Source organism: Molossus molossus, unplaced genomic scaffold (assembly GCF_014108415.1).
Source record: "Molossus molossus isolate mMolMol1 unplaced genomic scaffold, mMolMol1.p scaffold_m16_p_1, whole genome shotgun sequence".
Classification (NCBI taxonomy): domain Eukaryota; kingdom Metazoa; phylum Chordata; class Mammalia; order Chiroptera; family Molossidae; genus Molossus; species Molossus molossus.
Genome location: NW_023425344.1, coordinates 118,418,985 through 118,707,342, shown reverse-complemented (window position 1 = coordinate 118,707,342; position 288,358 = coordinate 118,418,985).

The following is a 288,358-nucleotide window of genomic DNA, read 5'->3' as shown; positions in this document are numbered from 1 at the left end:
TCTTATTTAAGAAGAACCTGCTGAGGGTTTCAGAATACACAGCTTCTATCTCTGGTGGACCTTACTCTTAAATAAATTGGCTTCAGGCACTCACCATACCCTGACACTTTTCTTTCAGTACTTACACCCATCCTTCTTCCTACCTAAGTCCATGGTGGGCTATGATGGGAGATAAACCCAGGTGATAGACACTACACTAAGCCACACCATCTCCACTGGCCCACCTGTGGTCTTGAGCTAAGCTGGTCCATAGTTCTTTTCTTGGATAAGTTCTTTGCCTGATAATTCATGCCTGTACAACTCAGTACTTCCTCCCCCTTATTCAAACTCAACTTTTCCCTTCCCTCCCAAAACCCTCCTTTTTTCCTCTAAAGCTCCTATTCCTTAATTAGCAAATTCTTCTATATCTTCAACATTTTCACTGAACATTTTCTCCATCTTCAGTCTTAACCGGTACTGAACTTTCTCCCAGGGATCTCATGTCTTCTGCTGCCCCCTTAAATGGAGGCTGCTCATTTTTGTATGTTTCATGTCCGCTCCTTACTTTGTTGTGAAAATAAAAAGCCCATTTTTCCATTTTTTAGTCCTACTAGCCTCTCCTCACCTCAGCACTGCCTTTTACTGCCCTCCTAGTATCTCCCCTTCATTCATTGGTGACATTTGCCCCTGACTCACGGGCTCCCTCTATATCCCAACTCAGTCCATGAGCCTGGGGAACTTGAATTCAGTCTCCCTGTCACTGACTCCTTCATTGCCAAATGCCTTCCCTCCCACACCATCTCAGTCATCTCCTCCCACTGTCTCAACTTGGATCCTGTAATTTTTCAGAAACTGTACTAATGACCATGCCACTAGTTTCAACATCCTGCTATCCAACCACAACTTCTATCTTGCTCATCAAATGACTCCCACTCTATCTGTCCTTCAACAATATTAGGGACTCATTGGAATGACTCCTTTGTCCTTTCTGCTTTCTCCTTGTCTGTCAGCTCATTTAGCAGAAACGGCATTCTGTTTCCAGACACATTAGTGTAGAAATGGAAGTGGTGTCTGGTGCCATGTTCAGCAGAGATAGCAGCAGAGCTATATTTGATTTCCCCACATCCTTGATACCACTGAGGAATACCGTATTTAGTCTTCCCAGTCTTTGCCCATATGATACAAAAATGTTCCCTTATTATTTAATTTGTGTATCTGATTACTAGTAAAGCTGAACATATTTTTGTATGGGGGTCATTTGTAGTCTTTTGTGAATTGTCTGTTAATGTCTTTTGCCTGTACAGATACTCTTCAACTTATGATGGAATTACATCTCGATAAACCCATTGTAAGTTGAACATATCATAAATTGAAAATGCACTTAATCCACCTAACCTACTGAACATCATAGCCTAGCCTACCTTAAATGGCTCAGAACACTTACATTAGCCGACAGTATGGAAAAATCATCTAACACATATTCTATTTTACACTAAAGGGTTGACTATTTTGTGTAATTTATTGAATACTGTATTGAAAGTGAAAACAGAGTGGTTGTATGGGTCCTCATCATTAGTGCACACAGCTGAGAGCACTCTGGGCCTAGAGAATGTGTGAAGCATTGACTTAAAAGAAAACGCTGGCACCCTGACCAGTTTGGCTCAGCGATTAGAGCATTAGCCCTCCAGCCTAAAGGTCACAGGTTCAATTCCCAATCAAGGGCATGTACCTGGGTTGCAGGTTCAATCCCAAGTGTGGGTTGTGCAAGAGGCAACCAATCAGTGTTTCTCTCTCTCTCTCCCCCTCCCCCCTCCCTCCCTTCCACTCTATCTAAAAATCAATAGAAAAATATCCTTGGGTGAAGATTAACAACAAGGAAAGAAAAAGCAAGAAAACGCTAACAACATAGTGTACTGGGGGACATCGGTTGCTTACCTGGTGATTGTCTGGCTAACTGGGAGCGGCTCCTGTCACTGCCCAGCCTCAAGAGAGAGTGTCAGACCTCATATTGCTAGCTCGGGAAAAGATCAAAATTCAAAATTCAAAGTATGGTTCCCACGGAATGCCTATCCTTTTTGCCCCATAAAGTTGAAAAATCATAAATCAAACCATTGCAAGTTGGGCACTTTCTGTACTTACTTATAGTTGGACGTTTATCTTTTCCTATCAATTCTATATATTAAAGATACTAGTTCCTTGTTACATATATCTTTAAACTTTGATTTTATTTTATTTATTCATTTTAAAATATATTTTTATTGATTTATTTTTAGAGAGAGAGATAGAAATATCCATGTGAGAGAGAAACATCAATCAGCTGCCTCCTGCACGCCCCCTACTGGGGATCAAGCCCACAATCCCGGCATGTGCCCTGACAGGGAATTGACCCAGGACTTCAGTCTATGGGACCAACGCTCAATCCACTGAGCCACACCAGCTGAGCTAAACTTTTATTTTATTTTATTTTACTTTTTACTTTTTATTTATTTTTTAATTCTCACGTGAGGACATTTTTGCATTTATCTTCAGATAGAGTGGGAGGGAGAGAAGGGGGGGAGAGAGAGAGAGAGAGAGAGAGAGAGAGAGAGAGAGAGAGAGAGAGACATCGATGTGAGAGAGACACATCGACTGGTTGCCACCCACACGACCCCAACCAGGGCTGGGGACAAACTGCAACTGAGGTACGTGCCCTTAGTGGGAACTGAACCTGAGACTCTCTGGTCTACAGGCTGATGCTTTAACCACTGAGCCAAACTGGCCAGGGCTAAACTTTTATTTTAAAGAGCATTTCCTATTCTTTGGAAAATTTTATTTTAAGATATCTATGCCAGCAGTTTTTTATTTTTATTTTTTATGGTTTCTCTCTTCGGTGGCAAGCTTCAAAAAGGTCTTCCCCATTTGTTCTCCAGATCTTTATGATTCAAGTTTTTACATTCTTAATCTGTAATCTCCCATGAATTCACTTTGATATAAACAGGTGCAATGTGGATCCAGCCTTTTTTTTATGCCCAAATGGCCAGCAAGTTGTTTCACCATTATTTATTGAATGTTATCTGATTTCTACTCATTTGAATCTCTATTCCATTGATCTGTCTTTCCTTCTGCCAAGCATACTATTTTTACTTGTGTAACTTTATAAAATGTTTAGTATTTTCTAGAGTAAGTTTCTCTCATCAGGATAGCATGACTCTCCATTAGGCAAGTGTTTTCCCATTACCCCTAAGTAAAGTTTTTGTTATTTTCTTTACAGAAATTATATATTTAAATTTATTTATGTCTTTTGTCAAAAGAATTGTTTTTAATCAACTTATGTTTTCTGCTTTTTGTGTCTTCTAGGTGTATTCTTTGTTGTCTATATTTTATTCTATATTCTATGTTGTATTAAAATACTAATAGAAATGTTTTATTTGCTTGAATTCTCTGTATTTAAATTAAGAAATTCTATTTTTAATTATTCTACTAATGTCTTTAGGCTTAGAAAAGTAATCCTTTAGTGTTTATTTAGCAATGGCAAAAATATAAACCTTTTCATAAACCTCATGTTATTTATTTATGTTTCTGTTTAGTCATCGATGAATTAAGTAAATAGATTCAAACTGAAGGTTTGCCAACAGATAAAGTATCTGGAGGTTGCTTGGCTGTTTCAGCTCAAATTCCATAGATTGGGCTGATAGAGGAGCCCTTAACAGACATTTGTTGGTGTATTTCTGCTGGATCCAGAGATATATTCCAACCTGCAATCCATTCCAACCTGTAAATTTTCTATGCAAGAAAGTAAAATGCAGTTGGTGGTTTCCCTTTAAACAGTGTCAGACATGAAGGCCACACACCTCCAAGTCTTCCTATTTCCACATGCTGGTGATGTAGAGGTGACTGTCCAGGATGTGGTGCCTCTCAGCTTGCTTCCTAACACCTCTTGTTCTATTGCAGGATGGCAGGTGAGGTTGCCTGTGGACAGCGATGCTGATGGAGTCCAGCTCATTCAGTACATTTAGGAAATGGCAATTTGTTTTTCTAGATTGTCTGGTCTGTATCTGAATTATGTATAGATAATGAAGGAAGGCTCAAAATAATTCCCTTCTTCTCCAGAGCCATCTGCCCTGTTCTCTTTCAGAGGGTGGAGCATGCAGGAGGCAAATCAAATAATGTATTTTTAATCTTACTTCTGGTCTGCCCCATTGAAGGCCCACAACATTGTCTTATTTATAGTTTTCAGCATTGTCACTAGTTCTGCGTTTTAGTCATGGTGTTTTAATAGGAAGACAGAAGGAATTGTATGAGGAACAGCATTCTGCTACCATTTCTAACCCAGAAGCCATCTCTATCTCTCTATTTTTTTCAAAGTAAATGATGTAACTTAAAACCTACTCAATTCAGGAAATGCAAAATTTGCAGTTCTTGTGGGAATATTATATCATCATCTTTGCATTCATTTAAAGTATTTCATTTAAGAGGCAGAGTAGTAATCTAAGATACTTCCTACTTTACATGTATTAATGCAATAGTCATAGGTTAATATTTCATTAGAATTGAATTAAGTATTTACAGATGTGCATACTAAGGGTGACTATCTTAATACTGTACTGGTTTGGGGGAAGGTTGACAAACCCATTGATTTCAAAACGCTTCAAACTAACCATAATGGTGTCTCATTATAAGAAAGTCCAGTATTGTATTGGTAGGCTTCTCCTTGTAGGACATTGGGAATTGTACTTACTTTAAGAAGTCCTACATAGTGCCTACAGATGTGAAAGAGAGTGTTTTAAAGATTTGGTGAGGGAAGAGTGAAAAAGATACTGAGACAACAAATAGAAAAAATTTAAAAAAAGGAGAAAATTAAATTTTAATTTATTCTCAGTCTCTCTTTTTTTTTTTTTTGCCCCAAATTAATGGTTCTTTGCCACAAAGTGAAGCAGCCCCACACTTTGCTGTTTCAGCATTTGTTTTTATAACTCTGCCCCTACTAACTGTACAAACCTGAACGAGCCCTGCATCTGAGTTCCATAAGCTCTTGAGAGCAGCAGGGAGGCATACATGTGGGAGAGGAAATGAGTTACATGCCAAGAGATGTAGCAAGGGCCCAAATTCGAAGTTTCAGTGAGCCACCGGGTCCTGTGGGTGTAGAGTGGGAAGCAAACATTAGTCTGTTAATAAACTCTGGTGTGAGAAACCTGTGATCCAGATCCTGCTGGGCCTGGTGCTCTGGGACCAAAACTGAGGCATCATTCTCACATTCAGGTACCTCACTGTAAGAAATCCGCTACATGGAGACGATGAAATGTGTGTGGGAAAGAGTATCAGGTAGAAGAAATAAAAAGGAAGAAAACACACCCACAGCATGAATTGAAGAAGAAAAGAATGAGGAGGAGGCAGCATATTTTAGAATTAGAATATTTGAAGTGGCACTGTGGAGAATGTTACAATTTGCCTTTGTAGCTCCAGGGGGCAGGACCAGGAAAAATGCCTGGAAGTCTCAGAGGGACAAATTTCACTCAATGTGAGGCAAGATTTTCTCACAATGGTGGTTGTTAGCTGCGAAGAGAGGCTGCCTGCTGAGTTATTGTACTTCTGAGTACCTAGAGTTTATATGCTAAGTCACATGCTAGGATTTCAATTTGGAAGGAGCACATAATCAGGTGATTCCTAATGCTCCTTCTAAGATTTCTATCCCACTTTCCTATTATAGTATGGGATCTATAACTGATACAATATAATATTCAAATTCATGCAATACTTTTACATAAAATCAGACCGTGCTGCAATAGCAATGTGTATTCACGGAGTGATCTGGATCACAAGAAAATTTCAGAGGCTTATATTTTGTTCCAGAATTCCTGAGCTAATTTTTTTGTGACCTAATCTTTGGCCAGTTAAAAAAGAAGAAGAAGAAAGAAAAACCGAGTTGTTTTTCAATGTATAATAGTATTTTCAAATACCTCTCAATTTAGCTTAATTTGTTAAGCCTCTCTAAGGCTTAGTCATAAGGGTGATTAAAGGGGGAAGAACCATACCAAAGAAGAAAATGCCCACCTCTCCTGGCCCAGGCTACTGAGCCAGAATCTGGAGTAAACAGGGGAAGTAAAAGAAATACCCACCCTCTGGCCTAGGAGACTGGAAGGAAGAAGGGAGAGAAAAGCAGGAGAACAGAGAGTGTGCCCAGACTTCTTGATGGAGGCCTCAGCTCCAAGTGAGGAAGAGTGTTAGGTGGGCTACAGGGTTTTGCTTCATATTTAGCGCTCTGCAAGGAGCTCATCTCAAAGGCTGTGCTGTCCTGGCCTGATGGGACCATATCAAAGCATGCTTGGTAGAGCAGCAGAACTTCCAGAGGGGGAGAGGAGTTTGGTTTTCCTGAACAGTTGCTGGTTTTGGTGTGGCATGGGTAGGATCTGGAAGTTCCTACATGCCCTGGAGCAGGTACATGTTTAGGATGTGGCTGAGTTGAGATCTGGTGGGCCAGCAGTGGGGCCTGTGTGATAGGGCAAAATGTCAGACCTTCCAGGGGTTGGGTAGAAGACAAGGTAGACAGAGCCTCAGAGGGGTCTGCAGATCCCACAACAGCAGAGGGGCCAGTCAGCCAGGGAGAATGACTGTGGCTTGGTGGGGCTGAGAGACCAAACTACAGACAATGGCAGAGAAGGCTCACGGAGCTAATGAAGATGAGTCAGGAAGGGACACCATCGCCACAAAGACCAGTAAGGACTCAGAAAGCCACATAGGAGCACAGATCTGAATCTAAGACCCTTCCACTGCCAAGGCCACTGAGCTGTAGTCCTTCCTCTCACTCCTAGGTGCTGTCTTGTCAAGGAGCAGGGCAGATGGCTAGAGAGCTGAGAAGCAGAGCATTTTTACCTGAAAGGACTGAGAGTTTTCTTAAGGACACTGTTAAAACAATTACACCACCACACCAGGTTATAAGATTGGGCTAAAATTCAGGAGTTTTTTCTGGCTTCCTGGCAGATGGATCTCATGAAAAAATCTGTTAAGGACAACCTAAAGAAGCACCATTCTTTTTGCATGTTTGAGTTGGAGTATAAATACATTTTTTATTCTATTACAAATATCAATAGCATAAAAATTGTGACATTGACCTTATGAACAGACACTTGTATTTTGGTACCTAGAATATAGAATGTGCCAAATAATTTTTTGCTAAGTTAGTAAGTTAATTAATAGCCAATTTTCAGCAATAGGATAGAATCACATTTTTACAAACTCAGATATATTATTGTAGAAATATCAGTCACTTCCTTGGTTCGATGCAGTCTCTCTGGGGAATCTATATAATTCAGTATCCATCTGAAACAGGGCCAGCAAGATAAGGTATCTCATCAGGGAGAAATTGAAAAGATGAAATGGAGTAGGTGGGACTAGCATCAGAAAAGACTGTGTAATAAAGGTCACTGAGAGAAGATGAAAGAAAAAAATCAATGAAGAGCCGCAAAACACACAAAAAAAATTGTAATAGCTAAAGTTAATTTAAGGCAATGACAAATGGAGTTGGGTTTGGGTTATGTATATGAGGCCCACCTTGTATAATCCATTTTATTTTTATGCAATGTCCTTAATACTCCATGTCATAAAGCACTTAACATAAAACACTCAATAAGAGAATCAATTACAGACCGGAAAAGACATAAAAAATAATTATATATTTTTTTCACATTGCATTTTCATACCAACTAATTTCAAAATGAGTTACTGGTTTGTCGATCTGCATATTTGCTATTGAATACAAGTCTCCCCTTTGTATCAGCATAGCTCAATGCATTCATGGCATAGAATCAATGCCCCTGGAGATAATGCTTTCATTGTATACTTTATGATAGAATTTCTGCAAGGTTAAAGACAGTCCACTCATCCTAAACACCATTTTTTTCTTATCCACCACTTTCACATCTTTTATTTCACCAACACAATGTATGTCAAATTTGCTCCAGCTCAGACTCTCAACACCTCTTGTTTATACAAGGGATAGAAGATATATTTAGCTCCTGGGCCAATTTCAATGGACTGGGATGCTGTTTTGAAAAGGATTCTGAGCCCAGCTAGTGTAGCTCAGTGGATTGAGCATTGGCCCATGGACTGAGAGGTTCCCATTCCATTCCCAGTCAGGGCACATGCCCAGGTTTTTGGGTCAATCCCCAGTAGGGGGCATGCAGGAGGCAGCTGATCAATGTTTCTCTCTCACATAGATGTTTCTGTCTCTCGCTCCCTTCCTCTCTCTGTAAAAAAATCAATAAAAACATATTAAAAAGAAAGTAAAAGAGAAAGAAAAGGATTCTGAGGCATTGTCCAGGTACACAGAGAAAGAATATCAAGATTGTTTAATGATGTCTATCCACTGTGGGAGAAGGAGAGCCAGTAAGTCAATTATGTATGTACCATCTCTGGACCAGATAGTTTAACCACTTCCCCACTATCTCTTCACCTTCAGTCTCCTGCCTGTATAATATTATCTTCCTAAAATTAGGAATATTTACTTTCCCCTCTCACACCTTTTTGAGACTCCTTATTTCTTACTAGGAAGTCAAATCTCCTTAGTATAGTGTTCAAAGTCCTCAAAGTCTGGCTTTACCTTTCAACATTATGTTCTGCTAGAGCCTTACATTTCTTTACTGGTCACCCCACTCTCCAGCCACTCTAGACTACTCAAATAGATTCCAGGAGTATGCCTACATTTATGTTTCTCTCTTACTTTGAAATACACTTCATTTTTCCATATGTATATTCTATACATTTTTCATGCTTCATTTCACATGCTCTCTCCTTTAGAAAACCTTCTCATGTTCCTCCCAGTCAGATTTAATTGATGATTCCTGTGACGCACTGTGCACCCAGATGAAAATGAGCTCTGCTAAGCAGTCTGAACAAGAAGCTGCTTACCAGATTTTGCCAACTCTGGGTCCTAGGACCTTTACTGTGATAGTCAGAGTAATAGCCTCCTGTTCAAAAGTCTATGTATGTATTATAATACCTGAAAGGACTTTATAAAAGAAACAAAGGGGTCAATTGTGAATCAATGAACCCATATTCTGGAATAGACTATACATTATTATTATTATTATTATTATTATTATTTTTAAAATCCTCACCAGAGGATATGTTTTTACTGATTTTAGAGAGCAGGAGGGAGAGGAAGGGAGAGAGAAACATCGGAAGTGAGAGACAAACATTGATTGGTTGCCTCCTGTATGTGCCCTGACCAGGGACTGAACCCATAACATTGTGGTGTATGGGATGATGGTACAACCAACTGAGCCACCTGGCCAGGGCTATACTATTATTTTTTAAGCCTAAATATATTTGGTGGGTTTTGAAATTAAGTTCTTGTTCCTTATCACAAATGAACTAATAGAAGTCTTACTCAGACTATTCTGATTCACTAACATTTAATGTAAATGAGATAAAATTGCCTATTAAAAGCAAAAAACTCACAGGCTGGGTTTTTATTTTTTAAACAATATTATATAGGTTATCTATTTGAGACACTTTTGCAATATAATGACTGAAAAATGGAAAATACAAAGATAGGAAAAGATGTACTAGGAATGTGAACAAACAAACAAAACAGATTGAGATATTACTATCAGATAAAGTTGAATTTAAAACAAAAAACACTAAACAGAAAATACTTGTCATTAATGAATCATTTTGTACCAATTCACATAGCAGCAAAATTAATCCATGGGCTATGATAGTGAGAAAGAGTGAAAGTAAGTGTCTTTCTGGGAAGGCAGTCACAGGAGGACCCAAGTAACTTTATGAGACCCAGACTTCACTGAATGGCAACCTACTTACTGAACATCTTCACTGGACATCTACTAGGCATCTTAAACTTAGATGCTCAAAACCAAATTTCTCATTTATCCTCAAAACCGTTTTTCTGGAAATTTTCAATCTCGATAAATGGTAATCCCATTCTTCCAATCGCTCAAGCCAAAAACCTTAAAGCTTTTCTTGATTCCTTTCATTCTTCTACACCTCACATCCATTCTTTGAATTCTGCTTTACCTTCAAAATAGCTCAAACCTGATACTTTGTGTCACCTCTTCAGTTGATACCCTGGTCTAAGCCATCATCACTTTTCATTCAAATTATTGCAATACCTTTACATCTGGTCTCTTTTGCCCTCACTTAGAACAGCCAGAGTTGTGTCTTTAAAACCCCAAATTGTGTCATCCCTCTTCTCAAAGCCCTTCAACTGCCTTCCATCTACTCAGAACAAAAGCCAAAGTTCACTGTGGCCTTCAATGCCCTACATAATCTGACCCTCACCTACTTCACTTTATCTCCTTTCACTTTCCCGCATCTCACTTTGCTCCAGACACACTGGCTTCCCTACTGCTCATAAAATTAGCTAGATGTGCCCCTAGCCTTGGGCCTCTACCCTAGTTGTTCCCCTGACTAGAACACTCTTGCTGGAGAACAGCATGATTCACTTCCTCGTCTCCTTCACGTTTCTGCACACAAGTCACCTATCAAAGGCGGTTTTCCTGAACATCCTCATGGAAATAGCAATTCCCTCATTTCCCTCTTTCCCCACTCACTTACCATCTCCTTACCTGTTCGATTTTTCTGTATAGTCCTTATCACCATCTGAACCATGGTATGTACTTTTTATTATTATTGTTTGTATGAATTCTGCAGCTCCTTCTTCCCCTCTGGAATATAATTTCCATGTGGCGCATGCTGGGTTTTTGTTTGTTTGTTTTTTGGTAGGGGGGAGGGTATTTGTTGCTGTAACTCCAGACTCTTAACAATGCCTGGCCTATAGTAGAAGTTTAATATGTACTTGTTAAACAGATTGAATGATTGTGCCAGTTACCCAGCCACCCTTAGGGATCCCTTGGAACACAGGAAAGCCAGGGAGAGGTAAAGGTGGTTGGCTGAGCTGACCTAGAATGCCCCCTTTAGGACCAGGGACTTTGGCAGTTGGTAGCCCACCTCAGAGGAGCAGACATGACCTCCACTGTCTCTCTCAGCCTTTTTGCCTTCACTTTCCTCCCTTTCCTCTTACTACCATCACCAGGGTCAAAGAGCCTTTATGAAGGCTTTATGAAGCACTTTCTAGTTCTAGGGCATCTGCCATGAGCAGCTGTGGGGCTCCAGGGTGTGGGCTGCCTGATATTTTTAGGCAAAGAGTGTTTAGCAATGAGCTCACCCACATAAACAGGAAGAGAACAGGGTCAAACCACCTGCCCCTGCTACTGCTGTGTAATTGATGCCTCCAGGTGCTGTTAACAGACTTGATTTAAAAAAGAAAAATCTCTTACCCTTTTGAGACAGCATGGAGGAACCTGGAGAGTATTATGCTAAGAGAATAAGCCAATCCGAGAACGACAAGTATCACGTGATCTCACTTATATGTGGAATCTAATGAACAAAATAAACTGATGAGCAAAATAGATCCAGAGACATGGAAGCATGGAACAAACAAATCTCAAAGGGAAGCGGGGAGGGGATGTGGGAAGAGATTAACGAAATAAAATTATATGCATATATGCAAAGCCCATGGACACAGACAATAGTGTGGTGAAGGCCTGGGGGGAGGAGTGAGAGTGGAGTGGAAGGGGTCAATGGGGGGAAAAATGGAGACATCTGTGATATAATAAAGATAAATTTAAAAATACAGATTTGCTGCCCTGGCCAGTTTGGTTCAGCGGTTAGAGTGTCGGCCCATGGACCAGATAGTCCAGATAGTCCTGGTTTCGGTTCCTGCTAAGGGCACGTACCTTGGTTGCAGTTTGTCTCCGGCCCCAGTTGGGTTGTGTGGGTGGCAGCCAGTCAATGTGTCTCTCTCACACGGATGTTTCTCTCTCTCTCTCTTCCTCCCTCTCTCCCTTCAGCTCTATCTGAAGATAAATGCAAAAATGTCCTCGGGTGAGAATAAAAAACAAAAAAACAGACTTGATTCATTTGTCCTTATAACTGAAGGCCAAATGTAATTAGTTAATTAATGCAGAGGTTAGCACTATGGACTGTGACAGAACTGAATTCAAGGTGTGCCACTTGGTAGCTCTGTGACCTTGGGAAAGTCACCTAAACCATCTTGTCATTCAAGAAATGGAAATAATAATAGCACTTGTTTCAGAGAACTACTGGTAGGATTAAATGAAAACTGAAGTCAAACATTTAGCACATGAGCACAGTGCTTGGTCCATGGCAAGGACTCAACTATTGCTGACACTGCTGTTACAATGGTTGTTATTTCCACCCAAACTATATAATAAAGCTCATGTGTCATGAGAGATTCTTGACAAGAGGAAAACAAGTTAACTTTCATCCTGCCCCCAGATGCTTAATATAGACCATTTGGACTCTAAATTTTTAGTGACTGTTGTATCCTTGAGGTTGCTAAGTGGCTAAAACTGGGGAGAGTTGGTGAAACAGAGCCTGAGGGATTAAGAAACAAAGTACTGTAAATGTTTACCTGCACTTTATTTGCTTGGTTTGTTAAATAGCTCTGTTTTCATTGACTTGGCCCAAATTGATCAGTGATTCACAGCAGATCTAACTATACTCTTCTATATATAAAGTTGATTTAATTGTTTTTAACTGGTTTTGTATTTTTGGACTTTGATTATACTTTACCATTATCAACTGAAAAGTAATGTGCCCTGCTCATATATGGATTTGCAATCATATGGCCACTTCTGGAGGAAATGTGGCCAGACCTGTGTTTGTGTGCATCATGGGCTTGCTGCTATGGGACATTTGTTTCTCTTTCACTTGATGTATGTCTTTATAGTTTTGGTACACATGCTAAATGGAAAACCCTCTGAGATCAATACAAAACAACTGGGATTTCACTTTTTTTTGCTCTCTTTCACAAACTCTAGATGTGGTCGGTCTGCACAATGAGAGCTCTGGAACAGGGGTGGATGGTTAAATGCCTGAAGAGTGTGTTCCTAACGGACATCTATATTCTGTTAATCAGTGCTTTTTGGGATCACAAATGGCCTCTCTCTTTAGTCCCTTAGGACTCATTCCTTCACATTCTTAGATCCATAGGTCTCTGGTTAATAAGCATTTGCATGTGTGAGTGTGCATGTGTGTGTGTGTTGTGTATGTGTCAGAGAGAGAGAGAGAGAGACCTGGCCTGAGCCTGAGATGTGATTCAAAACTATCCAGGAATGCCTGATGAATGGACAGATTTATGAGGAGGAGTTGATTTATATAAAGATTTAGTGTGAAAGATAAGGCATTTGTTAAAGCTTATGAAAGGAGAGCCTTATGTCAGCCTAGAAACTTATTCCACAGCTTCTCTTCCAAGGACAGGCCTAAAGTCCGTAGAAAGAGGACTGGAAGAAGGAATCATTTCCACAGGGGCTTGGAATACTACCCAGAGATCATTGGATGACTCAGACATAGTAAGCAACTCTGCTGGTATGGACCTACTTTGTTGACTTCAGGAACACAAGGAGTAAGGACTTAGGGTACAAACAGCAGCTTCTCACAGAGGACCAGCAAAGGGGGCAAGAATGAGGCACCCACTCCAGTATCTTCTCAGATAATACACATTACCCATTGTAATGGATGAGAAAAAGCCTACATCATTACTGATGTTTCTCTCTCATTGAGCATGCCCATATTCCAGGCATAGTGCAAAATATATTTAATCACATGCTACAAAATGAGATAGTAAATTGTTCTCAGTCACACACATAGCGTGTGATGTATTTTAATCTAGGCTGTTTGACTTCAAACCTCTTCCTCTTAATTACCCCTTAATATCTTTCAGATTGTATGAAACAGAATATAAAGTCCAGATATAAACCCAATACGTGTGTTTTATATGTGATAAAGAGTATAGCTTTAAGAACCAAACTGGAATTACAACTATAACACAGACAAATCGATGGGAAAAACTAACAGAAAAGCAGCTTGCGAGGACCATATAACCAGGGACACTGACTCGATCCTGGTAGGATTGCGAATGCGCGAGATGGGGTCTGGGAGCCCACAGACAGCAGCAGCCTTAGCTGTGAGCGGCGCCCTCGGGTTGCACTCTCAAGCTGCTCCACAAGGCAGAGCTGGAACAGAGGCTAAAAAAGCCACAGTCACTCACCTGGGGCTCCGGCAGAGGGAGGGCAGACTGGACTGGAACTGTGTAGGGACACTCGGGATTTGGAGGGCACTCAGAGCTTTTGCTGAGTTGCTGCCATGCAGGATGGTGGCCATATTGCTCCTTCCCAGGGCTCTGGGGAGAGGCAGCAGCCCCTCCCTTGGAGATCCAACCCCACTCTGTGGGCCACTGAAGTGCTAATTGAAGCTCATTAACAACCAGCATCTGCCCCACCCTCATGGAATCCCCTTAAGCTGAGAACCTGAGGGACTTTTTCAATCAACTGACAACCCAAAACTCATCAAGTAACCTCGCCTGCTAGCCTCCAGGCAAAAAGCTAGAGGATAACAGTTCTTTTCCTGGGCTAGCAACTTTAATAAGAAAGTAAGACTTGACAGTGTGTTTAACGTGGGTCCTCCCTCGCTCATCTAAACCCAGGAGAGGGAGCCACAAACAGGAGAACACCAACACCCACAGGGAAAACTTGACAGGCTCCAAAGCCCACTGTGATAGCCAAAATGGTGAAACACAGAAACAGAAGCCAAATTAAAGAGCAAGAGACCTCCACTGAAGATGAGATCAATGTGGAGCAGTTAGGCATGTTAACAGAGCTAGAATTCAGAGGCATGACCTTGAGGAAGCTGAACAGTATGAGTAAGGACATAGAGACACTGAAAATGAGCCAATTGGAAATCAAAAACCATCAAGAAGAGATAAAAAATGATATATCAGAAATGAAAAACACATTGGAAGGTTTAAAAAGCAGAGTAGAGGAAGCGTAGGACTGGATCAGTGAATTAAAAGACAGGGTAGAAGAAATCCACCAATCAGAAAACCAAAAGGAAAAAACGATTAAAAAACAGGAAGACAGCTTAAGAGAACTGTGGGACAACTGGAAACATAATAATATTTGCATCATAGGAGTCCCTGAATAAGAAGAAAATGAGCAAGGGATAGAGAATATATTAAAAAAAATACTGACAGAAAACTTCCCTAATTTGGTGAAGGAAGAAGGCATTCAAGTTCAAGAAGCACAGAGAGCCCCAAGTAAGAAGAAACCAAACAGGCCCACACCAAGACACATAGTAATTAAAATGCCAAAAATAAAGACAAAGAGAGAATCATAAAAGCAAGAGATAAGCAACAGGTTACCTACAAAGGAAACCCCATTAGGCTCTCAGCTGACTTCTCACAAGAAATATTACAGGCCAGAAGGGAATGGCATGAAGTAATCAAGGTCATGAAAAACAAGGATCTGAATCCATGACTACTCTACCCAGCAAGGCTATCATTAAAAATAGACGGTCAAATAAAGAGTTTCCTAGACAAAAAAAGGCTAAAGGAATACATTAGCACCAAACCAGCACTGCAAGAAATGTTAAAAGGACTGCTGTAATTAGCAGGAGAAATGGGAAGAAAAATAGAACCACACTAAACAAAAATGGCAATGAATAAGTACATATCAGTTATTACCTTAAATGTAAATGGATTGAAAGCTCCCATAAAAAGACACAGAGTAGCTGATTGGATAAGAAAGCATGACTCATCTATATGTTGTTTACAAGAGACCCACCTTACAACAAAAGACTCACATAGGTTGAAAGTGAAGGGATGGAAAAAATTTTCCAAGAAAATGGAAAGCAAAAAAAAAGCTAGGGTAGCAATACTCATAACTGATAAAATAGATTTCAAAATGAAGACCATAACTAGAGACAAAGAAGGCCAATACATAATATTGAAAGAATCTATCTAACAGGAAGATATAACCTTGATAAACATATATGCACCCAATATAGGAGCACCAAAATATATTAAAATATTCTGGAGGACTTCAAAGGAGAAATCGACAGCAATACAATCATAGCAGGGGACTTCAACACCCCGTTGACAGCACTGGATAGATCCTCTAAATAAAAAATTAGCAAGGAAACAGAAACTCTAAATGAAGCACTAGACCAAATGGATTTAATAGGTATCTACAGAGAATTACACCCCAAAACTACAGAATACACATTCTTCTCAAGTGCACATGGGACATTCTCAAAGATAGACCATATGATACGACACGAACTAAATCTCTACAACTTCAAGAAGAATGAAATCATATCAAACATCTTCTCCGATCACAATGGCATGAAACTACAAATCAATTGCAAGAAGAACATGCAAAGACATTTGAACACATGGAGGCTAAATAGCATGTTATTAAACAATGAATGGGTTACCGAGGAGATCAAGGAAGAAATTAAAAACTTCCTGGAAACCAATGAAAATGAACACACAACAACACAAAATCTATGGGATGCAGCGAAAGCAGTTCTGAGAGGGAAGTTCATAGCACTACAGGCCTACCTCAAAAAACAAGAAAAATTTCTAATTGACTGTCTAACCTCACAACTTAAAGAATTAGAAAGCAAACAAAAAGAAAACCCCCGAGAAAGTAGAAGGAAGGAAATAGTAAAGATCAGAGCAGAAATAAATGACAGAGACCCCCCCCCAAAAAAACAAAAAAAAATCAAAGGATCAATGAAACAAAGAGCTGTTTTTCGAAAAGATAAACAAGATTGATGGACCCTTAGCTAGACTCACCAAGAAACAAAGAGAGAGAACCCAAATGCACAAAATCAGAAATGAAAGAGGAGAAGTAACAACCGACACCAGAGAAATACAAAAGATCGTTAACATCTACTATGAACAACTATATGGCAACAAATTTGACAATCTAAGTGAAATGAACAAATTTCTAGAAACACACAGTCTCCCAAAACTGGATCGGGAAGAGATAGAAAACTTGAACAGACCAATAACAACTAAGGAAATTGAAGAGGTAATCAACACTCTCCAAGCAAACAAAAGCCCAGGCCCAGATGGCTTCATGGGGGAGTTTTACCAAACATTCAAAAAAGAACTAACACCCATTCTCCACAAACTATTTCAAAAAATTCAAGAAGAAGGAAGACTTCCAAACACATTCTATGAGGCCAGCATAATTCTAATTCCAAAACCAGAAAAAGACACTACGAAGAAAGAAAACTACAGGCCAATATCCCTGATGAACATAGACGCCAAAATCCTGAACAAAATATTAGCAAATCGGATCCAGAAATACATCAAAAAAATTATTCACCATGACTAAGTGGGATTCTTTCCAGGGATGCAAGGCTGGTACAATATTCGCAAATCAATAAATGTGATACACCACATAAACAAAGTGAAGAATAAAAACCACATGATCATATCGATAGATGCTGAAAAAGCATTTGACAATATCCAGCAACCATTTCTGATAAAAACGCTCAGCAATGTGGGAATAGAGGGATCATATCTCAACATAATAAAGGCCATATATGAAAGACCTACAGCCAACATCATACTCAATGGGCAGAAACTAAAAGCATTTCCCTTAAGAACAGGAACAAGACAGGGATGTCCACTTTCACCACTCTTATTTAACATAGTACTGGAAGTCTTAGCCACAGCCATCAGATATGAGGAAAAAATAAAAGGGATCCAAATTGGAAAGGAGGAAGTGAAACTGTCATTATTTACAGACGACATGATATTATAATAGAAAACCCTAAAGACTCCATCAAATAACTACAGGACCTAATAAATGAATTTGGAATATTAGCAGGATACAAAATTAACGTCAAGAAATTGACGGATTTCTCATACACCAATGATGAACTCACAGAACGAGAAACTGAAAAAACAATCCCATTTACCATCACAGTAAAAAAATTATGATACCAAGGAATAAACTTAACCAAAGAAATAAAGGACGTATTTGCACAAAACTACAGGACATTGAAAAAAGAAATAGAGGAAGATATAAAAAAGTGGAAGCACATACCTTGTTCATGGATTGAAAGAATTAACATCATTAAAATGTCCATACTACCCAAAGCAATCTATAGATTCAATGCAATCCCCATCAAAATACCAATGACATATTTCACAGAACTAGAACAAATACTTCAAAAGTTCATATGGAACCAAAAAAGTCCCCGAATAGCTACAGCAATTTTTAAAAAGGACAAAGTAGGTGGGATCACAATACCAGATATCAGGTTATACTACAAAGCCACTGTAATCAAAACAACCTGGTACTGGCACAAGAACAGGCATATAAACCAGTGCATCAGAACTGAAAACCCAGAAATGGACCCAAGGCAATATGCTCAATTAATATTTGACAAAGGTGGCAAGAACATACAGTGGAGTAAAGACAACCTCTTTAATAAATGGTGTTGGGAAAATTGGACAGCTACATGCAAAATAATGAAACTAGACCATCAACTTACACTTTACACAAAAATAAACTCAAAATGGATAAAAGACTTAAATGTGACCCATGAATTCATAAAAATTCTAGAAGAAAATGTAGGCAACAAAATTTTGGACATCATACACAGCAGAATTTTCACTGATATATCACCTAATGCAATAGAAACAAAGGAAAAAATGAACACATGCGACTACATCAAACTAAAAAGCTTCTGCACAGCAAAAGAAACAATCATCAAAATGGAAGGGTAACCCACTGTATGGGAGAACATCATTGCCAATGATATATCAGATAAGGGGTTTATTTTCAATATATAGAGTGCTCATACAACTCAACAAAAGGAAGACAAAGAGCCCTGGCCGGTTTGGCTCAGCGGTTAGAGCGTCTGCCTGCGGTCCGGAGAGACCCGGGTTCGGTTCCCGCTAAGGGCATGTACCACGGTTGCAGTTTGTCCCCGGCCCTGGTTGGTTGTGCGGGTGGCAGCCACTCGATGTGTCCCTTTCACATCGATGTTTCCTTCTCTCTCTCTCCCTCCCACTCTGTCTGTACAAAAAATGGAAAAATGTCCTCGAATGAGGATAAAAAAAAAAAAAAAAAAGGAAGACAAAGAACCCAATTAAAAAATGGGCAGAGGAGCTGAATAGACACCTCTCCAAACAGGACATACAAATGGCCAAGAGACATATGAAGAAATGCTCAACATCACTAATCATCAGAGAGATGCAAATTAAAACAACAATGAGGTATCACCTCACACCTGTCAGAATGGCCGCCATCAACAAATCATCAAACAACAAGTGTTGGCGAGGGTGTGGAGAAAAGGGTACTCTAATACACTGCTGGTGGGAATGCCGACTGGTGAAACAACTATGGAAAACAATATGGTGTTACCTCAAATAATTAAAAATTGAACTTCCATTTGACCCAGTGATCCCACTTCTAGGAATATACCCTAAGAAGCCTGAAACAATCAGGAAGAATATATGTACCCCCATGTTCATAGCAGCACTATTTACAATAGCCAAGATCTGGAAACAACCCAAGTGTCCATCAGTAGAGGAATGAATAAAAAAGCAGTGGTACATATACACAATGGAGTACTATGCAGCTGTAAGAAAGAAAGATCTCTTATCCTTTGAGAGGACATGGAGGGATCTGGAAAGTATTATCTTAAGTGAAATAAGCCAAGCAGTAAAAGACAAATACCACATGATCTCACTTATATACGGAATATAATGAACATAACAGTCTGAGGAATACGGTAGACCTAGAAACACGGAAGTAGGGCACAGACTGACATTCCTCAGAAGAGGGGGTGTGGGAAGAGATATACCACAGAACTTATATGAACGTTTACATAACCAATAGACATGGACAACAAAGCCGGGGATGGGGCAGGGGTGAGGTGGGGAGGGGGGTGCCAATGTGGTAAAAAAGAAGAAACATCTGTAACAAAAAAAAAGAGTATAGCTTTAGCCCTGGCTCGTGTGGCTCAATTAGTTGGAGTGTTAGATTGCTAGCAGGTCAAAAGGTAGCAGGTTTGATTGTTATTTAGGTCACATACCCAGGTTACAGATTTGATCCCTGGTCGGGGCATATCCAGGTTATCGAGGGCCAGTTACAGGCAGCATCTTACATTGGCCTGTACCAAAATCTCTCTCAAGAGACCCAGAACGAACAACCCCAGTTGCCAGCTCAGATAACAACAGAGAAGGATCCAATAAGCGTCACAAGCAACATATCCAAAAGGAGATCTTGGCAGGCACCAAACACTGCTGAGGCTAATTCTGCTTCATGTGGTCAGCACATGCATAGCAACTTGCAAGCCATGGTCAGGATTGAGCTTCACAGTCAGCCAACCTGAAGGTTGATTCCACACATAAACAGGCCAATAGCAATCAAGACTCAGTTATAACAGGAGGGCCCACATAATCCACACAAGGGACATTCCTGAAGCATCCCTCTCAGGTGATCAAGGAGATTGGACCACTTGACACCACAGGATACCTACTACAAAAGACTACCACATGAACACTGAATGCCATAGAAGATCTATCTAGTACACAGAAATAAACACAGAGAGGCAGCCAAAATGGGGAGACAAAAAAATAGGCCTCAAATGAAGGAACAGAAGAAATCTCCAAAAAAAAAAAAAAGAGCTAAATGCAATGGAGATGAGCAATTTACCAGATCTAGAGTTCAAAGTACTGATTATAAGGATGATCAACAGCATAAAAATGGTAATAAAGAATACATTATCTGAAACGATGAATACACTGAAAGGAATAAACATTAGGTTAGATAAAGCAAAGAATTAAATCAGCAATTTGGAAGACAAGGTAGAAAAAACACCCAATCAGAGCAGCAAAAAAATAAAATAAATGAGGATAGTTTAAGGGAGTTTTGTGACAGCATGAAGTGTAACAAAATCTGTATCATAGGGGTTCCAGAAGAAGAAGAGAAAGAGCAAGGGATTGAGAAACTATTTGAAGAAATAATGACTGAAAACGACACTAACATGGTGAAAGAAAAAAACACAGAAGTCAGGGAAGTGCAGAGAGTCCTAAACAGATGCCCACAGCAATACACATCCTAATTAAAATGGCAAAGTTTAAAGACAAAGAGAGAATCCTAAAAGCCACAACAAAAAGACAGTTAGTTACCTACAAGGCAGCTCCCATGAGACTGTCAATTGATTTCTCAACAGAAAAATTTTAGGCCAGAAGGAATTGGCATAAAATATTCAAAGTGATGAAAAGTAAGCACTTACAACAAAGAATAGTTTACCCAGAAGGCTATCATTTAAAATTCAAGAAGAAATAAAAAGCTTCCCAGACTAAAAAACAAAAACAAAAAAACAAAGGGAGTTTGTTATCACCAAACCAGTATTACAAGGATTGTTAAAGGGCTTACTTTAAGAAGAAGAAGCAAAAGCATAAGAATAAACTCAAAATGAATAAAAGACTTAAATGTAAGTTGTGAAACCATAAATATCCTAGAAGAAACCATAAGCAGTAAAATCTCAGACATCTCATGAAGCAAAATTTTCACCAGTACATCACCTACGACAAAAGTATCAAAGGAAAAATTAAAGAAATGGGACTACATGAAACTAAAAAGCTTCTGCACAGCAAAAGAAACCAATATCAAAATGAAAAAGGAACCCACTGTATGGGAAAACATATTTGCCAAAGATACATCAGATAAGGAGTTAATTTCCAAAATATATAAAGTGTTCATTCAACTCAACAAAAAGAAGACAAACTATCCAATTAAAAAATGGGCAGAGGACCTGAATAGACACCTCTCCAAACAGGACATACAAATGGCCAAGAGACATATGAAGAAATGCTCAACATCACCAATCATCAGAGACATGCAAATTAAAACAACAATGAGTTTTTGTCTCACACCTGCAAGAGTGACAACCATCAACAAATCAACAAATGACAAGTGCTGGTGAGGATATGGAGAAAAGGGTACCCTAGTACAATGCTGGTGGGAATGCAGACTGGTGCAGCCATTATGGAAAACAGTATGGCTCTTCCTCAAAAAATTTTCAAAAAAACTGCCTTTTGACCCAGTGATCCCACTTGTAGGAATGTATCCTAAGAATCTCGAAACACCAATCAGAAAGAATATATGCACCCCTATGTTCATAGCAGCACTATTTATAATAGCTAAGATCTGGAAACAGCCCAAATGTCCATCAGTAGATGAGTGGATAAAAAACCATTTTCATACTGCAGGGAATAAGACTGGGAGGTCTTCTGGGGATCAGGCCCACAATGGGCATGTGCCCTGACCGGGAATCGAACCAGTGACCTCTTGGTGCGTGGGTTGATGCTTAACCACTGAGCCACAACAGCTGGGCAATATCCAAAACTTTTATAGAACTCGAACAACTCAACACCAAAAATCCCAAACAGTCCAATTTAAAAACGGCCAAAGGACGTGGATACACACTTTTCCACATACAGATAGCCAATGGGCATATGGAAAGATGCTCAACATCACTAATCATCAGAGAAATGCAAATTAAAACCACAATGAGATATCACCTCACACCTGTCAGACTGGCTATTATCAATAAATCAACAAAAATTAAGTGTTGGTAAGAATGTGGAGAAAAGGGAACCCTTGTGCACTGTTAGTGGAAATGCAGATTGGTGTAGTCACTGTGGAAAGCAGTATGGAGATACCTCAAAAAATTAAAAATGGAACTGCCTTATGACCCAGTGATTCCACTTCTGAGAATTTATCCAAAGAAACCTGAAACACTAACTCAAAAGAATATATGCATCCCTATGTTCATTGCAGTGTATTTTACAATAGCCAAGATTTGGAAGCTGCCCAAGTGTCCATCACTAGATGAGTGGATAAAAATGCTGTGGTACATATACACAATGGAATACTACTCAGTTGTAAAAAGAAGGAAATCTTACCCTTTGTGACAGCATGAATAAACCTGGAAGCATTCTGCTAAGTGAACTAAGCCAGTCAGAGAAAGAAAAGTACCATATGATCTCACTCATATGTAGAATCTAATGAACAAAATGAACTACCAAGCAAAATAGTTACATACTCATAGAGAGCAGGCTGACAGCTTGGAGGAAACTAGGGGGAGTTGTGGGATTGAGGAAAAAAGAAGAGAAAAAACTCGTGGACATGGACAACAGTTTGGTGATTGATGGGAGGGTGATGGTGGGTTGGGAGCAGTGGAGGAGGGTACAGGGGGACAAATGGTGATAGACAGATACTTGACTTGGGGTGGTGAACAGACAATTTAGTGTACAGATGATGTGTTGTAGAATGTGAACCTAAAACCTATATAATTTGTTAACCAGTGTCACCCCAATAAATTCAAAAAAAGTAAAAACAAATGTTTCACTTTTTATATTGTTTTGATTTTTAACCATGAAAATGTATTATCTAATACAAATTAAAATAACTCAGAGAACTTAATTTGCTATACGTTTATATTGTCAGCTGCTTTCCTCAACACCACGTGCTGATTTTAGCCTTCGATAACAGAGGCTGACCTAGTTTGGTCTATTTTCCAAACAGTGAAGTGATCCCAAGGTTATCAGCTGTGAAAATTAGAACAAGACCTTGGTTTTGGTCTTGAGTGTGGTCCAACTTGTTTTTGGTCCAAGTTGTATTTGGTCCAAGAGTGCAGCCAGTGGAGCCTGAGCTGGATAATTCCTTAAAAATTTGCAAGAACCTTATAATTGAGTATCACCAGGCCAAAGAATGGCAAAACTGCAATTTAAAGTTACAAGTAACCTACTCCAGAAGAAATGCAGTTTTCCAGACTATTCTAGAATCAAGATGCTGGTCAGAGTCAATATAGGGCTCTACTGTCTGCTCTGTGGCATTCAGGAGCCCTCTTCATGTCTAATCAATCCACTTGACAACAAGAGGGAAGTTAAGTCTCAGAACTGGCGGCATGGCAGGGTAAGAAGGGTCAGTGCATGCTTTTAGCCTCCATTATTCTTGGAAAGACAATAGAGGGAATTGAAATTGAGAAAAGACATAACTGAATGAAAAGAGGAAGAGACCTGAATCAAGAAGGATTTAAAGGGAAGAGGAGGAAGGAGAAAGAAACTAATACATTTTGAGTGCCCACTGTGTGCTCATATTTTGTTGTTAAATTCTCCCAGCCCCTTGAGGTAGGCTTTATCATCCACATTTAGTGTTTTTTTTTTTTGTTGTTGTTTTTTAATTTATCTTTACTGTTGAATGTATTACAGATGTTCCTCATTTTTCCCCTATTGACTCCCTCCTCCCCACTGCCACCCCTCTCCTGCCTTTCCCACATTGTTGTCTGTGTCCATTGGTTATGCATATATGCATATAAGTTCTTTGGTTTATCGCTTCTCACCCCCACCCCTCTTTGAGGTTTGTCAGTCTAACAACCTGTTTGTACTTCTTAATCCCTTCACCTTTTTGACCCATTCCAGCAACCCCCCTCCCATCTGGCAACCAACAAAATGTTCTCTGCATCTATGAGAATGTTTCTGTTCTGCCTGTTCACTTTGTTTGTAGATTCAATTGTCGATAGATATGTATTCATTGTCATTTTGTTTGTTCATATTTTTTAATCTTTTTCTTCAAGAAGACCCTTCAACATTTCATATAATGGTTTGGTGGTGATGAACTCCTTTAGCTTTTTCTTGTCTGGGAAATTTTTTATATGGCCATCGATTCTAAATGACAGTTTTGCAGGATAGAGTAATCTTGGTTGTAGGTTCTTGCTTTTCATCACTCTGAATATTTCTTGCCACTCCCTTCTGGCCTGCAAAGTTTCTTTTGAGAAATCAGCTGACAGTCTTATGGGAACTCCCTTGTAGGTAATTAACTGCTTTTCTCTTGCTGCTTTTAAGATTCCTTCTTTGTCTTGAACTTTTTGCATCTTGATGATGATGTGTCTTGGTGTGGGCCTCTTGGGGTTCATCTTGTTTGGGACTCTGTGCTTCCTGGACTTGTATGTCTGTTTCCTTCACCAAGTTAGGGAAGTTTTCTGCCATTATTGTTTCAAACAGGTTTTTAATTTCTAGTTCTCTCTCTTCTCCTTCTGGCACCCCCAAGATGCTAATGTTGGCACGTTTGAAGTTGTCCCAGAGGCTCCTTATACTATCCTCATTTTTTTAAATTCTTTTTTCTTTTTGCTGTTCTGAATGGGTGTTTTTTGCTTCCTTAGATTCCAAATCGATGGTTTGCTTCTTGGCTTTACCTATTCTACTATTGAATCTGTGTAAATTATTCTATTTTTTTTTTTTTTTATCCTCACCCAAGGACATTTTTTCCATTTTTTGTTCAGGTAGAGTGGGAGGGAGAGAGAGGAACAGAGAGAGAGAGAGAGAAACATCGATGTGAAAGGAACACATCGAGTGGCTGCCACCCGCACAACCGATTAGGGCCGGGGACAAACTGCAACCGAGGTACACGCCCTTAGCAGGAACCAAACCCGGGTCTCTCAGAACCGCAGGCTGATGCTCTAACCGCTGAGCCAAACCGGCCAGGGCTGTGTAAATTATTCTTTATTTCAGTTAGTGCCTCCTTCATTTCTCACTGGTCCTTTTTTATGCTTTTGAGGCCCTCACTAAGTTCATTGAGGTTCTCACTAAGTTCACTGAGCATCTTATAAGCAGGGTTTTGAACTCAGCATCTGTTAGGTTGCTTATCTCCATTTCGCTTAGTTCTTTTCCTAGAGTTTTGTTCTGTTCTTTTATTTGGAACCTGTTTCTTTGTCTTCTCATTTTGTCTGCTTCCCTGTGTTTGTGTCTATGTATTACTTAATGAGAGGTATGGGGCTAGCTGAGACCAGATGCTGCTTGTTTGAAAGAATTTAGGAAAACCTGAAGCAGGATCCAAGACAGGCCAATCCTATGGTAAAGCAAGTGCCAACAGCTTGGGTGGGCCTGAAAGTTGTGTGGGGCAGGGCGGGGCCTCAGGGAGTCACAAGGGTGGGGCTACCAGTGTGAGCCAGGTTGCTGGAGTCCCAGATATGGCGGCTGTCTGCCGCCCCAGGGAAGGGTTCACGAAAGGAACAAAGGCTTCTGACAGCACGTTTGTCCCGGAGAAAGCCCCCTCTCCAGCCCTCACTCCAATGCCAAACAGGTCAGTTCTTCCCTGTATGTCTCTGGTGCCCCTCGAACTGCTTCCCCTCCAAGCTTAGAGGGAGTGAATCCGATAAGTCTGTGCACGGGCCCTTTAAGGAGCTGCCTGGGGCTCCAGCCGCCTCAGCCTCCCTGAACCTCAGTTGCTGCTGGTTTTTCCAGCCAGAAGTTATGGGGATTCTCTTCCTGGCACTGGAACCCTGAGCGGGGCACCTGGTGTGGGACGGGGACCCCTCAGTCCTCAGGGAGGACCTTCCCAGCCGAGATGTCCCTTCTAATGTTTTTTCTACCACACATAGGTGTGGGACAAGCCCGTCTGCTCCCCGCCCCTGCTCCTACCAGTCTTGAACTGGTTGCTGCTTTAATTTTGTAGTTGTAGGACTTCCATTCAGCTTGATTTTAGGTGGTTTTGAATGATGGTTTTCTATAGTTTAGTTTTAACTTTGATGTGGTTGTGGGAGGATGAGATACCGTGTTTACCCACGCTGCCATCTTGACCGGAAGTAACATTTAGTTTTTATTTTTAAAATATTTTTTATTGATTTTTTTTTAGAGAGAGAGAAACGAAGAGAGAGAGAGAGAGAGAGAGAGAGAGAGAGAGAAACATCAACATGAGAAAGAAACATTAATAGGCTGCCTCCTGCACGCCCCCTACTGGGGGTTGAACCTGCAACCCGGGCATGGACCCTAACCTGGAATCAATCTAGCACCTTTCAGTCCATGGGATCACACTCAATCCACTGAGCCACACAGGCTGGGCTATTATCCACATTTTAAAGATGAGGCTCAAATAGTCTAAGCCAAATTCAGGAAGGTTATAAGCTATGAACCCAGATTTATTTGATGCCACAGTCCATGCTTTTTGTATTGTAACTTTCAAATTAATATGTAGCAACAGGATCTTCGAGTCATTGTCACCCTTTTCAAAATAGCCATTGTTTCTCCTGGTGCCCCCAGCCCTAGCTTCTACCAATAGAAGAAGTGTTATAATCTTCCAAGACCTGACCTTTGACTAGAGCTTCTGAGTAACACTTCTCTTGAAATTTTCCTGCTAGTCCTTGATCTCTCTATCTGTTCTGGCCCAGGTCTCACGTGTAGTCAGTGTTACAACTCTTATAGATGCCTCTTGAAAGGATGACCATACACTCTCCCAAGTTTTGCTTATTTTTAGCTTTTTCTCTTGAGAAACTTTCTCTGGGACTTTTGGTACCTAGTTCAAATGATACCACCTTATTCAAAATTCAAGTTGTCCTTTCATGCCTGGCGTTGCAGGTGAAGTCCCGGCATCCCCATTCTGCTCCTGCCGATTGGTCTCTTGCTCACTGCTTTAGGAAACACTAGTGTTAGAAGAAGCGGTGTCTTCTCTTTGACTTAGGGGCTTTATCTTGAGGTAGAAGATCTTTCTGACTTCATCTCCTCTTTACTGAATCGTGGCTCTTGATGCCAACCCTTGAGGTACCAGGTGGTATGACCAGATTTGCCTCTAGACCCTTGGAATTTCTATAAACCAGCAGCCTTATTTGATATGTTCCTGGATGATAGTGGCTAATTCGGGCGTTTTCCTTCAGGTCCAGAACTTCCCAGCCACCCACAGAGACAGCACATCATCCTCTTCCTTGCAAACACATACTGCTTCCTGCCTGCCTCCTTTCATCAGCCATCTCTTCTGAAATCAACAAAGTCTCAAATACACTTAGTCACTCAAATACCAGTTTTGTGGTGCTATTCATCTGACTGAGGCATAAACATACATGTTTATACATGTGTAAAACACAGAACATGCTGGTGTTTGTCCAAGTTAATATGTGACCATCCTGAGGCATTTTACACCATTTCTTTTCTCACTGAGTCTCTCAGTGATAGCCCAGTGACCTATTGTCAGAAACAAGGCCAAATCTGTAAAGTTAACTACCACTGCTGCTCACATTTTGACTTGTAAGCCATAAAGGGATATCCACAGGTCCTGACTCTTTATAGATAAATCTAACACATACATATGTATCATCCCCAGGCACTTCAGTTTAGTGGCCTTTGAAGAACAGTGTTCATTTCTATTCTTCTCACAGCTGGAAGCTGCATTAAGCAATTATTATTTTTGTTGATGAGCCTAGAGCCCTCAGGCCAAAGAGCTCGGTCTCCTGCGGTCACTCCTCCAGCCAGCCCCTTTCAGGAGCCTATGGAAGCTATTTCCCATCTTAGAATAGCTAAGAGCCCTGTGTAGAAGCATCCAGAAAAAATGTTCCTGGCAGTTGCAGGCCTTGCTTGAACTCTGGGAAACAAACCGCCCACTTACCACACTGTTGCAATTTACTACAAGTCTTAGCATGAACAGGTCCTGTTTCAGACTGGCACCCAAATGTCTGGAGTTTGGAAATTTACAATTGGTACTTGAAAGAGCCACCAAAACTTCTTGGAAAAAAAAGTTGAAAGACTTTCTTGCAAACCTTGGTACTTACACATGCTGGGTGATTTATGACGATAGCCCTCTTGCCTCTTGTGCCTCCATAAGAGTGAGCACCCAGTTTCTCAGACATCTGTGCCTCTCAGCAGCCTGATGTCACAGCCAGCCTTCCGTGGCTTTGATTTCCTCCACTCTGCAAATTGCGGAGAGATGATGGAGATTTAGGTGGGAGTGTTCAGCAGATACATATGAATTCTGCCAGCCATGGGCTCACATTCCTGTTTGCATACAGATATCCCTAAGATTTAAAAATGTTGAAACTAGAAGTGTAAGTCAAATGATCTTCTACCTTCTGCATTAAGACTCAGTGATGAAAACTGAGAGGAGTTATCAGCATAAGTGTATGATCCAAACAAGCTTAAATGAATGCCCAGATCTCTATACTTAAAGATTCTAAGCCTTCCATTTTTAAATAGTTGTTTAGTAAATTTATTGTTTTATTGAAAGTTATAAGGTATCTGTAAAATTTTTGAAAAACCAGAAGGAAAAAGAAGGGGGAAAAATCCCAATCATCCTCCAACCATTCAAAATTAAGTGCTGTAACATTTTGTTGTATTTTCTTCCAGACATTTTAATGTTTTGGATTTCAGGATTTTGGTCTTTTTTAAAAAAGAAACTGATTCCTTTGTTAATATTTGCCTTAGCAAAAACAAAGCAAACCTTATAAGAACTCAAAGGGGTATGTCAAAAGAAAAAGTACTTTTCTTATTCACTGTGATCCACGTAGACAGCCCTGGGGCCTCTGTCTCCCACGGCCCTTTCAAAAGATGGGGCTGAACCTTCTCACAGCTTGGAAAGTAACCTTCCCTTCTTCTTTTGGAACCTATAAATTAAGGTTTTGAGGGAGTGGACCCTGGTTCCCTTTATGCAATTCTCTGGTGATTCAGCAAACAGGCTCCACCTCCCCTCCCTCCGGTCACTGTTTATCAAACACCCCCCACCCCAACCTCAGCATTATTTACACTCAGTCTGTCCTCCAAGATCAGTTTTGAGAATTAGCAGCTTCCCTCCAAAGGAGACAGATGTCCCCTTAACAGCACCCTTAGTGAGCTGGATGCCCCAGCAGAGATGGCAGGGCCTGAATAGCCTACTGCCAGGATATTTCTGGTGTCAGTTTTATTTCTGGGGAGCTAAACTGAAACTTGACAAGATTAATAGGCATGTTAAAGAAATCTAAACACTGGATGGAGGAGGGCCGCAAAAGTCATTAGCACATGAACACACACACACTTTTCTCTCTCTCCAACCCCCCGCGTTGCCATCAGATTCTGGATGAATTTCCATTTGTTTTTGCTCAGAGTTTGATGAAAATTACATAAGAAGATGGGTTCTGGGGTATCTGTAGGAACAAGTACATAATAGTTTTTGGGGCACAGTGTAAAATGATATGTCTTTCCCTTGTCCAAAAATGACTAAGAATGTTGCAGTGGTAACAGCAGTGCATTAAACCAAAAAGGGGCTGTCTGAGTGTGGGGTCCCTGGACAGCACAGGCTGCATACCCGCAAGGCTGTGAGATCCATCTTGTCAGCATGTGTCCGTGTGCCTGTCTGGTTTTAGAGACCTGCTTTGCATGTAGACAACTCTACTTCACTTTCTTTAGTATAGGGGCATAGAGATGGCCTATAGTGGAAAAAGCCAAATAAGATACTCATGGACCCCTGCCTCTATTAAACTTACAGCTATGAATGATTAATTCAGGATCAGGAATTAAACCATCAAGTGACTGAGAGAGATAAATAGACAATTGATATGCTGTCAGTTAAGAAAAGATGAGTAGCTTTCTTCCCATTATTTTCCCAATTACACTCTTTTCCTATAAGTTAGCACACATTTTATTATTATTATTATTATTATTATTATTATTATTGGTACATGCCCTTAGCGGGAACCAAACCCGGGACTCTCTGGTCTGCAGGCCGATGCTCCAACCGCTGAGCAAGACCGGCCAGGGCTTTAGCACACATTTTAAACAAAAAACATTTATTCTGGTCAATCCTTGGGAGCAAGATCCATTTGGGTTTCATTTCTAACTCCTCCAAGGCACTTAGCACAGTGCTTGGCATTCCACTGATGTCCTTGACTGAATCAGTCCAGGAATGGCCAGAATGTCAGGTGTAGGAGAACAAAGGGACAAATGGAGACATAACACCTTTATTTCTTAAAAAAAGAAAAGCTGAAAATACAGGAAACATTTCTTTATTGTGCCAGGGCAGAGCAAAGAGAGAGACACCATTGAACAGTGTTCAGCTTTGGTGGAGAAGAGTAAACAAGGGAGAGATTATACATAATTACAGACATTCACATCTCAGGGGATAAACAGCAATCAAAAGCAAGGAGGTGCCAGAGCCTGGCCCCTTTCCAGAGGCAGCCAGGACCCAGCAATGGAGAGAAAGCCCTGGAAACACTCTCCAAAGAATTGTTTTCCTACTAAGTCAGTTAGTTAGGGGATGGCTTGTTGAGCTGTTTTGTATTGTTTGGATTTTACTCTTTCTGCCCAGGGTAAGGTGACAGTTATGGAGTTGCTTTGGCTGTTCCTTTGGCACTTTGGGGTTGATTGGGGGGAGGGGGGGTGCTAAAACACTACCAAAAAAACAACAACCAACTTTCCAAAGGAACACTGAAGCCAAAGCCAAATTATTTCAAATGCTTGGCCAGTACAGAGGAAAAAAAGGATTTTTTGGTGTCTCTCCATTTATTTTACACATTATAGCATAGCACATTAAAATGTATTATTTGCAAAAAGAAACACTTAGAGACACAGTTTCTTCAAGAGCCAAAACAAGAGACCAATGAGATTTTGATCACTCAGACCCCTAAAATATATTTGCAGAGAAAAAACTACATTTCATTTGGCACATTTTGTGGTCAAGTTATCCAAATAACTATACCTATATCTCTGCCGGGTGTTATCTATGGGACTCGGCTATCTTTTTCTCTGAGCTTAGGCAAAATGGTGGCATTAAGACTTAATTGGATGCTGTAAAGACTGACTTGGGAATTGGGAATGCCCAAATCTTAAGTATTATACCGGCACCAGATGGCCATGGCATAGGCAGAAGAAGGAGCAGCTCCTATGCTCTGCTCAAAATCTGCTCTGCACACCCTGAGGCCCCTGAGCATCATCAGGGTGATCTTTGCCCCCATGCTTAAATTAAATGTGTATTTCACACATAATTATAGGGTTCTGTGGGACTTCCAAGATAGTATCCACCTGAATTAATCACACTAAGCCTCTACACAGGTAATTAACCAGGTAGAAATAGCCTGGGGCATTAAAATAACCAAAACTGCTTCAATGTTGGAATCTGGAAACATTTTCAGAGGCCTAGCAAGGGTGAGGCAGCAGAGACAGGACAGACATACCTCAGAGATATTGTGGATTCAGTTCTAGACCTCCACAATAAAGTGAGTCATAATAATTTTTTTGCTGGTGGAAGGTCTTGCCTTCAATTTGTAAAAAACAACACCTGTGAAGCGCGATAACTCAAAGCACAGAAAAATGAGGTCTTCCTGTAGTTCACGAGGTTAGCATGCATTCGCATCACCTGGGAAGCTTGTGGAACATGCAGAATCCAGGCTACCCCCTCTGAGAGTCTGACTGGGTAGATTGGCTGGGGTCCACGAATTGGCCTGCTATGAAGCCAGGTGATTCTGATGAAGGTGGTCAGAGGCTCAAAAAATGCTGTGGGTTTTCGAACTTGAGCAAGCACCAGAATCACCAGGAAGAGCTGTTAAGCACAGATGCTGGGCCCCAACCCCTGAGTTTCTGATTCAGGAGAAAGTCACAGAGAACCCAAATTTCTAACAAGTTCCCAGGTGATATAGCTGCTGCTGTTTCGGACATCACACTGTGTTACCTAGTGCTTTAGACCCTTAATGGTCAGAATATGGTTTCTCAAAACCAGCTGCATTGTCATCACACAGAAGCTTGTTAGACATGCAGAATCTCAAGCTCCATGCCATACTTTATGAATCAGGCTCTGCTTGTTTTTAAGATTCCCAAGTGATTTGCATCAAATTAAAGTTTGAGAAGTGTTGATTTAGATTGTAACAGCAGTTTGCAACCTTAAGTACACATTGGAATTACCTGGGAAGGTATTGATACCTGGGACCCATCTCTAGAGATATCTGGTTTCATTGCTCTGGGTGCAGGCGAGGCATTGGTTGTTTTAAATGCTCCCCAGGTCATTCTGATACGCAGCCAACGCAGAGAACCACTGCTGAAAGAGATGCTGGGTAACTATTTGTTGGGTGATTGTTGATGGAAATTTTCAGCAATGCTAGGGAGATATCTTCACTTCAGCTTGAGCCTTCTTCCTGCCGAACTGCCTGTTTGCATACAGGGTGCCCGCCACCTTGAACATTTGCAGCTCTGACACTCCCAGGCATGGCAGAAGAAATGTCTCTTAAAATGTGAGTACTCTAGGCACCCCAAGAAACTAGTACAGATAAAAGAAGAGAACTTAAAAAAAGACAATTCCAATTAGTATTCACAGTGATATTTAAGAGGAAATTGCTGTGCTAAAACAGAAACAAATTTAAAAAAACACCACCTGATCACGTAAAAGGAGCAATCTGAGAACAATGAAGAGTTCTTAGAGATTAAAATATATCGTTAAAATAAAATGCTCAATAGAGTAGTAAATAGCAGAATGGATACTACAGAAGGAGGAATTGATGAATTATAAAAGTGGTCTCCAGATTCAGCCCAACTAGCTGAATGAAAGTCACTACCTAGTGCACTAATTTATATGCATATATGCATAACCAATGGACACAGGCAACAGTGTGGTGAAGGTGGGGGAGGGAGGTATCAGTGAGGGGGAGAAAGGAGAGACATCTGTAATGCTTCCAACAATAGAGATAAAACTTTTTTTAAAGTTCTTGGGCCCTACCCTACACTTGCAGAGTCATAATCATCAACGGGGGGCTAAGGACCCACGTCTTTAACAAGCACCTGGAAGTGATTTTGATGGGCTACTGGATTTCAGAAACACTCAATTAGAAGACAGACCTATGGGATTTTCCCCAAGCCTCTAAGAAAGAGAGAGAGAAATTTTGAGCAAAAACAAACAATGTGGGGCACAGAAAGGACCACATGGTGCAAACCTCCACTGGGCAGGGGCTGGAATGGGAGGTGGCTTGCTGGTGCACCTGTGAGTTGTGGCTTCCAGGCAGTGTGATATTGTGGCCTTCAATGGAAGATGTATGTTGGAAATGCAGTAAGACCTCAGTTAATATCATGGATAAGTTCTGCAACTTTAAGTGAAACAAAGTATAATGAAATTAATTTTACATAGGCTAATTGGTATAAACAAGAGTTAAGTTCCCATGGCTGCTCATCAACATTAAAATGAAAGGACGGTATTTGAGGACCTGCTGTATACTATATGTAACAGAGGTTCCAGAAGTAGGTAAATTAGAAAATGCAGATAAAATTATTTCAAAAATTAATAGAGGATCTTCAAGATCAAAAGAGACACCAAATGAGAAACTAGCTTTAATTTTTAGCAGCATTATTGAGATACAATTATATATCATACAATTGACTCATTAAAGTATACAATTCAATGGTTTTTAGTATAGTCACAGTTATACAACTAATTATGGACCATATTCATCACTTCAAAAAGAAACCCCATAGTTCTTAAAAGTCATTTTTCATTATTCACCTCCTACTATTCCACTCCCAGTCTTAGGCAACCATTGATCTTCTTTCTATCTTTATGTATTTGCCTTTTCTGAACATTCCATATAAATGCAATCATACATTCTTGGCCTTTTGTGATTGGCTTCTTTCACTTAGCATGTTTTTCATGTTGTAGTATGTATCAGTGCTTCATTTCTTTTTATGGATGAATAATGGTTCATTGTATAGATATAACATATTTTATTAATCCATTCATTACTGATGAAATTTGGGTTGTTTCCCCCTTTTTTTAAATCCTCCCTGGAGGATATGTTTGTTGATTTTAGAGAGAGAGCGAGAAAGAGTTAGAGAGAGAGAGAGAGAAAGAAACATCAATATGAGAGAGAAAAATCATCAATTGGTTGCCTTCCATAGATGCCACACCCTGACCAAGAATCAAACCCGCAACCTAGGTATGTGCCCTGACTTGGAATCAAACCCACAAACTTTTTGGTGTACATGTCAATGCTCCAACCTACTGAGGCACCCGGCCTGTGCTCTACTTTGTAATTATTATAAATAATGCTGCTATAAATATTTGTATACAAGTTTTTGTGTGGATTTTTGTTTTCATTTCTCTTGGGCATGTACCCGAGAGTGGAATTGCTGGACCATGTGGTAGTTACCACATGACTCTATGTTTAGCATCTGAGGAACTGCTGAACTGTTTTCCAAGTGGCTGTACCATTTTACAACCCTACAAGCAATACATGAACATTTCAATTTCTCCACATCCTCATCAACACTTATTATTACTGGAGTTTTATTTTAATCATCTTAGTAGGTATAAAATGATATCTCATTGTGGTTTTGATTTGCATTTCCTTAATGACTAATAAGGTTCAGCATCTTTTCATAAACTCGTTGGCCATTTATACATCTTCTTTAGAGAAATGTCTATTCGAATTCTTTGCCTATTTTTTAAATTGAATTGTTTATCTTTTTATTGTTGACTTATGAGAATTCTTTCTATATTCTAGATACTAGACCCTTCTCAGGTATATGAGAAGGTATATGCAAATATTTTCTTTCATTCTGCGAATTGTCGTTTAGTTTTCCTAACAGTGTTCCTTGAAGCACAATAATTTTAGTTTGCTTAAGTCCAGTTTATCTATTTTTTCTTTTGTCATTTGTACTTTTGGTATCATATCCAGGAAAGCTTTGTCCAATCCAAGGTCACAAAAATTATCTCCTTTGTTTTTTTGAGAGTTTTATAATTTTAGCTTTCTTTTAGGTCTGTTATTCATTTTGACTTAATATTTATGTATATGGTATGAGATAGGAGTCCAACTTCATTGTTTTACATGTAGTTATCTAGTTGTCCCAGCACTATTTGGTGTAAAGATTATTCTTTTCTTCATTCAGTTGTCTTGGTGTCCTTTTTGAAAATCAATTGACTATAAGTGTACCAATTTATTTCTCAATTCTCAGTTCTGTTTCATTGATCTATGTCTACCCCTATGCCTGTCTTAATTACTGTAGCTTTGCAGTAAGTTTTGAAATTGGGAAGTATGAATCTTCCAACTTTGTTCTTTTTTAAGATGGTTTTGGCATTGTGGGTCTCTTGCATTTCCATATACATTTTAGGATCCGCTTTTCAATTTCTTAAAAAAAAGAAAGAAAAAGGCAGCTGGGATTTTTTTTTTTAATCTTCACCCAAGGATATTTTTCTCTTTATCTTCAGATAGAATGGGAGGGAGAGAGAGAGAAGAAGAGAGAGAGAAACATCGACATGAGAGCGACACATCGACTGGTTGCCTCCCTCACAACCCCAACCAGGGCTGGTTGCCTCCCTCACAACCCCAACCAGGGCTGGGGACGAACCAAAACTGAGGTATGTGCCCTTGACTAGAATGGAACCTGTGACTCACTGGTGCACTGGCCATCACTCTAACCACTGAGCCAAACCAGTCAGGGTAGGGATTTTGATAGGGATTGCATTGAATCTATAGATTGAGTATTGCCATCCTTATAGTATTAAGCCTTGGGATCCACGAACATTTATTTAGGTCATCCTTAATTTCTTTAAAAAATGTTTTACAACCCTGGGCAGAGTGGCTCAGTTAGTTGGGCATCATTCCAAGCACTAAAAGGTTGCAGGTTCAGTTCCCAGTTAGGGCACATGCTGGGGTTCTGTGTTTGATCCCCAGTAGGGGGCATGCCATAGACAGCCAATTGATGTTACACTCTCACATTGATGTTTCTCTGTCTCTCTTCCTCTCTCTCTAAAAATCAATAAAAATCTTTTAAAAATGTTTTGCAATCTTCTAAGTACAAGTTTTGCACATCTTTTTATTAAATTCATTTCTATGTATTTCATCTTTTTTTTAAATCTTCACCCTAGGATATTTTTACATTTATCTTCAGATAGAGTGGGAGGGAGAGAGAAAGAGAGAAACATCAATGTGAAAGAGACACATTGATTGGTTGCCACCCACAGGACCCCAACTGGGGCTGTGGACAAACCGCAACTGAGGTATGTGCCCTTGGCCAGAATCGAACCCAGGACTCTTTAGTCCACAGGCTGACGCTCTAACCACTGAGCCAAACTGGCCAGGGCTTTTATTCTTTTATGATGCTTTTGTAATGGAATTGTTTTCTTAATTTTCTTAAAAACATTTTTTTTTTATTACTAGTGCATAGAAATACAACTGACTATTGTATATTAACCCTTTGTCCTGAAACTTTGCTAAACTTGTTTATTAGTTCTAGTAGTTTTTAGTGGATTCTTTAGGATTGTCTACAAGAACATGTCATCTGAAAATAAAAATAGTTTTATTTTTTCCTTTATAATCTAAATACCTTTAATTTCTTTTTATTGCCTAATTTCCCTGGATAGACCCTTTAGTACAATGTTTACAAAGGCAGACTTCCATGTTCTATTCCTGATCTTAGGGGGAAACCATCCACTCTTTCACCTTTAAGTATAATGTTAGCGATGGGTTTTTTAAATCAGGTTGAAGAAGTTTTCTTCTGTAGTAGGCAGAAAAGCGACTGCCCAAAGATGCCCATAATCCTGGAACTTGTGACTATTAGCTTACATGGCAAAGAGGAATTAAGTTAGCAGATGCAATTAATGTTGTTAATTGGCTGGCATTATGATAGGGAGATGATCCTGGATTATTCAGGTGGACCCGATGTCATCACAAAAGCCCTTAAATCTGGAAGAGGAGGATAGAAGGGTAAGAGAGATGTAACAATGGAAGCAGGGTCAGAGAAATGCTATGTTGCTGGCTTCAAAGATGGAAGAAGGGGGCCACTAGCTGAGGAAGACAGGTAGCTCCTAGAAGCTAGAAAATGCACGGAAATAAATGTTCCCTTAGAACCTCCAGAAGGAATATAGCCTGCTGACACCTTGATTTTATCCCAGTAGCCCACAGTGTCAGACTTCTGACCTCAGGATTATAAGGGAATACATTTGTGTTGTTTTAGCCACTAAGTTTGTGGTAATTTGTTACAGCAGCAATAGAAAATGAATATATCTTATAGTCCAATTTTGTTGAGTATTTTTTTATCACAAACAATGGGTAAATTTTATTTTTATTTTTTTATTTTTTTGGTACGTGCCCCTAGCAGGAACCAAACCAAGGACTCTCTGATCCACAGGCTGACACTCCAACCACTAAGCCAAACCAGCCAGGGTAATTGGTGGATTTTATTACAAAGCCTTATACCTTATGAATTCTAAGGAAGAAAATATTCTAAAATCATCTAGTCAGGAAACAATGTATCTCCTACCAAGAAAAGTAAATTGAATTGGTGCTGGACTTTTCTTCTGTGATACTAACTGTTGAGAGATAACCAAGCAGCGTTAACAGACATCTGAGGGTAAGGGGTTGTACCTGTAGATTCTCCGCCAAGCCAATGATTGCTCATGTGTAACTAGAGAAAAACATGCTTAATCTAAAAAGACTTGGAAAGGATGCCACTCATGAATTTTAAAGATATAAAAAAATGAATATGAATAAAGGAATCAAGGAAGGGTGAAAGAATATAAAAAACTGAAAAATAGAGTTAAATCTAAATGCTGATACTGTGGTTTTTAATTATAATGCAAATGTCTTTAAACATTTCTTTCTTTTTTTAAATTTTATTTTTGTTACAGATGTTTCTCCTTTTTACCCCATTGACACCCTCCTCCCCATCCCCCCGACCCCATCCCCAGCTTTGCTGTCCATGTCCATTGGTTATGCATATATGCATATAAGTTCTGTGGTTTATCTCTTCCCTCCCCCTATCACTCCCTCTTCTGAGGATTGTCAGTCAGTACCCTACTTCCAGCATCTCTGTGTCTACCCTATTCCTCACACTGTTATGTTCATTATATGCCACAAGTAAGTGAGATAATGTGGTATTTGTCTTTTTCTGCTTGGCTTGTTTCGCTTAGGATAATACTTTCCAAGTCCCTCCATGTTGTCTCAAAAAATAAGAGATCTTTCTTTCTTACAGCTTAGTACTCCATTGTGTATATGTACCACTGCTTTTTTATTCATTCCTCTACTGATGGACACTTGGGCTGTTTCTAGATCTTAGCTATTGTAAATAGTGCTGCTATAAACATGGGGGTATATATATTCTTTCTGATTGGTGTTTCAGGCTTCTTAGGTTATATTCCTAGAAGTGGGATCACTGGGCCAAATGACAGTTCAATTTTCAATTTTCTGAGGTAACACCGTATTGTTTTCCATAGTGGCTGCACCAGTCTGCATTCCCACCAGCAGATGGCGGCCATTCTGACAGGTGTGAGGTGATACCTCATTGTTGATTTAATTTGCATCTCTCTGATGATTAGTGATGTTGAGCATTTCTTCATATGTCTCTTGGTCATTTGTATGTCCTGTTTGGAGAGGTGTCTGTTTAGGTCCTATGCCCATTTTTTAACTGGGTTGTCTTCTTTGGTTGAGTTGTATAAACTCTATATATTTTGGAAATTAACACCATATCTAATGTATCATTGGCAATGATGCTCTCACATACAGTGGGTTGCCTTTCCATTTTGATGGTTGTTTCTTTTGCTGTGCAGAAGCTTTTTAGTTTGATGTAGTCAGGTGAAGTATCAGTGAAAATTCTGCTGCGTATGATGTCCAAAATTTTGTTGCCTACATTTTCTTCTAGGATTTTTATGGATTCATGGGTCACATTTTATCCATTTTGAGTTTATTTTTGTGTAAGTTGATGGTCTAGTTTCATTTTTTTGCATGTAGCTGTCCAGTTTTCTCAACACCATTTATTAAAGAGGCTGTCTTTACTCCATTGGGTGCTCTTGCCTCCTTTGTCAAATATTAATTGAGCATAATGTATTGGGTCCATTTCTGGGTTCACTATTCTGTGCCACTGATCTATATGCCTGTTCTTGTGCCAGTACCAGGCTGTTTTGATTAGAGTAGCTTTGTAGTATAACATAAAATCTAGTATTGTGATCCCACCTACTTTGTCCTTCTTTTTCAAGATTTCTGTGGCTATTTAGGGTCCTTTTTGGTTCCATGTGAACTTTTGAAGTATTTGTTCTAGTTCTGTGAAATATGTTGTTGGTATTTTGATGGGGATTGCATTGAATCTATAGATTGCTTTGGGTAGTATGGACATTTTAATGATGTTAATTCTTCCAATCCATGAACAGGGTATGTGCTTCCACTTTTTTATATCTTCCTCTATTTCTTTTTTCAATGTCTGGTAGTTTTCTGCAAATAGACCCTTTACTTCTTTGGTTAAGTTTATTCCTAGGTGTCTTAAATTTTTTGCCGCGATGGTAAATGGGACTGTTTTTTCAGTTTCTCGTTCTGTGAGTTCATCATTGGTGTATAAGAATGCTGTCGATTTCTTGATGTAAATTTTGTATCCTGCTACTTTGCAAAATGCATTTATTAAGACTAGTAGATTTTTTTTTTTTTTTTTATCCTCACCGGAGGACATTTTCTCATTTTTTTGTTCAGGTAGAGTGGGAGGGAGAGAGAGGAACAGAGAGAGAGAGAGAAACATCGATGTGAAAGGAACACATCGAGTGGCTGCCACCGCACGACCAACCAGGGCCAGGGACAAACTGCAACCGAGGTACGCGCCCTTAGTGGGAACCAAACCCGGGTCTCTCAGGACCGCAGGTCGACGCTCTAACCACTGAGCCAAACTGGCCAGGGCAAGTCTAGTAGATTTTTGATGGAGTTGTTAGGGTTTTCTATGTATAATATCACATCATCTGCAAATAATGACAGTTTCACTTCCTCCTTTCCAATTTGGATCCCTTTTATTTTTTCCTCATATCTGATAGCTATGGCCAAGACTTCCAGTACTATGTTAAATAAGAGTGGCGAAAGTGGACATCCCTGTCTTGTTCCTGTTCTTAAGGGAAATGCTTTTAGTTTCTGCCCATTGAGTATGATGTTGGCTGTAGGTCTTTCATATATGGCCTTTATTATGTCGAGATATAATCCCTCTATTCCCACATTGTTGAGTGTTTTCATCAGAAATGGATGCTGGATTTCGTCGAACGCTTTTCAGCATCTATTGACATGATCATGCAGTTTTTATTCTTCATTTTATTTATGTGGTGTATCATGTGTATTGATTTGCGAATATTGTACCAGCCTTGCATACCTGGGATGAATCCCACTTGGTCATGGTGAATAACTTTTTGATGTATTGCTGGATTCGATTTGTTAGTATTTTGTTCAGGATTTTGGCGTCTATGTTCATCAGGGATATTGGCCTATAGTTTTCTTTATTTGTAGTGTATTTTTCTGGTTTTGGAATTAGAATTATGCTGGCCTCATAAAACGCGTTTGGAAGTTTTCCATCTTCTTGAATTTTTTAAAATAGTTTGAGGAGAATATGTGTTAGTTCTTTTTTGAATGTTCGGTAAAATTCCTCTGTGAAGCCGTCTGGGCCTGGGCTTTTGTTTACTGAGAGAGTCTTGATTACATCTTCAATTTCTTCTGTTGTTATTGGTCTGTTCAAGTTTCTATCTCTTCACAGCTCAGTTTTGGGAGACTTTGTGTTTCTAGAAATTTGTCCATTTCAACTAGATTGTCCAATTTGTTGAAACATAATTGTTCACAGTATTTGTTAATGATCCTTGGTATTTCTATGGTGTCCGTTGTTACTTATTCTCTTTCATTACAGATTTTATCTGGGTCCTATCTCTTTGTTTCTTGGTGAGTCTAGCGAAGGGTCCATCAATCATGTTTATCTTTTTGAAAAACCAGCTCTTTGTTTCATTGATCCTTTGAACTATTTTTCTTGTCTCTATGTCATTTATTTCTGCTCTGATCTTTACTATTTCCTTCCTTCTACTTGCTCTGGGGTTTTCTTTTTGTTTGCTTCCTAATTCTTTAGTTTGTGAGGTTAGATAGGCAATTAGAAATTTTTCTTGTTTCTTGAGGTAGGCCTGTAGTGTTATGAACTTCCCTCTCAGAACCGCTTTTGTTGCATCCCATAGATTTTGTGTTGTTGTGTGTTCATTTTCATTGGTTTCTAGGAAATTTTTAATTTCTTCCTTGATCTCCATGGTAACCCATTCTGTTAATAACATGCTATTTACCCTCCATGTGTTCCAATGTCTTTGCATATTTATGTTGCAATTGATTTCTAGTTTCATGACATTGTGATCTGAATAGATGCTTGATACGATTTCAGTCTTCTTGAACTTGTAGAGATTTAGTTTGTGTCCTATCATGTGGTCTATCTTTGAGAATGTCCCATGTATACTTGAGAGGAATGTGTATTCTGTAGTTTTGGGGTGTAAGTCTCTGTAGATATCTATTAAATCCATTTGGTCTAGTGCTTCATTTAGAGCCTGTTTCCTTGCTAATTTTTGTCTAGAAGATCTATCCTGTGATTCAGCGAGGTGTTGGAGTCCCCTGCTATGATTGTATTGCTGTTGATTTCTCGTTTGAAGTCCTCCACAATATTTTAATATATTTTGGTGCTCCTATATTGGGTGCATATATGTTTATCAAGGTTATATCATCCTGTTGGATAGATCCTTTTAATATTATGTAGTGGCCTTCTTTGTCTCTAGTTATGGTCTTCATTTTGAAATCTATTTTTATCAGATGTAAATATTGCTACCCCAGCTTTTTTTTTTTTTTCCCAGTTGCTTGAAAGATTTTTTCCCATCCCTTCACTTTCAACCTATGTGAGTCTTTTGTTGTGAGGGGGGTCTCTGGTAAACAACATATAGATGAGTCATGCTTTCCTATCCAATCAGCTACTCTGTGTCTTTTTATCAGAGCATTCAATCCATTTACATTTAAGGTGATTATTGATATGTACTTATTTATTGCCATTTTTGTTTGGTTTGGTTGTATTTTTCTCCCTATTTCTCCTGCTAATTACAGCAGTCCTTTTAACATTTCTTGCAGTGCTGGTTTGGTGCTAATGTATTCCCTTAGCCTTTTTTTTTTGTCTGGGAAGCTCTTTATTTGACCTTCTATTTTGAATGATAGCCTTGCTGGGTAGAGTAGTCTTGGATTCAGATTCTTATTTTTCATGACCTTGATTATTTCATGCCATTCCCTTCTGGCCTGTAGTGTTTCTTGTGAGAAGTCAGCTGAGAGCCATATGGGGTTTCCTTTGTAGGTAACCTGTTGCTTATCTCTTTGTGCCTTTAGGATTCTCTCTCTGTCTTTAATTGTTGGCATTTTAATTACTATGTGTCTTCGTGTTGGCTTGTTTTGGTTCTTCTTACTTAGGGCTCTCTGTGCTTCTTGAACTTGAATGCCTTCTTCATTCACCAAATTAGGGAAGTTTTCTGTCACTGTTTCTTCAAATATATTCTCTAATCCTTGCTCATTTTCTTCTTCTTTGGAGACTCCTACGATGTGAATGTTATTACGTTTCTAGTTGTCCCACAGTTCTCTTAAACTGTCTTCCCGTTTTTAAATTTTTTTTCCTTTTGGTTTTCTGATTGGTTTATTTTTTTGTACCCTGTCTTCTAATTCACTGATCCGGTCCTCAGCTTCCTCTACTCTGCTGTTTAGACCTTCCAATGTGTTCTTTATTTCTGATATGTCATTCTTCATTTCTTCTTGGTGGTTTTTAATTTCCAGCTGGTTGATTTTCTGCATTTCTATGTCTTTTCTCATCATGTTGATGTCCTTACTCATGCTGTTGAGCTTCCTCAAGATTATGGCTCTGAATTCTAGCTCTGTTAACTTGCATAACTGCTCCACATTTATCTCATCTTCGGTGGAGCCCTCTTGTTCTTTCATTTGTCTTTTGTTTTTTTGTTTCATCATTTTGGCTATCACAGTGGGCTTTGGAGCCTGCCAAATTTTCCCTGTGCATGTTGGTGTTCTGCCGTTTGTGGCTTCTTTTTCTGGGTTTGGACGAGCGAAGGAGTACCCATGTTGAACACCACTGTCGAGTCTTACTTTTCTGGTTAGAGTTGCTAGCCCAGGAATGGTACAGTTATGCTCTAGCTTTTTGCCTGGAGGCTATCAGTAATGGTTTTGAAGAGCCTTGGGTTCTCAATTGAATGAAACACTTTCTCATGTGCTTAGCTTAAGGGGATTTCTTGAGGGTGGGGAGATGCTGAATGTTAATGAGCCTCAATTTGCATTTCAGTGGCCCACCTGGGTGGGGTTGAATCTCGGAGGGAAGGGCCCACCACCTCGCCACAGAGCCCTGAGAAGGAGCACCCTGGCCACTGTCCTGCATTGCTGTAACTCAGCAAAAGCTATGAGTGCCCTCCAAATCCTGAGTGTCCCCACACAGTTCCAGTGCAGTCCACCCTTCCTCTGCCAGAGCCCAAGGTGAGTGGCTGTGGCTATTTTAGCGTCTATCCCGGCTCTGTCCTGTGGAGCCACTTGGGAGTTTAACCCCGAGGGCGCTGCTCACACTAAGGCCTCTGCTGTCTGTGGGCTCCCAGCCCATGTCTGTTGCCTCTGCAATCCTACCAGGATTGAGTCAGTGTCCCTGGTTATATGATCCTTGCAAGCTTCTTTTCTGTTGCCTTTTCGCAATGATTTGTCTTTATTGTAGTTGTAATTTCAGTTAGGTCCTGGGAGACGGTCTGTGTAGCTTCCATTCACTCTGCCACCATTTTGGAATCTATCTTAACATTTCTTTAAAGAGAAAGGTATATCAGTAGTACTTTGGAATTCTTAAACAAGATTGTAAGGTAGCAGAGGAGGTAACAATTGATAGCTGCCAACAGTCCTGTTGAGCAGGGAATTCTTAGGAAAATATGTGCTCAAATATTTTTGTTACAAATTGTAAGGTAAAGGTAACCATAGACAAATCAGAAATAGAATATATAGCTTTCAAATTCTTTAAAAAAGAGAGAGAGAAAGAGAAGGAAACAAAGCTATTATGGTGTCAGGGTGACAGAAAAGGAGGAAAGAAAACAAACAAACAAAATAACCAATAATACATTAAGTAAAAAGACAATACCATACAATACATTAGAGGGCTGAATTCTGCTGTTAAAAGATAAAGATTGAGACTGGGATTATTTTTAAAGTTGAAACAAACTATAAACTATATTCCAGAGCTCTACCTAATATAAAATGATATAGCCAGTTGGAAAATAGAAGGATAGATAAATATATTCCAGATGAAAATAAACAACAAAAATCAGAGTCCCCTAATTAATTTCAGACAAAAGAGAATTTCGGGCTAAAAGAACAAGGCAATCAGAGAGCAAACACTATTGGTTGGATACTCTAACATTGACTGTCACCGCTTCATCTTTCCTTTCTCAAATACAGAGGCAAGAAAAGCTAAGTATTTGCTCTACCATCCTGACCTCCCTTTTATCTCCAGGAATAGGGTTGACTGATTTAACAAATAAAAACACGCCTTGGCTGGTTTGGCTGAGCGGTTAGAGTGTCAGCCTGCGTTTCAGAGAGACCTGGGTTCAGTTCCCGCTAAGGGCATGTACCTCGGTTGCAGTTTGTCCCCGGCCCTGGTTGGTCGTGTGGGTGGCAGCCACTCGATATGTCCCTTTTACATCGATGTTTCTCTCTCTCTCTCTCTTCCTCTCTCTCCCTCCCACTCTATCTGAACAAAAAATGGAAAAATGTCCTCGGGTGAGGATAAAAAAAAAAAAAACAGGATGCCTAGTTATATTTATATTTCAGATAAACAATAAATAATTTTTTTTAGTATAAGTATGTCCTAGCCAATATTTGGGATATAATTATGTTAAAAACTATTCATTGTTTATCTGAAATTCAAATTGAACTGGGAATCCTGTATTTTATTTAGCAACCCTGCATGTGATCAGCTCTGGCCAATGAGACATAAGTGGAGGTGGTAGGATCTATTAAGCTGGTTTTGTGTTCTATTTGTATTATTATTGTTATGGTAAAATATGCATAACATTTAGTTTATCACTTTAACCATTCTTAAGTAGACGGTTCTGTGGTTCTAAGTGCATTCACATTGGTGTGTGACCATCACCACCATCCATCCCCAGAACTCTTTCATCTTGTAAAACTGAACTCTGTCCTCATTCAACAACATCCCCATTTTCCCCTTCCCCTCAGTCCCTGGCGACCATTATTCTACTTTATGTCTTTATGAATTTGATTACTATTTACTGCATGTAAGTGGAATCATACAATATTTGTCCTTTTATGACTGGTTTAGTTCACTTAGTATAATGTTCAAGGTTCATCCGTGTCACAGCATGTATCAGGATTTCCTTCCTTTGTAAGAATGAAAAACAATCCTTTGTATGTATACTCCACATTGTGTGTATCCACTCATCCATCAGTGGACACTTGTGTTGTTTCCACCTTTTACCTATTATGAATAATGCTGCTATGAACATGGGTGTACAAATATTTATATGATTTCTGCTTTCAATTATTTTGGAAGAAGTGGAACTGCTGGATCATATGGTCATTCTATTTTTAATTTTTTGAAGAATAATCATACTGTTTTCTATTGCAGCTGTACCATTTTATGTCCCCACCAGCAACACACAAATGTTCAAATTGAGCTGGTGTTTCAAATTGGCCTTTTCTGATTCTTGGGGGCTATATGCATCGTTAAATGAAGTACCATTTCTATGGATCCAGTGAGAGACAGGCATAGATCTAAGTCAAGCCATCAGAATTTATCTTGGGGTTTTTATGCCAGGGTTATTTGGGGTTTTTTTTGTTGTTGTTGTTGTTTTATCCTCACTGGAGGACATTTTTCGATATTTTGTTCAGATAGAGTGGGAGGGAGGGAGAGAGAGAGAAACATTGACTTGAAAGGGACACATTGAGTGGCTGCCACCCACACGACCCAACCAGGTCCGGGGACAAACTGCAACCAAGGTATGTACCCTTAACGGGAAGTGAACCCGGCTCTCTCCAGGCCGCAGGCCGTCGCTCTCATTGCTGAGCCAAACTGGCCAGGGCATGCCAGAGTTACTTGAACAGACCTACCCTTTCTACTGAGGTTGCACATCAGTTATTAAGTCAGCCACATATAAAAGAAAACTCAAATAATGACAGAATAAACAAAATAGAAGGCTTACTTTCTCATGTGAAAAAATCCTTTGAGATAGGCAGTCCCGAATAATACAGCAGTTCTACATTATCATCAATTACCCACAATCCTCTGTCGCTTTTGTTTTTTTTTTTTTAATCCTTACCTGAGGATATTTTTCTATTTAACTTCAGACAGAGTGGGATGGAGAGAGGGGGAGAGAAAGGAAGAGAGAGAGAAACATCAACATGAGAGGAACACATAGACTGATTGCCTCCTGTACAACCCCGACCAGGGCCAGAGAGAACCTCAACTGAGGTATGTGCTCTTGGCCGGAATTGAACCCCTGACTCATTGGTCCATGGGCTGACGCCCTACTGCTGAGCCAAACCGGCCAAGAGCACAATCCTTCTGTCTTTATGCTCTTTCTTAGCATGTGCTTCCTTCCTCAAAGGTACCAACGTGGCTGCTGCAACTCCAGTGATCACTTCCATGTGCCAGGTAGGAAAAAGGAGGGGAAGGGAAAGGGCAGATGGTGCATGCTACCTGAGTCGATGCTCTTTAAAAAGCTTTGTCTGTACCCCATCATATGACTTATTTTTCGTCAGAATTGCATCCTGCCTGTAAGGGAGCCTCAGAAATGATAGTTTTTATTTAAAAAATTGATTCCCGCCCTGGCTGGTTTGGCTCAGCGGTTAGAGCGTCCGCCTGCGGTCCGGAGAAACCCGGGTTCGGTTCCGGCTAGAGACCCGTGCCTCGGTTGCAGTTTGTCCCCGGCCCTGGTTGGTCATGCGGGTGGCAGCCACTTGATGTGTCCCTTTCACATCGATGTTTCCCTCTCTCTCTCTTCCTCTCTCTCCCTCCCACTCTGTCTGTACAAAAAATGGAAAAATGTCCTCGGATGAGGATTAAAAAAAAAAGAATTGATTCCCAAAATAAAATTAGAGGTTATTAGGGTACTAGGTAGATGAATAGCCTCTGCCACAGAATGTTAAGGCTACAAAAGGTGGTTCTAGAGCAGCTGGTAGCTGTCGTGCTCAGCATCTGAAGAGAGCCTAACAAAAGCTGGAGAGACACAAGTCTGACATCACTTTCCTCCTTGTTCCTGTGGCACCTTAATCTCCCAGTTACTTCCACAAATACATTGCTTTGTTCTTACAAGCTACTTTGAGTTGGGTTTTTGTCAGAGTTCTGAGCAATGCAAGGATCATCAGAAAAGGACTGGTTAAATAAATTATGGTACATCCTAAGATTAAAATGCGTACATCTATTAAAATTGAATGTGTATGATGATACAGATATATTTATCTATGTATGTTTAAATAAATTTTTTAAGATATGCCTATCTATATATGGTGATGTTTCTCTGAGTGATGGGAATTCCAATTATATTTTTCTTCTTTATATCTTTCTGAATGCTGCATGGTGAATAAGTATTACTTTTGGGGTTAGCAGTGGTATTTTGGGGTAGTAGGTCTCCTGGTAGTTTTCATTACATTATTTTATATTTCTAGGTTACCTAAACATTTTGCATAAACTATCTATTTATAATGTGTGATGGTCACACATTGTGAGCTATAGTTCCCATTTATTCAATCAAACACTTATCTAGATGTTGCTGTGAAGGTACTTTTTTTTTTTCTTAATCCTCACCAGAGGACACTTTTGGACACTTTTGCATGTATCTTCAGATCGAGTGGGAGGGAGAGAGGGAGGAAGAGAGAGAGAGAAACATTGACATGAGTGAGATACATCGAGTGGTTGCCACCCACACGACCCCCATCGGGGCGGGGGACAAACCCAGGTACGTGCCCTTAGCGGGAACCAAACCCAGGACTCTCTGGACCGCAGGCCGATGTTCTAACCGCTGAGCCAAACTGGCCAGGGCTGTCAAGGCACTTTGTAGATGTGATTAATGTCTGTAATCAGCTGACTTTAAAGAGATTATCCTAGACAATCTGGGTGGGCCTGATTCAATCCGTTGAAAGGCTTTAAGAGCAGAACTGAGGTTTCCCTGAAGGAGAAATTCCATCTGTGGACGGCAGCTACAGCTTGTGCCTGAGAGTGCCTTCCTGACCTATGGATTTCAGACTTTCCCAGCTGGCCTCCATAGTTACATAAACCAATTTTTTGAAATAGTGTTCTCTCTCTCTCCCCCCCCCCCCTTTCTGTTTCTTTGGGGTCTCTGTGACTGATACAGATTTTGGTATCTGGAAGTAGAGTATTGCTGTAACAAATATCTAAAAGTGTGTAAATGGCTTTGAAATTAGGTCATGGGTAGAGGCTGGTAGAATTTGGGACACATGACAGGAAAAGCACAGATTGCCTTGAACAGACTGTTGGTAGAAATATGGATGTTAAAAAATCTGCCAGTGAGGGCTCAGGAGGAAGTAAGGAGCGTGGTAGAGAAAGCCCGTATCATCTTCTAGTATGTGCATATTGTCATAAATGGAATGTAGAAACATGAATGTTAAAGGCACTGCTGGCAAGAGCTCAGAAGGAAATGAGGAACATATTATTGGAACATGGAAGAAAAGAGAGCCTTTTCACACAGTGGCAGAAAGCCTAGCTAAATTATGTTCCAGTTGTGTGGAAAGCTGAATTTATAAGCAATGAACTTGAATGTTTAGCTGAGGAGATTTCCATGCCAAGTGTTGAAGATGCAGACTTGTTTCTTCTTATCGCTTATATAAAATATAAGAAGAAAGACAAATTAAGGAAAGAATTGTTTAGCAAAAAGGAACCAACACTGATGATTTGGGAAACTCTCAGCCTATTCAGATTGCAAAAAAATGCTAATATTAACAGGTTCACTGTTAGAAAATTGTACTTTGGAGGAAAAACTAAGGTTGTGGTTGGACAACCTTTTGCTAGTGCTCAAGCAATTAAAGGTGTGACTCATGGATCCACTCAGTCATCTCAACAGAAGCCAGGAATAGATGTGGAATTATCCAAAAATAATCTATGGAGGACCCTCTTGTCACGGGAATCCCTGTGAAATATATGGGAGATTCACAAAGTTTTTGAGCAATTTGAACTGAAAGTTCAGACAGGGAGAAGGTGAAATAAAGGAAGGCTGTCAAACTCCCAAAATTCTACAGGCAAAAAAACCCTACTCAGCAGCAAACACAGAAGGACAACTCTGAGGGCGAAGCCTCGGGCCTAGGAACTGGATTGGGAGCCGGTGGGGGTGGGGATAGGGGCTAGAAGCACTGTGCCTTGAAAGGCAGAAGCCAGAGTCCTGGACCCAGAGGGCAGAATCTTTGCTCCAAGCCTGAGACCTAATGAAATGTGCCCCACTGGATTTTGAAATTGCTTGGGAGTAGTGATCCCTTTATTCCTCCCATTTTCTCCCTTTAGGATGGGAATATATACAACTATTATACTATGCCTGTACCACCAGTGTATTTTGGGAACAAAGAACTTGTTTTCTAGTTTCACAAGTGAACAAATAGTGTGGAATTTTGCCCCAGGATGGATTATACCAAGTCTCATCCATACTTGATATAGATGATGAGATTTAGAGCTTGTGAGCTGATAAGATTTTGGACATGAGTTGAAGCTGTTAGGATGAGGTGGCTGTATTTTGCATGTGTGACAAACATGAATCTTTGACAGCCAAAGGGCAGACTGTGGTAGGCTAAAAAAAGTGCTGCCTAGAAAGATATCTATATCCTAATTTATTAAATATGGGGGGTAGGGGCGGTTCTTTGCAGAAGTAAAGGGTCTTGAGATGGGAAGATTATCTTGGGTTATTCTTGTGGGCCCAATGTAATCACATGGGTTCATATAATGGGAAGCAGAGGAAGTTTGTACACACAGAGAAAATGCAATGTGGTGATCTCAGCAAAGAGAAAAAATTTAAATATACTTTGAGTTTTGAAAATGGAGAAAGGGGCCATGAGCCAAAAATACAGGCAGAAACTAGAAGCTAAAAAAGGCAAGGAATGCAACTCTAGAAGTTGAAAAAGGCAAAGAAATGGATTCTGTCCTAGAGTCTCTGGAAGAAGTGCAGTTTTGTAGATAACTTGGTTTTGACCCAGTGGAATTCAGACATCTGGCCTCCAAAATTGTAAAAGAATAAATGTGTGTGTTTTAAGTCACCAAGTTTGTGGTAATTCATTCCTGCAGCAAAGAAAACTAGTGTACTATATACTCAGAAACATATAGAGCAATATTAATTTGATACACGTGTCATATATAAATGCCACTGAGGTTGAAGTCCAATATTTTATTTGGAAAGTTTTTATCTGTATTCCTAAGAGGGCTGGTCTGGCACATATTAAACATTGAATAAACTAGAGAAAAACAAACAGAAAAAAAAAGATAAAGGAAAGCATTTTATTTATTTATTTATTTATTTAATCGTCACCCAAGGACATTTTTTCCATTTTTTTTTGTTCAAATAGAGTGGGAGGGAGAGAGAGGAAGAGAGAGAGAGCGAAACATCGATATGAAAGGGACACATCAAGTGGCTGCCATCCACACAATCCAACCAGGGCTGGGGACAAACTGCAACCGAGGTACATGCCCTTAGTGGGAACCGAACCCGGGTCTCTCTGGACTACAGGCCGGCACTCCAACCACTGAGCCAAACTGGCCAGGGCAAGGAAAGCATTTTAAAACTTTATTGTAGGATAATTTTCTGTGTGTGGGGTGGAGGGAATACCTGCTGGGATTAGAATTTAAATTGAGAATCACAGCAGGGGGGAAAGAGAGAGAGAGAGAGAGGAAGAGAGAGAGGGAAAATAACTATATATATATGTATAGAGAGAGAGAGAGAAAGAGAGAATATACATATATATATATAATTTTGTGAAAATAGTGGAAGGAGAATTTCCAAGGCAGTGAATCTAGGAACGTTATCCTAGCCTACTTTCTCCTCCTAAAAGTACAACAAAATTATCTCAGTAAAATGAGCGACAGAGCTCTTTCTCTCCGAGGAGGGGGGGAGCGGCCTCCCCAGCAGATGCAGAGATGCAGACCTTGGTGAAGACCCTGCCTGGCAAGACCATCGCTCCTGAGCTGAGCCCAGTGATACCACTGACAATGTCAAAGCTAAAATCCAAGCCCAGTCGGTGTGGCTCAGTAGTTGAGTATCGACCCATGCACCAAGAGGTCACCAGTTCGATTCCTGCCCAGATTGTGGGCTAAATCCCCAGTGGGGGACATGCAGGAGGCGGCCAATCGATGTCCTCTCTCATCACTGTTTCTCTCCCTCGCCCTTCCTCTCTCTAAAAAATCAATAAAGAAAATCAACAATAAATAAATCCTCACACTGTATGTATTCTTACGGGCTAGTTTCTGTTGTTTGAGCAATTTGATAGAGAGGGAAACTGAGGCTGAGAGAGATGAAGTAACTTGATAAGGTAACACAGCTACCAAAAGGTAGAGCTCAGACCTAAAATGAAGAGTATCTGGCTCCCAATATCATACTTTTTACCTTTGCTTTATTAATGTCTCCTGCTTTAATATTTCTTGCATAATTTTAGTAATTTATATTTTCTAATAAAATTTCTAATTTAATTTAGCTTATCAAATATATAATATAGAATAGAAAGTATTTTCTGACTCACTCACTCACACACAGACACACACACACACATACACACACCTCCCTCACTCCCTCCCCACTTCGCCTAAAAAAAAAAAGTATTTTCTTAATTCTTTCAGTTTCACTCATATTTGTGGCTGCATCTTCTTTCTTATTCTAAATGTTATATAGCTACGCTTTCACTCTTTCTAGTTGGTGGGTTATCTATTTTACTGCCCTCTCATTACCTGTCCAGCCATCTGTTTTAATTTTTCTGTTTTCAAACTAGTAATTAAGGTGTTAAAATGCTTTCCTTTATCTTATTTTTGTTTGTTTTGTTGTTGTTTTTCTAGTTTATTCAATGTTTATTGGTTCCTTAATGTGTGCCAGACATATTCAGTTAGTTAATTCACTGCTAATTTTTATCTTGATAATTGAGGCATGTAAATCTATACATTTCCTTCCAAGTACAGCTTTGGCTACATCCTAAAAGTTGCAAAATATAGTATTCACAATATTAATATTTACCAAAAATTCTGTAATTGCAATTTTTATTCCAAGTAGTTAGAAATTTTTGGTTATTCTCCTACTATCTATTTATAGCAACACTGAATTATAATAAGAGAATATAGTGCATTCTATTTGCACATTGTAGAATGTCTTGTAGACTAAGAGATCAATTTTTGTAAATATTCCATGGACATGAAAAGATTGTGTATTCTCCAGTTACAAGGCTTGAAAAATCAATATTTATATTAACATTAAAATGAAATCATCTTTAGTCTTTCAATTATTCAATTTCTCTGGATTTCCCTATTTTTTGCTGGTTTAACTCTCAGTGCCTAAAAAAAATATGCTAAGTACTGAGAATTTTTTATTCAACAGGATCTGTTGCATGCATGTCAGTTTAGCAGCAGTGGTGTAGGCTGTCAAACAGATATAAAAACAGGGTGTCACAAGGCTGGCAGGCTCTGCAGAATGTCTCTCCAGTTTGTTTTCCCAGTGGAATCCCTCTGAGTTCTTAATACCAAAACTTTATTAAACACATGTATTTGTCAATATAATTTTGGCTGATGTTTACATAGGAAAAAATTGTATTTATATACCAAAACCTCAATCCAACATTTTAACAAAACAACATGCAGAAAAGTCTTAATTTACTTTCTAAATGCAAATGGTAGATTATCAGAATCATGTGCAGATGTTTTGAAAAACAAGCTGAGTGTCCACAAGGGTCATGGGAACTATAGATACTACTGCATGCAAAGCAACTGGCCTTTGTTTTGATACTGTTTTTTGTTTTTATTAAGGTATAATTTATATACAGTAAAATATATGCTTAAAAAAGTATACAGTTCTGCAGTTTTGACAAACACATAACCACCACCGTAATCAAGATGTAGCACATTTCTGTCATTCCAAAAATCCCCCTGTACCTCCTTGTAGTCAGCTGTTCCCCCAACCCCAGTTCCTGGCAATCTCTGACCTGTTTTCTGTCCCTATAGTTTTGCCTTTTTAGAATGACAAAGAATGATAGAGTCATATAGTCAGTAGACTTTCGCATCTGGCTTCTTTTACTTAGCATAATGCGTTTTAGATTCATTTGTAATAATGTGTGTATCATAGTTTGTCCTTTTTATTACTAATAACATTCCATTGTATGAATAGGCCACAGTCCCTTTATCCATCCCCCAGTTGAAGATAATTTGAGTTGTTTCCAGACTTTGATTCTCATGAATAAAACCATTATAAATAGTCACATACAAGTTTTTGTGTGAACATACATTTTCATTTCCTTTGGATAAATATCTAAGAGAGGGATTGTTAGTTTATATGGTTATTGTATGTTTAACTTTGTAAGACCCTATCAAACTAACTTCCAGTGTGCTACTTTACATCAGAAATGAATAAGAATTCCAGTTGCTCCATATCCTTCGCAGCACTTGGTATTGTCAGCTTTATTTAATGTTGGCTATTCGAATAGGTGTATAGTCCATTTCCCTAAAGACTTATGAGGACAAGTGAGTTTTCATGTGCTTATTTGTCATCCATATATCTTCTTTAATGAAGTCTCTGTTTAACTCTTTGGCCCATTTTTTAATTGGGTTACTTTTTTCCAATATTGAGTTCTAAAAATTCTCTGTATCAAGCCTTTTATCAGATGTATAACTTGAAAATATTTTCTCCCCTTCTGTGCCTAGTCTTTTCATTCTCTTAACAATGTATTTGGAAGAGCAGAAGTTTTAATTTTTGATGAAGCCCCATGTAGCAATCTTCTTTTTATAGATTGTGTTTTTGGTGTCATATCTGATAAATCTTTACCCAATTCAAAGTCACAAATATTTTCTTCTAGATATTTTGTAGGTTTAGATTTTTTATTTAAGTGGTAGATCCATTTTTGTTTGAACTTTGTAATTTTGATGATCGGAGAGTAATGTTTGAAGCATTTTATAAGGAAAGGTGATAGTTGTTACATACATAAGCATTTTGTCAGGTTTCAATTATATTTTAGGAAATTATCTTAGAGTTGTTTTTTTTTTTATGGAATAATCATCCCCACTTAAAATAATGATCAGTATTTAGGGGCAGAATTTATGTTTTTTAGGAACACTACATTAATGTTAAGTGAGATATATTTGTTTTTGTTAAGATGGGATTTTAACCCTCTAGCTCTCATCCAAATGTTTTTTAATGGCGGTACAAATGCTAATTCTTTTCATAATTGTTATTCAATAGCAGGATCAGAATAAATATGAATGGATAAATTATATTAAAGTCACTAAAATATGAGTTTGCTTCACTTTAGTCCCACTGAACACCCTTGCTTACAACATCATGCTACTACTTATCTAGTAAAAACAAGTGAAATTTTAATAAGCTGAAGAAAGCAGGTACCCTGGGGAGGATGTGTTGCAACTGTCAGAGAACCCCTCTGCCAGCACACAGCACAATAAAACACATATGGCTGAAGGATGAAAAGAATCAACCAGCTGCCTGGCTGGTGTGGCTCACTGGTTGAGCTTCGACCCATGCACCAAGAGGTCTCAGGTTCGATTCCTGGTCAGGGCACATGCCCAGGTTGTGGGCCAGATCCCCAGTGTGGAACATGCTGGAGGTGGCCAATCGATGTTCTCTCTCATTGATGTTTCTATCTCTCTCCCTTTCTCGCCTCCCCTTTCTCTCTCTCTAAAATCAATGAAGAAGAAGAAATTAAAAAAAAAAAAAAGGATCAGCTAACTAAGGAGAATCATGTAGATTTTGTTTGCACCTGACAAAACTGCAAGTGGGCAAAGCATTAAATTCTTTTTTTGTGTTTGTTTCCTGTCCTTTGAATTTTTTTTTTTACTGAGTAACTCAGCTTGGTGTGTTTCTTGCTGGAGAGTTTCAATAAATCATCAAGCACTACATACATAATCAGATAACTCTTCATGCCATTTTTTCACTCATTCATTCTTCCATTTACCTAATATTTATTGATGTCTACTACATGCTCAACAGTGCATAAGGAAGACACAGTGCCCTTAGCGATTTGAGAGTGGTGAGCAGTGGGCAGAAGATTCAAACTTGGAGGATCTTGAAGAATATAGTATATATCACTCCAGGAATTGGGGTCTATGGACAGGCCACACAGTCATAATACAGTTGCTGGGGGTTCCAGGTGCTCCATCCAGTACATGTGCTGTAGCTCTGGCAATTTAGGGGGTGGTCTCTTGGTTTTCCATTGTGTATTAGTTTTCTATTGCTGCTGTAACAAATTAGTACAAACTTAGTTGCTAAAACCAACACAAATTTATTATTTTATAATTCTGGAGGTCAAAAAGTGTTGTCAGGGCTGTGTTCCTTCTGGAGGCTCTGGAGAAGAATCTGTCTACTTGCTTTTTCTAGTTTCTAAATGCCACCTTAATACCTTAGCACATCATCTTTTTTCTTTATCTTCAAAGCCAGCAGCATAGAATCTTCAAGGTTCTCTCTGACTTTAATGCTTCTGCCTTCCTCTTTCACTTATTAGAATCTTTGTGATTTCATTAGGTCCACCCAGATAATCCAGAATTCTTAATTTAATCACATCTGTAGAGTCCCTTTTGTCATCTAAGGAACACATTCACAGGTCCTGGGAGTAGAATATGAAAACCTTTGGGATGCCATTATTTTGCCAACTGTATCTTGGACTTCCTGGCCTATCATCTGGCTCAAGCCCTATAGATAGTGCAGGGCATCATGAGAAATGCAAGGCCTCAGAAGTCCAGCAAGGCTATCATTCAAAATAGAAGGGGAAATAAAGAGCTTCCTAGACAAAAAAATGCTAAGGGAATATATTAGCACCAAATTATCACACCAAGAAATGTAAGACACAACTGCTGTAATTAGCAGAGTAATAGGAAGAAAAATATAACCACAATAAACAAAAATTGCAATGAGTAAGTAAATATCAACAGTAACCATATATGTAAATGGATTAAATGCTCTGATCAAAAGGCACAGAGTAGCTGAATGGATAAGAAAGCATGACTCATATATATGTTACAAGAGACCCACCTCACAAAAAAAAGACTCACATAGGTTGAAAGTGAAGGGATGGAAAGAAACCTTTCAAGCAAATGAAAAGGAAAAAGAAGCTGAGCTAGCAATACTCATATCCAAAAAAAAAATAGATTTCAAAATAAAGGCCATAACTAGAGACAGAGAAGTCCACTACATAATATTGAAAGGATCTATCCAAACAGGAAGATATAACCTTGGTAAACATATATGCACCCAATATAGGAGCACCAAAATACATTTAAAAACTTCTGGAGGACTTCAAAGGAGAAACTGACAGCAATACAATCATAGCAAGGGACTTCAACACCCCACTGACATCATTCGATAGATACTCTAGGCAGAATTTACATTCTTCTCAAGTGCACATGGAACATTCTCAAAGACAGACCACATGTTATGATACAAACGAAGTCTCTACAAGTTCAAGAAGATTTAAACCATATCAAGCATCTTCATGCAGTGGCATGAAACTAGAAATCAATTACAACAAAAACATTCAAACACATGGAGGCTAAATAGCATGTTATTAACAGAATGGGTTACCATGGAGATCGAGGAAGAAATTAAAAACTTCCTGGAAACCAATGAAAATGAACACACATCAACACAAAATTTGTGGGATGCAGCAAAAGTAGTCCTGAGAGGGAAATTCATAGAACTACAGGCCTACCTCAAGAAACAAGAAAAATTTCTAATTGACTATCTAACTTCACAACTTTAAGAACTAGAAAGTAAACAAAGAGAAAAACCCAGTGCAAATAGAAGGAAAGAAATAATAAAGGTAAGAGCAGAAATAAATGACATAGAAACTAAAAAAAAAAAAAATCAAAAGATCAAGGAAACAAAGAGCTGGTTCTTTGAAAAGATAAACAAGATTGATGGATCCTTAGCCAAACTCACCAAGAAACAAAGAGAGAGGACCCAAATAAAGTCAGAAACAAAAGAGGAGAAGTAACAACTGATACCACAGAAAAACAAAGCATCATTAAAAAATACTATGAACAATTATATGCCAACAAATCGGACAATCTAGACAAAGTGGACAAATTTCTAGAAACACACACTTTCCCAAAATGGAACCAAGAAGAGACAGAAAACTTGAACAGACCAGTAACAATTAAGAAAATTGAAGATGTAATCAAGAAACTCCCGGCAAACAACAGCCAGGGTCTGGACGGCTTCACAGGGGAGTTTTACTGAACATGCAAAGAAGAACTAACAACCATTCTTCTCAAACTATTCCAAAAAATTCAAGAAGAAGGAAGACTTCCAAACTCATTTTATGAGGCCAACATAATTCTAATTCCAAAACCAGATAAAGATACTACAAAGAAAGAAAACTACAGGCCAATATCCCTGATGAACATAGACACCAAGATCCTTAAGAAAATATTAGCAAATTGGATCCAGCAATACATTAAAAAAAGTATTCACCATGACCAAGTGGTATTCATCCCAGAAATGCAAGACTGGTATAATATTCACAAATCAATAAATGCGATAGACCACATAAACAAAATGAAAGATAAAAACCATATGATCGCCCTGGCTGGTTTGGCTCAATGGTTAGAGCATTGGCTTGTGGTCCAGAGAGACCCGGGTTCAGTTCCCGCTGGGGGCGCGTGCCTCGGTTCCGATTTGTCCCCGGCCCTGGTTGGGTCGTGCATGTGGGGAGGCAGCCACTCAATGTGTCCCTTTTGCATCGAAGTTTCTCTCTCTCTCTCTCTCTTCCTCTCTCTCCCTCCCACTCTATCTGAACAAAAAATGGAAAAAGTTCTCAGGTGAGGATAAAAACAAAACAAAACATATGATCATTATCAATAGATGCTGCAAAAGCATTCAACAAAATCCAGCACCCATTTCTGATAAAAATGCTCAGCAAAGTGGGAATAGAGGGATCATATCTCGACATAATAAAGGCCATATATGAAAGACCTACAGCCAACATCATATTCAATGGGCGAAATCTTAAAGCATTTCTCTTAAGAATAGGGACAAGACAGGGATGCCCACTTTTGCCACTCTTATTCAACATAGTACTAAAATTCTTAGCCACAGCAATTATACAAGAAGGAAAAATAAAAGGGATCCAAATTGGAAAGAAGGAAGTGAAATTGTCATTATTTATAGATGACATGATATTGTACAGAGAAAACCCTAAAGACTCCATCAAAAATCTACTAGATCTAATAAATGAATTCGGCAAAGTTCCAGGATACTAAATTAACATCAAGAAATTTATGGCATTCTTATACACCAATAATGAACTCACAGAAGGAGAAACTAAAAAAACAATTCCATTTACTATTGCAGCAAAAAATTTAAGACACCTAGGAATAAACTTAACCAAAGAAGTAAAGAATCTATTCGCAGAAAACTGGAGGACATTGAAAAAAGAAATAAAGGAAGCTATAAAAAAGTGGAGCATATACCTTTTTCATGGATTGGAAGAATTAACATCATTAAAATGTCCATACTACCCAAAGCAATCTATAGATTCAGTGCAAACCCCGTTAAAATACCAATGACGTATTTCATGGAACTAGAACAAATACTCCAAAAGTTTATGTCGAACCAAAAAAGATCACAATAGCCACAGCAATCTTGATAAGGAAGAACAAAGTAGGAGGGATTACAATACTGGGTATCAAGTTATACTACAAAGCCATTGTAATCAAAACAGCCTGGTACTGGCACAAGGACAGGCATATAAATCAATGGAACAAAACAGAGAACTCAGAAATTGACCCAAGACATTACGCTCAATAAATATTTGACAAAAGTGGCAAGAGCATACAATGGAGTGAAGACAGCCTCTTTAATAAATGGTGTTGGGAAAATTGGAAAGCTACATGCAAAAAAATGAATCTAGACCACCAGCTTACACCATAGACAAGAATAAATTCAAAATGAATACAAGACTGAAACATTACTCCTGAATCCCTAAAAATCTTAGAAAAAAATGTAGGCAACAAAATTTCAGACATCACTTGCAGTAGAGTTTTCATTGATCCAACCCCTAAGGCAAGAGAAGCAATGGAAAAATTTAATAAATGGGACTACATCAAACTAAAAAGCTTCTGCACATCAAAATGGAAAGGGAACCCATTATATGGGAGTGCATAATTGCCAATGATACAGCAGATAAGGGGTTAATATATAGAGTACTCATATAACTCAACAAAGGAATCCAATTAAAAAATGGACATAGGACCTAAATAGACACTTCTCCAAACAGGACATACAAATGGACAAGAGACATATGAAAAAATGCTCAATGTCACTAATCATCAGAGAGATACAAATTAAAACAACTACGAGGTATTACCTTATACCTGCCAGAATGGCTGCCATCAACAAATCATCAAACAACAAGTGTTGGCAAGGGTGTGGAGAAAAGGGGACTCTAGTACACTGCTGGTGGGAATGAGGACTGGTGCAGCCACTATGGAAAACAATATGGTATTTCCTCAAAAAATTAAAAATTGAACTGCCATTTGACCCAGTGATTCCACTTCTAGCTATATATTCAAAGAAGCCTGAAACACCAATCAGAAAGAATATATGTACCCCTATGTTCATGGCAGCACTATTTACAATAGCTAAGGTCTGGAAACAGCCCAAGTATCCATCTATAGATGAGTGGATAAAAATGCTATGGTACATTTACACAGTGGAACACTATATAGCTGTAAGAAAGAGAGATCTCTTATCCTTTGAGATGACATGGAGGGAACCAGAGAGTATTATGCTAAGTGAAATAAGCCAGTCAGTGAAAGATGAATATCACATGATCTCACTTATTTGTGGAGTATAATGAATGGAATAAGCCGATGAACAAAATAGACCCAGAGACCTAGAAAGGAGTATGGTTCAGACTGACAAACCTCAAAGGAGGGGTGGAGGGAAGAGATAAATCAAAGAAATTATATGCATGTGTGCGTAACCTATGGACAGACAACAGTCCTGTGAGGGGAGGCCAGGATTGGAGGAGGGTGTCTAGAGGGGAAAAGGGGAAACATCTGTAGCAAAATAATTTAATTAATAAAATAAAAACAAGAAACAAAAAATAATTATGTGCTCCCTGATGGAAGAACACAACAGCACCTATGAAGTATTTTGTAAAGAAAAAACAAAAAATCTGAACTTGATGAAGCTCTTCATCTGACTACCAATTTAAGAAAATACAAGGGACACAGGAACACGCTAAACAATAACACAAGGATGCAGTCAACAAAATCCAGGCAGTAGAAAATCGTACCGTTCAAATAGCTCAGTTTCTTCAAAAAGGAGAGAGAGAGAGAGAAAATGAGAATGAGAAATAGAACCTATATGAAAATAAACCAATTACAGTATATCGACCTTGTTTGGATTCTGAATTGAACAAATGTAAAAATAAATTGAGACATTGGGGAAATTTTAACACTGGATATTTAGAAACAATAGAAATTATTGTTATTGTTAGGCATAATAGTAAAATCATTTTTATGTCCAAAATAGTCTTTAGCTTTAGAGATATGTGTTAAACTATTTACAGATTAAATGATATTTCAAATTTGCTTCAAAATCATCCCAGTAAAATGAGAGGTGAAGAGTGGCAGTGAAAGCGAGTAGGCATGTAATTGAAACCAGATGGGCCACAAGCTGATAATTGTTGAAGCTGGGTGATGGGTTTGTGGTATTGGGAGGGTCATTTTATTCTATTTTTGTATGTGTTTGAAATTGTCCAGGAGTAGAAGGAGGAAGAAGAGTGAAAGGGGGCAGGGGGAAGAGGAGAAGAGAGAGAATGAGCCAGATAGCAATGCATGGGGTTAAGCGGAGGAGACTGGCTGTGAATTAGCAAGAGGATCACGGGCTTAGGCTCCTGAGGCGTGTCTGTGGCCGTCCAAGATGGCTGGTGGTACACAAGGGCCTACAAGATCGAAAGCTCTCCCTCTGCCTTCTTCTAGACTCTACCCCAATAACAATGTGGCTCTGAGTCTGTGTGAACAGTGAGAGCCTGCCATCTGTACTTCCAATTCAAAATGAGAAATTACCAGCATGATTCTCCCAGGTAGGGAATGTCTGGTTCTTTCTTTGGTCAAGGGCAGAATTCCCAGCACTGTGTTCTCAGAAGAGGCAATCGTGTCCAGAAAGATTTTCAATAGGACTCAGGGCTGCTTGATAAAAACTATTTGAAATGCAGGGAATTGAGAGAAGAAAAATGAAATCCTGAGACTGAACCAGCAATTAGACTGGCTTCTGGAATATATTTAAGTCAAATCAGCCCATGCGGGAATTTTAGTCACAGCTCGCTTTCTTTCTCCCACAGCCCACCTCTGGAATCCTAGCCCTTCAATCAGAGCTCACTAGCAACATCCATCTTCTAAAATGCTTTAATCACAGTTTTACAAAGTCCTAGGACATCCTCCTTCCTTGTGGATTTATTTACATATTGATTCATTTATTCCCCTGTACACACTAGCAAGCCTCTTTAGATTATACTATTTTATTTATAAGTCAGGGTTGAGCAGCCAGGCAATGGAGACAGGGAGAAGGCCATCCTTGGATGTGCTGAGCCCCATAGATCAGCTTTGTCAAAAACAAAGTGCAGGCCCTGGCCAGTTTGGCTCAGCAGTTAGAGCGTCGGCCGGCAGTCCAGAGAGACCCGGGTTCAGTTTCCACCAAGGGCATGTACCTCGGTTGCAGTTTGTCCCCGGCCCTGGTTGGGTTGTGTGGGTGGCAGCCACTCGATGTGTACCTTTCACGTCGATGTTTCTCTCTCTCTCTCTTCTTCTCTCCCTCCCACTCTATGTGAACAAAATATCAAAATATGTCCTCGCGTGAGGATAAAAAAACAAAGTGCAGGAAGGGGTGTGAGGAGGCAGCCGCAGGCCTGGTGACTCCCTTGGTGATCTGTCACCAAAGGAATTGGCTTAGCTAGAGGGAAGTTCAGGGGAAGAAGGGAATGGGAATGAAACAGCATGGAAGGTGATAGAAAAAGCAGCAGGGTGTTCTGGCTATGATCTCGCAGGACCTACCTGACTGCATCCCAACAGTCCAGTGTCCTCATCAACAGGGAGACAGCCTCACCTGTTTCCAGGGCCTGCACAGGGCAGGCACCTCTAGCTCCCTGCAGATTGCTTCCTAGACAGAGAGGGCTGTTAAGAGTGGAAACAAAAACGAAAAGAAAGAAAAAAGGAGAACACACAAGGAAAGGGCCTGGAGGAAACTGAGATAAGGGAGAGAAATCTGTCCCCTGGCAAAGCCCTGGGGCTGTAAGAAAAAGCCTTCCAGCGCTTTTTATAGATGCCTTTTTTTTTTTTTTCCCCCTAGCAGAACTAACTGCTTAGCATTCTTATCACTCTGTTTTCCTTCTCTTCTGTCTCATGAGCACTTTTATTTTTAAGGGAAGGATTAGCTGATACACAGAGATGACATCTTCCCGGTGATCACACAGGAATTCTGGCTGGCATTGTGTCAGGCAAACCCAGTCTGCCACAACTGCTGCTGCTCTGGCCCACTGGTCAGACGGGAGAAGCTGAGGGATCCCAGACTTGGCTTTCAACTTCCTTTTCAGGGTGGAGGCTCTGCAACTTCAGTGTTTAAAAGGAGCTGTTTGTGTGGAATGGGTTTGAGGAGGACAGCCTTGTAGGAGAAAGTTAGCTCCAGGCTGGGGCAGCTTTCTGGGCAGGACGTGTGTGTTCAAATTGCAGCTTGAATTTCCAACTGAGGTTTGGAGTTGGAACCAGAATTTGTCCACTTCTTAAAGGGCCAGTTCTCACACAGCACCAGGGGGATAGACTGATGAACTCAACTGCCTTGGCTAAAGTCTCCGAAACTAAAAGCTTTCCCCAGAAAGCTGCATTCTTGAACCCACTGCCACAGAGGTTTGAAGAAAAATTAACAAAACAAGCCTCATCCGGGAAAAGTTCAAGCTAATACATCTTGGCAAACATAATGAAAGACACAGACAGTTGCTTTAAGAGAGGAGCCCAGAAAGAGGTCAAGTTCTGCTGAGAGAGGCAGAGCAGCAATTAGATGGGAGCTTATGTTGCAGTGTGGTGACCAAGGGGTCAAAGAAAGGGTAGGACATTCTGACTTCAGAAGGGAGCTCTGCAGCCATGCTAAGCTGGGTTCTGGGGGAGTGAATCTAGAGATTCATTATGGCAGGGTGCTGAGAGGTGCTCGAGGCTAGAGAAGCACTGAGCAGGGCTGGATCTATGAGGCTGTATTAACTAATGATGAGCCCAGCCACAGGTGCAAGATGTAGTCAGCGGGGATAGAGGGGAGTTATTTACTTCAGTTTGAGGTTTCAGAATTGAATTTTATTGGAATGTTTAAAATAAAATTTCAGCTAAAGAGAAAAAAAGTGACACCACATCCCATCAGTGGAATATTTTTCTGAGGGAAGCATTGGAAAAATCACATTATGAGATAATTCCAATTATAGAGGGGAGAATAGCACCAAATACATAAATTGCATAACCAAAACCTGCTAATACACAATAGCTGCTTATTATCATAGATTAAGTATGAGCCAACTGGAGAAGGAGTCTGAGAAATAAAGGGGGTGAGATCAGAGGTCTGATTTACAAGTAAGCAGTCTGGGCAAAAGCCACACTCCCCATCCCTCTATCCCTCCCTAGGAGAATGCAAAGACAATTAGTGGGGCCAGACGATAGAGCAAAACCCTTCTATAAGCTTTGCTTTGACTCTACTATTTAACATTTTTTTTGCAAATTAATTATTAAAGGGAAAGAATTATATATACATATCCTGTCTTTCCACTAGGAGCTATAATTCAGAATAACCAACACTGCCAGTCGACTAGGGAAAGCTCTGTTTTACAGAAGAATACTGGCTAATAAATGAAGGAGTGACAGAATTGGAAAATTACCATTTTGCAACCCCTATTGGGATAATTGATTCAGCTAAGGATCATCAGTGGAAGCTAAAACCATATGGGCTGAAAGACTGATAGTGAATTATATATTTACAAGATACCAATTATCACTCTACAGTTTACTTGCTGGTTCCAAGGGGTAACTCCTTACTTTGCAATGAAAAAATCAAGCCATCACCACTCTAACACACTGATCAATCACAGCATCGCAAATCCAAAAGATGGAATACTCTACAGTATCTTCGATAAGTCAGTCTCATAAAAAACAAAAGGAAGTCGGGATTCTAGGTCAAAAGAGTCTTCAAAGAGCTAATTTTCAATGTAATTTTGATGTTCTATTTGATCCTGGTGTTATGAGATCAGCTGTAAAGAATATTTTGGGGCCCTGCCCAGTTTGCTCAGTGGTTAAATCGTCAGCCCAAGAACAAATGAGTCATGGGTTCAATTCCAGTCAAGGGTATGTCCCTAGGTTGCCGTTAGTCCCTGGCCCTGGTCAGGGTCGTGTGGGAGGCAACCAGTTGATGTCTCTCTCTCTCTCTTTCTCTCTCTCTCTCCCCCTCCCTCCCTCCCACTTTATCTGATGATAAATAGAAATATATCCTCAAGTGAGAATTAAAATATATATGTGTGTGTGTGTGTATGTGTGTATATATATATATATATATATATATATATATATGAACAACTGAAGAAATCTAAATGTGAACTAGGTATTAAATGATATTTGGGAATTATTGTCAATTTTGTTGGTATCAGATGATAGAGGAAATGATTGTTAGTTGTGATAATGATATCATGGTTATGGAGGAAAATGTCCTTACTTTGCAGAGATGCGTACTATAATATATAAGGATTAAGTGTTAGGATGTCTGTAATTTATAAAACACTTGAGCAAAATAAAAGAAATAGAAGAAGCAAAATTTAAAAAAAATTTTAAATCAAAACAAGTAAATTCTCCCTTACAAATATTTGTTAAACTTCTGCCACAGGTCCGGTTCGCCACATGCTGGATCCACAGTAGTGAACATGTGTCCTACTCACATAGAACTTAGAGTTCAGAAGACAAGAGTCAGAAAAATCCATTAATAATAATAATAACAACTTAATATAGCATTTATTATAGGAGTGCTTAAATGCATGATCTTAGGTAGTACTCCCAGTAGCTCTGTGGGAATGAGTACTCTTATGTTTCTATAATTGAAGCTCAGAAAAGGATGTCTTTAATTCCAAGTCACAAAGCCGGCAAGTGGCTGAACTCAATCTTAAATCTTAGATTTGTGTGCTGGTCTTGGCTCCGCCTCAGGTGTGTGGCAGGAGGTCAATGTGACTCCATAATGTCTTAACACTGCCTTTTTTTCTCTGTTCCTCCCTTCTCTTTTTTCTTATAATAGTTGTAAAATGGCCTCAAGTTTGAGGCCAGAAGAGAACTATTGTTTAATTTATATAAAGGATTCAAAAAGATGAAATAAAAACCCAGTACCTCTCATCTTGAAATTCCTTGAAACTACCTAGATTCTTCTGAAATCTCTGCTGAACCTACATTTTATTTTATTTTTTTTTACTTATGCTTATTTTTGTTTTATTGCATTTATTGGGGGTCACATTGGTTGATAAAATTGTATAGGTTTTAGATGTTCAATTCTATAATACAGCATCTGTATATTGTATTGTGTATTTACCATCCCAAGTCAAGTCTCCTTCCACTATCATTTATCCTCCCTTTACCCTCTTCTACCTCCTCCACCCCCATTTCCCTCTGGTCTATGCCTATAGGTTTATTTTCCTTTCTTAATCCTTCCACCTTTTTCACCCAACCTCCAAACCCCTTTCCTTCTGACAGCTGTCAGTCTGTTCTCTGTATCTATGAGTCTGTTTCTATTTTGTTAGTTTATTTTGTTGATTATATTTTACATATAAATGAGATCATATTGTACTTATCTTTCTCTTACTGGCTTATTTCACTTAGCATAGTGCTCTCCAGGTCCATCCATGCTGTTGAAGAGGGTAAGATTATCATATTTTTTATGGCCAAGTAGTATTCCATTGTGAAAAATGTACCACAGTGTTTTTTTAATCTACTCATCTGTTGATGGGCACTTTGGATGCTTCCAAGTCTTGGCTATCATAAGTAATGCTGCAATGAACATAGGGGTGTATATATTCTTTTGAATTTGTGTTTTGTATTTCTTTGGATATGTTACCAGAAGTGGAATTGCTGGGAAGGACATATATGACAAACCCACAGCTAACATCACATTCAATGGGCAAAACTATAAGCATTTCTCTTAAGATTGGGAACAAGACAGGGATGTCTGTTTTAATTACTCTTATTCAACATAGTACTGTTATTCCTAGCCATAGCAATCAGAAAAGAAGAAGAAATAAAAGGCATTCAAATTGGAAAGAATAAGTAAAACTGTCATTATTTGCAGATGACATGGTCCTGTATATAGAGAACCCTTAAGCTTCCACCAAAACAAAATACAACTACTAAAACTGGTAAATAAAATAACAGGATACAGAATAAATATCCAGTAATCAATTGCGTTTTTATACATCAATAATGAACTATCAGAAAGAGAAACTAAGAAAACAATCTCATTCAAAACTGCTTCAAAAATAAATAAAATACCTAGGACTAAGTTTAACCAAGGATGTAAAAAAACTGTACTTGACCAATTATAAGACACTGAAGAAAGAAATAAAAGAAGATAGAAATAAGTGGAAGCATATATCGGGCTCATGGATAGGAAGAATTAAAATCCTTAAAATGTCTGTACTACTCAAAGTAATCTATAGATTCAATGCAATTCATATAAAGACACCAATGGCATATTTCACAAAACTAGAACCAAAACAGTGGAACCTCAGTTTTTGAACTTAATTTGTTTTGGAAAGCTGTTAAAAAACCAAAGCATATTTTCCCATTAGAAATAATGTAAATTGAATGAGTCCATTTCAGACCAACAAATGATTCCCTGTTTTAACCTTTCTCATGTTTAATCTATAAATATGTTAAAAACATAAAGAACATGAAATATAAATGAAAATTTAATAAAAAGAAAATGTACAGTAATAAATGAAAATTTAATAATAAGCAGTAACAAAAACAAACAACACACACACACAAATATTCACAGCACAGTTTCCTGAGATTTTAATAGTGGTAAACTGACTCATACTCACACATTATGTCCTTTGTTTGTCATCTGAGAGATGCATGACTGATCATATAGGTACCAGCATGAAAGAGTTGTTGGGTTGAGAAGCACATCATTCAAAGTGAGAGACATTAAAAAACCAAAGTTTGACTGTAATCCAAAATTAATGTGGAACCACAAAATACCCCAAATAGCCACAGCAATCTTGAGGAAGAAGAACAAAGTTGGAGAAATCATGCTACCTGATATAAAACTATACTACAAGGCTATAGTAATGAAAACATCATGGTACTGGCATAAAAACAGACATATAGATCAATGGAACAGATAGAGAGCCTAGAAATAAACCCATGCCTTTATGGTCAATTAATATTTGACAAAGGAGGCAAAACATACAATGGAGTAAAGATAGTATATTTAATAAATGGTGTTGGGAAAATTGGACTTATCCATGCAAAAAAATATGAAACTAAACCACCTTTTTATACTATACACAAGAATAAACTCAAAATGGATAAAGACTTAAATGTTAGGCTCAAAACCATAAAAATCCTAGAAGAAAACATAAGCAGTAAAATCTAGGACATTTCTCATAGCAATAGTTTTTCTGATATACCTCCTCAAGGAAGGGAAACAAAAGAAAAGATAAGCAAATAGGACTACATGAAACTAAAATGTTTTTGCACAGCAAAGGAAAACATCAATAAAATGAAAAAATAAGCCACTGAATGGGAAAACCTTCTCACTGATACTTCTGATAAAGGTTTAATATCCAAAATTTGTAAGGAACTTATAAAACTCAACACCAAAAAAACCAAACAATTCAATCATGAAATGGGCAAAAGACCTGAATAGACACTTCTCCAAAGAGAATATACAGATGGCCAATAGACATAAGAAAAGATGCCCAACATCATCAGAGAAATGCAAAAACCACAATGAGATATCACCTCACACCTGTCAGAGTAGCTATTATCAACAAATCAGCAAACAGCAAATGTTGGCAAGGATGTGGAGAAAAGGGAACCCTTGTGTACTATGGAAATGCAGATTTGTGCAACCACTGTGGAAAGCAGTATGGAGTTACCTCAAAAAATTAAAAATGAACCTATATTTTCAACTTCTTGTTAAGCCTGCCTTCTTCTCAACAAACACATTAGATAAACATATTCAAGATTATTCATTTATTTATTTGCTGCTATGGATGGTCTATTGTTTTAATTGCTTATATTAGGCAAAATTGTTACCTATACTGAAACATATACAGCCTTTGTTTACATTGGTTCAATATGCTTCTAATGGCTAGGACTGACCATTGACCTTCAACTGGCCATCAATGGTCATCAGATGTTTATTGAGTATGTATTATGTGCCATGTACTGTGCATACTCATTCCATGGTTTTCTTGGTACACCAGGTTCCTCAGGATTGCTTTTCAAACAAAGTTTAGGATTCTGGCTCATTTGCAAGTTGAGAAAGACCTGACTGCTGATTATATATGCCCTTAGGACTAACATTCAATGTCCACAGGGAAGTCCAATGTTATGTCACTACTGCATGAGGCATTGCCAAGAGCAGACAGCTTTATAGCATTATGCTAACTAGTTCTTGCAGTACAGGCTCCTCCTCTCAGGAGCAGTGGTTTGTTCCAGGCAGCTCTACCTGCCTATATGGAAACTCAGCTGTTCCCTGGTTGCCTACTAGAACAGTGTTGCAATGAGAGGGCTATGACATGGGACCCTGGGAAGACCCCTCCAACCAAGGATCTGGAGGCAGATGTGAGTGTCCCATCCCACTGGACTAGGTGTCTGTCTCAAACCACCTTATCTGTGGCTTTTATTGTCTTCTTTTGCCCTTAGGTGCCCCGTTAATGTTCTCGGATTTCCATTTCTGAGAGGGACTTAAGGACCTCCAGAGGTTAAAGGACTTGTTCCATGTTACCCAGGAAGTCCAAGGCAGAACCAGAAAGACACAGCTCAGCATTCCTGCTGCTTATTAGAGTCTGTCTTAGTTACAGTCAGAGGATTCCAAGTTCCCACGTACCATTAAAGGAAATAGTCAGTGGCACCACATAGGCTTTGGCATTTGTGAAATTTCACATCTCAGAGAGAGCACTTCTGTGTGTGGCCAGGCTGCTCTCTTGCATGTTAGGTTGTTAAAAAGTGTGAGTTATTCTATACCAAGATCTTTGTGATAAGTTATTTAATTTATTTTCCACAAAAACATTTCTCCATGTTGTTAATCACCTAGCAATGTAGAAGCAATTGCTGGGTCTTTTTTTGAAAAGTACGTTTTTTCCCCTCTGATTACAAAAGTATTACATGTTTATTGTAAAAAATAAAGAAAAGGCAGAAAAGCAAGAAATGTAAACTGCCTGTAATTCCATCGCTCAGATATAACTACTGTTGACATTTTATGGAATTTGCTTTTAATCTTTTCTCTATACAGCTATAAGTTTTAAACAAAATTGGAATCATACTACTTCCTATACATTATACAGTTTGAATTCTATCTTATAGAGAAAATTATATTGTGAGCAGACTACTTAACTGTGAAGAGCATTTTTTCCTTTCAGCGTTCAGTTTTGTTTTCAACCGTCCTTTCTATGTAGGTGACTCTTGTGCTGTAACTTCAATCCTCCCATACTGATGTGTGATATTCCCGACTGCTCGTTAGACAGCTCTATCTGGGTATCCTACTCAAACTGCAAAATCAGTATTTTTGTTAATGGCACCACTATCATCCGAGTCACCTAGACTGTCCTTCTTAGTGTTTCATTGATTTTTTTTTTCCTTTCCCCAAATTTGCATCCAGTCCCCTCCTTCGTCTTGCAATTTTACTTTCATAGTATTTTGTCTCTTGTAGCAAAGCCATCAGCATGTTTCCATACCCTCCTTCTACTCAAGTTTAGATCCCTCACATGGCCTGAATTCTCCCCCTAGATTTAGATTCAAGGCAAACACCCCCAAACTCATCTACAATTTCTTCCATTCACTACTGCTACAGTTGATTTACCACAGAGCAACCCTGATAATGTCATTTTTTGATTCAAAACCCTCCAGTAGCTGACTGTACCCCTCCCCCAATTTCTTACCAATGTATGGGTTAAGTGAGAAAAAAAAAAGACATAAGATTTCCAATCTGAGCAGAAGATGAAATGGTACTCAGTTGGAGAGTAAGGAAGGCAGATAAAATAGCACGAGGCTGTCTGTATTTTCTGTCAGTCTCCACTCATCCCAGTACTCCACCAGTAAGTGTCCCTGGGGATTTGTCACCTGCCCGGACCACATTCCTCCTAGTCACCCAGTCACTCCTCCTTCCACTTGCATGGCCAGCTCAGGTTGGGACTGGAAAGGGGCTCTGGGAAGAACATAGAATCAGCCTTGAATGGTGGCTGAAAGCTAGAGACTGGGGAATGGTCAGTGATATGCACCTAAGGATCTAGCACACTCAGTGAAATAAGATCAGTGCCTAGCAGATAAGAGAAAGATCCATAGAAAAAATAGCTGTATCTAAGGCCAAGGAAAGTATGGGCAGAGGGTAAAATTATAGGCACAGGGTAGTTGCCTGGGGTGGAACAGAGGGTGTGGGGGTGGGAATGGAGTTGATGACATTCCATGAAACAGTGAGGAGAGGTAAGACTCACTGCTTAGGGCATCAGGCTTGGCTCTCTCCAAGAAAATTTTACATAATCTTTCTCCCCCAGCCTTTTAAAAGTAAAAGCTACAAGGCACCTGATTTCATCGTTATTCTTTCTTAGATCACAGGACTGAGTGTTTGGCATCAGCAGAGCAGGGAAAAAAGGGTCAAGCAGGTGGAATGGAAGTAAAATGCCAGAAAGAGAACTGACCAGAAGGTTGGTCAAGCATTGCAACTTTTAAAATTAGTCGTCAGTCCCACAGTTCTGGTGTCTTCAACAATTTCAAGAAATGGCAAGAAATCTGCTCCCTTCAGTCAAGTGGGTCCTAGGGCGTTCCCATATGACTGGGTCATATTATGTAAATCAAGGAAAGCTTGCAAAAGGCTCTCTGTACAGATTGTTACAAAAGTTGTCCTGAAAAATGCCAAGCCTGGGGAGCTTGAGGTTGGCAATGGCTTCACAGATGGTGATGATGGGTATTTCAATCATTTAGTATTCAACAACAGCTATTAGCTGATTCCCTGCTGTGTTACATGCTACACTAGGCTAGGGTGGTACTAGAGAAAAAGCACAGTCCCTGGCCTCAAGGAATACAGTTGCTTAGGGGAGCTGGACCGATAAAAGGTGATATCAGCACAGTAGGAAAGCTCCAGGTGGACGCCTAACTCTGACCTGGATGTCATTGAAAACTTCCTGGAGAGAATCTTGATGATTTGTTGAACATATGAAACCATCTGTGTTCCTGAAATCCAGGCCAGAAAGATCTCAGCTCAAAAATTTGGCACAAAAAGTCTGTATGGTCCTTTGAATCTCAGGAATTTAGGATGTTCTTGATATTTCAGGGAGCAACTCACCGCAGGATTGCACACCTCCTGGCTATGCTATTGCAGGTCTCTGGCTGAGTGGCTCTCACTGGGTGATGTGTTCATCCACTGGTGAGCATAATCAGCCATGACTCACAGCTGTGATTTTCAGAGAACTTGGGCTCACAAACATGTGGGTCAATAAGTACCCACACCCTCCTTCCCCAGAAATCTAGGGGCAGCCACCAGGTTGAGACCAGAAGTAGTTTAAGGCAGACCCTAGGGAAATACCCCATTGCTCATCTTCACACACCAGCAAGCCTGTTTCTAACTCCCAGCACTCCCCTTGTCCAAGCAAAGAACAGATGCTAGCCTGACAGGTCAGAGTCCTGGATATTCATTGGGCCATAGTTTATTGGTGAGGAGGATTACTATACTTTAAAGGCACCCACCTCTGACTCCTCATTCTTTTTTTCTTCCGGCATTGGTCCTAGGGAGGTCTTGGTCTTTGGGGCCTACTGTGCTTATGCTTCCTGCACGTATGTGGTGAGCAGACCCAGGCCATGCTGCCATTTCAGCTGAACCTGGCCATGCCTTTCTCTCCTTGAATATATGGTTCAGTGAATAAGTTAGATTGGGCCTGTCCACTCTTTGGCACATGTAAGTGAATTGCTCCCTCTAGATTTAGATTCAAGACATGGGGAAGTAGGGGGTTCTTGCTTAGACCTCAGCCATCAGATACAATCATTCTTTCATCAGTTTCTTCATTTGTGTGTTAGCCACTAACAAGACCAATAAAAAATGGCATTTGTTATTCTCATCCTGCTACTCTTACATGGGATCCCAAGGAGCAGGCTGATTGACATAACAGTATTTTAGCCTTCCCAGGTCACTTGCTGTAATTCCATTATAATATTTATAGTGCCACTGAAACCATAACTCCAACCTTTTATTTTATCCTCACCGGAGGACATTTTTTTTTTTTTTTGCATTTATCTTCAGGTAGAGTGGTAGGGAAAAAGGGAGGAAGAGAGAGAGAAACATCACTGTGAAAGAGACACATTGAGTGGTTGCCACCCACAGGACCCCAACTGGGGTCAGGGACAAACTACAACTGAGGTACATGCCCTTAGTGGGAACCAAATTTGGGACTCTCTGGTTTGCGGGCCGACACTCTCACCTCTGAGCCAAACCAGCCAGGGAAACTCCAACCTTTAATGGTCTTCTGTTAAAGCAGAAGTTCTCAACCTGTGGGTCATAACCCCTTTGGAGGTCAAACGACCCTTTCACAGGGTCACCTAAGACAATCGAGAAACACATATTTTCGATGGTCTTAGGAACCGAGACATGGCTCCTCTATCCATCTCCAGGCGGTCTGCCCACATGCAGGTACGCCCACATACAAGTACCCGGCGTGATGACATCATTGCACCAACCCTATCACATACACCCCATACAAATACAAGTGTATGTGACAGGGTTGATGCCATAATGTACTTATGCAGACCAGTCACATGTGTGTAGAAAGCAGCTACTCTGTTAAAAGCAGCTACTGTGTTGACAGCAGCAGTATTGGAGGTAAAAAGACACTTCATGGATTATAATTAATGGGTAAATGTAAAACCATGTACTGTAAAATCATCAACTACTGCAAAAAATATATATATATCTGTACCATGGGAACTTAATCTGGATGCTGATCAGTCTTTAAATTCAGCTGTGGTTGATATGAATACTGCCCCCTTGTGATAGTAACAGGTATGTAAATAAACAACAACACAGAATGGTAAATCATAGGAAACTTTAATGAACTGTATTGACTAAACTATGCCATGTATCATCTTTTGTATTATCAAAGCTATTGTTATATATTATTTTCATTAGCAAACCATCCCATGACAATGGATAGTGTAGAGAAGAATGTTAAGAAAAGAAAATATAGTGAGGATTTTTTACAGTATGGTTTTACCTCAATAATTACAGCGGGAATTGAGAAACCGCAATGTGTTATTTGTTGTGAAGTTCTATCAGCCGAATATATGAAGCTGAAGAAACTAAAATGCCATTTTGATAGCAAGCATCTGAGCTTTGCCGGCAAGGATACCAACTATTTTAGAAGCAAAGCTGCTAGACTCAAGAAAGCCAGACTTGACACTGGTGGCAAGTACCACAAACAAAACATAGCAGCCATTGAAGCTTCATATTTGGTGGTACTCAGGAAATTAAATCTGCTCCACTTCCAATATTTAGCATCCAGCTTGATGAATCTACAGACGTTGCAAACTGTTCACAGTTACTGATTTACGTGAGGTACATTAATGATGGTGACTTTAAAGATGAGTTTCTTTTTTGCAAACCTCTTGAAACGACAACTACTGCACGTGATGTATTTGACACAGTTGGTTCATTTCTGAAAGAGCATATCATCTCTTGGGAAAAGGTTTGTGGTGTTAGCACAGATGGTGCTCCAGCTATGCTAGGATGACAATCTGGATTTCAACGTTTGGTACTGAATGAGTCACCAAAAGTCGTGGAAACTCACTGTATGATTCATTGGCAAAGATTAGCAATGAAGATGCTGCCACAACAGTTACAAGAAGTAATGAAAAGCGTCGTAAGTTCTGCCAATTTTGTACAGGCCAGCACTATTTATTTATTTATTCATTTATTTATTTATTTATTTATTTGCATTTATCTTGAGATAGAGTGGGAGGGACAGAGGGAGGAAGAGAGAGAGAGAGAAACATCGATGTGAGAGAGACACATTGACTGGTTGCCACTGGTTTGACTGGTTTGACCTCAACCGAGGCCGGGGACAAACTGCAACCAAGGTACATGCCCTTAGCAGGAACCAAACCTGGGCCTCTCTGGTCCACAGGCTGGCGCTCTAACCACTGAGCCAAACTGGCCAGGGCAAGGTGAGCACTTTAAACAGTCAACTGTTTTCACAACTGTGCAACAAGTTGGATGAGCCGAACAATGAATGCTCTGCTATTTCACACTGAAGTGAGATGGTTGTCAACAGGAAAAGTTGTTTTTTTTTTATCCTCACCCGAGGACATTTTTCCATTTTTTATTCAGACAGAGTGAGAGGGATTGAGAGGAAGAGAGAGAGAGAGAGAGAGAGAGAGAGAGAGAGAAACATCGACATGAAAAGGACACATCAAGTGGCTACCACCCGCATGACCAACCAGGGCCAGGGACAAACTGCAACTGAGGTAACATGCCCTTAGTGGGAACCAAACCCGGGTCTCTCTGGACTGCAGGCCGACATTCTAACCGCTGAACCAAACCAGCCAGGGCGACAGGAAAAGTTTTAAAACATGTTTTTGAGCTTTGTAAAGAACTCAAAATGTTTTTTAATCAGAAAGCAAGACCGCAGTTTGAAGCACTTTTCAGCGATAAAAGTGAACTGCAGAAAATAGCTTACTTGGTTGACATCTTTGCCATCTTGAATGAGTTAAATTTATCACTGCAAGACCAAATGCAACATGCCTCAATTTGTCTGAAAAGATTCGATCATTCCAAATGAAACATCAGCTTTGGCAAAAAAAAAACTGGATGAAAATAAAATTTACATGTTGCCTACCTTATCTGCTTTCTTTGAGGAACATGACATTGAACCAGACAAAAGGATTACGATGATAATTTCTGTGAAAGAACACTTGCACATGTTTGCAGCTGAAATTTCATCGTACTTTCCAAATCTACCTGACACCCATTTGCACTTTCCAGAAGCCTATTCACAGTCAAAGTTGAAGATGTTCCTGAGACAGCACACGAGGAGTTCATTGAACTTATTAACAGCAATGCAGAGAGAACTGATTTCTCTACAATGCCAGTTACAAAATTCTGGATCAAGTGTTTGCAGTTATATCCTGTTCTGTCTGAGACTGTGGTGCGCCTTCTTCCATTTCCAACGACATATCTTTGTGAAACAGGGTTTTTCAGCTTGTTGGTTATCAAGCCTAAATACAGAAGTAGACTTATTGTGGAAGATGATCTTCATTGTGCTCTTGCAAAGACTGCCCCGAGAATTTCTGATCTGGTGAGAAAGAAGCAATCTCAACCTTCGCATGATATTGGCTTTTTATGCATACTGTCACAAAATTTATCAATGTAGTTTACTGTTGTTATATTAAGAATGTTACTCATGCTACACCATGCTTCAAGATAAAATTTTATTTATTTGTAATTAGAAATAAATATTTCACAATATATAATTACATATTGTTTTTGTGATTAATCGCTATGCTTTAATTTGTAACAATGAAAATACATCCTGCATATCAGATATTTACATTACAATTCATAACAGTAGCAAAATTACAGTTATGAAGTAGCAACAAAAATAATTTTATGGTTGGGGGGTCACCACAATATGAGGAACTGTATTAAAGGGTCGTGGCATTAGGAAAGTTGAGAACCACTGTGGGAAAGCAGAGCCTTCTGCTTATGGGCATTTTGTTTTTTTAATTTTTGTTTTATTTATTTATTTTTATTAATTTATTTTTGTTACAGATGTTTCTCCTTTTTCCCCTATTGACACTCTTCTCCCAATTCCCCCCCCCCCCCCACCGCATTGTTGTCTATATCTATTGGTTATGCATATATGCATATAACTTCTTTGGTTTGTGCCCCCCACTTCTGAGATTTGTCAGTCTGTACCCTACTTCTGTCTCTAGGTCTGTTTTGTTCATCAGCTTATTTTGTTCATTACATTCCACAAATAAGTGAGATCATGTGATATTTGTCTTTCTCTGATTGGCTTATTTTGCTTGCATAATCTTCTCCAGGTCCCTCCATGTTGTCTCAAAGGATAAGAGATTTTTCTTTCTTATAGCTGCATAGTATTACATTGTGTATATGTACCACAGCTTCATCTATTGATGGACACTTGGGCTGTTTTCAGATATTAGCAAATGTAAATAGTGCTACTGTGAATATAGGGGTACATAGATTCTTTCTGATTGGTGTTTCAGGCTTCTTAGGATATATTCCTAGAGGTGGGATCACTGGGTCAAATGGCAGATCACTTTAATTTTTTTGAGGAACACCATATTGTTTTCCATAGTGTCTGCATTCCCACTAGCAGTGTACTAGAGTCCCCTTTTCTCTACACCCTCGTCAGCACTTGTGTGATGATTTGCTGATAGCAGCCATTCTGATAGGTGTGAGGTAATACCTCATAGGCATTTAAAGTTGCATCTCTCATGGTTAGTGATGTTGAGCATTTTTTCATATGTCTCTGGCCATTTGAATGTCTTTTTTGGAGAGATGTCTATTTATATCCTCTGCCCATTTTTTAATTGGATTCTTTGTCTTCCTTTAATGAGTTATATGAGTACTCTGTATATTTTGGAAATTAACACCTTATCTGATGTATCATTGGCAATTATGCTTTCTTATATAGTGGGTTCCCTTTCCATGTTGATGCTTGTTTCTTTCTATGTGCAAAAGCTTTTTAGTTTGATATAGTCCCATTTATTAATTATTTCCTTTGTTTCTCTTGCCTTAGGCATTGTATCATAGAAAATTGTGCTGCATGTGATGTCTGAAATTTTGTTGCCTGCATTTTCTTCTAGGATTTTTTGGATTCACAAGCCACGTTTAAGTCTTTTATCCATTTTGAGTTTATTCTTGTATAGGGTGTAAGTTGATGGTCTAGTTTCATTTTTTTGATGTAGCTGTCCAATTTTCCCAACACCATTTATTAAAGAGGCTGTCTTTACTCCACGGTATGTTCTTGCAACCTTTGTCAAATACTAATTGAGCATAATGTCTTGGGTCCATTTCTGGGTTCTCTGTTCTGTTCCACTGGTCTATATACCTGTTCTTGTGCCAGTACCAGGCTGTTTTGATTACCGTGGCTTTGTAGTATAACCTGAAATATGGTATTGGTATCCCTCCAACTTTGTTCTTCATTTTCAAGATTGCTGTGGCTATTAAAGGCCTTTTTTGGTTCCATATGAATTTTTGAAATAATTGTTCTAATTCTGTGAAGTATGCCATTGGTATTTTGATGGGGATTGCATTGAATCTATACATTGCTTTGGGTAGTATGGACATTTAATGATGGTAATTCTTCCAATCCATGAACAAGGTATGTGCTTCCACTTTTTTATATCTTATATTTATTTTTTCAATGACCTGTAGTTTTCTGCGAATAGGTTTTTATAACTTTGCTTAAGTTTATTACTAGATATCTTAATTTTTTTTGCCGCGATGGTAAATGGGATTGTTTTTTCAGTTTCTCTTTCTGTGAGTTCATCGTGTAAACGAATTGCCGTTGATTTCTTGATGTTAATTTTGTATCCTGCTACTTTACAAAATTAATTGGTGTAAACGAATGCCGTTGATTTCTTGATGTTAATTTTGTATCCTGCTACTTTACAAAATTAATTTATTAAGTCTAGTAAATTTTTGATGGAGTCTTTGGGGTTTTTTACGTATAGTATCATGTCATCTGCGAATAATGACAGTTTTACTTCCTCCTTTCCAATTTGGATCCCTTTTATTTTTTCTTCCTGTCTGATTGCTGTGGCTAAGACTTCCAGTACTATGTTAAATAAGAGTGGCGAAAGTGGACATCCCTGTCTTGTTCTGGTTCTTAAGGGAAATGCTTTTAGTTTTTGCCCATTGAGTATGATGTTGGCTGTAGGTCTTTTATATATGGCCTTTTTAATGTCTATTTATGATCCCTCTATTCCTACATTGCAGAGCATTTTTATCAGAAATAGATGCTGGATTTTGTCGAAGGCTTTTTCAGCATCTATTGAAATGATCATGTGGTTTTTATTCTTCATTTAGTTTATGTGGTGTATCACATTTATTGATTTGTGAATATTGTACCAGCCTTGCAACCCCGGGATGAATCCCACTTGGTCATCGTGAATAATTTTTTTGACGTGTTGCTGGATCCGATTTGCTAGTATATTGTTAAGGATTTGGGTGTCTATGTTCATCAGGGATATTGGCCTGTAATTTTCTTTCTTCGTAATGTATTTTCCTGGTTTTAGAATTAGAATTATGCTGGCCTCATAAAACGAGTTTGGAAGTTTTCCTTCTTCTTGAAATTTTTGAAATAGTTTGAGGGTGTTAGTTTTTTTTTAATGTTTGGTAAAACTTTCCTGTGAAGCAATCTGGGCCTGGGCTTTTGTTTGCTGGGAGAGTCTTGATTACATCTTCAGTTTCCTTAGTTGTTATTGGTCTGTTCAAGTTTTCTATCTCTTCCCGGTCCTGTTTGGGGAGACTACGTGTTTCTAGACATTTGTCCATTTCACTTAGGTTTTAGAATTTGTTGCCATGTAATTGTTCATAGTAGTTGTTAACGATATTTTGTATTTCTTTGGTGTCAGTTGTTACTTCTCCTCTTTCATTTCTGATTTTTTGTATTTGGATTCTCTCTCTTTGATTTTTGGTGAGTCTAGCTAAGGGTCCATCAATCTGGTTTATCTTTTCGAAAAACCAGCTCTTTGTTTCATTGATCCTTTGAATTGTTTTTTGGACTCTATGTCATTTATATCTGCTCTGATCTTTACTATTTTCTTCCTTCTACTTGCTCTGGGGTTTTCTTTCTGTTCGCTTTCTAGTTCTTTAAGTTGTAAGGTTAGGTAGTCTTTTAGAGATTTTTCTTGCTTCTTGAGGTAGGCCTGTAGTGCTATGAACTTTCCTCTCAGATCTGCTTTTGCTGCATCCCATAGGTTTTGTATTGTTGTGTGTATATTTTCATTGGTTTCCAAGAAGTTTTTAATTTCTTCCTTGATCTCCTCATTGACCCATTCATTATTTAATAACATGCTATTTAGCTTCCATGTGTTCAAATGTCTTTGCATGTTCTTGTTGCAATTGATTTCTAGTTTCATGCCATTGTGATCTGAGAAGATGCTTGATATGATTTCAATCTTCTTGAACTTATAGAGACTTAGTTTGTGTCCTAACATGTGGTCTATCTTTGAGAATGTCCCATGTGTACTTGAGAAGAATGTGAATTCTGTAGTTTTGGGGTGTAATTCTCTGTAGATATCTATTAAATCCAGTTGGTCTAGTGTTTCATTTAGAGTCTCTGTTTCCTTGCTAATTTTTTTTGTCTAGAGGATCGATCCAGTGATGTCAGCAGGATGTTGAAGTCCCCTGCTATGATCATATTGCTATTGATTTCTCCTTTGAAGTCTTCCAGAAGATTTTTAATATATTTTGGTGCTCCTATATTGGGTGCACGTATGTTTATCAAGGTTATATCTTCCTGTTGGATAGATCCTTTCAATATTATGTAATGGCCTTCTTTGTCTCTAGTTATGTTTTTTATTTTGAAATCTGTTTTCTCAGATATGAGTATTGCTACCCCAGCTTTTTTTCCTTTCTGTTTGCTTGGAAGATATTTTTTCATCCATTTACTTTCAACCTATATGAGTCTTTTGTTGTGAGGTGGGTCTCTTTTAAACAACATATAGATGATTCATGCTTTTTTATCCAATTAGCTACTCTGTGTTTTCTATCGGAGCATTCAATCCATTTACATTTAAGGTGATTATTGATATGTACTTATTTATTGCCACTTTTTTTAGTGTGGTTATATTTTTCTTCCTATTTCCCCTGCTAATTACAGCAGTCCTTTTAACATTTCTTTCAGTGCTGGTTTGGTGCTAATGTATTCCCTTAGCCTTTTTTTTTTTTTTTTTTTTGACTGGAAAGCTCTTTATTTGACCTTCTATTTTGAATGATAGCCTTGCTGGGTAGAGTAGTCTTGGATTCAGATCCTTGTTTTTCATGACCTTGATTACCTTGATTCCCTTCTGGCCTGTAGTGCTTCTTGTGAGAAGTCAGCTGAGAACCCTATGGGGTTTCCTTTGTAGGTAACCTGTTGCTTATTTCTTGCTGCTTTTAGGATTCTCTCTTTGTTTTTAATTTTGGCATTTTAAGTACTATGTGTCTTGGTGTGGGCCTGTTTGGGTTCTTCTTACTTGGGGCTCTCTGTGCTTCTTGAACTTGAATGCCTTCTTCATTCTCCAGATTAGGGAAGTTTTCTGTCACTATTTCTTCAAATATATTCTCTAATCCTTGCTCATTTTCTTCTTATTCGGGGACTCCTATGATGCGAATGTTATGTTTCCAGTTGTCCCACAGTTCTCTTAAACTGTTTTCCTGTTTTTTAATTTTTTTTCTTTTGGTTTTCTGATTGTTTGATTTTTTTTCTACCCTATCTTCTAATTCACTGATCCGGTCCTCAGCTTCCTCTACTCTGCTGTTTAGACCTTCCAATGCGTTCTTTATTTCTGATATGTCATTCTTCATTTCTTCTTGGTGGTTTTTAATTTCCAACTGGTTGATTTTCAACATTTCTATGTCTTTACTCATGGCGCTCATGTCCTTACACATGCTGTTGAGCTTCCTCAAGATCATGGCTCTGAATTCTAGTTCTGTTAACTTGCTTAACTGCACCTCATTTATCTCATCTTCAGTAGAGGTCTCTTGTTCTTTCATTTGGCTTTTGTTTCTGTGTTTCACCCTTTTGGCTATCACAGTGGGCTTTGGAGCCTGCCAAATTTTCCCTGTGAGTGTTGGTGTTCTGCTGTATGTGGGTCCCTCTCCTGGGTTTGGATGAGCCAGGGAGGACCCACGTTACACACCACTGTCAAGTCTCTCTTTCCTGGTTAGGGTTGCTAGCCCAGAGAATGGTACAGTTATCCTCTAACTTTTTTGCCTGGATGCTATCAGTAGTGGTCACCTGAGGAACCTTGGCTTCTCAGTTGAATGAAAAACTCCCTCAGGTGCTCAGTCTAAGAGGATTTCCCAAGGATGGGGCTCTGGGAAGGAGTAAGATGACCACAGCTTTGCGTGGCTGCAACTCAGTAAAAGCTCTGAGCGCCCTCCAAATCCTGATTGTCCCCACACAGTTCCAGTCCAGTCTTCCCTCCCTCTGCCAGAACACAAGGTAAGTGGCTGTGGCTATTTTATCCTCTGTGCCGGCTCTGCGCTATGGAGCCGCTTGGGAGTTTAACCCGAGGACGCCGCTCCCAGCCAATGCTGTCGCTCCCAGCTGAGGTTGCCGCTCCCTGCCGAGGCCGCTGCCCCCAGCTAATGCTGCCGCTCCCAGCTGAGGCCGCTGCCAACTGTGGGCTCCCAGCCCCCTCTCGCATCTCTGCAAGCCTACCAGGATTGAGTCAGTGTCCCTGGTTATGTGGTGTTTCAAGCTGCTTTTCGATTGCCTTTTCCTGATGATTTGTCTTTATTATTGTTGTAATTCCAGTTTGGTCCTGGGAGGTGGTCTGTGTAGCTTCCATTCATTCCACCGCCATTTTCAGGATCCCATTTATCTCATCTTTAGTAGAGGTCTCTTGTTCTTTTGTTTGGGATTTGTTTCACCATTTTGACTATCTCCGTGGGTTTTGGAGCCTGCCAATTTTTCCCTGTGGGTGTTGGTGTTCTGCTGTTTGTGGCTTTCTCTACTGGGTTTGGGTGAGTGAGGGAAGACCCGTGTTAAACATCACTGTCAAGTCTTACTTTCCTGGATAGAATTGCAAGCCCAGGAAAGCTTCAGTTATCTTCTAGCTTTTTGGCTGGAGGCTATTAGTCATGGTTATTTGAAGAGCTTTGGTTTCTCAGTTGAATGAAAAACTCCTTCAGGTGTTCAGAGTAAGGGGATTTCTCAAGGGTGGGGCAGATGCTGGTCATTAATGAGTCTCAATTTGAATTTCTTTGCCTCACCTAGGAAAGGCTGAATCTCCGAGGATGGGGGGGGGGGGGGCGCTGCTTCTTTTCCCCACAGCTCTGGGAAGAAGCACACTGGTCATCGTCGTTTGTGGCCACAACTCAGCAAAAACTATGAGTGCCTTCAAAATCCCAAGTGTCCCCACACAGTTACAGTCCAGTCTGCCCTCCTTCTGCCAGAGCCCAAGGTGAGTGGCTGTCGCTATTTTAGCCTCTGTCCCGGCTCTGCGCTGTGGAGCCGCTTGGAAATTTAACCCTGAGGGCACTGCTCACAGCTAAGACTGCCGCTGTTCGTGGGCCCCCATTCCTCCTCTTGTGCTTCCGCAATCCTACCAGGACCAATTGGTGTCCCTGGTTATATGGTCCTCTCCAGCTGCTTTTCTGTTGCTTTTACCCCACAATTTGTCTTTATTTTAGTTGTAATTCCAGTCCTGGGAGATGGTCTGTGTAGCTTCTATTTACTCTGCTGCCATTTTGGAATCTCAATTTCTGGGTTCTCTGTTCTTTTTTTTTTTTTATCCTCGCCCGAGGACATTTTTTCATTTTTTGTTTAGATAGAGTGTGGGAGGGAGAGAGAGAGAGAGAGAGACATCAACGTGAAAGGGACACATCAAGTGGCTGCCACCCACACGACCCAACCAGGGCTGGGGACAAACTGCAACCGAGGTACGTGCCCTTAGCGGGAACCGAACCCGGGTCTCTCAGGACCGTAGGCCGACGCTCTAACCGCTGAGCCAAACCGGCCAGGGCTCTGGGTTCTCTGTTCTGTTCCATTGATTTATATGCCTGTTCTCGTGTCAGTACCAGGCTATTTTGATTACAGTGGCTTTGCCGTATAACCCGATATCTAGTATTGTGATCCCTCCTACTTTATTCTTCTTTTTCAAGATTGCTGTGGCTATTTGGGGTCTCTTTTGGTTCCATATAAACTTTCAAGTATTTGTTCTAGTTCTGTGAAATATGTCATTGGTATATTAATGGGGTTTGCAGTGAATCTATAGATTGCTTTGGAGAGTATGGACATTTCAATGATGTTAATTCTTTCAATCCATGAACAAGGTATATGCTTCCACTTTTTTATAGCTTCCTCTATTTTTTTTTTTTTTTTTTTTTTTACTATGTCCTGTAGTTTTCTGAGACCAGGTACTTTATATCTTTGGTTAAGTTTATTCCTAGGTGTCTTAAATTTTGCTGCAATGGTAAATGGGATTGTTTTTTCAGTTTTTCTTACTGTGAGTTCATTATCGGTGTATAAGAATGCCATCAATTTCCTGACATTAATTTAGTATTCTGCTAGTTTGCTGAATTCATTTATTAAATCTAGTAGGTTTTTGATGGAGTCTTTAGGGTTTTCTATGTACAATATCATGTCATCTGCAAATAATGACAGTTTCACTTCCTCCTTTCCCATTTGGATTCCTTTTATTTTTTTCTTCATGTACATTTGCTGTGGCTAAGACTAGTACAATGTTAAATAGAGATACCAAAGTGGGCGTTCCTGTTTTGTTCCTGTTCTTAAGGGAAATGCTTTAATTTTTGCCCCTTGAATATGATGTTGGCTGTAGATTTTTCATATATGGACTTTATTATGTCACAATATTATCCTTTTATTGCTACATTGATGAGCATTTTATCAGAAATGGGTGCTGGAGCCCTGGCCAGTTTGGCTCTGAGAATGGGCTCTTTGAGTATGATGGCTACTGTTCTATGCAGGAGTGATTCAGTATAAAACTCCCGGTGTCCTCTCCTCCATCTCTCTCCTGAGCCAGGAACCTTGGACTCTCTCCACACAGTTCAAGTCCAGTCTGCCCTCCCTCTGCTGGAGCCTAAGGTGAATGGCTGTAGCTGATCTGATGCTTTTTAAAACCCCCACTTTCTCAACAGGAACCACTCACAGCTAAAACAGCCCTCAGGTGTGTGTATTGGCTCCCAGCCAACCCTCTTGCACCTCCGCAGTTCCTACCAGGCTCAATTTTTCATCCTTTTTATTTCCCTGGTTATACGGGTTTTCTCCAGCTGCTTCTCAGTTGTTTTTTTCGTGATGATTTGTATTTATTTATTTTTATGTTTTTAATCCTCACCCGAGGACATTTTTCCATTTTTTGTTCAGATAGAGTGGGAGGGAGAGAGAGGAAGAGAGAGAAAGAGAAACATCAACGTGAAAGGGACACATCGAGTGGCTGCCACCTGCACGACCAACCAGGGCTGGAGATGAACTGCAACTGAGGTACACACCCTTTGTGGGAACCAAACCCGGGTCTCTCTGGACTGCAGGCCAATGCTCTAACTGCTGAGCCAAACCGGCCAGGGCGATTTGTCTTTATTTTAGTTGTAATTCCAGTTTGGTCCTGGGAGATAGTCTGTGTAACTTCCATTCACTTTGCTGCCATTTTCCCTCCTACTTATGGGCACTCTGGTCCAAAGCCCAAAGTCCTTGGGATCTTCCCAGGCATATTCACTCAGCTCCAGGCAACAGCAGGGAGAAGACAGACCAAGAAGCTCAAAGCTTAGGGTGGAAGTACCAGCCTTACCCACAGCTATCCAGAGCCTATAGGCTGCACCAGGAGCTCAGCCTTTCCTTGAGCATAGTACATTGTGGCATGAGTCTGGAAAGGATTTTAGCTGGGAGGTCTGGACCAAATGGTCCCAGGGAGGTGGGTGGTGTGGAGAAGGGGATGGAGAGACGGGCATCATGCAAGTCTTTCTTAGATTGATCTCTGAGGAGACTCTTATTCCTGGATGAATCCTGGCCAAAAAGGTCATGGTAGGCCAAATAATGGCTTCCCAAAGATGTTTATGCTTTATCCCTGGAAACTGTGAATGTGTTAGGTTACATGGCAAAAGGGAATTTGCAGATATAATTAAGGTTATGGATCTTAAAATGAGAAAATTATCCTGAATTATCTGGGTGGGCTCAATGTAATCACATAAGCCCTTAAAATGAAACCTTTTCCAACTGAAGAGAGAGAAATGAAGCAGATGAGAAGGTAGGAAAGATAAGGCATGAGAAAGACTCGAACTTCTGTTGCTGGCTTTGAAGATGAAAAGGACATGAGCCAAGGAATGTGGATGGCTTCTAAGACCTAAGATTGCCCCCTGACCAACAGCCATCAAGGAAACATGTACTTCGGTCCTACAACCATATGCAAATTGATTCTTCCAACAAGCTGCACGAATCTGGAAGAGACCCTTCCCCAGAGCCTCCGGTGAGACCTTGATTTTGGCCTGGTGAGACCCATGTCAAACTCCAGACCTACAAACTAGGAGATAATAAATGGCTGTTGTTTTAAGCCCCTATATTTGTGATAATTTGTCATGGCAGCAATAGAAAAGCAATACCGGTGAAAGACTGAGAAGCATTTCTTCTTTTTTTTTTTTTTTTTATCCTCACCTGAGGACATTTTTCCATTTTTTTTGTTCAGGTAGAGTGGGAGGGCGAGAGAAGAACAGAGAGAGAGAGAGAAACATCGACGTGAAAGGGACACATTGAGTGGTTGCCACCCGCACAACCAACCAGGGTCGGGGACAAACTGCAACCGAGGTACGTGCCCTTAGCGGGAACCGAACCGGGTCTCTCAGGACCGCAGGCCGACGCTCTAACCGCTGAGCCAAACTGGCCAGGGCGAGAAGCATTTCTTAAGTAGTTCACAACCTTGTTCCTGGAGTATACTTGGCCATCTATACTTTCTTAAAGGGCTGGTAAATTAGAGTCCTAAAACATAAACTGTGACTCTCACAGGAATTCTCTTGTGGTTCTAGTTATGAACAGAGAACTGTGCTTCTTGTTCATACTCTGTAGTTATAGATGATCTCTGGGCCCTCCTGTGGCAGTCCTGATTCTATTTACCTGCTGATAGATGACTTTCTGAGTGAGGAGAGTCCACAGTCACCCTGAGGCCTTCAAAGCAATGAAGGTGGTCCATGGACAGGGATTAGGTATGTCTAGTAGCCAGGGACATCATACTCAGTGCCCCAGAAGGAGAAAGTTATGGCAATGAAGGGTAGCCTCTTGTCTTTAAGGCTATGGTTCTAGACCCTGAGGACAGAGACATCAACTGAGAAGTCTTCAAGTCTTCCTGGAGACCAGGTCAGGAATTATGTCAACTCTGAACTGTGGAACTAGCCAAGGACAGACCTAATCCTTTCTGAGAGGCTCCCTGGAGACAGTGTTTGGACCTCAGTGAGCTAGAAGGTGGCCCTTCTCAGATAAGATCCAATTAGCCAGGAGGATATTGGTGAAGCTGGGTCTCAATCAGTCCACTCTTCTTATTAAAGAGGAGCAGATTCATCTGATAAGCCATGGAGTATTACTCACCAAACTTCTCAACAAAGCAATCAGCCTCTCCAACCCACACTCCCCCAACTAGATGCAGTGATCCAGGTGGTAGGAGTAACAACAATTTAGGAGGAAAATATGTCTCTGTCCCTTCTCCAAATCTTTCTGGCAAATGAATAAATTAGGAGAAGAAACTCAGGATTAAATTCTGGCCTTTCAACTCAAATCCTAAAGGAAAATCCAAATGGTAACCAAACCAATAGGAAATAAATGCCAAAGATATTTCACTCAAATTATTTTTAAGCAAATGGTAAGCCCTAATAGAACTGCCTTAAAAGATCAGTTAGCAGAAAAAATTCAGCATGGAACTTATGCAAAAAATATCGTCAAAAAAGACCACAGTAGACAAAAGATGAATGAAGATAATTCTTCTGACATTTTACTCTAGGAAACAGAAGAATGACAAAATCTTGGACTGATAGGGACTTGGATTTCAGCCCTTTCATGCTCTGCTGGTGGTAACATAAATTGGTCCAGCATTTCTGGAGTACACGAGGATGGGAGGAAGGAACATTTTCAAATGAGGATTCCTCTGATCCAGCAATTTCACTTCTTGTAATTTTCTCCAAAATGATAATTGCTAAGCTTACATCAATCTAAAGACAAGGATTTCCATCTCAGCTGTGTTTGTAATAGTGAAAAACTATTTAATATAAATATTGAATATTTAGGCAAATAGCGGCGGAGTGAATGGAAGCTACACAGACCATCTCCCAGGACCAAACTGGAATTAAAACGAAAATAAAGACAAATCGTCAGGAAAGGAAACTGAAAAGCAGCTTGGAGGACCACATAACCAGGGACACTGACTCAATCCTGGTAGGCTTGTGAGGATGCAAGAGGGGGCCGGGCGCCCACAGTCCAAAGCGGCCTGGGCTGGGAGCTGCAGCGGCCTTGGCTGGGAGCTGTGGCCTTGGCTGGGAGCTGCGCCTTCAGCTGGGAGCTTCAATGGCCTTGGCTGGGACCTGTGACCTTGGCTGGGAGCTGCCGCGACCTTAGGTGGGAGCGGTGCCCTCGGGTTGAAGTCACAAGTGGCCCCACAGCACAGAGCCAGGGTAGAGGCTAAATTAGCAGCAGCCACTCATCGTAGGCTCTGGCAAAGGGAGAAAGGGAGGGCAGACTGGATTGGAACTGTTTGGGGACAGCTCAGAGCTTTTGCTGAGTTGCAGCCACGCAGGATTGTGGTCATCTTACTCCTTCCCAGAGGGCTGGGGAGAGGCCTCAGCCCCTCCCTCAGAGATTCAACCCCACCCAGGTGGCCATTGAAATGCTAATTGAGGTCCATTAACAACCAGCATCTGCCCCATCCTTGGGAAATCCTCTTACACTGGGCACCTGAGGGAGTTTTTCATGCAACTCAGAAACCCAGGTTCTTCAGGTGACCACTACTAATAGCCTCCAGGCAAAAACGTTGAGGATAACTACCATTCCCTGGGCTAGCAACTCTAACCAGGAAAGAGAGACTTGACAGTGGTGTTTAACGTGGGTCCGCCCTGGCTCATCCAAACCCAGGAGAGGGACCTACATACAGCAGAACACCAACACTCACAGGGAAAATTTGGCAGGCTCCAAAGCCCACTGTGATAGCCAAAAGGGTGAAACACAGAAACAAAAGCCAAATGAAAGAACAATAGACCTCTACTGAAGATGAGATAAATGAGGTGCAGTTAAGCAAGTTAACAGAACTAGAATTCAGAGCCATGATCTTGAGGAAGCTCAACAGCATGTGTAAGGACATGAGCGCCATGAGTAAAGACATAGAAATGTTGAAAATCAACCAGTTGGAAATTAAAAACCACCAAGAAGAAATGAAGAATGACATATCAGAAATAAAGAACGCATTGGAAGGTCTAAACAGCAGAGTAGAGGAAGCTGAGGACCGGATCAGTGAATTAGAAGATAGGGTAGAAAAAAAATCAAACAATCAGAAAACCAAAAGAAAAAAAATTAAAAAACAGGAAAACAGTTTAAGAGAACTGTGGGACAACTGGAAACATAACATTCGCATCATAGGAGTCCCCGAATAAGAAGAAAATGAGCAAGGATTAGAGAATATATTTGAAGAAATAGTGACAGAAAACTTCCCTAATCTGGAGAATGAAGAAGGCATTCAAGTTCAAGAAGCACAGAGAGCCCCAAGTAAGAAGAACCCAAACAGGCCCACACCAAGACACATAGTACTTAAAATGCCAAAATTAAAAACAAAGAGAGAATCCTAAAAGCAGCAAGAAATAAGCAACAGGTTACCTACAAAGGAAACCCCATAAGGTTCTCAGCTGACTTCTCACAAGAAGCACTACAGGCCAGAAGGGAATCAAGGTAATCAAGGTCATGAAAAACAAGGATCTGAATCCAAGACTACTCTACCCAGCAAGGCTATCATTCAAAATAGAAGGTCAAATAAAGAGCTTTCCAGACACACACACAAAAAGGCTAAGGGAATACATTAGCACCAAACCAGCACTGCAAGAAATGTTAAAGGACTGCTCTAATTAGCAAGAGAAATAGGAAGAAAAATACAATCACACTAAACAAAAATGGCAATGAATAAGTACATATCAATAATCACCTTAAATGTAAATGGATTGAATGCTCCCATAAAAATACACAGAGTAACTGATTGGATAAGAAAGCATGACTCATCTACATGTTGTTTACAAGAGACCCACCTCAAAACAAAAGACTCACGTAGGTTGAAAGTGAAGGGATGGAAAAAAATCTTCCAAGCAAATGGAAAGGGAAAAAAAAGCTGAGGTAGCAATACTCACATCTGATAAAATAGATTTCAAAATGAAGGGTATAACTAGTGATAAAGAAAGATCTATCCAACAGAAAGATATAACCTTGATAAACATATATGCACCCAATATAGGAGGACCAAAATATATTAAAAATCTTCTGGAGGACTTCCAAGGAAAAATCGACAGCAATACAATCATAGCAGGGGACTTCAACACCCTGTTGACACCACTGGATAGATCCTCTAGACAAAAAATTAGCAAGGAAACACAGACTCTAAATGAAGCCCTAGATCTACTTGATTTAATAGATATCTACAGAGAATTACCCCAAAACTACAGAATTCACATTTTTCTCAAGTACACATGGGACATTCTCAAAGATAGACCACATGATAGGACACAAACTAAGTCTCTATAAGTTCAAGAAGACTGAAATCATATCAAGCATCTTCTCAGATCACAATGGCATGAAACTAGAAATTAATTGCAACAAGAACATGCAAAGACATTTGAAGACATGGAGGCTAAATAGCATGTTATTAAACAATGAATGGCTTACCGAGGAAATCAAGGAAGAAATAAAAACTTCCTGGAAACCAATGAAAATGACCACACAACAACACAAAATCTATGGGATGCAGCGAAAGCAGTTCTGAGAGGGAAGTTCATAGCACTACAGGCCTACCTCAAGAAACAAGAAAAATTTCTAATTGACTGTCAAACCTCACAACTTAAAGAATTACAAAGTAAACAAAAAGAAAACCCCAGAGCAAGTAGAAGGAAGAAAATAGTAAAGATCAGAGCAGAAATAAACGACATGGAGACCAACAAAACAATCCAAAGGATCAAGAAAACAAAGAGCCAGTTTTTTGAAAAGATGAACAAGATTATCTACCCTTAGCTAGGCACACCAAGAATCAAAGAGAGAGAACCCAAATACAGAAAATCAGAAATGAAAGAGGAGAAGTAACAACTGACACCACAGAAATACAAAAGATCGTTAATAACTACTATGAACAACTATAGCAAAAAATTCGACAATCTAAGTGAAATGGACAAATTTCTAGAAACACATAGTCTGCCAAAACTGGACCGCAAAGAGATAGAAAACTTGAACAGACCAATAACAACTAAGGAAATTGAAGAGGTAATCAAGACTCTCCCAGCAAACAAACGCCCAGGCCCAGATGGCTTCACGGGGGAGTTTCACCGAACATTCAAAGAAGAACTAACACCCATTCTCCTCAAACAATTTAAAAAATTTCAAGAAGAAGGAAGACTTCCAAACATATTCTATGAGGCCAGCATAATTCTAATTCCAAAACCAGAAAGACCCTACAAAGAAAGAAAACTACAGGCCAATATCCCTGATGAACATAGATGCCAAAATCCTGAACAAAATACTAGCAAATCAGTTCCAGCGATACACCAAAAAAATTATTCACCACGACCAAGTGGTATTCATCCCAGGGATGCAAGGATGGTACAATATTCACAAATCAATAAACGTGATACACCACATAAACAAAATGAAGAATAAAAACCACATGATCATATTAATAGATGCTGAAAAAGCCTTCGACAAAATCCAGCATCCATTTCTGACAAAAACACTTAGTAATGTGGGAATAGAGGGATCATATCGTGACATAATAAAGGCCATATATGAAAGACCTACAGCCAACATCATACTCGATGGGCAAAAACTAAAAGCATTTTCCTTAAGAAAAGGAACAAGGCAAGGATGCCCACTTTCACCACTCTTATTTAACATAGTACTGGAAGTCTTAGCCACAGCAATCAGACAGGAAGAAAAAATAAAAGGGATCCAAATTGGAAAGGAGGAAGTGAAACTGTCATTATTCGCAGATGACATGATACAATACGTAAAAAACCCCAAAAACTCCATCAAAAATTTACTAGACTTAATAAATTAGTTTTGCAAAGTAGCAGGATATAAAATTAATGTCAGGAAATCGACAGCATTCTTATACACCAATGATGAACTCACAGAAAGAGAAATTGGAAAAACAATCCCATTTACCATTGCGGCAAAAAAATTAAGATACCTAAGAATAAACTTAACCAAAGAAATAAAGAACCTATTCGCAGAAAACTATAGGACATTGAAAAAAGAAATAGAGGAAGATATAAAAAAGTGGAAGCACATACCCTGTTCATGGATTGGAAGAATTAACATCATTAAAATGTCCATACCGCCCTGGCCAGTTTGGCTCAGCGGTTAGAGCGTCGGCCTGCGGTTCGGAGAGACCCGAGTTCGGTTCCCGCTAAGGGTACGTACTTCGGTTGCAGTTTGTCCCCGGCCCTGGTTGGTCGTGCAGGTGGCAGCCACTCGATGTGTCCCTTCACGTCAATGTTTCTCTCTCTCTCTCCTTCCTCTCTCTCCCTCACACTCTACCTGTACAAAAAATGGAAAAATATCCTCGGGTGAGGATAAAAATAAACAAACAAACAAACAAACAAACAAACAAATAAATAAATAAATAAAATGTCCATACTACCCAAAGCAATGTATAGATTCAATGCAATCCCCATCAAAATACCAACGGCATACTTCACAGAAGTAGAACAAATACTTCAAAAGTTTATATGGAACCAAAAAAGACCTCAAATAGCCACAGCAATCTTGAAAATGAAGAACAAAGTTGGAGGGATCACATTACCAGATTTCAGGTTATACTACAAAGTCATTATAATCAAACCAGTCTGGTACTGGCACAAGGACAGGCATATAGACCAGTGGAATAGAACAGAGAACCCAGAAATGGACCCAAGGCAATACGCTCAATTAATATTTGACAAAGGTGGCAAGAGCATACAGTGGAGTAAAGACAGCCTCTTTAATACATGGTGTTGGGAAAATTGGACAGCTACATGGAAAAAAATGAAACTAGACCATCAACTTACACCCTACACAAGAATAAACTCAAAATGGATAAAAGTCTTAAATGTGACTCATGAATCCATAAAAATCCTAGAAGAAACTGTAGGCAACAAAATGTCAGACATCATATGCAGCAGAATTTTCACTGATATATCACCTAAGGCAATAGAAACAAAGGAGAAAATGAACACATGGGACTACATCAAACTCAAAAACCTCTGCACAGTGAAAGATACAATCATCAAAATGGAAAGGCTACCCACTGTATGGGAGAGCATAATTGCCAATGATATATCAGATAAGGGGTTAATTTCCAATACATATAGAGTGCTCATACAACTCCACAAAAGTAAGACAAAGAACCCAATTAAAAAAATGGGCGAGGAACTTAATAGACACCTTTCCAAACAGGACATATAAATGGCTAAGAGACACATGAAGAAATGCTGAACATCACTAATCATCAGAGAGATGCAAATTAAAACAACAATGAGGTATCACCTCACACCCGTCAGAATGGCCGCCATCAACAAATCATCAAACAACAAGTGTTGGCAAGGGTGTGGAGAAAAGGGGACTCTAGTACACTGCTGGTGGGAATGCAGACTGCTGCAGCCACTATGAAAAACAATATAGTGTTACCTCAAATAATTAAAAATTGAACTTCCATTTGACCCAGTGATCCTGCTTCTAGGAATATACCCTAAGAAGCCTGAAACACCAATCAGAAAGAATATATGTACCCCCGTGTTTATAGCAGCACTATTTACAATAGCTAAGATCTGGAAATAGCCCAAGTGTCCATCAGTAGACGAATGGATAAAAAAAGCAGTGGTACATATACACAATGGAGTACTATGCAGCTATAAGAAAGAAAGATCTCTAATCCTTTGAGACTACATGGAGGGACCTGGAAAGTATTATCCTAAGCGCAACAAGCCAAACAGAGAAAGACAAGTATCATATGATCTCACTTATTTGTGGAATATAATGAACATTATAATCTGAGGAATGGGGTAGTCCCAGAGACGTGGAAGTAGGGTACAGACTGACAATCCCCAGAAGAGGCAGTGGTGGGGGAGAGATAAACCACAGAACTTATGTGCATGTGTGCATGAACAGTGGACATGGACAACAATTCTGGGGACAGGGCGGGGAGGGAGAGAGAGGGGAGGATCAGTGGGGAAAAAGGAGAAATATCTGTAACAAAAATAAATTAATTAATAAAAATAAAATAAAAAATATTGAATATTTATTGAAGTAGTCATCAATAGGGTTAAATCATTGGTTAAAGAAATTATGGTGCCCAGCCGGTGTGGCTCAGTGGTTGTGTATCGATCCATGCACGAAGAGGTTGCTGGGTTTGATTCTTGGTCAGGGCACATGCCTGGTTTCTGGGTTTGATCTCCAGTAGGGGGTTTGCTGGAGGCAGCCGATTGATGGTTCTCTCTCACATTGATGGTTCTGTCTCTTTCTCTCTCTTTCTTCCTCTCCCTTCCTTTCTCTCTAAAAATCAATAAAAATATATTTTAAAATAGAAAAGAAAAGAAATCATGGCACTTCCATATAGATAATATCTAAATGATGATGTACATCTTTACTTGATGACATGGAAATTTACCTATGGCACATATAATTGAGTGCAAAAGTGGGCATACAGAACAGCATGCTCTCATTTGTGTAATATTTTAATAAGTGCACATAGAGGGATGTCTGGAAGGATATTTACCATAACAGTTGAATTTTACTTTTTTTTGGTATATTTCAATATTTATAATGAGCATAAATTTTTAACAAAATGAAACTCTTTTCAAAATAAAGAAAAAAACAAATGTGGTGAAAGCCTACATGATCTATCAGGTATAATGAGATTCTTGGTTAACTAGTTGGAAAATATCAGTTACTGTGGGAAACCATTACACAGTGGAATGCTACAGGGCTGTAGAACAAGGAACTCTTACCCTTTGCGACAACATGGATGGACCTGGAGATTATTATTATAAGTGAAGTAAGCCGGACAGAGACAAATACCCTATGATCTCACTTATATGTGGGATCTAATGAACGAAATAAACTGATGAACAAAATAGGACCAGAGGCATGGATGCATGGATGCTCTCAGAGGGGAGAAGGATTTGGAGGACTTGATAAAGGACGGTGAAGGGATTAGCCAAAGAATATATATGCATAGCCCATGGACACAGACAGCAGTGTGGTGATGGCCACAGGGTGAGGGGTGGGGGCTGGGTAGAGGTGGACAAAGGGGGAGAAAATGAGGGACATCTGTAATAGTGTCAACAATACATTTTTTTCAAAAAAGAATGACATAGATATGTGTTAAACACTTTGTGTTAATTAAAAGCATATAAATGAACCTGTTCACTGTTTTTTGATATAAGGATAAGATATTTTATTTATTAATTAATTTATTTTTTAAATCCTCACCAGAGGATATCTTTCCATTTATCTTCAGATAGAGTGGGAGGGAGGGGGAGAGAAAGAGAAACATCAACATGAGAGAGACCCATCGACCAGTTGCCCCCTGCACAACCCCAACCAGGGCCAGGGACTGAGCTGCAACTGAGTTACTTGCCCTTTGACCAGAATCAAACCCATACCTCTTTGGTCTGCGGGCCAATTCTCTAACTGCTGAGCCAAACCGCCAGTGCAACATTTTGTTTTTTTATATGTCATAAAACTACAATCAGTACAGAATTCTTCTAGATTTTTTCTCCATAATATTTGCTAATATTTTATTTGATGCTGACTTTTAACTCACCACTATCAAGTCAATACTTCTTCCCATGACTCCTCTTCCTTGCTTGCTTCTAGATTAAAAACAAAAATGTTACAAACATGTTTTTTCAACCTTATCTTCAGCAGGGTGGCCATGTATCAAATTCTGGTCAGTGAGGCATTGGCAGTCTACTAAAAGTTTCTGGGGTACATAAGCTTTCAGCTTTGTACCTAGCTGCTCAGTCAGCTACCAACATTTTGTTCCTTTGTTCCTGTTCTAGTTTCTTGACTCTGATCACTCTACCCCTGGGCCTGCCACAGCCACTGGGTTGGCTGTGCAGGACATCACTGGGGACTCTGTGGGGTCCTTCACTTCACTGCATTAGTTGGAAACTGGCACTACATCTGCTAGACGCTGATGCTCCTAAACACTGCTACCTCTGCCATGTATTACTGCCACCATGAAAAACACCACTGCCCATATCCCAAGCCACAAGGTGTCAAAGCTGCACAGTGGTCTATAGTAAAGTGAAGAGATAGCGCTTCTACCCCTTGATATAACACACTGTGTTAGAGGATCCCCAGGGAGGGCTGCTTATGACCCCTCTGATTCTCTGAGTATTCAGTGAAAGACGTTTTCATTTTAATTTTCACTCTCTTGCTGTAACCTAAGTCACAAGATAATGGCTGATAGGCACCCGACTATATTTGGAATTTCCTCTTCTCCCTGAAAACCAAGGCTCCATTAATGAGCCAACTTGGTACACTTAACTCCTGCACTGAGCAAGTTCTCTCCTGGCAGACTGACTCTTCAACCCCTCATACCAGTAAACCCTTCACAGGTTCTCTAGACAGGTTGAGATTTTATCGGAACCTTTGCAGATTTTGGGAGGTGGGGATGGGATTGGGGGAAGCAGTAAAAATTCTTATCTTTTTACTTTAAAACAAATAAATCTTATTTTATGATAAAATTAATACATACTCTTTATGAAAAGAAATGTAAAATACATAAAAGAAAAAAGACTCAGTGAAAAAATAAAATTTACCTGTAATCACAGTACTTAGAAATCATCACAAACAATGTTTTGATGGTTTTTATTTCTCCATTGTTTTATATTATTAAGATCACACTGTGTGTGTAATTTTATTAGCTGCTTTTAAATGACATGCCATTATTTCATAGGCATTCTCCCATGACACAAAATTATTTATGAGCAAGCCATAATGGTTACACAATATCCAATGCTGTGTATATTAGTTAGGAGTCTTTTGATTGAAAGTCATAGAAACCTACTCAAGCAAATATACAATTTTTAAAAATGAAAGACATTTGTTGTAGGGATCAGGGATGTTTCCTAGAAACTGAAGGCAGAGCTATCAGAACTAGATTATGAACAGAGACTGGACTAGCATGTCAGGAATCCAGTAGGCCCTTCCGTCCACTAATACCTGTTTTCTTCTGTGCTTTTCCAGTTTCCTCTGTTGCCTTACATCAGCTTTTGCAGAAAGTATAGTGACTGACTACTCCTGAGTTTACACATCCAGGAACTCCAGAGAGAAACAGATCTCTCTCAGGCCTAGTGTAAAATATTTTGGGAGAAGCTGTGATTAGTCCAGTTCTGATCAGGTGCTAACCCTGGTCCCATCAACAGTGAGGAGGGGGACCAAGGTAATTGGTAGGAATCTGGTTGCTCCCATTGAAATATGAACGTGAAGGGCCAGTGAGTGAAAGGAGAGGGAGCTCTCAGAAGGCTGGGGCAGGCGGAGTCTGTCAGACAACCTGTGTCAAGGTTCCATAGCTCAGCAGACCATTTCCTCGTCATGTTCAAGAGCACGTGCAAGTAAATACTAAGTTGGGGATGAGGGTTGATGTGTCATCTTAGTCCACTCCCCAAGCTCCCAGATTCTGCTTGGCCAAGATACCAACTTACACTTATAGACAAGTAATTATGGAACTAGCAGAGCGCATTCTTCTGCGTTAGCAAAGGCTGTGGCTGGATGGCTCAGACCCAAGCAGGGAGCATTCTGCATGTGGTTCTCCCCTCCTGGAAGAGTGTTAACTTGTCCATAATATGAGAAGCCTCTCTTTTAGTAGAGTTAATGACTGGTACGTTTTAACAAAGGAAAGGAAATACATCTTTTTATCATGTGTAACCATTCTGCTGCAAGGGATTATTGCGTCAGAAATAAGGCTTAGATTTTTGAAGGAGTTGGATGGTTTTATGATCATTAATAATGTTCACCATTATGCATGTATGGATTTCATATTTCATGGTAGGACCTGATTGCCTGGAGGGGTCAGGAAGGCATATTTTCTAGGATTACATGAGTGGGTTGGTCCATTATGAAAGACTTTACCTTCTTCTGAAGGAAACAATCTTTCCCAGGCACCCTGTCCCCCATTGGAAATCTCTTCAGGCTCCAGCAACAAATACTGGCTCATGTATCCAGTGGTTCCTTTGCTCCATGGAAGGCTGTCAAATGCAGCTCTCGGCTACCCCCCAGAGACCCTCCTGCAGTGGGAGGCTGGCTTGGCCAGCAAGAGTGCTGCTGTTGTGTGGGCGATTGTGAGTGTGCCCCACCCTACTATACACAAAGCTTGGGGCTAGGCTTCATGGTGAGACACAAAACAAGTACAGGCTGTGCTTTCCACACTCAAGGAGCTCAGTATCAGCTAAATGCAACCAAAATAATGGTACTGACTCTGAGTTAGAAAAGAAACAAAAGGATGGAAAAACTAGTATGTGCTGGAATAGTCTGAACTGGCTTTTTGAAGTAGTGGAAACTGAGTGGGAGGCTTGAACAGATGGTGGGATTTTAAAAATGAAGGACAGCCCAAGCTGGGGGGCTACACAGGCTTAGATGATGAAGCAAGGAGACAAGACTGTAGAATGCACAGGACACCTTGGGGTGGAGGCAGCAGGCTGAGTGGAAGGGACTCCCTGGGCCAGCCCAGAAGGAGGCCACCTCCACAGAGTGTCTCCAGGTCTTAAGGCCCTGAAATATGGACACAGAAATGGCTGAGTTCAGAGGTATTTATGAACCACAGAAGATTCTTGAACAAAAGGGCCAACTGGCCAAAGTCAGGGCTATTTTAGGAAAATGAATCTGTTAGCAGTATGGTGTGGAGTGAGAGGAGAGAGAGGCTTTGAGGAGAGGCTAAGAGGCTATTATAGTGACCCAGGTACAAGCTGGGCAAGAAAGGTCTGTGCCTGGGCTGGAACTGCCAGCGCAGAGCTTCGGGTGAGACACAAGGTTTCTGGATGGGGTGAGAAGTAGGAAACTCGGCAAGAGACTGATGGGCTGTATGGTTATCCAGGAGGCCTGAGCCTGAGAGAAGCAGCTTTTAGGGGAGCCGAGGGAAACTCCAAGTTGCATCTTTAACCCCATGACAGTCCTATGTGGCCAGAGAACTCTGTAGCTCAGGAGAGAGTGATCTGGACATGGGGGCAACCTCAGGCTGGCAGCAAAGGAGATCCTTGCACTGCTTTGAACCCAGGCTTCTTGAAGTAGATTCCATTTGACGTCTCCCTGGACCACCCAAGGGCTCAGCTGAGGGAGTGAATCAGGCCTGGCTGACCGTCAGATCAGGACAGTGGCCTTGGAATCTGAGGGAAAAGGGTAGGTCCAGGAGCACGTTGAGACAGTCTGAACAGATACTAGAGCAGAGCACAGATGTGCAGCCTCTGGAAAGGGAACTACTTATTGGGCCTTGAAGTTGACCCTGAGATAACCTCAATGATAGGACCTTAGGGGTGAGTGGATCCACCTTTTATTATTTAGAAGGGGAAATAGGCCCAAAGAGCAAGGGACTTGCCAAAGGTCACAGATGAGTGTTACCACCCATCCCAGAAAACGACTTTCCCTGCTGCCTTTCCAGCACTTACCTGCCAGCATGGAGGCTGGAAGGCTGAGCCTATGTTTGCCAGCTCAGACCCCACTCTGCCAAGACACTCACTGGTGCCAGTAAGAAAAACAACTGGCTTCTCTTCCTCAGGTAAATCCCACAGTGCTCTGAGCAAGGATTTTCCCTCTCCCTCAGGGGACACCACCTCTTTCTCCCACTTGACATCCTGCCAGGACTCTACCCCAACGCAACCAGCATCAGGTCTCCTGGGCACAGAGAGGGCTTGGGTCGCACTAAGAGGGCTACAGCTGTACTAAGAAGGTGGCAACCAGGTCCTTGGCCTTTGGGGTCTTTTTTCTCTCCCTTAGGAGCCAAGTCTGGTTCTTGGCTTTAAGGGGAACTGTGACTGTCCAGAGTTCCCTGGGGGTCCAGGTGGCCTGCCCTTGGCTCAGCATTTTGGAGAGAAGGGGCTCAAACATAATACCCCTTGGGTACATGGCTCACAACAGCACTCAGACTGCTGGGCTGGAACTTGGCGTTATTAATGTATTCATAAATCACAGATTTCAATAACAAGACCGGGAAATTGGAGCACTGACTCTCAACCCTAGCTGCACGTTATAATTACCTGGTAAGGTTTTTTAATTCTGATGCCTAGACCCTGCACCCAGTTTCTGATTTCTCTGGTTTAGGATGTGGGCTGAGTATCAGGACTTTTAAGACCAACATGCAGATAAGAGTGAGAACCCTTGAATTAGAGGTTCTAATTGCAGGGAGTAAAAAAATGCCCTCTCATCATTCTACTTTTCATAGGTGTTACAGGTTCATCCATTGGTTTTGCTTTAACTTCTGGCAATAGCATAGCAACTTTATTTTGGGGAACCATCCTTCCTATTTCTGTCCACTCTCTCCCACTCCCCCCAGATTCTGGGGTGGGTACATGGCCCAGATGGACTCAGCGAGGCTCAGTGAGCTTTCTCTGAAGCTATTAGGAAAGAGAAACTCTTTGTCCTGGACTGGAAGCTGGTAGCCTATGGGCCTGGAGTTTCTGAGGCCACTGTGGAGAGAGGGTTGGCCTGGAAATGAAGCCAACACAGGGAGAGCAGAGATAAAAAAAAGACACAACACTAGTGATATCATTTGAGTACCTCGATTTAGTCCTGTTTGAAGCCAGAGACCCCTGGATTTCACCATTTTTGAGCCAGTAAATTACAAGTTTTGTTTAATCAATTTGATTTGAGTTTGTCAGCTGTATCCATAATCCTAAGAATGTTTCTCAAACTATTTAAAAATAAACTCTGACAGATGTAAAGTTTTCTTCTTTCTCTTGAGTTAGTTCTGCTTTAAGTAGGTTTGTGATCAGAGCCAGGCAATATTTTGAACTTAAATAGGCTCTTTGATTCCTACCTCACAGGTTTGCTGTAGAGATCACATGAGATAAAACTTATATAATGAGTGGTTCAACAGGGTTTTTACCGACATTGTATGGTTTTTGTTCTTGCTATATTTTAATTGTTTTGAGAAAAGCTGTCAGCTGCTTCTCAGCTGGGTTGAAGCAGAGATCATCTCAACTGCCCTTCTTAGTTATGCAAGTTACAGGCCAGCCCTGGGGAAAAGGTGTAACAGCACTTTTATTTGATGTGGCAAAGCCAGATGACCCTCTGAGTATGTAGGACTTGAGGGTGCGGGAGATTTAATTTGCAGAAAGCACGCAGAGACCCTTCTGGAAGGAAAGAACTAATAGTCCAACTTCTCTCTAAGACCTGGGGCTGGTCCCCTGACCAAAGCCCAGTGCCAGGGAAGAACAAGAAGAACCCTGAAACAAAGATACCAGGAGAGCAGAAAGAGACAGCAGGTCTGCATGAGTCATAAAACAGAAATGAAAAAGAATGGTTCTGGATTTAGATCACAAGGCATGCTGGAGCCTGCTGCATTTACCCCTTCTAATGGAAACCTCCACTGTGCAGAAACAGCTGTATGTAAAACAACCAGTTACTCCCCACCATGGCAGCAGCCACACAATTTAATAGTGGCAGCAGTAGCCCTGGCTGGTTTGGCTCAGTGGTCAGAGTGTCAGCCCATGGACCAAAGGGTCTCAGGTTTGATTCCTGGTCAAGGGCATGTACCCGGGTTGCAAGTTCGATTCCGGGCCCTGGTTGGGGTTGTGCAGGAGGCAACCAATCAATGTGTTTCTCTCACATCAATGTTTCTCTCTCTCCCTCTCCCTTCCTCCCTTCCACTCTATTTGAAAATCAATGGGAAAATATCCTTGGGTGAGGAATAACAAAAGAAATAATGGCAGCAATAGTAGCAGTGGTCTAGCTAATGGTTATTAAAGCACTATGTAAGCACATTGACATTATTATCTCCTTTAATAAGCCCAACAATCCTAGCAACTTTGTACTGTTATTATCCCAGTTCACAGATGACAAAGATAGAGTAGGAAAGATTAAGGAAGGAGACTAATTCCAGAGCCCACTCCCACCACTCCTTGGCCATCGGTCTAAGTGCTCTGTACCCTCTACTTCTGACCTGTGGCAGACAGCCTCACTGGAACAGAGTCTCACCCCTGTCAATTGTGAGGGAAAAAATGGGCAGCACTATGACTCTGAGGGCCGTGGTCATTTTGGGGTGGAGCCATAATACTAGAGAAGGAGAATCACCTATACCCCAAAGGGCCTATTCCATGATGGGTGTCAGAGAGGACCAGTTACTACTCTGCTTGGAAACAGCTCTTCTGCCCCAGGCAGCCTCTCCTCACCAGCTGGAGCTCCTCCTAGGCCAGGACAACACAACAGGTCACGGTAAAAACCCAGTCTTTTCTCCATGCATTCCTTCCCCCTTTCTCCCTTTAGTAACAGAAATGCCCTATCAAGTGTTAACAGTCTAGACACCACATCTCCCAACCTCCCTTGCAGCTGGTACATCCATGACTAGGAGTTTGGCCAGGGAGATGTGAGTAGAAGGGATGCGTGCCACTTCAGGCTCTTAGCTAAAAAGGATTAGGTTTCCCTTTCCCAGTGCCTTCTAGCTTCTGCTCAGGGTGGGAAGGAGTAACGAGTCAGATGCCTCGGACCCAGACATGGAAGGCACATATTTAGGATGTACCTCACCAACCCCGTATTGCTGGCATTCAGACTTTGATGTGGAGGAGATATAAACATCTGAAACTTTGATTTTATTTACATCACCATATTTTTTGGTTTCTTTGTCAATATCCTAACTAATATGAAGCTCACACTGACTGGAAAGTCCAACCCCCTAAGAAACACAAACAGAAACACATGGAAATTCCTAGACAAAAAAATATTTTGCCAGGGGAGACACTCTGGAGTTCCTGATAATACAGGCATGTGGTTGGCCATGAACCATAAGGAGGGTTATTAGTTAGGGTAGACTAGGTTATGCTGTGTTAACAAGCAACACAAAAAGCCCTGTGGTTCAATGCACAGATGTTTTGTTTTCTTTAATCCTCACTCGAGGATATTTTCTCAAATATCTTTAGATGGGGGTGGGGGTGTTGAAGAGGAACATTGATGTGAGAGGGACACATCGTTTGGTAGCTTCCTGCACAACCCCCACCAGGGCTGGGGACGAACTGCAATCGAGGTACATGTCCTTGGCTAGAATCAAATCTGCAACTTTTTGGTCCACGAGCCAATGCTGTAACCACTGAGCCAAACTGGCCAGGGCAGGTGGTTATTTCTTATTCATGTTAATTCACCAAGTGCGTCTTCAGGGAAACCCTCACTCATGTGGTGACCCACTGACCTGAGCTCCCTCCACCCTTTGGCTCTGCTGTCTTCACAAGGCCTTCTCTGAGATCACTGCACAGGAAAAGAAAGCATTGGGAGTCTCACACCATCAATTAAATGCTTCAGTCTAGAAGTGACACGTGTCACTTCCACTCACAACCAGTGAGTGACCAGAGCTGGCCATATTACTCTAACTGCTGGGGGCCAGAGAAGTGCCAAAAGAGGCGCTCGAATGAGTATGGGACGTCTCCCCCATAGCGACCTCTCCAATTACACATGGAATGTGCTCAGCACAGGGGATCAGTGCTCAATGAATAGGGCAAAGTGGGGAGAGGAGGCAAAAAGTCCCAAGCAGGATGGAGGAGAGAAGAAGAAAAAGAAGCATGGAGGAAATGCATAGAAAGAAATTAGATCCAGATCCCAAAGCAAGAAGGCCAGGAATGTGCTTGAACCTGCTTGCATACTTGCTCATGAGAGTCAATTGCTGGATTTTCAGGAATTCCTGGATTTTGCAAGCCAGTCATTAAACATAGTAATTATTAAAAATTAAAGTATATAAGCTTACAATGAAATATTTATATCAAAGATAAAGGTAATAAATACTCAAAATATATCACTTTCTAATTTTCTCACTACATTTTATGATTATCTATGTTCTTGGGGGGTTTTCCATCCATTATAGCATGGTAGCTACTAAACATCTCTTCCCATCTCCGTCCAGAGACACGATTTGGTAGCTGGTGGGAGTATTTACTCTGCGGAAATCAGCAAATGCTATAGATCAGGGCTTTTGTCCCCTAGAGAGCTTGTTGTTAAACATTTATCAGCCTGGGTTGGCCTTCCTGTCCCAGTGTGTCTAAACTGGGAGTTTCAGTGGAGCCAGTAAGTGTGCTCTGATCTCTCCAGGCAGTGCTGGGGCAGAAAGTTCCCATTAGTCACCAGTGACTGGTTGAGAACAGGGAGTTAAGGGAGTACTGATGGGTGGGCATTTTCATTTGGAGTTCCTATGGGAATGGGCTGTAGGGTCAGCAACCCTAAATCATAGTATTTTGCAAATACAAACATTCCCTTCCATGACTGCAAGGCACGGCCCTCACTCAGAAGCCTAAACTATTGTTCAGTTCCCAGGAACCAAAGGCTGGTGCTGAATAGTAATAATCACCTGCAAGGAGCCTATTGACCAGGAAGGCTGCCTGCTGCCTGTAACTCCTGGTAACAGGGAGCCCCTCTGAGAACCATCCTTGCACAGGCTCCACAAAGAGGTGGTGGTGCCTCTTTTTCTCTTGAAGCCCTTTACTGCGTCTCTAAGACAGTAGCTGTCAGAACTGAGCCAAGGCTGGCAACTCGAACAGCAAGAGGCCTGAGTTTATTTGACTGACTCAGAATCTAGCCGTGAGTGTATGGAGCTTGTTTTTATAGCTGCTGTAAAAATTCCCCTTACACTTCTACTTTACTTTCCCCTGAAGCCCTGAGCCCTTCCCCCACCCCTGTACCCAGCTCAGCCATTACTGCCCACTTACCCACCAGTGTTCAGGCCCCTTTGAAAGCACTATTAGATGTCCAGATGGTTTATGGATCTCTAGGCTTCTGACTCCATGGACTGCATTACTGTAAAAGCTAGACCATCAGACGCAATTGCAGAAGGGAGAGCTGGAGGAGGTTATTTTTTAATGCATAAATGTATTACACCAAATGGATGGAAATGCTACGCTGGCAATTTTTACTTCTTTATAGGTTTCTGATTTTTACAAATCAATTAACATGTTTTTACTTATATTAGCTCAAGATTCCAGTCTTTTGGAATCATCACTATTCTAGTGGCCAATTAAACTTGCTCAGGCCTCCATCTCATGTACCATGGAAAGTTTACTGCCCTTCCCAGAATTTCTGAGGGATTCCAATAGGTTTCATGTTCTCTTGGTGAACACACTCAAATTCAAATACCTGGTCCTTCCTAATTCCTGATCTCCTCTTGTCGCCTGCTTTTCAGTAACCATGTTACGTTCTTTTTTATTTTTAAAGTTCCACTCATGTTCTTGGGCCCCAGCACTTACCATTCCTTGGGCCTGCTCTCTCTCTTATTATCTCCTTGCTAGATCTTTCCCCCATTCCAGGGTTTTAGAGACTCTCTTAGTCTGGTTGCCAGGACAAAACTGGTGACCTTTTCAGAGTAATCTAGCCCACTTTGGTTTCAGTTTTCTTCCATTTAAACGATCCCATTCAGAACCGAAGAGCCTGTTGAGGAATGCCCTAATCAACAGCACCGTCCACCCCGCTAGCCATCACTAGCTGACACCCCTAGCAACTAAACAACGGGGAAGTTTTGAAATGTTCAGTTTTTAAACATTTACTTAAGAAATAACTGAAAACATCCTTGCTGTAAAAAATTCAAACCACACTGACAGACCAACCACACTTCCCCTGCCTCCTGCAACCCTACTCCTCTTGGGACATAACCCCTCTTACCTCCAGGTGCTGCCGCCCAGGCCCCTTTCCACGTGTTTACATACATCTGGAAAATATATAGTTTTTATTTGTGTGTGAAATGTATTTATAAATTCATTATGTATGTGTTGTTCTACAAGTTGCTTTTTCATTGATAACCACCCTTTTAAAAAATATTTCCTTGCCAGCATCTTTCAGAAACAGCAATGTCCAGTTGGGAAGCCTCCTGCATGCCCACCAGCAGGGAGATGGTGAATTGTGCTTCGAGAGCAACTGGAGCTTCTCTACAGAAGGGAGTGGCCTCCAGCCCCAGGCAAGAGCAGGTGTCAAAACCTACCGCCCCACCCTGGATTTCTGTGTTCAGCCCCAGTGTCCTTCCTCAGACTTAGAATTGGCCCCTCCAGCTTGGCTCTAGAGTGAAATACAGAACCCTAACACTCGTATTGCTCACTGACCCTGCAAACAAGCCCAGGACGCCTTTGGATTAAAAATTTTGCTACTGCTCTCTCTGGAGACCCAGATCTGGGACTGAAACTCCCTGTGTGGACAAATCCTCCTGGTCCCTGTTCAACATTGCTGACTTCCTCTGGGATGGCGGCTCCTGAGACAGGGGTCACCCCTATACTGACTGCAGAGTTTCTCTTCATGATCAGACCCTGTGGTCAGCACAAAGGTTCAAGTGGGCAGTTTGTGTGATTGAGCCATCCTGGGTCCCTCAGCTCAGCCCTGGAATAATGAGTTTGGTATGTTTTTTCAGGGCCCTTTGAGCTTCAATTTGGGGTCTAGGCCTAGGGCTAGATGTAAATCCCAATGGGATGCTGGGCAGAAAATAGAAACAGAAACAGAAACCCTGTGTGTGGCCGGCCAGGCTAGGAGGCCTAGGTGTGGAGAGCCCAGGACTTATTTCTGACATGGGGAAGACTTTCTAGCTTTCTCCTTGGGCTTGGAGAACACCGGATAAGCACACCCATAGCAAACAGCGCCAGGGTGGTGGTGGTAGTGGTGGCGAAAGGCCTCCCAGAGAAGGTCAAATTTGGTGGTGTACTCATCAGGGTGGCCTAACCTGGTACTGAACTTGAGAAACTTTCAAGTAGAACCAAGGTGATTGCTGGAACAGTCACGTCTGAAGATGGCTGAAGATAAACAGGAGTGAGCTAGCTCCCCTGGGAAGCTGCCTTCACACTCTTTCCCCTTGCTGCCCCTGCCCTGCTAGGCCCTCACTTCGTCTGTATTTAGCACACTGGATTATGGTTATCTATGTAAACAAGTTGCCAGTTCAAGACTTCCTCCCTCGCTGGACTGCAGTGGAAGCGGGTAGAGAGCGTGGTTCCGTGCTGAGCTCTTTCCACCAGGACTTCATGAGCTGGGGCCCAAAGGACCCACTGGCTGCCGGGGGTGGTGGCTACAATGCCCAGCACAGGCCTGGCTCCAGAACAGGGCCTTGGCTAACCTACAAGGTATCAGTAGCATCAGAGTTTGTAGCTGAGGGACCTGGAGGTAGTGGGATGTAAGGTGAAAACATGCCTCCTTACCTTCCTCTTCTATTTGCCTTTCTGACCACAGACCCAGACACCTTACCACTGTTGCTTTGTGTTCAACACAGGACCCCTCAAGACTGGCTCTATGTTACCTTGAGGTTACAGACATGTCATCAGGAGGTCCCAAGCCTAAATATCACATTCTCTTTCAGACCTTTCCTGATCAACCTAAATAACACCGAGCTCAACTCCTAGCTAACTATAATATACTAACCTATTCATTGTTTTCATGTTACTTAGAACCACTTGAAATAATTGATTGCTGTGTTCAGTGTGTGTCCCTAACTAGGAGACAAATCCCATGGGGACAAGGGGTCTGCCTGTCTTCTTTCCTCTTGCAGCCCCAGAGCCTGGCATATACTATGTGGGTGAGAAGGTGGGGAGTGAGTGTGGAGGACCGAGGGCAACCAGTCAGTGTTTACCCCAATACCCAGGTGCGGGAATCAACCTCACCCTTCACTGGCCTTGGCATCGGTTGTGCCAGCCTCAGCCCCGAATGGAAGCAGAAGAACCCCACATGGGCCTGGCCCAACTGGTGAGTTCCTAAATTTAGTAAAGGGAGGAGGATAATGGGTTTGGATGGGGAAACCTAGGAAATGTCCTGAAGATTCCTGGGATTAAAAAAAAAAAATAGTCACAAAAAATCTAAAGAAGAAATTCACTGTCTTTTCCTTCCTCAAATCCCTACTTTTTTGAGGTCGCTCCTGCCAAGTTGTAAGGTGTCCAGCAGGGACAGCCTGGAAGATGAGCAATGCTCATGGCTTCTGCTGAGGAGGGGAAGCTCAGCTCTTCTCTGAGTTTAATCTTCATTTCTAGGGGCATTCCCCACCAGGGGCTCTTGGGAGTTGCTCTGTAAAAAGCAAGGTTCTGTTTCTGTTTCTGTTTCTAATTGAAGGCTGGCGTTCAACGCAAAGCAAGGATATATTATTCACCACACATGGATGCAGATTGCTGCCCTGAGCTTTATCACTTCCACACCTCCTGTGGCCCTGCTGTGGCCCTCCCGGGAAGGAAAGCCTTTGGTCAGGGAGAAGCGGTGCCTGGCGCTGCAGTGTTTGGGCTGCAGAACTGAGGAGGAAAGTGTTATTTTAGGGTGTTGCCAAGAGCAAGAGCTGTGATTCACGCAGCAAACTCAATTACACTCAGCTTTGCACTTTAAAAATAAGAAATAACATTTTAGGCCATATTTTATCCTGTTGGTATTTTATTTATTTATTTGGGTCAGGAGAGGTAATTTAAGTTAAATTCATTCAGTGGACTTTGAGTTATGAGAAGAGGAAAAATAAACTGTCTGTTACCAGGGGATCTTGTGTGCAAGCACACACAGCAACACACACACACACACACACACACACATCACTACGACCAGTCACACACAGACCCATAGCTAGTCATTTAGGATGAACATGCTATAAGCTGAGAGAGAAAGTTATTTAAAATAATAGAAATAGAAGCAATTTAAATATAAATTTTCAAATACTTTCCCACAAAATAAAATAAAAGTATAGCAAAGTGGTACTATACATGGTTAGAACATCTGGAAATGTTTATCCAACAGACCATTTATGAGGACCTGTGTGACGGGCCCTATGTAACCACTGTTTCTATCAAGAGGTGAAAAATATGGACTCATACTGGCTTGGCTTAAATCCTGGGGCCAGAGTAAGAAAATGTATTGGGTGTTACATGAGAGGTGGGCAGTAGGAAGAAAATGAACTAAGAAGAAACTTTTCAGGAGAATAATCAGAAATTGCGTGGACTAGAAGAGTAAGAAATAAAAATGGATGCCAATAAGATATCATCAACTGAGAAAAATTAAAATATAAAAAGGCGAACATTTGTTGAATGAATAAATAAAGAAGAGCCAGACCCTAAGGTGGTAGAATGGGGTGCCTTTGCCTGCTGGGACAGGCCACTTTCCGGGCCATCAGCTTGCAAACGATGTGACTTCTCAGAAAGAGTCTGTGCAGACCTGTGATTCCAGAACAGCTCGACCTTTCAAGGTTTCATGACTTGGTGTCATCTGCTCCTTTCTCTTCTGTGTTTTCTGCTAATAGTAAGTTGGCAAAACACAGATGCCGTGTTAGCTGCCTGTGGTTGCTCAAACAAATTACCCCAAACTTGATGGCTTAAAACAACAGAAATTTATTTTCTTGTAGTTTTGGAGGTGAGAAGTCCAAAGTCAAGGTGTCGGCAGACCCACACTCCCTCTGGAGAACCTAGGAGAGAATTCATTTCTTGCCTCTTCTAGCCTCTGGTGGCTGCCTAGCAATCGTTGGCTTTCCTCGGCTTGTAGCTGTATCCCTACGATCTCTGCCTCTGTCATCATATCACCTCCTCTTGTCCATCTCTCTCCTCTGGGTATATATTATAATACGGTCCACCCAGATATATAGGATGATCTCCTTATCTCAAGATCCTTAACTTAATAACATCTGCAAAGACCCTTTTTCTAAATAAGATCACATGAGCAGATTCTGGGGATTCGAACATGGACATGTCTGGGGGTCCCCTACATATATCATCACAGAATTGTCCATGATGCCTTTTTTCAAAGAGGCTGACTTTGAGGGGATTCTGTAAGAAACTGGAGGGAACACAATGAAGCAAAAGTTCTATGGAGATAGAAGGAGCACAATGGTTCCAAACCTGAGCACAAGGCAGAGGCCATACTTTGTTTTTTTTTATGTTGTTAATCCTTACCCAAAGATATTTTTCCATTGATTTTTAAATAGAGTGGAAGGGAGAGAGGGAAGGAGAGAGAGAAATATTGATGTGAGAGAGACACATTGATTGGTTCCTCCTGGGGATCAAACCTGCAACCCAGGCACATGCCCTTGACTGGGAATTGAATGGGACACTCGAACGCAAGAGTCTTCAGTCTGTGGGCTGACACTCCAACCTGTTGAGCCAACCCCACCAGGGCCAGGGGCCATACTTTAAAGTGCATTTTGGCTTTTCTCTCAGGCTTCCTCCACGATTCTTTTAACCCTTCAAGTGTCTGTCTGCTAAAATCATAACTATCTCAGCTAAATTAAAAACACAGTCACTTGACTATGAAACCATTTCAACAGTCTGCGCAAACCTTCTACCCTCTTTCTCTCACTCCCATTCCAGAAAGGGTCTAGCAGCTTGTGTGTTTTTAAAATGTCAGAAGCTTCCTTTTTCTCATGAACAGGTTTCTAGTTGATGGCATGTGAAGATGCTTCATGCAACAGTAGGCATTGTACAGTAAAGGAAAGCTGATAGGAGATTTCATTACAGTTTAACAATAATAATAAAAAGCAAAATAAGACATTTAAATAAAATAGCCAAGGGAACAAACGGGTTTCCCAGAAGAATGGTGTCTATTCACTGTGGAAAATTTATATGTAGAGTAAATACTGGGAATTGAAACACAGAAGAGGCAATCTAAGTCCTGAAGAGGTTCCAGCAAGCTGGGGATGCTTTTCATTGAATTGTCTCATTTGCAGGCTGGAGGTATAAATAAATTCCTCCTTTGATATCTGACAAGATGGAAAGAAGAATGAGTCTTGACAGGGTAGGAGGTGAGGGTCTGGAGAGAGGAAGGGTGATCCTGACAGCCCTTGGAACCGAGGGAAGGGCTGGGAAGGAGTGAGGAGTGTGCAGTGGAAAAGAAGAGCCGATGACGAAGGTGCATGCTCCCTTTCATGGCACACACAACGGGCGGAGGCTGCACTGCAGGCCAGGAAGGGGCTAGGATTCCCAGAGCCCAGAGGCTTTGCTCTGAGGCCAGAGAGATACATGGCTTTATCATAGCAAACCCCACTTTATATCACCACAGCTTATATTGGGAGCAACAATCCAGAACCACAAACCCTTCCTCTGGTGCACTCAACCACCAGCTTCAACCACAGTGCCCTGGATAGATTACATGTTGTGATTGTTTGCAAGGAGTTTTACATGAAATTTGTTACAATGAATAGAAGTGCCAACATTTTAAAATAAGAGGATTCTAGGAAGATGGCAGTTGTACCAACAAAGTTGCTTTTTAAATAACAGCTTTATTGAGATGTAATTCACATACTATACTCTATGATTCAATAGTATACAGTGATACCTCGGTTCTCGAACATAATTCGTTCCAGGAGGACGGTCGAGAACCAAATTGTTCGAGAACCGAAGCAATGAAACCCAATAGGAAATAATGGAAACTGGATTAATTCGTTCCAAGCCCCAGAAAATGCCTATTTACTGGCCTAATTTGTATATAATATGTAGAAAAACATAAGTCTCAACAAGAAATAAAAGTGTACAGTATGTCTAAGGGTTAAATTCAGTGTAAAGCGTGACTCTCTCCACAAAGCGTGACTCTCTCTCTGCACTCACACTGAGGACGCGAGCAAGGCGCGCTGGGCCGAATGAACGCCATTCGGCTCAACTCGGCTCATCTCGGAAGTTCGAGTTCCAAATATTTGTTCGGATTCCAAGACAAAAGTTTCTCGAATCTCCTGGTCGAATACCGATTTGGTCGAAATCCGAGGCGTTCGAGAACCGAGGTATCACTATTCACAGAGTGGTGCAACCATCACCACAATCAATTTAGAACATTTTCATACCCCCAAATAAAACCCTGTACCCATTAGCAGCTACTCTTCATTTCTCCCCATATTCCACTGTCCTAGGCAACCACTGATATACTTCTTGTCTCTCTAGATTTGCCTATTCCGGACATTTTGTATAAATGGAATCATACAATATTTGTCCTTTACTTAGCATGATGTCTTCAAGGTTCATCCATGTTGTAGCATATGTCAGAATTCCCTTCCTTTGTAAGTCTAAATAATATTCCATTGCATGGTATACCACAATTTGTTTATCCATTTGCCTGTTGGTGGGCATTTGGGTTTTTGCACCTTTTGACTATCGTGATTAATGCTACTATAAACACGTGTGTGCAGGTTTGTGTGAACTTATGTTTTCATTTCTCTTAGGCATACCCAGGAGTAAACTTGTTGGATCATAAGGTAACTCTAGGTTTAACCTGTTGAGGAACTGCCATATTGTTTTCCAAAGTGTCAGCAGCATAATTTTTGAACTCCTCAATATCCTCCATAAAAATAGACAAAGCAATGAGGGTAGCTAAACAAAAAGCTTACATACATCAATAACAATGTTTCTAAAAGGGAGGCCTCTAAGCCAGAAGTATCTGTATCACCTGGGAACTTGTTGGAGCTGCAGATCTCGGGAACAACAGTAGACCTCTGAATCTGTTTTAACCAGCCTTCCAGGTGATTCTGAGGAAGCTGATCCTAAAGTTTGAGAACCACTGATCTACCACAAAATTAGGTCACTAGGTATCATAACAAGCTCCAAAGTCAGAGCAGGTGGGTGCAAACCACTTACAGCTTCGAGACTATGTGATTTGGGCACTTGTGTAGGAGGAAGAGAGAAAAGGAAATGGGTTTCAGTAGCCCTGAGAGCCAGAGAATTTACAAATGGCCATAAGAATATTGGTGGCCCAATCTGAGAGCATCAGCCAAAACCTGGAGGAAGTTTCATGGGCTCCAATTTGCACATGAGTGCAATGGGATCCCAGGAGGTGGAAGGTGCTGGAACACCCTAGGCTTTCTAAATGTTTTTAAACTAACAAACTAAACTTTACTGTAGGATAATTTTCTGTGTGGAAGGTGGAGGGAATACCTGCTGGGATTAGAATTTAAATTGAGAATCACAGCAGGGGGGAAAGAGAGAGAGATAGAGGAAGAGAGAGAGAGGGAAAATAACTATATATATATATATATATATATATATATATATATGTGTGTGTGTGTGTGTGTGTGTGTATAGAGAGAGAGGGAGAAAGAGAGAATATACATATATATATATATATAATTTTGTGAAAATAGTGGAAGGAGAATTTCCAAGGCAGTGAATCTAGGAACGTTATCCTAGCCTACTTTCTCCTCCTAAAAGCACAACAAAATTATCTCAGTAAAATGAGCGACAGAGCTCTTTCTCTCCGAGGGGGGGGGGGGGCGCTCCCCAGCAGGTGCAGAGATGCAAACCTTGGTGAAGACCCTGCCTGGCAAGACCATCGCTCCTGAGCTGAGCCCAGTGATACCACTGACAATGTCAAAGCTAAAATCCAAGACAAGGAGGGCATCCCACCTGATCAGCAGCGTCTGACTTTAGTGGGCAAACAGCTGGAGGATGGCCGCACTCTCAGACTACAATATCCACCAGACACTTGGCGCTTCCTAGGAGGGGTGGCATCATTGAAACCTCCCTCCACCAGCTTGCCCAGAACTGTGACAAAATGATCTATTGCAAGTGTTAAACCCGCCTACGCCCCCTCGCTGTCAGCTGCCGGCCTCATCAACCACCTTTGCTCCAAGAAGAAGCTTAAATAACGTTCCTCCACCACCTCCCCGGGCCCACAGGGCAGACTTCTGTTTTTTGTTTTTTTTTTAATCCTCACCCGAGGATATTTTTCCATTTTTTGTACAGATAGAGTGGGAGGGAGAGAGAGGAAGGGAGAGAGAGAGAAACATCGACGTGAAGGGACACATCGAGTGGCTGCCACCCGCACGACCAACCAGGGCCGGGGACAAACTGCAACCGAAGTACGTGCCCTTAGCGGGAACCGAACCCGGGTCTCTCCGGACCGCAGGCCGACGCTCTAACCGCTGAGCCAAACTGGCCAGGGCTTTTTTTTTGTTTTTTTGTTTTTGTTTTTGTTTTTTTTCACAGGGCAGACTTCTGCCTGAACCCTGTGACTCTGGGGCCTCAATAAAGGTTCTCTTTTGTTGACTGGAGCAGTAAAAAAATAAAATAAACAAATAAAATGCATAAATAAATAATGAAATAAATGAGTGACAGAAAATGATCATGAGCAAATTCCACACAAAATCATTCTAAGAGAAAAGAAAAGAAAGGACAGAATACTGTCTCTAGAGATCATAAAGGCATGCTAGAAAGACATCCCCACAAAACAGATAAAATTTGTAATCTAATATATTAAATGAACTAAAATAAATTAAGGAAAACGATGTTGTGAAAAAATAGCTCTAACAAGATTATATTATAATGAGCTTAGAAAAACTTAGAAATGAATTAGTTGAGAAAAGAAAGATTTGAAAGGAGAAGTGACAGAACTCAGAAAAGAATAAGAAATAAAATACATGATTTTATAAATGAAGATTAAAATGGAAGGGACATATTTCAACTATGTACTGCTATGTAATTAATTGCCCCAAAATTTAGTGGAATAAAACTACAATTGTACCAGATTTGTGGCTTCCGGCCTTAGCTGGATTGACAGCTGGGAGTAAGTCCACTTCCATGATGCTTCTTCAGTTCTATGTCTGGCACTCGGTTGGGCGGCTGGAGGCCAGGCTCAGCTAAGACTGATGACTGGAATGTTGACAGGTGGCCCATCCAGCATATCATTCTCAAGGTAGTCAAGCTTTATACATAGTGGCTCAAGTTTCTGAGAGTGAGTGTTCCAAAGACCAAGGCAGACCAACTTGGCCTTTGCTGACCTAGCCTTGGCAGTCACATACCATCGCTTCTGCTGTGCTCCGTTAGTCAAAGCTGTCACAGGCTCACATAGATTTAAAGGGAAGGGACATAGACTATCTCTTGTTAGGAGGCGTGTCAAAAAGCTTTTGTCCATTTTCTCAATTTTATTGAAGTATAATTCGCGTACAATAAATTTATCTATTATAATTGTGCAGTTTGATGACTTTGTGTAATTAGATACAGTCTTTTAACCACCAGTCAAGATGTAGGACAATTCCCTCACCTTATTAAGGTGTTCTCTCATGCCTTTTTGTGGCCATGTTTTAAAACCAACGCAAAACTTAAACATGAATGAACTTCAGTTGTAAAGAATAAAATATTTTTATTTTTATTTAAAAACATTTTTTTCCTTTATTGATTTTAGAGAAAGAGGAAGGGAGAGGGAGAGGGAGAGAGAGATAGAAACATTGATGAGAGAGAACATTGATTGGCCACCTCTTACTTGCCCCCCACTGGGGATTTGGCCCACAACGTGGGCATGTGCCCTGACCGGGAATCAAACTGGCGACCTCCTGGTGCTTGAGTCGATGCTCAACCACTGAGCCACACCAGCTGGACAAGAATAAAACATTTTTAAATAAAAAAGAAATAAAGAAAGTGAGAAATAGTTTAAGAGACACATACACATGTTAGGCAAAGATGGCCCAATGCATGTGGAATGGAAATCCTGAAGATGAAAACCAAAACAACATGCAAAACAAATATAAAAATATTTAAATTAAAAATTGATTTGAAATAAAACTGACTTGAAACTTCATAGTAAAAGGTGCATCTCATATCTTGAAAAATCAACCTACAATGGTCAATATTCTAGTAAACTACTGGACTACAAAAAAACAATTGCAAAAGAAAGTAAATCACTTATAAGGGGAAAAAATAAGATTGCCATCAGACTTTGAACACAACATATTATGCAGAGTACAATGAAGCCACATATTTAAACTATTCAAAAACAAGAAACTGTGAGGTAAGGATTTTATAACAACCAAACTGATTTTCAGATATAAAGGCACAGACACACTGTTATGAACACACAAAAAACTCAGGTAATATTGTTTCCTGAGTCCTTCCTGAGGCGCCTACTGGAGAATGAGTTTCAAAAAACAAACTGACCACATACAGACTGGTAGTGAGCATTAAAGATATATTTTCCTGAAGAATTAAGACTAAATGATGGTTCTTAGGAAAAGAAAACACTACTGATGGCTTTGTGTCCTGATGATGTAAATAGAGGACAGCTACCGAAAATGGAGGGAAAATGGAGAAAGTATATCAAAAGTTCAACAAGCTTGCAAATTGCCTTGTACGTTTTAACTAAAAGTAAAAGGATATCACTTCAAATTAGATGCTGTGGAGATGGTGTGGAGGAGAAAGAGGAAATTACTAGATAATTTCAAGACTGCACATGGGGAGAGGGAGCCAATAGACAATATCCTGAAAAAGAAGAGACTAGATGTATAATTTTAGAATGAGCATAAAGGTAGCCATTGGAACAAAAATACAAACTTGCCTAAATTCAAAGGATATAACCCCCAGTAGCAAAAAGACCAAATATATAAGCCATAAAGACAAATATTAAATTTCTAAGAGACATATCTAAAATACAAAACAACATGGCAAAACTTTTGAGGCCAGCATAGCAGCAATGCCAACAGGTGTGAGGTGGATTCTGATTTGCATGTTGTGGTTTTGCTCGTTGTGGTTTTGATTCGCATGTCCCTGATGATGAGTGATGCTGAGCACTTTTTCATTTGTTAAGTCATCTTTGGGAAAATGTCTATTCAATTCCTCTGCCCATTTTTTATTCAGATTGTTTGTTTTTAGCTATTGAGTTGCATGAGTTCTTTATATATTTTGGATATTAAACTCTTTACAGATATACAATATATTTTCTCTCATTCAGTAGGTTGTCTTTTCATTTTGTTGATGGTTACTTTACTGTGCAGAAACTTTTTGTTTTATACAATCTCACTCTATTTTTAATTTTTTGTAATAAAAAGTAAATTGTGTGTGTGTGAAAAATAAAATTGAGTATATTGAAGGTCCTCTATAATAGTATTCAATCTGTTTTCTTAGGTGAATAAAAAAGTGCCCCAAGATTATACAAGACATACAATTATGCCATACATATGAATGTCACCTGTTGCATGTGAGCTATCCCTGCTCTTTTACCATCTGATATTTTTCTCCACTTAACACAATATGTTGTAGACATGTTTCCATTTCTGTGCATAGACATCTACATCACAATTTTAATGGCTCCATCGCCCTCCCTTGTACAGAAGTGTCATAGTTGTTTTAATTACTCCCCTATTGATTGATGTTTGGACTGTTTACAAAAGCTCATAAATATAAATAAGGGTTGTGATGAACATCCTTCTTAATACATCCTTTCACATCGTGTGGTTATTTCCTTCAGATAAGTTTCAAGAAGTGGAACTACTGGGTGAAACAGTCCCCAAACATTTTAAAATCAGACCTTTGAAAAGATGGGGCGTGCTGTACCAGACCTGAATGAGTTCTGAGGGGTCCTGTAGTGACTCCAGGCCCCAGAAATTTGGTCCCATGGCCACGAGATGCTGAGCTCCCTCACTCTGGGTGGGAAATACACCCCACTCCTGATTTGGACTCAGGAGATCTGCAGTGGAGCCCAGGAATGGGAAATTTTAAACAAACTTCTGGCTGACGGTGATGCAGGTGGTCCAGGCTCACATTGGTAAAAGAACATTTATCAATTCTGTCTCCTCATCAGAATCTCCTGAGAAGCTCTGAAAATACTCCAGCCTGGTGTAATCCTGGGAAACTTCTTTTTTCAGCAGATCTGAGACAGCTCTGGCGTGTGAGCATACTGAGTTCTGTGGGTGCACACGATCATACATAACATCTGCGGAGCATCTCCTTCATGCGGTCTTATTCTTTGCCTTGCTCTGCTTTTGCTTGCCTCCTTCCTTTTCTCCTCCTCATCTTTGCCTCACCCCTACCCCAGTCAACCTGTGTTAAACTTCATTGTTAATCTGGTTTACTCCGTGCTGATTTAACATATACAAAAATACTATGTATTACAAATGCATATCAGCCAAGATTCTCAGCAAGTAGCAGAAACTAATTCTGGCTCATTTAAGCAGAAGCAAATTCTCTTTAAAAGACACTGACTAGTTCACAGACTCTCTGCATGGGTTGGAGAAACAGCCTGAAGGCTGTACTCCCAGGGCCATGCCCCAAATCATGGGCGGATCCAGTGAACACATCATTGTTGCAGCCAAGCACTGTGGCACCAACCCAGGGAGGCAAATGCTCCCCCAACCACAGCCAGACAGCAGCCTTCTCGGGAAGGTAGGTGGGTATTAGGTGCACTTCGTCTTCTAATTACACTTGGTTACAAATTCAGTTGTGTCTTGACCCGACTTTTAACCCTTGCTGGCCTCTCTCAAAGGGGCTTTGATTGCCTTGCCCCATTTCTGTGTCTGTCTCTCTTCATTTCTCATGTTGTGATGACTCTGCTCCCCAGGCTATTTAAGGCCAAAGTTCTGAGGATGGCTGTGAGAGCCACCTTCTACCAACTCTGTGTGACCTCCTGAGATGTGACTGTGTTACAGGCTCTGTAAGAGACTGTGAGGTGTCTTTGTGGGGCGCCAGAGGGAACCTGAGTCTTGTGTTCTGGGAAGAGCAGTTCTGCTTATCAGGAGCTACCCGGTCTGGGAAGTACTGACCAGGCTTGAAGGTGACAGAACCCAGAACGCACCCTGGCTCCATCATTAGCGCCTGTGGCACCAGGCACACTTTCTAGACTCACTTCATGCTCTGCTTTGAGGCATGCAAGGATCCATGGTTGTTGGCGCTTCACTTTTGTTGGCAGGCCTTTCTCATTCTAGAAGTAACATTGGTCATGGACACTGACCTGGCCACTGTCAGCCTTTCTGAATCAGTACCAGGGAGTTGGGAGGTGGAGTTGAAGCAAATGTCAGGCAACAACAGTCAGAAGAGGAAAACCCTGGCAGAAAAAGACATTTCATTTTGTTTGTGAGACTGCTTTGAGGTCATCTGGGATAATAGTTCCTTGTGGTGGATTGGAGGAGGGTATTTTTATATAAAGAATGTAACAAACAAGTCCAAGTTACTTATAACATGTTCAGAAACACAGAGGCATCGTGTTAGGTCCTCCAGGAAACAGACAGCAATAGTGAGAGTGCAAGAGATTACTAGCACGGTCCCTGTAAAGAATACAGGGGGAGGGAGCAAGAGGAGGCTGGGAAGCCTTCGGACTGCCATGCGGTCTGAGCTCTGTGGAAGGAGAGGGGCCGAGGAAGGACAAGTTGGCAGGAGCCTCTGACTCTAGGACAGCTTGGAGAAGACTGTCAGCCCACTGGGGAGCTCCAGCACCCAAGAGGACTTCCATGTGGGCAGCAAGGGCAGAAACCAGTTTCCTTTCCAGTTTTGTCATTGCCGGGGCGGCCGAGAAGAGCACCCCCCAGGCCCTGCTGCCAGGGCCTGTCAGCTACCTGCCCTCCTCACAGCTATACCAAGTTCTTTTTTAATCCTCACCCGAGGACATTTTTCCATTTTTTGTTCAGATAGAGTGGGAGGGAGAGAGAGAGAGAAACATCGACGTGAAAGGGACACATCGAGTGGTTGCCACCCGCACGACCCAACCAGGGCCGGGGACAAATTGCAACCAAGTTACATGCCCTTAGCGGGAACTGAACCCGGTCTCTCCCGACCGCAGGCTAACGCTCTAACCGCTGAGCCAAACCGGCCAGGGCCCAAGTTCTTTTTTGTAGTGAGATACAAGTAACACACCTCTGTGGCTGCCATAGAAGGTTTTAGCAACGTTTTCATCAATAAAGGTTATACTTTTTGAAATTAAAACAAAGACACTATTTCACAATCATTTTAAATATGTAAAGAAAATATAAAAAGAAAATTGCCTTTATCTCACTTAGATATTTTTCTATTTATTATAATACATACAAATAAATATATTATTTTCATTTTAAAATAAGATCATGCTCTACATACTGTTTTAAATCTTTTTCACTGAAAATATATTATGAATATATTCATATTCCCTTTTTAAAAATATATTTTTATTATCGCCCTGGCTGCTTTGGTTCAGTGGGTAGAGCGTCAGCCCTCGGACCAATGAGTCTCAGGTTCGATTCCGGTCAAGGGCAGTACCTTGGTTGCGATTTGTCCCCCGCCCTGGTTGGGTCGTATGGGAGGCCACTTGATGTGTACCTTTCACGTTGATGTTTCTCTTCCTCTCTCTCTCCCTCTTCCTCTCTTTCCCTCCCACTCTATCTGAACAAAAATGGAATAGTGTCCTCGGGTGAGGATAAAAATAAATAAATAATAAATAAATAAATAAAATATATTTTTATTGATTTTTTGAGAGAGGAAGGGAGAAGGAGAGAGATAGAAACATTGATGAGAGAAACATCAATCAGCTGCCTCCTGCATGCCCCCTACTGGGGATCAAGCAGAAAACCTGGGCATGTGTCCTGACTGGGAATGCATGGGTCAACACTCAACCACTGAGCCACACTGACCAGGCTCACATTCCCTTTTAATGTACATAAATCAATGTATTGTCTAATGACTGCATAGTGCTCCTTTGTATGACTATAGCTTACTCTGTGTAAGTGGTTTCCTGTGGTCAACATTCTGGTTGCTTCATGTTCTCTGTTACTATAGACATCACTGCAGTGACAATCTTGGTTTGTGTGGTCTCTTCTTGGAGGTCTCCAGGGATTCCAGAGCCTGCTTCAGCGATTCTCTCAGGCTACATCATCTTGACAGTAAGGCTCCCCTAAAGTGTTGCCAAGGATGCAGGAGTGCAAAAACAAGAACCTCAAAGGAAAATCAACTGTGCCAGGTGGCTTTGAGGGCCTTCATGGGACAAATAGCTGGTTAGGGCATCATGACTCAGGGAAACCATATTTTTCTTTCCTTCTGATACATTCCTGCCAGGGGTCATGGCTCTATGAGGCTGTTTATTGTGTCTTGTTTTATGCCCACCTGCTGCTTTCTGAAATTGAATCCCCCAGTTCCAGTGAAAAGAATGAAGGGAAGAAAATCCTTAGAGATAGAGGGTGATAGGCAGAGTTACATCACGGTAAGAGTGGCTGCACCTGGGAACAACCTCCATCTAAGCCCAGAATAACATTCACAGTACCTTCAATTTCCATGGCGAGTTGGAGGGACAGCTCCCATGGGGAGCCCAAAGGATTGTAGTTCTGTCCCTTAAACCCTCTCAGGTACCAGGATAGAACCTGGCCCAGGCACTGGCAAAGTGGCAGATGGTGGGGTGCACCTGAAGTTGGAGATCAGAAGCCAAGGGGAGCTAGAAAGTTAATACAAATTTAGACTCTGCTGTCCTTGGTTTTCTTACAAATGAACTTAAATTCTGAATCAAGAGCCTTTCTACTGCTCTTAAAACTTCCATCTCAATCATTTCAGGAGTTCCCCTCTCCCTTTCTCCCTGGGGTTGGAACTAAGTTCTTGGGTTTAGATAGTGTCAAGTAGGAGAGTTCTTACTGATTCCCAGTCTTTGGGGTAAGTCCACTCGACATCTGCTGAGCTGAACGTCACCCTGCTGACCCTGCACAGATGTCCACCGAGACTTGTACATTACCCATCTGGTCCATACTTTCCTGTGTTTTCTAAGTTTTCTGCTTTAAACATATGCTGCTTTTGAAATTAGAAACAAAAAAGTTATTAAAATAGTGTTCTTTAAAGGTATTTTTAGCATGGCTATATGTTGCTTTTCTGTCTTAAGAGTGTGGTTCTGGGGTGGGAAATGAGCAGGATTTGAAACAAGTTCTTGATAAAGGTCATTACTTGAAAGCAAAACTAGGACAATTCAACCCATAATAGATGCAAAGGAAACTCACCTCAAGATGTGTTTATCAACTTGTTGCTGGGGATTCTTGGGAGACGCTCTGGTTCCATGGAGCCCTGGATTTCTGTGCAGGAAGGTGTAATCAGAATGTGACTGAGCAAACAAAGCTGCCCTGCCCTGTGGCTTTAGGGCCTAACTGGCTGAAGCAGGGCTGTGTCATAGGCAATGCACCAAATGCAGCTGGAGCAGAGGAGCATAGGCCTTCCAGGACAACCCAGACTGCAAATATGCAAATACACTCCCTCCAAAGGGATTCCTAATTTGGAGATCATGGTTTCTGGAGCCAAAACCACATTTGTTCTGTGTCTCAGACAATGTTCAGAAGAAAGGATGACCTGGCCAGCCCACATAAAGGTTCTGGTTCTGTGGGCTGGCCCTAATGTGCAAATGGATCTTTAGACGAATGGAGTTTGATGATGACACTATCCATTAAGATAAGCCCATCTTTTACAAACCTTTCTCGAAAGCAATATGGCAATTTATATCAAGCCTTTATAAAGTCCAGACCTGGGGATTCCAAAATTGCGGCAGAGTGAATGGAAGCTACAAAGATGATCTCCCAGGACCAAACTGGAATTACAAGTAAGATAAAGACAAACGTTGGGGAAAAGCAACAGAAAAGCAGCTAGAGAGGACCATATAACCAAGGACACTCAATCAAGCCTGGTAGGTTTGTGGAGGCATGAGAGGGTGGGTTGGGAGCCCATGGACAGCGGCAGTCTTAGCTGTGAGCAGTGCCCTTGGGGTTAAAATCCCAAGCCGGCTCCACAGCACAGAGGGCCAAGAAAGAGCACTAAATTAGCTACAGCCACTCACTTTGGGCTCCTGCACAGAGGGAACTGTGCAGAGACACTCGGATTAAAAGGGTGCTCAGAGTTTTTGCTAAGTTGCGGCCATGCAGGACAATACCATCTTGATCTTTCCTGTTCTCTGGGGAGAAGCAGTAACCCCTCCCTCGGAGATTTAACCCTACCCAGCTGGGCCAAAGAAATGCAAATTGAGCCTCAATAACAATCAGCATCTGCCCCACCCTCGGGAAATCCTCTTACACTGAATACCTGAGGGATTCTTTTCGTTCAACTGAGAACCAAAAGCTCTTCAAGTAACTGAGACTATTAGCATTTAGGCAAAAAGCTAGAGGAAAACTGAACCTGTCCTGGGCTTGCAAAGGTACCCAGGAAAATAAGACTTGACAGTGGTGTTGAACATGGGTCCTCCCATGCTCATTCAAACCCAGTAGAGGGAGCCACAAACAGCAGAACACCAACACCCACAGGGAACATTTGGCAGGCTCCAAAATCCACTAAGATAGCCAATATGGTGAAACACAGAAACACATCCCAAATGAAAGAACAAGAGACCTCTACCAAAGATGAGATAAATGAAGTTAAGTAAGTCAACAGAGGTAGAGATCACAGCCATGATCTCGAGGAAACTCAACAGCATGAGTAAGGACATCAACACCATGAGTAAAGATATTGAAACATTGAAAATCAACCAATAGGAAAGAAACCCACCTAGAAGAAATAAAGAATGACATAGCAGAAATAAAGAACACATTGAAAGGACTAAACAGCAGAGTAGAGGAAGCGGAGGACCATATCAGTGAATTAGAAGACAGGGTAGAAAAAAAATCAAACAATCAGAAAACCAAGAGAAAAAATAATTAAAAAACAGGAAGACAGCTTAAGAGAACAGTGGGACAACTGGAAATGTTATAATATTCACATCTTAGGAGTCCCCATAGAAGAAAATGAGCAAGGGTGAGAGAATATATTTGAAGAAATAGTGACAGAAAAGTTTCCTAATTTGAAGGAAGAAGAAGGCATTCAACTTCAAGAAGCACAAAGAGCTTCAAGTAAGAAGAACCCAAACAGGCACACACCAAGACACATAGTAATTAAAATGCCAAAAATTAAAGACAAAGAGAGAATCCTAAAGGCAGCAAGAGATAAGCAACAGTTACCTATCAGCTGACTTCTCAACAGAAACTCTATAGGACAGAAGGGAATGGCATGAAGTAATCAAGGTCATGAAAAACAAGGATCTGAATCCAAAACTACTCTATCCAGCAAGGCTATTATTCAAATAAAAGGTCACATAAAGAGCTTCCTGGACCACAGGGAAAAAAAAAAAAAAAAAAAAAAAAAGGCTAACGGAATATATTAGCACCAAACCAGCACTGCAAGAAATGTTAAAAGGACTGCTGTAATTAGTAGAAGAAATAGGAAGAAAAATATAACCACACTAAACAAAAATGACAATAAATAAGTACATATCAATAATCACCTTAAATGTAAATGGATTGAATGCTATGATAAAAAGACACAGAGTAGCTGATTGGATAAGAAAGCATGACTTACAAATATGTTGTTTATAAGAGACCCGTCTCACAACAAAAGACTCACATAGGTTGAAAGTGAAGGGATGGAAAAAAATCTTCCAAGCAAATGGAAAGGAAAAAAAAAGCTGGGGTAGCAATACTCATATCTGATAAAATAGATTTAAAAATGAAGGCCATAACGAGAGACAAAGAAGGCCACTACATAATATTGAAAGAATCTATCCCACAGGACGATATAACCTTGGTAAACATATATGCACCCAATATAGGAGCACCAAAATATATTAAAAATCTTCTGGAGGACTTCAAAGGAGAAATTGACAGCAATACAATCAGAGCAGGGGATTTCAACATCCTGCTGACATCACTGGATAAATCCTTTAGACAAAAAATTAACAAGAAAACAAAGACTCTAAATAAAGCGGTAGATCAAATGGATTTAATAGATATCTACAGAGAATTACACCCCAAAACTAGAGAATTCACAGTCTTCTCAATTGCACATGGGACATTCTCAAAGATAGACCACATGATAGGACACAAACTAAGTCTCTACAAGTTCAAATAGATTGAAATCATATCAGGCATCTTCTCAGATCACAATGGCATGAAACTAGAAATCAATTGCAACAAGAACATGCAAAGATATTTGAACATGTGGAGGCTACATAGCATGTTATAAAACAATGAATGGCTTACCAAGAAGATCAAGGAAGAATTTTAAAACTTCCTGAACACCAATGAAAATGAACACACAACAACACAAAATCTATGGGATGCAGCAAACGCAGTTCTAAGAGGGAAGTTCATAGCATTACAAGCCTACCTCAAGAAACAAGAAAAATCTCTAATTGACTATCTAACCTCTCAACTTAAAGAACTATAAAGCAAACAAAAGGAAATCCCGAGAGCAAGGAGAAGGAAGGAAATAATAAAGATCAGAGCAGAAATAAATGACATAGAGACTAAAAAAAAATTCAAAGGATCAATGAAACAAAGAGCTAGGTTTTCAAAAAATAAAAAATAAACAGGATTGATGGACCCTTAGCTAGACTCACCAAGAAACAAAGAGAAATCAAATACAATACACAAAATCAGAAATAAAAGAGGAGAAGTAACAACTGACACCACAGAAATACAATGAATCATTAACAAATACTATGAACAATTATACGGAAACAAATTAGTCAATCTAAGCGAAATAGACAAATTTCTAGAAAAACATAGTCTCCCATAACTGGACCAGGAAGAGATAGAAAACTTGAACAGACCAATAACAACTAAGGAAACTGAAGAGGTAATCAAGACTCTCCCAGGAAACAAACACCCAGGCCCGGACAGTTTCATGGGGGAGTTTTACTGAACATTCTAAGAAGAATTAACACCCATTCTCCTCAAACTATTCTAAAAAATTCAAGAAGAAAGACTTCCAAACTTGTTTTATGAGTTGAACATAATTCTAATTTCAAAATCATAAAAAGACACTACAAAACAGGAAAACTATAGGCCAATATCCCTGATGGACATAGAAGCCAAAATTCTTAACAAAATTCTAGCAAATAGGATCCAGCAATATATCAAAAAAATTATTCACCATGACCAAGTGGAATTCATCCCAAGGATGCAAGGCTGGTACAATATTCACAAATTAATAAATGTGATACACCACATAAACAAAATGAAAAATAAAACCCCCATGATCATATCAATAAATGCTGAAAAAGCATTTGACCAAATCCAACACCCTTTTCTGATAAAAACGCTCAGCAGTGTGGGAATAGAGGGATCATATCTCAACATAAGAAAGGCCATATATGAAAGACCTATAGCCAATATCATACTCAATGGGAAAAAATAAACCATTTTCCTTAAGAACAGCAAAAAGATGCCCACTTTCACCACTGTTATTTAACATAGAACTGGAAGTTTTAGCCACAGCAATCAGACATGAAGAAAAAATAAAAGGGATCCAAATTGGAAAGGAGGAGGTGAAACTGTCATTATTCACAGATGACATGATATTATACATAGAAAACCATAAAGACTCCATCAAAAATCTACTAGACTTAGTAAATAAATTTGGCAAAGTAGCAGGATACAAAATTAACATCAAAAAATTAACAGCATTCTTATACACCAATGATAAACTCACAGAAAGAGAAAATTTAAAAAATCCCATTTACCATCATGGCAAAAAAATTAAGATACCTAGAAATAAACTTAACCAAAGAAGTAAAGTTCTTATTTGCAGAAAACTACAGGACATTGAAAAAAGAAACAGAGGAAGATATAAAAAAGTGGCAATACATACCTTGTTCATGGATTGGAAGAATTAACATAATTAAAATGTCTATACTACCCAAAGCAATCTATAGATTCCATGCAATCCCCATCAAAATACCAATGAGGTATTTCACAGAACTAGAACAAATACTTCAAAAGTTCATATGGAGCCAGAAAAGACCCCGAATAGCCACAGCAATCTCAAAAAAGAAGAACAAAGTAGGTGGGATCACAATACCATATATCAGGTTATTCTACAAAGCTACTGTAATCAAAACAGCCTGGTACTGGCACAAGAACAGGCATAGAGATCAGTGAAATAGAACAGAGAACACAGAAATTGACCAAAGACTTATGCTCAATTAATATTTGACAAAGGTGGCAAGAGCATACAGTGGAGTAGAGACAGCCTCTTTAATACATGGTGTTGGGAAAATTGGGCAGCTACATGCAAAAAACTGAAACTGGACCATCAACTTACACCATACAAAAGAATAACCTCAAAATGAATAAAAGACTTAAATGTGACTCGTGAATCCATAAGAATCCTAGAAGAAACTGTAGGCAACAAAATTTCAGACATCATATGCAGCAGAATTTTCACTGATACATCACCTAAGCAGTAGTACTTAACCTGTGGGTCGTGACCCCTTTGTATGTTGAACAACCCTTTCACAGGGATCTCCTAAGACATAACAGTAGCAAAATTACAGTTATGAAGTAGCAACGAAAATAATTTTATGGTTGCGGGTCACCACAACATGAGGAACTGTATTAAAGGGTCATGGCATTAGGAAGGTTGAGGTCCTAAGGCAACAGAAACAAAGGAAAAATGAACACATGGGACTACATCAAACTCAAAAGCTTCTGCACAGCAAAAGAAACAACCATCAAAATAGAAAGGAAACCCACTGTATGGGAGAGTATAATTGCCAATAATACATCAGATAAGGGGTTAATTTCCAAAATATATAGAATGCTCATACAACTCAACAAAAGGAAGACAAAGAACCCAATAAAAAATGGGCAGAGGAGCTAAATAGACACCTCTCCAAAAAAGGACATACAAATGGCCAAGAGACATATGAAGAAGTGCTCAACATCACTAATCATCAGAGAGATGCAAATTAAAACAACAATGAGGTATCACCTCACACCTGTCAGAATGGCCGCCATCAACAAATCATCAAACAACAAGTGTTGGCGAGGGTGTGGAGAAAAGGGGACTCTAGTACACTGCTGGTGGGAATACAGACTGGTGCAGCCACTATGGAAAAAGCTATGGTGTTACCTCAAAAAATTAAAAATTGAATTGCCATTTGACTCAATGATCCCACTTCTAGGACTATACCCTAAGAAGCCTAAAACACCAATCAGAAAGAATGTATGTACCCCCATGTTCATAGCAGCGCTATTTACAATAGCTAAGATCTGGAAACAGCCCAAGTGTCCATCACTAGATGAGTGGATAAAAAAGCAGTGGTACATATACACAATGGAGTACTATGCAGCTGTAAGAAAGAAAGATCTCTTATCCTTTGAGACAACATGGAGGGAACTGGAGAGTATTATCCTAAGTGAAACAAGTTAAGCAGAGAAAGACAAATATCACATGATCTCATTTATTTGTGGAATATAATGACCATAACAGTCTGAGGAACAGGGTAGACCCAGAGACGTGGAAGTAGGGTACAGACTGACAACCTTCAGAAGAGGGGATGGTGGAGGGAGTGAAGAGATAAACCACAGAAGTTATTTACATGTATGCGTAACTAATGGACATGGACAACAAAGCTGGGAAAGGGGTGGAGGGACATGGGGAGAAAGGTGTCAATGGGGAAAAAAGAAGAAACATCTGTAAAAAAATTAATTAATAAAAAAAAGTCCAGACCTTTTATAGTGTGTCTATACATTCTTTCCCCCTCATACAGGGGGAAACTGTGAAACCATTATTAAATCACAAACACAAGTAAAAAAAAAAAAAGTCCAGACCTTTGATCCAGTAACTCCTCTTCTAATAATTGTCACAAATTCACATGCAGATTTATACACAATAGTGTACATATGATTTAGCCATAATGCTACAAAATGGAAACAACCTCAGGGTTCTATAATAATCGAACAAGGTTAAATAAATCATGGTTAAATAAATCATTGGCCTAGCATGAAGCCATTAAAAATGATTTTCAAAGAATTTTATTGGCAATGGGAAATGTTCACAGTATAGTAAGTTTAAGATTAAGATTCAGAACTGTGTATACAGTATTATTTTAATTTTATAAACTTATTACATGCATATTCTTAAGTAAAATATTTAAAATATATATAAACTCTTTAAGTGTTTATAGTTGATAATTTATTTTCTTCGTATCCCATACCAGAGATACAGCTTTTTTATTTGTTTGTAAAAATAATTGAATCTATTTGTTATTTTATCAAGCTCACCAATTTATCTTATGACAGTAATTTGGGATTCCAAGATGTATTAGAAAAAGCACATACTAAGCTAGTCACTTCCTTTCTCTATTCCTGAGTTCCCTCTTCTATATCATGGCTATCATGATTATTTAATAAGATCATGACTATAAAGTGATGAGCACATAGTACATTTGTAGATTCTTTCTCCTGCTTTCCTTCTCCCCACTCCTATTTTAGTCTTGCCATTAGAAATTAACAAGAAAAGCATGCATATTGAGATTTATGTACCATTATATTATTTATCATAAATTAATTGAAGAGCCTGATGGTTGTGGTCTTTAAAAGCACGTTTCAAAAAGGAGGAAAATCCCTATGCATGAGGAAGATGTTATATAACAAGAGATGATTTTAGAGAGAATGCAGATGTTCTTAACTACTATTTTCATCTGTCTCCTATTAAGAAGAAATGCCATCAAATCAGAAGGAAGGAAATTGAAAGTCATGATAAGAGAACAGATAGTGGAAAACTACATTAACCAAATATACAAATTGGACTCCGCCTCTCTTTTGGCTGTAACATGAAATTACATTCCATAGGATGCCATTGTTCAAATATTGCATACCTGTCTTTGAACTCCTGGAATTTCTCCTGAACCCCTTAAACCACAATGAGAGCATTGAGAGTCAGGGGAGTGGAGATGGGAGAGGATATAGGAGAAAGAGCTCTTTGGAGAGAATGTTTTGTGTGCTGAGGTACTTCCCTTTTATGGAGAGAGAGGGAGAGGGAGAGGGAGAAGAAGAGGGAGAGACTTAAAAGGAGAGAAGCTGAGGCTGAAGATGGGACATGGGAAACTGGGGTCTGATTCCTGCCTAAAAACTCTAAAAACTGAGAAAGCTTCAAACACTTGCCAAGCCCAGAGAGTGAAGAGCCATTTACAAAATTACCAAAATGGAGCTTTTCTACTTGGTGACCTCTCAGCACCACCTCACCCCAGAGAAGTCAGATTCCAGGTTTGCAAGCTGAGAGAAAAGGTAATAAAAGAAGACCCAACACAGACTTTCACCCGCTTTGAGTTTCCTGACTGCCTCAGGCCCTGACTGATGAGGAAGATCTAACATTAAACAAAGCTTCAAGTATTGCTCATTATATAGGAGTAGATTTAGAATATCTAAATGGAAACTGTACTTGGTGACTTAAAGTGATTACAGAACTTTTATTTATTACAAGTGATCAGAAAAGTCACAGGACTGATGGATTTTCATCCACAAACAACAGAAAGAGATCCCTAACTAAATTAATTTTAAGAAACAAATGGAGACAAAATAAAGTTGCCTTCCACTTTTACTTCAGAAATTCACTTATACCAAATACAGTGATACCTCGGTTCTCGAACATAATTCGTTCCAGGAGGACAGTCGAGAACCAAATTGTTCGAGAACCGAAGCAATGAAACCCAATAGGAAATAATGGAAACTGGATTAATTCGTTCCAAGCCCCAGAAAATGCCTATTTACTGGCCTAATTTGTATATAATATGTAGAAAAACATAAGTCTCAACAAGAAATAAAAGTGTACAGTATGTCTAAGGGTTAAATTCAGTGTAAAGCGTGACTCTCTCCACAAAGCGTGACTCTCTCTCTGCACTCACACTGAGGACGCGAGCAAGGCGCGCTGGGCCGAATGAACGCCATTCGGCTCAACTCGGCTCATCTCGGAAGTTCGAGTTCCAAATATTTGTTCGGATTCCAAGACAAAAGTTTCTCGAATCTCCTGGTCGAATACCGATTTGGTCGAAATCCGAGGCGTTCGAGAACCGAGGTATCACTGTACACTACCTAGCTTGCTTAAATGAGTTTAAGTCAACTGGTCCAAACAAATGACCTCCCAGATGACCACTAGAATCACCTGTAAAATCTGAATATTCTAGAAAATCAGAGAGAGTGGCCAAAAGAATGAAAATTGAAAATATAGTCCTGATTTATTTTAAAATGAGGGGACAGATGAAATTTACAGTTTGATGAGTACCACCAGTGCCAACAACAATCTAGATGGGATTATTAAACAGATGGTTTTCTGAGTACTTAACAAAGAAAGTGATATTTGCCAGGAACTAGTGCTGACTCACTAAGAAGAAATCTAACCTTATTTCTTTTTTGTATGAATTATTAGATTAGTGGATCAAGAGGATGTTATAGGAGGATGTCTTATTTCTGTGAGGCCTTTTACTAAAGCCCTCATGATTCTCTTGTGCAAAGATGGAAACATGTCAGTGGGAACTAGGAGGTAGATTTATAGGTGGTTAGAACATTGTTCTCTAGGAGTATTAATCAATGAATCGTTGTCGCCCTGGAGGCGAGTCTGTGGTGGCATTCTAGTGGGCTTTGTTCTGGAGCTCTCCAGGTTAATATATTTATTAACTTGAAAGGTGACACTGAAGTCAATTTTATCAAAACGTGTGGAAGACACTGTAACAGAAGAGATAGTGAACTCATGTACACGATTATAAATTTTTTGAATTTTGCAGTCATATCTGCTGACACATTTTGGCAATGAAGGTCGACAAATCTGCAATCAGGACAAGGACTGCTTAAGTCTGATTCAAGTGCAGTCTTCCACCCTCAGACAAATGCCAATCTGCACAGCCCACAGACACTGCAGCCCCTGGTTACATAGTTCTCTATGCCACTGTCCCCAGGGTCAGCCTCCACATTGTTCTCGTTAATCGTAATGACAACCCAGCTCCTCCCTACAATGGGTTCCAACAGTGCCAGGCAAACCCCACTGCAGCCCTTGAGTTCCTCAAGACCTTTCCTGACTTAGCCTCTGCCCTGGCTCATGGTTTTAACTCCCTGGGCATCCTGCTAGCTCAGGGCCCATTATCAGTACCCCCAGAGCTCTATGAACAGAGCTGAAATTCCTTTTCTTCTTTCTGCCAAGTGTTTACTTGTTCCAACATCCTAATTCCATATGTCCATGTACATAAATATATGTACTTCCCACCAGTACAAAATCTCACAGGGATAAATATCAAGTTTGTGTTGTTTGAAAATTCAATTACACCAGTTCAGAATGGGGGAGATTTGTCTTGACAAGAGTCTATATTGAGCCTTTGGGCCAATTTGTTTAAGACCAATTTGCCAGCACTGGCCAGTTTGGCTCAGAGGTTAGAGTGTCGGCCCATGGACCAGAGAGTCTGGGTGTGGTTGCTAAGGGCAAGTACCTCGGTTGCAGTTTGTCCCTGGCCTCAATGTGTCTCTCTCACATCGATGCTTCTCTCTCTCCCCCTCCTGCTCTATCTGAAGATAAATGCAAAAATATCCTTGGATGAGGATAAAAAATTTTTAAAAAGACCAGTTTGCCCAAAATCAAATTTACTTAGAGCTTCAAGTTCTGAAAATTTATATCTTAAGAGCACATTTATGGTTCTTAAGGATAAAAATCACTCTATCTATATAAAGCATTTAAAATGCTGGAGGCTCCTCTTGTTCTACCTTTTTTAGAAAGTATTTTATGAATTAGTAAGCCAATTTTAAGGCATTTCTATTTAGATTTCACATTTCTGTAAATTATTTTTAAACTTAGTATATCACTTGGCAATTTCTAATAAAGTTTTACTCCTAGATATATGCCTTAGGTATATTTTTATACAAAAATGAACAAAAAAGTTTATTCTGGTTTTATTCTTTCCCCACCCCCTTTTTTTTTTACAGGACAAGCTTGCTTCATGTTATGTGGTAAATGTCACAATTATTGAAGCAAAGAGATTACAGTGAAAGTTCAGCATATAGATGCATAAATAATCAACTCAATGTTCTATGAAAGTAAAATACCTATGAATTACCTATGAATATTTTAAATGCTTTATAATTACCTATGAATATCTCCTTCAGCTTGATATTTTTGTAACTCAATGGACAAGAAAGGCTAAAAAATCTCATTATGCCTCTCTGATAAAACAGATTTGCTCTGTGTGATGTCATTGATTGTGTTAGTATTACCATTATTACAATGATTATTTTATTGGTCTCAGATATTTTGCTACGTTTTACTGGGTCTTCTATCAAGCCACACTTTCCCTAAGTATGTTATGCAAAGGACATGAACAGCCAAGTCACAGTTGAAGAAGTAGACATGGCTCATAAAAATGGGCAAAGATTTTCAACCTTCCTCATAATTTTATTTTATTTTTTTTTATTTTTGTTAATCCTCAGCTGAGGATATTTTTCCATTGATATTTTAGATACAGTGGAAGGGAGGGAGGAGGAGAGCGAAACATTGAGGTGAGAGAGACACATTGATTGGTTGCTTCCCACACGACCCAACTGGGGCTGGAGATCGAACCTGCAACCTAGGTACGTGCCCTTGACTGAGAATCAAGTGCACGACCCTTCAGTCTGTGGTCTGACACTTTAACCACTGAGCCAAACCAGCCAGAGCCTTACTCATAATTTTTAAAAATAAAATAAGCTCTGGCCGGTTTGGCTCAGCGATTAGAGCATAGGCCTGGGGACCAGAGAGTCCCGGGTTTGGTTCCCACTAAGGGCACATGCCTCGGTTGCAGTTTGTCCCCAGCCTGGTTGGGGTCGTGTGGGTGGCAGCCACTTGATGTGTCTCTCTCACAATGATGTTTCCTTCTCTCCCTTCCTCTCTCTCTCACACTCTATCTGAAGATTAATGCAAAAAAAAAAAAAAAAAATGTCCTCAGGTGAGGATTAAATAAAATAAATAAATAAATAAAATAAAGTACCACTTTTTTCCTTATCAGATTGGCAAAGATAAAGAGAGAATTTGATAATACTCAATGATGGCAAAAGTGAAGGAAACAAGTAATATTACATCTTAATGATACAGATCCTTTGGAATACAACTCTGTACTATCTATCAAAATTTAAAATGCATATGACCTTTGACATACTAATTCTATTTGTAGGAATCACAAAGCGTTCCAATTTAAAGCCTTCAACATTGCCTCCAAGCAAGACAGTTTTCCTGTCCTTAGCCTTGAAACGTGGCATTGACTTGGCCTCCTTATGAATGAAAGTCCTTTCAGGATTCCATTTTCAGAATAGGGAGGTTTCATATGGAATATTTTTTCTGGTAAGTAATTTTCCTCTACAATCAGTTTATCTAGATTTTCCGAAAATTGTTCAGCTGCCTTCACATCTGCACTCACAGACTCACCACTGAATTTCACATTGTGTAATGAATAGCAATTTCTGAATCCTTTAACCATTCTGAGTAGCAATAAAGTCAACATCTATTTGGGTCCAACCTTTTTTTTCAACATCACAAACTTTTGTTTTAATTAAATTAATTAATTAATTTTTTAAATGATTTTTTAAAAATTTATCATTATTGTTGAATGTCTTACAGATGTTTCTCATTTTTCCCCTATTGACCCCCTCCTTCCCACTCCCGCCCCTCTCCTGCCTTTCCCCACACTGTTTATGTGTCCATGGTTATGCATATAAGTTCTTTGGTTTATCTCTTCCCACCCCCTCCCCCCCATCCCTTTGAGGTTTGTCAGTCTAACAACCTATTTGTACTTCTTAATCCCTTCACCTTTTTCACCCACTCCCCCAACCACCCTCCCATTTGGCAACCAACAAAATTTTCTCTGTATCGATGAGAATGCTTCTGTTCTGCCTGTTCATTTGTTTGTAGATTTAGTTGTCGATAGATATGTATTCATTGACATTTTGTTTGTTCATATATTTTTTTTTTATCCTCACTCGAGGCTATTTTTCCATTTTTTGTACAGATAGAGTGGGAGGGAGAGAGAGAGAGAGAAACATCGACATGAAGGGACACATCGAGTGGCTGCCACCCGCACGACCAACCAGGGCCGGGGACAAACTGCAACCGAGGTACGTGCCCTTAGCGGGAACCGAACCAGGGTCTCTCTGTACTGCAGGCCGACACTCTAACCGCTGAGCCAAACCGGCCAGGGCTGTTTGTTTGTTCATATTTTTAAATCTTTTTCTTTAAGAAAACCCTTCAACATTTCATATAATAATGGTTTAGTGGTGGTGAATTCCTTTAGCTTTCTCTTATCTGGGAAATTCTTTATATGGCCATCAGTTCTAAATGACAGCTTTGCAGGATAGAGTAATCTTGGTTGTAGGTTCTTGCATTTCATCACTCTGAATATTTCTTGCCACTCCCTTCTGGCCTGCAAAGTTTCTTTTGAGAAATCAGCTGACAGCCTTATGGGAACTCCCTTGTAAGTAACGAACCACTTTTTTCTTGCTGCTTTTAAGATTCTCTCTTTGTCCTGAACCTTTTGCATTTTGATGATGATGTGTCTTGGTGTGGGCCTCTTTGGGTTGATCTTGTTTGGGACTCTCTGTGCTTCCTGGACTTGTATGTCTGTTTCCTTCACCAAGTTAGGGAAGTTTTCTGCCATGATTGTTTCGAATAGGTTCTCGATTTCTTGTTCTCTGTCTTCTCCTTCTGGCACTCCCAAGATACAAATGTTGGTATGTTTGAAGTTGTCCCAGAGGCTCCTTACACTATCCTCATTTTTTGGATATTTTTTTCTTTTTGCTGTTCTGATTGTTTTTTGCTTCCTTATATTCCAAATCAATGGTTTGCTTCTTGGCTTTACCTACTCTACTCCTGAATCTGTGTAAATTATTCTTTATTTTAGTTATTGCCTTCTTCATTTCTGACTATGCATCCTTCATATCTGACTGCTCCTTTTTTATGCTCTTGAGACCCTCACTAAGTTCACTGAGCATCCTTATAAGCAGTATTTTGAACTCAGCATCTGTTAGGTTGCTTATCTCCATTTTGCTTAGTTCTTTTCCTGGAGTTTTGTTCTGTTCTTTCATTTGGAACCTGGTTCTTTGTCTTTTCACTTTGGCTGCCTCCCTGTGTTTGTGTCTATGTATTACTTAATGAGAGGTATGGGGCTATCTGAGACCAGATGCTACTTGTTTGAAAGAATTTAGAAAAACCTGAAGCAGGATCCAAGACAGGCCAATCCTATGGTAAAGCAACTGGTAACAGCTTGGGTGGTCACTGAAAGTTGAATGGGGCGGGGCCTCAGGGAATCACCAGGGTGGGGCTACCAGTGTGAGCCAGGTTGCTGGAGTCCCAGTTATGGTGGCTGTCTGCCGCCCCAGGGAAGGGCTCACCAAAGGAACAAAGAGGCCTCTGATAGCACATCTGTTCAGGAGAAAGCCTCCTCTCCAGCCTTCGCCTCAATGCCAAACAACTCAGTTCTTCCCAATATATCTCTGGTGCCTTTCAAGCTGCCTCCCCCACACTAGAGCCGAAGGTACGAGTCCAAGTAAGTCTGTGCACAGGCCCTTTGAGAGGAGCTGCCTGGGGCTCCAGCTGCCTCAGCCTCCCTCAGCCTCAGTTCCCACTGGTTTTTCTAGCCAGAAGTGATGAGGACTTCTCTTCCTGGCACTGGAACCCTTAGCTGAGCGCTTGGTGTGGGGTGGGGACCCCTTAGTCCTAGAGAGGAGCTTCCCAGTCAAGGTATCCTAATTTTTTCCGCCACTCATGAGTGTGGGACCAGCCCGTCACGCCTCCGCCCCTCCTACCAGTCTTGATGTGGCTGCTTCTTTAATTCCCTAGTTGTAGGACTTCCATTCAGCTTGATTTCAGGCGGTTTTGAATGACGATTGTTCTGTAGTTTAGTTGTAATTTTGATGTGGTTGCTGGAGGATGTGATACCACATTTACCTATGCCGCCAGCTTGACCTTAAATCCTTTTGTTTAGTTTTTAAAAGATGGCCGACTAATCACCATTTATTTTATTTAAAAAATTTTTTTTTCTTTTATTGATTTTAGAGAGAAAGAAAGGGAGAGGGAGAGAGAGATAGAAACATTGATGAGAGAGAACATGGATTGGCCGCCTCCTGCATACCCCTCACTGGGGATTTGGCCCACAACCTGGGCATGTGCCCTGACCAGGAATTGAACCAGTGACCTCTTGGTGCATGGGTGACATTCAACCACTGAGCCACACTGGCCAGACACAAACAAACTTTTTTGTTTTGATCATAATCTTGTTGGTGTCTGGTTTTCAATCTCATCATTAGAAGTTTCTCCATGTCTGATACAGGCCCTCCCCAAACTTGTGTCAATCTTGTTGCTTTAATGAAGTGGATCCTTGAACAGCTTGCAGCACTTTGTGCTTGTTCCTCAGGATTGGAGCTGTGATGGAATGGGACATGCCCAACTGGCGAGCAATAACCACCACTGATTTTCTACCTTATAAGTTCTTAATCACTTTTCATATTTCTTCCAGGTCAATCACTCAATGTGGCCTCTTCCTGAAAACATTAGCTGTGGGTTTTGTACACTCTTACTGACATTTATTTTCACAATATTTTTCCAAGAGTCCTTTTTCATCCTCTCACATGATGTCCACAGTCGAAAATATCAATGCAATGAAAATGGCAAAGCAATAGACCGGGATGAAGATCACGGCGCATTTTTGCTGGGACTACAGTTCCCAGGTCAGATGGCCATGGGCAGGAGGCCATTCACTGCCGCCTCCGGAACCCTGGCCTACCTGCTTTCAGTCTCTGATTTTGGGTGTGGTTGCTGAGGCCAGGTGTGTGTGTTTTTTGACTCCCTTCCAGCTGACAGCACCCCCAGTTTTATTCTTAATAACCAAATCTTGGAAATTACACAAATGTCCTTCAACAAGTGAATAAACAAATTCTTTATATTTGTACAATGGAATACTCCTCAACAAAAGAAAAGTAACTATTGACACATGCAACAACATGGATTAACCTCTAAAACATTACATTGAGCAAAAGAAGCCAGGGAATGCATAGATAGGATTCCATTTATAAGAAGCTCAAGAATAGGCAAAAATTAAAATATGATAAAAGAATTGGTGCATTTTTAATCCAGGAGTAGAGACTGAGAAGGAGCACAAAGGAATTTCCTGGGGTAAAGAAATGTTCTATTTCTCCCTCTGAGAAGGTGCCGCATAGGCCCAAAGTCATCAAGCTCCACTCTTAAGATGTTTGCATTTTATTGTATGTAAATTAACCTCTTACTAACTTATTATTTAAAGTTTTTTATAATTCACATAAGTTTCCACTCAGAAATACACCAAGTTTGAATATTTCTACCTCTTGTTTGCAGTTTAATTAAATTTTTACAACTCTTTTGGGTACAATTTAAATTTTGAAAAAAAATTACGACACATTCAGGTTGGAACCTAGTTAGAGAGCTCACTTTATATGAACAGTAGATGTATGTGAAATCTCTCAGCATACTCAACTCCATCAAAGTTGAATTTTCGGAACATCTACTTGGTAAATTCATTCTGGGTGATGAATCTCAAACACAAACACATCAGCATACAGTGTCCTGGGTTCAGGTAATTATGGATATTTGCATCTGGGCTTGAGCCACAAGCAGTTTTCTCCAGGTTTTCCTCTGTGTCCTGCCCTTTCCAAAATAGACAGCTCTCACTTGCCCACATCCCATGCTGATCCTAAGGGATGGCTGGAGCAACCCCAGGCTTTGAGTTGGGCAGGCTTTGAGTGACTGTAACATCCTTGAGATTACCACTGTAATATAGTGGTTGAATCCCTTGCATCATCTCTCAGGTTAACTCGATTTGCTACCTGGCTTTATGTGGCCGGGGAGCAGGTTCTGTAAGCCCCACCTGGTTGCCCATTAAGGTCACCCAATTTCTCCCAGGAGGAAAGAACCTTTTATAAGCAGCAGTCCATTCCCCAGTCCTCTCTCCTTAACTATAATGCCAAACGTAGCCCACATGTAAGTGAAATGAAAATATTCCTCTGTACATATTCACTTGAAGCTTTGTTGATACATAAAATATTGCTGTGGGTAATGCTCAATAAAATCCCCCTGTGAAGCCTGGACTCCTAGTTCTGGCCATGTAACATCCCCCCACCCACCCACCCCGGACCAGGGAAGGAACGATATACTATATTATGCCCTCTGTTCTTGGGCAAAGTAGTGCTCTTTCCTGTGAGGCATCTGTCTGGGAGCCCTAAGGAGAATGAGCGTTAGCCACTAAGCCCTCAGTTAGAGACCCTTTGGTTAAGGAATCCTGTTTGCTTGCTCTTTTGCTCCATAAATAGACCAGGGAGAATCGTGCTGCTTTGTGTCCCACATAAGGCAGAAGAGAGAAATAAACAAATTGCATTGTGGGCCATGATATCTGGTCTAAAAAGAAGAAATAAGTACTCCTGCTCCCTTTTCTGGAAGAGTTGCTCAGCTCAAGCAGAGAGTGAAAAGCAGTGTAGATAATGCTTTTATTCTTTTCTTTTCTCTTTTCTTCCTTCTTCCTTCCTTCTTTCCTTCCTTCTTTCCTTCCTTCCTTCCTTCCTTCCTTCCTTCCTTCCTTCCTTCCTTCCTTCCTTCCTTCCTTCCTCCTTCCTTCTTTCCTTCCTTCTCTTCCTTTCTTTCTTTTTTTTTTCTTTTTTGATGCTACATTTGGTACAAATTAAAGGACTTGGCCAGTCTCTCAAAGCTCAGCTTGGCTTCAAGGAAGAAAGCCCCCAAGTTTGGCAGGCCCTGAAACAGATGTCTGTAGCATCTTAGCTAATAAACCCAGTAGGTTCTGGGTGAGCAAGACGGCACGTCAAAAAAGTCAGAAGCACAGTCTCTGGAGTCAGACCAACCAAGGGTTGAATCCTGACAAGCTATTTTACCTTTTAAGGCCTCAGTTTCCTCACCTGTAAACTAGAGTTAATAACTACTTGACCCAGTAAGAGTTGAATGAGTTAATATGTGTAAAGTCCCTGGTACATAATAGTCTTTATGTTATTGTTACTCTTGTGTTAAGAACACACAGGAGCTACGTCTGTTGTGTGAGTTTGGAGATTTAAGAGGAAATACGTAGTGGGAAATAGCCAATAACAAAATGTCAGGACATGGAGAGGTCTGGAAATTTTGAAATATGAGTAATAGTTGAGGAAACTGAGGCTGTTTTACCTGGAAGAGAAAGAATTGTCAAATATTTGAAGAACTACGTTGCATTTCAATAGGGGTTAAAAAGCCACTTGACATGGATATCCTGTGCTGGATGGTACCTTTCAACTCTAAATGAACGTCTAGTCCCCCCAGGGGGCTCTGCCCTGAAAGCAACTGAGATTGGAGGGTTAAGACCATGGCTCAGGGTTGGCAGCTAAAGATGTGCAGCCACACTGGTTGGAGGATGCTGAACAGACACAAGCCAGCCCTTCTGGCTGGGCCAAAAGGACCTGGAACCCAGAACATCCCAGGGAAAGAAGTAGGTAGTGATTTATCCCAATTGGACCATAAGAGGCCTTTTGGACAGATCCTAATACTATTCCTAGTATTTTGTGTACTTCGGAGAGAGGCCACCTCAGGTCATAGAAGCCCTCCTCCTGGGTGGAGCAGAGTTTGTTTCTTTGTGGTCTGGCCAGGAAGCACCAAGCTGGGTGGTCGAGAGGCTGGCTGCTCTGGCTAGGAGGCCAAATGACTGGCCAACTGGTGCGTCTCCAGAGAACAGACTGACCCGCCTTGACAGGCCAGTTTTTCAGCCACTGTTGCTGCCTGCAGAGCGTCCGCATCCAACCAGCTGACTTTCTCATTGCTAGGCTCGTAAATGGCATGATTTATGACAGTGCTCATCCATGTTGGCCCCCGGGTATACATGCTTTCCCTTCCAGGCTGGAAAGCGAATAATGAATTAATCAATCTGCCTCAGGTTCAATACAGAGCTGAGTGTGTGCAGATCTTTATTGCTCTGTGCAAGCCAAGTTGAACTGCTCAATTTACACTTCTAATCCATTTGAGTCTGTGCACTTTTGCCTGTTCCTGGGGAGCTGCAGCCTCATGGCTTCTTTGTCTCTGAGGAAGCTTTACTTCCCCTTCCCTCTAAGAGTGATTGCCAAAGACTTCTGGGTACTCAGAGAAGCCAAGCCACTTCCTCAGAGACTGCTCTCTGGGATTTCTCCTGCCTTGAATGGGGCTGTTTAGAGCATTTCTCAGGATCCAAAGAATTGCTGAACTGCCTGATGCCGCCAATGTGCATGGCACAGAGAAGGCACATGGACAATGTTTGTTGACCCTGACTCCGCTTGCATAGATGTCTATCAAAACTAACAGCTTGCAGTCACAACTGTAGTGGCTTCTCTTTTCCGTTGTTCTGGTCCTGCAGGGCTTTGAGAGAAGGCTTATTACTAAGTCTCAGCTCTGATGAGATCTGAGTGAGAAGATGAGGCAATTTTTTTTCTCAGGTTCACTGGGAGCAGTGGGAGGTGAAGCCTGCATTTAAAGATTTGGTGCTTTCCCAGCTTGGCCATTTTTCTTCTTCTTCACCTCCCAGAAACCAAAGCCATAAGCAGTTACCATTTACCCAGTGCTGGAATAAGGAAAGCAGTGGCCCTCAGGCTCTGCATGAAGAAGGCTGACCTAGGCTCATCCTAATGGGCTCCAAGAAGGGGGCACATCTCGTCTCAGGTATGTTCTTGTAGACCCAGAGAAGCTGAGATGCTTTCTTGCCCACCTCATAATCTGCTTCCCCACTGTGTAGCCCTGGGTCTGCACCCTAGAAGGACCCCCCAAACTGAGCCTCTCTTTCATGGAGTTTTCTTCACATTGTTCTGTTTTCTGAGACCTTGATTCCTGCCTTCCTGCTTCCTGGGGTAACTTCTCCCACCATTCTCTAAGACTTGTCTCTAAAGCTGTCTCCCCATGAAACATCTCCAGGCCTCTTCACATTAATGTGGTCTTTTCTTTCCTTTTGACCTAAGCCACATGTTGTTTGTCCCTCATTTAACCTTTCTCTTACTTTGATCCTTTCCTTGTGTCCTGACCAACTGAACATGGCTTCTGCATTGTCACTCTAGTCACTGGTAAAAATGGGAAGACAAGAAAAAGCTGAGGACACACCCCACACTTGCCATCAGACACCTCTTTACAGACCAGATAAAACTACCTTCTTTTGTCCACTAAACAAAAACCTTTATAGAGCCCCTACTCTGCCCAGGCACTGGAGTTGCAATAGTGAATACAACTTTATCTATTCTTGTTTCTCTCCTCCATACTCCAGCCATATCAACATCAACTTTTTTTGTTCGTTTGTTTGTTTGTTTAAATATTTTTTCTTTATTGATTTCAGAGAAAGAGGAAGGAAGAGGGGGAGAGAGACAGAAACATCAATGAGAGAGAACATCAATTGGCTGCCTCCTATATGCCCCTCACTAGGGATTGGGCCCACAGCCTGGGCATGAGCCCTGACTGGGAATCGAACTGGTGACTTCTTGGTGTATGGATCAATCACACTGGCTGGGCAATATACGTTCTTCCCTATTCCTAGAATACTCATATTCTCCTTCTCTTCTATTTCATACATTCTGATCTTTCAGAGTTCAATTTAAACATCAATTCCTTAAGAATAGCGCCCTGGCCGGTTTGGCTCAGCGGTTAGAGCATCGGCCTGTGGTCCAGAGAGACCCAGGTTTAGTTCCTGCTAAGGGCACGTGCCTTGGTTGCAGTTTGTCCCTGGCCCTGGTTGGGTCGTATGGGTGGCAACTACTTGATGTGTCCCTTTCACATCAATGTTCCTCTCTCTCTCTTCCTCCCACTCTATCTGAACAAAAAATGGAAAAATGTCCTCGGGTGAGGATAAAAAAAATAAAATAGCTATCCTGGAACCATCACCAACACCTCTTTCCTTTGCCCTTTGGGCTGACTCTTTTCTCTGAAATTCTAATCACAATTATAATTACAGTGATTAATTATAAAATCAGTGTTTAATATCTATGCCAACAAAGATGTAACCTCCCTGAGGGCAGGACCAAGTCTGTTTTGCTCATTGCTCTATCTATATTGCTCAGAACATGACTTTATTTGGTCTGTCTCCCATATTAAATGCTTTTCTCAAATGTTCAATGATCCTTCACTTATAGCTCCAAAGGAGTTGCCCAGGGTCAGCCACAGGCAGCATCTGACATTGGCCTGCACAAAAGTTCCTCCCATAAGGCCCACAACCAACACATCCAGTAGCCTGATTCAGACAACATCACAGCAGGATCCAATAAGCTTCACAAGCAGCATATCCAAAGGGAGATCATGACAGGAACCAAACCCTGCTAAGGCAAATTTCACTTCATATGGTCAGCACCTGAACAGGAGCTCACATGCTATGGTCAGGGTTGAGCCTCACAGTCAGTCAGCCTGAGGGTCAATCCCACACGTGAATAAGCAAATAGCAATCAAGACTCAATTAGAACAGGAGGGCTCACATAACTCACACAAGAAACATTTTTGTAGCACCCAGATCAGGTAATCAAAGAGACTGAACCACTGGACCCCACAGGACACTGACCACATTAGGCCACCACTTGAAAACTGGAAGTCATAGCAGATCTATTTAATACATAGAAGCAAACAAACACAAGGAGACAGACAAAATGGGAGACAAAGAAACAGGCCCCAAATGAAAGAACAGGAGGAATCTCCAGAAAAAAGAGCTAAATGAAATGAATGTAAGCAATTTATCAGATATAGAGTTCAAAATAATGATTATTAAAATACTCAACAGCATGAAAAAAGACATAGAAACCATTAAAAAAAATCAGTCATAAATGAATAGTACAATATCTGAAAAGAAAAATATACTGGAAAGAATAATCAGTAGGTTTCATGAAGCAGGGGACTGAATCAGAGATTTGGAAGACAGCATGGAGAAAAACAATCAGAGTAGGAAAAAATAAAAAGAATTAAAAAAGAGTAGGATAATTTAAGGGACCTTTGGGACAACAGGAAGTATAATGACAACCACATCATAGGGGTACCAGAAGGAGATGAAAGAGAGCAAGAAATTGGGAACTTATTTGAAAATATAATGACTAAAACTTTCCTAAACTGGTAACAGGAAAAGACATACAAGTCCAGAAAGTTCAGAGAGTCCCAAATAAGATGGGCCCAAAGAGGCCCACATCAAGACACATCATAATTAAAATGTAAAATGTTAAAGACAAAGACAGAATCTTAAAAGCAGCAAGATCCCTGGCCTGTTTTGCTCAGTGGTCAGAGCATCGGCCTGTGGTCCAGAGAGACACTGACCACATTAGGCCACCATTTGAAAACTGGAAGTCATAGCAGTTCCCGCTAAGGGCACGTACCTCAGTTGCAGTTTGTCCCTGGCCCTGGTTGATCGTGTGGGTGGCAGCCACTCGATGTGTCCCTTTCACGTCAATGTTTCTCTCCCTCTTTCTCTCTCTCTCCCTCCCACTCTACCTGAACAAAAAATGGAAAAATGTCCTCAGGTGAGGAAAAAAAAAAAAAAAGGCAGCAAGAGAAAAGCAGTTACTTACCCACAAGGGAGTAACCATGAGACTGACAGCTGATTTCTCAACAGAAATATTTCAGGCCAGAAGGAACTGGCATAAATCTCCAAAGTAATGAAAAGCAAGGACCTACAACCAAGACTACTTTACCCAGCAAGGCTATCATTTAAAATTGAAGGCGAGCCCTGGCCAGTTTGGCTCAGCAATTAGAGCATCAGCCTGCAGTCCCGAGAGACCTGGGTTTGGTTCCCACTAAGGGCATGTACCTTGGTTGCAGTTTGTCCCTGACCCTGGTTGGGTTGTGCGGGTGGCAGCCACTTGATGTGTCCCTTTCAGGTTGATGTTTCTTTTGCTCCCTCTCTCTCTTCCTCCCATTCTATCTGAAAAAAATAAAAAAGGAAAAATGTCCTTGGACGAGAATAAAAAAAAAATTTGAAGGCTAAATAAAGAACTACCAGACCAAAAAAAAAAAAAAAAAAAACCAAAAGAGTTTGTTACATCAAACCGGTATTACAAGAAATGTTAAAGGACCTGCTTTAAGATGAAGAAGAAGGAGGAGGAGGAAGAGGAGGGAGAGGGAGGAGGAGGAGTAATAAAAGAACATAGTTAAAAGAATAAAATGGCAATAAATATGTACTTATCAATAATCACTTTAACTGTAAATGGCTTAAATGCTCCAATTAAAAGACACAGGGTAGCTAAATAGATAAGAAAACAAGATCCATATATATGTAGTCCTAAAGAGACCCACTCAGAATGAAAGATACACACAGACTTAAAAAAAAAAAATGGAAAAATATTTTTCATGAAAATAAAAAACAAAAGTAAAGCTGGGGTAGCAATACTTAATGTCTGACAAAATAGACTTTAAAACAAAGGCTACAGTAAGAGAGAAACCAGGACACTACATAATGATAAAGAGAGTGATCCAACAAGAGGACATAACCCTTGTAAATATTTATGCAACCAACATAAGAGCACCTAAATATATAAAGCAAATCTTGATAGACATAAGGAAAGAGATTGACAGTAGTACAGTCATAGTAGGGGATTTTAACACCCCACTGTCATCAATAAATAAATCTTCCAGACAGAAATTCAACAAGGAAATAATGGCCTTACATGACATAGTAGATTAGATCAATTTAATTAATATCTTCAGAGCAGTTTACCCCCAAAGAAGTAAAATATACATTCTTTTCAAGTGCACATGGAACATTTTCTAGGATAGACCACAAGTTATGACACAAAACAAGTCTCAGTAAATTTAAGAAGATGGAAATCATATCCAGAATTTTCCCTGACCATAATGGGTTGAAATTAAAAATCAAGCAAAAGAAAGGTACTGAAAAACACACAAAGACATGGAGACTAAATAACATGTTGCTAAACAATGAAGGGTTAACAATTAGATCAAGAAAAAAATCAAAAGATACTTTCAAACAAATGAAAATGAGAACACAACAACACAAAATATATGGGTCACAGTAAAAGCAATCCTCAGAGGGAAATTCATAGCATCACCGGCCTTTCTCAAGAAACAAAAAGTCTCAAGTAAACAATCTAACTTTACACTTAAAAGAACTTGAAAAAGAAAAACAAACATAGCCTAAAAGGAGAAGAAGGAAGGGAATAATAAAGATCAGAGCAGAAACTAACAAAATAGTCTTAATAACAATACAAAAGTTTAATGAAACCAAGAGCTGGGCTTTTGAAAAGATAAACATGATTGACAAGCCATTCACCAGACTTATCAGGAAAAAAAAGAGACAGGACCCAAATAAATAAAATCAGAAATGAAAGAAGAGAAGTAACAACTGACACCAATGAAATACAAAGGATTGTAAGAAAATTCTATGAACAACTATATGCCAACAAATTAGACAATCTGAAAGAAATGGATAAATTTCTAGAAACATGAAAATTTTCAAAACTGAGTCAGGAAGGATCAGAGAATCTAAGTAGACAGATTACAACTAGTGAACTTTAAGCAGTAATTTTAAAAAAAGAACTCCCAACAAATAAAAGTCCTGGGCCAGATGGCTTTACAGGATAACTTTACTAAGCATTCAAAGAAAACCTAACACCTATTCTTTTTTCTTTTCTCTTTCTTTCTTTTCTTTTCTTTTCTTTTCTTTCTTTTCTTTTCTTTTCTTTTCCTTTCTTTCCTTTCCTTTCCTTCCTTTCCTTTCCTTTCCTTTCCTTTCCTTTTCTTTTTTCTTTTCTTTGCTTTTCTCATAAATATATTTTAATATATATATTTTAATTAATTTATTTTTTAATTTTATTTTTGTTACAGATGTTTCTCCTTTTTTCCCCATTGACACCCTCCTCGCCATCCCCCCCACCCCGTCCCCGGCTTTGTTGTCCATGTCCATTGGTTATGCGTACATGCATATAAGTTCTGTAGTTTATTTATTCCCTCCCCCCACCACCTCCTCTTCTGAGGATTGTCAGTCTGTACCCTACTTTCATGTCTCTGGGTCTACCCTATTCTTCATATTGTTATAATCATTATATTCCACAAATAAGTGAGGTCATGTGGTATATGTCTTTTTCTACTTGGCTTGTTTTGCTTAGCATAATACTTTCCAAGTCCCTCCATGTCCTCTCAAAGGATAAGAGGTCTTTCTTTCTTACAGCTGCATAGTACTTCATTGTGTATATGTACCACTGCATTTTTATACATTCATCTACTGATGGACACTTGGGCTGTTTCTAGATCTTAGCTATTGTAAATAGTGCTGCTATGAACATGGGGGTACATATATTCTTTCTGATTGGTGTTTCAGGCTTCTTAGGGTATATTCCTAGAAATGGGATCACTGGGTCAAATGGAAATTCAGTTTTTAATTTTTTGAGGTAACACCATAGTGTTTTCCATAGTGGCTGCGCTAGTCTATTCTTTTCAAACTATTCAAAAAAACTCAAGAGAAGAGAAGACTCCCAAGCTCATTTTATGAGGCCAGCAATATCCTAATTCCAAAACCAGATAAAGATACTATAAAGAAAGAAAATTATACACCAATATCCCTGAAAAGCATAGATGCTAAAATCCTCAACAAAATATTAGCAAACTGGATCCAGCAATACATTCAAAAGGTCATACACCATTATCAAGTGGGGTTTATTCCAGAGATGCAAGGTTGGTACAATATTCACAAATCAATAAATATTTACACCACATAAACAAAATGAAGAATAAAAACCACATGATCAATCAATAGATGCAGAAAAATAATTTGATAAAATCTAGCACCCATTTATGCTAAAAACTCTGAGCAAAGTGGGAACAGAGGGAGCATACCTCAATGTAATAAAGACTGTATATGACAAATCTACAGCCAACATCATCTCAATGAGCAAAAACTAAAGCATTTCTTTTAAGATTGGAACAAGACAGGATTTCTGCTTTCACCACTATTATTCAACTAGAAGTACTGGCCACAGCAATCAGACAAGAAGAAATAAAAGGTATTTAAACTGAATAAGAAGTAAAACTTATTATTTGCAGATGACATGACATTGTATATGGAGAACTCTAAAGATTCCACCAAAAAACTACCAAAACTAATGAATGAATTCAGTAAAGTAACAGGATACAAAATAAATATCCACAAATCAGTTACATTTTAATACATCAATAATAAACTAGCAGAAAGGGAAAGAAAACAATTTCATTTACAATTGCTTAAAAAAATAAAAGTACCTAGGAATAAACTTAACCAAGGATATAAAAGACCTGTACTCAGAAAATAATAAGACACTGGAAAAGGAAATTGAAGACACAAATAAGTAGAAGCATATATTGTGTTCAAGGATAGAATGAATTAAAATATGCATACTACCCAAAAGAATCTATAGATTTAATGCAATTTTTATCAAGATACCAATGGAGTATTTCAAAGAAATAGAATAAGTATTCTAGAAATTTATATGGAACCATAAAAGACCCTGAATAGCCACAACAATCTTGAGAAAGAAGAACAAAGTTGGAGAAATCATGCTATTGATATAAAACTATACTACAAGGCCATAGTAATCAAAACAGCATGGTACTGACATAAAAACAAACATATAAATCAATGGAATAGAATAAAGAGCCTAGAAATAAATCCACACCTTTATAGTCAATTAATATTTGACAAAACATACAATTGGGGTAAAGATAGCATATTCCATAAATGGTGTTGGGGATATTGAACAGATATGTGCAAAAAAATAAAACTAGACCACCTCTTTATACCATACACAAAAATAAACTCAAAATGGATTAAAGACTTAAATGTTAGACTCAAAAACATAACAGTTTTAGAAGAAAACATAGGCAGTAAAATCTCAGACATTTCTCATAGCAATATATTTTTTTGATATATCTCCTCAGTAAGGGAAACAAAAGAAACAATAAACAAATAAGATTATATCAAGCTAAAAAGTGTTTGTACAAGGAAGCCATCAATAAAGTGAAAAGACAACCCACTGAATGAGAGAATCTGCTCACCGATACTTCTAATAAGGGCTTAATCTCCAAAATGTATCTCAACACCAAAAAAATACACAAAACAATCCAATTAAGAAATAGGCAAAGGACCTAAATAGATACTTCTCCAAAGGGGACATATAGATGGCCAAGAGACATATGAAGGGATGCTCAATGTCACAAATCATCAGAGAAATGCAAATTAAAACCACAATAAGATGTTATCTCACACCTGTGAAAATGGCTATCACCAATAAATCAACAAACAACAAGTCCTGTCAAGGATGTGAAGAAAAAGGAACACTCATGCACTGTTGATAGGAATGTAGACTGGAACAGCCACTGGGGAAACAATATGGAGTTACCTCAAAAAATTGAAAATCTAACTGCCTTATTATAATCCAGCAATTCCATTTCTGGTAATATCCAAAGAAACCTGAAACATGAATTCAAAAGAATATATGCACTCCTATGTTCATTGAAACATTATTTACAATAGCCAGGATCTGGAAGCAGCCCAAGTGCCCATCAGTAAATGAGTAGATAAAAAAGTGGTGTTACATTTACACAATGGAGTACTACGCGGTTGTACAAAAGAAGAAAATCTTATCCTCTTTGACAGCATAAATGGACCTGGAAAGCATTATGCTAAGTGAAATAAGCCAGTCAGAGAAAGATAAGTTTCATATGATTTCACTTTTATGTGGAATCTAAGAAGCAAAATAAACTAACAAAGTGAAGACACTCATGGATACAGAGAGCAGACTGCCAGCTGTCAGAGGGGAAGAGGTGGGGAGCTGGGTAAAAAAAGGGGAAGGGATTAAGAAAAAACTCATAGACACAGACAATAGCATCATGATTAGCAGAGGGGGAAGGGAAAGGTAGAAGGGAGTTTAGGGGGATAAATGGCAACGGAAGGACATTTGACTTGGGGTAGTGAACACATAATACAATATACAGTTGATTATTGTAGAATTGTACACCTGAAACTCATATAATTTTATTAACCAATGTCAACCCAAAAAAATTCAATAAAAAATAAATAAGTAACAGAAATAAAATAAAGTAAAATAAAAAATGTTCAATGATCCTTGGCTATCTGCCAAGAGAGGCAGAGACCAAGGAAAATAAACAGAAGAGATAAACTATAGAAAACAAAGACTGTGTATGGATGAAAATGACATTTTAAAATATGAAAACTTACCATTAATATTATCAGAGATAGTTTTTTTTAGAAAAGGACACTTTATCTACAAAACAATAAAGGTTGCTATAAAAAAAAATCAGAGAACAACAAAAAAGAACTGTAAATTCAAAATACAAGAGCACCCTGCTGGTGTGGCTCAGTGGTTGAACGTCGATCCATGCACCAAGAGGTCACCAGTTCGATTCCCAGTCAGGGCACATGCCCAGGTTGTGGGCCCAATCCCCAGTGGGGGGCATGCAGGAGGCAGCCAGTCAATGTTTCTATCTCCCAGGCAGCCAATCAATGTTTCTATCTCCTTCTCCCTCTCCCTCCCTCTCTTTCTAAAAAATTAATAAAAAGAAAAAAACATTTTTTTTACATACAATAGCAAACCCGGCCAGTGTGGCTCTGTGGATTGAACGTTGTCCCATGAACTGAGAGGCCCCAGTTCAATTCCCAGTCAGGGCACATGCCTGGGTTGCAGGCTCGATCCCCCGTAGGGGGCATGTAGGAAGCAGCCAATTGATGTTCATTTCTCACATTGATATTTCTATCTCTTCCTTCCTCTCTCTCTAAAAAAAAAGAAAGAAAATCAATAAAACATATTTTTAGAAAATACGATAGCAAAAATTTTTTTAACTGACTAAAAATGTTGAAAGATCATAAGAAAATCTCCAGAAAATGGGAAGAAGGAAAAAAATCTCAAAAGGTAGAGGAAAAAAAAATAATATTAAAAATCAATTTAGGAGATCCAACATGTGAATTACAGAAGTTCCACAAAGAGAGTAGAAATAAAGCAGAGAGAAGAAAATTATCAAAGTTTTCTAGAACTAGAGGATAGGTTTTTGAGATTAAAAGAGTCCAGTGAGTGTCAAATGGATGAAAATAGACCCATACCAAGGAATGTCACAGTGAAGTTTAAGAAACTAAAAACAAAAGAGATTTTCCGGAAAGGGGAAGAAAGTTTTCATGCAAACAATCAAGAACCAGATTTGCAATATTAGAATCTAAAATTATTGATTGCAACAAGAGAATCTAAAAGGGAATAATGCTTTCAAAACTCTGAGGTAAAATGATATCTGACCTAAATTTCTAAATCAAGTTAAATTGTCAATTAATATAGACATTTTCAGAAGTGCAAGTTCCTCCCATATTTTTGTTTGTTTGTTTGTTTTTAGAAAATTGCTAGAGATTGTATTTCATCAAAAGAAAAGACTGTGGAAAGAGATGGGAATAAGGGGTCAAGGGAACCAAAACAGAGATGAGGAAACCAAGACCCCAAGATGTTGGTGAAGGGAAACCAAGATCACGTCTGCATCACAACTAGCCCCAAATGGAGCAGGTCAGAAATCTACAGGGGCAGATACTTCCAGATAATGGAAATGAATGCACTTCTGATGTATCTAAAGATATTGTGAGCAGATTTAAAAACTGACAGAGGATTTGGGGTTAAATTAGGAAAAATCATATACAAAAAATAAGCAAATGGAAAAATTCAGTTAATTTCAGCACAAATAAAACCTTATGTAGGGAAAAAAATATGCTTAGTCATAGCTCACTCATAGTTCAGCTCAGAATAGTATTTACATTATCATAATAATGTAAATATTGAATAATGATGTAACCAAATTTATGATATAATTAAATTGAGAGCATGATATAAGATATGCATGCTTGTGAAAAGTATCAGTAGATGTACATTATTTAGTAATGGAGAGGTAAATAGAATCCGTTATTAAGCTGAAAGTAGTTGCTTCTAAAAAGCAGGAAATTAAGGAAAGGGGTGATGAGTTTGCAATTTCTGTAATAAGCCTTGCAAAGCTCTTCAACCTAAGCACACAACACCTAGACCCTTGGAGAAATGGCTGATTCCAGGACAGGGTGGGTACAAGATGAGCCTCGAGGAACAGCTTATTATGCCAGAAAGTAAGGAAGTGTTCAAAGAACGCAAGGGCATTCACAAGGACACAGAAGCCAGCTTGAAGGGGCTCTAACTGGCCACTTCTGGGACAATCTGAACACTAAAATAATCAAGTGCAGTTATTTGTTATAAACCATGGAAATAAAAGAGTTTGTAAGCCTATATTGAAAAGTAATAAATAACAAATCATAAGAAAATACATAAATGAGGAAGAAGGGAGGTCTCTTAAAGGCCAAAGGCCAACTGGTGAATGTGGAGGGAGTCCTGGAGTTAGAAAGTCATCATTTCGAGGAACTTCCGGTCAAGATGGCGGGTAGGTAAACGCGGTATCGCGTCCTCCCACAACCACATCCAAGTTACAACAAAACTACAGAACAACCATCATCCCAAACCGCCTGAAATCAAGCTGAATGGAAGTCCTACAACTACGGAATTAAAAAAAAAAAAAGCAGCTACATCCAGACCGGTAGGAGGGGCGGCGGCGCGAGGGGTGGCGGCAGCGGCGCGGCGGCGCAACTGGCTGGTCCCACACCCAAGTGTGGCGGATAAAAATCAGGAGGCTCCCGCGGCTGGGAAGGTCCTTCCTGAGGACTGAGGGGTCCCCGTCCCACACCAGGTGCCCCGCTCAGGGTTCCAGTGCCAGGAAGAGAATCCCCATAACTTCTGGCTGGAAAAACCAGCGGAAACTGAGGCTCAGGGAAGCTGACCTGGCTGGAGCCCCAGGCAGCTCCCTAAAGGGCCCGCGCACGGACTTATCGGACTCTCTCCCTCTAAGCTCGGAGGGGAGGCAGCTCGAGGGGCACCAGAGACATACAGGGAAGAACTGAGCTGTTTGGCACTGGAGCGAGGGCTGGAGAGGGGGCTTTCTCGGGGACAAACGTGCTGTAAGAGGCCTTTGTTCCTTTGGTGAGTCCTTCCCTGGGGCGGCAGACAGTCGCCATATCTGGGACTCCAGCAACCTGGCTCACACTGGTAGCCCCGCCCTGCTGACTCCCTGAGGCCCCGCCCCGCCCCACCCAACTTTCAAGCCCACCCAAGCTGTTGCTACTTGCTTAACCATAGGATTGGCCTGTCTTGGATCCTGCTTCAGGTTTTTCCTAAATTCTTTTAAACGAGCAGCATCGGGTCTCAGCGAGCCCCATACCTCTCATTAAGTAATACACAGAAACAAACACAGGGAGGCAGCCAAAATGAGGAGACAAAGAACAGGTCCCAAATGAAAGAACAGAACAAAACCCCAAGAAAAGAACTAAGCGAAATGGAGATAAGCAACCTAACAGATGCTGAGTTCAAAATACTGCTTATAAGGATGCTCAATGAACTCAGTGAGGGCCTCAAGAGCATAAAAAAGTATCAGTCAGAAATGATCGCTGCACAGTTAGAAACGAAGGAGGCTTTAACTGAAATAAAGAATAATTTACACAGCTTCAATAATAGAGTACATAAATCCAAGGAGCAAACCATCGATTTGGAATATAAGGAAGCAAAAAACGCCCAACCAGAACAGCAAAAAGAAAAAAGAATCCAAAAAAATGAGGATAGTGTAAGGAGCCTCTGGGACAATTTCAAGCGTGCCAACATTCGCATCTTGGGGGTGCCGGAAGGAGAAGATAGAGAACAAGAAATCGAAAACCTGTTTGAAACAATAATGGCAGAAAACTTTCCTAACTTGGTGAAGGAAACAGACATACAAGTCCAGGAAGCACAGAGAGTCCCAAACAAGATGAACCCCAAGAGGCCCACACCAAGACACATCATCATCAAAATGCAAAAGGTTCAAGACAAAGAGAGAATCCTAAAAGCAGCAAGAGAAAAGCAGCTAGTTACCTACAAGGGAGTTCCCATTAGGCTGTCAGCTGATTTCTCAAAAGAAACTTTGCAGGCCAGAAGGGAGTGGCAAGAAATATTCAGAGTGATGAAAACCAAGAACCTACAACCAAAATTACTCTATCCTGCAAAGCTGTCATTTAGAATCGATGGACATATAAAAACTTTCCCAGACAAGAAAAAGTTAAAGGAGTTCATCACTACCAAACCGTTATTATATGAAATGATGAAGGGTCTTTTTAAAGAAAAAGATAAAATGTATGAACAAACAAAATGGCAATGAATGCATATCTATCAACAATGGAATCTACAAACAAAATGAACAGGAAGAACAGGAACATTCTCATAGATACAGAGAACATTTTGTTGGTTGCCAGTTGGGAAAGGGGTTGGGGGAATGGATGAAAAAGGTGAAGGGATTAAGAAGCACAAATTCATTGCTAGACTGACAAACCTCAAAGGGAAAGGGGTTGGGGGGTGGGAAGAAATAAACCAAAGAACTTATATGCATAACCAATGGACACGGACAATAGTTTGGGAAAAGGTGGGAGGGGGGCGGGAGGGGGGAGGAGGGGGTCAATGGGGCAAAAATGTGGAACATCTGTAATGCATTTTACATCCAACAATAAAGATGTGGAAAAAAAAAAAAAAAAAAAAAAAGAGCCACACAAACCATTTGTATACTTGGAAAAAAAAAAAAAGAAAGTCATCATTTCGCCTTGGCCGGTTTGGCTCAGCGGTTAGAGCATTGGCCCTTGGACCAGAGAGTCCTGTGCTTTGGTTCCCACTAAGGGCAAGTCCTGGGTTGCAGTTTGTCCCTGGCCCCAGCTGGGGTCCTGTGGGTTGCAGCCACTTGATGTGTCTCTCTCACATAGATGTTTCTCTCTCTTTCTTCCTTCCTTCCTCTCTCCCTCCTGTTCTATTCTGAAGATATATGGAAAAAAAAAAGTCCTCAGGTGAGGATAAAAAAAAAAAAAAAGAAAGTCATCATTTCATAATCATCGTCATAAAATTGGATCAGGCAAGAATCATTAGTGGACACTAATTCCACGAGAATTTTTTATAAGAAGCAAAATATTTATGTGGCCGTAAGGTGTCTATGTACAGCCCGTTTATTAGTCACAGGGAGAAGGGGGAATGGAACTAATTCTATAGTGAAAGGAACAGAGCAACACCTTGACAGTGATTAAAATAACCACAGCTATGACCTGGCCGGTTTGGCTCAGCGGTTAGAGCGTCGGCCTGCGGTCCTGAGAGACCCGGGTTCGGTTCCCGCTAAGGGCACGTACCTCGGTTGCAGTTTGTCCCCGGCCCTGGTCAGTTGTGCGGGTGGCAGCCACTTGATGTGTCCCTTCACATCGATGTTTCTCTCTCTCTCTGTTCCTCTCTCTCCCTCCCACTCTACTTGAACAAAAAATGGAAAAATGTCCTCGGGTGAGGATAAAAAAAATAAAATAAAATAACCACAGCTATGAGGAACAGGTGAACAGTGTGGGCTTCCAAATGTGAGACCCTGAAAAGGACACAGTGTCTTCAATGCAGTATTATGGTCATAAAGGCATAACCACAATTTAATCAAACGGAACATTTAATTAAATGAGGAACATTCTAGTTAAAAAGATAGGTGTAAGGGACTGTAGTTTTAAAAAATGTCAATGTCATAAAAATCAAAGAAAGACTGTGAAATATTCTAGATTAAAAGATGCTAAAGAGTTAATGATAACTGCCCTGGCCAGTTTGGCTCAGCAGTTAGAGCGTCAGCCAGCCGACTGAAGGGTAACAGTATTGATTCCAGGTCAAGGGCACATACGTACTTGGGTTGCAGATTCGATTCTGACCCCAGTTGGTCATGTGAAGGCAACCAGTCGATGTGTTTCTCTCACATGGATGTATGTTTCTCTCTCTCTCTCTCCCTCCTTCCCACTCTACCTAAAAATCAATGGGAAAATATCCTCGGGTGAGGATTAACAAACAAAAAGAGAGAGAGAGAGATAATGACAACTAAAGGCAAAACCTGAACCTAAACTGAATTCTGTACTGGAGGGGGAAAATGCCATAAAGGACATTATTCGATGAACTGATAAAATGAGAATATAGACAGATTAAATAAAATTATATCATTGTAAGTTGTAAATGTACCACATTGATAACTGTACTGCAGTTATATTAGAGTATCTCTATTCTTAGGAAATACCAAGTATTTAGGGGTAAAGAACCATGATGTATATAGCTGATCCCCAAATGGCTCAGGAGAGAGAGAGAACATGGTAAAACAAATGGTTTTAAATGTTAACAATAAGTCAACCTGTGGATATGGGTGCTGCTTATTCTATTTTCATAAATTTGAAAATATTGTCAGATAAAAAGTTAAAAAGGAATAAAACACATTTTAAGTATAGTTACAAATATTATTACTACAAGGAAATATACAAAATGGAATTTTATTTTCTGCTTTATAAATTTGTGTATTTTCCAAACTTTATGTAATGAGCATATATTAATATTTATTATCAAAATAATTGCAATTTTAAAAATTGGCCTACATAATTGTGCATGTATCATATGATCAGTAAAACTGTAGACAACAGAAAAATGAAAGGAAATATACCAAAAATGATTATTTCTGCGTGGTGAGAACACATTTTTTCCTTCTTTCAGCCCTTCCATATTTTTATAACTACTGATATAATAATAAAATGCTAATTTTGTTTTTTCATTAATAAGAGAGTTACAGATTATTTTCTAAATTAGGTTCTCACTTTACTGTATATACCAAAATCAATTCCAGGGATTTTAGGGTTAATTTTTTTCAAATTGTACAAAATTTGAGGAATACAAAATCAAACCTTATTAAAGGGAATGCTGTATAAAAATTCTGTAAAGCACAAAGTCAGATTAGTATCTCAAGTCCCAAGGTTGTAATTCACACTCTTAAAATAATGCTAAATGAGGCTCCTTCACCCTTCAGCCAGTTTGACTTATTCTGCCTGTAGTCCCCTCTCCTTGGTGGCTCAGGTTGGTCCCTGGTTATTCATTCCCACTGCTGCCTCTCCTGTAAGATAACTTGAAGGGTTCTGGTGCAACAGGCACCTTTCCTGACCTTGACATAAAGCAATTACAATTCTTAACACTCTCCATCCACCCATCTTTGCTTCCTGACTCTCCCAGAGATCAAAGATAGAGAATGACACTATCTTTCCTTTATCCCTCTTCCTGACAGAAGGCAAAAGACTTCTCTTTCCAGCTTGGCCAAGAACACCTACAGAAGAGCCAGTGTGACTGTTCTCTCTAGGATGGCGTCTTTGTCTATGGTTGCTGCTCCATCTCCAGCAGCGAGGCAGACCATCTGCTGATGCCTACCACCAGCTGCCGTCTCGTCTTAGCTTTCTCTGCTCCCCTGAGAATTCTCTGACTTTCAGGCACATGGCATTCTTTCCTGCCTTTGCTCAGCCTAGGTCCTTATCTTGAGGGAGCTTTCACAATCTCTCCCCTTCACTTAGCATCATCCTGGTTTGCCCCTGGAGACTGAGATCTGTAGTCTTCCCCAAATGAGTTCCCTACTGTTATATGTGCCATCACATAGGACTATAGAAAAGACAGTGAGTGCACCCAGGAAAGTACTTGAGAAAGCTGACTAGGGACATACTGCTTCCACGGGAAGAAAACAGATCCTGAGGCTCTAAGCCCCAGGGGATCTTAGTTTTAACTCCCCATATGGAGTCTCAAACCTATGAATCCTGTCCACTCGGGTAGATATTTTACTTTGATGTAGATCCATAGAGAGAGAAAAAAATATACACACACATACACACGGTGGGGCAAAAGTGGGTTTATAGTTGTAAGCAAATGAAACAGTTTATCCTTGTATTATTATTTATTAATGATTGTATTATTCTACATATGAACAACTGTAAACTTACTTTTGCCCATTTGCCCCACCGTGTGTGTGTGTGTGTGTGTGTGTGTGTGTGTGTTTGTGTGTGTGTCTGTGATGCTCATTTAGATAAGATTTTTTTTTCCCATCTAGTCTCCACATTTTAAAATCACACACCCCGTCAGGGTCTGGATAAATGCATTTTCTTCAGAAAGTCTTTTCTGATATTTGAGATCAATGTGACTGTTCCTCCTTCTCAAAGCCCTTTGTCCTGTATTCATAAATCTCCCTGGTAGAACAGATGCTGCCCATCTTCTATGACCACGCCCATCCATCCCCTCCCATGCTCAGCCTGCTGCTGAGGCCTCAGCATACCCAAGGCTCAGCTTGGTCAACTTACAGCATGAACTGAATTGATCTAAGTGAAGCTGTTTGCAGCCTCCAAGACATCAAAGTAATAATTCTCTGTGAATTCCTGCTGCTGGCTGACTGAATAAAATTCCTATCCAGACCACGGAGCTCTGTTGCCCAGGGCTCTCTGGTGTCCTGCATCTCTTGGTCTGTGCCAGGCCCAGGGCACAGGAGCCTGGCATGGTTCTTGCATCACAAATGGATTACAGCTCATTTTTCTTCTTCCCCTCATGTTAGGTCAGGTCCCTATAAGCAGAACCTGAGATAGGGTTTTTGGGCTAGTGGTACGTTGAGAAAATGCTCTCAGAAGAAACCTGAGAGCCAGAAATGAGAAAAATAGGAGAGGCAGGAGAAGGAGCTCAGCAAGGATATCAGGGGAAATCTAGCTACAACCTGATCCCTGGGGAGCCCTTGGCAATCATGGGCCCAAAGGCTAGGGGCCGGGCTGTTAGCCTCCTCCATTGGTCAGCCATTGGCCAAGATGCCTCCTGAGGGGGCAGGACTTGTAACCTCCCACACCTCCAGCTTCCAGCAGTCAAGGGCATGCCTCCAGCAAGAGCACAGGTGTGAACTATGTGTGTGCTGACACCCACAGCACCTGGGAGATGTGTGCACCATCCAGTACAGAGATCTGGGTGAGACACAAACAACAACATATTAGCCCCCAGCTACAGACTGAATGTTTGTGACCCACCCCCTCATTCATATGTTAAGGACCTAATCCCCAGTGTGGTGGTGTTTGGAGATGGAGCCTTTGAGAGGTAACTGGGTTTGGATGAGGTCTGGGGTGGCACCCCCATGAGATTGGTGCCTGATAAGGGAATGAAGAGAGCACAGCTTGCTCTTGGCCAGGTGAGGATACAGTGTGAAGACAGCTATCTACAAGCCAGGAAGCGGGCACTCACCATCACCCCACCATTCTGGCACCTAGATCTCAGACTTCCAGCCTCCACAACTGTGAGAAATCAATGTTTCTTGTTTAAGTCATCCAATCTATGGAATCTTGTTATGGCAGCCCTAACTGATTAGGACATCCTTCCTTCCTTTTTCTCCACCGCACATATTTTCTTTTGACAGGTCCTTCACTAGCCTATTTTCACTTTTTTTTTTATCCTCACCGGAGGACACTTTTCTATTTATCTTCAGGTAGGGAGAGAGAGAGAGAAACATCAACATGAAAGGGACACATTGACTGGCTCCTGTATGACCCTGACCAGGGCCGGGGACGAACTACAACCGAGTATGTGCCCTTGGCTGGAATCGAACCCGCGACTCATTGGTCCGCGGGCCGATGCTCTACCATCGGGCCAAACCGGCCAGGGCCTATTTTCACTTTTCAAAAAATCTTCATAGTTGGACATCAACACAATCAACTAATTCCAATTTTAATTAACAATATTGAATACTCAGACTACTTGCTTCCACGATTAGACAAGGGGTTATTTTGAATTTTCATCCAGAATTTTAGAGACCATACACTCTTGTTTTTTCATTTCATGGATGAGGTAACTGAGGCACAAATAGAATTGACTTTACAGCAAATTTTGAAACAAAACCAACCCTGAGGCTGCCTAACTTTCAGGCTCAAGAGTTCTTTTGCCATACCTCTATTCCTTCTTGTGTCATCACATTGTAAGTATTTTGCTAAGATTTTTCTAATTAATTATTATTGGAAGTGACCTTTAAATTCAATGCTTGGCAAAAAGTTGTACGCCAGGAATAGTATTCCCGCCTATGGTTTATGTCGTAGATGAGGACATGGAGTTAAGCCAGATATAGAACCTACTTAAACCTTACAGTTTAAACCAAACTTGAACCTTCTGGAGTTCATTTATTTATTCTTGGCAATATTCAGTTTCCTGATTCTTGGAAAGTTTCTGGCTCATTTAGAAGGAAAACTCATGAGATGTTTTGTGCATTGAGTAGCTCTTACAAAACAATCTTTTGAAGTGTAAATGAATAAGAAACAGAAGACTAAAGTTCTCCTAAAATACACATGGATGTAATCATTAAGGGAACAGTACACTAGGCAAAATGCATAACTGTTTCTTGTGCCCTAAACACTGCAGAAAAAGTCTTGTGCTTAGCAAATCCCAGACACGCTAGTTTTCCTTTTGTCTGGGACTCTCCTTAACTAGGTGAAGTCTTAGGTTAGTGCAAAAGGCACCAGAGGGAGCATGGCCTGGGCCAAACCCATTCCACTCTGTCTCTCAAGCATTTCTCTTGCAATATGCTCTATGCGTAAGGGTTCTTTCTACTCCCCAATCCAAACTGGGCAAATAACTCATCATGATATCAGTTGTTAGGCTAAAAGAATGTGCTCATCTAGTCTTATTGAAGACCAATTAGGAAGATTGCTTTTCCTAAGGTATAATACTCTGAAGATTGAATGCCATGGAAGAGGGGACTCCTCAGAACACAGGTGATTTCTTTTGACACAGATTAAACATTTTTGCTTCTTATTTGGCCTTCAGTCATTTAGAAGGCCAGCTGGTCTCTACCCTGATCCACAATGCAGCTCTCTCCTAGCCCAAGTGCAGCTCAAAGTTCTAAGATTTCTTACCAAGGTCCTCTATGCTGTATAATAGAAAAAAGTAGCCCTCTTTCTTAATATCTGGTTTACCCATCAAAGCAAAGAGCAAATATGAGCAATTGTCTATACCCAGAAACCCAGTTCTGGTTATTCTAGCCAATTGGTTCCCAATTCACCATACATATCACTCTTCTGCAGATCCAGGAAGAGTATTTTAAATTCTCTTTCCACCATACCCCTCCCACACAACTACAACAAATTTTCAAGACAATTTTCAATGTTGTTCACATGCTTTTGAACATTCTGGTCTCCTTACTATTTTGGAAGAGAGTAGATACAGCATAGCTGAGTACATAGAGCACAGACTTTAGAGTCAGCTGACCTAGATTTAACCCTGGCCCTGCTCCTCATTAGTTTTGTGGTCTTGGGTAAGTTACTCAACATTTCTGAACCTAAGTTTCCTCATCTGCACACCAGAGTAGCTTTCTGGGTAGTTGTGAAGGTCAAAGGAGTTAATGTTCCAAAATGGCCAGCCTATCGTGGGTGCTCAAAAACTGGAAGCACTTACAATTATTACTGTTTTAGTGACATCTGGTCTTCACTGAAGACTGTGCAAGAGCAACCAAATCTTCTTGAAGTCCCTCTGCTGGCAGCTGATGCCAACCTCTGAACCATTCCTCTGAGCTGGTACCACAGGACATTTGCTGCACTTTCTCTCCTCCTGCCCTCTCAAACCCAGCCACAGGGAGGAGAGTGTAGACCCATGAGAGGCTAAAATGACTTTCTGAAGGGTTTCCAAGATGGGGAAGGCCGTCCTGAGTTGAGGTGACATGGAATTAGCACTTTTTTACTTGTATTTATCCAGGTTTTGAGTGGAGATGGGGGATTATTTTGAAGCATCAGCTCTTTTCCTTCTCCCAAATCACTTCCACAGCTTTGCCTTTAAAAAGTATCAGCCACTGGCTGATACATGATCTAGTTCCCACCAGAGATGCTAGCCAAATTTTCATGTATTTTCCAGCTGCATATTAGGCACCTAGAAATGTGGACCTGGAGTTTGGAAAACTAATGACATACATAGATTTAGACATTATCTTAGTCAGCTTGGAATGCTATAACAAAAATGCCATACTTCTCACAGTTCTGGAAACTAAGAAATCCAACCTGGCACATCTGGTGTCAGGTGAGAGTCACTTCCTGACTTACAGACCGCCGTCCTGTATCCTCACATGGCAGAGAGAGAGGGGCTAACCCTCTTCTTCTTTTTACAAGGACAATAATCTTATCATGGGCTCCACCTTCATGGCCTAATTACTTCCCAAAGCCTCACCTCCTAATCCATCACTTTAGGGATCCCTTATATGAATTTAGGAGAGACACACTCAGTCCATAGCAGATATCCTCTGGGGTAGGTGTAGCCTTTGAGGTGATAATAGAGCTAATAGATCATATGTAATATGCATTATGATATAATAGAACGTGCAGCCAAGAAAACTTTGAAAAAGAAAAATAATGATGGAGGAGTTCACCTTAGAAGATGTTAAAACATACTGTAAAACCTGTTTTAAAAAAAATTCTAGTACAGTTCCTAATCAAACAAAATAGGCAGTCCAGACCGTACTTCAGACATAGCTTCATATGCAATCAGGAAATGGTGCCAGGTCACGTAATTGGTTCGTTATTTTAAAAATCTAATTGAGTCTTGAGGCAAAAGCAGTTAGTGCTGACCAAATATTCTAAGGGACCCGCATTTTGTTTTTGGAAACAAAAAACAGAGATGGAGGAACTGCAGGCAGAGCAGCCTCGGTCCCTGAGTCACTTCTCCGAGGCACACTGTGCAGGAATGCTGCCTGCCGCTGCCGCACTGGGCTTGATATCAGTGAGAATTAAGGCTTTGTTGTGTTAAGGCATTGAGATTTCAGGATTTGACAGTTGTAGCAGCTAGTGTTAATTATGTCAGATCAAATACCTTCACACCTTATGCCACACATCAAAATCAAAATAAATTCTAATTAGAATAAGAAATAAAATGTTAAAACCTGGAAGAAAAGGTTTATTCAGTTGCTGGATTCAGTTTTTCTAGGCCTAAAAGCAGCAGAAGAGATTACAAAAACAAATCCATAGTTTAACTGCATAAAAATTTTTTAATTATGTTTAACATACATTTGAATTTAAAAACAAAATTGAATAACAAATGAGAAGGGTATACTTGCAGCAAATATGATAAAGGGTAATGTCCTTAATATATAAAGAGCTCATAAAAATGGAGAGAGAAAGAATTATCTAAAGCAAAGCTTTCTTCATAGTTGGCTTGTCCTGATACCCAAAATGTTTCTCAGTCCTATTTCTGCCAATTGGTGTGTGATCTGTACATGCAAACTGTATTTAACATTGGCTCAAACCCAACCTCATTAGTGAAGACAATCTGCCACAAAGAAAAGATCATTATAATGTTTCATGCAGCCAAATGACCGTGATGTTTCTAGTATGTGCTATTGGAAGTTCTCCATGTGACTGTTCCCCTCTGTTGGTGCAAGAAATTTAGAGCTGGTTATGCCCTACTCGACTTCTTGAGCTCAAGAATGTTGCTAAGACTGTCCCCAGGAACAGAGTTGGAGCAGACAATGAAGAAATGTGAGGCCATTTAAAAAAACGATTCTGCTTGGATTCATTTGGTCATTCAATTACATTATTCAGCCTATTACCCAATGCTAGTCACTTTCTATGAATTACCTTATTTAATCCTCACAACAACCCTACAGTTAGGTATTATTTAGCCTTTTATTCAAGTAAAGAAACAGAGGTTCAAACTGGTAAAATAAATTGGCCAGCACTACACCCAAGGAACTGGCAGAGCCAGTATCTGAACCACAGTATGTTTGATTGCAAGGGCATATACCTGATCCCTGCTCACACTGCAATGGATAAATACCGAGGCAAGTGTATGACTTCTGCTGCCAGCTATGTTCTGGCCTAAAACAACTAAGAAAACCCCAGAAAAAATATAGGAAACAGTAGTTACAAGATATTAGATATCAGAAAGAGAAAAATAGTGATCCTTGTGAGAATGGACACAAGTCCTATGATTGCCCCACCTAACTGCCCAGAGATCCCAGGTCACATTGTAACCAAGGCGAAACCAGGCAGAACCCAGCAGTCTCCTGAGTTGAGGAGATGAAGGTGGCACGCCCTAGTTGCTAGAATTCACAACCCAGAGACTAGAAAATAGAGGGCTACACATAAAAAGAGAGCTTTGGAGAGCTATAGAAAGTCCTCTTTGAGTTTTAGCTAAGTCTTATCAGTACATACATGTGGAAAAAATAATCCAAAACCAAGAAAGAAAAAAATTAGAGAAAAAATTTTTGGAGCTGAAAATGGTTCTTGTCATCAACAGCCAGATTGGAAAACCTCAGAGTTCATGAGCATTGGGTAAAATACCAGGAAAGGTTTTGCCTAATTTAAGAGACAGAATTAGCCCTAAAACAAATCTGTTTTGGTTCAGCCTAAGAACACTTAAAAGTAAGACCTTCGCCCTGGCCGGTTTGGCTCAGCGGTTGGAGCGTCGGCCTGCGGTACAGAGAGACCCGGGTTCGGTTCCCGCTAAGGGCATGTACCTCGGTTGCAGGTTGAGGATAAAAAAAAAAAAAAAAAAAGTAAGACCTTCTTCCCCTGCCCCTCCCCCACCACCAAAAAAGTCAAACTGGTCATAAGTAACTTAGCTGCATCTCAGAATAAAGTTTGAGATTTTATAGAAAGAAAAAATATATTCAGCACCCAACAAGGTAAAATTCACAATGTCTGACATCGAATAAAAATTAGGTATAAAAGTTGTACAAGAATAAGATGCATAAATGAGGAGACAGCAAATCAATTGAAACTGACCCAGAAATGACACAGATGATAGAATTAATAAAAAAGCATATTAAAGCAGTTATTATAGCAGCACTTCATATGTTCCAGTAGCTAACAAAAAGATTCAACATGTTTAGTAGAGATAGGGAAAATATAAAAAAGACACAAATTATGTATCTAGAGATTTTAAAAACTGCAGTGTCTGATATGAAAAATAAACTGGATGGGTTTAGACATAGCAGAGAAAAGAATAGTGAACTCAAAGACACAGCAATAGAAACTATCCAAAATAAAATACTAAGAGAAAAATACTGAAAATATAAATAAACAGAACATCAGTGAACTGTGGGACAACTTTAAGAAGACTAATACACAGGTAATTGAAACCCCACAAAAAGGAAAGAACAATAAAAATGTTTAAGAAATAATGACTAGAAATGATTTAAACTTGATGAAAATGATATATTTACATATCCAAAAAGCTCAACAAGCTTCAAGTACAAAAAAACATAAAGAAAAACATGCCAAGACATATCATAATCAATTGCTTTAAATAGTGTAGCTAATAATTCTACAAAGGACATAAAATAAAATTTTTAAATGCAGAACTAATTTAAAAGAAGAGAGGAAAAAATTGCAAATGTTACATTTAAATCTAACCATTAAAAAAAATTCACATTAAATATATGTGGTCTAAATTCCCTCAGAAAATGGCTGAGATGAACAGATTGGATAAATAAAGCAAACTCCAACTATGAGTTCCCCACAAGAAACCAACCCACTTTATATATAAGTCAACAAATACTAAAGAGGAAATGGACAGTAAAGGATACACCCTGCTGCATTCGCTTCCTAGGACTGCCATAATAAATGACCACGAACTTAGTGACTGAAAACAAGGTGCTGGCAGAGCTGCTTTCTTTCTGGAGGCTCTAGGGTCAAATACGTTTTCTTGGCTTTTTCAGCTTCTAGAGGCCACCTACATTCTTTGTCTCTTTCCTCTTCAAAGAGCCAGCCTTTTGCAGGTTGAAAAATCTTTCTTGCCCTGGCCGGTTTTGCTCAGTGGTTAGAGTGTTGGCCCGGGTTCGGTTCCCGCTGAGGGCATGTACCTCGGTTGCAGTTTGTCCCCAGCCCTGGTTGGGTCGTGCGGGTGGTAGCCAATCAATGTGTCCCTTTCACATCGAGGCTTCTCTCTCTCCCTCCCACTCTATCTGAACAAACAAAAGAAAAGAAAAATCTTTCTTATATCACATCACTCTGACTCTGACTCTTCTGCCTTCCTCTTTGTCTTACAAGGACCCTTGAGATCATACTGGAGCCTACTGGATCACCCAGTATAATCTTTCTATTTTAAGGTCAGTTAATTAGCATCTTTAATTCCATCTGCAACCCTAATTCGCTTTCTACATATCATCCAACATGCTCATAGGTTTCAAGGATTAGGACATAGACATCTTTGGGGAGCCATTATTCTGCCTACCCCCACATCTACACACAAAACCCCCAACATGTCTTATTAATTATAAGTATTAAACACATATTATTTTTTCAAGAATTTTTTTTAAAGGTACATCATGAGAGACTCCCTAAATTTGCTTTGGGTAAGAAAGTTAGTGAACAGGAGAAATGTTGCTTTAATTCTTGACATAAAACATTGATTGCCAGTGACCCCCATAGCTCTCTTCCTGCTGAAAAGATCTTGCTAACCAGTTGGGCAAAGGCTTATCTTTAAAAAGGTACTTGCAGGCCTCTAAATTCATGAAGGAACTGATGCCAAACCCTGAGTCAGTCAGAATAAGCAGCTACTGACAAAGAGATTTTAGAGCATTCTTCCCAGACAAAAAGACTGTCCTTTTTTAATCCTGAAAATTTGCTGCCTTTGGGTAGCCAGTGGTTGCCTTTTTACAAGCACAAGTCTATAATGGCTGTGGTTTCCCCTATGTGGTTTCCCCCAACTCAAAGCTGGACCTGGAATCAAACACTCACTAGAGCTCCCCTCTAGATTCCAATAATACAAGTTGCCACTCATAGAGCCACACTGGATCCTGGCTGTGCACCTATGGGTGTGTATTAGTGACCTGTGGCTGCCATAACAATTTATCACCAACTGGGTCACTTAAAATTTTTTTATTTTCTCATAGTTCTAGAGGGCAGAAGTTTAAAATCATGGTATCAGCTGGGTTGGTTCCTTCTGGAGGCTCTGAAGGAGAGTTTGTTCCACGCCTCTCTTCTAGCTTCTGATGGCTGTCAGTAATCTCTGCTGTGCCTTGATTTGTCACTGCATAACTCCAATCTCTGCCTCCATCTGCATGTGGCTTTCTCTCCTATGTTTCTTCTCCTTTGTATGTGTCTTCTCCTCTTCTTATAACGACACTCGTTATTCGAGTTAGGGCTCACTCAGTTAATCCAGATGATCTCATCTCTATATCCTTAATTCAGCTATATCTACAAAGACTTTTTCCCAAAGAAGGTCATATTCACAGGTACAATGAGTTAGGACTTGGACACCTTTTTGAGAGCCACAAGTCAACCCACCACAAAGTAGAATCTGGCCCCCAAAAGGCATTGGGTGGAATACAACCACTGAGTCCAAACCCATGCATTCAGGTGTAATGAACTATTCAAGGCCACCCCACAACATCGCTACATTTCACTGCCTTTAGCAATGCATACAATCTTTTCTAGCCAAGAATGCCCTTCCATATGCGTCGAAAACTCCTGGTTGTCCCTCAAAATCTATCCCAAGAATCTCTTTCTTTATCAGATCTTCTCTGGCCAAACTCCACATATAATACTGATCAAACCATCTTCATGTTTCTCTTTCTCCAATGAATCTTGTATGTACCTTTATTATAGCACCTATTACAATTATATGTTTCTCCTACTAGGCAATGAACAACCTAAGAATCCAAAGATCCTTGTACTCCCATGCATCCATTCATTCAACAAATATTTACCAAGGGTCTGCTATGCATTAGGCACATGAGAGCAGCTAAGGAGAAGTACACACAACTAAGACATTTTATATTGTGGGAAACCAACCTAACCCAGGTCTGGAAGACCAGAGAAATTTCCTGAGGATGTGATATCCTTTGAGCTTAGGACTGAAGAATATAGTGTACTTTAACTGTAAAGAGAAGGGAAGAGTATTGTAGGCAGAGGAATAATGTAAGCAAAGACCCAGTGAGGAGAGTAAGTTCAAGGGCCTAGAAGAAGTCAAGTGTTGCTGGTTGAGGGCTGGGAGTGCCTGTGGTTGTGAGATGAGGCTGGGGGTACAGGCAAGAGTCAGAGAACTCAGGGGCTGTGGCACATAGCACAAAGGGCTTATTAAGGTATTTTGTCGTTATTCATCGTTATGTACTTGCTTAAGCAAAACTGAATGAATGAATGAAAATTAATCATCAGCAGTTGCCAGATGGGAGAGGTGTTGGGGGATGGATGAAAAAGGGGAAGAGTACAAATTACCTGTTATAAAAATATTCATGGATTTAAAGTAAAAATTAGGGAATATAGTCAATAATATTGTAATAACTCTGTATGGCGTCAGGTAGGTAGGTACTAGACTTATCAATTATATAACTTCATAAGTTATATAAATGTCTAATCAGTATGTTGTACACCAGAAACTAATATAATATTGTATATCAACTGTAATTAAAAAATTAAAAAAATATTAAAAAGTAAGAACCTAGCTCTGGCTGGTTTGGCTCAGCGATTAGAGTGTCGGCCTGCGGACCAGAGAGTCCTGGGTTCGGTTCCCACTAAAGGCACGTACTTCAGTTGCAGTTTGTCCCTGGCCCCGGTTGGGGTTGTGTGGGTGGCAACCAGTCAATGTGTCTCTCTCACATTGATGTTTCTCTCTCTTTCTACCTCCCTCTCTCCCTCTCACTCTATCTGAGGATAAATGCAAAAATGTCCTTGGGTGAGGATAAAAAAAAAAAAAAAAAAAGTAAGAGCCTAGAAAAGTGTATTATATAATAAATATAATAATTAAAAAGGTATTTTTAAAATAGAAAATAACCTTAATGGCAATCAGGAAAATCCAAATTAAAACTTATCAAGAGGACAAAAATAAATAAAATAAAAAATGAAAGAGAAGTAACAAATAACACCACATAAATACAAAGGATTATAAAATAATACTGTGATTATATGCCAACAACTTAGACAATCTGAAAGAAATGGATAAGTCCTAGAAACGTTTAATCTTCCAAGACTGAATCAAGAAGAACCAGATTACAACCAACAAATCAAAGCAGTATCAAAAAACTCCCAACAAACAAAAGTCCTGGACTGGATAGATTCACAGGTGAATTTTACCAAACATTCAAAGAACTAACATCTATCCTTCTCAAACTATTCCAAAAAAATTTAGAGAAGGGAAGACTACTAAGCTTATTTTATGAGGTCAGCATTATCTTAATTCTAAAACCAGAAAAAGACACTATAAAGAAAAAAAATTGTAGACCAATATCCCTGATAAACATAGATGCAAAAATCCTCAACAAAATATTAGCAAATAAAATTTAACAATACATTAAAAAGATCATATACCATGATCAAGAGGGACTTAGTCCTGGGATAAGGTTGGTTCACTATTCATAAATCAATGAATAAAAAAAGTTTTAAAAAATGGAAAATTGACCATCAGCCACTGAGATCCCACCAGAGCACTTTTGCTTTTGCCATGTGTACAAAAGCAAATAAAAATATATTTTTCCTTTAGCCCTGGCCAGTGTGGCTTAGTTGGTTGCAGCATCATCCCATGCACTGAAGCGTTGCAGGTTTGATTCCCAGTTGGGCACATACCTAGGTTTCGGTTTAACCCCCAGTCTGGGTGCATATGGAAGGAAACTGATTGATGTTTCTCTCTCTCTCTCCCTCTCCCTTCCTCTCTCTAAAATCAGTTAAAAATCATGTATATAAAACTAAATTTGTATTTAATAGTGATTGATTCAGAGTTGAAAGTCTAGTTTCAAACAAAAATAAATGAGCTAGTAAGTACTTATTAAAAATTACCAGTATAGCCCTGGCTGGTTTGGCTCAGCGGTTAAAGCGTCGGCCTGCGGTCCAGAGAGATCAGGGTTTGGTTCCTGCTAAGGGCGCGTACCTTAGTTGCAGTTTGTCCCCAGCCCTGGTTGGTCCTGCAGGTGGCAGCCACTCAATGTGTCCCTTTCACGTCGATGTTTCTCTCTCTCTCTCTCTTCCTCTCTCTCCCTCCCACTCTATGTGAACAAAAAATGGAAAAATGTCCTCGGGTGAGGATAAAAAAAAAATTACCAGTATAGTCCTGGCCGGTTTGGCTCAGCAGTAGAGCATCGGCCTGAGGACCAATGAGTTGCTGGTTTGATTCTGGACATATACCTTGGTTGCCGTTCACCCCCGGCCCTGGTCGGGGTCATCGGGGAGGCAACCAGTTGATGTGTCTCTCTCATATCGATGTTTCTCTCTCTACCTCTCTTTTGCTCTCTCTCTCTCTCCCACTCTATCTGAAGATGAATGGAAAGATATCTTCGGGTGAGGATTAAAAAAAAAATTACCGCTACACTAAGATCTGTACCAAACACTGGCTTGGACTTGGTATAAGTCAAAGATAATTTTAACTTATGAATAAAAGAGACTAAAACAAAATTAACAAAGAGCTTAAAAATACCCACCCCAAGAAAAGGAGCTCAGGCTGCAGCATTGATCAATCATCCAGGTCTTAGACAGCTGCATCAGTTACCTGGGGAGTTGTTTAAAATACAGCTTGTTAAAGATAAAGAAATACAGACCACACACTAGGTCCAGGTCAGAATTTCCAGGGATGCGGCTTAGGTTGCCACCACCTTGCTATTAAGCAACTCCCAAGCTCACTGAAATTGAGGATAACTAATATAGTGTCTTTTTTGCTATGGCAAAAATATATCTAGCAATTTTTTAATAGTGAAATGTTAGTGGTGTTATTTATAGTGAAGCTAGAAAGAGGATGAGACCTGGGACAAATGAGGTAAGGATGGTGGTGGATTCTGGAAAGGTCAATAGTAAAAACAAGCGTGGAGAAGGGAAGTGAAAGTTAGGCTCCTGAAATAAACAACCCTGAAAAGACTTATTAGTACTTTTTAATCACCAGGTCTCCCCTGGTGGTGGAGGAGATGTTTAAGTGACTGGTATAACTTGAGATTCTTATTCTCCTAGCCCTGTACCAAGTAAGGTACTACCTTGACTCTTCTTGATCACAAAGTGTGTTCACACTACTGAGAATCTGCAAGGTGATGGCACAGTCCAAAGGTTGAGGGCCCAAGAGCCAAAGGAGAAAGCCAACTTAGCTGCCAGAGATGCCCCAGTCCTGCAAATGGCTGGGGTTGAAGCAGTGGTCAGTTGAATAATGCAATGGAAGAAGAGGCAGGAGAAATTTAAAGTAAACTTGAATGAGTGAACTCAACCCACCAGTGCTGGTTAGAGATGGTGGAAAGTTGCCACAGGCCAACGAATGCTGGCAGTCTCTAGAAGCTGAGAATGCCCCTCAGATGACAGCCAAAAAGAAACAGGGACTGCAGTCTGACAACTTCAAGAAACTAAATTCTACCAACAACATGAATGAACAAAGTGTTTGGATTCTCTCCCTAGATCCTCCAGAAAAGAATGCAGCCTGTAGACACCTTGATGTTGACCCAATAAGAGGGGTCTTGAACTTCTGCCCTACAGAAGTAGGTGTCATTTTAATCTGCTAAACTTGTGGTAATTTTCTATTTGAAGCAATAGAAAACTAATACACCTTCCTCCCTCCATAACTGTGCCAGGGAGCAGGAAGTCCATGGGTGCTGAGAACTCAGCAGGAGCCAACCTTAGCCTCATGGGCTTATAGCTGAGTGGAGTAAGTTGGATGAAGATCTACACCCATGAAAGCACTGGGTCTCTAAACCCCAGATGATAGGGATTTGGGCAAGGTCAGTAGAATCATAAAAGATCACCACCTTTACTTTCTATCCCAAACACAGTAAAAGCGTTCAGGAAAATACTACCTGATTCCTGATGGTCTTTCTCCCCCAATCCGACTAGCTTGAGTGTAGCCAGATCTGCCAACAGCACCTTTCTGTATCCTTAGGTCTGTGCGTAAGGTCCTGAAGGGGAAGCACTTTCCTGTTAGATACCAGGAGTATTAGCCAAGCTCTCAGGAGCTTGTGAGCCCTTGGGACAGGGGTAACCCTAGTGTGTGGAATGCACACACACTCAGAGCCAGCTCAGGCTCCCACGCCTCCCCTAGAGTGGCCAACACTGTGCAACTACTTAACAAACAGGAGAAGAGGCAGCACAGATACCTGAGACTAGGTGGGGATGTCTGTGAGAAGATAGGACCTCAACCTTTTCTCAACTTTTACTCTGTCCCCAACTGTCCCATTATCCTGCCCCTGCCCTGCCACACTCAATCACTTCCTTCAATGCACCATGCATACTTAGGCCTCTCTAACTTTGCTTAGCCAGATCTCTTTCCTGTCTTGTCAAAATAAGTTCAGTCTCCAAAGTCCAGTCCAACTGTCAGCCTCTCTGGGGAGCTTTCTTCAACTTCCCCTCATTTCCTACTCCAACAAACAGAATTGCTGCTTTGTCATTAAGAGTATTTATATCACTTGGCACAGAGCTCTCTATGTGCACTTGCTGGGTAATGGTTTGAAATATTAACTGGTGAATTCTACTCCTCCTCATACTTTCCTTCAGCTCCAATTCCTTTCCCCATCTGACCTGAGTCATCATTCATTACCTAAGGGAGAGGCTGACAAAGCAAAAAATGGAGGATTCTCAGTCTTTGAGTTTCAAAAACCTCATCACAAAGGCTTATGGGAAAAGTTTGATTGCTGGACAGATCTGAGAGAATTCACAGTTCACAGAATTCAAAGCTTTCTGTCCTTTCCTCCACTCCCCTCCCTTCAGAGATTAGACCAGAGGCAGGACCAATGCAGCAGCTAATATCACCGTCAATGAAAATGGTGTCTCCTCACCCTGCCAGTTTGGCTCAGCAGTTCAAGTGTCAGCCCATGGGCTGAAGGGTCACAGGGTTGATTCCCAGTTAAGGGCACATACCTACCTGGGCTGCAGGTGTGATCTCTGGCCCCCGGGACCCAGTGGGAAGCAACCAGTCCATGTGTCTCTCTCACATCAATGTTTCTCCCTCTCTATCTCTCTCCCCCTCCTTCCCTTCCACTCTGCCTAAAAAAATCAATGAAAAAATACCCTTGGGTGAGGATTAACCAAATAAATAAATAAAAATTTAAAAAAAGAAAATGGTGTCCTTTCAAGTTATGCAACACACAACCTACCTGACTCTGCACAATGGCCTTACCACCAGGCTGTTTCCCTGTTTCTACTTGCTCTCCTTAGCAAGAAGGCCATTATTCCCATTCTTGCCTCATCATAGTTGCAGGATAGCTGCTGTACCCTAAGCTTCTCATGCATGCTCCAGGTGGAAAGAAGAGGGAAAGGCAAAGGCCCTTAGTGAGGAGTGTTGCTCAGGAAAGGATGCCCTGTGTATGCCTTAATCGTACTGGCCAGAACGGTGCCTACAGGACAGGCTGGGAAACAGCCTTGTAGTTTTCCAAGTTCCATAATAGGAAGGTAAGGGAGAAGTTTTTCAGTAGTCAATTCCTGTTGTCTACCACAGGGGAGAGCATTTCAGGTAGGAGGCACAGCATCCCTGCTGTATTCCCAGGGCCTACAACAGGGCTAGGGCACAGTAAGCACATGCCAGACACTTGCTGGATGAGCAAACAAGGAGATAAAGTGAGAATATAGCAAGGCAGGAAGGTGATAAACCATTCGAAGTTGTTGTATTTAGCAAGCAAGAGAGAAAGCCGCAAAACAAGAGGCAAGAAGATTACATGGGAGCCAAAGAATGCAGGGCCTTGTGTTTGGATCTTTATCCTAAGATCAGTGAAGAACCTTTGAAGAATTGTCTGCAGGGGTAAAACTTGATTAGGTTTTTGTTTCAAGAAGATCATTTTGGAGATAGATAAGACAAAAGATAAAGAGCCCATTTGAGACTATTACAATATCCAAACTAGAAAAACGGTGGCCTGGAAGATACTGTGGTAAGGGGAATAGAAAGAAGTGATCAGGTATTTTGGATCAGAACTGATTGTACTTGGCAATTAATTGAATGTAGGGAAAAAGAAAAGTCAAGGATAACTCAAAATTTTCTGGTTCAGGTTATTGGGTCCACAATGCTACCACTCGCTGCATAGAAATAGCAGGTTTGGACTTCTGGTCAAGATGGCAATGTAGGTAAACATGGTGCTCGCATACTCCCACAACCATATCAAAATTACAACTAGCCCTGGCTGGTTTGCTCAGTGGTTAGAGCTTCGGCCCATGGACCAAAGGGTCATGGGTTCAATTCCCGGTCAAGGGCACATACCTAGGTTGTGGGTTTGATCTCTGGTCCTGGCCGGGGTCGTGCAGGAGGCAACTAGTCAATGTTGCCTCACATTGATGTTTCTCTTTCTATCTCCCTCCCTCTCTCCCTTCCATTCTATCTCTATCTAAAAGTCAATGGAAAAATATCCTTGGGTGAGGATTAGCAAAAAAAATAGAAAGAAAATAAAATTACAACTAAACTACAGAACAACCACCATTCAGAACTGCCTGAAATCTAGCTGAATAAAAGTCCTACAACTAGGGATTCAAAGAAACCACATCAACACTGGTAGGAGGGACGAAGACACGGAATGGGCTTGTCCCATACCCACAGGTGAAGGATAAAAATAGGTACAGATATCTCAGCTGTGGAGGTTCCCCCTGAATAGCAAGGGGTCCCAACCCTACATCAGGCCCCAAAGTGTTCCAGTCCTGGGAAGAGAAGTCCCCATAATTCTGGCTCTGAAAAACCAGTGAGAACTGAGGCTGAAATGGGAGGCTGCTAAAGGGCCTGCATATGGACTTACGCTGACTCACTCTTTTGAGCTCCAGCACTGGGATAGCAGCTCAAAATGCACCAGGGATATAGGAGGAAGAACTGAAGTATCTGGCATCAAAGCAACAGCTGGAGAGCTAAGAAGGGGGGCTGGGGGGTGGAATGAACAGCTTTCTTCCAAACAAAAGTGCTAGCTGAGACCATTATTCCTTTTCTAAGCCTGTCCCATACAGAGCCAGCTTGTAGACGCCATCTCTGAGTTTGTTTATTTATTTATTTTTATTTTACTTTATTTTTGTTACACATGTTTCTCCTTTTTTACGCCATTGACATCCTCCTCCCCATCCGCCCCGCCCTGCCCCAGCTTTGTTGTCCATGTCCATTGGTTATGCGTATATGCATATAAGTTCTATGGTTTATTCTTCCCTCCGTCACCCCCTCTTCTAAGAGTTGTCAGTCGGTATCCTACTTCCATGTCTCTGGGTCTACCCTATTCCTCAAACTGCTATGATCATTACATTCCACAAATAAGTGAAATCGTGTGGTATTTGCCTTTTTCTGCTTGGCTTGTTTCACTTAGGATAATACTTTCCAGGTCCCTCCATGTCGTCTTACACCTGCATAGTACTCCATTGTGTATATGTACCACTGCTGTTTTATCCATTTGTCTACTGATGGACACTTGGGCTGTTTCCAGATCTTAGCTATTGTAAATAGTGCTGCTAAGAACATATATTCTTTCTTTGGTGTTTCAGGCTTCTTAGGGTATATTCCTAGAACTGGGATCACTGGGTCAAATGAAAGTTCAATTTTTAATTTTTTGAGATAACACCATAGCTTTTTCCATAGTGGCTGCACCAGTCTGCATTCCCACCAGCAGTGTACTAGATAGAATCCCCTTTTCTCCACACCCTCGCCAACACTTGTTTGATGATTTGTTGCTGGTGGCCATTCTGACAGGTGTGAGGTGATACCTCATTGTTGTTTTAATTTACATCTCTCTGATGATTAGTGATGTTGAGCACTTCTTCATATGTCTCTTGGCCATTTGTATGTCCTGTTTGGAGAGGTGTCTATTCAGCTCCTCTGCCCATTTTTTAATTAGGTTCTTTGTCTTCCTTTTGTTGAGTTGTATGAGCACTGTATATATTTTGGAAATTAACCCTTTATCTGATGTATCATTAGCATTGATGCTCTCGCATAGAGTAGGTTGCCTTTCCATATTGATGGTTGTTTCTTTTGCTGTACAGAAGCTTTTTAGTTTGATATAGTCCCATGTGTTCATTTTTTCCTTTGTTTCTGTTGCCTTAGGTGATGTATCAGTGAAAATTCTGCTGTGAATAATGTCCAAAATTTTGTTGCCTACATTTTCTTCTAGGATTTTTATGGATTCACGGGTCAAATTTAAGTCTTTTATCCATTTTGAGTTTATTCTTGTGTATGGTGTAAGTTGATGGTCTAGTTTCATTATTTTGCATGTCCAATTTTCCCAACACTATTTATTAAAGAGTCTGTCTTTACCCCATTGTATGCTCTTGCCTCCTTTGTCAAATATTAATTGAGCATAATGTCTTGGGTCCATTTCTGGGTTCTCTGTTCTGTGCCACTGGTCTATATGCCTGCTCTTGTGCCACTACCAGGCTGTTTTGTTTTTGTTTTTGTTTTTTTTAATCCTCATCCGAGGACATTTTTCCATTTTTTGTACAGACAGAGTGGGAGGGAGAGAGAAGAAGAGAGAGAGAGGGAAACATCGATGTGAAAGGGACATATCGAGTGGCTGCCAACCGCACGACCAACCACGGCCGGGGACAAACTGCAACCGAGGTACATGCCCCTAGCGGGAACCGAACCCGGGCCTCTCCAGACCACAGGCGGACGCTCTAACCGCTGAGCAAACAGGCCAGGGCGAGGCTGTTTTGATTACAGTAGCTTTGTAGTATAACCTAATATCTGGTATTGTGATCCCAACTACTTTGTCCTTCTTTTTCAAGATGTCTGTGGCTATTTAGGGTCCTTTATGGTTCCATATGAACTTTTGAAGTATTTGTTCTAGTTCTGTGAAATATGTTGTTGGTATTTTGATGAGGATTGCATTGAATCTATAGATTGCTTTGGGTAGTATGGACATTTTAATGATGTTAATTCTTTCAATCCATGAACAAGGTATGTGCTTCCACTTTTTTATATCTTCCTCTATTTCTTTTTTCAATGACCTGTAGTTTTCTGCAAATAGGTCCTTTATTCTTTGGTTAAGTTTATTCCTATGTATCTTAAATTTTTCGGTGCGATGGTAAATGGGATTTTTTTAGTTTCCCTTTCTGTGAGTTCATCATTGGTGTATAGGACTGCGGTCGATTCATTGATGTTAATTTTGTATCCTGCTACTTTGCCAAATTCATTTATTAAGTCTAGTAGATTTTTGATGAAGTCTTTAGCGTTTTCTATTTATAATATCATGTCATCTGCAAATAATGACAGTTTCACTTCCTTCTTTCCAATTTGGATCCCTTTTACTTTTCTTCCTGTCTGATTGCTGTAGCTAAGACTTCCAGTACTATATTGAATAAGAGTGGTGAAAGTGGGCGTCCCTGTCTTGTTCCTGTTCTTAAGAAAAAAATGCTTTTATTTTCTGCCCATTGAGTATGATGTTGGCTGTAGGTCTTTCATATATGGCCTTTATCATGTTGAGATATGATCCCTCTATTCCCACATTGCTGAACGTTTTTATCAGAAATGGGTGCTGGATTTTATTGAATGCTTTTTCAGCATCTATTGATATGATCATGTGGTTTTTATTCTTCATTTTATTTATGTGGTGTATCACATTTATTGATTTGTGAATATTGTACCAGCCTTGCATCCCTGGGATGAATACCACTTGGTCATGGTGATTAATTATTTTGATGCATTGCTGGATTCGATTTGCTAGTATTTTGTTCAGGATTTCGGCATCTATGTTCATCAGGGATAATAGCCTGTAGTTTTCTTTCTCTGTAGTGTGTTTTACTGGTTTTGGAATTAGAATTATGCTGGCTTCATAAAACAAGTTTGGCAGTCTTCCTTCTTCTTAAATTTTTTGAAATAGTTTGAGGAGAACGGGTGTTAGTTCTTTTTTGAATGTTCGGTATAACTCCCCCGTGAAACCATCCGGTCCTTGGTTTTGTTTTGCTGGGAGAGTCTTAATTACCTCTTCAATTTCCTTAGTTGTTATTGATCTGTTCAAGTTTTCTATCTCTTCCCAGTCCAGTTTTGGGAGACTATGTGTTTCTAGATATTTGTCCATTTTGCTTAGATTGTCAAATTTGTTGCTACATAATTGTTCATAGTAGTTGTTAACAATCTTTTGTATTTCTGTGGTGTCAGTTGTTACTTCTCCTCTTTCATTTCTGATTTTGTGTATTTGGGTTCTCTCTCTGTTTCTTGGTGAGTCTTGCTAAGGGTCCATCAGTCTTGTTTATCTTTTTGAAAAACCAGCTCTTTGTTACATTGATCTTGGAATTGTTTTCTTGGTCTCTATGTCATTTATTTCTGCTCTGACCTTTACTATTTCCTTTCTTCTACTTGCTCTGGGATATTCTGTTTGTTTGCTTTCTAGTTCTTTAAGTTGCAAGGTTAGATATTCTATTAGAATTTTTCCTTCTTTCTTGAGGTAGGCCTGTAGTGCTATGAACTTCTCTCTCAGAACTGCTTTTGCTGCTTCCCATAGATTTTGTGTTGTTGTGTGTTCATTTTCATTGGTTTCCAGGAAGTTTTTAATTTGTTCCTTAATCTCCTTGGTAACATTCATTGTTTAATAACATGCTATTCAGCTTCCATGTGTTCAAATGTCTTTGCATGTTCTTGTTGCAATTGATTTCTAGTTTCATGCCATTGTGATCTAAGAAGATGCTTGATATGATTTCAATCTTCTTGAACTTGTAGAGATTTAGTTTGTGTCCTAACATGAGATCTATCTTTGAGAATGTCCCATGTGCAATTGAGAAGACTGTGAATTCTCTAGTTTTGGGGTGTATTCTCTGTAGATATCTATTAAATCCATTTGGTCTAGTGCTTCATTTAGGATCTCTGTTTCCTTGCTAATTTTTTGTCTAGAGGATCTATCCAGTGATTTTAGCGGGGTGTTGAAGTCCCCTGCTATGATTGTATTGCTCTCATTTTCTCCTTTGAAGTCCTCCAGAAGATTTTAAATATATTTTGGTCCTCCTATATTGGGTGCATATATGTTTATCAAGGTTATATCTTCCTGTTGGATAGATCCTTTCAATATTATGTAGTGGCCTTCTTTGTCTCTAGTTATGGCCTTCATTTTGAAATCTATTTTATCAGGTATGTGCTACCCCAGCTTTTTTTTGCTTTTCATTTGCTTGGAAGATTTTTTTCCATCCCTTCACTTTCAACCTATGTGAGTCTTTTGTTGTGAGGTGGGTCTCTTGTAAACAACATATTTGTAAGTCATGCTTTCTTATCCAATCAGCTACTCTGTGTCTTTTTATCATAGCATTCAATCCATTTACATTTAAGGTGATTAATGATATGTACTTATTTATTGCCACTTTTGTTTTCTGTGGTCATATTTTTCTCCCTATTTCTCCTGCTAATTAGAGCAGTCCTTTTAACATTTCTGGTTTGGTGTTAATGTATTCCCTTAGCCTTTTTTTTTTTTTTTGGTCTGGAAAGCTCTTTATTTCACCTTCTATTTTGAATGATAGCCTTGCTGGGTAGAGTAGTCTTGGATTCAGATCCTTGTTTTTCATGACCTTGATTACCTCATGCCATTCCCTTCTGGCCTGTAGTGTTTCTTGTGAGAAGTCAGCTGAGAGCCTTATGGGGTGTCCTTTGTAGGTAACCTGTTGCTTATCTCTTGGTGCCTTGGATTCTCTTTCTGTCTTTCATTGTTGGCATTTTAATTACTATGTGTCTTGGTGTGGGCCTGTTTGGGTTCTTCTTACTTGGAACTCTCTGTGCTTCTTGAACTTGAATGCCTTCTTCCTTCACCAAATTAGGGAAGTTTTCTGTCACTATTTCTTTGAATATATTCTCTAACCCTTGCTCATTTTCTTCCTCTTCGGGACTCCTATGATGCGAATATTATTACGTTTCCAGTTGTCCCACAGTTCTCTGAAGCTGTCTTCCTGTTTTTTAATCAGTTTTTCTCTTGGTTTTCTGATTGGTTGGTTTTTTTCTACCCTATCTTCTAATTCACTGATCCAGTCCTCAGCTTCCTCTACTCTGCTGTTTAGACCTTCCAATGTGTTCTTTATTTCTGATATGTCATTCTTGATCTCTTCTTGGTGGTTTTTAATTTCCAATTGGTTGTTTTTCAACATTTCTATGTCTTTACTCATGGTGTTAAATTTCTTACTCATGCTGTTGAGCTTTCTCAAGATCATGGCTCTGAATTCTAGCTCTGTTAACTAGCTTAACTACTCCTCATTCAACTCATCTTCGGTAGAGGCCTCTTGTTCTTTTATTTGGTATTTGTTTATTTGTTTCACCATTTTGGCTATCACAGTGGGCTTTGGAGCCTACCAAATTTTCCCTGTGGGTGTTGATGTTCTGCTGTTTGTGGCTCCCTCTCCTGTGTTTTTGGATGAGCGAGGGAGGACCCTATCAAGTCTTACTTTGCTGGTTATAGTTGCTAACCCAGGAATGGTTCAGTTATCCTCCAGCTTGTTGCCTGGAGGCTATCAGTAGTGGTTACTTGAACAGCCTTGGGTTCTCAGTTGGTGAAAAACTCACTCAGGTGCTCAGTGTAAGGTGATTTCCCAAGGGTGGGGCAAATGCTGGTTGTTAATGAGCCTCAATTTGCATTTCAGTGGCCCACCGGGTGGGGTTGGATCTCCAAGGGAGGGGCTGCTGCCTCTCTCCAGAGCCCTGGGAAGGAGTAAGATGGCCACTGTCCTGTGTTGCCACAACTCAGCAAAAGCTCTGAGCGCCCTCCAAATCTCAAGTGTCCCCACACAGTTTCCATCCAGTCTACCCTCCCTCTGCCAGAGTCCAGGGTGAGTGGCTGTGGCTATTTTAATGTCTGTCCCAGCTCTGTGCTGTGGAGCTTCTTGGTAGTTTAACCCGAGGGCATTGCTCCCAGCTAAGGCCGCTGCTCTCTGTGGGCTCCCAGCCCCCCTGTCACGCCTCCACAGATCCTACCAGGATTGGCTCAGTGTCCCTGGTTATATGGTCCTCGCAAGCTGCTTTTCAGTTGCTTTTTCCCGATGATTTGTCTGTATTTTAGATGTAATTCCAGTTTGGTCCTGGGAGACGGTCTGTGTAGCTTCTATTCACTCTGCCACCATTTTGGAATCCAGCTCTGTGTTTTCATCAACCTAGCTATCACTGTTTTCCCAGCCCTGGTGATTCCCTGAGACCCTGCTCCATCAAACTTGTGGGCCCACCCAAACTGTTTCCAGTGCCATTTCCATAGAAATGGCCTGTCTTGGCTCACACTTCAGACTTTCCAAAATCTCTCCAACAAGCAGCATCTGACCTCAGTGTGCCCCATATCTGTCACTAAGTGGCCCCAGACCCAGCACTAGCAGCAACTAGCTGTGGTTCACATCTTGACTTCTCTCAGGCACCTCCAAGCCCAGCACAAGTAGCAGCCATCTGCAGATCACTTTGTAGCTCATTTCAAGTGGCCCCACGCAGAATACATGAGGTAGCTGACCTTGGCCTGCACCTTCTGGAAGGCCCCAGTAGACAGCTTCAGACCATGTCTAAGCACCACCCAGTCACCTCCACAAGTGATACATTCAAGGGGAAGACTCAGCAGGCACCAGAGCCCCACTAAAGTAAGTTCTACTCTGTGGGGTCAGCCCTGCACAGCTGATTCTCCATGGTGGTCACAGCCAGTCCTTGCAACCAACAGACCAGGAGGTAAATCCCTCTCATTGATGTGCCAACAGCAATCAAGGCTCAACAACAACAGGAAGGTGTACATAGCCCACACAGGTGGGGCAAATGGTGTAAGTGGAATGCCCAGCTTGGGTGATTGGGGAGGCTGTGCTTCTGGACACTATAAAATACCTATTACATTAAGCCACTTTATTAAACCCAGGAGATATAGCAGCTCTACCTAATACATAGAAACAAACACAGAGAGGTTACCAAAGTGAGGAGACAAAGAAACATGTCCCAAATGAAAAATCAGAAGAAAACGCTAGGAAAAAGAAAAAAAAAAAACTAAACAAAACAGAAACAAGAAATCTAATAAATGCAGAGTTCAAAACACTGTTTATAAGAATGCTCAATGAACTTAGGGGAAGAGTAGTTGAACTTAGAATTTCAACAGCATTAAAAAAGATATGGAGCCTAGCTGGTGTTGCTCAGTGGTTGAGTGTTTAGCCATGCATCAAGAGGTTGCCAGTTTGATTCCCAGTCAGGGCACATGCCCAGATTGTGGGCCCAATCCCCAGTGGGGGCTGTGCAGGAGGCAGCCAATTGATGTTCTCTTTCATCAATGTTTCTGTCTCTCTCTTTTTCTCCCTTTCTCTCTCTCAAAGAGAAAAAAAATTTTTTTAAAGGACATGGAAACTACAAAAAAGAACAAGTCAAAAATGAAGGATACACTAACTGAAGTGAAGAAAAATTTAGAGGGAATCAACAGTAGAGTGGATGAAGCCAAGAATATAATCAGCTATTTGGAATATCAGGAAGCAAAAAGCACCCAATCAAAAGAGAAAGAAAAAAAGAGAGATAGAATTTAAAAACATGAAGGTAGTGTAAGAAGCCTCTGGGACAACTTCAAGCATGCCAATATTTGCATCATGGAGGTGCAAAAAAGATATGAGAGAGAGCAAAACTGAGAAAACCTATTTGAAAAAATAATAACATAAAAGTTCCCTAGCCCTGGCCAGTTTTGCTCAGTGGTTAGAGCATCAGCCCATGGACCAGAGAGTCCTGGGTTCCATTCTCACTGAGGGCACGTACCTTGGTTGCAGTTTGTCACCGGCCCTGGTTGGGGTCGTGTAGGTGGCAACCACTTGATGGGTCTCTCTCATGTCAATGTTTTTCTCTCTCTCTTCCCCCTTCTTTCCCTCCCACTTTGTCTGAAGATAAATAAAAAAAAAGAGAGATAAAGAAAGAAAGAAAAGTTTCCTAACTTGGTGAAGAAAACAGACCTACAAGTTCAGGAAACACAGAGACTCCCAAACAAGATGAACCCGAAGAGGCCCACACCAAGACTGTATGGTAACTTCTTGGTGCATAGGTTGATGCTCAACCACTGAGCAACACCAGCTGGGCTCCATGTCCTTTTTTATGCTGTTGAAGTTCTCTCTAAGTTCAACTACTCTTCCACTAAATTCATTGAGCATCCTTATAACCAGTGTTTTGAACTCTGCATTTACATTTACATAATTAAAATGTAAAGGATTAAAGACAGAAAGGATTAAAAGCAGCAAGAGGAAAGCAGTTAGTTACCTACAAGGGAGATCCCATAAGACTGTCAGTTGATTTCTCAACAGAAACTTTGCTGGACAGAAAGGAGTGGCAAGAGATACTCAAAGTGATGAAAAACAACAACTTACAACCAAGATTACTCTAGCCAACAAAGTTATCATTTAGAATCAAAGAACTTATAAAGAGCTTCTCAGACAAGAAGAAGCTAAAGGAGTTCATTAGCACCAAACCAGTATTACACAAAATGTTAAAGGGTCTTCTTTAAGAAGAAGATAAAAAAATATCAACAATAAAATGGCAATAAGTACATATTTATCTACAAGTGACTCTGAAAAACAAAATAATCAAACAAGCAAACAGAAACAGATTCATAGATATAAAGAACATTTTGATGGTTGCCAGATTGAAGGAAAACTGGGAGTATGGATGAAAAGGATGATGGGATTAAGAAGTGCAAAATTGGTTGTTGCAGAATAATCATGGGGATATAAAATACAGCATAAGGGATATAGTCAATAATATTCTAATAACTGTGTATGGTGTCAGAGGGTATTAGATTTATCTGGATGATCACTTAGTTATATAGTGTCACTGGGGTGTATGCTTGACACTAATATAATATTGTATGTCAACTGTAATTGAAAAATGAAAATGATTTAAATTAAAAAATAAAGACATAGCAGGTTTGTTTTGGGGGAAATGTGTGATGATGAATGCAGTTTGGATAATATACCAGACCATTATATACACACCTTCAAGATTTGTTCATCCCCATCTGACCCCCAAACCTTAGTCACATATTCAATGGGGATCCTCAGCTGCAATCACTAGTGCCAACCAGACTCATTCCACATCAGGTTGGTTTGGGTATAAGTCTCTTTAATAATTTAAACTGCTTCTAATGTAGCCACAGCAAGGGCACAGGCTTCTCACATAGTAGATAGGTGGTAAACTTGGGTAGCTGTGCCTCCAGTACCTTCTCCACATGTTCCATGGGCAGCTGTCACAAATGGCTTACTGTTTCACTTCAGGTCTTGCAGCTGTCCCAGCAGGTTTCCAGGTGAAGCTCTATCTCTAGCTGTTTGAATACCATGATGCACTACAGCTTCTCTGCCTCATCCCACCAATAGTGACTTCAAGTTCTAGCCCTCATTAGACTTAGCTGGACACACTGGAGGTTACGGCTTCTCTGATCAATTTTAGGCTCAACTGAAGCACCAAACTGGATGTTTGTGTTCTGTGTTCTCCAGTGGATGCCTGGAAGAGCCAGTTTTCACAACCCAGAAATGCATGAAAGTTAATATGAAGAAGACCAGACCCAGGAAGTACAGGAGAAAGGAAGAAGCCATCAGATAAATCATTCTTGTCATGCCTTCCACCCCAAATGAGTGTTCTAAGACACGATATTTCTATAAGTCCTGTCCAGAAAACACTCTTATGTTCCCAAACAACTGGCTGCATTTTTCAATGAAGCTATGGCTAGTTTGATGTAGTAGTTTACGGTAACAAAGTACCACAAACTGGGTGGTTTAAAACAATGAAAACTTGCACTGGCCAGTTTGGTTCAGCAGTTAGAGCATCGGCCTGTAGACCAAAGCATCGGGAGTTTGATTCCAGTCAAGGGTATGTACCTCAGTTGCGGTTCAATCCCTGGACCCTGACCAAGGTCATGCGGGAGGCAACCAATTGATTTGTCTCTCTCACATCAATGTTTCTCTCTCTCTCTCTCTCTCTCTCTCTCTCTCTCTCTCTCTCTCTCACACACACACACACACACACACACACACACACTTCCTCCCACTCTATCTGAAGATAAATGGGAAAATATCCTTGCGTGAAAATTTAAAAAAACAACAAAAAGTTATTCTCTTACATTTCTGGAGGCCAGAAGTCTGACATCAAGGTATTGACAGGGCTGTGCTACCTCTGAAAACTCTAGGAGAGGATCCTTCCTTGCCTCTTCCAGCATCTGGTGGCCCTGTGTTTTTCTTTGCTTATGGTTGCATCTCTCCAATCTCTGCCTGTTTTCACATGACCTTCTCCTCACTCTGTCTGTGTCTTTGGGTGTCCTTCCTCTTCTTATAAGGACCCCAAACACACTAAATTTAAGGCCCACACTAATCTTGTAAAACACCCTTTTAACTTGTCCATCTGCAAAAACCCAATTTCCAAATAGAGGGGCACAGTCCAACCCACAGCACTTTGTAATATACCACCTTGTATTTGTTTCTTGCCTTCCCAGCCTCATTCACCATTTCTCTTTCACGCTTTGCTACCCTAAGATAACACTTCCTAATAAAGTATTATCATATACATTTTGACTCAGGATGTGTTTCCTAGGACATACATGCAAACTCAAACTTGTTGAACTTGTGATATCCAAGTGGAGAGATACCTATTAGCTGGTTAAAACTGAAGAACCTGGGAAAGGTGTGGACAGAAAAAATAAATTATAGTAAATATCTATTTTGTTCATTCTGTATTCCTTGATCTTCTTCTGATAACATTCCTTCACCTTTCCTTTAGGAAGCTGTCCTTCCAATTCATTGTGGTCTTAGAGGACTGGCAATTACAGACCACCACTTCCACCCCCAATTCACTGAGTATTCCATAGAGGAGGCATGTGACTCCGGATTTACCAGAGCCCTTTCCTTGGAATGAAATAATAATAACGGGAGAGGGTTCTTTCTTTCCTCCAGAGTGATTATCTACAATGATAAAACCTTGAGCTATCTACAACCACTTTTCTGCCTCCACCCACTGCTTGAGGAAGGCTACAACAGAAGAGAATGAGGCCAACACAAACAGACCAGCAAAGAAAATGGAGAGAGAAAAAGGCCGGACAACATTGTTTGCATCCCCAGATCCAGAAATGCTTGATGTCCATGCCTCCTCTAAACTAGCCTGTATGTTGCCCAAAAATGTCTGTTTATTTTTGCTTGAGCTAGTGTGGATTGAGCTTCTATCATTTGAATCCAAAAGTCCTCACTATATAAATTTCACCACGATTAGATATTAACAGAACAGATTAGATGCAAAAGAATGTAGCCTGACAAGAGCAGGGACTAGGGCAGAGTCCCACAGAGCAGGAACATTTGAGCATCAGTCAGAGAAAGCATTAAAGGAGACTGAAGAGTAGTGACCGGATCGATAAGAACAAAACAAAGAGAGTGAGGTCATGAAAGGCAACGGAAGTAAGACTTGTATGCAGGGAGTCTTGAACAGTGTCAAATGCTGCTGAGAGATCAAACAAAGAAGAAATGGGAAAGTCCTTCGGATTTAGCAGTAGAACATCCTGGTGCTTTTGATGAAAGCCGCCTCTATGGACAGAGGGGGCAGAATTTTGGTGACCAAGGGTTGAGGGGTAAGCAAGAATGAAAGTGGACACAATGAGTATAGAAAACACTCGAGAAATTTGGTTGTGAGAAGGAGAAAGAGATGGGGTGATAGCAGGAGAGCAAGCATGTGGGAGGTGTCAATGACGGTTGTTTATTCTGTTGTTGTTTTTTTCTTTTTTCTTTAAGATAACAAAGAATTGAGCATATTTAAATGCTTATTGGAAGAGGCCAATAAGGAAATAAAGATTATAGCTGTAAGTGAGGAACAGAAAAGAATGATCCTTAGGAAGGTGGGGGACTAGAATCTAGAGCCGCGATTTTCAACCCAAGTGCCTCAAGAGACACTGTTGTGCTGCAGGAAGTTTTAAAACACGCAATACCTGACTAGTCAGAGGCACCAACCTCTTTTTCCTTAGATTGCCAAATAAAAAATGACAACAGCCATTCAGTGTGAATGAACAAAAATTATACCTATTTTTTTGTCAGATCAGCCACAAAAAAAATATGTTTTTGGTGTGCTGCAGAATTTTAGTAATTAATTTATGTGCCATGGGATGGGAAACATTGAAAATCATTGATCTGGAGCACAGGCCTCCATGGTAACAAGAGGTGAGGAAAAAAATATAGGTGGGAAATCAGACGGGTTTAAGGTTTGATGGCAGGAAGTTGGGGAAATTTTTCTGTGAAGTAGCAGCAAGATTATTGCTGATGGTGGCAAGGAGCTGAGAAGTAATGGGCAAGGGAATAGTAGAGCTGGAGGTTTGAAGAGAATAAAAATGGCCTGAATGGAGACCAGGAAACAGAAGCCCCTAAAGAAACATAAATGGATTATTAAATTATCAGTTGACTGCAGACCATGTATAATGGCCTCAGGACATGTTTGTGCAAGCCTTTAGAGCAGTGCTCAGCAGTGTCAGTACAAGCACCAAGAAGACAAATGGTTGAGGCCAAATGGGGTTGGGGTTGTCCAGGACTACAGGACAATGGGATAGAAGCTCTTGGAAAGCTGGGTAAGGAGGGAAGCGAACACAGGAGCTGAGAGAGGAGCTCAAAGTGGAAGGAAGGTCTAGGACCTGGAAGTCCTTGAGTGGCTGAAGGACAGGTGTAGAGGGCATGTGTTTGGGCACCCATCATTCACATGGCCCCTGTCTGATTCTGACCAGAGACCACTGCCTGTCCCACTGGCACCCATGTGAGATTTTGGCCTCCTTAACTAGAGTATGAGTTCCCTGATATGCAGGGCTACTTGGCCATTGATGATACACAGATGATGATAGATATTTGGACAGACAATAGATGCTAGATGCTAGATAGCTAAATAGATTCTCACTGTGGAAAATTTTCAGTTCCTTCACTCATGAGGACTTTCCGTGTAGGGGTCCCCACTTTTATCACCATTGCTTACAAACACACACAGACACAAGAATACCTCTGGAGACATATGGACTGAGGCCAGTGCAAAGGTTCACCATTAGTAATTCTGAAGCCATCTCAACTTTGCTTTTCAACCAAGACTTCAGCCCCACCTGGCTCCTCTCTCTTGTCAGGACCTATGGCTGCTGGTGTCGGTAACAGCCTCCCAGACGAGAGATGGCTGCCCACACTCTGGGGACTCAAGCAGCAGGCTCCACAGAGGTGACAGGCAAGGTCAACAGCTGAGCCTGCTGCCCTGGACCTGTACATAGGAAGCATTAGCCCAAGGAACATCAGCTGGCCTTGTCCACAGCCTGAGGACTAAGCTGAGTAACAGGGCCCCAACGGCCCTTGAGGGTCCATGTGGATAGTGCATCTAGATGATTCAGTTCTTCAACCTGCCCCTAGTGCTCATTTTCCCTGACAGAAGAGCTCCACTTTCCCATATTTTGTCCAAAGAAAGCAGGGCTGAGGGGAGAATAAGGTGTGAGAAAGCAGGAAGCAGATGCTTGTTGATGTTCCTCAACCATCATTCCCAGGGAAGTCAGCACAGGACCCCAAATAACCATTAGACCCAGAGCAACGCAGGTAGCTCTCAGTTGATGGTGCAATGGTGGGGAGAGAGGAGCGAGATATGTGGGATTTCTGGACCTCTTCTTGCAAACCAATAAAGAATATTAATGTATTGCCAGCAAATCTGCCTAGATTACAGGTCTCTAAAGTCAGCCCTTCACAGCACAGGAAATGGGAGCTTCTGCCATTGGCAGTTTTATACAGTGATCCTACCTAGAGAAACCACTGCCAGAGAGGTCTTGTGAGTCCTGGACTTCCCTCCAGGGCCTCGGGAAGGCTGGGACAGAGCAAGTAAGGAGAAAGGGGATTTCCTGTTTGCTGCGTTCTTGCCGCCCAGCCAGCTGCCAGCCTGGGTGGAAGTGTGTGCTGCCACTGCCTACTGCTGCCCTGCGGAGGCTCCAGGCTGACAACGGCTCCCTTTTATTCCCTCCACACTGGCTAGGCCAGCCCTGCAGCGCTGGCAGGAAAGGGGCTGAGCTGCGGCAGGAGCACAGGCAGGCCTCCTGTGGGGCAGAGGCCGGTGCCTGGGGGCTTGGAGAACAACTTCCCCTGCAATGGTCCAGTCCTCAGCCCAGAGTCAGCCTCGGCCCTACACAGAGCCCCTCTCACAAAAGTGCTGGGCAATTGGCAACTCTGGCCTCAGCGGTGACAGAGAGCCGAGCAGGGGATCTTTACAGATCAGGGGCTCAGCAGCAGGGCCAATGGGTTGGCTTCCAAGTGGGTCTGGTGCTCTGGCCTGATGCAGTGGAGTTATTGGGCACATGTCCACCTGAATGGAGTTGTGAGGTAGCAAAAGTAGAAAAGGGTTTCTCAGGGCTCTGTGCATGTGCACGTGCATGTATGCATGTGTGTGCATGTGTGTGTGTGCACGCACTTGTGTGTGTGTGTGTAAACACAGCTCATGTGTGGTGAAATAGGGCTGAGTTATGTGGAGGGAAGGCTCTGTGGAGGGTATGCTTCAGTGCAGGACGGGCTGTTGATTTTGTTTTTCTCAGTCATCTATGTGTTGTATTAGTTCACTATTGCTGCATAACAATAACCCCCAAATTTAGTGGCTTAAATGAACAACATTCATCACCTCATAGTTCCTGCGGGTCGGAAATCAGGCATAGCTTAGCTGGGTCCTCCACCTTGAGTGTCTTGAAAATCTGCAATCAAGGTGTGAGCCTGATCTGCAGCCATGTCAAGGCCAATGCATGTGGCTGTTGGCAGGAGTCAGTTCCTCACCAGTTGGTGGACTGAGGGCCTCAGTTTCTCACTAGCTGTCACCTGGAGGCCAGTTTCAGTTCCTTGTCACATGGGCCTCTCCATAGGGTAGTTCACAACACAGCAGCTGGCTTCACCAGAGCAAGCAAGTCGAGGAGAGAGAGAGAAGATGGGAGTTACAATCTGTGTAACCTCATCTCTGAAGTGACATCCATCACTGCTGCCATATTTTGTTCCTTAGAGGTGTGTCACTGAGACCAGCCCACACAAGGAAAACGAATACCAGGAAGTGGACATTATTGGGGGCTCTTTCGGAAGCTGCCTACCTCATCCATTAATTTATTCTGCAATTAGTTAGTGTGTCAATGTGCTGAGTGTGGAAGATAAATCAAAACAGTCACTGTCACTGGGAGACTAGGCACACACATTAATTAAAGAAACACACAAATGAATGTCAAATGTCAAAACTACAAGAAATGTAAAAAAAAAAAAAAAAAAAAAAATGAAGGAGGTAAATGGTGCTATGAGAGCATTTCACCAAAGACCCTGCCAAGTTGCTTCCTGAGGAAGGGATGATTGAAAAGTGAGCCAATGAGTGAGGGAAGACAGGGCGTCGGCAGGTTGATGAGAAGATGAGGGAAACGCAGGGGGAGTGCGGCAGGCCAGAGGAACAGCATCATCTGGGCACCGTAGTGCTGACTGGAAGCCAAGAGCATGTGTGCGTATGTTGGTGCCTGTTCTGAACCCAGTGACCATGTGTGTTTACACTGTGTGAGTGGATGTGCTAGGTACACAGCACTACTGATGCACTCAAAGACTCCAAGGGAGGGGCAGGAAGGTGGCAGAGGCCAGAATCTGAGCAGCACGCTCTCAACTTTCAGAATTATGCTCCTTCACTCTTCTCCCGTCTCCCACCCTCCGGATGCCCTCTCCGTAAGGTTTCTTTGGGGAGTTGTATATGTCCTCATAAAAAGCAAAAATCTGCTGATATAGCCTAATGCATTGTCCGGAAAAGCAAAGCTGTCTGGGGAGATCGGCTCAGCCCTAACTCCAGCCTGGGAGGCTTCATTCTGCAAACCAGCAGTTCCCTTGCTAAAGAGACACTCTATTGATTGAGTCCAAAGTGACTTTTTATGGGTCCAGAGACAGGAAGACAGGGCCCTTATTGGAGGGAGGTGGGAGAAGTCCGGCAGTCAGTCGGAAGGATGGGGGGGGCGGTGAGGAGGGAGCTGGGAGAGCACCTCGCCAGGACAAGGCGCCTCTAGTCAAGGGAAGCAAGTATGGAGGAGACTGGGGCTGAGGCAGGAGGCAGTGTGACATCTGGCCTGGCCCCACACCCCTGTCCCAGACTGATGAATCCCATGCACTGCACAGTCACGTGGTGACAAGCTGAGACCTACGACAATTCATGAAACAAGAGAAGCATATGTGGTACTAGCCCTTGAGGCATGTAAGGAGGAGGGCGTCCCTCCCAGCAGCACCTTAGTGGGCTCTGCAAAAGACCCACTGTCTGGATTCCTGCCCCAGGGCTAAGAGCATGACTCCCATTTGGTCATGTCTTTATTCATCAGTAAATCTTCACCCCTGTGAGCGAGGCTCTACATTAGGCTCTGGGGACACCGATGTGGTTCCTGCCTTCATAGACTCTACTACAGTTTAAATAGCATATGATCATTGAACGATTATTCACATCACCATGTAAGGACAATTGTGAAAGTGACATGAAGGAAATACACAAGTAGGAACGGGCATGATTTGGAAGACATTGTGGGGTCAGAGAAGGGGCTCCTGGTCTATATATTGTCCTTTGGGCCTTGCTCAGCCCTGCAGAGGAAACCTGGCCCATCCGAGGTCAGCCTTGGTCCCCGCTACAATGTTCAACAGCGCCATAGCGCTATGATATGCAGTTGGTCCATTTTCTCAGCAGATGAAGTGTACAGTGGTCTGCTCTCTTCTGACCCACCACTCATTTTTGCTATGGCTGGCCCTGTCAGTCCTCTGACTCTGACCCTGTGCCGGTCTGGGGCCATCCTTCCCAGTGCCTCTGCTCCAGAGTCCTCTGGTCCCCCAGCACAGTGGTCCTCTAGCAGTCATGTGAGGTCCCCATCACTAGCCATCTGCTTGGCCCATCTCCAGGGCCCCGGAACATGTTCTCATCCCCTTCACAAACCCCTGGAAGTGAAAGAGTCTCCAGATGAGGTAATTCAGGTTCTCCCTGCCGAAATGTTCCACTATTTATGTCCACAGGGTTCTAAAAAAAAAAAAAATGAGATAAAAGTTTCCTCTATCTTTACATCCTCAAACCCATCCATTGCCTCAGCCATGATGTGGGGACTGAGGTACCAGCCCTACTGTACTCTCATTAGTCTGCGTCTCTTGCCACCCAGCTCCTTCTGTGTCACACTCCACTTTCTTCCCTATTCAAACACCTAGGTCTCTGAGCTCAGGATCTTCACAGCCCGCAAATGCTTTTTTCTTTGCCACAAAGCCTAATTTCCACATATCAAAATCTTGCTTTTATAACTATTATAATTTCTGTCATTTTAAAGCAGCAGTTCTTAATCTTGGCTCCACTTTGTAGGGACCTGAAACATTCTTATTCCGGGAACTTCTGATTTAATTGGTCTGGGGCTTAGTCTGGGCAGCAGGATTCTTAAAATTCCCAGATGGTTTTTGTGTGCAGCCAGGGTCGAGAACCACTGCTCTAAAGAGTCACATTTTTGAAGAGCAATGAATTCTTTTGTCTTGGTCAGTCCTGCCTCCCCATGAAGAAATCAAAGCCTGTGTCATTCATTGATTCAACACACGTTAGTGGAGCCCTTCTGTGTGCACTGCTCTCGGTGCTCGGGACACAGCTGTGGACAAAACAGACCACAGTTCCTGCCCTTGGGGAGCTGACATTCTAATCAGAGAAAAGTAAGAAACAATAACAATAATATGTAGTAAATGTCATAGAACATTCTCAAGCGTAAGAGCAAAGAGGAAGGGGAAATCCAGGGTAAAGTAACCAGGGATGGAGAAGGGCATCAAGCTAGACCTTATGGAGAAGATGACATTTGAAAAAAGACTTGAAGGAGATGAGTGAGTGAGTCAATTCAAAGTCCCAGAATAAGAACCACAGTGGATATTTCACAATATTATTCTGCTGCCCTGTATTTAGTAGGGAAAATCAACAGGGCTTGGTGAATGAACACTGGGAGCAGAGAGGAGTGAGAAAAGAATGATCTGTTATCAATGATTCTCAGATTTCTTGCTCAGGTGTCCTTAACTGAGCTGAGGACACCGAGATGTGGAGGTGGAGGTCTGAAGTTATGCTGGTGAGAGATGCCTGAGAGACAGCCCACTGAACCAACACATAGGTCAGGGGAAACCAGCTGTAGCCATACACATTTGGCTTGACATCTGATTTTTACATTTTTTAATTATTGGAAAAAATTAAAAGAAGAATTATATTTCCTGACATGTGAACATTATATAAAATTCTAATTTTTAGCCCTGGCCTATTTGGCTCAGCAGTTAGGGCATCGGCCCACGAACCAATGAGTCGTGGGTTCAATTCTGGTCAAGGGCACGTACCTTGGTTGCGATTCGTCCCCAGCTCTGATTGGGGTTGTGTGGGGGGCAACCACTTGATGTGTCCCTTTCACGTCAATGTTTCTCTCTTTCTCTTCCTCTCTCTCCCTCCTACTCTATCTGAACAAAAATGGAAAAATGTCCTCGGGTGAGGATTAAAAAAAAAATTCTAATTTTTAGAAGTCAAAAAATCAAAACGAGAATAATATTCTCTAATACATGAGAACTGCATGGAACTCTAATTTTGGTGTCCATAAACAAAGTTTTATTTGGAACACAGCCATGCCCATTTGTTGTCATTGTCTGTGGTTGAATTTGCTCTATAATGGCAGAGTTGAGTAGTTGGAACAGACACCATTTAGCCCACAAAGCCTAAAATATTCACTCTGTGGCCTGTTACACAAAAAAAATTTGCTGAGTCCTTACATGGACATTTGGATCCATGGATCTGGAACTCACGAGCATCATCTAAGCAGTTTTCAACCAGGGCGCTGCAAGAACTTTTAAAACATCTGGTACCTGACTATTTAGTCGGGGGCACTGACCTCTTTTCCCTTAGATTGTCAAATTTAAAAAAAATGACAACAACAAACACAGTAATAGCCATCTGTGTGAATGAATAAAAATTATACCTATTGGGAGGAAAAATGGCGGCAGAGTGAACGGAAGCTACACAGACCGTCTCCCAGGACCAAACTGGAATTACAACTATAACACAGACAAATCGACGGGAAAAAGCAACAGAAAAGCAGCTTGGAGGACCATATAACGAGGGACACTGACTCCATCCCGGTAGGCCTGCGAAGGCGCGAGACGGGGGCTGGGAGCCCACGGTCGGCAGCTCGGCAGCGGCCTAGCTGGGAGCAGCGCCCTCGGGTTACACTCCCAGGCGGCTCCACAGCGCAGCCGGGACAGAGGCTAAAACAGCCACAGCCACTCACCTTGGGCTCCGGCGGAGGGAGGGCAGACTGGACTGGAGCTGTGTCGGGACACTCGGGGTTTGGAGGGCGCTCAGAGCTTTGGCTGAGTGCAGCCACTCAGGACGGTGGCCACATTGCTCCTTCCCAGGGCTCTGAGAGAGGCAGCAGCCCCTCCCTCGGAGATCCAACCCCACCCTGTGGGCCATTGAAGTGCTAATTGAGGCTCACCAACAACCAGCATCTGCCCCACCCTCGGGAAATCCCCTTGTGCTAAGCACCTGAGGGAGCTTTTCAATCAACTGACAACTCAAAACTCATCAAGTAACCTAGACTGCTAGCCTCCAGGCAAAAAGCTAGAGGATAACAATACCTTTCCTGGGCTAGCAACTTTAACCAGGAAAGTAAGACTTGACAGTGGTGTTCAACGTGAGTCCTCCCTCGCTCATCTAAACACAGGAGAGGGAGCCACAAACAGCAGAACACCAACACCCACAGGGAAAACTTGACAGGCTCCAAAGCCCACAGAGATAGCCAAAATGGTGAAACACAGAAACAGAAGCCAAATGAAAGAGCAAGACACCTCCACCGAAGATGAGATCAATGTGGAGCAATTAGGCATGTTAACAGAGCTAGAATTCAGAGCCATGATCTTGAGGAAGCTGAACAGCATGAGTAAGGACATAGAGACACTGAAAATAAGCCAATTGGAAATCAAAAACCAACAAGAAGAGATAAAAAATGACATATCAGAAATGAAAAACACATTGGAAGGTTTAAAAAGCAGAGTAGAGGAAGCTGAGGACCAGATCACTGAATTGGAAGACAGGGTAGAAAAAATCAACCAACCAGAAAAACAAAAGGAAAAAACTATTAAAAAACAGGAAGACAGCTTAAGAGAACTATGGGACAACTGGAAACGTAATAATATTCGCATCATAGGAGTTCCCGAAGAAGAAGAAAATGAGCAAGGGATAGAGAATATATTCAAAAAAATAGTGAGAGAAAACTTCCCTAATTTGGTGAAGGAAGAAGGCATTCAAGTTCAAGAAGCACAGAGAGTCCCAAGTAAGAAGAACCCAAACAGGCCCACACCAAGACACATAGTAATTAAAATGCCACAAATTAAAGACAAAGAGAGAATCCTAAAAGCAGCAAGAGATAAGCAACAGGTTACCTACAAAGGGAACCCCATAAGGCTCTCAGCTGACTTCTCACAAGAAACACTACAGGCCAGAAGAGAATGGCATGAAGTAATCAAAGTCATGAAAAACAAGAATCTGAATCCAAGACTACTCTACCCAGCAAGGCTATCATTCAAAATAGAAGATCAAATAAAGAGCTTCCCAGACAAAAAAAGGCTAAGGGAATACATTAGCACCAAACCAGCACTGCAAGAAATGTTAAAAGGACTGCTGTAATTAGCAGTAGAAATGGGAAGAAAAATAGAACCACACTAAACAAAAATGGCAATAAATAAGTACATATCAATAATCACCTTAAACGTAAATGGCTTGAATGCTCCCATAAAAAGACACAGAGTAGCTGATTGGATAAGAAAGCATGACTCATCTATATGTTGTTTACAAGAGACCCACCTCTCAACAAAAGACTCACATAGGTTGAAAGTGAAGGGATGGAAAACAATCTTCCAAGCAAATGGAAAGCAAAAAAAAGCTGGGGTAGCAATTCTCATATCTGATAAAATAGATTTCAAAATGAAGACCATAACTAGAGACAAAGACGGCCACTACATAATATTGAATGGATCTATCCAACAGGAAGATATAACCTTGATAAACATATATGCACCCAATATAGGAGCACCAAAATATATTAAAAATCTTCTGGAGGACTTCCAAGGAGAAATCGACAACAATACAATCATAGCAGGGAACTTCAACACCCCGTTGACAGCACTGGATAGATCCTCTAGACAAAAAATTAGCAAGGAAACAGACTCTAAATGAAGCACTAGACCAAATGGATTTAATAGATATCTACAGAGAATTACACTCCAAAACTACAGAATACACATTCCTCTCAAGTGCACATGGGACATTCTCAAAGATAGACCACATGATAGGACACAAACTAAATCTCTACAAGTTCAAGAAGATTGAAATCATATCAAGCATCTTCTCAGATCACAATGGCATGAAACTAGAAATCAACTGCAACAAGGACATGCAAAGACATTTCAACACATGGAGGCTAAATAGCATGTTATTAAACAATGAATGGGTCACCGAGGAGATCAAGGAAGAAATTAAAAACTTCTTGGAAACCAATGAAAATGAACACACAACAACACAAAATCTATGGGATGCAGCGAAAGCAGTTCTGAGAGGGAAGTTCATAGCACTACAGGCCTACCTCAAAAAACAAGAAAAATTTCTAATTGACTGTCTAACCTCACAACTTAAAGAATTAGAAAGCAAACAAAACAAAACCCCAGAGCAAGTAGAAGGAAGGAAATAGTAAAGATCAGAGCAGAAATAAATGACATAGAGACCAAAAAAACAATTCAAAGGATCAATGAAACAAAGAGCTGGTTTTTCGAAAAGATAAATAAGATTGATGGACCCTTAGCTAGACTCACCAAGAAACAAAGAGAACCCAAATACACAAAATCAGAAATGAAAGAGGAGAAGTAACAACCAACACCACGGAAATACAAAAGATCGTTAACAACTACTATGAAAAACTATATGGCAACAAATTCGACAATCTAAGCGAAATGGACAAATTTCTAGAAACACACAGTCTCCCAAAACTATTCCCGGAAGAGATAGAAAACTTGAACAGACCAATAACAACTAAGGAAATTGAAGAGGTAATCAAGACTCTCCCAGCAAACAAAAGCCCAGGCCCAGATGGCTTCACGGGGGAGTTTTACCGAACATTCAAAGAAGAACTAATACCCATTCTCCTCAAACTATTTCAAAAAATTCAAGAAGAAAGACTTCCAAACACGTTCTATGAGGCCAGCATAATTCTAATTCCAAAACCAGAAAAAGACACTACGAAGGAAGAAAACTACAGGCCAATATCCCTGATGAACATAGACGCCAAAATCCTGAACAAAATACTAGCAAATCGGATCCAGAAATACATCAAAAAAAATATTCATCATGACCAAGTGTGATTCATTCCAGGGATGCAAGGCTGGTACAATATTCACAAATCAATAAACGTGATACACCACATAAACAAAATGGAGAATAAAAACCACATGATCATATCAATAGATGCTGAAAAAGCATTCGACAAAATCCAGCATCCATTTCTGATAAAAACGCTCAGCAATGTAGGAATAGAGGGATCATATCTCGACTTAATAAAGACCATATATGAAAGACCTACAGCCAACATCATACTCAATGGACAGAAACTAAAAACATTTCCATTAAGAACAGGAACAAGACAGGGATGTCCACTTTCGCCACTCTTATTTAACATTGTACTGGAAGTCTTAGCACAGCAATCAGACATGAAGAAAAAAATAAAAGGGATCCAAATTGGAAAGGAGGAAGTGAAACTGTCGTTATTTGCAGATGACATGATATTATACATAGAAAACCCTAAAGACTCCATCAAAAATCTACTAGACTTAATAAATGAATTTGGCAAAGTAGCAGGATACAAAATTAACGTCAAGAAATCAACGGCATTCTTGTACACCAATGATGAACTCACAGAAAGAGAAACTGAAAAAACAATCCCATTTACCATCGCGCCAAAAAAATTACGATACCTAGGAATAAACTTAACCAAAGAAGTAAAGGACGTATTTGCAGAAAACTACAGGTCATTGAAAAAAGAAATAGAGGAAAATATAAAAAAGTGGAAGCACATACCGTGTTCATGGATTGGAAGAATTAACATCATTAAAATGTCCATACTACCCAAAGCAATCTATAGATTCAATGCAATCCCCATCAAAATACCAATGACATATTTCATAGAACTAGAACAAATACATCAAAAGTTCATATGGAACCAAAAAAGACCCTGAATAGCCACAGCAATCTTGAAAAAAAAAGAACAAAGTAAGTGGGATCACAATACCAGATTATCAGGTTATACTACAAAGTGACTGTAACCCAAACAGCCTGGTACTGGCACAAGAACAGGCATATAGACCAGTGGAACAGAACTGAAAACCCAGAAATGGATCCAAGGCAATACGCTCAATTAATACTTGACAAAGGTGGCAAGAGCATACAGTGGAGTAAAGACAGCCTCTTTAATAAATGGTGTTGGAAAAATTGGACAGCGACATGCAAAAAAATGAAACTAGACCATCAACTTACTCCATACACATAAATAAACTCAAAATGGATAAAAGACTTAAATGTGACCCGTGAATCCATAAAAATTCTAGAAGAAAATGTAGGCAACAAAATTTCGGACATCATACGGAGCAGAATTTTCACTGATACATCACCTAAGGCAACAGAAATAAAGGAGAAAATGAACACATGGGACTACATCAAACTCAAAAGCTTCTGCACAGCAAAAGAAACAATCATCAAAATGGAAAGGCAACCCACTGTATGGGAGAACATCATTGCCAATGATGTATCAGATAAGGGGTTAATTTCCAACATATATAGAGTGCTCATACAACTCCACAAAAGGAAGACAAAGAACCCAATTAAAAAATGGGCAGAGGAGCTGAATAGACACCTCTCCAAACAGGACATACAAATGGCCAAGAGACATATGAAGAAATGCTCAACATCACTAATCATCAGAGAGATGCAAATTAAAACAACAATGATGTATCACCTCACACCTGTCAGAATTGCTGCCATCAACAAATCATCAAACAACAAGTGTTGGCGAGGGTGTGGAGAAAAGGGCACTCTAATACACTGCTGGTGGGAATGCAGACTGGTGCAGCCGCTATGGAAAACAATATGATGCTACCTCAAAAAATTAAAAATTGAACTTCCATTTGACCCAGTGATCCCACTGCTGGGAATATACCCTAAGATGCCTGAAACACCAATCAGAAAGAATATATGTACCCCCATGTTCATAGCAGCACTATTTACAATAGCTAAGATCTGGAAACAGCCCAAGTGTCCACCAGTAGACGAATGGATAAAAAAGCCGTGGTACATATACACAATGGAGTACTATGCAGTGGTAAGAAAGAAAGATCTCTTATCCTTTGAGACGACATGGAGGGACCTGGAAAGTATTATCCTAAGTGAAAGAAGCCAAGCAGAAAAAGACAAATACCACATGATCTCACTTATATACGGAATATAATGAACATAACAGTCTGAGGAATACAGTAGACCCAGAAACATGGAAGTAGGGCACAGACTGACATCCCTCAGAAGAGGGGGTGGTGGGGTGGGGGGTGGGAAGAGATAAACCACAGAACTTATATGCATGTATGCATGACCAATGGACATGGACAACTACGCCGGGGACGGGGCGGAGGTGGGGTGGGGTGGGGGGTGCCAATGGGGTAAAAAGGTAAAATATCTGTAACAAAAAAATAAATAAAAAATTCATATAAAAAAATAAATAAATCAAAAAAAATTATACCTATTATTTGTCAGATTGGCAAAAAATATATTTTTGGTGTGCTTCAGAATTTTAGTAATTATTTATGTGCACCGTGAGATAAAAAAGTCTGAAAATCACTGCTCTAGACCAATGATATAAACGTAGGTATCATCAGCTTCCAGAGGAACTTAAGCCATGGAAGTCAGTGCAATTGGAGAGTAAGTGTGGAAGGGGAAGGCAAGAGGCTGAGGCTGGGCCCTGAAAAACCTGGATATTTAAAAGTTGGCTAGAGGAAAAGGAGATGGAGAAGCAGCAACCAAGAGCTTGGAGGAAAATTCAGGGAATATGTTGTCAAGGAAAACAAATGTAGTAAGAGAAACTGAGAAGTCAAAAAGAGTGCTTTTGAGAAGTCATATAATATGCTAATAAATAAATATAAGTGTCTAATAAATTTAGTAACAGGAAGGTAATCGGTGGCCATGGAGGGTGGGTAATTTCAGGGGAGCAGTGAGAGAGGAAGCAGGTGGGAACGGGCTGAGGAGAGGATGGGGAGAAAGTGGAGACGTGATCTGAGGGTAACATCTTTGAGAAGCTCAGCTGAGACAGGGAGTACATCAGCCCGCAGAGATAAAGTGGTGGCTGGAAAAAGAAGAAGGTCAAGGAGGTTTCCTTTCTTCTTGTTGTCTATTTGATTAGCAAAGGGAGAAGCTAAAGACACAGAAGAAAGAACGGCCAAGGACAGACGAGGTAGCCTGGCTTTGGGGGAATTCACTGGTGGAAGCTGAAGACCAGTAGGCCTTGCCTGGCTCCCCTTCTACTGCTGTGAGCCCTTAAACGTTTGGGAAACAAGTGCTGGCGAGGGAACCCCGTCTTTTTCCTACTGCAGGTGAGTGGGAAAGGTAGGCCCTCTGGAACCAGACAGTGTAGCTTAAAATCCTGGCTCTGCCTCTTACTAACTGGATGGCCTTAGCAAGTAATTACTCAGAGTCTCAGTTTCCTTATCTGTAAAGTGGGGCTTAGCCTCCCTGGTTCACAAGATTGGTGAGGATCAAATGCAATGACACAAAGACACCACCCACTATCTCTGACACATCAGAGACACTCAACAGTGTTAGATACCCTCCTCCTTGTCCCAGACACTGTCTTGGAAAAAAAGAGAAAAGAATCTTGGACACAAACTTGACCTACATTCAGTACCAAGTCTCTTGTCTTTCAGGAAGGGAACAGAGGCAACTCCAGGGATGCACTCAACCAGCTGGCCCAGACTCAGCCAGGTACATTGCTTCAGAAGCTCCCAGCTAAGGAAAGGTCCTGAGAGCCTTTCTTCCAATCAGATGTTGGTGTGAGCCCTCTGGCCACCTGAGCTCCAGAAGCTTTGTCAAAACAAGAATTCCTGTCCTGCTATGTCAGTTCTAGTTTTGTAGGGGGTTTTATAGTAGTACGGTGTTGTGGAGTTGTCTGAGATTGTCACCAACCCTTCATCTTGGAGATCTTACTAGAGACAGGACCAGCAGGAGAAGATGGTTTCTCTTTTGACTGCTGACAGCCCAGCACAAAGGGAGGTGTGGTCAAGATTAGGAGACATGGCCAGGCTGGAGGGAGGGAGAGTGAGAGGCAGTGCTCACCATTAACAAACTTGTGAAGCCATCTGCACAGAACACCTGCCTCCCCCAGTCTGCCTCTCCGGCTGCAACTCAAACACATCCTGTTCTAAACATCATCTCCCCAACCTATCGTTTGAAAATATAAAATGGATCTATTTCCTTGGCATTTCCTTCACTGAGCTGGCAAAGTGGCTGCAACCCCTGCTTTATACTCAAACAGGGAAGCATGTAATCATGTTCTAAGACAAAATCCTATGAAAAGAATAGACCAGGTTGGTTTTTCATCATGAGAGATCAGCTCAGCAGGCCAAGGAGGGAGAGAAACCACTTGTTCTGGGAAGTGAATCAAAGTATCAAACCTGCCTCCTGCAATTATTTAAACTAAATATTATGTTTCATGGAATGTAAGATATATAATTAATAAAGGCTCCCCACCTTTTTTATAGTCTTACTGAGCTGCAAAGAGATCATCACCAGAACAAACCTGTCCCACAGTGCCCCAGTGATGGGTGTGTGCTCATGAGCTGATGTGTCCACGTGTGTGTGTGCTCAAGTGAGGATGTGTACCTGAGTGTTTCTGAGAACTTGTGCCTTAGGAGTCCAAAAGCCCACCCAAGCTGACTTAAATAAAAAGGAATTTATTATAAGGAATTGGGAACATCTCACTGTAACAGACAAGTTGGGCATTTTCCCTATCCTGTCAGTGTCTGCACCTTTGCATTGGACCAGACCTCCCTGACACTGACAGCCACAGCCCATTGGACCAAGGCATCTGACCCATGCTCCATCAGTTGGCTTCTCACTTCCAGAAATTTGAGATTGGGACACAGACTGTGAATGAGTTAGTTATTGTTGGTGTAGCCAGGAGAACACGTGTCAAAGACATGTGTCAATGCTGCAATTACTTAGCCTGGGAGCACAGTGGTTCTCCAACTGCACTGGACAACCTGGGCATTTGTTACATTATGACTTCCTTGCCTCCATTCCCAGGCATCCAAGGATCTGAATTGTTAATAAATGCTACAAATGACTGGAATGCAGGGATTTCAGCAAGAGAGAAAAGAGAAGCAAATGAGAGATGAAAGATCTTTGCTGCCACTGCCTTGGTTGAAGATGGCTTCCGTCTTTAGTTCTAGTCCCTTGGAAGTGCCTTTGGTCTTTCCTGCCCTGTGTTATGTGGACACCTTTGGTTCATTCCTAAGATATCCTAAATTGGCTTCTTTTTCTTGCCACCAAAGAATCCCTAATAGCATTTGTGTTAATGGAAGACAAGGGCAAATAACCATCTGGTCAAATTAGCCACAACTGGTGGGAGAGGGCGGCAGGACTGCCTGCTACAAACAGCTTCCTTGACCCACCTCTTTGACAGGTACAATGGCAGGTCCCTCCGAAGAAGGGGTACTGTCTGTGAAGACACCCCAAACACATCTACTGTGGTACACATTTCTGAGAGCTTGTGAGGGCCTGTGGTTGTTTGTGTGCCGGGGTGTGTGCGTGTGCACAGCTCTGGTCTGCTGCCTGTGAGACCTGGGCATGGCATTTTCTCAGAGACAGGAGTACAGCTGTGAGTGGGTGTGTTACTGAATCAGTCTGTGCATGTGAGTGGGAGACAACTAAGCTAAGCTGTATTCCAGATTATAATTGTCCACATTAGAGACCCATTAACTTTATCACTACATCTACCCATAATATGCCAAGATTATATTTAGAAATGAGCTTCTTAAAGAGATAGAACAGAGAACCCTGTTATTTGAGGCATGCTAGGAAGGGGATACCATATGGAAAGATAAAAGGTGGTGGGTGCACTGAGAATACCTGGGGCTGGGCAGAGACAGACACCAGGGGTCTGCAGGCTATACCCCAAGCAGGAAGCAAGTTCAGTCTCCATTACTGGGAATGTGGCTCCAGATCCTGGAGATAACAAGGACACCATGTGTCCGGTGCAAAGTCACTGGGGAGCTGAAAGCCTCCTCTATGATCAGAAGAGTTCTGGTACTGTCTCAGCAGAATGATTTTTATCTTTGTGGGATCCTTGCACCATTTTAAGGGCACGTCTACACTTCTGACAGTCACCACAATAATTGTCTCATCCTACAACAGAGCACAGAAGAGAACACCTCTTTCCCATAATCCACCCCTAGCACTTTAACTATGTCTCTCTGATGTCATCTAATGCCACATCCATGAGGTATGTCCATCACCAGCTCCCCACCCAGAGGCCACTCAGATCCCACTCAGATCCCCTTTCACAGTGCTGTGTGCCCACCCCCCAGCTTGCTACAAATTGTCTTCAGCTTTGACCTTCAGAGGCTTGCCTTTGGGCTCCCAGAGCTGCCACACACATATCCACATATCCAGATGTACAGGTTGGGGAGTGTCTGTGAATGAGTTTACTCCTCATCCCCTCCCCACCCTCCGGCAATGACTGGCTGGTACAGGGTTAAAAAGCCCACCTCTCTTGCTGAGTAGGTGCAAACCCTCAGATGCCAGAACTCCCCAAGGGTCAGGCAGAGTTTTAGACTTCAACTGAAACCCCTTCTTTTGACTTCTTCCCCGACTGATACTGCTTCCCCCACCCCCTCACTGATTTCTCCTTGGAACACTTTCTTAATACAGCTGAACAACGCAGGGGATATGGGCACCAACCCCCCACAGAAAAAAAATTTGCGTGTAACTTTTGATGCCCCCACAACTTTACTATTAGCCTAATGTTGACAAGAATCTTTACAGATAACATAAACAATCAACTGATACATATTTTTTATGTTATAGGTATTATATACTGTATTCTTATAATAAAGTAAGCTGGAGAAAACATTATTAAGAAAATCATAAGGAAGAGAAAACACATTTACAGTATTTATTGAAAAAAAAAAAATCCATGTACAAGTGGACCCACATAGTTCAAGCTGTGCTGTTCAAGGGTTGGCTATAAATCACTTGCACTCAAATCCTTGCCTCAGAGGTCGTTTCTGGAAGAATCCTCTTCCTAGTGCCCTATCCCTCCCCACATCCCCAGAGAAGGCAGTTCTGTGTACCATGGGACTTAACTTCCCTGGCCACAGCTAATTACAACAGGTAGATTCCTAATCCATGCAAAACCAATTAAATTCTCAAAATGGATAATAATCCTACATGTAAGAGCTAAAACTACAAAACTCTTACAAGAAAACATAGGAGTAAATTTTCTTGACTTTGAGTTAGACAATGGTTTCTTAGATAGTGTATTAGTGTGCTAAGGCTGCTACAATAAAATATCATAGACCAAGTGGCTTCAACCACAGACTTATTTCTCACAGCTCTGGGAGCTGGAAAGCCTAAGATCAAAGTGCGGGGTGATTCAGTTCCTGGTGAGAGAGGCTTCTTTCTGGTTTTTAGACAACCAATTTGTCACTGGGACTTCACATGGCAGAGAGAAAGAGAGCGAGTTCTCAGGAATCTTCTCATAGGGGCACTAATCCCACCATGAAGACCCCACCCTCATAACCCTGTCTCCCAATTAGGGAGGGTGAGGGCTTCAACATATTAATTTTTGAAGACACAATTCATGTGTCAATAAGCACATGAAAAGATGTTTGGCATTATTAGTTATTGAAGAAATGCAAATCAAAACCACGTCAAGATGACTAGTAGATATCCAAAAGTCAGGCAATAACAAGTGTCATCAGGATATGGAGAAACTAGAATCCTTATACATTGCTAGTGGGAATGTAAAATGGTACAGTCACTTTGGAAAACATTTTGACATATTCTCAAAAATGTTAAACATAGAGTTACCATGTGATTCAATAATTCCACTCCTAGGAATATGCCCTAGAGAAGTGAAACATAATCTGCACAAAAACATGTGCACAAATGTTGATAGTAGCATTATTTACTGTAGTCCAAAAGTAGAAACAACCCATATTCATCAACAGATGAACCGATAAATTAGATGTGGTATATCCATACAATGGAATATAATTCAGCAATAAAAAGAATGAAGTACTGTTAAGTGAAGAAAGCCAGATATAAAATACTACATGTCATATGACTTCATATATGTGAAAAGTCCGGAATAGACATAGCGACAGATGGTAGATTAATGGTTGCCTGGGGTGTTGGGGTGGGGGTGGGTGGTGGGACTAGGAAACGACTGCTAATGTGTCCTGGATTTCCTTTTGGTGTATTCAGAATATTCTAAAATTAGATTGTGATGATTGTTGCACAACTCTTAATGTACTAAAATCCACTGTACTTAAAAAAAGATGAATTTTATGGTATGTAAAATATATCTCAATAAAGCTATTTTTAAAAACCCCCCAGAGTTGAATTCACTTGATATTCCTTTGTATCTTTCTAATAAACTGGCTTTATAAGAAAAACACTCCTGTGTTTCTCCCCTACTACTTTCATAGCACCACCACACTCACAACACTTATGACACCAAAGATTCAGGGTTTACCAAAGGTTAAGGGCTCAGTCCCACAAGATTGCCTCTGCCCACCTCAGACATCAGTATCAAATCTAGATTATGCTTCTGAAACACCATCTATAAATCAAAGGTCCCCATGGCCCCATCCTTGGGTTTGGTAATTTGCCAGAACAGCTCACAGAACTCAGAGAAACACTTACTTGTGTTTACCAAACATAATAATAAAGGATACAGATTAAGAGTCAGATGAAGAGATATACAGGAGAGGTCCAGAAGGGCCCCAAGCACAGGAGCTTCTGAACCCATGGAGTTAGGCTAAATGACCCTCTCAACATACCGACATGCTCATCAACCTGGAAGATCACCAAACCCTATACTTTTAGGGTTTTTATGGAGGCTTCAAGTGGGCATGTTTATTTTTAACTTATCTTTAGTAAGTGAATGTATTAGAGATGTCCCCCCTTTTTTCCCCAACTGACCCTCTCCTCCCTGCTCCAGCCCCCCTCCTGCCTTCCCCACACTGTTTTTTATGTCCATTGGTTACACATATATGAGTACAAGTTCTTTGGTTTATCTCTCCCCCCACCTCCCCTCTTCCCTTTGAGATTTCTCAGTCTAACAACCAATTTGTACTTCTTAATCCCTTCACCTTTTTTGCCCATTCCCTCGACCCCCCTACCATCTGGCAACCATTAAAAAGTTATCTGTATCTATGAGCTTGTTTCTGTTCTCCTTGTTCATTCTGTTTGTAGATTCAATTGTTAATAGATATGTATTTGTTGCCATTTTATTGTTCATATATTTGATCTTCCTTTTCTTCAAGAAGACCCTTCAACATTTCATATAATACTGGCTTGGTGGTGATGAACTCCTTTAGCTTTTCCTTGTCTAAGAAACTCTTTATATGGCCATTGATTCTGAACAATAGCTTTGCAGGATAGAGTAATCTTACTTGTAGGTCTTTGCTTTTCATCACTTTAAATATTTCTTGCCACTCCCTTCTGGCCTGCAAAGTTTGCTTTGAGAAATCAGCTGACAGTCTTATGGGAGGTCCCTTGTACATAACTAACTGCTTCTTTCTTGCTGCTTTTAAGATTCTCTCTTTGTCTTGAACCTTTTGCATTTTGATGATGATGTGTCTTGGTGTGGGCTTCTTTGTGTTCATCTTGTTTGGGACTCTCTGTGCTTCCTGGGCGTATATGTCTGTTTCCTTCACCAAGTTAGGGAAGTTTTCTGTCATTATTTTTTCAAATAGGTTTTCAATTTCTTGCTCTCTCTCTTCTCCTTCTGGTATGCCCATGATAAGAATGTTGGCATGCTTGAAGTTGTCCCAGAGGCTCCTTACACCATCCTCATTTTGGTGGATTTCTTTTGTTGTTGTTGCTGTTCTGATTGGGTATTTTTTGCTTCCTTATATTCCAAATCAATGGTTTGCTTCTTGGCTTTACCTACTCTACTCTTGATTCCCTGTACATTATTCTTTATTTCAGTTAGTGCCTCCTTCATTTCTGACTATGCATCCTTCATTTCTGACCGGTCCTTTTTTATGCTCCTGAGGTCCTCACTAAGTTCATCGAGCATCCTTATAACCAGTGTTTTGAACTCTGCATCTGTTAGATTGCTTATCTCTGTTTTATTTAGTTCTTTCCCTGGAGTTTTGTTCTCTTCTTTCATTTGGGACTTGTTTCTTTGTTTCCTTATTTGACTGCCTCTTTCTGTTTGTTTCTATGTATTAGGTAGAATTGCTATGTCTCCTAGGCTTCAGAGGGTGGCCTATTGTAGTAGGTGTCCTCTAGAGTGCAGTGGCACAGCCACCCTGATCACCCCAGCTGTGCCCTCAAGGTGCACCCCTTTTGTGGCATGTACACCCTTCTGTTGTAATTGAGTCTTGATTGCTATTGACACATCAATGGGAGGGATTTACTCAGGCTGATCATCTGCAAGGACTGGCTGTGCCCACTGACCACTGACCTCTGACTGCCTTGGAGGATCAGCTATACCCGGGCCCACCATATAGAGCAAGACTTACTTCAGCAGAGCTCAAGTATCTACTGAGTTCACTCCTTGAGTGTGTTGCTTGTGGAAGTGGTTGGGTGGTGGTGCTTTGATGTGGTCTGAAGCTGTCCACTGGGTGTGCTGCCTCTGGGGCAAGGTCAGCCCCTGCCTGTGTTCTACCCAGGGCCACCAGGCATATGCTATAAAGTGATCCGCAGATGGCTGCTTCTCGTGCTGGGCTTGGAGCTGCCCAGGCAAAGCCAAGTTGTGAACCAAGGCTGGCTACTTCTAGTCCCAGGCCTGGGGCCACTAAGTGAGAGATATGAGGCTCACTGAAGTCAGATGCTGCTTTTTTGAGAGAATTTAGGAAAATCTGAAGCAGGAGCCAAGACAGGCCAATCCTATGGTAAAGCCACTGGAAATAGCTTTGGTGGGTCTGAACGTTTGGTGGGGCAGGGCCTCCTCAGAGAATCACCAGGGTGGGGCCAACAGTGTGAGCCAGGTTGCTGGAGTTCCATATATGGTGCCTGTCTGCTACCCCCCATGGGGGAAGGGCTCACCAAAGGAACAACAGCCTTTGCTTTCATGTCTGTCTGGAAGAAAGCTGCCCCTCCAGCTCTCGCCCCAATGCCAAACAACTCAGTTCTTCCCCATATGTCTCTGGTGTCTTTCAAGCTGCCTCCCCCATGCTGGAGCCTGGAGGGAGCAAGTCCAAATAATTCCATGTTTGAACCTTTTTAAAGAACTGCCTGGGACTCCCTCAGCCTCTGCCTCCCTCAGCCTCAATCCCTGCAGGTTTTTACAGCCAGAAGTTATGAGGACTTCTATTCCTGTCTCTGGAACCCTGAGCTGGGGGGGCCTGGTGTGTAACACGGACCCCTTCACTCCTGAGGGAGGACCTTCACATCTGAGGTGTCCCCCTGATTTTTATCTGCCACATGTGGGTATGGAACCAGTCCGTCTGTGCCTCCACCCCTCCTACCAGTCTTGATGTGGATTAGTCTTTGATTTTGTGGTTGTAGGACTTCCATTCTGCTAGATTTCAGGTGATTTTGAATGATGGTTGTTCTGTAGTTTAGTTGTAATTTTGATGTGGTTGTAGAAGGAGGCAAGTGCTGCATTTACCTACACCATCTTGACTGGAAGTCCTCCAGCATGTTTGATCATTAACTCAACTTCCAGCCCCTCTCTCCTCGGAGGTTGGCAGGTGGGACTGAAAGTTCCAAGCTTATAATAATGGATTTATCTTTCTAGTGACCAGCTCCCATCCAGGAGCCCATCAACCATTGCCTTATTAGAAGAAATGAAACTCCTACCATGCAGAAAATTTTAAGGGTTTTAGGAGCTCTGTGCTAGGAACCAGGGGCAGAGACCAATATGTATTTTTTCTGTTACTTTACACTGGCTTTGAACTTAAACTTCTGAGTGAGTTTCTGTATTTGAAGCCAAGTATTCCTGAAGACACCATGTCTCATCTCCCTGTTAGACTGTGACTTTCTTAAGGACAGGAAGAGCGCATAATTCATGTATGTTGCTCCAGATGACTTTCACTCTCTTGCTCTCAATCTCAGAAGAAGAGCTACCTTTCCTCCTCCCCAAAACAAACCTGTATGCTACTGCCATTGCCCTTACACCATTCTACCCATCCAGATCCTCCTTTTATCAATTACCCCTTTTCCCTGTTTCATCAAAGTCTTCAAGACTCTTCCATCTTTAAAACACATTTTAGGTCATCCTTGGACCCAGGTCTCCTCAAACTATCCTGATATTGTGCTGACATGTTCATAAGCCCATAACTGATGATTGGTAAATTATTGTGCTGACTTGTTTATACTTCACAATTGGTGATTGGGAAAGTCACTATGTGCCCTCTAGCTAAACTTGTTTTGTAAAGAATTTAATCAACAGGATAGAGATCAAAATAACCTCAGTAAATTGTAATACTCCCTTAACCAAGAAATTGTTGGAAGTAGGCTACATGTCTGACAGAGTCCACGGAGCCTGGAGGTCTTGAGTCAGAGACTTAACCTCCCCCACAATCTCAAGGAATTAGGCTTGCATTGTGTTTGTGCAGCTCGGGGCTAAGTGTGACCCAATGTGCCTGGGTATTCCTGGGTGTGCCTGGGTGTCCCTGGGTGGGCCTGGGTGTTCCTGTTATCTGCAAGGCAAACTAATTCTATACAGCATTGTTGTAGCCCTGGGCATTATATCAAGAAGATCCTATTTTCTTATATCATTAAACTTTTTCTGTAAGGTATAAAAGACATATAATAAAGCATATTGGGCTGATCTCCAAAGACTCTGTCACAGGGGTATTCAGAATCAGATGCCGGCCGGATAATAAATGGCTCTTGTTTGGACTTCAATTCTCTAGTGGTCTTTCTTTGACTCTGTTGCGCCATAACAATATTTTCTCCATCCTTCACAGCCAGTCTTCTCTGAAAACCAATCTATTCTTCCTCTCCTCATTTCCTCACCTCCTTTGTCCACTTTAGCCTGCCTCCCATGACATCCCTCTCTTGGATACAGCTCTCACCAAGATAACCCGTGAATTTCTCATGGCCAAACCCAGCAGACTCATTTGATCTTTGTAGGAGTCATGCTCCCAAGAGGAAGAAGATGACCCACTTACTTTTACATAGCTTTCTCTAGGGTCTCCTCTAATTCCTTCTCGGGATGCTTCTTGCTCCTTTTTCCTCTGTTGCCCCTTAAAGTTTGATGTTACCCAGGAATCCACCTTCTGCCATAATGCTTCCTTCCTCATCACAATCCCCTTGGATGATCACATAGACTTACCCCCAAGGTTTAACCAACCTCCAAAGATTCCCAAGTTGGTATCTTCAGACTAGATTCCCCAAATTCTAGGTCACACATTTAAATACTTCCCAAACATCTCAACATTGATATTCCATAGGAATCTCAAATTTGACATGTCTAAAATATAAGTAATGATCCCCACCTCATCCTCACCTTCACAACCACCAGCAACTTACAACTCAAGTAATCCCTATCATCACTATGCTTAATGACTCCACCATCTTCTCCAATGCTTAAGCAGAAAGCTTAAAGCAGACTTTTTATCTCCCCCACCCCATATAAAATCTGTTTACTAGTTATTTTATTTTACTTTATTATTTTACATTCAATAAATCTAATATCTTCATACCTAGGGCTGCAGCCACACTGAATCATTTGTAGTTCCAAAGATACACCATGGGTTTTCCCTACCTCCGGGCTTTCATACACATCATACATTTCCTTGGAATGCTTCTTCCTAACTCATCCACTTTAAGAGCTCAGATTCATTTTCCAAAATCGAACCCAAGTATTATCTTTCCTGGGAAACATCTTCCAACATCCCCAGCAGAGTTTGCTGCTTCTTTGAAACTCTGGAAACCAACAGCTGGACCCTGACCCCCATGTTTACTTTATTCAGCTTTCCCAACTCTCTGAGGCTCAAGCCCAGGATACAGAGGGAGGAAAGAACACAAATCTAAAAGACTTCTACCCCTCCTTCACTTGTGTACCTGCCCATTTTTCCTCACCTTTCTCCTCCTCTGCTGGGCTGTATTTTCCAACTTCTTGTGTCATCTGGTTTCTGATAGTGTTGGCCTCTGGGAGCACTGGCAGGAAACTGGGTAGGAATGAGGAAACCAGGCTATCTCTCTTTCTGCCTCTGCTTTAATTGCATCCCTGGCAGTTCCTGTGCATTTTGCATCCTTCCAGCTCCTGCCAGATAAGCCCACTGCGGTTCAGATTCTTACTGGGCAACCCTCCAATTTAGGGAGTAACCATGTTTCCTGCTGCTGTTAATCTTTGAGTTGTCTCACTATCCTCTATTTGACTTCTTGCCCCTTCTATCACTTGTTTAACAAATTCCCTTCATTAAAATCCCTATTTTTAAATATTCAAGTGGTTTCTATTTCCTGGTTAGATCTAAATTGGGCTGAATCTGAATAAAAAAGAGCTTCACTAGGGTGGAGAAGACAGAAATCTGGAGTGTTGATAGCCTAGAGGAGAGGACTGGATTAGGAACCTATAATGGGAAATCATTGGCAGAGTGGCGGAGGATAAAATCTGAGAGTGGAAAGATTAAGATTACACAGCAGACAGGAAGCTCACTACTTCATGAAGCAACCAATCCCAAATTAGTGAAAAATACTTGTTTTAAATTAATTGAAATCTGTCTACTATAAAGTGCACCATGCCAGTCCTTCTGGTTTTCAATAAGATATCTTGTTCCCTTTGATATCTTTTCTTATGTAACACCTTAAAATCTTGCAATTTATTTTTGACAGGGCAAGGTTTCTGGGAACCTCACTCTCCTGACCTGGTTGTTGTACTCTGGACATGCCCCAGTTAGCAGTGTTCCTTCAAGACAGGCTCCGAGGGCAGAACACAGGTCTCCAGATGTCCTCTCCCTTCCCTCACTGCAGATGCCAAATCTCTACTGATGCATCAAAGACCAAATTCCTTTTCAAAGCTGTGGACCCAACCCCTGGCTCTCTGTGAATCTGAACACATGTCACAAAATGGAAGAAAGAATGAGTCTTCCATTTGAGCTCAACTTGCCCATTCCTGTCTATGGAAGTTGGTTGATTAGCTCAGTGTGCATTCCGATCTCTTTCTCCTTTCCCACCTCCACTCTAGAGGCTGGAAAAATCAGATATTTTCTTTCCCAGCTTTCCATGAAGGTGGGAGTGAAAAGTACATAACATAGTTCCGGCTAACTAAATGTAAATGTAAATGTGTTGGGGACCTCTGAGAAAGCTTTTGCCTTCCTAATAAAAGAGACAGATGTCCCTGGCCGGTTTGGCTCAGCGGTTAGAGCGTCACCCCACGGACTGGAGAGTCCGGGTTAGGTCCCCACTAAGGGCACGTAGGTTGCAGTTTGTCCCCAGATCCGGTTGGGCTTGTGTGCGTGGTAACCACTTGATATGTCTCTCTCACTTCAATATTTCTCTCTCTCTCTTCCTCCCTCTCTCCCTCCCACTCTATCTCAAGATAAATGCAAAAATATCCTCAGGTGAAGATTAAATAAATAAATGAATAAATAAATAATAAATAAAAAGGACAGATGTCTCTGGACCACCATTTCTTGGTCCTTACCTACCTTAAACACAGTCATATTGCAACTCCAAGGCAAATGCCTGAAAAATCTCAGATAGACTGGCCCTGAACCAATGTTGACAACCATCTACCTCTGGACTTGTTGTATTAAGAATAAGGTCTGAGTCAACACCCTGGAAAAAATATTTTCAATTTATATTACATAGATAATATTTTTAATAATTAAAAAAGTTTCTAAAATAGAGATAATCACAATTATATAGAAAAATAAGCAAGAAATATTAACAAACCATTAATAGAGAAGATATGCAAATTTCACTTAACTATATGAAAAATGCTCAACCTTGCTCATAAAAAATGCAAAGTGAAAATTTTTATTTTCTCCTATTAGACTGCCAAAAATTCAACATTTTGACAATATATTCTGTTAGTGAAACTCTGGGAAATAGACTCTTTCATAATTTAGTGGGACTATTGTACAATCCCTATGGAAAGAAATTTGGCAAAATTATCTATGGAGAACCAGCAATCCCACTTCCAGGAATATATTCTAATATATATTTAATATATAATAAAGTGGCAAATACACAAAAAGACACATGTGTAAGGTCATTTATTACAGAGCTATTTGTAAGTACAAAAAGCCCCACTCTCCCCAAAATAAGAGATTGTCGAATAGACCGTGTATCTCTAGACATTGCAGTTACAAGCAGCTGTAAAAAGGAATGAGAAACATTTCTGGCTCTCCCTCCCAGGAGCATGCCTGTGCCTTTCCCTTTCTTCTCTTCTTCACCCACAGGCATGCATCTCCTAAACTCTAAGGGAGTCCATAAGGTTTGCAATCAGAGGAGCAACGGGCAGCTTGTCCTGGGCTAATCCCCTGAACCTGTCTCAAAGCCCCCTTTTCTCTGACTTCCAGTGGGCTAAAGCAGCCCTGTCTAAGCTCATTTCCCCACCTAGTCTCTCCATCTTAAGCCCATCCTGGTTTCACTAACCCCAGCTTTAATAAACATACTCTCAAAATCACCTGCACTAGTTTTGTGAAATCTTTCGCAAAAGTCAGGAACCCACACACTACCAGCTGCCCATAAGCAGAGCAGCTAAGGGCCAGCATCCCTTTCCAGTAACATTTTCTGGTGATCCAAATGGGACCACCAGATGGCAACTCTGGAGCATACCTATGCCTTATCCTTTCCCGCTCCACCCCCACCCCCCACCAGAGCAAATTACCCTTGCTTTTCCTCTCCTAAGCCCCAAAGGCCCTTCTTTTTAAATTACTTTTATTAATTTATTTTTGTTACAGATGTTTCTCCTTTTTCCCCCATTGACACCCTCGTTCCCATTCCCCTCACCCCTTCCCCAGTTTTGTTGTCTATGTCCATTGGTTATGCGTACATACATATAAATTCTATGGTTTATCTCTCCCCCCACCATCACCACCCCCTCTTCTGAGGTTTGTCAATCTGTACCCTACTTTTATGTCTCCAGGTCTATTTTGTTCATCAGTTTGTTTAGTTCATCATATTCCACAAATAAGTGAGATCATGCTAAGCTAAAATCTGGAAACAGCCCAAGTGTCCATCGGTAGATGAGTGGATTAAAAAGCTGTGATACATATACACGATGTAGTACTATTCAGCTGTAGGAAAGAAAGATCTTGTATCCTTTGAGATGACATGGAGGGACCTGAGGAGTATTATGCTAAGTGAAACAAACCAAGCAGAGAAAGACAAATATCACAGATCTCACTTATTTGTGGAATATAATGAACCAAGGGCCCTTCTTTTGCCTCCATAATTTTCAACTTCTCTGGTAAGAACTGGTGCAGTTTCGCTGCAAGCATCACTGGTATCATGATTCATCACCTATTACCTTTCTCAGCCTCCTTATTAAATACCTAATTGCTTGTTTACACAATGTAGGTCTCCCTTTGGAAGGCCACCTGCACCGCCGCCTCCTGAAGTGAGACTCAGCAACTTCACTGAACTGGCTTATTTTCAGGACTAAATAATTGAGTCAATGAAATATGGAGCAATCTACCAACTTTGCTTCTGTAATGATAAAACAATTCCATATCAAGATGATGATGCTTTGGGAATTCCAGCCTATCCCTACTTTGAAAGAGTCAGCCAATAGCCTCTCTGTTCCAGTCTCCTTGTCCCCCTTAGATCAGGCAGGGATAGATTTCCATACCCTATATGGGCAAGGACACAGTGTCAGCAAGAAGCAGTGACTGAAGACAGATCATCCTCCCTCATCACCCCTAAAAGATTTCAGGGATGAAAGTTATCTGAGAGGGGAATAAAACAGGCTAGTAAACCAGAAAACTGAGACAGATAATTAAATGACCAAGCAGTGTATAACCATCTAGTAAATTGCAAAATTCTATCACCTATAACCAAGGACACTTAAGCGTAAATGGTTTGAAAAGTTACAACTAAACTACAGAACAACCATCATTCAAAACCACCTGCAACCAAGCTGAATGGAAGTCCTACAATCACAGAATTAAAGAAGCAGCCACATCAAGACTGATAGGAGGGGTGGAGGCAGAGGGGCTGGTCCCACACCCATGTGTGGCTAATAAAAATCAGCAGGACACCTCAGCTGGGAAGGTCCTCTCTGAGGACTGAGGGGTCCCCATCCCACACCAGGTGCCCACCTCAGGGTTCCAGTGCCAGGAAGAGAATCCCCATAACTTCTGGCTGGAAAAACCAGCGGGAACTGAGGCTCAGGGAGGCTGAGGCGGCTTAAGCCCCAGGCAGCTCCTCTTAAAGGGCCCACACACAAACTTATTGGACTCACTCCCTCTAAGCTTGGAGGGGAGAAGGGCGCCAGAGACATAGAGGGAAGAACTGAGCTGTTTGGCATTGGAGTGAGGCCTGGAGAGGGGGCTTTCTCCTGGACAAACATGCTGTCAGAGGCCTTTGTTCCTTTGGTGAGCCCTTCCCTGGGGCAGCAGACAGCTGCCATATCTGGGACTCCAGCAACCGGGCTCATACTGGTTGCCCCGCCCTGGTGATTCCCTGAGGCCCCACCCCACCCAACTTTCAGGCCCACCCAAGCTGTTGGCACTTGCTTTACCATAGGATTGGCCTGTCTTGGATCCTGCTTCAGGTTTTCCTAAATTCTTTCAAACAAGCAGCATCTGGTCTCAGATAGCCCTATACCTCTCGTTGAGTAATACATAGACACAAACACAGGGAGGCAACCAAAATGAGGAGACAAAGAAACAGGTCCCATATGAAAGAACAAAAAAAATCTCCAGGAAAAGAACTAAGCAAAATGGAGATAAGCAACCTAACAGATGCTGAGTTCAAAACACTGCTTATAGGGATGTTCAATGAACTTAGTGAGAACCTCAGTGAACTTAGTGAGGGCCTCAAGAGCATAAAAAAGGACCAGTCAGAAATGAAGAATGCACAGTCAGAAATGAAGGAAGCACTAACTGAAATAAAGAATAATTTACACAGATTCAATAGTAGAGTAGGTAAAGCCAAGAAGCAAATTATCGATTTGGAATATAAGGAAGCAAAAAACACTCAATCAGAACAGCAAAAAGAAAAAAGAATCCAAAAAAACAAGGATAGGAGCCTCTGGGACAACTTCAAGCATACCAACATTAGCATCTTGGGGGTGCCAGAAGGAGAAGAGAGAGAACAAGAAATGAAAAACCTATTTGAAACAATAATGGCAGGAAACTTGGTGAAGGAAATAGACATACAAGTCCAGAAAGCACAGAGAGTCCCAAACAAGATCAACCCCAAGAGGCCCACACCAAGACACATCATCATCAAAATGCAAAAGGTTTGAGACAAAGAGAGAATCTTAAAAGCAGCAAGAGAAAAGCAGTTAGTTACCAACAAGGGAGTTCCCATAAGACTGTCAGCTGATTTCTCAAAAGGAACTTTGCAGGCCAGAAGGGAGTGGCAAGAAATATTCAGAGTGATGAAAAACAAGAACCTACAACCAACATTACTTTATCCTACAAAGCTGTCATTTAGAACTGTTGTCCATATAAAGAGTTTCCCAGATAAGAAAAAGTTAAAGGAGTTCACCACCAAACCATTATTATATGAAATGTTGAAGGGTCTTCTTAAAGAAAAAGATTTAAAAATATGAACAAACAAAATGGCAATGAATAAATATCTATCGACAGTGGAATCTACAAACAAAATGAACAGGCAGAACAGAAACATTCTCATAGATACAGAGAGCATTTTGTTGGTTGCCAGATGGGAGGAGGGTTAGGGGAATGGGTGAAAAAGGTGAAGGGATTAAGAAGAACAAATTGGTTTCTAGACTGACAGACCTCAAAGAGAAGGGAATTGGGGGGTGGGAAGAAATAAACCAAAGAACTTATATGCATAACCAATGGACACAGACAACAGTGTGGGAAAAGGCAGGAGGGGGGTGGGAATGGGGAGGAGGGGGTCATTGAGGGAAAAATGAAGAACATCTGTAATACATTCAACAATAAAGATAAAAAAAAAAAGCACATGGTAACACTAAAAAAAAAGATACAACAGAAAAAAAAAAATCAAGAGTAAATGGTTTATACTTCTCCCCAGCCAGAGGGTAAACAGCTTAAATCACCCTGCTAAGGAAGATAGCAGAAATCCAATCAGTGCCATTTGCCAACCACACTCAAGGATAAAGTTAAGGGAATAAATATCATTTTGGCACATCAGCATAAAGCTGATGAGTATTCTATTGAGATCCTCCCCAAGACTTCCCCTAAACTCCCAGCCTTTAAAAACCCTTAAAACAGAGATCCCAACATGAGCTTTCCCTCCCAGCAGCATGCTGTGCCGTTCCCTTCCATCACTTCTTCCTCCACAGGGATGCATCTCCTAAACTCCAAGAGACCCCATGAGGCTTGCAACCAGGGGAGCAATGGGCAGTGGCAGCTCATCCTGGGCTTACCACCTGAATGTGTCTCAAGGGCCCCTTTTTCTCTGACTTCCCAGTGAGCTAAAACAGCCTAGCTTAGGCTCTCCTGCTACTTCTTCCATACTAAGCCTTTCCTTGTTTCACTGTCCCCAGCTTTAACAAAGATACATTCAAAATAATAAAAAAGAATCATTTCTATATGTTACTTAAAAGAAGCTTCCAAGATACATTGTTAAGTAAGAAAGATGATTAAAATGTGTATAGTATGCTACCATTTATCTGAAAAGGGGTGGGAAACAATTATATATCTAATGGAATGATAATGACAACTTTTTTTAAAAAAAAGGGAGGGAGGAGAGAGGGTGGGAGAATAGTGGAAGGAACAAGAATAGAAGCTGGACTTCTTTGAATGTATCTTGTGTAGATTTGACTTTGGAACCATGTAAATATTTTTCATACTTATAAAATATAATTTTATTTTAAAAGAAATCTCTAAAAATCAAAACTAAAAACAAGTAAAACAAGAATGAATCTCTTTCTGCCTCATTAAAAATATTTTTAATATTAAGCTTGTCTTGAATTCCTGGGATAAATCCAACTTTATAGTGATGCATTATCTTTTTTACCCATTATGGGATTCTGTTTTCATTTGTTTTGTTTAAAATTCCTACTTTGTTGTCTATGTGATATTGGCCTATAATTTTTCTTTTTCACACTGTCCTGAGTTTTTTTCTTCAGTCCATAGGTTGACGCTCTAACCTCTGAACCAAACTGGCCAGGGCTTGAGTTTTTTTCTTAAGGTTATGTGAGTCATATTAACAAACAGAAAAATATGATCATCTCAATGGATGCAGAAAAAGCATTCGACAAAATCCAATATTCTTTTATGATTAAAAACCAACCTCTCAGCAAAGTAGGATAAAAGAGAGTTCTTCAGCTTGTTAAGAAAAGGTTATGTAAAACCTATAGCTAATATCATTTAAAGGTTATAGACAGAATGCTTCCACCTAAGACTGAAACAAGGCAAGGTTGCCTGCTCTTATATTTTGCTTCAACATTATATTGAAGGTCCTAGCTAATGCAATTAGGCAAGGAAAGAAATAAAAGACATCCAGTTTTTATTTACAGATAACATAATCTCCTATGTAGAAAATCTAATCGAATTTACAAAAACAGGGACAGGAATTAATAAGTTGCATACTTGCGGGATACAAGATCAATATATAAAAACCAGTTATATTTCTAGATATTGGCAATGAATGATTAGAAGTTGAAATTTTTAAAATACCTTTTACAATAGCATAAACAAATATGAAATACTTAGGGGTAACTCTGACAAAAGATGTGAAAGAGCTGAACACTGAAAACTATAAAACATTGCTCAGAAAAATTAAAAATCTAAATAAAAGGCGAGATACACTGTGCTCATGCATTGGAAGATTCAATAAGATGTTACTTCTCCACCCAAAATGATGTATAGATTCAAAGCAATCCCAATTGAAATATCAGCAGGATTTTTTTGTAATAATTGACCAGCTAATTCTAAAATTCATATTGAGCCCAGCTGGTGTGGCTCAGTGGTTGAGTGGCAACCCATTCACCAAGCAGTCACCGGTTCAATTCCTGGTCAGGGCACATGCCCAGGTTGTGGGCAGGAGGCAGCCAGTCGATGTTCTCTCTCATCAATGTTTCTATCTCTCTCTCCCTCTCCCTTCCTCTCTCTCTAAAATCAATAAAGAAAAAAAATTTTAAATAAAAATAAATAAATAAACTTCATATTGAAATACAAAAGACCTAAAAGAGCCAAACAAAGCTGTAAAAGAAAAAAAGTTAGATAACTAATGCTATCTGATTTTAAAACTTACAGTAAAGCAACATATATCAAGATAAGTATTGCTGTGAAAACAGACAAATCAATGAAACAGAAAATAGAATCTATAAATAGATCCACAAGTACACCAACAATTTATTTTCAACAACAATGCAAAGACTTCAATGGAGAAAAGATACTCTTTTCAACAAACAATTGGCTCTCATTTGCAAGAAAATGAAATTTGATTCACACCTTGCACTATTTATAAAATTTACTCAAAATGAATCAAAGATCTAATGTAAACTATAAAACTTAGGAGAAAATCTTTGTGAACTTAGGTTAGAAAAAAACGTTTTAGTTATGACACCAAAAGTACAATATATAAGAAAAATTAACAAATTGGACTTTATCAAAATTAAAAATTTCTTCTCTTTGAAACACACTAAGAGAATAAAAGACAAATCACATATTGAAAGAAAATATCCATAAATTATTTACCTGCTAAAAGACATATATCCAGGATATACAAAGTACTCTCAAAACTGAATAAGAAAACAATCTAATTAAAAATGGGTAAATGGCCTTGGCCAATTTGGCTCAGCAGTTAGAGTGTCAGTCCAAAGACCAAAGGGTCACAGGTTCAATTTCCCGTCAAGGGTACATACCTGGCTTGCAGGTTTGATCCCGGGCCCCAGCAGGGGTCATGCTGGAGGCAACAAACTGATGTGTCTCTCACATTGATGTTTCTCTCTCTCCCTCCCTCACTCCCTCCTTTCCACTCTATCTGAAAATCAATAGAAAAATATTTTCAGGTGAGGATTAAAATAAATATAAAAATGGCAAATTATTTTAAAAACACTTCACCAAAGGATACATATGGATATAAAATAAGCACATGAAGATATTAAACATCATTAATCAGTAGGGAAATGCAAATTAAATTTACAATGTGATATTACTTCACAGCCATTAAAATGACTAAAATAAAAGAGACTGACTACACCAAGTGTTGGTGAGAATGTGGAGAAACTGGAACCCTCATACACTGCCGATGGGAATGTGAAATCGTGCAAACACTTTGGAAAACAAAGTGTTTGGCAGTTTTTTTAAAAAGGTAAGTATATACCTAGTATATGTTCTAGCCTTCCACTTCTGAATATTTACCCAAAAGAATGAAAGCATACTTATTTGTAACAGCCAAAAACTATAAATAACTCAAATGCCCCTCAACAGGTAAATAGATAAACAAATTGTGGTGTAGTACAAGCAATTAGTACTCAGCAATAAAAAGAATGAACTGTTGATAGGTGCAACAACATAAGTGAATCTCAAAATAATTATGCTGAGTGAAAGAAGATAGACGAAAGAGGGTACATACTGTATGATTCCATTTATATAAAATTCTAGAAATGCAAACTAATCCATAGTCACAGAAAGCATATTAATGATTGCCTGATATGATGGGTCACCTCTAAAACGGCTTTTTATGATTGCCATCTCTTGGTATCCACACACTTTTGTAAGTCCTTCCCCTTGAGAGTGGACTGGGCCCAGTTAATCATGTAATAAACAGAATATGGCAAAAATGATAAGATTTCACTTTTGAGATTAGGTTATAAAGAGATGGTGATCTCTCTCTCTCTCTCTCTCTCTCTCTCTCTCTCTCTCTCTCTCCCCCCCCCTCCCTCCCTCCCTCCCTCTCTCGTAAGCTGCTCTAAGGAGAGGCCCATATGGCAAGAAACTGAATGAGGCCTCCAACCAACAGCTAATAAGAAACTAAAGTCCTGCCCTGGTGGGTTTGGCTCAGCGGTTAGAGTGTCAGTCTGCGGTCTGGAGAGACCCGGATTCAGTTCCTGCTAAGGGCATGTACCTCGGCTGCAGTTTGTCCCCGGCCCTGGTTGGGTTGTGTGGGTGGCAGCCACTCCATGTGTCCCTTTCACGTCGATGTTTCTCTCTCTCTCTCTTCGTCCCACTCTATCTGAACAAAATATCAAAGAGTGTCCTCAGGTGAGGATAAAAAAAAAAAAACAAAAAAAACTAAAGTACTCATTTCAACAGTTTATAAGGAATTGAATTCTGCCAACAACCACCTAAGTTAGTGCAATGCAGACCTTCCCTGCATGTTGAGCTGTAAGATGAGACCACAGCTCTAGCCAACACCTTGGTTACAACCTTGGGAGAAACCTTCAGGCAGAGACAGCCAGGTATGTTTTTTCCAGATTCCACACAAAATGTGGGATGATAAATGTCTGTTGTTCTAAACTTATAAGTCTGAGGTTATTTGTTACACAGCAATAGATAACTAATACACCTGTAAATTGGGGGTTTGGGGCAGGTATGAGAGGCAGGAGAGAGAGAATGCAAATGGGCATGAAAAACTTTTGGGGTGATGGATTGCTGCAATAGTTTCATGTATGTACAGATATATAAAAATATTCATTTTTGCACTTTAAATATATGCAGTTTATTGTATATAAATTATATCTCAATGAAATTTTTTTCTTAAAAAAGGTGTCAAGAGGATTTCACCAGTGGATTCAGCAACCCGGAAGTCATGAATCGAGGGTGCTTTACTGTCTGGATTCGCCCGGACTGTGGTGTGCAAGCAAGGCTCTGTTTTTAAAACTTAAGCAAGTCCCAGGAATGCAGGGTTCCCCTACTAATGACACTAATAGAATGACAAGGGCATCTATTGTGGAAGTCCGTGGCAACCCTGTCAAAGTTGTTTCGGTGGAGTGAGGGGGACACAGATGGGAGAAGAACCGAGGACTCTGAATGCAGACAACTCTTTTGAGGAGTTTTGTTGCAACAGCAAGGAGAGCATTTTGATGTTAGCTGGAGAGGATGTGAAGTCCAGGAGGTAAATTTTAAGGTGGAAGTCATTCCAGAATGTTTGTGTGCTAATGGAATGCTGTAGTAGAGAGAAAATATTTCATAATATGGAAAAGAGATACATAAGGACGAAAGGCCGTGAGTAGGCAAGACCTACTTCTCAAAGCTGTCTCCAAGTATCCAGAGGCTCCCTGCCAGGCCATAGGGGCTTCAAGTGAACATTCTTTCTTCAGTTCTTATAGTTAAATGACTCATGCTCCTGTAGATGCTCATATTTTGGGACAGTTAAGAGTTACTTACTGGTAACCTAAAGAGTGAGTAATAAAAGGTTACTAAAATGTGCTTTTCATAAACTAAAATGACCCAGGACTCCGGTTGTGTTCTTTGCTCATAAATCTGGCTGCATACAACACGTGTTAATGTTGTCAGACTCCTCCCTTGCAGGCACATTTGCAGATGGTTAGAATCTCACAATTTATGAGAAGGACTTGTGGTCAGTATTTCATCAGTGTTACCCTGAACTGACTGTGGTTTTTTGTGTGTTTTTTTTAATCCTCACCCGAGGACATTTTTCAATATTTTGTTCAGATAGAGTGGGAGGGAGAGAGAGAGAGAGAAACATCGATGTGAAAGGGACAAATCGAGTGGCTGCCACCCACACAACCCAACCAGGGCTGGAGAAAAACTGCAACCGAGGTACGTGCCCCTAGCGGGAACCGAACCCGGGTCTCTCAGGACCGCAGGCCGATGCTCTAACCACTGAGCAACCGGCCAGGGCTGACTATGGTTTTTTCCATTACAATGACCTTGTTATTTTTTATTATAAAAGTCTCTTTTAGTTTATTTAACATTATTCTTTTAGCTTTTTGTGGGTTGTTAGGTTAATTTTACAGTCAATAGTGATCCAGATTTGTATCTATAATTTTCCTGTAATGGACTTCAAGACCATGTGAGGTTGGTGCTCAACTGTGAGTCGCACCCTTATTGCCTATGAAAAACATATCATATGTACTGGACTGCTTCTGAATATAGGCTACCATAATAAGTAAAATAAAATTATTATGTGGTTTTTAAGTTTTAAGGAAATTGTTTTATAAATGCGAAAACATAATGAGTCATTTATATTGCCGGCAACATGATAAATCCAACTTGTTTATTTCTTCCCTTTTTTTGTAATCCTTGAGGTTTTCCCCTAGTGGAAACTGAAGAGAGGGGAGAGCACAAGCCTTATATCCTGCCTGTGGGTGCCACAATCAAAAGGTGCAGGAGCCCCAGTTGTAGAAGGGCTTTCCTAGAGATTCTTGGGACAAGCCTTTGCACCTGCACAGGCAGAGTTTACAGCTCCAAAGTCATATCAGCCACAGTTGTCCCAATTTCAGGCCATTCCTTCTTCTTAAGGACCAGCCCAGAGAACACTGCAGCTTTGCTGCAAGAGAAGTAACATCCATTTTCTTTTTTTTTAACACAGTTGGTAATTTTTTTTTTTTAATCCTCACCCAAGGACATTTTTCCATATTTTGTTCAGATACAGTGGGAGGGAGAGAGAGAGAAAGAAACATTAACGTGAAAGGGACACATCGAGTGGTTGCCACCCACAGGCCCCAACCAGGGCCGGGGACAAACTGCAACTGAGGTACGTGTCCTTAGCGGGAACCGAACCCAGGTCTCCCTGGACTGAAAGCCGACGCTCTAACCGCTGAGCCAAACTTTGGCTCAGGGCTAACATCCCGTTTTCTGAGTCGTGTCTTTCCCTTCTTTTTTTATCCTTTGGCTTCTCTCTTTTTCTTGCCCCAAGATTTACTGTTCTAACTATAGTTTCTAACAGGTGTGCGGCCATGGCAGGGACTCTGTGGTCCAGCTGTCCCTAAACACATGGATTCTTCCAAACCATTTTACAAGAACCATGAGCACACTCACTGAGTGAGGACAGCCCTCCCTGGTCATGACAGGGGCAGAGGCAACGACAGGCGAAGCACCTCATTCCCAAAGCAAAGCGGAGCCCAAGACAATATGCAAGCAAACCTCAGATCTGGGAGAACTGCTCTGGTTCAACAAGGAATCAGGAACTAGGTCTTATTTGCCCATTCATGGCAGAGACTACCAAATATATTCTCAATATTCATCCCCTTCTCCTTTCTTATTAATATACCCCTCATTTGAGCCTCTCCTGTGAGTGAGCTACTGCCGCATCATTTTATTCCTTGCAACAACTCATTGCACAGAGTTCATACTTATGCTCAGTGATTTACTCGAGCTCTCACATCCAACAGGTGGCAGAACTGAGATTCAAACTCAGGTCTGTCAGACTCAGATTTATCCTCTTCCCTGTCTACCTCCCATCTTCCTAAGAAGAGAAAGAATCTACCTGTGAACCTTAGAAAGCACCTATAAGACCAGGCATATTTCTTGAGATAAGATCATCCCACACAGCAGATGTCAGTTTCTCCACAAAGCACTCAAACTTTCACTCCCCTCTTCCGTTGTATGTTTGCAAGCTTGGCGCATAGCACAAGCTCAATAGGGAAGGGAGAAATGGAGGAGTGGAGAAACAATGGAAAAAAAGAAAGGAGAATGGAAGGAATGTACTCAGCTACCTGCCCAGCCCCAGGTGAAGGAGTGTTTATCAGTGAGGACTCACACTTAGTTGAGAATAACAGGGCTAGAACTTAAACATATAAGGGTGCATTACTATTTTTCCCACACACAATCAGAGAGTTCAGTAGTAATGTATTAGTGGTTCAAAATCAGTAGGTCTGCATCTCTGCTTCTCTCGGCCTTTTTCCTCATGGTCACAATATGGCTGCAGCAGCTCTAATTATTATGATCCAAGCAGGAAGAAAAGAAAGCAAATATTCCTTAGAAACCTTTCATTTATGTCTTATTGGACAGAAAAATCTGGAAAATGTAAAGTTTTAGTGGTTTACTTTTTCCTTTTTTAAATTTATTGGTTAATAACATTATATAATAACATTTGTCAATAACATTATATAATTTTCATGTGTACAAGATTATAAATCAACATCTGTGTACTCTATTACTTGCTCACCACCAGAAGTCTAGTTTCCTTCCATTACTATGTATCTGATACCCTCCCCCGACTCTTTCCACTTGGTAACCACGTTCTATTGTCTGTATCTTTTTGTTTGTTTGTTTTTAGCAAGGCTTCTTTGTTCTGTCACCCTCTCCCCTGCTTCCTTCTTAACTTCTCAGTCCCAGGAAATAATCTCTACAGTACAAAGGCGGCTCATCTCAAACATATAACTTCATGAGAAAGGAAAAAGCAGGTTTTACTGAAATTATGAAGACTTCTAGAAAATAGATCCAAACCCCAGAAGTTTCAACCTTCACTTCCAGAGCACAGATTTGCCCCCACCTGACCCACTGTGATTTCTGTAACTAGACGGCTCCTCTGGGAGATCCCTGGTGCCCAGAACACAGAGACAAGTCAGGAATCAACTCATCCATTGGGCAGCAAATAGGATGTTTTCAGCTACAAGTAACAGAAAGTCTGTTTTTTTTAAATTTCAACTTATTGAGGTGACATTGGTTAATGAGATTATATAGGTTCCAAGTATACATTTCTGTCATACATGTTCTGCATATTGCATTGTGTGACCACCACCCAGGGTCAAATCATCTTCTATCACCATATATTTGGCCCCTTTATCTTTTACTACCCCCACACTCCCTGGTAACTACCTCTGGTAACCATCATACCTTTGTCCATGTCTATGAGTTTCAGTTTTATATCCAACACATAAGTGAAATCATATGGTTCTGAGCTTTTTCTGGCTGACTTATTTCACTTAGCATAATATTCTCAATGTTTATCCATGTTGTCACAAATGACAGTATTTCATCTTTTCTTATTGCTGAGTAGTAGTCCATTGTGTATATATGTACTACATCTTCTTTATCAAATCATCTATCAAATGACACTCTGGTTGTTTCCATGTCTTGGCCATTGAGAATAATGCTGCAATGAACATAGGGGTGCATATATCTTTGTAAATAATGTTTTCAACAATTTCAGGTAGATACCCAGAAGAGGGATTGCTGAGTCATATGGTAACTCTATTCTTAATTGTTTTTTTAGGAAACTTCATACTGTTTTCTATAGTGGCTATACCAGTCTACATTCCCACCAGTAGTAAATAAGGGTTCCTTTTTCTCCACAATTTCTCCAACACTTGTTATTACTTGTCTTGTTGATAATAGTCATTCTAATAGGTGTGAAATGGTATCTCATTGTAGTTTTGATTTGCATATCCCTAATAACTAATGAAGTTCAACATTTTTTGTACATCTATTGGCCATTTGTATGTCTTCCTGCGAGAACTATTTGTTCAGGTCCTCTGCCCACTTTTTTAATTTAAATCTTTTATTGTTGACACTATTGCAGATGTCCCATTTTCCCCTCTTTGTCCACCTCCACCCAACCCCTGAGTCCCTCCCTTGGCCTTCACCACACTATTGTTTGTGTCCATGAGCTAGGCATATATGTTCTTCGGTTAATCCCTTCACTTTCCTTTGACCAATCCCCCCCCACCTGACTCCCCTCTGACATTTTTTTTCTTTTTGGTAAGTGCCCCTAGTGGGAACCGAACCTGGGACTCTCTGGTCCATAGGCCAACGCTCCAACCACTGAGCCAAGCCAGCCAGGGCTCCCCTCTGACATTTAAAGTCTGTTCCATGTATCCATGCCTCTAGTACTATTTTGTCAGTCAGTTTATTTTGTTCATTAGATTTCACATATTAGTGAGATCATATGGTATTCTTTCTCTTACTGGCTTATTTCACTTGGCATAATAATCTCCAGGCTCATCCATGCTGTCGCAAAGGGTAAGAGTTCCTTTTTTTTTTTTTTTTTTTTTTTTTTTTTTATAGCTGTGGAGTATTCCACTGTGTAAATGTATCACAGTTTTAAAAATCTTTATTATTATTATTTTAATCATTATTGTTAAGAGCATTACAGATGTCCCTCTTTTTCCCCCAATTGTCCCCCTCCTCCCAGTTCCTGGCCCACCACAGGCCTTCACCACCCTATAGTCTATGTCCATGGGTGATGCACATATGATTAAGTTCTTTGGTTAATCTCTTCCCACCCCCAATCCTTCCTTCCCTCTAAGGTTCATCAGTCTGTTTCATGTTTCCATGCCTCTGTTTCTACTTTATTCATTCGTTTATTTTGCTCACTAGATTCTATATATAAGTGAGATCACATGATACTTGTCTTTTTCTAACTGGTTTATTTCACTTAGCATAATACTCTTCAGGTCCCTTCATGCTGTTTCAGAGGGTAATAGATCCTTCTTTTTTACAGCAGCTTAGTATTCCATTATGTATATGTACCACTGCTTTTTTATCCATTCATCTGTTCTTAACTTGGACTCATTCCTGATCTTAACTACTGTGAATAACACTGCTCTGAACGTAGGGGTGCATATATGCTTTCTGATTGGTGTTTCAAGCTTATGAGGATATATTTCTAGGAGGAGTGGAATCATGGGTCAAAGGGCAGATCAATTTTTAATTTTTTGAGGAAATTCCATACTGTTTTTCAGTGTCTGCACCAGTCTACAATCCCACCAGTGATGCACTAGGGTTCCCTTTTCTCCCATCCTTGCCAGCATTTGTTGTTTGTTGATTTATTGTTAGTAACCATTCTGGTCAGTGTGAAGTGTCATTTTAATTTGCATCTCCCTGATGATTAGTGACTTTGAGCATTGTTTCATATGTGTCTTGGCCATTTGTATGTCTTCTTTGAAGACGTGTTTACTCAGGTCTTCTGCCTATTTTTAAATTGGATTGTTTGTTTTCTATTTGTTAAGTTGTATGAGTACTTTATGTATTTTGGAAATTAACCCCTTATCTGATATATCATTAACAAATATGATCTCCCTCTGGCCAGTTTTGCTCAGCGGTTAGAGCGTCGGCCTGCGGTCCAGAGAGACTGGGGTTCGGTTCCCGCTAAGGGTACATACCTCGGTTGCAGTTTGTCCCTGGCCCTGGTTGGGTCGTGCCGGGGGCAACCACTCGATGTGTCCCTTTCATGTCAATGTTTCTCTCTCTCTCTCTTTCCCTCCCACTCTATCTGAACAAAAAATGGAAAGAAAAAGAAAATGTTCTCCTCTTCATTTGAAGGGGAGGTTCCCTCTTCATTTTTTGTTTCTGTTTTTGTGGGTTTTTTTAATCCTCACCCGAGGATATTTTTATATTTATCATCAGACAGAATGGAAGGGAGAGAAAGAGAGAGAAACATCAATGGGAGAGAGACAGATCGATTGGTTGTCACCCACATGACCCCAACTGGGGACAAACCGGAAATGAGGTACATGCCTTTGGCTAGCATCGAACCTAGAACTCTTTGGTCCATGGGCCAATGCTCTAACTGCCTGAGCCAAACCGGCCAGGGCTCCCTCTTCATTTTGATGCTGGTCTTTTTTGCTATGCAAAAGATTTTTAGTTTGATATAGTCCCATTTCTTTATTTTTCCTTTGTTTCTCTTGCCCTCAGCGATGTATTGGTGAAAATTCTACTACATGAGATGTCTGAGATTTTGCTGCCTACATTTTCTTCTAGGATTTTTAAGGTTTCAAGACTTACATTTAAATCTTTTATCCATTTTGAGTTTATTCTTGTATATGGTGTAAGTTGGTGGTCTAGTTTATTTATTTATTTATTTATTTATTTATTTATTTGCAGGTAGCTGTTCAATTTTTTTTTTTTTTTGAATTTTATTTATTTATTATTTTGTTACAGATATTTTACCTTTTTACCCCATTGGCACCTCCCACCCCCCAGGTAGCTGTTCAATTTTCCCAATACCATTTATTGAAGAGACTGTCTTTACTCCATTACATGCTCTTGCCTCCTTTGTCAGATATTAACTGAGCATAATGTCTTGGGTCGATTTCTGGGTTCTCTGATCTGGTCCAATGATCTATGTGCCTGTTCTTATACCAGTACCAGCCTGTTTTGATTATAATGGCTTTGTTGTACAACCTGATATCTGGTATTGTGATCCCTCTTACTTAGTTCTTCTTCCCCAAAATTGCTGTGGCTATTTGGGATCTTTTTTGATTCCATATAAATTTTTGAAGTATTTGTTCTAGATCTGTGAAATATGCCACTGGTATTTAATAGAAATTGCCCTGAATCTATAGATTGCTTTGGGTAGTAAGGACATCTTAATGATATTATTTCTTCCAATCCATGGACACAGTATATTCTTCCACTTGTGTGTATCTTCCTCTATCTCTTTTTTCAACATCCGGTAGTTTTCCAAATACAGGTCTTTTTACCTCCCTGGTTAAGTTTATTCCTAATTACCTTACTATTATTGTTGCAATAGTAACAAGATGGCTGTGGGTGTGTCATATATAGCCTTTATCTTGTTGTGGTATAATCTTTGTATTTCCACTTTGCTGAGAGTTATCAAAAATGGATGCTGAATTTTGTCAAATGCTTTTCTGCATCTATTCATATGAGCATGTGATTTTTTAACTTTCAATTTGTTTATGTAGTGTATCAAATTTATTAATTAGCAAATATTGTACCAGCCTTGCATCCTTGGAATAAATCCCACTTGGTCATGGTGTATGGTCTTTTAAAGATATTGCTAGATTAAATTAGCTAATTTTTTTTTATCCTCACCCGAGGACATTTTTCCATTTTTTACTCAGATAGAGCAGGAAGGAGAGAAAGGAAGAGAGAGAAACATCAGTGTGAAAGGGACACATCGAGTGGCCGCCACCCACACGACCCAACCAGGGCCGAGGACAAACTGCAGCCAAGGTACATGCCCTTAGAGGGAACCGAACCCAGGTCTCTGTGGACCGCAGGCTGACGCTCCAACCGCTGAGCCAAACCGGCCAGGGCGAAATTAGCTAATATTTTGTTGAGGATTTTAGCATCTATGTTCACCAGAGATATTGGTCTATAATTTTCTCTTTATAGTATCTTTATCTGCTTTTGGATTTAGGATAATGGTGGCCAAATAAAAAGAGGCTAGAAGTATTCTTTCCCTTGGATTTTTTGGAATATTTTGAGGAGAATAGGTGTTAGTTCTTCTTTGGATGTTTGGTAAAACTCTCTGGTGAGGCCATGCAGACCAGGGCTTTTGTTTTGGGGAATTTTTTTTTTTTTTTATTACTGCTTCAATTTCATCAGTTGATATCACCTATTCAGGTTTTCTGATTCTTCCTGATTCCGTTTTGGAAGATTGTATTTTTCTAGGAATTTGTCCATTTTGTCTAGGTTGTTCAGCTTGTGGGCATATAGTTGTTCATAGTGTTTTCTTACAGTCCTTTGTATTTCTGTAATGCCAGTTTTTGCTTCACCTCTTCTGTTTCTGATTTAATTTACTTGGGTCCTCTCTCTTTGTTTCTTGGTGTATCTAGCTAAAGATTCATCAGTCTTGTTTATCCTTTCAAAGAATCAGTTCTTGCTTTCATTAATCTTTTATATTGTGTGGGGTTTTTTTACTCTATGTCATTTATTTCTGCCCTGATCTTTATTATTGCCTTCCTTCTACTTACTCTGGGTTTGCTTGTTTTTCTCTTTCTAGTTCTTTGAGTTGTAGGATTTGATAGTTAATTAGAATTTTTTATTGTTTCCTGAGGTAGGCCTGTAGTGCTATGAACTTTGCTCTCGGGACTGCTTTCACTGTGTCCCATATATTTTGGGTTGTTGTATGTACGTTTTCATTAGTTTCCAGGAAGATTTTTATTTCTTCCTTGATCTCCTTGGTAACCCATTTATTGTTTAATAACATGCTATTTAGCCTCCATGTGTTCGAATGTTTTTGAGTGTTTGCATTGTCATTGATTACTAGTTTCATGCTATTGTGATACAAGAAGATGCTTGATATGATTTCAATCTTCTTGAACTTGTAGAGACTTAGTTTGTGTCCTAACATGTGGTCTATCTTTGAAATGTCCCAGGTGCACTTGAGAAGAATGTATATTCTGCAGCTTTGGAGTGAAATGTTCTGTAAATATCAATAAATTTATATCTAGTGTGTTATTTAGGATCTCTGTTTCCTTGTTGATCCTTTGTCTAGAAGATCTATCCAGTTGTGTCAGTGGGGCAAAGTCAATCTCTCCCTTAAAGTCTCCCAGAAGTTTTGAAATATATTTTGGTGCTCTTATATTGGATGCATATATATGGACTAGGGCTAAATCCTTTAGTTGTATTGATCCCTTTAGTATTGTGAAGTGGCCTTCATTGTCTCTTGTTATGGCATTCATTTTGAAGGCTATTTTGTCAGATAATAGTTTTGCTACTCAAGCTTTTTTTTCATTTCTATTTGCATGGAAACATTGTTTTTCATCCCTTCACTTTCATCCTGTCTCCCCAACACTGGAGCCCAGAAGGAGTGAGTTTGAGTAAGTCTGTGTGCAGGCCCTTTAAGAGGAATTGCCTGGGACTGCAGAAGCCTCACCTCCCTCAGCCTCAGTTTCTGCTGGTTTTACAGCCAGAAGTGATGTGGACTTCTCTTCCTGGCACTGGAACGCTGAGCTGTGAGCCTGGTGTGGGACAGGGACCCCTCACTCCTCAGGGAGGACCTTCCCAGCTGAGGTGTCCCTCCTGATTTTATCCACCAAACATGGGTGTGGGACCAGCCCCTCCATGCCTCCACCCCTTCTATGTTTTTTTTGTTTTTTTTTATCCTTACCCGAGGACAATTTTTGATATTTTGTTCAGATAGAGTGGGAGGGGGAGAGAGAGAGAAACATCGACGTGAAAGGGACACATTGAGTAGTTGCCACCCGCACGACCAACCAGGGCCGGGGACAAACTGCAACTGAGGTACAGTGCCCTTAGCGGGAACTGAACCCAGGTCTCTCGAGACCGCAGGCTGACGCTCTAACCACTGAACCATACCGGCCAGGGTGCCTTCTACCAATTTTGATGTGGCTGCTTCTTTAATTTCATAGTTGTAGGACTTACATTCAGTTTTATGTCAGATGGTTCTGAATGATGGTTGTTCTGTAGTTTAGTTGTAATTTTGATGTCGTTGTGGGAGGAGGCGAGTAGTGTGTTTACCTACCATGCCATCTTGAACGGAGGTCCTATTTTTTCTGTTTTCTGCTGATTGGGTGTTTTTTATCTACTTTGCCTTCTCATTTTTTTAAATTAATTTATTCTTGTTATCGATATTTTTCCTTTTTCCACCCATTGACATCTCCACCATGCTCCACCCCCCTTCATAGTATTGTTGTCTATGTCTATTGGTTATGCATATATGCATAGAAGTTCTTTCATTTATCTCTTATGCCATTCCTCCCCCCCCCCCAAGGTTTGTCAGGCCAATCCCTACATCTATGTGCCTAGGATTATTTTGTTCATCAGCTTCTTTTGTTCATTATATTCCACAAATAAGTCAGATCATGTGATACTTGTCTTTCTCTGACTGGCTTATTTCATTAGCATAATACTCTCCAGGTCCCTCCATGTCATCTCAAAGGATAAGAGATCTTTCTTTCTTATAGCTGCATAGTGTGCCATTGTGTATATTTACCACAATTTTTTTATCTACTCATCTATTGATGGACACTTCAGCTGTTTCCAGATCTTAGCTATTGTAAATAATGCTGCTATGAACATAGGGGCATATATATTCTGTCTGATTGGTGTTTCATGCTTCTTAGCATATATTCCTAAAAGTGGGATCACTGGGTCAAATGGCAGTTCAATTTTTAATGTTGGGAGAAAACACCACATTGTTATCCATAGCTGCACCAGTCCACCTTCCCACCAGCAGTGTACCTGACTCCCCTTTTCTCCACACCCTCGCCAGCACTTGTTTGATGATTTGTTGATGGCGGCCATTCTGGCAGGTGTGAGGTGATTCCTCATAGTCGTTTTAATTTGCATCTCTCTGATGATTAGTGACACTGAGCATTTTTTCATATGTCTCTTCGTCATTTGTATGTCCTTTTTGGAAAAGTTTAGGTCTTCTGCCCATTTTTTAATTGGATTGTTTGTCTTCCTTTTGTTGAGTTGAATAAGTACTCTATATATTTTATAGATTAAGCCATTATCTGATGTATCTTTGGCAATTATGTTCTCCCATACAATGGATTCCCTTTACATTTTGACTATAGTTTCTTTTGCTGTGCAGAAGCTTTTTAGTTTGATGTAGTCCTATTTACTAATTTTTCCTTTGTTTTTCTTGCCTTAGACATTGTATCAGTGAAAATTCTGCTGTGTGTAATGTCTAAGATTTTGCTGCTTACATTTTCTTCTAGGATTTGTATGGATTTATGAGTCACGTTTAAGCCTTTTATCCATTTTGAATTCATTCTTGTGTATGGTGTAAGTTGGTGGTCTAATTTCATTTTTTATATGTAGCTGTCCAATTTTCCCAACATCATTTATTAAAGAGACTGTCTTTTCTCCATTACATGTTCTTACCACCTTTGTCAAATATTAATTGAGCATAATGTCAATTGGGTCAATTTCCGGGTTCTCTGTTCTGTTTCATTGATCCATATGTCTGTTCTTATGCCAGTACCAAGCTGTTTTGATTACAGTAGCTTTGTAGTATAACCTGATATCTTTTACTGTGATCCCTCCTACTTTGTTCTTCTTTTTCAAAACTCTTGTAGCTATTCGGGGTCTCTTTTGGTTCTATATAAACTTTTGGAGTATTTGTTCTGGTTCTGTGAACTATGTTGTTGGTATTTTAATGGGATTGCATTGAATCTATATATTGCTTTGGATAGTATGAACATTTTAATTATGTTAATTCTTCCAATCCATGAACAAAGTATATACTTCCACTTTTTTATATCTTCTTCTATTTCTTTTTTCAATGTATTGTAGTTTTCTGTGAACAAATCCTTTACTTCTTCTTTTTTTTTTCTCCTCACCTGAGGACATTTTTGCACTTATCTTCAGATAGAGGAGGAGGAAGAGAGGGAGAAAGAGAGAGAGAAACATCCACGTGAGAAAGACACATCAAGTGGTTGCCACCCACATGACTCCAACTGGGGCCAGGGGCAAACTGCAACTGAGGTACGTGCCCTTAGCCGGAACCAAACCCGGGATTCTCTGGTCCGCGGGCTGACCCTCTAACTGCTGAGCCAAACCAGCCAGGGCAGATCCTTTATTTCTTTAGTAAAGTTTATTCCTAGGTATCTTAGTTTTTTTTGCTGTGATGGTAAATGGGATTGTTTTGGTATTTTCTCTTTCTATGTATTCATTATTGGTATATAAAAATGCCAATGATTTCTGGATGTTCATTTTGTACCCTGATACTTTGCCAAATTCATTTATTAAATCTAGTAGTTTTTTTGGCCTGTAATTTTCTTGCTTTGTAGTGTCTTTATTTGGTTTGGAGATTAAGATTATACTGGCCTCATAAAAAAGAGCTTGGAAGTCTTCTTTTTTCTTGAATTTTTTGGAATAGTTTCAGGAGAATAGGTGATAGTACTTCTTTGAATATTTGGTATAGTTCCCCTGTGTAGTCATCCAAACCAGGGCTTTGTTTGCTGGGATTTTATTGATTATTTCTTCTATTTCCTTAATTGTTATTGTTCTATTCAGGTTTTCTGATTCTTCCCAGTTGAGTTTTGGAATAATATATGATTCTAGGAATGTTTCCGTTTAGCCTAGGTTGTCAGATTTGTTGGCATATTATTGTTCATAGTATTTTCTTACAATCCTTTGTATTTCTGTTGTGTCCATTGTTACTTCACCTTTTTCATTTCTGATTTTATTAATTTGAGTTCTCTCTCCCTGGCTAAAGGTTGATCAATCTTGTTTATCTTTTTATTTAAAAAAAATTCTTTATTGATTTTAGAGAGAGAGGAAGAGAGGGGGGAGAGAGATAGAAACATCGATGAGAGAGGACACCGAATGATCGCCTCCTGCATGCCTCCCACCGAGGATTGGGCCCACAACCTGGGCATGTGCCCTGACCAGGAATCGAACCGGTGACCTCTTGGTGCATGGGTCAATGTTCAATCACTGAGCCATACTTTTTTTTTTAATTTATTTTTGTTTAGCAGAATGTCAGCTTTGGAGGGATATACACAGGAGGGGTTGCTGCTCCCGTGACAGAGCACTCCTGGGAACAGTGCTGCTTCAGAAGGCATCAGGCAGGTAATGACATTGTGAGTTATTTGTTGCCTGAGCAGGAACTATTTTAGGCGGCTCACAGGTGCTTTGGAACTGCATCGAAGGGTATTTTGGTCCCTGGGTAGAAAGCTTCCAAGAAAGATAGCTGGTGAGAGGTCCTTGGAGTACAGAGCTCTGGACCAGAAGTCAGGCCGTTTGCACAGTCTTCCCTCTGATACTCTCCAAGTACCTGTGGCAAGTCCTTTGGGCTGTCTGGAACCTGGCTTTCTTATCCCACCAGATGGTTCAAGTGGAGAGGCTTCGATGAAGGAATTCTGAAGGACTTGTGTGCAGCTTTAAGGGGACCAAAAGTGGTGCTGAGACTCCCAGAGACCAGCTGGAAAAGGAAGATGTCATGGCTCCAAGGCTGATGGGAGAAGGAAAGGACATAGTGTGGCTGAGATTATGGAGAGGTGGCCTGCAGGGAAGGAGCAGGGGAAAAGACCCCACAGCTTTTTTATCCACTCATCTACTATTGGGTAATTGGGCTGTTTCCAGATCTTGGCTATTGTAAATAATGCTTCTAAGAACATAGGGTTTCATATATTCTTTCTGATTGGTGTTTCAGGATTCTTAGGATATATACCCAGAAGTGGAATCACTGGGTCAAAAGACAGTTTCATTTTTAATTTGTTGAGAAAACTCCATACTGTTTTCCACAGTGGTCGCACCAGTCTGCATTCTCACCATCAGGGAACTAGGGTCCTCTTTTCTCCACATCCTCGCCGGCACTTGTTTGGTGATTTATTGATGATAGCCATTCTGATAGGGGTGAGGTGATACCTCATTGTAGTTTTAATTTGCATCTCCTTGATGATTAGTGACCTTGAGCCTTTTTTCATATGTCTCTTGGCCATCCGTATGTCTCTTTTGAGAAGTGTCTATTCAGGTCTTTTGCCCCTTTTTAAATTAGATTGTTTGTCTTCCTGGTGTTAAGTGTTTTAAGTTCTTTATATATTTTGGAGATCAACCCCTTATCAGATTAATCATTGATGAATATGTTCTCCCATATAATGGGTTCCCTTTTCATTTTGTGGATGGTTTTTTTGCTGTGAAGAACTTTTTAGTTTGATATACTCCCATTTGTTTATTTTTCCTGTGTCTCCCTTGCCCTCAGAGACATATCAGCAAAAATATTGCTATGAGAGATGTCTGAGATTTTACTGCCTATGTTTTCTTCTAGGATTGTTATGATTTTGCAACTTACATTAAAGTCTTATATCCATTTTGAGTTTATTTTTGTGTACAGTGAAGTTGGTGGTCTAATTTCATATTTTTGCATGTACCTCTCTAATTTTCCCAACATAATTTATTAAAGAGACTGTCTTTTCTTCATTGTATGCTCTTGCCTCCTTTGTCAAATAATTGACCATAATGGTGTGAGTTAATTTCTGAACTCTATTCTGTTCCATTGGACTTTGTTCTGTTCTTGTGCCAGAACCAGGCTGTTTTGAATACAGTGGCTTTGTAGTATAGTTTAATATCTGGTACTGTGGTTCCCTCCAACTTTGTTCTTCTTTCTTAAGATTGCTGAGGCTATCAAGGTTGGTTTTCGGTTCCATATAAATTTTTGGAGTATTTCTTCTTGATTTGTGAAATAAACCATTGGCATTTTTTTTCTTTGTTGATTTGAGAGAGGAAGGGAAAGGGAGAGACAGAAACATCAATGAGAGAGAACATCCATTGGCTACCTCCTGCATGCCCCCCACTGGGGATATGGTCTACAACCTGGGCATGTGCCCTGACTGGGTATCAAACCGGTGACCTCTTGGTGCATTGGTCAATGCTCAACCACTGAACCACACCGTCCAGGCTGCCACTGGTATTTTAATGGGAGTTTCATTGAATCTATAGAATGCTTTGGGTAGTAGGAACATTTCAATAATGTTAACTTTTCCCATCCATGAACACAGTATAGGCTTCCACTTGCTTGCATCTTCCTCTATTTCTTTCTTCAATGTCCTGTAGCTTTTCAAGTATGGGTTACCTCCTTGGTTAAGTTTATTCCTAGGTATCTTATTCTTTTCTTTGTTTTTCTTTTTGCAATAGTACTGGGATTGGGATTGTTTTCTTCATTTCTTTTTCTGAGAGTTTGTTATTGGTGTTTAAAAATGCCACTGATTGCCTGGCTGGTGTGGCTTAGTGGATTCAGTATTGTCCCATGGACTAAGGGATCCCAGTTTGATTCCCAGTCAAGGCACATGCCTGAGTTGCAGGCTTGATCCTCAGTAGGGGGCGTGCAGGAGGGAGCCGATCAATGTGTCTCTCTCACATCGATGTTTGTATCTCTCTTTCCCTTACCCTCTCTCTAAAGAATCAATCAATAAAAACATATTTTTTAAAAATGTGGCACTGATTTCTGGATATTTATTTTGTGTCATTCTACTTTACTGAACTCATTTATTAGATTAGTTTTTTGGTGGAATCTTTAGGGTTTTCTATGTACAATATCATGTCATCTGTGAATGACAGCTTCACGTCTTCCTTTCCAATATAGATGCCTTTTATTTATTTATTTATTTATTTATTTATTTATTTTTAATCCTTACTCAAGGACATTTTTTCATTTTTTGTTCAGATAGAGTGGGAGGGACACAGAGAGAGAGAAAAAAACATCGACATGATGTAAAAGGAACACATCAAGTGGCTGCTACCCACACAACCCAACCAGGGCCAGGGACAAACTGCAACCAAAGTACATGCCCTTAGCGGGAACCAAACCCGAGTCTCTCTGGACTGCAGGCCAACACTCTAACCTCTGAACCAAACTGGCCAGGGCTTATGTTCTTCCTTTATAGTGTCTTTGTCTGGTTTTGGACTTAAGATAATGTTGGCCTCATAAAAAGAGTTTGGAAGTCTACCCTCCTCTTGAATTTTTTGGAATACTTTAAAGAGGATGGGTGTTAATTAACTCTTCTTTGAATGTTTGGGAAAATTTGCCTGTGAAGCCATCCAGTCCAGGACTTCTATTTGCTGGGAGGTTTATTGTTGTTATTATTATTATTCAATATCATTAGTTGTTATCAGTCTATTCAGGCTTTCTGATTCTTCCTGATTCAGTTTTGGAAGATTGCATGATTCTAGGAATTTGTCCATTTCACCCAGTTTGTCCAATTTGTTACTGTATGGTTGTTCATATTATTTTCAATTCTTTGTAGTTCTGTGATGTTGGTTGTTACTTTGCCTCTTTCATTTCCGATTTTGTTTTGTTAATGTGGTATAATACATTGGTCAATTTGCATATGTTGAACCATCCTTTTGCCTTGGTATGAACCCCACTTGATCACGATGTATTCTATTTTTAATGTATTGAACTTGATTTGCTAGTTCAAGAAGCACAAAGAGCCCCAAGTAAGAAGAACCCAAACAGGCCCACACCAAGACACACAGTAATTAAAATGCCAAAAATTAAAAACAAAGAGAGAATCCTAAAGGCAGCAAGAGATAAGCAACAGGTTACCTACAAAGGAATCCCCATAGGGCTATCAGCTGACTTCTCAACAGAAACACTACAGGCCAGAAGGGAATGGCATAATCAAGGTAATAAAAAACAAGGATCTGAATCCAAGACTTCTCTATCCAGTAAGGCTATCATTCAAAATAGAATGTGAAATAAAAAGCTTTCCAGACAAAAAAAAAAAAAAAAAACCTAAGGGAATATATTAGCACCAAACGAGCACTCCAAGAAATGTAAAAGAACTAGTGAAGAAGACATAGGAAAGAAAATAAATAACCACACTAAACAAAAATGTCAATGAATAAGTAAATGTCAATAATAACTTTAATTATAAATGGATTAAACACTCTGATCAAAAGACACAGAGTAGCTGAATGGATAAGAAAGCATGACTATATATATGTTGTTTACAAGAGACCCACCTCACAACAAAAGACTCACATAGGTTGAGAGTGAAGAGATGGAAAAAAATTTTCTAATCAAACAGAAAGGAGGACAAAAGGTGGAGTAGCTATACGCATATCCTATAAAATAGACTTCAAAATGAAGGCCATAACTAAAGACAAAGAAGGCTACTACATAATATTGAAAGGATCTATCCAACAGGAGAATATAACATTGGTAAACATGTCTGCACCCAACAAAATACACTTAAGAACTTTTGCAGGACTTCAAAGGAGAAATTGACAGCAATACAATTATAGCAGGTTACTTCAACACCCCGTTGACATCACTGGATAGATTCTGTAGACAAAAAGTTAACAAGAAAACAGAAACTCTAAATGATGCACTAGATCAAATGGATTTAATATATATCTACAGAGAATTACACCCCAAAACTGAAGAATTCACATTATTCTCAAGTGCACATTGGACATTCTCAAAGACAGACCACATGTTAGGACACAAACTATGTCTCTAAAAGTTTGAGAAGATTGAAATCATATCAAACATTTTCTCAGATCACAATGGCAAAACTAGAAATCAATTAAAATAAAAACACTAAAAACATTCAAACACATGGAGGCTAAATAGCATGTTATTAAACAATGAATGGGTTACCAAGGAGATCAAGGAAGAAATTAAAAACTTTCTGGAAGCCAATGAAAATGAACATATAACAACACAAAATCTGTGGGATGCAGCAAAATCAGTCCTGAAAGGAAAGTTCATAGCACCTCAACAAACAAGAAAAATTTCTAATTCACTATCTAACCTCACAACTTAAAGAACTATAAAGTAAACAAAAGGAAAACCTCAGAGCAAGTAAAAGGAAAGAAATGGTAAAGGTGATAGAAGAAATAAACAACATAGAAACTAAAATAACAATTCAAAAGATCAATGAAACAAAGAGCTGGTTCTTTGAAAAGATAAACAAGATTGATGGACCCTTAGCCAGACTCACCAAGAAACAAAGAGAGAGGGCCCAAATAAACAGAATCAGAAATGAAAGAGAAGTAACAACTGACACCACAGAAATGCAAAGGATCAGTGACAAATACTATGAACAATTATACACTAACAAATTGGACAATCTAGGCAAAATGAACAAATTTCTAGAAACACACAGTCTCCCAAAACGGAACCAGGAAGAGATAGAAAACTTGAACAGATGAATAACAACTAAGGAAATTAAAGATGTAATCAAGAAACTCCCAGCAAACAAAAGCCCAGGTCCAGACCGCTTCAAAGGGGAGTTTCACCGAACACTCAAAGAAGATCTAACACCCATTCTCCTCAACTATTCCAAAAAAAAATCGAAGAAGAGGGAAGACTTCTATATTCATTTATGAGGCCAGCATAATTCTAATTCCAAAACAAGAAAAAGACACTACAAAGAAAGAAAACTACAGGCCAATATCCCTGATGAACATAGATGCCAAAATCCTTAACAAAATATTAGCAAATCATGTCTAGCCATACATTAAAAAAATTATTCACCATCACCAAGTGGGATTCATCTCAGGGATGTAAGGCTGATACAATATTTACAAATCAATAAATATGATACACCACATAAACAAAATGAAAGATAAAAACCATATAATCATATCAATAAATTCTAAAAAAACATTCAACAAAATCCAGCACCCTTTTCTGATAAAAATGCTCAGCAATGTGGGAATAGAGGGATTATATCTTGAGATAATAAAGGCCATATATCTAGAGCCAACATCATACTCAATGGGCAAAAACTAAAAGCATTTCCCTTAAGAACAGGAACAAGACAGGGATGCCCACTTTCCCCACTCTTATTTCACATAGTACTGGAAGTCTTAGCCACACCAATCAGAGAAGAAGGAAAAATGAGGGATCCAAATTGAAAAGGAGAAAGTGAAACTGTCATTATTTGCAGATTACATGACATTGCACATAGAAAACCCTAAAGACTCCATCAAAAGTCTACTAGAGCTAATAAATGAATTTGGCAAAGTATCAGGATACAAATTTAACATCAAGAAATTGACAGCATTCTTATACACCAATAATGAAGTCACAGAAAGAGAAACTAAAAATATATTCCATTTACCATTGCAGCAAAAAAACTAAGATACCTAGGAATAAACTTAGCCAAAGAAGTAAAGGACCTGTTCCCAGAAAACTACAGGACATTGAAAAAAGATATAGAGCCCTGGCCGGTTTGGCTCAGCGGTTAGAGGGTCGGCCTGCGATCCAGAGAGACCTGGGTTCTGTTCCCGCTAAGGGCATGTACCTCGGTTGCAGTTTGTCCCTGGCCCTGGTCAGTCGTGTGGGTGGCAGCCACTCGATGTGTTCCTTTCATATCGATGTTTCTCTCTCTCTCTCTGTTCCTCTCTCTCCCTCCCACTCTACCTGAACAAAAAATAGAAAAATGTCCTCAGGTGAGGATAAAAAAAAAAAAAAAGAAAGAAATAGAGGAAGATATAAAAAAAGTGGGAGCACATACCATGTTCATGGATTGGAAGAATTAACATCATTAAAATGTCCATACTACCCAAAGCAATCTATAGATTCAATGCAATCCCCACCAAAATACCAACAACATATATCACAGAACTAGAACAAATACTTCAAAAGTTCATATGCAACCAAAACAGACCCGAATAGCCACAGCAATCTTGAAAAAGAAGAACAAAGGAGGAGGGATCACAATACTGGATGTCAGGTTACAAAGCCATTGTAATCAAAACAGCCTGGTACTGGCACAGGAACATGGATATGGAACAATGGAAAATAACAGAGAACCCAGAAGTTTACCCAAGACATTATGTTCAATTAATATTTGCAAAGGTGGCAAAAACATACAATTGAGTAAAAACAGCCTTTTTAATAAATACTGTTGAGAAAATTGGACAACTAGGTGCAAAAAAATTAATCTAGACCATCAACTTACACCGTACACAAGAATAAACTCAATATAGATAGAAGACTTAAATGTGACTCATAAATCCATTAAAATCCTAGAAGAAAATGTAGGCAACAAAATTTCAGACATCACATGCAGCAGAATTTTCACTGATACAATGCCTAAGGCAAGAGAAACAAGGAAAAAGATAGTAAATAGGACTACATTAAACTAAAAAGCTTCTGCACAGCAACAGAAACAAGCATCAAAATGGAAAGGGAACCCACTATATGGAAGAGAAAAATTGCCAATGATACATCAGATAAGGGGTTAATTTCTAAAATATATAGAGTACTCATACAACTCAATAAAAGGAAGACAAAGAATCCAATTTAAAAATGGGCAGAGAACCTAAATAGATACCTCTCCAAACAGGACATACAAATGGCCAAGAGACATATGAAAAAATGTTCAATGTCACGAATCATCAAAGATGCAAATTAAAAAGACTCTGAGGTATCACCTCACACCTGCCAGAATGGCTGCCATCAACAAATCATCAAACAACAAGTACTGGGAAGGGTGTGGAGAAAAGGGGACTCTAGTACACTGCTAGTGGGAATGCAAACTGGTGCAGCCACTATGGAAAACTCTATGGTGCTTCCTCAAAAAATTAAAAATTGAACTGCCATTTGATCCAATGATCCCACTTCTAGGAATATATCCAAAAAAGCCTGAGACACCAGTCAGAAAGAATATACGTACCCCTATGTTCATAGCAGCACTATTTACAATTGCTAAAATCTAGAAAAAGCCCAAGTGTCCATCAATAGATGAGTGGATAGAAAAGCTGTGGTACATATACCCAATGGAACACTATGCAACTGTAAGAAAGAGAGATCTCTCCCTGGCCAGGTTTGGCTCAGGGGTTAGAGCTTCGGCTCAAGGACAAGAGAGTGCTGGGTTCGGTTTCTGCTAAGGGCATGTACCTTGGTTGCAATTTGTCCCTGGCCCCAGTTGGGGTCGTGTGGGTCGCAACCAGTCGATGTGTCTCTCTCATATTGATGTTTCTCTCTCTCTCTTCCTCCCTCTCTCCTGCTCTATCTGAAGATAAATGCTAAATAAAAAAAAAATGTCCTTGGGTGAGAATAAAAAGAGAGAGAGAGAGAGAGATCTCTTATCCTTTGAGACAACATGGACAGATCTGGAGAGTATTATGCTATGCACAATAATCCAATCAGAGAAAGACAAATATTACATCATGATCTCACTTATTTGTAGAATATAATCAACAAAATAAGCTGATGAACAAAATAGACCCAGGGACATAATAGTAGGGTATAGTCTGACAAATCTCAGAAGACAGGGATTGTGGGGGGAGGGAAGAGATAAACCAAATAACTTATATGCATGTATACATAACCATTGGACATAGACAACAATGCTTGTGAGGGGCAGGGGGCAAGGATTGGGATCGGGAGGAGGGTGTCAGTGAGGGAAAAAGGAGAAACATCTGTAACAAAACTAAATTAATAAAAATAGAAAGAAGGAAGTTTATATCATTACAATCTTATCTCAAAAAGCAAGAGAAATCCCAAGTAAACAACCTAACATTACATCTTAAAGAAGTAGAAAAAGAAGCGCAAATGCAACCCAAAGTATGCAGAAGAAAGGAAATAATAAAAATTAGAGCAAAATTGAATAAAATGGAGAACAAAGAGACTATTTTATTTATTTATTTATTTATTTATTTATTATCCTCACCCGAGGACATTTTTCGATATTTTGTTCAGATACAGTGAGAGGGAGAGAGAGAGAGAGAAACATCGACGTGAAAGCGACACATCGACTGGCTGCCACCCACATGACCCAACCAGGGCTGGGGACAAACTGCAACCGAGGTACGTGCCCCTAGTGGGAACCGAACCCGGGTCTCTCCGGACCACAGGCCGACGCTCTAACCGCTGAGCCAAACCGGCCAGGGCCAAAGAGACTATTTTAAAAAATAAATACAACAAAGAGCCTGTTCTTTGAAGATATTAGTGAAATTGATAAACTGCTGGCTAGACTCTCCAAAGAAAAAAGAGAAAAGACCTATATAAACAGAATCAGAAATGAAACAGGATAAGTTACCACAGACATCACAGAAATACAAAGTATCATATTAGAATACTATGAAAGACTATATGCCGCCCTGGCCGGTTTGGCTCAGCGGTTGGAGCGGGCCTGCGGTACAGAGAGACCTGGGTTCGGTTCCCGCTAAGGGCATGTACCTCGGTTGCAGTTTGTCCCCAGCCCTGGTTGGTCGTGCAGGTGGCAGGCACTCGATGTGTCCCTTCACATCGATGTTTCTCTCTCTCTCTCTCTCTTCCTCTCTCTCCCTCCCGCTCTATCTGAACAAAAAAATGGAAAAATGTCCTCCGGTGAGGATAAGAAAAAAAAAAAAGACTATATGCCACCAAATTTAATAACCTACAAGAAATGGATAAGTTCTAGAAATATATAAATTTTCTAGACTGAATCATGAAGAACTGGAAAATCTAAATAGATAGATCAACATTGAAAAAATTGAAACAACCATCAAAAACCTGTAAAAAAAAAAAAAAAAAAAGTTCAGAACCAAATGGCTTCACTAGTAAATTCTATCAAAGTATCTTTTATATGTCAGGGAGTTTATTATCAGGGTACTTTAGCATTCCAATTTTTCTCTCTATGGTTTTCTGAGAACTGCCCCACTCCTTGTGTTGGCTGGTAACAAGATGATCACAGAAATTTCCAGGGATCACAGCTGGATGAAGAAAAGAGACCAACCTCTTCTGGGGCTATTTATTAGAAGTGATAAAACCTTTCCCAAAAGGCCCCCTGCAGACTTCTCCTCCTGCCTTCTGTGGTCTCTCCACATGGCCTGGGCTTCATCTCACCATTGAGGCTGGTTTCAGCTGCAAGCAAACATCGAGAGGGAGACAGAGAACACCAGGCAGAAGTTGACTCTCTTTCATGACCTAGCCTCAGAAGTCATGCAGTGTTATTTCTACTCATTGAGGTTGTCACAATGTCCCACCAGTTTCAAGGACAGAGGAAATAGATCCAAGTCTTGATGAGGCAGTAGCAAATTCTGGAAGAGCACATGAGAAACTGATAGATTATGGCCACTTTGGGAAAATACAAGGTGCTGCCTGAGAAGATTCAGTCACTCTTCACACATTCCCCCTATCCCCACCTCCATACACACTGCTCATTTCCATATCCAGGTCTTACTTACCAGAATCTAGATCATGTGCACAACCCTACTACAAGGGAGCATGAGAAGTGTTTGTACCTTTCCAACCTCCATAGCCCAGGAGGGTAAGCTAGAAGGGGGTTGAAATGGGTGGTGAATGAGACAGCTTACAATGTTAGCCACAGCTGAGAAAGAAGAAAGAGGAAATAAATAAATTACTGGGAAGTAGCCAACAGGATCTGGTACAGGTCCTTACCTTTTCTAATTTTTACTGCCTATTTCTTTTCTTAGCATTGAACAAATATTTTTGAGCATCTCCCATATTTCAGGCAAGCTATACTTGAAACAAAACAGGAATTTTAGAATCTATGAAGACAGTCTTAAGCAAAGAATTATTATAAATTATTAATAATTATTACAATTTTAAAATGTCTTTAAAAATAAATAGATATTCTGTACTTCCTCTTTTCACATATGTATCTTGTTAGCCAACCTGAATGAAAACTTAAGGCATTGGAGACTGTACTGAACCCTCCTTCAGAAAGCCTCGGTGTTCATGATGGGACAAAGCTCATCTCTGTGCTAAGATGTTATTCAGGTCAGTAACTACTCAGAGTTAAGCAGCAGAGATTACTAAAGGTAAGTAAATGTTTACATAAATGTAAAATTCTTAGTCAGACTGGGATCCACAGTATCTGGACAAACTCGGCACTGACCAAAGCAAAATGAAGGCTTTGGCTTCAGAAATGAGAAGAACTCAATTCCAGTTACACCTCAGATACTGACACGAGTGAACAGTGGGCTCCGGCTCAGGGCAGAAGTGTGAAATACCAGCATCGTGGCCTATACCAGCCACTTATTTTAGGAGATAGAAACAGTAGAGTTCCTCAATACAAGCCATGTCTGGAACTTTAGCTCCCGAGGAAAACCTGCCATTCATTCCGCGGGTGCTGACTAGGGGAGGGTGACTGTGATTGGACTGTGTGTTTGGGAGCAAATACACCCATATTGACTGACACTGAAGATGCTCTTAAGACCTATGGTTTGTGACCCCAGTCAGTGTTTTAGACATTAAAATCGACTCCCCATTATGAGTTCACAACACTGGGCTCTTTCAGCAGCTAAAGCAAGTAGAAGGTGCATGGATGACATTGTAATATGCAGTATTTCATGTTCTTTCCTCAACAGAATGAAATTAAGGGAATAAACAGCACAGCCTCACACTCATTCTTTTCCTCTCTATTTTCCTCTTAAGAAACAAACACACAGCTTCATTACCAACAAGCTCAGAATACATTAATAGGACCTGAAGTCTGTGAAATTAGATTCATTTTCTAATTAGCAGGAGAATTCACAGATACTGGGCAGTGTTTCTCACAGGCTCTTCTCCAAAAGGGGATGGCTATTTGTGATCTCAAAAAACTGAACCCTCCCCTCTCAGATTCTACAAAGGAATTTCTGATTAAAGTGTAAATGTGAATTTCCTCTGGCCACCTGGAAAATCGTTTTGAATTTGTGATTCTTGAGCAAATTCCCCTTTAATCCACTCCACGGATGGGAGACTGTGTGATCCAGCAATTTCCATTTTCAAAGGAATTGTCTCTTTACTAATATTGTCCTCATAGTTGGCCTCCTCCTCTGTGGAGTTCAAAGTTATTTTGAGACTCTTGACTTTAATTCTCACATCCCAGACAGAAGAGATAGGGGCCAGGAAAGAAAGCAACTGCTGTCCTAACAGACAAATGAAGGACACTGAGGTTGGGAGACAGGGGTGTGGGGACACCTGGAGCGAAGTTCTCAAGATGTCCCTACAAGTCAGTGGTGGCCTCGGAGCATCCAACTCTTATTTCATTCTTCACTCCCAGCTAACCAAGCATCACAATTACTCCCAAGAGTCTAAAATTGTCCAACAGACCCGGGGGCTCTAAGTGAGGGCTCTGGAGACCTGAAACCAAGTGACTTTAAGGGCAAAATTTGCCTAATGCAGGAGTGGGCTCCCTGTCCACCGAAGGTAGATGCCCACTTTCCAGAAATGTCTCTGTTCAGGCACGCATTCAGTTACTTGACAAATGTTTGTTGAGCAAAGCACCTATTTTGTGCCAGATATTATTCTGGGTGCTAGGAATATAGCAGTGAATAAAATTAACAAAAAGTGTGGCTTTCACAGAGCTTATTCTAGTAGGGAAGAAAAACAATCAACAATAAATAAGCAAAATATAAAGCTTGTGAAATAGTGATAAAGGCTAAGGAGAAAATGAAACAAGGACATGGGATTTAAAATGTCAAGGTGTGTGAAAGTTTGAATTTTTGTTTGGAGTTTGACATTAAAAGAGTTCAGAAACGGACTGGCCAGTGTGGCTGGGTGGATTGAGCATTGTCCCATGCACCAAGAGGTTGTCGGTTTGATTCAGATCAGGACACAAGCCCAGGTTGCGGGCTCGATCCCAGTGTGAAGTGTGCAGGAGACAGCCAACTGATGTTTCTCTCTCATGAATGTTTTTATCTCTCTTCCCCTCTCCCTTCCTTTCTACCAAAAAAAAAAAAACAAAACAGTAAAAATGTATTTTAAAAAATAAAAAGAGCTCAGAAAGAAATGGAAGACCACAATGAATGCTGTGGAGGGTAACACAGCCATGGGTAGAACCTGAGACCAGATGTTTTCTACATTTTATTTTGAAGTAAATTCATTCCTCCTGCTTATGCATTTGTGAACATGGCCAATATTGGTCTTTCAGAGGATTGTAGGAATTAAAAATTAATATCTGTGCTGAGTTTCATAGTCCCCCCACACACACACACAATTCATGTTCACCTAGAACCTCAGAATATGATTTTATTGGAAATAAGATCTTTGCAGATGTGATTAGTTAAAATGAAGTCATTTTAGATTAGGGTGGGCCCTGAACGCAATAACTGGTGTTCTTATAAGAAAGTCATACAGAGACACAAAGGACACATGGCGTACGACAGCCACGTGAAGGTGGAGGCAGAAATTGGGGTAATGGTGCTAGGAGCCAAGGATGGCCAGCAGCCTGCAGGTGCTAAAAGAGAGACATGTAACAGACTCTCCCTAAGAGCCTCCAGAAGGAACCAACCCTGTCGACACCTTTTTTTTTAAGTGAACTTTTTTCTTTTAATATGTTTTTTATTGATTTTAGAAGAGGAAGGGAGAGAAAGAGAGAAACATTGATGAGAGAGAAACATCAACATCCACCGGCCGCCTCCTGCACGCCCCCTGCTGAGGATCAAGCCCACAACCCAGGCCTGTGCCCTGATTAGGATTGAACCAGCGACCTCTTTGTGTACGGGTCAGTGCTCAACCACCAAGCCACACTGGCTGGGCAACCCTGTCTATACCTTGATTTTGGACTTCTGTACTCCTGAACCATGAGAGAATAAATTTTCGTGGTTTTAAGCTACCCAGTTTGTAGTCGTTTGTTACGACGGCCCTAGGAAATCAGTATAGATTTCGGCACATGGAAGCGGTGCTGCTGTAACAAACTCCTAAATGCGGAAGGGATCTGGAACCGGGTCATGGGCAGAGGCTGGAAGACTGTTGAGACAAATGATATAAAAAGTCTAGATGGCCTTGAAGAGATTGTTAGAGGAAATATGGATATTAAAGGAGATTCTGTGAGAGCTCAGAAGGAAGTTAGGAAGATAAAGCTTCTATTATTTTAGAGGAAACATACTATCATGAAAAGAATGTTGATAGAAAGAAGTATGAACATTAAAAATGTGTCTGGTGAGATCTCAGATGAAAATGAGAAGTATGTTATTGGAAACCAGAAGAGAGGCGATCTTTGTTATAAAGTGGCATAGAACTGGGCTGAATTGTGTTCTAGTGCTGGGTAGAAAGTAGTACTTGCAAATGACAAACTCGGGTATTTAGCTGAGGAGATTTCCAAGCAAAATATGGGAGATGCAGCCTGGTTTCTCTTTGCTGCTTATAGTAAATGTGAAAGGAAATAGATGAACTGATAAGAAACTATTAAGCAAACAGGAACCAGAACTAGATGATTTGGAAAACTCTCAGCCTATCTGTATCATAAAAGGTGCATAAGGCATGCTCTAAAGAGAACAAGGGTGTGGCTGGACAACTTTCTACTCTAGAGATTGGGTGTATAATTCACAAATCCAACTAACCATTTCTGCAGAACCTGGGAATAGAGATGGGGTTATTCAGGAAGGATCTATAGAGAACTGTCATGTCTCGTGACATGGGTCCTCTTAACATACACAGAAAACCCACAAGAATTTTGAGGTCGTTATAACACTCAAAACACTACCAGCTTGGATTAAAGGAAACAGAGATGGGATGAAATGAAAGAAGTCTATCAACTTTTGGGATTCTACCGGCAGGAAACCAGTAAAAAGAGCTCCTAAGGTATGAACATGGTTATCTTTCAAGAAAAGAAAAGAATGGCTTTAGGCTGGGGAGGTTCAAGGCCAGTGGGGCTGCCTGTGATTTCCCTAAATAAAATGGCTCCCAAAACATGAGGGGCCCTAAGCAAAAATTCTTGTTCTCCACACATAGCACAAAAGCAGAGGAACATTAGGGGACCACAGAGGCAGAGGCTAAGGGGCTTGAGTATCAGCAGCAATTATAAACAAGTCTCTAACCCTATTTTCCAGGTACTACATCAACCTCCATATGCTGGTGAGATGCTGAGGGGGAAAGGGAGGATCAATAATTACTGAAATGAACTTTTTCATTACTCTTGTGGGATGATCACACAATAACATTATTAGTCTTTTCTAAATAAGATATTAAGAATGTGTGTATTTCTTATACAGCTACGTGCTTAGACTGAAATTTACATTTACCCAAATGTTTCCAATTGTCCTTATAAAAAAGTGTTAAAATAAGAATACTCATAAACAATGTATGAATGTAGCTGTTTCCTTCTATTCATGAATATTAAATGTATCTGTTATCCATTGCTGTATAACACATTATTCCATAATTTAGTGACTTAAAAGGCAACAATGATTTAATATATTTCATGATTTCATTCATTAGCTGACAAATTCCTCCCACGGCATGTACTGGGCTCACTCATTTGGCTGCATTCAGCTGGATTGGAAGGTCCTAGGTAGCCTTATTCGCATGTCTAGTGCTGGTTGTCAGCTGGGGTACATTGGTTTTCCTCTGTGTGGCCTCTCATCTTCCAGCAAGCTAGACTGGCTTTCTGCCATGGGGGGCTCGGGGCAGCATTCCAAGAGATGGAGATGAGAAGTTTCAAAAGCCTAGCTCTGGAACTCACACAAGGTCACTTATGCCAGAGTCTGTTGAAAAGAGTAAGTCATTTTATCAGCCCAGATTCAAGGGCAGAGAGAGTTAATTCTACCTCTTGAAAGAAGAGGCAATATCACTTGTAAAGATGTGTGAACATGGGAAAGCAGGATTCACTGAGGTCCATTATTATATATGCCCTCTGGCTCCAATGATTCACATCTCTCCACATGCAAAACAAATTCATCCCCTCACAAGACCCCCAAATTTTCAACCAATTACAGCATCAGATTCCAAGTCCAAGATTTCATCATCTAAATCAAATTCAGATGTAGATGGGGCTCCTTGGGTGCTGTTCCTTGGATAGTGCTCATGTAGATCCAGTGACCTATAAAGTAAAAACACAAGTTATTTGACCTTAGCACCTAATAGAAAATGGTAAGACAAGGATTGGCTAGCCCCCAAGAGACACCTCCATTTAAAAAGCAGGTAAACGGGAGGCACAGAGTAGTCACTGTTCCACTGCAATTTTAAAATCTAGCTGGGCACATGTCAACAGTTCCACTTTCGGGGCAAACGGTGTTCCTTAACTAGAGCTTATTTTCTGTTTCCTGGAAGTGGTTCCCTAATCATTGTTCTTCTTGGTTCTTGGCTTCACATTCTGGGCCCTGAGCTTCACCATCTGAGACATCTTTAAATTTTGAATTGATTTTAGAGAAAGAAAGTGGGGAGGGGGAGAGAGAGAGAGAGAAACATCAATAAGTTGCCTCCCATGTATACTCCAACCAGGGATCAAACCTACAACCTAGATATGTGCCCTGATCAGGAATCGAACTCCCACCTGCTGGTGTATGGGATGATCCTCCAACCAAGTGAGCCATACCAGCCAGAGCAGAGACATCTTTCCTTTTTGATAACTAACGGATCACATTTCCAGCTGGATGGCTCTGTCTATCTGCTTCCTGCTGTGAAAAGTTGGGAGCCCAGAGACCTTTTCATTTTGCTGTTTCTTTTTCTTTTAATTCAGGTTATTAGTATTTTTACCAGGTTAATTTTCTTTAAAATTGTGTGGGTTCCCACGAATCTGGCTGGGAGTCACCACATGCTTCAAAATCCGTATTCATAACTCGGAAAGTATTATGAATACTTTCCGAGTTATGCCTCTTTCTACTCTGGGTAGGTGTCAGTGCGGTGTTAGAAACTTGTGGATGGCTGATGGATCTACTGAGCATTATCTTAAGTCTTTCTAGGATCTAAAGAAAGAGTCTCAGAGTCACAATCTAGATTCATTCTTTGTCCTGAAACCATTTCTTACTTTGAGAGTCTTTTTCTGAGAGACTGTCTTGAAACATCTATACTGCCTCTAAATTCTTCTTGCAAACTGAATACTTATTTCTTGAGTTCCTCTTTCTCTTACAATCTTTTTTTTTTTTTATCCTCACCCGAGGATATTTTTCCATTTTTTTGTACAGATAGAGTGGGAGGGAGAGAGAGGAAGGGAGAGAGAAACATCGACGTGAAGGGACACATCGAGTGGCTGCCACCCGCACGACCAACCAGGGCTGGGGACAAACTGCAACCCAGGTACGTGCCCTTAGCGGGAACCGAACCCGGGTCTCTCCAGACCGCAGGCCGACGCTCTAACCGCTGAGCCAAACTGGCCAGGGCTTTCTCTTACAATCTTATGTGCTGCTTAAAGAAGCCAATGGGAACTTTCAGTATTCTTCCTGGAAATCTCTTTAACCAGACCACGGGTTTGTTAACTACATTTTCTGTTCACTAATATGTCATCGTTCCACCACAATAGACACAGGTCGCCCTTCTCCAGCTTCCTGTAGTCGCTCCCTCACTTCCCTTCCAGCATTCATGTTCTCATCCCTTCCTGCCTCCAGCCGCACTCAGCCCCAAAGTAAACCCACATGTTTTAAACTTTTGTTACAGTGGTACCTCTACTCCTATATACAAAGTTCTGTTTCAATTGGCCTTTGTTACATTTTTTTAAATGACCCCAAAACTTAGTGTCCTAAAATCAGCAATGTGAGCTGAGCTCAATGGGACAATTTGTCTCTGCAGCAGATGGTTTCTGCTAACTCCTGCATGAGTTTTCAGCCAGTTGGTGTCTCACCTGGAGATGTTGGAACCAAATCGGCCTCATTCATGTGCGTAGCACTCAGCTGGGATGATTGACACGGCTGGGGATGGCTTGGACCTCAGCCTTTCTCCACAAGGCTTCCTACCTTCTAGAAAGCTATCATGTACTCCTTTGCACGGAGTCACAGGGCAACATAAAAGGCCCCTAAAGGACCAAGCCCAGAACTTCCACAGTGTCCCTTTCAATGCATTCTCTTTGCTAAGCACTCACGAGGCCAGCTCAGATTCATGTCGGGGAGATGCAGAGATGGGCCCAAACTCAGCACCTTGGTTTCTTAATATACTAGGATCTTAAAAATGTGGAAGTGGTCTGGGTCCCTCGAGGCCAAAGGAGAAGCTCTGGCCCATAGTGGGAGTTCGGTTGATGTCTAAGGAATAACAATGAGCACGTGCCATGTGTTCCCCTCACTGACCAAAGGGCCGCCTGCACCAGGAGGGAGAATCACTCAGCCCTGTCCCAAGTCACTGTGAGCTCTCCTGCTCTCCCAACTTACTCCCAGATGTAAGGCCAGGCCCGGAAGGACACTCTGAGTGGCCACTGGTTCCCACCCACTCATGGTTTGTGGTCATTATGCCCGGGCTACCATGGCAAGAATGGGCTCTCTCTGCCCATTTCCTGAAAGGATTTAACCTGTTATCTTTGGCTTCCATATTAATAGGGAAGTTAGAATGTGGGGCTGGCCTGGCTGGACATCACCCAAGTATCCACATTCTTCAAAAAAGACAATGCTAACAACATCCTCAGCTGAGTCTTTCTTGGGCTCAAGCAGCCTGAAGAGGTCGCTTGGGGGAGCAGAGGCCCCTAGAAGAGTATACCTGTGTTACAGACAGCTCAAAGTGACAGGAAGTTCTCACAGCCAACAGGACCCAGCCCTGAGGGCGGGAGGGACCAGCTCAGAGATGTGACCCCCTCTTGGGTCAGTAATGGGTGTGAAAAGGGTTAGAACATGCCCCAAAATATGCTGCTTTGGCACACTGATTATTTAGAGCTGAAGACACTTGAGAAATAGCAGGTGCAGGAAGAGCTCTCTGCCCACCCCTTTCCACCTCAAAGCAGGGCGTACATTTCCCATGAGGAAGGCCTCTCCTTGTACCAGGGAGACAAAAACATTACTATCACCAGGGCCTGGAAGTCTACTTGAAATGGGCCGACAAATAGACCTACTAGTAACCCTTATCTTCCGTCAGTTTCCTCATATATTTCCTGGTCACTGTCCCACAGCTTACTGCCCCTAACCCAGGCCCCTTTGTCTCATCACATCCCCACAATTGATTGTTCTTTGTGTAAGAAGGTGCACCAGCTTTCGGGCCTAGCGATTTCCTCAGGTCTTCATTTTCCTTCTGAAGATTCCTGTGTACACATGAAAATATAAATAAATGTGTATGCTTTGCTCCTGTTAAACTGTCTCATGTGGAGAAAAAAAATGGCGGCGAAGTGAATGTAGCGACCCAGACCGTCTCCCAAGACCAAACTGGATTTACAACGAAAATAAAGGCAAACCGTCAGGAAAGGGCAGCCAAAAGACATCTTGGAGAACCACTTAACCAGAAACACCCACTCAGTCCTGGTAGGCTTGCGAGGACGGGAGAGGGGACCGAGAGCCCAGGGTCCGCAGCGGCCTGGGCAGGGGCCAGGGAACTAGACGGGAAGTTAATTCTACCGTCTCCCTTCCCACCGTGCACGGCCCTGGGAACTCTGTAGCCGGCTAAACTCTCCGCTGAAGCCGCAGACTCCCGGCCCCCAGGGAACTGGGCGGGACCAGGGAACTCGGCGGGACCAGGGAACGTGGCGGAAAGTTAATTCTACCGTCTCCCTTCCCGCCGTGCACGGCCCTGGAAACTCTGTAGCCGCTGAAGCCGCACAGACTCGCAGACCCCAGGGAACTCGGCGGGACCGGGGAACGCAGCGGAAAGTTAATTCTACCGTCTCCCTTCCCGCCGTGCACGGCCCTGGAAACTGTAGCCAGCTAAACTCTCCGCTGAAGCTGCACAGACTCCCAGCCCCCAGGGAACTGGGCGGGACCGGGGAACTTGGCGGGAAGTTAATCCTACCGTCTCCCTTCCCACCGTGCACGGCCCTGGAAACTCTGTAGCCGGCTCAACTCTCCGCTGAAGCCGCACAGACTCGTGGCCCCCAGGGAACTCCGCGGGACCGGGGAACTTAGCGGGCAGTTAATCCTACTGTCTCCCTTGCCACCCTGCATGGGCCCTGGGAACTCTGTAGCCAGCTAAACTCTCCACTGGAGCCGCACAGACTCGAGGGCCCCAGGGAACTCAGCTGGACCAGGGAACACAGTGGGACCAGGGAACTCCACGGGACCAGGGAACTCAGCGGGAAATTATTCCCACCGCCTCCCTTGCCACCCTGCATGGGCCCTCGTAACGCTATAGCCTACTAAACTCTCGGCTGGAGCCACACAGACTCCCGGAGAACAGGGGACTTGGAGGGATTAAAGTGGGTCCTCCCTGGTGCATCCAAACCCAGGAGAGGGAGCCACAAACAGCAAATCACCAACACCCACTGGGAAAACTTGGCAGACTCCAAAGCCCACTGTGATAACGAAAATGGTGAGAAACAGAAACAAAAGCCAAATGAAAGATCAAGAGACCTCTACAGAAGATGAAATAAATGAGGTGCAGTTAAGCAAGTTAACAGAACTAGAATTTAGAGCCATGATGTTGCGGAAGCTCAACAGCATGTGTAAGGACATGAGCAACATGAGTAAAGACATAGAAATGTTGAAAATAAACCATCTGGAAATGAAAAACCAACAGGAAGAAATGAAGAATGACATATCAGAAATGAAAAACACACTGGAAGGTCTAAAAAGCAGAGTAGGGGAAGCTGAGGACCGGATCAGTGAATTAGAAGATAGGCTAGAAGAAATCAACCAATCAGAAAACCGAAAGGAAAAAAGGATTAAAAAACAAGAAGAGAGTTTAAGAGAATTGTGGGACAACTGGAAACGTAATAATATTCGTATCACAGGAGTCCCTGAAGAAGAAAGTAAGCGAGGGCTAGAGAATATATTCAAAGAAATAGTGACAGAAAACTTCCCTAATTTGGTGAAGGAAGAAGGCATTCAAGTTCAAGAAGCACAGAGAGCCCCAAGTAAGAAGAACCCAAACAGGCCCACACCAAGACACATAGTAATCAAACTACCAAAAATTAAAGACAAAGAGAGAATCCTAAAAGCAGCAAGAGATAAGCAACAGGTTACCTACAAAGGAACCCCCATAAGGCTCTCAGCTAACTTCTCACAAGAAACATTACAGGCTCGAAGGGAATGGCATGAAGTAATCAAGGTCATGAAAAACAAGGATCTGAATCCAAGACTACTCTACCCAGCAAGGTTATCATTCAAAATAGAAGATCAAATAAAGAGCTTCCCAGACAAAAAAAGACTAAGGGAATACATTAGCACCAAACCAGCACTGCAAGAAATGTTAAAAGGACTGCTGTAATTACCAGGAGAAACGGGAAGAAAAATAGAACCACACTAAACAAAAATGGCAATAAATAAGTACATATCAATAACCACCTTAAATGTAAATGGACTGAATGCTCCCATAAAAAGACACAGAGTAGCTGATTGGATAAGAAAGCAAGACTCATCTATATGCTGTTTACAAGAGACCCACCTCACAACAAAAGACTCACATAGATTGAAAGTGAAGGGATGGAAAAAAATCTTTCAAGCAAATGGAAAAGAAAAAAAAGCTGGGGTAGCAATACTGATATCTGATAAAATAGACTTCAGATTGAAGGCCATAACTAGAGACAAAAAGCCCACTACATAATATTGAAAGGATCTATCCAACAGGAAGATATAACCTTGATAAACATATATGCACCCAATATAGGAGCACCAAAATATATTAAAAAACTATTGGAGGACTTCAAAGGAGAAATCGATAGCAATACAATCATAACAGGGGACTTCAACACCCCGCTCACATCACTGGATAGATCCTCTAGACAAAAAATTAGCAAGGAAACAGAGACTCTAAATGAAGCACTAGACCAAATGGATTTAAAAGATATCTACAGAGAATTACACCCCAAAACTACAGAATTCACATTCTTCTCAAGTGCACATGGAACATTCTCAAAGATAGACCACATGTTAGGGCACAAACTAAGTCTCTACAAGTTCAAGAAGATTGAAATTATAACAAGCATCTTCTCAGACCACAATGGTATGAAACTAGAAATCAATTGCAAGAAGAACATACAAAGACATTTTAACACATGGAAGCTAAATAGAATGTTATTAAACAATGAATGGGTCACCGAGGACATCAAGGAAGAAATCAAAAACTTCCTGGAAACCAATGAAAATGAACACACAACAATACAAAATCTATGGGATGCAGCAAAAGCAATTCTGAGAGGGAAGTTCATAGCACTACAGGCCTACCTCAAAAAAGAAGAAAAATCTCTAATAGACTACCTAACCTCACAACTTAAAGAACTAGACAGTAAACAAAAAGAAAACCCCAGAGCAAGTAGAAGAAAGGAAATAGTAAGGATCAGAGCAGAAATAAACGACATAGAGACCAAAAAAACAATCCAGAGGATCAATAAAACAAAGAGCTGGTTTTTCGAAAAGATAAACAAGATTGATGGACCCTTAGCTAGACTCACCAAGAAACAAAGAGAGAGAACCCAAATACATAAAATCAGAAATGAAACAGGAGAGATAACAACTGACCCTACAGAAATACAAAAGATCGTTAACAACTACTATAAAAAATTATACGGCAACAAATTGGAAAATCTAAGCGAAATGGACAAATTTCTAGAAACACATAGTCTCCCAAAACTGGATCAGATAGAGATTGAAAACTTGAACAGACCAATAACAACAGAAGAAATTGAAGAGGTAATCAAGACTCTTCCAGCAAACAAAAGCCCAGGCCCGGATGGCTTCACAGGGGAGTTTTACCGAACATTCAAAGAAGAACTAATACCCATTCTCCTCAAACTATTTCAAAAAATTCAAGAAGAAGGAATACTTCCAAACTCGTTTTATGAAGCCAGCATAACTCTAATTCCAAAACCAGAAAAAGACACAACAAAGAAAGAAAACTACAGGCCAATATCCCTGATGAACATAGATGCCAAAATCCTGAACAAAATACTAGCAAATTGAATCCAGCAATACACCAGAAAAATTATCCACCATGACCAGGTGGGATTCATCCCAGGGATGCAAGGCTGGTACAATATTCGCAAATCCATAAATGTGATACACCACATAAATAAATTGAAGAATAAAAACCACATGATCATATCAATAGATGCTGAAAAAGCCTTTGACAAAATCCAGCATCCATTTCTGATAAAAACGCTCAGCAGTGTGGGAATTGAGGGATCATACCTAGACATAATAAAAGCCATATATGAAAGACCTACAGCCAACATCATACTCAATGGGCAAAAACTAAAAGCATTTCCCTTAAGAACAGGAACAAGGCAAGGATGCCCACTTTCGCCACTCCTATTTAACATAGTACTGGAAGTCTTAGCCACAGCAATCAGACAGGAAGAAAAAATAAAAGGGATCCAAATTGGAAAGGAGGAAGTGAAATTGTCATTATTTGCAGATGACATGATACTGTACATAGAAAACCCCAAAGACTCCACCAAAAGCTTACTAGACTTAATAAATGAATTTGGCAAAGTAACAGGATACAAAATTAACGTCAAGAAATCAATGGCATTCTTATACACCAATGATGAACTCACAGAAAGAGAAACTAAGCAAACAATCCCATTTACCATTGCGGCAAAAAAAATTAAGATACCTAGGAATAAACTTAACCAAAGAGATAAAGGACCTATTCGCAGAAAACTACAGGTCTTTGAAAAAAGAAATAGAGCAAGATGTAAAAAAGTGGAAGAACATACCCTGTTCATGGATTGGGAGAATTAACATCATTAAAATGTCCATATTACCCAAAGCAATCTATAGATTCAACGCAATCCCCATCAAAATACCAACGGCATACTTCAAAGAATTAGAACAATTACTTCAAAAGTTCATATGGAACCAAAAAAGGCCTCAAATAGCCACAGCAATCTTGAAAAGGAAGAACAAAGTTGGAGGGATCACAATACCAGATTTCAGGTTATACTACAAAGCCACCATAATCAAAACAGCCTGGTACTGGCACAAGAACAGGTATATAGACCAGTGGAACAGAATAGAGAACCCAGAAATGGACCCTAGGCAATATGCTCAATTAATATTTGACAAAGGTGGCAAGAGCATACAGTGGAGTAAGGACAGCCTCTTTAATAAACGGTGCTGGGAAAATTGGACAGCTACTTGCCGAAAAATGAAACTAGACCATCAACTTACACCCTACACCAAAATAAACTCAAAATGGATAAAAGACTTAAATGTAACTCATGAATCCATAAAAATCCTAGAGGAGACTGTGGGCAACAAAATCTCAGACATCATATCATACGCAGCAGAATTTTTACTGACACATCACCTAAGGCAATAGAAACAAAGGAGAAAATGAACACATGGGACTACATCAAACTAAAAAGCTTCTGCACAGCGAAAGATACAATCATCAAAACGGAAAGGCTACCCACTGTATGGGAGAGCATAATTGCCAATGATATATCAGATAAGGGGTTAATTTCCAATACATATAGAGTGCTCATACAACTCCACAAAAGGAAGACAAAGAATCCAATTAAAAAATGGGCAGAGGAACTAAATAGACACCTCTCCAAACAGGACATACAATGGCTAAGAGACATATGAAGAAATGTTCATCATCACTAATCATCAGAGAGATGCAAATCAAAACAACAATGAGGTATCACCTCACACCTGTCAGAATGGCCGCCATCAACAAATCATCAAACAACAAGTGTTGGCGAGGGTGTGGAGAAAAGGGGACTCTAGTACACTGTTGGTGGGAATGCAGACTGGTGCAGCCACTATGGAAAACAATATGGTGTCACCTCAAAAAATTAAAAATTGATCTCCCATTTGACCCAGTGATTTCACTTCTAGGAATATACCCTACGAAACATAAAACACCAATCAGAAAGAATATATGTACCCCCATCTTTGTAGCAGCACTATTTACAATCGCTAAGATCTGGAAACAGCCCAAGTGCCCATCAGTAGACGAATGGATTAAAAAGCCGTGGTACATATACACAATGGAGTACTACGCAGCGGTAAGAAAGATCTCTTATCCTTTGAGACTACATGGAGGGACCTGGAAAGTATCATCCTAAGTGAAACAAGCCAAACAGAAAAAGACAAATTTCATATGATCTCACTGATTTGTGGAATATAATGAACATAACAGTTTGAGAACAATCCCCTAAGGAGTGGGGAGGTGAGAGAGGGATGAACCACAGAACTTATATGCATGTATGCATGAACAGTGGACATGGACAACAATCTGGGGAAGGGGCAGGGAGGGAAGGGGGAGGGGGGAATCAGTGGGGGGAAAAAGGAGAATCATTTGTAACAAAAATTAATCAATAAAAATAAATAAATAAATAAATAAAATAAAAATAAACTGTCTCATGTCGGGTTAGTTCTTAGGCCGGCCCCAGAATTTAAGGTAGAAGAAAGTTTTCCTCCTCTCCAGGAGCACCTCAGAACCTGGCAGTCTGAGCACATGTGCAAATGCCCCCAAACCTTACTAAATGCCTTGGACTTCAAATCTCCAAAATTTCTGCGATTCCTTAAGTCCTGTCTGATGCCCCTTGCTGTAACGTGTGTGTAGGTTGTCAGCATGTGGCTGCTATGATAAGGCACCAAGGACAACTTAGTTCAGCTCTGAGACCAGATCTACAAGGCAGTGGACAGTGCCCCAAGCACGAGACAACACCCCGAGGCAGGGTGTCAACATACAGCTTGTGCCAAGGCACTCACCTCCTGCCTTTAGGTCAATCCCAGGGGGGACTTAGGAAAGGATTCCGAAAGGGAACCCAGGAACCAGGTGGGCCACAGAGGGAGGTGATGGCAGGGCCGTGCAAACTGTGTGGGAAGAAAGGCATCTTGCTCATGGCCCCCGGGAAGTGTGCGTGAACAGGAGGCAGGGTTGGAAGCAGGCCAGGAGCACGTCCAGTCCTGAGGTGACACATCTCTAATCCATTCTGCTCACCTGACCCATGCTTCTTTCTGCCTGCAGACGAGGACGGAAGGTGAGTTCTGAGAAATCCAGTGCAGCAGCTTCTGGTGAGGATTTGTTTCACCTGTGCATTGAACATAGGGTGAAGATGCCCTAATCTCTCTCTCTGAACTGTGTGTTATTATTTTAAAATAATAAATCTGACTGCAGTCAGAGATATTGTCCTAAGAGAATAATAGAATTCCTCTGAGGGAGAGCTGCTCTTTTGTTTTTGAAAGCACCTTAATGGATCTTTTAATTATGCAAAGCAAGGCCCCAGGGCTGCTCTGGATGAGAGGAAGCTAAATTGCACTGCCTAGTAAACTCACAAGAGTTTTGCAATTTACCCATGAGATAGCCTTTGGAAGGTGCCCCAGCAGGAGAGAAAAAGTCAGGGGCCTAAGGAAAAAAAGCTTCCAGAGAGAAGTCAGCCTTTTCCCACCGGCCCCTCCCAGCCCCACACCCCTGGGGGACAGCGCTGGTTTTCCCACAACACACTGGAGTCATGTTACCTGAATGTCCATGGGTAGGGCCGCCCAGATGCAGGCATTCTGAGGCATCTGGAATACATATTTGACCTACTTTATTTCCTGGATCTGCAATTTTTATTATAAAGCAATAAATTGGCATTTTGGTATCTACTTCAAACATCCTGAAGGTCAGGGAGGGGTGGAGGCAGCAGGGAACTAAGTGACAGAGATGAGGAAACTGCCACCACAGAGATTCAGGGCACAACAGAGGTGACCAAGGGCTGTTTGACTTTAGTTCTATTTCGCAGTTTGCAAGGTCACCTTCTGTCTCATTGCTCCACCAATGAGTCACCAGTATAATCTGCACCACTTGCTAGTGATCGCTGAGTCCTGCTCCAGTATGGACACAGCAGTAGCAGAGACTCGGTCTCACTGGGTTCCGTTTGAAGGGCTAGGCTTTATTCTCAGATGATGTCCTCTTGTCTTTCATGAAATGGTGGGACATTATTTTAATATCTTTACTTGACAGTTCGAATTTCAACCTATTACCTCTTTTTATTTTTTGCTAATCCTCACCTGAGGACATTTTTCCATTGATTTTTAGATAGAGTGGAAGGGAGAGAGAGAGAGAGAAACATTGATGTGAGAGAGACACATGAATGATCACCTCCCACGTGCTGGGGATCCAACCTGCAACCCAGGTTTGTGCCCTAGACCAGGAATTGAACCTGTACCCTTTGGTCCACAAACCAATGCTCTAACCACTGAGCCAAGCCAGCCAGGATTTACCTCCTTTTTTAAAAACACTTTTCACTTAGAATCCCAAAGTCTGACAGGAAGCCACACTTGGAATGTGCTGCGCCTGGAATAAGTCTTGGCCGGGTCGGGAGAGCAGAGCCACTTTTCAGGACCTAGGCTCTCCCTTTCCTGAAGCGCCTGCTGCTTCTGCTTCAGCATGTGCGGCTCCAGCACCGCTGTCCGTCAGGAAGGCAGCACAACCTTCCACCAGTGAAAGTTGCCCTCACGACCAACCAGTGAAGGTTTTGTGGACACCTTCTGTCCTTGGGCAAACCTACTTAGTTTTTTTCTGAATAAGCTTCAGACTTAGAAGCACATATATTTTAGCTGGATGTTCAGTTCACAGTATCAGAACTTTTCATCTCCTCAATCATGCTTAAATACTGGTTGGTCTTTATTATGAAGAAAAGAAACCTTTTCATAGTCTCTTGCAGTCTTTCTTCGCCCCTGTCACGAAGCTGGTGGCCCTTTCCCACCCCTCATCCTTTATTTCTTGGCCTGCCCAGAGTCCAATACCTCCACCTTCTTCCAGGGCCTCCCCTTCCTCTCTGATCACATCCAGATGAAGCTCTTCCTCCATGCTCTGCTCTTGGTCCTCTCCTCCTTCCACACTGGTGCTTGTCAAAGTCATCTGGATCTGTGTTCAAATAGTGCAGGAGCCTGTGGAGGCCATGGATGCCCAACACAGGCCTCCAGAGGCTGAGAATCTGCCAGAGCTGGAGCTCAGGGGACCCTTAAATTACACACAGTCACCAGTGACCACTCTCCCTCCCAGGTCAGACCCAGGCGCAGTGGGCGGTCACTTGGGCGCAGGGCTCCAGGGCACATCTCTTCTAGGTTCCCCATGACATCTTTGGGAAGGTTCCTGACAGCCAGGATGTGCAGTGTCTTCCCTTTTCTCTCCTCCACAGGGCACCTCTGCAGTGCTGCCCCTGACCTTCACAGCTCTGAGGTATTTGGACCCACATGCACCAAAGTCACTAGGAATGAACGTGTGGCCAGCACCTTACCTCTGCGTCTGTGGGCAAGCATGGAGTCAGGTGGCTGCACCATCCAGCACCCCCACCAGCGGCGAGAGCTCTACCGTTCCCACATCCCTGCCAACACTTGCTATTACTCAGCTTCTTTTTTGTTGCCAGTAACAATGATAATGTTTAGTATCGTGTGTTAATTTGCATTTATTTGATTAATAATGCAGTTTGAGTCTTGAGTCTTTTATTTTATTTTATTTTTTTTATTAATTTTTATTTATTTTTTTGTTACAGATATTTTACCTTTTTACCCCACTGGCACCCCCCCCACCCCGTCCCCGGCTTAGTTGTCCATGTCCATTGGTCATGCATACATGCATATAAGTTCTGTGGTTTATCTCTTCCCACCCCCCCACCCCCTCATCCCCTCTTCTGAGGGATGTCAGTCTGTGCCCTACTTCCATGTGTCTGGGTCTACTGTATTCCTCAGACTGTTATGTTAATTATATTCCGTATATAAGTGAGATCATGTGGTATTTGTCTTTTTCTGCTTGGCTTCTTTCACTTAGGATAATACTTTCCAGGTCCCTCCATGTCGTCTCAAAGGATAAGAGATCTTTCTTTCCTACCGCTGCATAGTACTCCATTGTGTATATGTACCACAGCTTTTTTATCCATTCGTCTACTGGTGGACACTTGGGCTGTTTCCAGATCTTAGCTATTGTAAATAGTGCTGCTATGAACATGTGGGTACATATATTCTTCCTGATTGGTGTTTCAGGCTTCTTAGTGTATATTCCCAGCAGTGGGATCACTGGATCAAATGGAAGTTCAATTTTTAATTTTTTGAGGTACCACCATATTGTTTTCCATAGCAGCAGCACCAGTCTGCATTCCCACCAGCAGTGCACTAGAGTCCCCTTTTCTCCACACCCTCGCCAACACTTGTTGTTTGATGATTTGTTGATGGCGGCCATTCTGACAGGTGTGAGGCGATACCTCATTGTTGTTTTAATTTGCATCTCTCTGATGATTAGTGATGTTGAGCATTTCTTCATATGTCTCTTGGCCATTTGTATGTCCTGTTTGGAGAGGTGTCTATTCAGCTCCTCTGCCCATTTTTTAATTGGGTTCTTTGTCTTCCTTTTGTGGAGTTGTATGAGCACTCTATATATATTGGAAATTAACCCTTTATCTGATACATCATTGGCAATGATGTTCTCCCATACAGTGGGTTGCCTTTCCATTTTGATAATTGTTTCTTTTGCTGTGCAGAAGCTTTTTAGTTTGATGTAGTCCCATGTGTTCATTTTCTCCTTTATTTCTGTTGCCTTAGGTGATGTATCAGTGAAAATTCTGCTCCGTATGATGTCCGAAATTTTGTTGCCTACATTTTCTTTTAGAATTTTTATGGATTCACGGGTCACATTTAAGTCTTTTATCCATTTTGAGTTTATTTTTGTGTATGGTGTAAGTTGATGGTCCAGTTTCATTTTTTTGCATGTAGCTGTCCAATTTTCCCAACACCATTTATTAAAGAGGCTGTCTTTACTCCACTGTATGCTCTTGCCTCCTTTGTCAAATATTAATTGAGCGTATTGCCTTGGGTCCATTTCTGGGTTTTCAGTTCTGTTCCACTGGTATATAAGCCTGTTCTTGTGCCAGTACCAGGCTGTTTTGGTTACAGTCGCTTTGTAGTATAACCTGATATCTGGTGATGTGATCCCACCTACTTTGTTCTTCTTTTTCAAGATTGCTGTGGCTATTCGGGGTCTTTTTTGGTTCCATATGAACTTTTGAAGTATTTGTTCTAGTTCTATGAAGTATGTCGTTGGTATTTTGATGGGGATTGCATTGAATCTATAGATTGCTTTGGGTAATATGGACATTTTAATGATGTTAATTCTTCCAATCCATGAACACGGTATGTGCTTCCACTATTTTATATCTTCCTCTATTTCTTTTTTCAATGACCTGTAGTTTTCTGCAAATAGGTCCTTTACTTCTTTGGTTAAGTTTATTCCCAGGTATCGTAATTTTTTTGGTGCGATGGTAAATGGGATTATTTTTTCAGTTTCTCTTTCTGTGAGTTCATCATTGGTGTACAAGAATGCCGTTGATTTCTTGACGTTAATTTTGTATCCTGCTACTTTGCCAAATTCATTTATTAAGTCTAATAGATTTTTGATGGAGTCTTTAGGGTTTTCTATGTACAATATCATGTCATCTGCAAATAATGACAGTTTCACTTCCTCCTTTCCAATTTGGATCCCTTTTATTTTTTCTTCATGTCTGATTGCTGTGGCTAAGACTTCCAGTACAATGTTAAATAAGAGTGGCGAAAGTGGACATCCCTGTCTTGTTCCTGTTCTTAATGGAAATGTTTTTAGTTTCTGTCCATTGAGTATGATGTTGGCTGTAGGTCTTTCATATATGGCCTTTATTATGTCGAGATATGATCCCTCTATTCCTACATTGCTGAGCGTTTTTATCAGAAATGGATGCTGGATTTTGTCAAAGGCTTTTTCAGCATCTATTGATATGATCATGTGGTTTTTATTCTTCATTTTGTTTATGTGGTGTATCACGTTTATTGATTTGCGAATATTGTACCAGCCTTGCATCCCTGGAATGAATCCCACTTGGTCATGGTGAATAATTTTTTTGATGTATTTCTGCATCCGATTTGCTAATATTTTGTTCAGGATTTTGGCGTCTATGTTCATCAGGGATATTGGCCTGTAGTTTTCTTTCTTCATAGTGTCTTTTTCTGGTTTTGGAATTAGAATTATGCTGGCTTCATAGAACATGTTTGGAAGTCTTCCTTCTTCTTGAATTTTTTGAAATAGTTTGAGGAGAATGGGTGTTAGTTCTTTTTTGAATGTTCGGTAAAACTCCCCCGTGAAGCCATCTGGGCCTGGGCTTTTGTTTGCTGGGAGAGTCTTGATTACCTCTTCAATTTCCTTAGTTGTTATTGGTCTGTTCAAGTTTTCTATCTCTTCCGGGGATAGTTTTGGGAGACTGTGTGTTTCTAGAAATTTGTCCATTTCGCTTAGATTGTCGAATTTGTTGCCATATAGTTGTTCATAGTAGTTGTTAATGATCTTTTATATTTCCGTAGTGTTGGTTGTTACTTCTCCTCTTTCATTTCTGATTTTGTGTATTTGGTTTCTCTCTCTCTTTGTTTCTTGGTAAGTCTAGCTAAGGGTCCATCAATCTTGTTTATCTTTTCGAAAAACCAGCTCTTTGTTTCATTGATCCTTTGAATTGTTTTTTTGGTCTCTATGTCATTTATTTCTGCTCTGATCTTTACTATTTCCTTCCTTCTACTTGCTCTGGGGTTTTCTTTTTGTTTGCTTTCTAATTCTTTAAGTTGTGAGGTTAGACAGTCAATTAGAAATTTTTCTTGTTTTTTTGAGGTAGGCCTGTAGTGCTATGAACTTCCCTCTCAGAACTGCTTTCGCTGCATCCCATAGATTTTCTGTTGTTGTGTGTTCATTTTCATTGGTTTCCAAGAAGTTTTTAATTTCTTCCTTGATCTCCTCGGTGACCCATTCATTGTTTAATAACATGCTATTTAGCCTCCATGTGTTCAAATATCCTTGCATGTTCTTATTGCTATTGATTTCTAGTTTCATGCCATTGTGATCTGAGAAGAGGCTTGATATGATTTCAATCTTCTTGAACTTGTAGAGATTTAGTTTGTGTCCTATCATGTGGTCTATCTTTGAGAATGTCCCATGTGCACTTGAGAAGAAGGTGTATTCTGTAGTTTTGGGGTGTAATTCTCTGTAGATATCTATTAAATCCATTTGGTCTAGTGCTTCATTTAGAGTCTCTGTTTCCTTGCTAATTTTTTGCCTAGAGGATCTATCCAGTGCTGTCAACGGGGTGTTGAAGTCCCCTGCTATGATTGTATTGTTGTCGATTTCTCCTTGGAAGTCCTCCAGAAGATTTTTAATATATTTTGGTGCTCCTATATTGGGTGCATATATGTTTATCAAGGTTATATCTTCCTGTTGGATAGATCCATTCAATATTATGTAGTGGCCGTCTTTGTCTCTAGTTATGGTCTTCATTTTGAAATCTATTTTATCAGATATGAGAATTGCTACCCCAGCTTTTTTTTGCTTTCCATTTGCTTGGAAAATTTTTTTCCATCCCTTCACTTTCAACCTATGTGAGTCTTTTGTTGAGAGGTGGGTCTCTTGTAAACAACATATAGATGAGTTATGCTTTCTTATCCAATCAGCTACTCTGTGTCTCTTTATGGGAGCATTCAATCCATTTACGTTTAAGGTGATTATTGATATGTACTTATTTATTGCCATTTTTGTTTAGTGTGGTTCTATTTTTCTTCCCATTTCTACTGCTAATTACAGCAGTCCTTTTAACATTTCTTGCAGTGCTGGTTTGGTGCTAATGTATTCCCTTAGTCTTTTTTTGTCTGGGAAGCTCTTTATTTGATCTTCTATTTTGAATGATAGCCTTGCTGGGTAGAGTAGTCTTGGATTCAGATTCTTGTTTTTCATGACTTTGATTACTTCATGCCACTCCCTTCTGGCCTGTAGTGTTTCTTGTGAGAAGTCAGCTGAGAGCCTTATGGGGTTCCCTTTGTAGGTAACCTGTTGCTTATCTCTTGCTGCTTTTAGGATTCTCTCTTTGTCTTTAATTTGTGGCATTTTAATTACTATGTGTCTTGGTGTGGGCCTTTTTGGGTTCTTCTTACTTGGAACTCTCTGTGCTTCTTGAACTTGAATGCCTTCTTCCTTCACCAAATTAGGGAAGTTTTCTCTCACTATTTTTTTGAATATATTCTCTATCCCTTGCTCCTTTTCTTCTTCTTCGGGGACTCCTGTGATGCGAATATTATTACATTTCCAGTTGTCCCATAGTTCTCTTAAGCTGTCTTCCTGTTTTTTAATAGTTTTTTCCTTTTGTTTTTCTGATTGGTTGATTTTTTCTACCCTGTCTTCTAATTCACTGATCTGGTCCTCAGCTTCCCCTACTCTGCTTTTTAAACCCTCCAATGTGTTTTTCATTTCTGATATGTCATTTTTTATCTCTTCTTGTTGGTTTTTAATTTCCAATTGGCTTATTTTCAGTGTCTCTATGTCCTTACTCATGCTGTTCAGCTTCCTCAAGATCATGGCTCTGAATTCTAGCTCTGTTAACATGCCTAATTGCTCCACATTGATCTCATCTTCGGTGGAGGTGTCTTGCTCTTTCATTTGGCTTCTGTTTCTGTGTTTCACCATTTTGGCTATCACTGTGGGCTTTGGAGCCTGTCAAGTTCTCCCTGTGGGTGTTGGTGTTCTGCTGTTTGTGGCTCCCTCTCCTGTGTTAGATGAGCGAGGGAGGACCCACGTTGAACACCACTGTCAAGTCTTACTTTCCTGGTTAAAGTTGCCAGCCCAGGAAATGTACTGTTATCCTCTAGCTTTTTGCCTGGAGGCTAGCAGTCTAGGTTAATTGATCAGTTTTGGGTTGTCAGTTGATTGAAAAACTTTCTCTGGTGCTCAGCCAAGGGGCTTTCACGAGGGTGGGGCAGATGCTGGTTGTTAGTGAGCCTCAATTAACACTTCAATGGCCCACAGGGTGGGGTTGGATCTCCGAGGGAGGGGCTGCTGCCTCTCCTCAGAGCCCTGGGAAGGAGCAATGTGGCCACCCTCCTGAGTGGCTGCACTCAGTCAAAGCTCTGAGCGCCCTCCAAACCCTGAGTGTCCCGACACAGTTCCAGTCCTGTCTGCCCTCCCTCCGCCGGAGCCCAAGGTGAGTGGCTGTGGCTGTTTCAGCCTCTGTCCCGGGTGCGCTGTGGGGCCGCCTGGGAGTGTAACCCGAGGGCGCTGCTCCCAGCTAAGGCTGCTGCCAAGCTGCCGACCGAGGGCTCCCAGCCCCGTCTCGCGCCTTCGCAAGCCTACCGGGATGGAGTCAGTGTCCCTCGTTGTATGGTCCTCGCAAGCTGCTTTTCTGTTGGTTTTTCCCGTCGATTTGTCTGTGTTATAGTTGTAATTCCGGTTTGGTTCTGGGAGATGGTCTGTGTAGCTCCATTCACTCCACCGCCATTTTTCGGTCCGAACTCAGTCTTGAGTCTTTTCAAATACTCCTTAGCCTGTTGAGTTCCCTAGTCCATTAACTGATGGTAACCCTTTGCCCATTGTTCCACAAGGACGCTTCTCAGCTGCTTGACTCTGCCCAGAGGCTCTTGGGAAGGAAAGAATCAGTCCAGCCCCATTATTATCTCCCACCACAGAAACATCTTCCATTGTTTGGAATGCAGCCTCCCTGGACACTCTGCTTTTCTAAATTATATCACCTACATGTGCTTAGAAAAGTGAGTCGTCCTAAGCAGGTGGTGAAGAAGACGTAAGACCCAGAAGCCCAATGACCTAGATACTACATTAGGGAACAGTTTGTCTGCTAGGCAGGCTTCTTGGGAGGTAAGAAGCCAAATTCCAGAGGTTTGCTTAGCTGTAGGGTCACTCTGGTAGATACCAAGTTGGGAGTAGAGAGGGTTGAAGCAAAGCCCAGTTACTAAGGGCTCTCTGCACCTGCACAGGACTCTGGCCAGTAGAATGAGGTGAATTATGGAAAGATAGTTACCTCCCTGCAGAATAGAGGCCCACTTCCCTCAGATGTGCTGGCAGGTTTGAAACATTAGAGATGGAGCTGCCACACAAAGGAGGCTCAGGAACTGTTGTGGCCTCTCACATGGAACCCAAAACCATCGCCCACCCTTTGGAAGCAAACACATGTGTGAGTTACTATGTGGGCAGATGTATATGTGTAGTGTCACGTGTATTTGGGGACATTTCCTATTAATTGCAATAAGTGTATGTGCCTGTGTACTTGTGTGTGAATATGTGCTTATGTGGGTTAGCTAATGTACAAATGTTTATACAAACCCAATTGAGCACAAGTGTGTGCAGCTTTTATAAAACATGAGGCAGTGAGAGGTACCATGCTGTGATAAATGAAGGACATGGAGAGTAAGAGAAAAAGAGAAAGGATTATTATAGGCTAAGTTTGTGTCCCCCAAAATTCATATGTTGAAATCCTAACCCCCAATGGGATGATATTGGGGCCTTTGGAAATGATTGGGTGGTGAGAGTAGAATCATCATGAATGGGATTAATGCCTTTATCTCTTTCTCTCTCTCTCTCGCTCTCTCTCTCTCTCCATCATGTGAGGGCACAGAGAAAAGATGGTGGTCTATGAACCAGGAAAAAGCTTCTCAACAGACACGAACTCTGCCAGCACCCTGATCTTGGCCTTCCAGTCTACAGAAGTGTGAGAAATAAATGTTTGTTGTTTAACCTCCTCAATCTGGTGTTTTGTTACAGCAGCCCAAGACAGCTAAGACAGGAATGAAAGGAATTAACATTGTGTTTCTCCCTTATCCTCCTCTTCTATGAGTACTTCTCTGACACTGAGCACATGATAACTCACTAAAGTTCTGAAAAATCTCAAAGTTGGAAGGAGCCATCTAATGCTTGAAACCCACTGCAGCAGCCCGTAAAGGAACTGTGCTGTTTCAATGCTCCTGATGCTGTCTAGGGCCCTCTCTGCCTCTCATTATCAGGTGGCTCTGATCACTGCAAATACCATCTTTATATTACCTGAAATCAGCCCTGGCCAGTTTTGCTCAGTTGTTAGAGTGTTGGCCTGAGGTCCAGAGAGACCCAGGGTTCAGTTCCAGCTAAGGGCACTTACCTCGGTTGCAGTTTGTCCCTGGCCCTGGTTGGGGTCCTTTGGGTGGCAACCAGTTGATGTATCTCTCTCAAGTCGATGTTTCTCTCTCTCTCTTTCTCCCTCTCTTCCTCCCACTCTATCTGAACAAAAAATGATAAAATGTCCTCGGGTAAGGATAAAAATAAATAAATAAATATATTACCTGAAATCAGTGTCCTTGCAAATTCCACTCACTGATGCGGCTCCTACTATCTGATGTGACCCTATTATAGGGTCACAAACCAAGTTTCTCTTCTCTGTGCCAGCCTTGTCATGTCACTTGAACTATGACCTCTGGGACAAAACATGATTTTCCAGACTGTCAGATCAGAATGGCAGGACAGTAGAGAAGTATTCGCCATGTCTAAACCAGGTAGGGTTAGGGAAAGATATCTAAAAAATTCTGAGAACTCCTGCAAATCAAAACTTATAGGCACCACAATAGAACAACAGACAAAGAATAACACCAGATAATTAACGGACAAGAAATTCAAAAAGCTAAGGAGGATTTGATGTGGGCCTGTTTGGGTTATTCTTACTTGGGGCTCTCTGTGCTTCTTGAACTTGAATGCCCCTTCCTTCACCAAATTAGGGAATTTTTCTGTCACTATTTCTTCAAATATATTCTCTAACCCTTGCTCATTTTCTTCTTCTTCGGGGACTTCTATGATGCGAATACTATTACGTTTTCATTTGTCCCACAGTTCTCTTAAGCTGTCTTCCTGTTTTTTAATCGTTTTTTTCTCTTTGGTTTTCTGATTGGTTGATTTTTTCTACCCTGTCTTCTAATTCACTGATCCAGTCCTCCGCTTCCTCTGCTCTGCTGTTTAGACTTTCAATGTGTTCTTTATTTCTGATATGTCATTCTTCATTTCTTCTTGGTGGTTTTTCATTTCCAATTGGTTAATTTTCAACATTTCTATGTCTTTTTTTTTATCTTCACCCGAGGACATTTTTTGATATTTTGTTCAGATAGAGTGGGAGGGAGAGAGAGAGAGAGAGAAACATCGACGTGAAAGGGACACATCGAGTGGTTGCCACCCACACAACCCAACCAGGGCCGGGGACAAACTGCAACCAAGGTACATGCCCTTAGCGGGAACCGAACCCTGGTCTCTCGGGACCACAGGCCGATGTTCTAACCACTGAGCCAAACCGGCCAGGGCAACATTTCTATGTCTTTACTCATGCTGCTCATACCCTTACTCATGCTGTTGAGCTTTCTCAAGATCATGGCTCTGAATTCTAGTTCTGTTAAGTTGTTTAACTGCACCTCATTTATCTCATCTTTGGTAGAGGTCTCTTGTTCTTTCATTTGGCTTTTGTTTCTGTTTTTCACCATTTTGGCTATCACAGTGGGCTTTGGAGTCTGCCAAATTTTCCCCTTGGGTGTTGGTGTTCTGCTGTATGTGGCTCCCTCTACTGGGTTTGGATGAGAATGGGAGGACCACGTTCAACACCATGGTCAAGTCTTACCTTCCTGGGCAAAGTTGCAAGCCAAGGAATGGTTCAGTTATTCTCTAGGTTTTTGCCTGGAGGCTATTAGTTGCAGTTACTTGAAGAGCCTTGGCTCTGTAGTTGAATGAAAAACTCCCTTAGGTGTTCAGCATAAGGGGATTTCCCAAGGGTGGGAAGATGCTGGTTGTTAATGAGCCTCAATTTGCATTTCAATGGCCACTAGGTGGAGTTGAATCTCCAAGGGAGGGGCCACTGCCTCTCCCTAGGGCCCTGGGAAGGAGTAAGATGACCACTGTCCTGGGTGGCCACAACTCAGCAAAAGCTCTCAGCACCCTCCAAATCCCGAGTGTCCCCACACAGTTCCTATCCAGTCTGCCCTCCATCTGCTGGAAACCAAGGTGAGTGGCTGTGGTTATTTTATTGCCTGTCCTGGCTCTGCACTGTGGAGCCACTTGGGAGTTTAACCCCAAGGGCACTGCTCACAGCTAAGACCACTGCTGTCCATAGGCTCCCAGCTCCCCTCTCACACCTCCGCAATCCTACCAGAATTGAGTTAGTGTCCCTGGTTATCTGGTCCTCCAAACTGCTTTTCTGTTGCTTTTTCCTGACGATTTGTCTTTATTTTTGTTGTAATTCCAGTTTGGTCCTGGGAGATGATCTGTGTAGCTTCCATTCACTCCACCGCCATTTTGGAATCCCCAAAAAGCTAAGGAGAATTTGAAAAGATGCTCAAAACAAACCAGTAACCAAAGAAATGCACATTAAAATGACAGAAAAAGAAGCCCTAGCCAGTTTTTCTCAGTGGTTAGAGCATCAGCCTGTGGTCCAGAGAGACCCGGGTTTGGTTCCCGCTAAGGGCACGTACCTCGGTTGCAGTTTGTCCCCGGCCCTGGTTGGGTTGTGCGGGTGGCAGCCACTCGATGTGTCCCTTTCACGCCAATGTTTCTTTTTCTCTCTTCTTCTCTCTCCCTCCCACTCTACCTGAAAGAAACATGGAAAAATGTCCTCAGGTGAGGATAAAAAAAAAAAAAAGACAAAAAAAGATTAATTTATATGTGTTAGACTGGCAAAAAGAGAAGGTGAGCAATAGCAAATGTTGGCAGGGATGTGGGAACAGTAGAACTCTTACCACTGGTGAGAGTGTCAAATGATGCAAGCACTCAAGACAGCAGCCTGGATAACCCTCTGACCCAGCAGATTCTTGCCTGGTTATAGATCCCAAATACTTTCTCATATGGGTCCAAAAGAGACATTTACAAGGAGGTTTGTTGTAGTTGTCTATGATTGCAGGAAGGTAAAAGCAATCAGTATATCCATCACCAGAGGAGTAGTGAGGTAAAGTATGGGGTGATTCCACATTTAGAAGCAATTTTCATTTATGTTGCTGAGTGAGAAAAATAAGACAGAATGAGTTTTAGGACTTCATATCATTTATATAAATTAAAAGCAACTGCAATACAGGGGAATACCAAAATTGTGGCAGTGTGAATGGAAGCTACACAGACCATGTTCCAGGGCCAATCTGCAATTGCAACAGAAATAAAGACAAATCGTCAGGAAACCCCAACAGAAAAGCAGCTGTAGAGAACCTATAGAACAAGGGACAGAAAGAGGACACTAATTCGAGCCTGGTAGGAACTGTGGAACATGAAAGGGCAGTCTGGAAGCCCATGGACAGAAGCGGTTTAGTTATAAGCAGCTCCATAAGGGTTAAAATCCCAACCAACTCCACAGCACAGAAGGCTAAATTAGCTATAGCCACTCACCTTGGGCTCTGACAGAGGGAGGTCAGACTGGACTGGAACTGTGTAGAGGGCCTCAGGAGCTTGGAGAACTGGGAGAGCAATGGGGGGGGGGGTGTGCTGAATAATTCCCTCACAAGACTGTAGCCATATTACTCAAAGAGCCCCTTCCCAGAGTCCCCAGGAGAAGCAACAGCTCCTCCCTCAGGAATTTAACATAACCAGGTCAGGCCAGAGAAATGAAAATTGAGGTTCATTAACAACCAGCAAGCATCTGCCCACCCTCTGAAAATCCTCTTACCCTAAACACATAAGGGACTTTTTTTATTCAGTGGAGGTCTACAACCCAAGGCTCATCAAGTAACCGAGACTAATAACCTCCAGGCAAAAAGCTAGAAAAAATCTGAACCTTTCCTGGGATTGCAAATCTACCCAGGAAAGTAAGACATGAAAGTGGTATTTGACATGGGTCTTCCCACAATCATCCAAACCCAGCAGAAGGAGCCACAACCAGTGGAACACAAACACCCACAGGGGAAATATGGCAGGCTCCAAAAACGACTGAGACAGCAAAATAGTGAAACAATGAAACAAATTCCAAATGAAAGAACAAGAGAACTCTATTGAAGAAGAAATAAATGAAATGCAGTTAAGCAAGTTATCAAAGGTAGAGTTCAGAGTGATGATAATGAGGAAGCTCAACAGCATGAGTAAAGAGTGCAACAGCTTGAGTAAAGATATAGAAACATTAAAAATGAACCAACTGAAAATGAAAAACTACCAAGAAGAAATGAAGAATGACATAGCAGAAATACAGAACATATTGGAAGGAATGAGCAGCAAAGTAGAGGAAGCCAAGAACCGGATCAGTGAATTAAAAGACAGGATAGAAAAATTCACCCAATCAGAGAATCAAAAAGAAAAAACAATTTAAAACAACAAACCAGGAAGACGGCTTAAGAGAACTGTAGGACAAGAGGAAACCTAACAACATCCACATCATAGGAGTGCCAGAAGAAAAGGAAAATGAGCAAGGGGTAGAGAATATATTTGAACAAATAGTGACAGAAAACTTCCCTAACTTGGTGAAGGAAAAAGGCATACAAGTACAAGAAACACAAAGAGAGAGAGGAAAAAATGGTGGCGGAGTGAACGGAGCTACACAGACCGTCTCCCAGAACCAACCTGGAATTACAACTATAACACAGACAAATTGACGGGAAAAATCAACAGAAAAGCAGCTTGTGAGGACCATACAACGAGGGACACTGACTCCATCCCGGTAGGCTTGCGAAGGCGCGAGACGGGGGGCTGGGAGCCCACGGTCGGCAGCTCGGCAGCGGCCTTAGCTGGGAGCGGCGCCCTCGGGTTACACTCCCAGGCGGGTCCACAGCGCAGAGCCGGGACAGAGGCTAAAACAGCCACAACCACTCACCTTGGGCTCCGGCAGAGGGAGGGCAGACTGGACTGGAACTGTGTGGGGACGCTCGGGATCTGGAGGGCACTCAGAGCAGTTGCAGAGTGCCAGCCACTCAGGACAGTGGCCACATTGCTCCTTTCCAGGGCTCTGAGGAGAGGCAGCAGCCCCTCCCTCGGAGACCCAACCCCACCCTGTGGGCCATTGAAGTGCTAATTGAGGCTCACCAACAACCAGCATCTGCCCCACCCTCGTGAAAGCCCCTTGGCTGAGCACCAGAGAAAGTTTTTCAATCAACTGACAACCCAAAACTCATCAAGTAACCTAGACTGCTAGCCTCCAGGCAAAAAGCTAGAGGATAACAGTACCTTTCCTGGGCTAGCAACTTTAACTAGGAAAGTAAGACTTGACAGTGGTGTTCAACGTGGGTCCTCCCTCGCTCATCTAAACACAGGAGAGGGAGCCACAAACAGCAGAACACCAACACCCACAGGGAGAACTTGACAGACTCCAAAGCCCACACTGATAGCCAAAATGGTGAAACACAGAAACAGAAGCCAAATGAAAGAGCAAGACACCTCCACCGAAGATGAGATCAATGTGGAGCAATTAGGCATGTTAACAGAGCTAGAATTCAGAGCCATGATCTTGAGGAAGCTGAACAGCATGAGTAAGGACATAGAGACACTGAAAATAAGCCAATTGGAAATTAAAAACCAACAAGAAGAGATAAAAAATGACATATCAGAAATGAAAAACACATTGGAAGGTTTAAAAAGCAGAGTAGAGGAAGCTGAGGACCAGATCACTGAATTAGAAGACAGGGTAGAAAAAATCAACCAATCAGAAAAACAAAAGGAAAAAACTATTAAAAAACAGGAAGACAGCTTAAGAGAACTATGGGACAACTGGAAACATAATAATATTCGCATCATAGGAGTCCCCGAAGAAGAAGAAAATGAGCAAGGGATAGAGAATATATTCAAAAAAATAATGACAGAAAACTTCCCTAATTTGGTGAAGGGAGAAGGCATTCAAGTCCAAGAAGCACAGAGAGTTCCAAGTAAGAAGAACCCAAAAAGGCCCACACCAAGACACATAGTAATTAAAATGCCACAAATTAAAGACAAAGAGAGAATCCTAAAAGCAGCAAGAGATAAGCAACAGGTTACCTACAAAGGGAACCCCATAAGGCTCTCAGCTGACTTCTCACAAGAAACACTACAGGCCAGAAGAGAGTGGCATGAAGTAATCAAAGTCATGAAAAACAAGAATCTGAATCCAAGACTACTCTACCCAGCAAGGCTATCATTCAAAATAGAAGATCAAATAAAGAGCTTCCCAGACAAAAAAAGGCTAAGGGAATACATTAGCACCAAACCAGCACTGCAAGAAATGTTAAAAGGACTGCTGTAATTAGCAGTAGAAATGGGAAGAAAAATAGAACCACACTAAACAAAAATGGCAATAAATAAGTACATATCAATAATCACCTTAAACGTAAATGGATTGAATGCTCCCATAAAGAGACACAGAGTAGCTGATTGGATAAGAAAGCATGACTCATCTATATGTTGTTTACAAGAGACCCACCTCTCAACAAAAGACTCACATAGGTTGAAAGTGAAGGGATGGAAAAAAATTTTCCAAGCAAATGGAAAGCAAAAAAAAAGCTGGGGTAGCAATTCTCATATCTGATAAAATAGATTTCAAAATGAAGACCATAACTAGAGACAAAGAAGGCCACTATATAATATTGAATGGATCTATCCAACAGGAAGATATAACCTTGATAAACATATATGCACCCAATATAGGAGCACCAAGATATATTAAAAATCTTCTGTAGGACTTCCAAGGAGAAATCGACAACAATACAATCATAGCAGGGGACTTCAACACCCCGTTGACAGCACTGGATAGATCCTCTAGGCAAAAAATTAGCAAGGAAACAGAGACTCTAAATGAAGCACTAGACCAAATGGATTTAATAGATATCTACAGAGAATTACACCCCAAATCTACAGAATACACATTCTTCTCAAGTGCACATGAGACATTCTCAAAGATAGACCACATGATAGGACACAAACTAAATCTCTACAAGTTCAAGAAGATTTAAATCATATCAAGCATCTTCTCAGATCACAATGGTATGAAACTAGAAATCAACTGCAACAAGAACATGCAAAGACATTTGAACACATGGAGGCTAAATAGCATGTTATTAAACAATGAATGGGTCACCGAGGAGATCAAGGAAGAAATTAAAAACTTCTTGGAAACCAATGAAAATGAACACACAACAACACAAAATCTATGGGATGCAGCGAAAGCAGTTCTGAGAGGGAAGTTCATAGTACTACAGGCCTACCTCAAAAAACAAGAAAAATTTCTAATAGACTATCTAACCTCACAACTTAAAGAATTAGAAAGCAAACAAAAAGAAAACCCCAGAGCAAGTAGAAGGAAGGAAATAGCAAAGATCAGAGCAGAAATAAATGACATAGAGACCAAAAAAACAATTCAAAGGATCAATGAAAGAAAGAGCTGGTTTTTCGAAAAGATAAACAAGATTGATGGACCCTTAGCTAGACTCACCAAGAAACAAAGAGAGAGAACCCAAATACACAAAATCAAAGATGAAAGAGGAGAAGTAACAACCAACACCACGGAAATACAAAAGATCGTTAACGACTACTATGAACAACTATATGGCAACAAATTCGACAATCTAAGCGAAATGGACAAATTTCTAGAAACACACAGTCTCCCAAAACTATCCCCGGAAGAGACAGAAAACTTGAACAGACCAATAACAACTAAGGAAATTGAAGAGGTAATCAAGACTCTCCCAGCAAACAAAAGCCCAGGCCCAGATGGCTTCACGGGGGAGTTTTACCGAACATTCAAAAAAGAACTAACACCCATTCTCCACAAACTCTTTCAAAAAATTCAAGAAGAAGGAAGACTTCCAAACTCGTTCTATGAAGCCAGCATAATTCTAATTCCAAAACCAGAAAAAGACACTACAAAGAAAGAAAACTACAGGCCAATATCCCTGATGAACATAGACGCCAAAATCCTGAACAAAATATTAGCAAATCGGATCCAGAAATACATCAAAAAAATTATTCACCATGACCAAGTGGGATTCATTCCAGGGATGCAAGGCTGGTACAATATTCGCAAATCAATAAACGTGATACACCACATAAACAAAATGAAGAATAAAAACCACATGATCATATCAATAGATACTGAAAAAGCCTTTGACAAAATCCAGCATCCATTTCTGATAAAAACGCTCAGCAATGTAGGAATAGAGGGATCATATCTCGACATAATAAAGGCCATATATGAAAGACCTACAGCCAACATCATACTCAATGGACAGAAACTAAAAACATTTCCATTAAGAACAGGAACAAGACAGGGATGTCCACTTTCGCCACTCTTATTTAACATTGTACTGGAAGTCTTAGCCACAGCAATCAGACATGAAGAAAAAATAAAAGGGATCCAAATTGGAAAGGAGGAAGTGAAACTGTCATTATTTGCAGATGACATGATATTGTACATAGAAAACCCTAAAGACTCCATCAAAAATCTATTAGACTTAATAAATGAATTTGGCAAAGTAGCAGGATACAAAATTAACGTCAAGAAATCGACGGCATTCCTTTTTTTTTTTTTTAATCCTCATCCGAGGACATTTTTCCATTTTTTGTACAGATAGAGTGGGAGGGAGAGAGAGGAAGAGAGAGAGAGAGGGAAACATCGATGTGAAAGGGACACATCGAGTGGCTGCCACCCGCACGACCAACCAGGGCCGGGGACAAACTGCAACCGAGGTACATGCCCTTAGCAGGAACCGAACCCGGGCCTCTCCGGACTGCAGGCGGACGCTCTAACCGCTGAGCCAAACCGGCCAGGGCTCGACGGCATTCTTGTACACCAATGATGAACTCACAGAAAGAGAAACTGAAAAAACAATCCCATTTACCATCGCGCCAAAAATATTACGATACCTGGGAATAAACTTAACCAAAGAAGTAAAGGACCTATTTGCAGAAAACTACAGGTCATTGAAAAAAGAAATAGAGGAAGATATAAAATAGTGGAAGCACATACCGTGTTCATGGATTGGAAGAATTAACATCATTAAAATGTCCATATTACCCAAAGCAATCTATAGATTCAATGCAATCCCCATCAAAATACCAATGACATATTTCATAGAACTAGAACAAATACTTCAAAAGTGCATATGGAACCAAAAAAGACCCCTAATAGCCACAGCAATCTTGAAAAAAAAGAACAAAGTAGGTGGGATCACAATACCAGATATCAGGTTATACTACAAAGTGACTGTAACCAAAAGCAGCCTGGTACTGGCACAAGAACAGGCATGTAGACCAGTGGAACAGAACTGAAAACCCAGAAATGGACCCAAGGCAATACGCTCAATTAATATTTGACAAAGGAGGCAAGAGCATACAGTAGAGTAAAGACAGCCTCTTTAATAAATGGTGTTGGGAAAATTGGACAGCTACATGCAAAAAAATGAAACTAGACCATCAACTTACACCATACACAAAAATAAACTCAAAATGGATAAAACACTTACATGTGACCCGTGAATCCATAAAAATTCTAGAAGAAAATGTAGGCAGCAAAATTTCGGACATCATATGGAGAATTTTCACTGATACATCACCTAAGGCAACAGAAATAAAGGAGAAAATGAACACATGGGACTACATCAAACTAAAAAGCTTCTGCACAGCAAAAGAAGCAATCATCAAAATGGAAAGGCAACCCACTGTATGGGAGAACATCATTGCCAATGATGTAACAGATAAGGGGTTAATTTCCAATATATATAGATTGCTCATACAACTCCACAAAAGGAAGACAAAGAACCCAATTAAAAAATGGGCAGAGGAGCTGAATAGACACCTCTCCAAACAGGACATACAAATGGCCAAAAGACATATGAAGAAATGCTCAACATCACTAATCATCAGAGAGATGCAAATTAAAACAACAATGATGTATCACCTCACACCTGTCAGAATGGCCGCCATCAACAAATCATCAAACTACAAGTGTTGGCGAGGGTGTGGAGAAAAGGGGACTCTAATACACTGCTGGTGGGAATGCAGACTGGTGCTGCCGCTATGGAAACAATATGGTGCTACCTCAAAAATTTAAAAATTGAACTTACATTTGACCCAGTGATCCCACTGCTGGGAATATACCCTAAGAAGCCTGAAACACTAATCGGGAAGAATATATGTACCCCCATGTTCATAGCAGCACTATTTACAATAGCTAAGATCTGGAAACAGCCCAAGTGTCCACCAGTAGACGAATGGATAAAAAAGCTGTGGTACATATACACAATGGAGTACTATGCAGCAGTAAGAAAGAAGGATCTCTTATCCTTTGAGACTACATGGAGGGTCCTGGAAAGTATTATCCCAAGTGAAAGAAGCCAAGCAGAAAAAGACAAATACCACATGATCTCACTTATATATGGAATATAATGAACATAACAGTCTGAGGAATAGGGTAGACCCAGAAACATGGAAGTAGGGCACAGACTTACATCCCTCAGAAGAGGGGGTGGGGGGGTGGGAAGAGATAAACCACAGAATTTACATGCATGTATGCATGACCAATGGACATGGACATCTAAGCCGGGGACGGGGTGGAGGTGGGGTGGGGTGGGGTGTGCCAATGGGGTAAAAAGTTAAAATATCTGTAACAAAAAAATAAATAAAATTTCATAAAAAAAATAAAATAAAATAATAAAAAAAAGAAACACAGAGAGCCCCAAGTAAGAAGAACCCAAACAGGCCCACACCAAGACACATAATGATTAAAATGGCAAAAATTAAAGACAAAGAGAGAATTCTAAAGGCAGCAAGAGATAAGCAAAAGGTTATCTACAAAGGAACCCCCATCAGGCTATCAGCAGACTTCTCAATAGAAACACTACAGGCCAGAAGGGAGTGGCATGAAATACTCAAGGTAATGAAAAACAAGGATCTGAATCCAAGACTACTTTATCCAGCAAGACTATCATTCAAAATAGAAGGTCAAATAAAAAGCTCCCAGACCAAAAAAAAAAAAAAAAAAAAAGGCTAAGGGAATATATCAGCACCAAAGCAGCACTGCAAGATATGTTAAAAGGACTGCTGTAATTAGTAGAAGAAATAGGAAGAAAGATAAAACCAAGATAAATAAATATGGCATAAATAAGTACATATTAATAATAACCTTAAATTTAAATGGATTAAAAACTCTGATAAAAAAAACACAGAGCAACTTATTAGGTAAGAAAGAATGACTCATATATACATTGTTTATAAGAGACCCACCTCAAAACAAAAGACTCACGTAGGTTGAAAGTGAAGGGATGAAAAAAAATCTTCCAAGCAAACAGAAAGGAAAGTAGAGTTGGGGTAGCAGTACTCATATCCAATAAAATAGACTTCAAAATGAAGGCCATGACTAAAGACAAAGAAGGCCACAACATAATATTGAAAGATCTATCCAACAGGAAGATATAACTTTGGTAAACATATATGCACCCAAAATAGCAGCACCAAATATATTTTTAAACTTCTGGAGGACTTCAAAGGAGAAATCAACAGCCATACAATCATAGCAGATTACTTCAACACCTCACTGACATCACTATCCAGACAAAAAATTAACAAGGAAACAGAGACTCTAAATGATGCTCTAGATAAATGGATTTAATAGATAGCTACAGAGATTATACCCCAAAACTGCAGAATTCACATTCTTCTCAAAGACAGACCACATGTTAGGACACAAAGTATGTCTATACAAGTTCAAGAAGATTGAAATCATATCAGGCATCTTCTCAGATCACAATGGCATAAAACTAGAAATCAATTACAACAAAAACATTCAAACACATGGTGGCTAAATAGTATGTTACTAAACAATGAATGGGTTACCAAGGAGATCGAGGAAGAAATTAAAAACTTTTTGGAAACCAATGAAAATGAACACACAACAACACAAAATCTATGAGATGCAGCAAAAGCAGTCCTGAGAGGGAAGTTCATAGCACTGCAGGCTTACCTCAAGAAACAAGAAAAATTTCTAATCGATTATCTAACCTCACAACTGAAAGAACTAGATAGCAAACAAAAAGGAAAACCCAGAACAAGTAGAAGAAAAGAAATAGTAAAGATTAAAGCAGAAATAAACAACATAGAGACTAAAAAAAAAAATTGTTTCTAAAGATCAATGAAACAAAGAGTTGGTTTTTTGAAAAGATAAACAAGATTGATGGACCCTTAGCCAGACTCACCAAGAAACAAAAAGAGAGAAGACCCAAATAAACAAAATCAGAAACAAAAGAGAAGTAACAACTGACACCTCAGAAATACAAAGGATCATTCACAAATACTATAAACAATTTAAATGCCAACAAATTGGACTATATAGGCAAAACAGACAAATTTCTAGAAACACATAGTCTCCCAAAACTGAACTGGGAAGAGATAGAAAACTTGAACAGACCAATAACAATTAAGGAAATTGAAGATGTGATCAAGAATCTCCCAGGAAAAAAAGCCAGGCCCGGATGGCTTCATCGGGGAGTTTTATTGAACATTCAAAGAAGAACTAACACCCTTTCTTGTCAAACCATTCTAAAAAATTCAAGAAGGAAGACTTCCAAACTCTTTTTATGAGATCAACATAATCCTAATTCCAAAAAGAGAGAAAGACACTATAAAGAAAGAAAACTACAGGCTTATATCCCTGATGAACATAAATGTCAAAATCCTTAACAAATTATTAGCAAATTGGATCCAGCAATACATTAAAAAAGTTATTCACCATGACGAAGTAGGATTCAACCCAGGGATGCAAGGCTGGTACAATATTCACAAATCAATAACTGTGATACACCACATAAACAAAATGCAAGATAAAAACCATATGATCATATTGATAGATGCTGAAAGAGCAATCAACAAAATCCAGCACCCATTTCTGAAAAAAACACTCAGCAATGTGGGAATAAAGGGATCATATCTCGAGATACTAAAGGTCATATGTGAAAAACCTACAGCCAACATCATACTCAGTGGGAAAAACCTAAAAGCATTTTCCTTAAGAATAGGAACAAGACAGGGATGCCCACTTTTGCCACCCTTATTTAACATAGTAGTGGAAGTCTTAGCCACAGCAATTAGACATGACGAAAAAATAAAAGGGATCCAAAGTGAAAAGGGGAAGTGAAACTGTCATTATTTGCAGATGACATGATATTGTAAATAGAAATTCCTAAAGACTCCATTAAAAATCTACTAGATTTAATAAATGAATTTGGGCTCTGGCCGGTTTGATTAAGTGTTTAGAGCATCGGCCCGCGGTCCAGGGAGAACCGGTTTTAGTTCCTGCTAAGGGTACGTACATAGGTTGAAGTTTGTCCCCAACACCAGTTGGGGTTGTGTGTGTGGCAGCCAGTTGATGTATCTCTCTCACATCAATGTTTCTCTCTCTCTTCCTCCCTCTCACTCTATCTGAAGATGAATGAAAAAAGTGTCCTTGGGTGTGGATAAAAAAAATTATTTTTTCTAAATAAATAAATAAATGAATTTGGCAAAGTAGCAGGATACAAAATTAACATCAAGAAACTGACAGCATTCTTATACAATAATAATAAACTCACAGAAAAAGACACTAAAAATAATCCCATGTTCCATTGTGGCAAAAAATTTAAGATACCTAGGAATAAACTTACCAATGAAGTAAAGGACCTATTTGCAGAAAACTACAGGACATTGAAAAAAGAAATAGAGGAAGAGATTTAAAAGTGGGAGCATATATCTTGTTCATGGATTGGAAGAATTAACATTATTAAAATGTCCATACTACCCAAAGATATCTATAGATTCAATGCAATCCCTGTTAAAATAACAATGACATATTTCACAGAACTAGAACAAATACTTCAGAAGTTTATATGGAACCAAAAAAAAAAAAAAAAAACAACAACAACCAATAGCCACAGCAATCCTGATAAAGAACTAGGAGGGATCACAATACCAGATATCATGTTATACTACAAAGCCATTGTAATCAAAACAGTCTGGTACTGGCACAAGAAAAGGCATATAGATCAATTGGACAGAACAGAGAACCCAGAAATTGACCCAAGACATTATGCTTAATTAATATTTTACAAAGGTGGCAAGAACATACAATGGAGTAAACATGGCCTCTTTAATAAATGGTGCTGGGAAAACTGGACTACTACATGCAAAATAATGAAGCTAGACCACCAACTTACACCATACACAAGAATAAACTCAAAATGGATAAAAAACTTAAATGTGACTCATGGATCCATAAAAATCCTAGAATAAAATGTATGCAACAAAATTTCAGACATATCACGCAGCAGAATTTTCACTGATACAATGCCTAAGGCAAGAGAAACAAAAAAAAAGTTAATACAATGGGACTACAACAAACTAAAAAGCTTCTGCACAGCCAAAAAATACAAAACAAAAAACAAAAAAAAAAAAAAACAAGCATCAAAATGAAAAGAGAACCCACTATATGGGAGAGCATAACTGTCAATGATACATCAGATAAGGGGTAATTTCCAAAATATATAGGGTATCATACAGGTCAATAAAAGGAAGACAACAAACCCAATTTAAAAATGGGCTGAGGACCTAAATAAACACCTCTGCAAGAAGGACATATAAATGGCCAAGAGACATGTAAAAAAATGCTCAGTGTCACTAATCATCAGAGAGATGCAAATTAAAACAAATATGAGGTATCACCTCATACCTGCCAGAACAGCTGCCATCAACAAATCATCAAATAAGTGCTGGTGAGGATGTGCAGAAAAGGGGACTCTAGTACACTGCTGGTGGGAATACAGACTGGTGGGGCCACTATGGAAAACAATATATTGTTTCCTCAAAAAATTAAAAATTGGCCCTGACAGTTTTGCTCAGCAGTTAGAGCGTCGGTCTGCAGACCAGAGAGACCTGGATTTGGTTCCCGCTAAGGGCAGTTTGTCCCCAGCCCCAGTTGGTGTCGTGTGGGTGGCAACCAGTTGATATGTCTCTCTCTCTCTCTCTTCCCCCTTCTCTTCCTCCCGCTCTATCTGAAGATAAATGCAAAAATGTCCTTGGGTGAGGATAAAAGAAAAAATTAAAAGTTGAATTGCCATTTGACCCAGTGATCCCACTTCTAGGAATATATCCTAAGAAGCCTGAAACACCCATCAGAAAGAATATATGTACCCCTATATTCATAGCAGCACTATTTATAATCGCTAAGATCTGGAAACAGCCCAAGTGTCCATCAATAGATGAGTGGATGAAAAAGCTGTGGTACATATACACAATGGAGTACTATGCAGCTGTAAGAAAGAAAGATCTCTTATCTTTTGAGATGACATGGAGGGACCTGGAAAGTATTATCCTAAGTGAAAAAAGCCAATTAGAAAAAGACAAATACCACATGATCTTACTTATTTATGGATATAACGAACATAACAGTCTGAGGAATAGGGTAGACCCAGAAACATGGAAGTAGGGTACTGACTGACAATCCCCAGAAGAGGGGGTGGTGGGGGGAGGGAAGAGATAAACCACAGAACTTATATACATGTATGCATAACCAATGGGCATGGACAACAAAGCTGGGGACGGGTCAGGGGGGATGGGGAGGAAGGTGTCAATGGGGTAAAAAAGGAGAAACATCTGTAACAAAAATAAAATAAAAAATAAAATAAAAACAAAAAAGAAAGATCTCTAATCCTTTGAGATGACATTGAGGGACCTGGCGCATATTATCCTAAGCAAAACAAGCCAAACAGAGAAAAGACAAATATCACATGATCTGACTTATTTGTGGAATATAATGAACAAAATAAGCTGATGAACAAAATAGACCCAGAGACATGGAAAGGAGTACACTTCAGACTGACAAACCTTAGAGGAGGGTGGCAGGGGAGAGGGATGAGATAAACCAAAGAACTTATATGCATGCTGTGTAACCAATGGACATAGACAAATAATCTGAGGGATGGTAAGGAGGGACAGAATTGGGAGGAGGGTGTCAAGGGGGGAAAAGGAGAAATAATCTGTAACAAAACTAAATTAATAAAAATTTCAAAAAAATAATAATAATAAAAATTGTTATGTTCAAAAAGAAAAAAACAACAGCAATACATGCTTTATACGAAGATATACAAACAAGGGGCAGGCAAGGTAAATTAAAAACAAACAAAACAAGAAAGGGCCTTATGTGGACTGATGTTGGTGATATGCCAAGAATCAGAGGTGGAGGGATTAGCATATTTCCATTAATGTGACCTAAAATCATATTAGCATTTTTAAGTAGCAACACAAAGACCACTAGATTTATTTTCCTGATATTCCTACCACCCCAACCCAATATCTAAACAAATGATTTTTTAGGTAAATCCAGGACTCCACACTTAGTCCTATTTCAATTCATCGTGGCATATTTGGTCTTTTTTTTCAGGCTATGGAGCACTTTATAGATGCAGATCCTGTTCTTCATGAAGTTAGCTATTCTTCCTTTCTAAATGATATGAAAAATTAAGGGTCATGTGACATCATTCAACTTTTAGTAGGTAGACACTGTAGGCCAGACATATATCAGGTACAAGTGTGTAGATTAGGACAAGGGTTTCAAGATCTAGGCAGTTCTAAATGTTATTCTTGCTAAATGTTAACATGTAGCACAGTACTTTGCAGACCAGTTGAAAACAGAATGAGTTTGACAGAAATTCAAAGGGGTAAATGTAGCCAACTGCAAAGAAGAAATCAAAGTGTAATTGAGCAAATAGTGTATACAAGCAATAGCTAAGCCTCCCTTCTGGGAGACAGAACTTTGGATATGAATCCTCCATCTCCTTTACTTGCTGCGAGTAAATAAAACTATCTTGCACTAACTTCTCATTCTTGAATAGAGCACCCCAAGCAGCGAAACCCTTAAGTTCAGTAAAAAGCAATACCAAAATGTAAAGAAAGGGTCCCTGTCCTCAAGGAGTTCACTGTGTAGAAAATCCAAGGTTACAATGAGCACTATTGCTGCAAAGCAAGGGACATGGGAACAGAGAAAGGAAAAGCAGCCAGGTCTCTGGGAATTAGTGGTGTCCCAGAGGTGTAGAAATTAGGTTGCAGATAGATAGAAAAGGAGTGAGGGAGGGAGAGCTGGAAAGAGAGCTGGCAGGAGGAACAGTCCAGCAAAGAAGGAAGTGAGTGTGCACAGTTCTGTTGGCCTGCCCAATCTCCATTCCAACTTTTCCCAAAGTCAGTTCAGTTTTTCACTGGAAAGCTGCCCCACCCACTGTTATTCCATGTGCTTCAGGAAAAGCTGATTCCAACTCCTGCTCCAGGGATGGACATATGTCTCAATAGCTGGACCATCAGAGCAGCGGCCTTCCCCTAACTGCTGTGATTGGTTAATGGGTGGGCACCTGACCCAAGGCAAGCCAATCAGGTCCAACTAGACCTAATTCTGGGATTTTACTTGAGTCCCAATGTGAGAGAAGTGCTCTTTCTGCTGGATTTGTTCCTGTGAGGAGGTAGCAGTCTGGAGCTGTGGCAGCTACCTTGCTGCAATGTGCAAAGAAGGCAATAAAAATGTAGCCAATAAAAAATAAATACATAAATCAAGATGAGAGAGAGAAGCAGCTTTCTAATGACATTGTTTGAGCACTTGGACCCAGCCAAGCCTGAAGCTGAGCCATATCTATCCCTGGATGTTAAGTTACATGAACCAATAAGATCCTTTTGCTTACGTCAATTTGAATTAGGGTTTCTGTTCTTGCAATTTAAAAAGTCCTGACTGGTCCAAAGTGACAGAAGATGAAATTAGACAAATAGGCAAGAGCCATATGGGAATTTATATTACATCCAATAAGATAGAGGTTGTAGAAAATGAAGAATGCAGAACAGGAAGTAAAATTACATGATTCACATCGGAGATTACTATTGTGGCCAGGGTAGAAGATAAGACCAGAGACAGGAAGGCCAGCTAGGAGACAAGTGCAGTAATCCAAGCACACAAGGACAGCATCCCAAGCTAAGAAGACTAAGGAGTCTTTGTTCAGTGTGCTATAAAAATTACCATAGACTGGCAGGCTTAAACTACATTTATGTCTCACAGTTCTGGAATCTGGAAGTCAAAGATCAGAGTACCAGCATGGTCAGGTTCTTGGTGAAGGCCATCTTCCTGGTTTATGTATGGCCACCTTCTCGTATTGTGACATGGTGGAGAACAGAGAAAGAAGCAAGCTCTCCTGTGTCTCTTCTTATAAGGACATTAATGCCATTCGTGAGGGCTCCACCCTCATGACCTAATTACCTCCCAAAGGTCCCATCACCAAATATTATCACATTGGGGATTGGATTTCAACACATAAACTTTGAAGAAACACAAATGTTCCATCCATAACAACAATAACAACAACAAAAAAGAAACAGGAAGAATGGATCTATGAGAAACTTAAAGGATGGGATCCATTGAATACAGGAATAAATTAGAATTGAGAGAGACATAGAAATAAGGGAAAGAGAAGATTCTGAAATAATTATTGGTTTTCTGGTACTAGCGACTTTACCACCCACAGTGCCCTA